Here is a 275,533-nt window from a genome sequence, read left to right as displayed (position 1 = left end):
ATTCCAAAATATTAACAAACAAATAAATAGTCGCAACACCATTCGATGCGAGGGTATCGATAGTAGCATCGATAGTAGTCTCACATCTCTAAGGTCGAAATCATCAATGTTTCTCCAGCTCTAAAATATGAATTATTTAATTAATAAATAATTGATTAAAAATGCTCAAATATGTTGGAGGTCCTTTAACATTTCGGAAATCAGTACCTGTGAATTTTATGCCGCTCTGGTTTATTGAACCAGTTTAAATTTGTTTTTTCACTGAACCGGTTTCGACGCCAGGTGGCTCTGTTAACAAATACTTCGCTGTGTAGTTGACATGTAGCAAAACTAATTCCATTTTGTGGAAATTCGGACAAACAAAATTAATTTCCTTGGTACTGAATATTTAAAATATTAAAGTTTAAGTGCACTTAAAGAACAAAGACCAGTGAAAAAAGCACCTTCAGACTTCTGGCTACCAAACGCGATAGTCGGGGCATGTTGTAATGTAGCCGCTGTCCTGGTAAAGCTATGCAAAAAAAGACGCATGTGAATTTTTACTCTGTATTGTGAACGATGAACCAGATGATAGGTTGTGTGCAAGCGAGATAGCAAGTGTCGAACACGGAGAGCAGAGTAGACACAAAAACTCGCATTTTAGTGCGGGGCCCGAGCCCATTCCGAAGTAAATTGTGACTTGGGGCTCGCCCTCACCTTCCGCCCGTCATTTGGAACAAGTCACCACCTCAACAGATAACAAATTTCAATTGAACGCGCAACATGGCGGAGGTGGTAGAGGAGCTGCCAGCAGCAGCAGCCGCCTCGTATGCGGATGATGTCGGTGCTTCTGTTATTGTTGAGCCTGTCACAGGCCTGCCGGGCGGATTACCCCTCACTGCCAATGGCACCGGCAGAACACTAACCCTTCCACCGGCAGCCATGAAATTCGCCGACCTCACGGAGAGTGGCAGCGAAAGTGGCGACGGTGAAGGCGATGGCGATGGCAGCGCCAACGCCAACAGCAACGGCAATGGGGAGCCGGGCACCAGTGCATCGGGCAGTGGACGGACCTCGCCGCCGCCCAACTGTGCCATCTGCCTGTCGCGCTGCAAGCGAAAATGCTTCACCGACTCGTGCATGCATCAGTTCTGCTTCAAGTGTCTCTGCGAGTGGAGCAAGGTGAGTCTCGGAGAGTATTGGTACCGGACGAAATTTGCTAACCGTATTCGTTGACAGGTTAAAGCCGAGTGTCCGCTGTGCAAGCAGCCCTTCAAGACAATCATCCACAATGTGCGTACACTGGATGACTTTGACAGCTATCCGGTTCAGAACTCATCACCGCCCATACCAGATCACCATCCAGCGCTGCGTTTCCAAATTGTGCGACGTCCCAGGTTCATGCCGCTCGTGCAGAACCAGTCGTCGATGACGAACGACCTGGACGGCGCTGCGGCTGGTGATGGTTCACAGGATGGCCTGCCCACAGCTGAATCATCGGGTGGTCGCCACTCATACAATCGCTTTGAGCCGTACCGCATGGAGTTGATGAACTTCTATCGAAACGACCAGGATCCCGCCATCTCGGGCAGTTCGCTGAGCCAACTCTGGCGGCGCTATGTCTACGATCGCAAGCTGTATGCCCTGCCAGTCAGTGATAGCCTCACCGGCCACTTCCGCGAGTGGAGTGCTCGTTTCTACAGGTGAGAACAGACCCGGGAGCCGGGAGCCGGGACCCGTGGCAGTCTGGTTCAGTCGTTCAACTAGTGAACCGTAATTTACCCTTGTAGAAACAATCCTGCCCAGATGCATCGCCTGATGCCGTGGATACACCGCGACATTGTGTGCCTGCTGAGGAATGCCGCGCACAGTGTCAGCACCGTGATGCAGCTGATGCACGACATTCTGCCCATGACGAACATACTGGGACCCACATTCCGGCGCCGCTTGTCGCCGTTCTTGGGCGAGCGGACCAGTCACTTCATCCACGAGCTGTTCAACTTCGCCCGCTCCCCATTCGACATGATTGGCTACGACCATGTGGTCCAGTACTCGGCCCGTGTGGCGGAGGAGGTGGAAGTGGATCTGCTGGACATGGTCGAAACGCAGTCGTCCAACGAGAGCGACTTACATTTGGAGGTCGGCGATGGGGAGACGGCCAACGCAGAGTCCTCCAACGACTGGAATGCAGCCAACGATCGTCCGTCCACCAGTGTGATTGTGACCAATCCCGGTGCCACACATTCCTTCAGCGTGACAATGGACAGCGATGGCAGCGAGCTCCCAGGGATCTCAATACGACGTGCGACCTCAACCGTCGGCTCCCAGACGGTGGCCATCAACTTGAGCATGCGGCGTCCGGCCAACGAGACGGAAGTGATCGAGATCGATGACGGCGATGCTGCTGCCAATGCTGAGGTGGCCGCCATCAACGATGGCAGCAACTCAAACAGGCGACAGGCCGGCGCCAGCATACCGATTAGTGCCCACATTGAGCTGGAGAGCAGCAGCAGCTCCAGCGGGGATGATGAGTGTGTCTTTGTGCTGGAGCTGAAGCCGCCGCATTTGCGGACACCCGAGCAGGTGACCCTCGACTCCAACAGCGACTCGGACGTTGTCTTTGTGAATGAAGAGAACGAGAGTCCGACGGCCACCCATCGGCCATCAGCCACAACAGACGCCGTGAATGATGCGGAACAGAACGCGGCTCAAACGGCCAATCATGGCCTATACATGGGTCCCAGTACAAGCGCTGCCGCCAGCAGAGGCAAGAACTGGAAGCAGTGCTACGACTACACACGTCGTCAGGATCTGTTACGCATCGCTGGCTCCACACGATCGAAACGCACCAGCCATCCTCGCCTCATTCCCCCAGTTAGCCAAAGCAGCAGTTCGAGCAGCAGCAGCAGCAGCAGCAGTAGCAGCAGTGCCACACCTTTCCAATGGAGCTCGAGCAGCGACGACAGCAGTGAAAGCAATAGCGAACAACTTTGGGCTTCCGCCAAAAGAAAACATCGCAAAGCGTTGGCACGCAAGCGTCCGGCTCCCCAGAAGCTCAAGAGATCAACACGAAAGCGCAGCAGGCGACAGGTGGAGCAGGCGCCAGAGCAAAGTCCCCCCAAGGAGGAAGATGATGAGAAAGAGAAGAAGCCGCCGGAGGCTGAGCCTGAGCCTGAGGCTGAAAGCAGTTCCGATGGTAGTTCAAGCGATGATGAGTCGGGAGGCGACAGTAGTGAAGCGAGTGGTATGTTGACCAAATTGTAATACTCTTTACGTCTCTCATATACATTCAAAAACCTTTTGCAGAGCCCAAAAAAAAGAGTAGCAGTGACGACTCGGACGATGGTAGCCCTGAACTAAATCTTCAGCTTAGCGCATTGCGCGCCGTTTTGCGCTCGGAGGCGGTGTTGGAGGATCGAAAGCCGCTCAAGCTGGAGCTGCATATGCCGGATGAGCAGGAGCGAGAGCAGGCACAGCTGTCTCAGGCACCACTGGGGGAGCAGCAGGCGGAGGAAACGCAGCCAGAGTGCAGTGCGCCGAAGCGTCGTCGCAGCTGCAGCAATAGTAATCTGTCCAGCCACAGTGCCAGCGTAGCGAGCAGCACAACAGCCACCTCCAGCTCGGCACTGAGCTCATTCAACTGGCGGGCAACGAGCTATGCGATTGATCCTCTGGTGCGTGGCAGTGGCACCACCGATGTGCATGACATTGCCCACTCACTGATTGAACTGTCCACACTGACGCATGAAAGAAACGACGCTGGTGACGGGGCAGACGTAGACGTGGACGTGGACGGTGGCGTCAGTGGAGGCTTGTTCAATGATCAGTCAAGTGGAGTCGAGGAAGCGATTAGCTTTCTACGCCATGCACTGCCTAACACTGCCAATAGCCTTGAGGACGATGTGCGTCTGGGATTGTACTCGGACGTGGATGCAGAAGTCAGCAACGAACAGAGTCAATATCGGATGGAGTCGACCATCGATGTGGTTGGTGAACCTTTGGTGGAAGCAGATGCGGATGCAGAGACTGCAGACGACACTGCCACAGCCACCGAAGATCAGGAGGAAGACGAGGATGAAGATGACGATGATGAAAATGAAGATGAGGACGACGATGAAGATGATGACAACGAGAATGAAAATGACGACGACGACGACGATGATAATGATAATGATGAAGATTAGCCAGCTAGCATAAGCTTCAATCGTTTATTACACTAAAAATGCTGTTCGAAATGTGTATTTAAAAGATTATGTATGGTCTTCTCCTATTCTGAATTCTTAAATATGTTGCCCTTGTCCCCCATATAATAATATATTATTATTTAACTTGTAATGTAAGTAAATAGTTTAATCCTAGGCCTAAGGTTGCCATGTTAAGTTGTAAATATTCAGGCCCCTCTTAATATATTTTACATATATGTTTTTACTCCTACCTATAAGAAACATTATTAAAAAAAAATGTTATCCCACATCACTAATGTATCCAGTTCCCAAAACGGATCCTTTGAAGCATTGAGAGCTATCCAACCACCCGATATGTGATCCCTACCCATCCCTACCCAACCCATCCCCCCCCATCCCTTTCCCACACATGTTGTACATTTATTTATTTAAGCGGATCTAAAAATACCTATATACAATAATTAATGTTCATAGCTTGAACCATAGAACTAACGCCGCTTTGGCACACAGATTATTATATGGAGAGAGTGTTAAATGTTTTTGGATACTGGCCGCCTAATGGCGTGGCCAATTATGAAATTTAGTACTCAAAACAGAAAAGAACAAACATTAATTATAATACAAAATCAAATAATAAATGTAAAGATTTATTGTAAAAAACAAAATAGAAATGATGGCTTTACTTTGTTTAATTTTCCCACAATGGCAGTCAAGATTTTGCGTTACGATGGAAATGGTCAAATTACTCACATGGCTTGTCAATAGGCTGTTTCTCCGAAGACAACTAAGTTGAACGATTATTCTAAATCGTATTCAGATGTTTACAAGGTTATAAAGTGTAAATATTCTCAGTCTGTCGGTCTTTAATGAATTTGTCCCGTCCCGATTGGATCACAAATATATCAATAATGTGGAAATGTATGTCTGTTATCTCCATGGAAAAAATGGGTGTACACTGTTCTCTTCAAATGTGGTATTTGGTATTTTCAGTGTGTACACATCAGCGGGCAACCAGCTCCTGCACTATAATCGGAACTGTCTGCGATCGCTACTAGCTTCTAGTAGATATAGTACAAAGTTAAACTAAACTTCTTTGCATTTTATTTTGTTTGAGGATTTTTTTAAATTAAGTGGTATTTTCAGTGTGTACACACCTAAGGGAATACAAACAGCGCGCTGCTTTTTTAATGCCACCTTTCCTTTTTTGTCAAAGAAAAAAAATCAGACGCTTGCAAAATTTGTTCTGTGCTAAGATCGAAGTAAATTGTTTATGTGTATTGTTCTGCGCTAGATAAATAAATAAACCGAACCCCTCTGTGATTCAGCGGCTTGGGGAACCTAAGCGGGACATTGGAAGCGCACACCTGCAGCTGCGGAAACAAAAATTGTGATTTTTTTTTTTGTTCGAATTGAGACGAGACTCTGTGCAGTTTGGTTCAGTAGAGAGCAGCTATTTGCCACGAATATGTCTACGCGTCAAGTGATCTCGTGGCGCATCTACGTCTATGCCAATTCTTTGTACTCGCTGCCACCAAGGGAGAAGCGCAGCTTCCGCGAGTGGAGCCCGCAGGCGCTCAGGTAAGTGCCAGCCCTGGCGACTAATGGAAAGCCCTTCTTGATCAACACTTTTGTGTTTACGTTTGTCCAACAGAAACGATCCATGTGCGATTCATCGCATCATGGACTGGGTGAACCGCGATGCCTCGGTGCTCGTACGCAGCTCCGAGGAGGAGATGGTCAAAGCTTACGAGACGGTGCAAGATATGCTGTCGCATGTCAATATGCGCAGCGTCGAGTTCCAGAACACGCTGTTTAGCTTTTTCGGGGAAAAGACAAATCACTTTATCCACGAGCTGATCAACTTTTCGCGCTCGCCGTACGACGATCCGATCGCCTACGAGTTGAACGTTCAGTACCGCGCTGTGCTCAATGTGTTTGATGACGATGTAGATATGCCGTGCACATCGGCGGAGGCTCTGAAAAAGCAGCAGGCAAATGCAGAGCTGCACAACTTTGTGCAGTTTGCCAGTCGCATGGATAACGATGATTGCATCAGCTTCGACGCGGACATGGAGCTCGAGGTGGAGGATACCTGCGCTATAGACGAGTTGATTATGAGCAGCCCATACACTACCGGGCTGAGGGGCCTTGCGGAAGCTGTGACTGCAGGATATGCCGGGGTTCCAGAACAACAGCCGCCGCAACAGCAGCAGGCGCCACCACAGCAGCAGCCGCCGCCACAGATGCAGCAGCAACAGCAGGAACAGGCTCGTCAAGGAAGTTCGTATGTGGATCCAGCTTTGCAGGAGGCCATCGCAAGGAGCATGATGGATTTGGGCGTTGTTAATCGTCAGCGTATACGGATGCAGCGCAGATTCTTAATGAACACCGGGGATCCGATTGTCCCTTCTACAGGACCGTCGGCATCGGGAGCAAACTCAGCCTTGATGGCAGTTCGGGCTCACATTGAAGCTCGTAGGGCTTTGGCTGCCACTCGTAATTCAACGGGTCCTCATAGACGCCGGCGCAGAAATGGCCTCAACCTGGACCACGCTTTTAACACTTATGGTGGTCCCCCACTCTAGGTTCGGACGGGACAATCCCGTTCTCTTAAGATATAATTACATTTCATAATCTCTTTGGATTCTTTCATACAACACATACTTACATTATTCACAATAACCCAGCACACAATGAGCCCAACGAACTCCTAATCATTAATGCGCGCACAAAGGGTTCGAATGGCATCAAAAATTGATAACGTCCTTCCGAATGGCAACTGTAACGATGACGGTATTGGATAACTGATAAAACGGATTGCCCATCAATAAAAAAGGACGGCCCCGTCGAAAACGGTGTGCCAAATATGCCTATAAACGCATATTTTGTGCTTTTCCAAATGGAACACGGTCCTTTGTCTTAATTTTTCGAGAATAAAAAGGTAGCCCTGCCACACTACGCCCCACCCCATTCCGGCTCCATCCCTTGTCACACGGCGTCAAGTGCGGGTACCGGCTGGTTGGCAGCGCATGAAAAATTGAATTACACGCACTTTTGCGCATAAACGAGAGCAGAAATAAAAAAATTTGAAAAAAATAAAAATAAGCAGCAATGCCAATCGGTGGTCCAATGTTCAAATACCCTTTTTGTACTGACACCCACTTAGCTTAATCCAATCCTAATGAAATGTGAAGGGATTACTTACAGAAGACATTGTACTTATATTTGAAGCAAAACATTGTAAACGAACCCATAGAAGCTTGGAACACAGCTAAAAAAAGAAGAACAAATTATTGTAATTTTACGAACAATTATAAACAATTATAGCAAAATGAACTGAAGCAAGTGAAGTTTTTAGTTTATTTGCAAAGAGAAGAAAATTAAGTGAATGAATCATGGACAGAGCATCAGCATACAATTAAATGCATTTAATTTTCGTTTATAATTCCCTGAAATCTGAGAATAATTTAAAATTTGCTAAGCTGCAATAATTATGTACTATGATTATAATTTAATGCTGTTAAAAGCTGTATCTATAATATACTTACGCAAGTTATTAAATACAAAGTTTGCAAAGCTAAAGGCCTAACAACTAACGATTAAAATCTCTTCAATGATATTAATAATTATGTCGATACCTGCAGGGCATAGATGCAACTGAGCTCTGCAAATCATGCACATATATAGATTGAGGGAACAGAAATGCTGTGAAGCTTCTGGGAAAACATACCATACCCTCTGTGTAGGGTGTGTAAAATGATGGCAGCAAAATGTTGAGTGAAAAATGCGGCCGATTTAGGGTTTGGTTGCGGCAGAGGTTGGACCGTGCAGCATTGAGGGAAGGGCAGGTGCTACAGCTGCTTGTGGTACCAAATTTACGGCCAGCAAATTGAGTTAAATATTCCTTTTTTTTTTTTGTTTTTTTTTCGGGTTTTTTTTTCTGTTTGGTTTCTGCTTCTTGTGGCAGAAGGTATAATATAATTGTCCTGCCGTACACGGTAATTCAATGCATATTTGATTTTATGATTTCGTCGGTACAAAGGAGCATTAATGCATATCGAATGAAGCGAAGGAAACGTAATGTTCGACATTTCGTGGCTCTCAGAATCAGGATTAGGCTTCAGGAGCTGATGGCACGGGCACGGGGAAACTTCAGACATTAATGGAGACCACCGCACTGCAGACGGCGGCTGCAGATGGGACGATAGATGAGAGCGACTCCATCATCGCTCACTGTGTAAGCTGGGTGGCTTCGGGCCTCGGCTTTCGACTTATCCCTTCCTTGAAAAGTTATCCTTTAGTCTAAATGTCATTAGGGTTTTGTCGGCTGCATTTGCTCTGCTCGGCTGACAAACTAATTTGCGTAATGTTGACGAAAAACTTTTTATTTGACTTGCTGACTTGACTCGGCTTGCCTTTTCCAAGCACAATCCCAATCCCAATCCCATTCCCATTGCCAGTCGCTATTCCCATCCCGAGCACAGTTCCACTTCTTCATTGCTCCTCCATTTTCTGAGCCACTTGACAGACACCCGGCTAACGTATTCGTAAGTTGCAGCAGCCCAAGAAAAGGAAAAAGAGAAACGTTTTAAAACTTTTTCCCTCGGTTTGCATTGCATTTTAAGACGTTGCGTCAGAGCGGGGTGTGGGTCAGAGCGAGGAAAGCAAGGCAATTGGCAAGTTGTGGCTAAATGAAATGGGTGGAGAAGGAGGAATAGTTTTCTTGCCGCAATTTAAGTTTGAGTTGAAAATTACGCCGCCGACTTGAATTAAACGTTTCAGATATCAAATATACGCACCGTTACCTTCGCTGGCGCCCATCATCCTTGGCCTTTATGTGATTTTCATGAAAATGATTCGCGGTCCGCATAAAATATTCATATATTGGCATAGCGCCTAGCGCCCAACGCCCTTCCTTCCACACGAACCCCCCCAGTCGAATTATCTCGCATAAATGTTGAGAGTTCCAGCTTGGATTCGTTTCGGGCTTATCTCAAATTATGCGCAAGTCGTTGGAAAATTAAAATAATTTCCACATTCGCCGCAGTGAGCAATTAATCAAGGGACGCATCCTCTTTGGATACCGCTAAATAATATGCGGTGCCGGGAGTTATGAGAACGCATTTAACCCAAATGGTTTGAGCCTGCCTGCGCCAAGCCCTGATTTATGTGGGTGACCAGAGCCCTTCCATGTGCTCCTGGCCACCTGTCGCCCCACCACTGCCTTCTACCCAGAAATCCCGGACAATCCATTCATCCTTCACTGAGCGTCGTATACCTTATCCCTTTCGATATCCAGCTGCACAATGTGTCACTTTCGTTTTTATTCCTGCCTTAGATTTCCGCACCCGACACTTTGCCAGTTCTCAAGCTTCAGCTTCTTTGGATTCTACCATCCTTCCTCTTTGAGATTCCGGTTCTGTTTCACTGTTTCTGCTGCTGCTTTCGGCATTTGCCAACTTTAATATGTTGGCACAGCATGGCGGCAAGGCTCTTTGTTGCCTTGAGTTTCCATTACATTGCAACGGAAGCCGGATGTTGAAATTGTTGAGGTTGCTTCTTCATCACGGCAAGGCGTAAGCAGCTTAGCAGCACACCCCTTCAGCTCTTCAGCTGTAGCTGCGGTTGCTGTGGGGGAAAATGCTGGCATGAATGCCATCGCATTGAGGGACGAGAATGAAGCCTGACGCTAACCCGATACCCAACCGGTACGCGCGGTCTCTGTAAATGTTCAATCAAAACTTTACTCAGCCCCAGAGCAATGGCGCAATTTACGCACAGCACAATTGTCAAGTTTTAAATCTCATTGCCAACTTTTTTAAGTATTCACACACATCCAAGATATATTTATGTGCTGAGAGTTTTTCGGTAACTGGTCTGAAATGTTAAAAGGCCATAAAATGGTAATGGCATCTACGAGTAGAAATAAATGCTGCATCTATGGAGGATTGCCGGTCAATCAAGGCCATCAAATTGCTGTAGTAATAAAACGTGCTAGAGGAATTTATAGTTTAAAGTAATTTAAACAGTGCCATTCGGAAGAGGTATTGAATAAATTAATTATAATTAAATTTCGTATTGAAATTGGCATATGAAAATTGCATTGAAAACTTTGAAAGGCCTCAATCGGACATTTAAATATTTTTTTTTAATTACCATACAAAGTGTAAAAGTTTTTAATGGAACGATATGTATGAATGGTAATGATGGTGAAATTGAAATGTGATTTATTTTATAAATTAAATTTAAAATTTATAATTAAACATATTAATTATGAATAGGAAAGTAGTAACGACATGAATATGAAACATTATTTAATTGTTGGTTTTATTTTTCATTTGAATAAATTGAATATTATTTGATATCATTCTGTTCCTTACAGCCTGTTGCATGACATTCGATGTTTCGTGTTTTCTTTTCCTGATGCAGAGTCGACTTTTCACTTTCATGCGGAGCAGGAATACGTGTATGCTGGATGGTGAGTCCCAGAAAATGCGTGTGTCATAAATCTACTCCCGCGCCTTTCGCTTAAAATCAAGCTATTTATCACAAGGCGTCGACGACGACGACAAGGACAACGACGTCATGCTGCGGTGCTGCCAGGATGCCACTACGCCAGGATGCCAGAATGCCAGTATGCCACGCTGCTGCTCCACTGTTGCCACACTCTTATCATAACAGAAGTGGAGCGGTGCGAACGCCTCCGGGATGGCGCACATGTTTCACAGCAGTTGATGCCTCTCCACAGGATTTTTTATGGGTCCGTCTGCCAGCAGCCCCAACCGACGACTGCCTGCTGAGGTAGAAAGTTGTGGAAAACAAACTTTTCCTACATTTTCGCCTCCTCATTCCATGCGTTGTGTTTTCTGTTCTGTTCTGCTCTGTTTTGTGCGTACGGAGGTGACAAGAATCCGGTAATTTGTGCTTCAAGGTTAAATGTTAATGTCCGCCATTACAGAAACATTTGACGTTTTGTTTCATAAGCGACAACGGGTTATGAACACGTGCGACGGCCCCGTCCCAAAAGGCCCGGCTGCGTATGCGTAATTTTTATACTCTTGCTAATTTGACTGGCGCCAGGTAATAAAAGTGACTGCTGAAAGTAGCCCGTCCCCAAGTTAAGGTCGGAGTTAGTTTGCTTAGGACTGTCCTTGGCTCTTCCCGGCCATCATTTAAAGGAGGGACCAGGACATTGTTTGTGCCTGGTCATTGAACGAAGTTCGCAGTGAATCGCCCAAAGGGGATTCTGGCAAATGGCTGCCAGGCGACTGTCTTAATGGCGGCTCCAAATGTTGCTAATGTAAATTTGAGAAAATGTTCTACGTGTATGTCTGTGCTTGTGTGTGTGTGTGTGTGTTGCTGGGAAACACTTGCGGTCTGGCAGCATTTGTGCATTATTATTTGCGGTCAAGTCTTTTGTGGCCTGGCCTTTTCTCATTTCGGCAGGCAAGATCCCTTTTGAGCCGCAGAAACGGCAGCAGCAGCAGCAGCGAACTAATTAGAGATATATTCATTTAAAAATACTTGTAGCTCTGTATGACACACACACACTGACTGATACGATTACACATACAGCGACACATTGCTTTAGCTTTGGCTTTGGCTGTGACGTGCATGAGGAGGCAATCAATTATGGCGGTACGTTTTGCCCAAAAAAGCGTGTTGCCTACTTTGAGGCGCCCGCGTGTTTGCCAACACAGCAGCACAATTAATTATGTACATTGGGGTGTATGGTATGTGTTCCCTTCTGCCAACCGCCTACCGCACTTTCCCCTAGATCCCTTTCGTTCTTTCGCCAGTGTTTGCCTCCGTCTGTGTTTGCATAGGAAACGGAGAGGAGGCAGACGAAGAGTCATCCTTGAGCTTAGACGACAGCATATGCTCATGCATGCCTAATTACGATAAATCCTTGCCCCAGAACCGCGCTCTTGCTTTCACTTTAACGCTCTAACTTTCTGCTCCCCCCTTTCACACCCTGCCACTCTGCCTCTCTGAAGGCCGACTGAGTTCGCGAGAACAAACGCGCCCAAATGAAGTAGCCAACAACAAGAACAAGAACAAGGAAAACACTTACGAGGAACTGTCTTTTGGGGGGGTGTGAGTGTGGGTCTGTGTGTGTGTGTGTGTGTGTGTGTAAAGACGTTCATAATTATGGCCGTATTTAGAGAAATTGGTTATTATGTGCTTAACGCCATTTGTCAGACGGGCAATAGTTTGTCTTGCCCCCCAAGGGTGGTCCTGCCTTTAGAGAGATGTTCTCAAGGAGTTCCCAAAAACCCAAAAGGAAATACCTGGCAGAGCATAGATAAGGCTCCTTATTTGAGAACAATACAAATCTGTATATAATATAATACATATTCATTTAAGAACATTTACCGAGACACTCTTCTGCAAATTAAACTGAATAAGTTGTACAAATATAATTGTATTGTTGATCATTTAATGAGCTATCAGTGGAACAAGGATTCTTTAAGATTTCCAACTTAAAGTTCGCATCGCTCACTGCGCGTCCACGTGCTACTTTTGTGGCCACCCTCTTAGTTAGTTGTGGCTGTCTAATACTTGAAATTGTTTGCTAATTCGTTATTATTGGCACTTTACCACGTTGCCCAAAACTTGTATTGGCCATCTGCGTGTATTCGCCTTCGACTCTCTCTCTCTCTCTCTCTCTATGCCTCTGCTGGCTCTCCTTTAAGCTTCTTGGGGCAATTAGGCCAGGCGTGGCTGACAATGCCGAGTGTCTCCTTCTAGTAAGGCCTCTCCAAGTCGGGCGGTGTATCTGGCTCTGGGCTCCGCCACTGTTTCCATACATGTCCATCAATAAGAGGTCCTTGAGCCTGCTTGCTCGTTATGCCATCTGTCAATTGGCCATCCATCAATTGTAATTAATCGTGCTTCGGGCTAATGATTCCCTCTCAAATTTGCAATTCGAGCAATCTCCTAATGGTGCCTGCCCTCGTTGAATTTGGGACAATTGTCGCGCGTGGCAGGCGGTTAAAGGAGTGCTTTGTTGCACTCATTCGATGCATTCCATCCAAAATGCAATTTCAATTCCAATAAGAGCCTCCAACTGTGCACAAAGAGACCGCTGAAAGCTGTGAATTGTGGCTGAGGATGGGAATGGGAAAGATGGAAATAGAAACGGGAATGCTGTGAGGCTGCGAGGCTGATGCTGTTGATATTGGATGACCTAGAGTCCATCAGCAGCTTCAGTTGTTGACATCTTTCGCCTGCCTGGTCCACTCATAAATTGCAATGTTATTCCTGGCTGTTGGCGGAAAATCTTTGAACAACATACTCGATTCATCATGTTTGATTGACAGAGGACTGTCACGGGGGACAGGCGAATGACCAGACAAAAGACCAGGCAGTCTGGCAAGAAAAGCAGCAGCAGAAAGTGCAGACCAATTAGAAAGAGTGTGCTGCCAGATATCGGTCTATATGTATATATAGCAGGGGGAATGGCAATTGAATGCAATCGAAAATAGAATATAAAAGCACTACTTATTTTTCGCTCTAATAAGCTGATATTTTCCTTTTCATAAATTTCCTTTTATATCCTATTATCCTTTACCTCTACCAATTAGCATTCAATTTTGGCATCATTATAAGCCTCAAAATATATTTGTTAGCACATCAATTTTCTCACAGAGCCCTCCCCCCTACCGTATAAGTATCAATAAAATGCCTTTCAGTTCTATAAATATTTATGAAAATTACTAAAATGATTCATGCTTGAGGAGAGTGCGTGGGCTCTGACTCTGTGTGGCTGGATACAGGAAAAGAGAAATTTCCATGGGATGGTCGTCAAAAAAGAAACTGCGGAATAAGCCAGAACAATAGCAAGTAATGAGCTCTGCATTCCTATACATACATATAAACCATATTTATGTTCTTGGACTTTCTACGTGACATTGTAAAAAGATGAGTTCTTACAGACAATTATTGTACGAGCATGGGTCGCTGGCGTATCTGAAACAACAGCGAATTTATCTATGCAGATGATTTCCACACAGGTTCGTTGGGGTCGGGTGAAGCTGAAATACAACAACAAAATGATCTGTGTGAAAGTGGGAAGAAGACACAGAAATATTTGCTGTTGCTCTGCAGGTTATATTTATAAAATTTCACCTCAAGAACGGCTGATCATCAACTGGCGGCTGAGAGTTTGCCATCGTAGAGGCAAAACATTCATTTTCATTTCTGGCACGCTCGCGAGTGGACGTGCGAACCGATACGCCGATAATAGATATACCCCAATTCGATATACCACTAAATATACAGCATACATCTATATATATATATATATATATATGTATGTATGTATCTAATACAATACATATAGAGAGGTGGTAAGATCTGTCCATAGATCTTTCACCTGTCGCACGGTGCGAGAGGTTGAAAGTGTTGAAAAAGAAAGTTCGTAGTCGAAGCGCGAGTGTTTTTCCAATCAATAATCGTTTCAAAGTGAAGCCAGTGAAAGGGATTTCTCCACACCAGAAGGAGAGTGCCGCCAAGGCATGCGAATAAATTTGCAAAACTTACGAGAAACATCCTCAGATTGCAGTGCGAAACCCAAGTGAGTGAACGAGGCTGATGCCAGGAGGCCAAACCAATTTTGGAGAAGCATTCAAATGGAGATGAGCTCAGCGCATTCAATGAGCGCTGATTATGTAAAAAACGAGTGCAAAAAGAGTGAAAATGAAACAGAGAGAAGAGAGTGTGAATGAAAGAGAACGAACGACAGCCGTGAAAATGTCACCTGGTTGACACTTCGACTATTCGCCCACATTCGTGAAAAGCTGTCAGAATTATTTTCATATTTCTTCACGACCGTTCACCGTTCTTCGCCATTTATATCTATTGTGGCCGTTGAAATTTATTAAGTTCGACACAATATCTATATATATGGCTATATGAGGATCTCCCTGTGTGTGTGTGTGAGTGTGTGTGTGTGTGGTGTAGTGTGCTCATCAAAAAGCATGGCAATAATTTGCCCACACAGATTCGAGCAAACACACATACACAAAGGAAGGGGCACCACATTGCTCATACGCCGCGTTGTTGCCTTATTTATAGTTCGATTCAATCAGAGACATTTTCAGAGCTTTTCTGATTCTATTTTGCGCTAGCCTTTTGCTGTTTTGTTTTTGTCTTTTGCTCTCCCTATATCTCTCTCTCTCTCTATTTTTCTTTCTATCTCTTATCATTGATTGTCTTGTTTTCTTTTGTTTTGTTTTTTTTTCGGTTTTTCCAACAACATTCTCTTTGTTTTTCCCTTTTCTCATTTGGTTGTGGCTTCATTTTCACCTTTTATTTTTGTTGTCGCTTATTTCAGTATATTTTTACACCAGAAAATACGTGCTGCAATCTGCCATTGCATTTCATTTTTCATTTCGAGAGGCCACACACAAATGGAAAAGATGAAATGGCATTTTTCAATGTATTTTTCCGCTCAGCCGAAAAGCCGGCAACGTTTTGCTTTTTATTGTTCTTCAGTGTGACCATTCACTTTCGTCTTTCATTCCACTCTCTCTTTATCTTTGGCGCTGAGGAAGTTCAAGGCCGCTGGTTCCAGCATCCGGCTCAACTTATGGATTCAATTCTAAAAGTAAACTCGTTTAAATTTCTTGAGCAACTGCTAAGAACTAAAACATAACTTGACTTGAGAAACTAAATGCTAAATGGCATTTAATTACTGCTGGGGAATTCGTCAATGAATTATAGCCTGTTAATAACGTCTGTGCCTTTAACTGAACACAAAGACACCTTTGTTTGTGGGGTTAATTAAACTTATCTCTGGCGCCGTGACACCTGCCATATGGGCATTGGGCGGCATGGGCATTGGGCGTCCATATTTGCTCATTGGGCGCTTCTTCATTAACCTGGACATGTTTAAGGTGCATTCAAGGCTCTTATCTGTCAGAGTGCACAATGCTTTGAGCACATTCACAACTTCATTATGCTCCAAACCTCGCTGACAGCTCCCTGCTGTGGCAGCATTTATCATCGCTTCGCTTTGACTGTGCAGCCTTTGTAGGAATGTAATTAAGTTGCCATCATGCGGCTTATTCCCATAGTATCAATGGGGCAGGTAAGCTTCTCTCGCATTCCGTATTGAATTAAATTTACTAAGGGGTTGTCGAAGTGGAGCTGATCATTCAGAAAGAGCCTCTCGTTGCTGTTTCGTTTCCTGTTAAGCAGCGGCCAAGAGCTCAGTCGATTAATCATCAAATTTGGCACTGTCAATCGCTTTAATTCGATTCCAATTTTCACTCTCACTCTGTTGCTTTCTCTCTTTTTTTGGCAGGCAGCAGAGCTAACAGCCAAAACAGCAGGGCCCCGCCCAAGGGCGCCTCGGATACCTTTAGCCGGAAGCCGGAACCCCTTTCGAAGAAGAAGAAAAGCAGAAAAAGAGCAAACAATTGTAAGTAATTTTTTATGATTATCGATCCATTTAGACCTTGCTGAGATAAGTTCTCATTGGCGTTTAGATTTGAATTGATTCCTTCTCTTTTGATTGCATTTGTGCTCTGTCTGCTCCGCTTATTTATAGCATGAAAATATTTTGCATTTCTATCTTTGGAATCCCCACTTCAGTCAGCAGTCAGTGAATACCGGGCTAGCGGGCTTCTATTTTTAGCCAACACATTTCCACTCCGAAAAGGGAGACTGTGCACTGAGAGCGGGAGTCGTGACAATGTTTCGACCTTGAGGAGCAAAATTTGTGCCCCAAAGAAGGTTTTTCCTTCACACAAAATGGAGTACTGGGCAAGTGCCGGTGCAAGTGAAAACTTTTCAATTAGCCAACACGAGATTAGTATGTGGCACAAGTGGAATGTGGAGAGGAGAATGCTGCTGCTCCTCTCCGACCAATGCTCGCTCCAATTTTCAATGAAGTTTATTTTTAGGGCCTGTTACAGCGAGATACAGAGGCACACACAGAAATAGCCCGTTCTGCAGCCATGGGATAAATGGAAAATGCCGGCGTGTGGCCAAATTAATACACAATAATACATTTGATGACGTCAACTAGCGGTGTGTACATAGATTTGTTGGATACATTTGTGTACGACAGATAAGCAAATAAGTTCTGAGCAATTAGAAATGCTTTCTTCGAGAGAACTTCATCTCCAAGCCGCAAGAACAGAGGAGGCACTCTTACATGTAAAGTGCTTGTATCTTTGGTATCTCATTAATGGGCTGCAGCTAGAGCTACATATATGTATGTAGATACATACGCACACGAAGACATGCGGAGACTGCTGCCAAGTATATATTTATATATATATTTTTGCGTTTCTCTGACGATCGCGCATTTTGTTTTGCTTCTCTCTCTCTCGCATATCGAGATACATAGTTGTCTGCAGATACACAGCGAGAAACACACAGATAGGGAGAGAGAGAGAGAGAGAGAGCGAGTGAGAGACGATTTGTATATATTTAAAATATTATAGACTGCTCTTGTTTTGCTTGGCTCATGTGCTTGGCAATTTTCACTTGCCTTCAGTCGCTTTTTAAATTTCCAATCGAATTCTACGAGGCGCGTTGCCCAAGAAAATTTTAACGAAATCAAAAAAATAAATGAAAACTTACATTCAAATTGTATACCTATGTATATATAGATCTATTGAACAGTAAAGCAAATATAATTTAGTCGGAAGTTGCACACTAATTTAATGAAAGTGCCCCGGAACGAGAAACGAGGGCCCGCAACGATTTTTAAGCGACTGAGTTTTTAAGGATTCGCACATTGCCGAATACCAATTGCATTTTATGATTGCCTTCGAGTGCCGCTTTGACAGCATCAGCAGCAAACGCTTGCCCCACATTTTTTCCATTTTCTATTGGTGAGTTTTCCTGCTCTCTCTCCCCCTTTCACTCTCTCTTTTGGCTGGATTTTTAGGCGATTTGGCTGTTTCGCTGCGGTTAAGTGTGACCCAAATTTCATCGAATTCATTTCAATTTATTTGTGTTGATTTCAATGTTCAATGTTTTTTGCGTGCTTCTGCTGTTGCTGTTGATGATGATAATGATGATGGCTCTGTGTCCGCTGCCTGTCACTCGTCGCCAAAGAGTTTGACCCATTTCTGTGTCTGTGTCAGTTTGAGTTTTTTCTTGTGTGTTGTTTTTGCCAGCACATTGTGAGTAATGCCAATTTGTTGAGGGTCAAGTGTTTTCTGCATTTCCGTTTCCTGTCTACCGTTTATCGCTTTTCCATTTCCCGCTGACCGTGCGCACACACACACTGCTCACACAACTCGACTTAATTTTAACCCACTCAAGGTTAATGAATCTATTGCCGTTTTCTCTTGTGTGAACAACTGTCGCCATCAATCTCGCAATGAAAACAGAGGAAAAACTGACCGATTACCGTAACAGTGATTAAAACTATTCGTTTTGAAGAGCAACTCATTCATTGAGATCCGCCCTCATCTTTCCGCTTAATTTGATGCGTATTAAGAGCATGGATAGTTTGCGTGGAATTTTATCAGATATTGTACCCACTCATATGGACTACGCTTGGGCACACACACGAGCATCATAAGAGTCCATGGAGTCCTTTTTGATTTTCAATAGCGATATGACCTCCTCTTATTCCACTTTTCTGGATTCCCTTCATAGCTGTGGGATCCCGCTAAATATTTAGCAGAGGGAGAAGAGTTTCCAGCTGGTTTCTATTATGCTGGAGCGCACAGCTCTGCTTTATTCACTTTAATCCTTTCCGGGGCCATTCACAAATGCAATTGCAAAATTAGTTTCGCCACACATCCCCCTCAGCCCCCAACAGTCCACTCTCTATTCAAGGCCCAGCTCTGGTGTACGCACAATTTGAGCGAGCGACAAAATTTCTATTCAATTTGATTTTAAGCGTATTTTCCAGTTAATTGCACAGCTTTCGCATATGTCCGTGTGTCGTCCATATGCAAGCAAATATGTATGTATGTATGTATGCATACGAGTTATTTTCGGGGCGGAGGCGTGTCACATACATTGTGAACTTTTGGCCGCATTAAATTGATGCTTTAAATATACAACAATAATGGCCAGCAGGCGCACGACAATTAGCGGTGGATGCCATGGACATGCACACGAATATGGAGAAGGAGATACTTCCATAATAATACCCGTATCTGGTCACATACCATACATATCGTACCATATTTACGAGCAGGAAGTGCGCACTGGTTTGGGCACGACAACAGCGGCGCGGCGTATACGCGATGCATATCGCCCCGGCAGTCAGCGCGAAATCGCATGTATATTTATACATTATATATAAGAAGTATGAGATGAATTTCGCTGCCGTACGCTGCCTGCCTCTCATAGGAAATGTGTGTCATTTTTATTATTAAAATATCAACGGAGGCAAGACGAATATTCCCTTTTTAATATGAAGAGGAGTTAGACCAGTTAACACGGCTTGAACGCACTCGAGCGCATTGGGAATTGCAGCTTAAGAAGAGGAAAAATCATACGAGTGCAAATCATTTATTGAAGAGAAATTGTCCACAAAAATGTCCGCATTTAAGGGCTTACAAAAGGAAAATTGGCTATGTTGATTCTAGATTAATCTTGAATGTAAACAGTTTTAAAATCTTTATATCCGCTTAAATGGTTCAATCAATGCATTTAATACATTTTTGATACATGATTTTCCATGGAATTAGGGATCAAGAATTAGAGGATTTTCGCATTGTTTGTGAAGAACCTACGGCATTTTAAATAAAATTCAAAGTAAATGCATCAGCCGACGATTACGTAGCAAAAGCCCATTGACAGCGAAGTATCTTAATATCTCTGTATACAAATTTTAATGGGTGTTTTGCATTGCTCATTATTTGTGGGAAAGCTGAATTTAGAGTCTGCATTCGTTAGCTGCAACTATTAAAGCTGCAGGGAAATGAGAGACACGAACAGAAATGGAATTCCGTTTCCATGGCAATGCTCGCTTTTCTGTTGATTTTCGCCAATGAAATTCGGGTGGCATGAAATGGTGGCAGAGAGTCGGTCCCAACCAACCCGAAACATCAGCAATATCTTGTAAATAAACTGGTCGGAGCCGCTTTTAATGAAGCAGCCATAAGCAGATTTGTGGCTTAGTGTATTTTGGCAGAGCCAAATGAAACCCGACGGCAGCGAGGGGACGAGCGAGCTCCGTTGTCAGCCCGCGACTTACGGCAACGAAATGGTCAATTTATTGTATGACTTTTAGGGGCTGCCACGGCTATGTTCATTCAAATGAACGAATTTCCTGCCAATCGTATTTTTTTTTGCCTGTATTGCTGTTGGGAGGGAGCTTACCGACTGACAGAAGGTCTCACTGACTGGCTGACTGACTCTCTTTCGGTCTGTCTATTGTCTTATGATGAGCTTAAACAGGGAGCGAGAGCACGTGAATTTATAATGATATGAATATCAAATTGACAGCATCTTTGTGGTCTAATCGAATCAGGTCTAATGATTGTCTCTCCTCCTTTGTCTTTCTATGTGTGCATCTTCCTTTGGTTTGGGGACACAGTAAGCCATGGAGCAATTTGAGCAGCTGTTGACGTGCTGCGTATGCCTGGACAGGTATCGCATACCGAAGCTGCTGCCATGTCAGCACTCCTTTTGCATGGAGCCCTGCATGGAGGGACTGGTGGACTATGTGCGACGTCAGGTAAGGATATTGTCATCATCATTAATCATCATTCAAATCAGTATTTTTTTGTCTGTATCTGTGGCAATTTTGGTTAATGCCTCGCCGACGTCACACATCGCTGTGTGGCCGCTTAACTACAAAATCTCATGAGAAAAATCATATGAAATGGGAATGAAAACAAAAAAAGAGAAGCGCCCAACACGACGCCCCCGAAAAATGTTTTTGAATATTTATCGCGTTGCCTGAGGCGCATTTGCGTAGATATCTTGTTGAAAAATTATACAGAAAGAAGCGAAATTATATGTACATATGTATGTAAGTATGTATACATGTTGGTACATACAGATATCCGTGTACTGGGCTACTTATAGTCTCCGCAGATTCAAACGTCTCTGTCTGTGTGTATTTATAAATTCTGTTTTTGGCTCTCAGCCAGCGCCACGCAAATAATTGGTAAGCATTTTCATTGTGTTGGCCCTACTCGGGTAAATATACATACATAGAGACCAACTACATATGCTAACTCGTACATAGAGAGAGATAGGTAGGTGAGGGGAGAGAGAGCCAACGAGCTGCAATAACTGTCATGTGAATCGAAAAAGCCGCAAAGAGAGATTGATTTTTGTGGTTGAAGGCTGACAGGAGATGAAGAAACCCCTGGAAAGGACGCACTCAAGATGCCTTCACATGAATCACGAGCAATGTGAAAGGTTTTTAAAGTTGCGTACATCTATACAAAGTTTATGTTGTCGGAATACCGGGAAAGAGTCAAGGAGTTGGTACAGCTAATTTGATAGCCTTAGAAGAGCACAACGGATTATAAACCTAAACAAAGAAACAATCAGAAAATCTGATTTCTGACAATTTATTGAAGCTTTGAATTGATGCAATTAATTTCCTACGAACGAATAAGCAATTATAATCCAAACAATATTCTCCAATGTACAGGTAAAATGCCCAGAATGCCGTGCCGAACACCGCATACCCTACAATGGCGTACAGGCCTTTCCAACGAATGTGACGCTACAGCGTTTCCTGGAGCTGCACATCGAAATCACCGGCGAGCTGCCCGATCCGACATCAGGTAAGGAATGCAAGCAATTAAAATTGCATTTTACTACAGCTTCTAGTTTCTGAAAAGAGGCTGAGGGGAATCCTTTGAAGGGTCTCTCGCCTGATTTATTATACGTACATAAGGTCAAATTCCAAACTGCAATTTTCCCCTCTTGCTTCAATCGATTTGAGTGAAAATATTTGTGCAATAAAGCTGAATCCTTTGAGTGCAGAAAATCGCCAATCAGTAATTAGAAATCAAAAATCAGAAATCCGAGCAGCAAAGGAAAACAAGGAATGTTATTAATAAAAAATGCTGCCATGTAATCGTTGTTGTAACTTTAATTAAATTCCACTAAAGGAAGAAACAAAAGAAATGGAAAACAATAAATGGGGAAATGCCAGCCCTGCCGAATGTACGAGTATGAAACAAAAAAAATTGCCATTCGCCATAATGTTTGGGTTTCCAATTAAAAAGTCAGACACTTTCCCCGGCCATCTGACAGCAATTAAAACTAAGCAAAGCCAAATTGATTTTGTTTGAGCAATTTGCATTTGCCCCGGTCACAAATGGCGGATCGTTGATGTCAGCATGACTGTGCGTATCTATCAGAATACATATATATTCCAAGTGGCAAGGTTGATAGTTCTCGAATTCGGTGAAATATGCAAATGGATTGCAACTTCTCAACTGCAATCAGCATCAAGTCGAGTATAAGGCATGGGGATGGTGGCATGGGGCCTGAGCCGAGAGTTAATAAGGCAGACAAAGACAAACATTTGGTTTTATTTGTATTTTTTTTGGCTTTTCTTATTTGCTTTTTGCGTATGCAAATGTGTGAAACAAGAGAATGAATGAATCCCTTTGACTTTTAGAGCTCCTCGTTTCGTGTTATGGATATGGCAGGGACAACGAACAACGACTGCCACTTTCATGTGGAATTTGTAAATTCACTTTTCCATATGATTACACAGGAAAATACAGAAGCCAACTATTGGCAGACAGAATTCTTGCATTCTGTATGCCCCTCTGTCTACCCCCTCTGTGGCAAGTTATTGTCAGGACGGAGTGAGGTGAGGAGTGTTCATCAGGCATTGCCAATGCCAGCAATTGATGCAGAAAAGTTTACTCTGCAGAGCTGAGAGTGCAGTCGTTGCGACATCTTAGCAATGTTTGCATTGTTGCCACACTGGGGCAACTGAGGCGGCTCGTTATTTGCATTGCAACAGTCGGGACATCGACAACGAGCCAGAACTGTCTGTGGCACACAGACGCACGCTTCCCAGAGATAAAAAGAAGAGAGCTGTGATACGAGCACCGAAACTTGAAATACCCTTACGCGCAGTATGAGAGTATTTTAGTATAAAAATTCGAAACTATAAATTCCTATTTTTCTGAAAGATGCTTAGAAAATAAATACTCAGCATCTTTAGCAGTGTATAAATGTACACACACACATGCATAGCAGGCGCTTAGGTGCAGTTGATTTCTTGCTCTTGAAATCACATTAGTGAATGCAACAGACATCCAGGCCGGAGTCTGCTTCTTCCTGCTGCTGCTTTGTCCCCCTACCCTACTGCATGGTAGACCCGGAATGTGGCAAGACTTTGTTGCCAAGAGTGCAAATTGATGAGCTGCTACTGCTGCTGCTGGCATGGCAGGCATTGCTGGCATTTTATTGTTCAACTCAAAGGAGTCAGGCAGGAAGTCATTTGGGGTCCCATTTGGGGGCCCATTTGGGGGCGTACTTTTGGCAGAAATGATAGAAACGGAAGACAGATAGGCAGACGAAAGAGCTGTTTAATAATTGTGTGTGTGTGTTTTTCCACTCATAGGTCAAATCATGGAACGTTGTGGCGTCTGCTCGGAGAAGGCCTATCTGTCCCATTGTGCGCACTGCGAGAAGAAGATTTGCGAGGACTGCAAGAGCGCCCACATGGACATACTCCGGCGTGAGATAACGCGTTTCAACTCACAGGTGAGTCCCGAACGGATCCTTTCATTTGGCTATGACTTACTCATTTCATAACCTCTCCAGATCCGCCGCAGTTTGCATCGACTGCAGGACTCCCTAGCCATCATCGAGAAGAATACGCTGAGCCTGCAGACGAACGCCATCAGTGTGACGGAGGAGATCGACGAGATCTATCGTCGTATCACAAAGGCTATCAAGGATCGCTCCGACCAGCTGAAGGGCGAGATCGATCGTTACCTGGCCGTGGAGCTGCGCAACCTCACAACGCTCAAGGAGAATCTCGACCTGGAGATCACCAACATCAGCAGCAACTGCGACATTGTCGACAAGTACATGAACGAAACCGTCGAATGGGACGACTGCGAGCTGATGGACACCAAGGAGATCTTCCTGAAGACCGTCGAATTCCTGCGGCACTTCGAGTACGAGAACAACGATTACAGCCGCCGCGTACGGTTCCTCGTCTCCATCGATCCCAACCAACTGGTGATGAACCTGGCCACCTTTGGCGACCTCAACATCGCGCCACACTCGACGCCGGGCGGCTCGGTGAGCAGCTCTCACCTGGCCCCGCCCAGCGGCCTCCAGCCCGGACTGATGCGCTCCAAGAGCGACCACCGCCTGGCCACCCAGTTCCGGCAGCAGGAGGAGCGTGGTGGCTACAACGACGAGCCCGTCCTCGGCGGCCGGAAGTTCGGAGAGCGTCCCCAGCGCAGTGCCACCAACAGCGATCGCTATGGCGAGAGCAGCCGCTACGGTCGCTCGGACTATGACTACGAGAACGATTACGAGAACGAGCCCACTTCCGGACGGACTGGCAAGTCCTCGCGCTTCCGTTCGCGCTTTGTGCGCTCGCACCAGAATGACGACTCGGACACCGAGCAACAGCAGCAGCAGCGTCAGCAGGAGCTGAAGGAGCGAAAGGACCGTGTCCTCGACAGCGAGGATGTGTCGCGCGGCCAGCTGAGTGGTATTATTCGCCTCAGCGACTGCTCCCGTGTCGTTCAGCGCCTGGCCGACATTGGCAAGGAGAAGAAGTCGGACAAGAAGTCGGATGCAGCCTCCGCGGCCCAGGCCGCCGTTCAGGCAGCCATACAGACCCAGAAGGCGGCCATGCAGCGCCAACAACAGAAGAGCCAGCAGCCAGCGGCTACAGTTGACGAGGACGAGCTGGCGCGTCAGAAGCGCAAGAGTGCGACTTCCTCTGGAGCAGCTACATCGGCCGCGACCAGTGAGGCTGGCCAGGATCAGCGACCTAACAGCGAGCGGGTGGCAAGCCTCAAGGGGCCACGCGGGGGCGAGGACAGCGATGGCAGCGGCTCCAATCAGGCGGCATCTCCAGTGCGTACAGCGACAGCAGCAACGCGAGCCGAGGTAAGTGTGAATGAGGCAAATACAGAAGAAGAAGGCGTGGCCAGTGACAGTGACAGCGAGGAAGATGAGGAGATTGAGGAAGGGGTGGTAGAAGGGGAGGAGGAGCAGCAGCAGCCACAGGCAGTAGTGAAGGAAGCAGAAGACGAGTCCGAAGACTCTTCGGAATATGAAGAAGTAACAGTCACCGAGAGCAGCGACGAAGCGGATGATCTGTTGCAGGAGGAGTCTGTGCATGAGGGAGAGCCCCAGGATGTACCAGTGATCAATGTCCTACCGCCAGAGGGAGAGCTGCCCAACAAAGTCCACGAAAGTCCTGCGGTGATCATCAGTCACCCCAACGAAGTTCAGACAGAGAAAGAAGACGAGGATTTAACATCCGAGAAGAGTGAAGAAGAAGAAGGCGACGATGAGTACACAGAAGAGGAGATAGAAGTGACCGATGACGAGGAGGGAGATGAGGATGATGAAGCAGAAGCAGAAGCATGAGAATGTGTAGAAAATCTCGCTGTCACTGTTTTCCGGCCCAGTATTTTCCCTGTTTGCACATCCCCCTAATGAAAACAAAAAGATAATTAAAAAGAATTAATTGCGTATACGCCATGTGTGCTTCGTTCTTTATTTGTGCTCCATCGTTCACACTTCCCCTCCGCTCCGTAAGTGTTTGTCGAATCGTTCGAAAGAGAGAGCAAACTTAAACTTGCTGTTAACCGTTAACCGTTAACTGTTACCGTTACTCTTACTGTTAATCTTACCACTTCCTTTAACAAAACATTTTCCTGGAAAATTTCCTTCCTTCCTATTCTTTTCTTGTGTATTGTTTGGTTTTATTTTCTGTTCTTTTCCCTTTATTTTTTTTTTTTTGTTTAAGTGTAATTTAAGTTGTGGCCTTTATTTATTTATATTTATTATATCATTGTTTTCACATTTTTGGTTGTTTTTGTTTCACCATTTTCACCCATTTTATTGTCTTGTGAGCGCCTTTCATTTAATGCTGTTTTGGGTCAGAACCTTTTGCTTGAAAATCCCAATTGAAAATTCAATGGAACTGAGATGCTCTCTGGCAGAATGTTTCGGCCCAAAACCCCGGACATCAGAAATCGTCAATTGTACAATATTGTAGACATTCATCATAATACAACATGTATGTGTGAGCATATACATATGTATGTATGTATCGTATATGTATACTCGTATATAGAACAATATATATATTTTTTTATTTTAGTAGATTAACATCTTTTACCTTATCGTTAGTTAGAGACTGGCAAAGGTTACAACAAATAAAATAACTAAATGAATATACAAAATTTTCTTTTTGAATGTCACAAATATTTTTCCACAATTCTGTTTCTCTCGCACTCCTCTCTATCTCTCTCACTCTCACTCTCTCTTTCTCTGTTTTTTTTTCTTTTCTTTTTGCAAGTGGACAAGCGATGTGGTAGTGATGTTAATTTGCTTAAATCTTACTAAATATATTTGGTCATTGCTGTCGAAATGAATAAACCACAGACCCAAATCAACCAAAAGAGACATTTTTTCCTCTCTTCCCTTTTCACGCTCTCTCACTCACTCTCTCTTTCGCTTTGCCCCCAGTGTCTCTCTCTCATTATTCTGAATATTTATTCTTTGTTTCATTCATTTTTTTTTGCGTTGCCATGTCGTTGTTTTGCAATTTCTGATGTCCGCTGTAAATATTTCTGTTGTACATATATCTCTATATTTTTCTGCTATTTTTTTTTCCCATCCACTTGCCACCCGCATCCTCTGCTCTACGATTATTCATTTTACCCATTCATTCACACATTGTTGCGCTGTCCCCGCCCGAAACGCCCACAAAATGCCAACCCTGAGTAGGGGTTCAATGGCGAATATTTCACAATCATTCGACTGTCAGCGATGCGGCTGCTTCCGTCAGTTTAACAATGTTTCCAGCTCTCTATTGTATCCATATGCATATGCATATGTGTGTGTGTGTGTGAGTGTGAGAGAATATGGATACGTGCGAGTGTGAGTGTGAGAGCGATAAAGGGACATATGCACAGTAGCTGCATATTTGTCTGGTTTTTGGCATTTACCGAAGGAAATAGGAAAAGGTTGTTCCATCAATTAGGAAAACATCAAACAGAAATGACAAAATATCGAATGACGAGTGAGCGACGGAGTTATGGGAGACATTGTTAGATGTTGATTGAGGGAAAAGTCATATCGAATGTTACCCTGATACTGGAATCCCATCACAGTTGTACAGTTTGCTTGCCATCTTTCCTACACCCGCCTCACAATCCCTTTTCGCATGCTGTCACTTGCACATACCAATCATCTTCATTTTCATCATCTGCCTCAACGTCATGTTTCTCTCTCTCTCTATTTCTGCATCTGCATTGCGTTCGTTGCTTGACCCTTTCGACTAACAGACAGCCAGCGCCACAGACTCTGATGCAACTCCCACTCCTCCTACCACCCAACAGTCGAAGCCGCCCGTCTCGGCCCAAGTTGCGGCAGTGAAGAAGACCCAGCGATCGGGCAGCAGTGACAGCAGTGCCTCCACCGAAAGCTCTGCCAGCTCTGGGGCAGCAGCCACAGCAGCAGCAGCAGCATCGGCAGCGGCAGCATCGGCTGCTCCCAGCAGCAGTCAGCAGAAGGCGCCCAGCACGGCGCGTCATTCGAGTGCCCGGGATTCGGTAGCCACCACCGCAGTGCCGGAGAAGAAGCCTTTCGTTAGCCGCTTCCTGCCGCAGCACAGCACCCCGAGTGCCTCTAATGGAACGGCTGAAAAGAAGAAGGCTGAATCCAGCTCGAGCAGCGAGGAGGAGACCAGTTCGGAGTCCGAGTCAGAGTCGGAGCCGGAGACGAAGACCAAGGCGGGTGCGACCAGCAGCAGCAACAGTGCCAGCAAGTCCACGCCCAGCAGCGCCTCCAGCTCGACGACGGCGGCCACCGGCAGCTCCACCAGTGGCAGCTCTTACCGCGATCGCCTGGAGGCCAGACGGGCCTCTCGCGACGACAGCGCACTAACGGCGGCATCGCGTAGCAGTTATGCTACGCCCTCGAGCAGCGGCTATGGCAGCGGTAGCAGCAGCACCGCTCGCACACGCACCGTGCCCGCGCCACATCATTCGGGAGAGAGCGAAGACCGTTATGGCAGCAGCAGCGGCACTGGCAGCAGGTATTTCCTTCCTGGGGGCCATAGTTCCGCCATTTTGTAGTTTCTATAACCGGACTAATTTGCATGGCTAATGAATCGAGGACACGAACACAATACACACACACACACACAAACATGCGAATCTGGACGCTTATTTGCTACTGATCCAAAGATAAACGCACCACACACAGATACGTATGTATCTGATGAGCACGGAATATACATAGATACATGCATAGATTGTGTGTCAAGTATTGCTGTTGATGTTCATTTGGTAATTTGTTTTTCATCTTTTTTTGTGGGTCAACACTAATTGAATTATACGTAAACAAAACTCTGCCTGCAATTAATTTTTATAATTTAAATTTTAATAAGTTATATATATAAATGTAAAAAGAGTTGCAGATTGGTTTAATTGAAATGCATAATGGATTTCATGTTGGTTTGGTTTACGATACATTGCCCAGATAAGTAGGCAACAGTTTTTGTTATCCAAAAACCCCGAGTTTCCCCCATATTAAAATGCCATTTAATGTGTGCTTTCTTCGACTCTCTCTCTGCTCCCGCCGCTGCAGCTTTGTACAATTGCTCCGTGCTGGCGCTAACCTGGTATTGGCCATTTTGTTGCTCATACGCCTTGTGTGGCGTCTAATTGTCAAGTTCATAACCTTCACATAAGCAAACGAAAGAAACCAAAGACATACACATGCACACAACCCCAGATAGGTAAACATACACACACACTCTACACATTTCTATCACTCTCTCTTTGTGTTCTCTCTCTCTCTCTGTGTTGATCTTTGCAGTGCACTGCCCTTTAGCATACCGTACATAAGCAGACCCAACCGGGCGCGCTACCGAAAGCGTCTTACCGATGTCTAGCCAGATATACAGACATATACATATGTGCATATGTGAAATTCTATTCAATTCATAGTTCAATTATTTGTTAACATTAACGATAGCGTTTGGCCACGGCTCCCGACTAATCGACTAACCTGACTAAGGACCGACCAAATCAATCGATACCCTAACCCATTAGCGATAAGATTATTGATTAAATATTTAAATGTTACAACGAAAGCAAACAAAAAAAAAAGCTGTACTAGCTTCCTTTTGATGGCATATTGTTGAGTACTTTGAGCTGAGCTGCTATTGAAGTCTGTCTCTTCCTTCTATGGGAACATGATGATGATGTTGCTTTCAAAGAGCCACTCAAAGGGCTGGAAATTAACTTTACTTTGCCGTTTTGTCTGTCTCCCTTTGTCCGTCTGTTGGTCTGTCTGTCTGTCTGTCTGTCAATACCCTTTTCAAATGGATCAATGTGGCCCACTCAAGGCCTGAATGCCTTTGCGCTTGGGCGACACAAACTTCTTTAATTTTATTTTTGCACGACAACAAATATTGAATCCTTTCGGCACGGTACCCCTTTTGCTAGCCTGCAACAAATCTTGCGTAATGTAATTACAACGGGCGCTGCCAACTCTCAAACCCACCTCCCCCCTACCCCATTCTTACCTACTCTCACCTCTGCAGAACAATACTAATTGGTATCAGCTATCAGTCTGTTTGCTGGCATCCATTCGTCTGTGTTCGTTCCTTCCTCAATTTCTCATTCACTTCGCACACCACTCGTATTTACTTATGCTATTTGTATGGATATTTCGAAAGTGTGGATGAACGGACTGCGCTTTGATTATGATCGGGCTGCACCAGCCGAGATGGACGGGCATTTACGCCTGCATATATTTGAGTTTTAATGAGAAACTTAAGATGAGTTTTTACCATTTGTCCGTTAGCTGAGGGAAACACAAAGTCCCATGATACTATGGCAGTTGATTCGCCCCTTTTCTTTGTCTGTTTGCTCAGTAACTTTGTTAGAGTTTCTGTTCAGAATAGTTCCAGAGGGAGCGCTGCTTCTGCTTGGTGCGAAGCTAATGGTCGATGCCTTCGACTGTAAGTATAACACTTCCGCTTGTTTAAGCTTTGCCTTTTTCTCTTTGCCAATTAAGCAGCGCAAACATATTGTGCAACCTGCTGCAGTGGAATAAGGAAAGCGAGAAGCGACCACAAACTACCCACCTCCTCCTCCCTTTCATCCTCCTGCCTACTCTGCTGCTCAATTAACATTTTTTCAATATCGTTGTTTCTGTTGCTGAATATTTTACTCACTTTAGCATTTAAGCGTTCAATTTGTGTGTTTATTCCGTGTAGTAAGTGTAGTTGTTGTAGCTGTTGTAGTTGTTGCCTTGCCTCCTGTTTTTGTACCTCTTAACCCACCCAGCCATATGCCAATACACTGACACACACACAGACACGTATGCACGACGAACTCGCAGAGGAAGGCCAATTGGCACCATAATTTCTTGTACTTAACTAAACTTTTCGCAACTACTTTGTTGAACTTTCGATAATGTGAAATGTGAATTTAATTAGAAACTTTTCTGCCGAAACCTTTTTGCTTCTTTTTTTTCGTCCACTCTGTGTGTTTTAATTGAATTTCGTTGACTAATAAATGAGACACAGACACACACATAGACACACCGTGAAGGACTTAAGCTAGTTAAAAGTTAGTTAATTAAGCGGTCGCGGATTTTCCACAGGGCACGGGAATGGGGTTGGGATGGGATGGGGATTAGAGGAACACCAGGTACAGGAAACACAAGGCAAAGACAAACAGAAAATTAGAAAAATACATACAGCCACAGCAAAGTAAAAAAAAGAAACAAAAGCAAAAACAAAACATAAAACACAAATACAAAATGCAAAATAAAATCCAAAACCAAACCCAACCCCAACCAAAACCGAACCAAACCAAACCAAAAACCAAACCGTACCGAATCAACATTTTTGCAGCTACACAAGCCGCTTTCTAAACAAGAGCAAGAGCAGCGCCATTGTAACGCAACCCTCGCTATCCACGCCCACCGCCTCCTTTGACGAGGACGCCAACGGAACGGGCGACGACTCGGACAGTCGCTACGGGACCGGCCGCTCCCGTTACCTGGCCATGAAGGAGCGCCGCACCCGCCTGGCGCGCAGTCGCTCCTCGCATCAGTTGGGCAACGAGGACGATGATCTGGATGAGCCGGTATCCCCCACCACGGTCTCGCCATCCGCTTACTTGGCTTCAAGGTGCGCACACCAACAAAATAATAAAATAAAAAAGATAACAGCAAACAAAAAAAAAAAAAAAAAATGGAAAAAAAGCTATGCCAGAAATTTCAGAAATCCCAAAAAATTTGTAAATAGGTGAAAATCTCAGATATCAGATGTATATACGTACATATATCTCACTCTCTCTCTATATACATATTCCTAATATGTCGTGCGCTGAGCGCTTTCATTGTGCGTGTGCTGTCCCCAGGAATCGTTTAATATGATTTTAATTTTAATTTATTTTTAATTTATTTGACGAGTTTTATTTTTCGTTGAGTTTCTGTGCGTGCTACTACGTCCGAAGTTTCGTTCTCGTTAATGTTGCACTCTACACTAATTCAACATTTTAAATTTACTTTATTTTTGGTTTTCTTTCTTTTTTCTCGTATTTTTTCGTTTTGTTTTTTTTTTATTGGTAAGAAAAGAAAAACAAAATTCTGCGCGTTTTCAAATTAACCGAAATTAACTGGAAATCCACAAAATTTCCCGCACAACAAATTCCCTCTTCTCTCTATATCTCACTTTGTACATAAGCAGCACCACAAAAATTCACATGCAGTTCCACAGTTCCATCCAGATCCGTAGAGCGCCCTCATTCATCAGAACAGCACAAATCAGCCATAGAACTCCACCTTTCTTAGCTTCTCAACCCTCATGCCTTCGCCCTGTGGATCACTAATGACATTGTTGCCTTGCAGATACAGTGGCTACGGTAGCAGCGACCTGTCCAGGAGCCGATCATCGCACGCCTTGAAGTCGCGCGACAACTCGCCCATCACCGATCGCAGTGCGGGATCCTCTCGTGCTGGGGCGCTGGGCAGCAGCTCCACGGACAACAAGGACGGTGAGGCTCTAAGCTCGTGGGCGCGCTATCTCAAGAACAAGTACGGGAACAAGAGTAGCAAGGACACGCCCAGTAGCAGTGCCGGAAGCGCACGCGACTCGCATGCCGCCAGCTCGACGGCGGCATCGTCCTCGCATGCGCACGGCATTGGCAGCAGCGGCAGCGGCCGCAGCACCGCCAGCGAGGTTTCGAGACGCCTCAGCCTGGGCCTACCGTTACGACAGGCCAATGAGCTGGCCTCCTCCGACGACGATGGGTCAAAAAACGGGCTAGGCTCCCCTACGTCCCCTACGGTAGCAGCAGCAGTGGCAGCAGCCGGTATAACCGGAGTGGCAGGTACTATCCCTAAGCAGGTGTATCTGCGCAAGCGCCAGCAGCTGTTCCAGTTGGGGGGCCGGGGGAGCGAGCCCGGATCCTTTACGTGGCCGCGCGGCCTGGCCGTCGGTCCCGATAATAGCATCGTCGTTGCGGACTCCAGCAACCATCGCGTCCAGGTCTTTGACTCCAATGGCATCTTCGTCAAGGAGTTCGGCGAGTATGGCAACGGCGAGGGAGAATTCGATTGCCTGGCCGGCGTGGCCGTCAATCGAATCGGCCAATACATCATTGCCGATAGGTAAGTGGCTTCCAAGATAATCTAGAGAGCAACGAGCATCTGCTTTTGGTCATTCTGCAGTTTAATTAAGTCGAAACAAAGGCCCATGCTTCATTCTCGGATTTAGACCCGCCTCTAATTGGCACGGCTAAGCGCATAATAGCCGCGTTAATGAGAAACATGTGCCAGTGCTCCGGCTCCCGCTCCCGCTCTCACTTCTTGCACATATTATAGGTATCTCTGCTCCAGCCATTTCATATACGAGTATATGCCCAATCTAGATAGCAAGCCCAATTCCAGCCTCCATCTGCCGCTGTCATTGTTTGACGCAAAATCTCGTTAAGCACACAGTGGGGTACACAGGGAGCTGGAGTCAGGGTGTGCCGGGGTGCAGAAACCTGCTGGCCGGGCCTCATTGTGTGAGTCAACTTTGATTTTGCACGTTAAGCGGCTTAGACCTAAGCTACCCCACTCGCAATACCAGTTTGAATGGCGCATCATCTCGCAATAGCTTTGGTCCGCCCCCGAATGTACCTTCCGAATAATGGGATCTCTCTCTCGACTTTCCTTTCCTTTTTTTTTTCCGTAATTAACAAGGGCTGGGAATATGCGTTCGCTGGCCATTAATCCACTTCTTTACTCTTTTCCAGATACAATCACCGCATACAAGTGCTCGATCCGCAAGGACGGTTTCTGCGAGCATTTGGTTCGCAGGGCACCGCAGATGGCAAATTCAATTATCCTTGGGGAGTAACAACCGATGCACTCGGCTTCATTTACGTGTGCGATAAGGAAAACCACAGAGTGCAGGTGAGGCCTCATCTACAGCTTTCAGCCTGGGCGCCAGCCATGGTCCCAACTTCCAACTCGATTTGCATGCAAATATTTATATTCCTCTGGTGAGGTCGAGGGGCTAACGAAGCCTTGCCCAATTTGTCACACTTGAGCTGGTGCAGAGCCTCTTCTGGGCCATACACTACGCCTCCTGCACAATTTTCATGAGCTCAACTGCAATATATTTGTGTACTTTTTGCTGGCACTCATGTCCGGTCTCTGGTCTTGGGTGCTGGTCACTGGTCCCTGGCCTGGCCCTTGGTTCAGTCCTCTGGCTGTCCTCTTGTGAATTCTTTTTCCATTTCAATTTGCCAACCTTTATCGAATACTCGCATTCGCATTCGTCAGGTTTTCCAATCCGATGGTTCCTTCGTTGGCAAATTTGGTTCCTGCGGCCGTGGCGAAGGACAACTTGAGCATCCGCATTATATAGCCGTATCGAACACGAATCGTGTGATTGTTTCCGATTCGAATAACCACAGGATTCAGGTAAGCCAATACCCCTCGCAATCATCCGCACGCCTCATGCCTCCTGCAACCAACTTCACGGCTGTCTGGCCATGTGAACAATTTTAATTAAAATATGCTCGCAATCCAGATTTATTCGAATTTATTTGACCTTCTTTCTCCGTCTTCGGTATGGCCTGCTCACCGGGTCCCCTGTCCTCTGTCTACTGTCACCTCTTTCGCCTGTGCCAATCGCATCCGGATCCGGATCCGCTTCCACAACCACATCTACATCCACAGATTTTCGATGTGAACGGCAAGGTGCTGTCCACGGTGGGCGGCGAGGGCTCTGACGATGGTCAATTCAAGTTTCCCCGGTGAGTAAATCGAATTACAATTTTTAATTGACAAAGTGTTAACTTTGGTTTGTGTTCCGAACCTCTTCTGCAGCGGAGTGGCCGTGGACGACCAGGGCTATATATTTGTGGCCGATTCGGGCAACAATCGCATACAGATCTTCAATCCGGATGGCAGCTTCCTGAAGACCTTCGGCTCATGGGGCTCCGGCGATTCGGAGTTCAAGGGACTGGAGGGCGTGGCCATCATGTCGAATGGCAACATCTTGGTCTGCGATCGCGAGAATCATCGTGTCCAAGTCTTCTAATAAGCCATGGCCACAATCGTCCTTTGCATTATCTCTCTTTGATTTTTTTTGCTTAAGTTTCACAATTCATTTATTATTATTTCCTTCGAGTGCCAAATAATTTAATGCCTTTATTTCTATTAATAGAAATTTTGTCAATTATCTATAAAGCAAAGAGTAGAAAACAAAAAAACAAATCGAAACACTTTCTGTTAAATTAGAGTGAAAAAGAGAAACCTTTGAATAAAAAAGCGAAAACTCGTCTGAGTTTGAGTGAAAAGACCTCGCATTTTCCTCATTCAACATCGAGTCCTGGCCGTGCCGTCCATCCTCTTTGAATGGGGACCCGGACCCAACTGTTTATTACTGCATTCAAGTATTGCCTAATTGAGATTTATCTGCGTGCAGCCCAACAATTTGCGAATTTGCTGCCGTCTGCTCATCACACTGCTCATCCCCTGGTGGCTCCGGGCACTTTATTAAATTAAGATGTTCTTTGCCAGCAAATTGGAAACTTTTTTGGGAGCCTTTTCGCATAAACTATTTGCCACCCGCTCGCAGCTGTGTGTGGCGTGTGTTCCAGCAACTGCGTTGTGGCAGCAACTGTGGCAGCTACTGTTACAGGATTTATATGTTGCCGCATAAATTTGTTTGCTGGCAAATGTTGCGCATACGCCATGTATGTACTACACATACTCCAACTGAAATGTGCTGGCGCTAAAAAAACCAGAAAAAGAGAAAGGAGAACGGCCTCCAAAGACCACTTGGTGATGTGTTAATACTCTTTACGTACGAAATATTTACGAATTATTTATTTAAACTTTTATTTTGCTAAGGTGAAAGGTGTCGCTACACCACGTCCAGTATTTCATTTCTTTTGAGGTTTTAACCAATACACGTAGCTGATATACCCCGATCTGACACATCCATGCTCTCCTTCTATCGCATTCACACTTTGCTCATACAAATGACGCAAAATGTTGCCAGCGTAAGTGAGTTTTATGTGATTAAAATGCATGTGAGTTGCCGTTCGTCTGTGTGCGTCTGTTTGTGTATGGGAGTGTGGGACTCGTTTGAGCTGCTATGAAACTTTATGGGTTACTTACTATATCCACCCACACCACTACTAATCCCCGAATACCCATACACCCTGCTGATGCCATGAATCAGCTTGTTCATCCATCCCCTCTCCAGTTTGCATAATTAAATTCTTTGATTTGCAACAATGTGCAATTAACCTTTGATTGACTAGAAGTAATTTCTTTGAGTCGAGTTGGATAACACAATCTACCCCTCACGTGGAAATAATCTTTGTAATGCGACAGTTTTGCCTTTCAATTAGCGGCAAATGATTGCGGTAAGGAATATCAATTTTACGCATCATTGAAACGCGAACTCGATACATTTAAGCACGACTATTTGTGTGTGCATGTGTGCGTGTGCTCACATATGTTTGTGTGTGCTTTGCATGCAGAATTTAAGGCATAGCTACAGTTTTTTAAAGTGCCACCCGTGACTCCTGTAGACAATTCTTCTCTCCAGTACTCCCAGTGTTCACGGGTATATATGAACATGGGTACATGTTCTTAATCAGCATCTCAACATCTCTGCGGAATCTTGAATATCATATATGTGGCTACCATTTTTAAATGCGCAACCTTCGAGGGTATCAAAATTTACAGCTAGCCTTACTTTAATTTTTCACAATTTAATGGCTGTCTGTCATTCTCGTATGGGCGTGGCAGCTGGGAAATAGCTACAAGTAGCCTCCTTTTGACTTTTTTTCCTCAATTTTTATGAGTTGTAATTTTTGTTTCCCATATTGGCATGTGTCACGTGCCTGCAACAGAAATTTACAAATTTCATTTAAATTAACTACACTTTGATGGATGGGGAGGGGGGCTTCAGTACGATCTCGCTTAATTGGAACACGTTTGCCATCAAGCGATTGCTGCCAGCTATTTTATGACAGCCAACTGGCAGGGCCCCGTAAAGAATTTCACGCCAGAGAAGGAGCCGCCCCGAACGCCATAAAGTATGCAGCCGAAAACTGGAAAAGTTTCAATAGTCGCGTGGAAAATGTGAGTGAGAATGTGAAACTCTGCAACTATCAACGAATCTTAATCATTTCACTATCGCTGTGCAAAGTTTTGCAAAGGATTTTAAGGATAGGTTTGTTAGGTAGTCAAAAAGCACTGATATTTGTTGTTCATTCTTGCGCGTTCGATTTTTATTCTCTTTGCGCTTGCATCACGACAGCACTTGACCATGGCCCGTTCCCGTTCCGGCTTTGTTTGTGCCACCTAAAAAGGAAATCAATCCATTGAACCACACAATCTCAACGTGGCAGAGACCAGAAGAACTGGCTACAAAACTAGGGGTTCTCTCTCTCTCTCTCCGGCCCATTCCATTCCGTCTGTGCAGTTGCCACTGGCGGCGTATCCTTTGCGCTGAATCTGACCCCGTAGTGCAATTTTATGAGCATTCGATTTTGCTCGCTTGTTTCTGAGCTTTTTATGAGCTGGTAAAACTTTATGTAGCCCCCCCACCCGTTCCTATTCCCCCTTTCTGTGTGTGTGTTTACGCTTTAAATGAAAGTTGTATAAAAGTGAAATTTGTTCAAGTGCTTGGCAGGCTGGGCGGGGTTTTTCCATGGGGCATATGGATGGCCGGCGCTTTTGTTTTCATTTGCCAGCCATTTTCTGCTTTTGGCTTACTTTTCAGTGCCAAAATAGTTGCATATTATTTCGTAAATGGAATGGGAAATGGATTTTTGTAGAGATTTAGCAATGGTCACATCAAAAGTGCTGAATCGGAGGAGGGATAAATTGCTAGACTGGCGTGCTGAGGCTCAGAGTGTCGCAGCTATGGAGAACTTGTTCAGCAAGTCTAGAAGCAACCTGCATTTAGTGTCCTAAAAGGCATTAAACAATAAGAATCATTTATTTATTAAGTGCCTAAGTGGTTTTTCTCCTACATAAGTTGATTCTTCCCAGCTAATGGCCATAGCTCGGAACACAAGGAAACCGTTAAATAGCTTTGCCAACTTACACTTACTATTTATAGTTCTGTGTCCTCGATTCGACTGATGTTGAGGAATCAAAAATGGGTAACCACTGGAGGATGACCCAGTTGGGACATGTCGAACGCAGGACGGATCCCATCCCTATTTTCCCTTCCCATTCCACCTTTCAAGGGCATTGCAGGCTTCGGTGCACCGCAATAGTTTTGTCTTGGTTTAATTTCTCAAAACATTTTCATTGTTGATTTCCCTGCTGCCGGTCGCAGCTGCGTTCTGGTTTTGACCAAAATGAAAAACCCTTTTCGCTTATTACTTTTATTTCGTATTTTGTTTTTTTTTTTTAGGGAGGGAATGCAGCAGTTTCCGTTTAGTTATATTTTTTTTTTTTGTGTGTATATGCGAAAATGTCATGAAAAAAGTAGGGGGTGGGGGTGGGTCAGGGCATAATTCGGCATTTAGCTATGGGTTAGTGGTGGGTTAGAAGCAACAGCTGGTCACCTTTTCGGCAGTTAAGTGTAAAAGAATGCCTAATGATTTCGACAGTCCGAGTACGAGTCCCAGATTCGCCACTACTCCTCCACTCTCCTTTCGGCCAAAAGTTTCCAAATAAATAAGTTCTTGAATTCCAGCAGAGTGGAAAGAAGGTAAAGTGAAGTGGCGGAGGGCTGAGGGCCACTCAGTTTCAATCAAAAATTACACGGCAAACAGAAAAAGTCGATTTCGAATCCAGCCAAAAAGATTTCTCTATTTCTAATATGCCACACACTCGTACACACTTGTAAGGGGAGTGCCTGTGTGGGTTGCCTTGGGTCTTAACCTTTTGTGCCAGGTGCTCCTCGAAGCTCTCATCCTATTTCCGGTTGCCCGTCGTCCGTCGCCTGTCTCCTGTCTCCTGTGCTCGTGTGCCGATGCTGACTGCACTTGGTGGTACATTTAATACCACTTGAGTGACTTTTTATAGCCACCATGGCCAGCAAGGCAGTCATGTATGTGAGAGTGTTAGAGTGTTTGTGTGTGTGTGTGCATGGGTATGTGTATGTATGGTATGTACGCGTGTGGGTGCTACACTGGATGTTTGGGCCTGGCAGTTGGACTTAGCCTTGCCATTTGTCTGCCGTTTGTTAGTTTTTCTGCCCTATGCTCCCGTGCGCATCAGTTAACGTTTTTTTTTGTAGCTTTCATTTTTTTTTGCATTTTGCTTGTTGTTTTTTTTTTAGCAGCGTGTCAGACATTTTTATATGCAGCCAGCAGCAACGTAAACTTTTCACTTTTATTATTTCTATTTTGGACCTGGCTTTGTTTTCATATAAAGAGATTGGTAGAGTAGGAGTGTCGGTAGTAGGGTTTCCCAGCCAGCAGCTGGGATGCATTTGAATAAATATTTTAATAAATAAAATGGTCAGCTCAAGTCGTTGCCACAGCTGCTGCAATTTGTTTAGCAGTCAGCAGACCCAACCGAGTGACATTTGGGGAGACACTCACAGACAGAGTGCGAGAATCGAGAGCAGAATTCATATGGCCCAAGTTAATAGGGAATTAAATTGAAAGGACTCGACTAATCACACCAAATTTTGCGGCTCAAAGCCCACTGACAAAGTGAAGATAGCCAAAGCCAAATGCTACCCACCAGGTGTTGGACCCTGCCGCTCTGCAGCACCCACAACCGAAAAGCGAAATCCTCGAACAAAGGCTCCACTGGCCCCAGAAGGTAGTCTCATCCCTGGGGGAAACCTGTGTAAATAGCACTGCAACAGATAAAGAGGCACCCACGCCACACATACACCAGTTTTCGGATAAAGTTGGTAGGGTGGGGTGAGGTGCTGGGTGGTGCACAGCACATTGTGAAGTCATTTTAAGTTTGCGTAAATCAAAGTAAGTGCAAATTAAACTTCAAGCCAAAAGCTGCTCACAGTTTCGAGCATTAAATGGATCTGTGCCTGGGTGTGGGCGGCTGTATTCAAGCAGAAGCGTGTTGGAGAAGATGCCATCTCTGGCGAATCTATAGCAGAATGGCTGATGGACTTAAAGGGATTCAAAAATAGTGTATAAATTTTAGGAGGCAAAATATGTCGGATTTATAAGTTAAAAGCCATCTCACGCGTGTACCGTACTCATCTCTCAGTTTATTTCTTTGTGGTTCTACCTCAGTTACGTAAGAAGCAGCTTCCACCGTAGAGAGTGCAGTTACGCAATCTATGGCCATGGCCTTGGGAAAGCTAGCAGGGCTTGCAATAAGTAATTAAATTGATTACCCCAGCCCAAAAGTCCGGGTCGTGATATCGATGGCTAACATATGTGTTGTCCTGTGTGTGTGTGTGTGTGTGTGTGTAACCTATATCTGGAATTTGGCCTTTGCCAAAGGTCAATGTCTCAGCAGCAGCTGCTTGGCTTTTGTTGACGAATTAACATTTATCATGCGCCACGTGAAATCCATTTATCACACGACCGATTCCGTCTCCACCGACGCCGATGCCGACTCCTACTCGTACTATGATTCTGATTCTGATTCCAATACTGATACCGATCCCCTGTTGCTGCACAAAAACAAAGGCTCGTGCAAATCAGCAGAGAAATCGCATTGATATTTATTCCCATTTTCGGGGTCCAGCGATTCATCAAAGCGACAGCACTACTCCCCGCGTTGGGCATGTTTCTGCCTTTAGTTATGTTAATAAAAACAGACAGACAGCCGGCAACAGGAAGGCCAAAATAACAAAAACAACATCAACAACAGGAGCAGGAGCAGGAGCAGCGGCAGGATAGGGACCCATCTCTGACCTTGACAATGGTCGTTTGTCTGGAAGGAATAACCGTATCTACCCATCCTCATGGGCTCATTCCGAGCATTTGATTTATATTTAAATGGCCATGGAGGTCGTCCCGTGTTCATAACTCTTTGTATCGACGCCATCCGTGGCCGCAATTTATCATAGAGCCTTCTTTGGTGTTAAATTGAAATTCCCCATTGTGTCGTGGCCCCGTTCTGGTGGGGCTTAGTTCTCTGAACTGCTTTACTTACGCTCCTGCTGCTGCTCAAGTCTTACCCTCAAGCCGCTCTGTGGTCATGGCGCCGGCGAAACGTTAAAAAGCACTTTAACCAAAGACAAATCCGCTTGGTTTTGAATTAGTCTGTGGCGGCAGGAAGTTCATTTTGGTCCTGGCCACAGCTGGCTATATTCCAGAGGGAAGGACTGCCTCTGGTTATGTATAACAATTAAAATAGACTACGAGTTCTTGTCAATATTTCGATTATGGGAATATAACATCAGACATAATTTATTGTTTGGTAGAACAACACACTCTCATGGGTACGAAGTAGCACCTTCCCTAGTCCGCCCAAGAGCTGTGCCTTTTTTTGCTTTGCCTGCCTCTTGGCATGTACTACAAATTTATAGCCAACTTTGGCACGGCCACGGGACAGTGGCTGGGTTGGGTTAACGTTTAGCTTTAGCTTTAGCCTACTACCCTGCTGGAGGCGCTGCCAACAATTTGTATGCAAAGTAAGGTATTATCGTGAGTGCATGCAATTTGAGGGCGTGGCTAGACGGCTGGTAATGTGGCGGGGGGGTTGGGTGGTGAGATAAAAGTGTGCAGTGGCAGTGGACATGGCAGAAACAGAATCCCTAACAGCAAAAGCAACAGCAACAGGGGCTGGAATATGTAATTGAAGTGGCGTGCAACAATTGGAGCAGGCATTATTTCAGCTTTTGTTACTTTGTTTTGGCCATTTAGCGATTAGACGCACGAAAGCGATTGAAACTGCCACACGTACTCAGTACTGGGTGGAGTCAAAGGAAAAGTCAGCGTGTCAGGGGTTTGTATGGGTTGTGCCAGGCACTTGAGGTGAGGTCAGTGCTGGGGTCAGTTCCGGTTCATGTTCAGTCCTGTTGCATGTTTCAGCTGAAAATTGATATTAAATGCTCTGGCATAAAAACATCAAAAGGACTTGGGCCGTAACTTTGAACCGCTCCGTTTACCTGCATAATGAGGGCATTTTATAAGCCGGATGGATGGATGGATGGATGGATGGATGTTTGTGGATGGAGACCTGTGGTGTCGTGTGTGGTGTGGCTCTGATATATGCACTGCCATTTGTTAGGCCGTCTGATTGCGCAAGAAATGTGCCTGGCTCCGACCTGGCCGGGATCGGTCCGAGCATTGCAAATTAATTTGGGCTTTTGCGTCTATTTGTTTTGCCTTCACCCCGGGGTAACCTGGTGTCTCCTTTCCCATGCCACTGCCACACACATGATACTTTCTCTGATGGTGCGGCTGCTGCTGCCGCTCCTGTTCGCATTCATCACAATCACACCAGAGCCCCTCGCCCGGATCAAGAAGGAGCCGGGCTGGAGAACGACAGCCATGCAGATACAATTCATGTTCGTGCATTCGTGTGTCCTGTCTGGATACTGTGAATAATCTGGGCAGTCTGGACACTCTTCACATTTCAAATGGGGCCAAAGCCCAACTGACATTTGATATATTGGCGAGGGGCGCACTCGACAGCTGCAACATTCGAATTTCTTTTGTAACTCTAAATGTCTGTATGTGTGCGTGTGCATGTGCATGTCTGTAGTTGCGGTTGGGATTCTTTTTTCCATCTCTTTTCTCTTTAAGCATGTGTAATGGCTGTAGCAGAATGTCTTTACTCATATCGAAACGATAACCAAGTTAAAGCGGAATTTAAGATTGGCCAGCTGCAGCTGAAAGAAATGTGGAAGTCGTGGAAATTTCTCCAGCTAAATATTAAACGACATCACTTGCTGTTGCTGTTGCTGGTGATGGTGATACCCCAGCAGTGGTTTTTCTCTTGACTCTCCCGCTGTTTAGCTGCCTGTTGTTTCAATTTTGTTTGGCACACGAAGTACGCTTTGGCAGCCATTAGTCACTTCATTACCATGGCATGGCCGTGGCACCCTAGAAATGAAGAGATAAATGCAGCGAGGCACTCGGAGAAACGTGCCAAAAATTAACAAAATCCCAAAAAGTGGACAAGGCATAGACTTGGAGCAGCAGGCGGCTACTGCGGCCATTGTGCCACTTAGCAATACACAAACACAAGCAAACACTCACAAAAACACACAAGACCCAAGCCACAACACACAGCACGATGAGAGTGAGAGAACTACTAGTAGTCTGTGGATGTCGAGCTGGACTGATGTTTGTGAGAAGCAGATGGTTTGGCACGCGCTGAATTTTGATTTCACACTTTTGCACTGCAATCAAAAGGAATTAGCTCGCCCCGAGCTGCGGCCACGCCTCTCATTTTCCAGTGGAAGTGGCAGGGGCAGGGGCAGGGGCAGTTGCATGCCATAAACAAGCAACCACGCCCACTGCCTTTGGTGCTGCGACTGGGACTGCCACTGCCACTGCTGTTTCTGCTGTTGACTGTTATTAGCGCACTTTGATTTGTATTTGGCTAACAATAAAATGACAGCTTTCGGTTAAATGGCACGCAACGCCCAAGCCAGGCGCAGGCTATGGCCTGGGTGTATTTTTGGACAGGTCCTGTTTCTGGACATGACCTGGCCGGAAATGCCACTGGAGTTGGCGTGCGCGTTCTGCCTTTCATTGCGATTGCTGCCATGGCATGGCATGGCAGGGAAGGTAAGGGCTGGCCGGGGCAGGGCAGGGCAGGGCTGGTTAAAAGTCAGGACTCTCGCACGCCATAAATTCTAATAAACGAGTGCAGCCTTGGTCCGGTGCTGGTTGTGCCCCAATCCCTAGACGCTTTGTGCCCTGCACTGCAGTCTGGTGGAAATGTGATAGCCGCTAATTAACGCCCGAGCCAACGCACAAACGCAGGCCAGAGAAGAGCTACACCACGGTAAGGCAAGGCAACGTAGTACTGGAGTGGCGCTTTAAAGCATTTAAAAATAGAGGGAGAAGAGTGAGAAAAATATAGAGAGTGTGAGAGAGAGAGAAAGCTGGATATATGCTGGAGATAGAGAGTGCTCATTTCAATTCAGTTTATTTGCAGTGCCAACGGCAACAGAAACAACTAAACGAGCAATGGAAGTTAATAAGAAAAGAGTTCATAATAATGAGGGAAACTTGCTACAGTCGCAGCCAAAATAAACGTGACACCCCAAGGTAGCCGGCAAATGCATTCACACACACACACGCATACACACCATAATCTCTCTCTGTCTCTCTCTATCTCACCAATGGAAATTCCATTCAAGCTGATAAGATTTCAGTAAACTCTACAGAGCTCGTTGCGTATACGCAATGTGAGTATAAGAGCCAACGTTGTATAAGAGAGAGAGAGAGAGGCCAGACCCAAAGGAAAGGCGAGGCATGAGAGCTGGCTGTGGCGATGTCAAATTCACTTTCTAAGGTAAACAGAAGCACAGTAAAGAACAAATGTGTGTAGACTTTTCCGAGCAGAGAAGCGAAGCAGGAGCCCAAACCGCCTGAAACCAACACCGCAACGAAGAATAAACCAAAACTGTAACAGGCACGCAACGGCGCCAGAAAGGTGCGAAAAGGCGTGGTACGAATAAGGTGGCCGCAACATGCAAGGGAGCAGTGCTCCAATCAGATAAGTTCCTTGGTTGGCCGGCCATTATCTGCCATGAGATCATGCCCATATTGCTTGGGCTTGGGCTTGGCCACAGGGCCACCGCCAAAGGGAGCTCTGATTGCAGTCGCTCGCTAAGGGGCCATCATGATCATGTTGGGATTCGAAAAAGGTTCTCTAACTCCTCGAGTCGCTTGTGCTCCCTGGGCAAATCCACGTATATACTCGGCTGTAATCTCTATGCGCTTTTGGCTGGCATTTGTTATTGAATCCACATGGCTCCAGTCGCACCAGTGGCACCAGTGGCACCAGAGTGCATTGTGGCCAATTTCAGATTCCGACTCTCTCTCTGGGACTCGGGGGCTCCACCTCCTCTGCTCTCCCATATGCAAATCATCCCGAGTGCAGATGTTGCTGTTTGTGCCGCTGCTGATGATGAGGGTACATTAAATTTCAATTTCATGTTCATTTATCGTGACTGTGTGCGACTGGCACGGCGGCTAGGAAGTCACAATGTCAGTGTCTGAACTTGCCCAAGGCCGTGCGGCTGTGTGAAAACTTTTCCCTTCGACTGTGCAAAAACTTGGCCGAGCCCAAGCCTCGTTTACGCAAGTGTTTTTCCCTATTTCCCAGTGTCTGCTCCAGCCCCTGCCACTGCCGTTGCTCCTTCCGCCACCAAGTAAATATGCAGAAAACCAACAAGAGCAATAACTGCACTACACAAACACACTCTCAGAGAGCACAGTCTCGCATACACACACACTCTGACGCACACAGCTGCATGTGCATAAAAATTAAGCAAACGGCACTTGTAACTTGCAACAAGAGCAACAGCAACAACAACAACAACAGCTACATGGCAAGTGCTTCCTAGCTCCGAGCATGGTAGTGCCGAAAATGCAACAGTCGGCAGTCGGAAGAGGGTGGAAGGACGATGGGCGGTGGCAACTTCCGCTATGCGTTGAGCGTCACGCCGGCTGCACATCCACCCAAAAACTCAGCCAAGACCTCACCCTCAGCCATAGCTCTACTTCAGCCATTGCTGAACAACGCCTGGACACCCTTCGAGCGGCTGCAACGGGAAACTTTGGCAGCAAGTTTGAGCTTGTTGTTTTTTTTTTTTCATTCTTAGCCAGGGGCTGGGCCCCGACTCATCTGTGCTGGTTGCAACAACTTTGGGAGCTGAAACTTTAAGCATGGTCGTATCTGTCCTCGAACGTTGTCGCTGGTGCTTCGTACGTGTTTGTGTTCATTACGTACGTGTCCTTTTTGGCATTTTGCGCTAGTTGTCAGCGCTCAAAGCTGCTGGCCAAAAGAATAAGCTGCACAGACACGATAGCAGACTTGAAACAAACTTGCCTCAAATCTCCTCCAGCGATATCAGCACAAAAAGTGCACAGTTTGGTCCAGCAAATCTTTTCGGAATGGGTGCTCTCGAGGTGCAGAATGGACCGGAGAAATTTCCCAGCCACAACTGGCTTTCATTCGCTGAAACCTAAGACTGGACTTCAGCTCGGTAGGAACTTTAAATTTCCTGTGCTCAGTTTACATAATAATTTAAATTATTTTGTAATTAGTTCAGATGGGCATCAATCTGCCCCACGCCCTGTCATGCCACTCCACACTTTTGCTGTGTCCGTCAGGATCTCCGCTCGGACTCACTCTGTTGGACCCGTCAGTTCGCTTGTAGCAAAATTCACCACAATGCGCTGCCGCAGATTCGAAGGCAACGAAAAGTGCACTTGGCCGCAATTTGCGAAAAGTCTTTACAAAGTCGAACTGTCGAGGACGGAGAGTGCTGTCTCCTTTTGTGCTCGGACCTGTCCATTGTCCATTGGCCAGGGGAGAGCGGTGTCAACAACTTCGCAATGAGTTTGTTGCCACCATCGCATCCTCCTCTTACTTAAGCTATAAATATTTAAGGTACTTGTATATTTCTCAGACTTTACTTCCCTGTCCCATTCTGTTTAACTCTGTTCCAGTAACGCGCTTCTACGAGTTGTCCTACCTGAGGCGCTTTAATGAACAGAGCACTGCTTCAACTGGTTTATAAGTACCTTAACGTGTGCCGGACAACGGCTAACAGAGCTGCTTGTGCGCTTCTTCGATGCTAGTCAACACTCATGCCATAAGCCCTTAATCATTTCAAGCAATTTGCACACATCCGATGCAATTCAATTAAAAGTTACCATCAAACACACACATAGAGAGAGACTTACGAGTAGATGCTGGCTGGGGCATCATCTGATAGATGCTTGGCCACACTCATTTCGGTTTTAATACTTTTAATACCTTTTGAATTGCTTGCCCAAAAGTTCGCTTCGTGTGGCTCAAGAAGCCTTCAAAAATTGATGCCAAAGCAAACAAACCAACCAGGATTGGGTTCTTCTATCGGCTCCTGTCTCCTCCACTCCTCCACTCCTACACTCATGAGGGATAATTTCTGCTCTGCCTCTCGGAGGGCCAAGCCCCCGTGGTGGAGTGCCACTCGATATTTATTCGATTTATGGAATTTTGTTGGCTAAAGAATTTTTTAATATAACGAATTTTATTGGCATTATCCTGCAGCTATTGCCTTTGCTGTGTGCCAGAGAGGAAATTAATAATGCTACTAGGCTAATAAAGGCAGGCACTCATGTCTACATATGTATGTATGTATGTATCGTGCATGCTGGGATATCAATGATGTGACACAATTGCGATACTCCCTCGGGATGACTCGACGACTCGACGACTCGACTCCTGCTTCATTTAAAAACCTTTCCAAGTGGTTGTAATATTGCTCTTTACATACCCTAACTGCTCAAGATGGTATGTACATATGTACATAAATATGTATCTAATTTTTCATTATACCAAAAACTTTTCTATTCAAATTTTGTATGCATTTTTTTGTTGGAGCCAAATAATGTTATTCCTGTGACTGCTTTTCTTATGCGGAAGCCCCTGGGGCCAGCAGGAAATTAAAAGTGTTGGCAAATAATATTCTATACAGATATATATGTATGTGTGCATATATGTAGTACCCATGCATGTGTGCGTTTCATAAGCCAGAAGGCACGAGAGTGAGAATGTAAAGATTTACTGAGGCCAGAGCTTTGTATCACCTGATGGCATTCCTTTCATTCGCAAAATTCCTGATGCTCACTGCATGTGATAATTAGTTGACTCTGGAGTAAGCCACTCTTAAGAGGCTTAGCTGCGGCCTCCGAGAATAGAGCTGTGAATGGCACGGGTGGAAGACGGATTGATTGGAGAGTCTCTCCGCCCAGGGAAAGACAAAAATGTAATAAACGAATACCAGGAAATCCGAGTTCTGCTCTGCATGATGTATCGATTTTTGTTGCAGCCCATTCTGGGCCATTTGTCGGCTTTTGCCTGTTCCGGTGTTGATAATGCCAATGCGTATGCGTAATCCATCTCCAGCCCCACTGTCCCGCCCAGAAACCACTCCACCTATACGCCTAGGCAGGATGTGTAAGTGTGTGTGTGTGTGTGTGTGTGTGTGTGTGGGACTTGAACTTTGACATTTGAATGCGCTGGCAGTTTGCTTAGCTACAATACATACAAACCAGAAGCAAGTGCGTGCGGCCGGCTTTGCGTTGAAAACTTTGTCAATTTCGACGTGAGGATAAACAATGTCACTGTCCAATATACAGGGAACCCCGCAGCCCACAATCCCATACCGTCCCACTGCCATCTGAAAGTAACATGAATAAAATATTGAGTGCAGTCAAACCGCTTTGGATAAAACACAATTTTAATAACTTTGACATCAAATACACATCGAGAAGTTGAATAAATATACTCACAAATATATATAAACACATATACATATATGTACTCGTACCAATACTTATATTGCACATTGAAGCATATTATGTTTCAACTGAAAAGCATTGACTTAATAGCCAATTCGTAAAGATGCACATACACACATCTACACGTACATACATGTATACTCGATTAGTTGTTGTATTCTATGTTTGTGTTACTTTAGTTGTTGCCGGGTGGTTTCTGGTTGACTATCTGCTAAAACTGTAAGTCCATTTATTAGCAAGAAAACTTTTCCAAAATTTTACCATAAATATACCACATACATATGTACATACAACTATATGTGAACATGTGAATGCGTATGGTATGCGTTTGACTGTAGCTCATATTTCAGGACTGGACTGATCCAACCCAGAACTGTTCTGGTTTACAACTTTTTCTGTTCTGTGGTTTTGGTTTACAAGTGCAAGTGCCTGTGTGTCAGGCGGGGTATTTTCGAGGTATTACGGGTACGAATATCAACAGAAGTTTCAGCTTTTCCTCCTGCACTTGAGTGCATTTCTGTGGAATTAATTTAAATTTCAGCTGCTTACCCGTAGCCCAATTAGCCGTGCCGCCAGATTATGAGTGTTTTGAGTTTCATGTGAATTTTGATTTTATCTTGTCTTATTAATATACGTGGGAGAGATCAAATACTAGATTAAGTTTGTATGCCGTGTAAATTCGTTACAATTTGATATTGACTTGTATACTGTACACACACACAATGATACACTTAGACTAAAATGTATAGGTATACATATTGTGATTGAAATAATTGAGCATTATGCTTAGGTTACAGCGAAACACATTCAACTAACACAGAAATACGAAAGCGTAAGTTCCTTGGACCCAGCCTTTGTGTACAACTTAATCCGATATCATTTTCCAACCTACTCAGTTACTTAGGGCTCTAACATTTAAACATTACTTTGCTTGGGTTTCTTTAAGACACAGGGAAGACTTTAGAAATATCTATCATATGCATATACATAATTCTCAATATCATGTACTAAGTATCATCTACAATAATTTCATCATATCATATTTCCTCTATGAAGCATTGACTTAAGACTACAATTTCGATTCGCATCGGATTACTGCACGTGTGTGTGTGTGTGTGTGTTTGTGTGATAGGGAATATCTTTTAGTTTATTTTTACAACTAGTTTGGATTGTCACTGCTAAAACACCGTTTATCTACTACTTGCTAGACTCTAATACACTGCCAATTCCGTAGTATGTCGATACTGACCTCTCCTTCCTCCCAAGAGCGCGAGTATGGCTCTGCCAGACTTTTTGTTGTTGTTGGGGTTTCACCTTAATCATAGATACTGGTCCGCGTTGGCCTTCAGTTGAAATCAAATTTTCGCACTGCGAGCCCTCGCCGCATTTCCACGGCCAAACAGAATGCGCTTGAAGGCTCGTCGAAATTCCGGATTGAAAATGGTATAAATGACCTTGGAATAGATACGTACAACAGATAGAGAAAGCAGTGCAGTAGTACCGAGTGCTATTGTGATACGAGTATCGTTTGGGAATAAAAGTTCTTCTCGCCCTGACTTACGTACCGGATTCAGGGTGGAGTTGAAGTAACCCAGCCAGAGGAATAGCGATGCAATGGCCGGATGGATGTCGCATTCCTTGCACAGGCTCATTGTCAGGGCCATTACGAAGAAGGGCAGCCAGCAGATGACAAAGGCGCCAGTTATGATGGCCAGTGTCTGGGCGGCCTTGCGCTCTCGCTTTGCCTCCAGCAGCTGCCGCCGCTTGGCCAGCTTCTGATGTGGATTGGCAATGCTGGATAGTACAGTGCCCATGCCGATGCCTACGCCAACGCCCTTGCCAGGGCTGCTGTCTTCGCCCATTGCTTCTACGCCCTGCTCCGTCCGAGTGCCCGCCGTGGGTGTGCTAACGTTGCTGGCGCCCATTGCAATGGACTGGGCCAACGGCGTTATGGCATTCAGATGGGAGGCTATCTGATGATGCTGCGTGGCATGGGCCACCTGCTGCGACAGCGTGATGATTTCATTAGCATTGCTGGTGCGGTACTGCGAGGGTAAAAAAGAAAAGCAAATGCCCCGTCAGGTGGAACAAAGAGGTGTGCAAACAATTAGCGCCTTTGTGGGTTGCTCACCCGTCACGCGAATTAAGTCGCACTTACATCGTCGGCGTCACTGGAGACTGTCGTCAGCTCTGTGCCCGCATGGCTCTTGTTGTCGTAGTTGCTGGTGCTAAACTCTGTCTCCTCCCGCGTGATGGCCAGGCTGGCAAAATCCACGGCTATGGCGGCCATTGATCGCGCAACGGCTCCCTCCGACCCGGCACAGATGCCGGCCGTATTCGTGTTGCGGCCAAAGCAGATCCGCATCCGCTTAAGCGTGCGCCGCTGCACCTGCGTCTCGGTTCCGCCAGCGGATGTTTCCTCGCCAGCCCCCTGACGTTTCCGCCCTGCCACGCGCCGCTTGCCGCGCTCCTTCTTCAGTTCACGCACTGTCGAATCGCACTGAGAAAATGAGATCGGGAACAGAGGTGGGAAAAGCTGGTACTCGACTTATTTATGGCTTATTTTGTTTATGGACTCGGTGAAAGGTGCTTTGGCAAATTATTGGCAGAGCATTGAGCAGCATTTGGCTGGTGTCTTGTCAACGAAATGCTTGTATGATCAAATCAAGTTTCTATGCCCGTAATTATTTCAGCTGGCACTTTCCATATGCCACGCACTTCCCACACATTGGGATGATCATAAATCTCGGCTGGCATTTGCTTGGCTTTTGCCTCTTGGGTGCTCACTTGGGCATGCTAATGAGCAGCCAAGGGCTTCCCACGCCCACGCCCACGGCCACGCTCCTGCCCATGCCCATTCACATTCGCATTATTGTTTCTGCTAATGACATACTCATTATGGCAGGCAAGCAAATACACTTCTGAAGCAGCAGCAGCAGCATCAACATCCACTCGGCCAGCCTCCAAAAATACGGGGGGAGAGCCAGGCATTCGCCCGCCTGAATAGAATTTCATTATACGCAAGCACAACGGGCGTATGAGTAATTTTTCGACTGTTTCTTCCAACGAGGCTGGACAAGTGGACACTTGACATTTATCAATGGGATTAGAAGTAGGTTGAAAAATGAGGAGGAGGTGGCGGTGGGGGTGGGGGAGGGTGAGGCGGTACCCGCTGTCATCGATTGTTGATTGCACTTACATCCGTTTCCGTCAACGTCACATTGAAGGGCTTTTGCGAGCGACGTTGTATGCGCTTCCTGGCAATTATGTAGATTTTCCAATACAGAAATAGAATCACCAGCAACGGCACATAGAAGGTGCAACAGGTAGCAAATATCTATGGATTATAAGAGAAACAGCAGCAGAGAGATAGAGAGAGAGAGAGAGGGAAGTGATTCAGAAAGGAGGTCATTGACCATGACTGGAGATTACTGCTATTAAAATCTGTTACTTGATAGGCCACATCCTGCGACACCATGCAGTGCTGCTCCTCGATGCGCTTCAAGTAGTCCGGATCCTTCCAGCCAAACTGCGGTGCCAGGGACACAATCAGAGCGGCAAACCAGACGCAGAATATCATCATGAAGACACGCCGCGGGGTCCGGAGATTGTTATAGTCAATGTTGGTCACCGTCCAATATCTGTGAGGGAAACCAAACGAAATTGCTTTCCGTCACTCCGGGGAAGGCGACTCTGACACTCACCTGTCCGCCGCAATGGCCACCAGATGCAATATGGATGCTGTGCAGCAAAGTACGTCACAAGACGTCCAAATGTCACAAAGTTCCGGGCCCAATATCCAGCCATTGCTTATCTACGGAAAAAGAAAAACGCAAGTAGTCGATGGCACATTGTTTGCTGCCAGTTATGATGCAATTGAAACAATTAGCCATGGAGCACTGCTGCAGAGTCTCAACTCTTTGGCGCCTAATTTCATTTGCAAGCTTTTCCCTCCCAGACTTCCATTAGGGTAATCAGGCTAGTGCAACCACCACAATGGAAGCGACAATGGACACTTACCTCGTAGACGGCGCCGAGCGGCATGACAAGACAGGCAACAAATAAATCAGCAACTGCCAGAGATGCAACCAAATAATTGGCCACATTCTGCAGGTTTCTCTCCAGTATAATGGCGGCAATTACGAATACATTGCCTGTGGACACAAAAGAGAGACGATTTAATCATGCAATTCTCGTAATAAACGGGGACAGAAAGTGCTGCATCAATTGATGCAACAAATGATGCACCAAATCGGTCATTAAGGTTTCGATTACATTATGGGTGTATTTTTGGGCCGTGGTCCTGAGAGTAATTAAGTTTTGTGTGCCAAGAGGGAACACTATAAATGGAGCTAGACAAAATCAGTCAGTGGCAGAAGCGTCATATCAAAGGAGTTTCTAGTTATTTGCCTAATTGCTGGCAATGGTGCATGTGAAAGCAAGCCATCACCTGTCTCTCACTCCCTTTCTCTCTGACACTCTCTTAGCCTCGGGACTTGTCTCATAACCGTTCTCTTGCTCCTGCTGCTTCTCTGTGGGATGCAAATGAGAGCTGTCTGGCAGCTTGCTTAGAGTCATCGTCACCATTATCATCGTCGTTGCTGGCTTTGATTAAGCGCATGCAGCTTGGCAAATTGTAATTGCCGCTGTGGCACCCTCTCTGCTACACCTCCCCAAAGGAACCAAAGTGACACCACGTCAGTTACCCCTTCCCTCTACGTTTCTCTCCATGTATGGCAGCTGAGACAGCTCGGTCTTGACTGCAGGTTGTCAAAACGTTTTGTCGTCGCTTGGCCTGTGCCAGCAACTGCATTTGCATATGCCTTGCCAAGGATATGTTACGTTGCGGATACGTTGCATCTACCAAAGGCACACAAACTGTTATCTATCTCTGGCGTGAGTGTCTGTGTGTGTGTGTGTGTTTGTGTTTTATGTTCTCTGCGTATCTGTGTGCGAGTGTACGAGCATCTGTGTGTTTGCCGTAATTTCCATTTGACGCCTTGGCGCGTTTTTAATAGCTTTTCACGTGCCACAGCTAAATAATTTGGGGAACTTTGTTTGTGCCAGGCAGCATCCACCTCAGTTGAGGTCTTAAACGTCTCAGGATAAGGAACTCCCTCCCACCGTATATCATCTGCCACTAACAGCCAGCCAGCCAGCCAGCCAGCCAGTCAGCCGCTCCTCTAGAGGAGGCAGCAAATCATATTTTTAAGCTCCAAAAAATCAATAAAAATTCACCAAGAGGGCGCAATAAAAATCTTCTGCATCATAAATTTCACTTCATTTACAGTTCACTTCGGCAGCGATATGGAAACTTTGCCTTTCCTTTTCTTATCCCAGCGGCATAAATTTGAGAATAATTTAATGCCTTCCCCCGCCAGCTCACCCTTGTGTGTTTGGGTGGAAGAAAAATTTAAATTTGGATTTGATTTTGATTAAGTACTTGCCTATAATGGTGACGAGTATCATCAGGCCCAGCACCACGGCCATGGCGATCATCTTGACTAGCAGCCAGAACTCGGCCGCCTCCCGCTCGCTGGCAGCCCTCCGCTGCTCGTCCAGACCAAAGGTGGGGCTTCCATTTCCGTTGCCGTTACCACTGCCACTGCTACTGGCATCGCTGCGATTCCAAATGATTTGACTCAGATTGGCGGCCGTGTCCTCTAGCTGGGTTAGATTGCCATTCAGCTCGATGAAGAGGCTCTCGTTGAACAAAATGGCAGGCAGTTCTATTTCCAAAATGCTCGTTGGGACATCATCATCCATGGCAGCAGCAGCAGCAGCGGCAGCCACGAATTCAGCTGACAATATTGCTGGTGTTGTCATTGCCTTCAGCATTATGTATATGTGCGTGTGTGTGTGTATATGTGCCTATGTGTGAGTGTGTATCTGTGTGACTCTGCTTGGGGCGTGTCAATGTGTATTGGTGTATGTCTAACGCGTTTGTTCCTGCTGCTGCTGGCGGCGCAGCTGTTGCTGTTTCAGTTGCTGTTGTCTCTGTTGCCGCTGATGTTGCCTCTGCTGATGTCGTGCTTGACGCTTGTGTTGCTGCCGCTGTTGCGGGTGATAAACCGCCTTAATCGTGCTTGCCAAGCACTTAACACGTAAACTGCAAAATACAGGGCGGTTCGAGAGTCAATAGGGGGAGTCAGAGATGAATAGCAGCACATCAAAAGCGCCGAAACAAAAAATAACCCCGAAGCAAAACAAAATGGGAACTCTCGTCTGTTTACGAGGCCGAAGCTTTTGATACCCTTGAAGATATATATTTTCCTTATAGCAGATATATGTACGTACATACATACATATTAGGCTGGGCCAAACATTTTATTTTTTAATTCAAACGAGACACCCCCTTGTTTTGTTACCTTGCATTTAATAGTAATTTACATGTTTTTATTTTTATTTTTTTTTTATTTTTTAGAGGTTGCTATCGAATTAAAAAAAAAAATTTAACCAAGAAATTAAAAAAAAAAAAATTTTGCTGAATGAGTTGGATAATTGTTGAAATCTATTGCATATATATTGATACCATAAATATCGTCATTAATCAGTTATTAGCAGTAAAAAACCTGCACAAGGTTTTGCGAACTAGTTAACCAAATATAACAACCTCAGTTGAACTTTTCACCAATCGTTAATTTTTTAACAGTAACTAAATAAAAATAAAAATACCTTATTATCAATATGAACTAGTTTCTAAGTTTCAATATTATTTGAAAAAACCGGCGAATTCAATTTTTTTTAAATGTATATTTACACAAAAATTTTTATTTTCTTTCCGTGGTAGCAACCCCCAAACATTAAACTAAAAGTTTGAAAAAATTGTCTAATTTTATTGAATAACAAAGAACAGAGATGGGGGTGTCCCCTTGAAAAAAAAAAAAAATTGTTGGTCAAATTTTGGCCCAGCCAAGATATGAGTTAATATTTATGTTATACAATTTGAATAAACTGAAAGCATTGTGGAATAGAGAAATTCATAATGTAACCAGCAAAATAACCTGGAAATACATTTCTAGTTGGAAACCACTGTACTGTATGTTATAGAAGTGCATCAAATTGAGTTCGCAACATGATAAATTATTTTCGTCTCTATTCGCTCAGTTTACCTCGAGTTTAACCAATCAATTAATCATAAAATCGTGCGACCAAGTTGTTTTGTGTACCCTTTTCAGCTGCCAAACTGATCACTTTTCAATTGTTATTCCAGGAATAAAGCTCGTGCCTCGGTGATGTGCGTGATCAAAGCTGAGATTCCTACCGCTTCACTAGTAAATATTGTTTCTGTATCTTTTGATGGAGAAAGAGCGCACCGCTTAACGCTCGAAAAATGGTTTTTTGTTCTTTAGAAGAAGAAAAAATGCAATAAAGAAGCGAAAAGCTTGCAAATTTCCATTCTTGTCTAGTAAACACACACACACAGAGAAGGCGACGGGGCTGGTCGGGCGTTGAGGTGTTGGCACTTGGCCTTTGTGAGCCCGACACATACACACACACACATACATACTATATACAGACTGCAACACATTAGGTGACCTTTGTCTGTGTCAAGGTGTCCCACGGCGGCTGGAACCCAGGTGAAAGCCGTCAACCAGTCTGAAACAGTCCCTCGGGCCAACACCTGCCCGGAGAGGCAGACTAACGGCGAAGGTTGCTTGATGGATTACCGTCAAAGGACGACACATGGGTGGGGCAAATTTTACTCCAGCGAATTCGACCCCATCCCATGCCAAACGTGTGAGACAACCCTCGCAGTGGTTGCTGTAGCTGTTGCTGGTTTTGGCCCGGAAAACACTAGCAAAAATGCTAATAAGAGCGTCGGAAGCGGATGAAGGAAAAGCGAAGCGAAGCGATGCGATGCAATGCGCCCAAGCAGCTCATGTGTGAGAAATATTTTCATAGTCAAGGTAATCGTAATCCGCTCCATCCCACCACACCACCCCGCCTAGCCCAAAGCATAGTCATAGTCCTCGTCGTCTTGCTATTAATAAATGCACTATAAATGTTCGGGGTTCCCTTCTCTGGGGTTTCGCTTTCCTTTTCGGTTTCTACTTTTCTTTTCGTTGTCGTTGCTTGATTCTAGTTTTGCTCACACTTATAAAAGTAAATGTATATCTGTAGAGCTTCTAAAGAATATAGCTTGGAATTGCTTGTGGATTCATTTGCATAAATTAAAAAGGGCTCTAAAGAGTATCGAATATGCTTAGGTGGTATCTTGAGTTCGTGACTCCAAACCGAAGCTTTCTTACTGTTTTTAATTATGAAAGCGATTTCTTTTCTATTTTTCTTTGCTTTTGTTCTACACGAAACAGTTCGGTATGTATGAGAGATGGTAATGGACAGACATTTTTCGGCACGAACCAACAAGGCAGAAAAATATACAGTTTCCAACCCGTACTAACACGTATGGCTAGAAAATATTCTCGTGTCACGATTTTACTCGATGAAAACACGGTCCAGGGTGTGCCCCTAGAAAAAAATGGGGTTATGGAAAGGGCGAAGTGGGATGGAAAATGTGCCAACGTTGGCAACAAAATTCGCTTTAGGGGATAGGATAGGATAGTCGAAACGGATGGAGAGAACAAAATCGCGTCGAGCTGCGGTTGCTTCCTATACGAATCTGCCCCAAAGGCTCAACTCTTACCCCTTACACAGGCTCACAGATGCAAACACACACACAAACATTCACATATCAGAGCACACACCACACATATACATATGTACATACACACACACACATACGTACTGAACTCATACTTGAATTAATTCATACTCTAATAAATATACAAAAAGCTCTGTTGAATGTCTGCTGCTGGCACTGGCTCGGCTCTTTTGTTGTTGCTATTGCTGGTGCTGCTTCTGCTGCTTCTGCTGCTGTCGTTGTGTCAGCATAATCTTTTGGCAGACTTTTCGTTTTGATCATCATAGCCTATCCCATTCCATCTCCAGTTCCACATTGCCTTGGCCTGGAGTGCAACGGAGTGGAGTACTGAACTGAAGACGCGTACAATGCTCCACTTAGAAGGAAAGTTCGTACATACATCTCTGACGAGAACAGGAATGGGAAATAGTCTGTAACCTAAATCAGTGAACAGCTGTCAGATGATACATATCTATGTATGTACATATGTTAGTATGTATAATTGGCCTGCAGTTAGCTGGAGAGCCGAAACAATGTCTGCATGTGGGGATAGAGGACGAAACTTAGGGAAGATGATACCACCGACAATCGAACAGCAATCTGCACTCAAGTCTCCAACTTTCCGTAACAATGAACTCTGTAACCTAATGCAGGAGTCTAATTGCTCTCGCCTTTGGGATCGCACCACTGCTGTGGGACTGTCAGCCTTGGAACGAATCAAATTGTGTGCCACGATTTTGCAAGAACGATTGTCGACAGTCGCAATGCAATTTCGCATTAGACGAGTGCACAATGGCCAATAGGAGGCAAACAGGCCAACCGACGATGCCAGACATCAAATTAAATCCACAAAAGGGAAAACGTCCAGAAATAGCACAGAACAGAAAGAAGTTGCGGCCTGTGACCAGTCCCTACCCTTACCTGATGCTGGCTAACGAAAAATAAACAGACCATAACAAGTATTTTCAGGCGATTCAATGCAATTTCACATACATATAACAATTTAATGTGAACATAAAAGAGTTTGTGTTTTTATATTTAAGCGGCATTGTGCGGGTTCTCGTTGCAGAAACGTTCTGCAGCCCTGCACCGGGACTGACCTTCTCGGTGGGGGATTGCCAAATACAATTCATATTCATTATACTCACACATAAGCATAATTATGTCCTTTCATTTTCATTTCGTTCGCTTCATTAGCGCCGCTTTGCCGCAGGTAGATTCCTCAGAATGAATATTTATACCGAGTTGTGACAACGCCAACGATGACGACAACGACACGGACAACGACAACAGCTACGCTGCGAAGCCGGAGACGGACCCGGAGAGGATGACGATGATGATGATGATGATGAGTCTCTCACACCGCACTTGACACACAGACACGGACAAGACACACAATGACACAGCTTCCTCCGTCTCGCAGTTTTGTTTGTATGGGTTTCGTTTGTTGATTATATTTATCTTTTCTATTTTGTAGGTTTTATTGTTTGCGTCCTAATTATGCGGGATTTTTCGTTCACTTTTATTATTAAATTACAAAAAATAAGAACTCTCAGCTTGAGACTGCAGTTGAGTATTAAAATGTGCTTTTGTGGAGTAGTTCTCGATATTTTTAAATATTCAGTCTATACTATACATTATTGATATATCCAAATATTTCGGTAACAAAATTGTTCTTGGTCTGAGTGAATCTGTTTATTGCTTTAAACTGGGGGCAGACGAGTCGCGTCGCTTCGCGTCTGGTACCTATACCCAAGCGTAACTATTGACAAACTGCTTCAATGTGGCCGTTTAAAGTAGAAGGAACAAACGAAAGCAGCTGATTCTCGTGTAGACTTTGCCGAGTGACGCAGGCGCTTTTGCCGGCTCTCTCCGCTCTCTTATACAACATGTGGAAAGTCTACACTCGAGCAATTTAAGAGAACATCCGTTCCCTGGCTCTCTTTGCTGCCTGTTGAGTTTCGAGTTTTCAACGAGATTATTTTTCAAAATTAACGGAAAAGAGGAAATCTGCTGCTCGTTCCGCACCAGTGATTCTGCTGTGGCTGCTGCTGCCCGTCTAATGTATGCAAAACAACGAATGGAAATCTGAACAATGCAAGATCTGCTCCATTTTAATATCGCTAATGCAGGCGGTGGGGGCACGGACACGATGTCCTTCGGCTAATGCGCATTAGGCTCTCCTCTGCTTCTGCTTCTGCTTATTGGCATTTTCGATGGGTCCGCCTTTAATTTGATGGCCATTTCTATGCAGCTGCCGTAATGTGAAACATTCCGTAGTCCGGCCAGCAACTTCTCAAGTTGGTCAAACTGCTTAGGCGTTTGCCGTTTGCCTTTTGACTTCCGTTGCCTTTTGTTATGCCGCTGGATCAGGCATAGAAGTCCGGACTAGGGAGTAGGACCAAGACCTGGACCTGGACCTGGACTTGGACCGGGACCAGTCCGGGGCATCGTAAATTAGCAGCGGTTTATTGCCAGTACGTGACATTTTGGCCCCGTTCCGGCGTCGACATCAGCAATAATTACGGCGTTCATTTATTTGCCTTGGCCCGACTCTGGTCTGGTCAGCCCTGGGCTCTCCGGCTTTGCCTTCGATTGCCTTTTAAGTTGCTGCCTTTGTGGCTTGTGGTATGTGGCTTATGGGGAGGCACGAGCCCAACGTTTTCCCATCACATACTCCGCCTTTCCTTCCATATTTGTACAACAATAAAACATTGATTGTTGCAATTGCTAGACTAGGGTGTGTCTGGAGCAGCAGCACGACCAATAGAAGCATTTCTCAGCCTCATATTACGCATACGATGCGTGCGACTCTGATTGGGAAATTAACACAGCAGAGGAGGAGGCGAAAGGGGGAGGCTGCAATTTATATCTATAATAGCTGGAACTATCTTGATGGAGCTTTAAGCGGTGGCTCAACCGACCGTGGAAGGACCCTCAACTTGCACACATTTAATATATTTTAAGCATCCTACTAATGAGCCAGAAACTTTAACTGGAGACTCGTCCTTCGCTTCGTCCTGCCAGCACGTAAGAGTGCCATTATGCATCTCTCTATCTATGTGTGTGCGTGTGTTCCTCTATATTTCCCTCTCTCTGTGTTTCGCTGTGTGTGTGTAGTGTAGTGTAGTGTGCTGGGGAGCGTTAAGCATTTGCCAGTGCGTGACATGCAACCCCTCGAAGCAGGAAAGCCAAGGCCAGGCTGCAGCTGGAGCTGCAGCAGAGAAGGTTGTTGACTCCGCAGTTAACTCCCAACTGTCATTGTTTTAAATGGCAGAAAGTTAAGCGAAAATCTCAAATAATTTCCCATTATAAATGTGGCAAAGATAAGCGGCAACGAGCAACGACAACGGCAACGGCAACGGCAATGGCTACAATGGCTACATTGGGGGGAGTGAGCGACAAGCAACTAAAGTTCGACAGCATCATCACTTCATAGAGGTCTCCACTTTTATGAGTCAGTGCAATAAACTTGCCTTGTCACCATGCGTAACATAATAATTATAATAAAAACAATTTTTACGCATTTTATGAGCGCATAAAACTGTAGCATATTCTCAAACATCCATCCAGCGGATCAACGGAGACCTGACCAAAAAACAAAAATAGAATATAGAAGAAAAGAATTTACTGATGAATTGCGGTTTAGTTTTATGAGATGCCCCGACAAGATATACAATATATGTACATACATGCACGAGCATGTACATATACAGACTTATGTACATACATATGTGGATGTCTTGAGCCGTCAATATGAGACAGTTTTATGAGCAGCCAAGAACAAAGCCTGGGATCCACCATCGTAGCGCTGGCACTGTTGCGGGCCCTGTGCCCTGGTCCCTGGTCCCTGTGCTGTATCAACATTTTATGAGCCTTTAATGTTTTGTTTGTTAATAAAATCGGGCAACGACAAAGACGTTGGCTTCGTTACGCCAATCCTCCCACTCCACTCCGGCCGGAATAGTCCTTGGCATTTTATATATTTTTAATGTGCGCACTTTGACACTTTTAATGAATCTCAAACATTAATTTTCTTAATGAGCGCGCTCATTTAAAGCCTACGCCAACTTGGGCCTAGTTGCGGTGCTACAGATCCTGGTTCTGGTTCTTGTCCTGATATTCTGGAATTCTGGTCTCTGAAAAATGTTGACAAATGACTGTCGGGTCATTATTGTCCATGGGATGGTTGGGGGGGGGGGGGTAGCAACAACAATGGTTAGGCACTGAAATGTTTCGGCTGCAATGACAGTGCAAATGACAATGGCGCCAGCAATTTCCTCCCTTCATCGTTTCCAACTTAATGAAGTTTGAATGAAAATCCATTGGCACACACTCTCGCAGAGACAGACACAGTGCCACCACGCACAGCCACAAACACACGCACACAGGCACGCACACACACATGACTGACACTGTCCGGCTTAATGAGCCGCACTAAATTCACACGAAACTTTTTGGCCAAAAGGGATCGGATCCCTCTTTCCCGAGAGACAAGGGCGAGTGTGTGGCAACTATTTATCGCTGATGCTGGACAAATGTTCTACAGTCGGTCGACTGGCAGGAATTTATTGACACACTCAATCGAACGCTTTGATCGTAATCCCTTTTCAAACAAAACCAACCCAGAACCCCACTATCCACTCTTCACTCTTCACCAAAGTTAAGTCAAGTTGTTGTTTTTTTTTTTGTTTGTTTGTTATTTAGTTTGGGGTTTTGTTGCCGACTTTGACCAAAGTTGCGGCCGGACTCGTTTTCGGGTCAAGTAAAAATTTACTTTACTTTCATTTGGATTGTTTATGTTATTTCGGTAATGGAACCCGCCTACGCACTACGATATTTTGGACTACAGCTACTTCTTACTATCTATTCTTCGAAGGATATTTCAATATAATTATCGTAATCATTGGTGTCATTGTCATCCAGGAAAACCCTGCACTCTTCACGGACGCTTGGGCTACAAAGATGGTCAACCGTGAGATCCGAGAAGAGTGTCAACTGTTCTGTGTCGCTTGCGGCACAGCACAGATTCTCCTCTTGGCCATAGTCATTCGTTGATATAGTCTCCTCCATTTCCATCTCCTCATTGAAATTCTCTTTTTCCAGTTTCGTTTCTCTTTCCACCTCGCGCTCCCTTTGCCTCTGCAGTCTATCCTTCTTATCCTCAGCAGCTTTTTTTGCTGCCGCCGCCTCCGGATCATACTTGTAATTGTTTCGCATTAATTCCTTGGGAAACCGTCGATCAGGCTCCAAATACAGGCCCCACATCACATAGATCATGACCAGTAGCGAAAGAAGTATGTAAACTGAAATTAGAGCAAAATAAATACAGTAACGAGAGAGTACCAGCGATCCAACTAACCATCCAGTGTAACATTGAGGACCACGAACATGCTGTTGTCTATCTGACCGAAGAATTCTCCACAGGCATAGGTGTAGTAGAGGTGGAACAGGAGCAGGGCCGCCGTCTCGCAGATCCAGTAGAATACGGCTATACTCTCCCGCTTCACGATACGCATCATGGTGATCACATTGAACATGACATTGAAGCCATACAGCAGCAGCCACTTGACGGTGTAGTCTGGAAATTATTTATGCATCAGTTTTTCGGTTGAATCTGTGCATGTGCTTACCCTGTTGTGACATGAAAAGCTCCAGTACCCAGAAATGAAACATATAGAGGGAATATAGCACATTTATGAAGCCAATGGTCAGACCCCAGTCGGCCCGATTCACCAGGCACTGGCACATCAGAAACTTTACATAAACAGAATCCATCTTGGGCAACGTTCGCCCCGACAGCTCGGAAATGACTGAACGGAGAGACGGCACGCGCACTGGACCTCCAGTTCCATGGAACTGTGTTATCGCTTACTGAAATCCCCCTTAGGGTCATAAATCACATATGCACAAGCATATGTATCCAGATTGGAGTACTCGCAGTACTTGTAGCTATGCTCTAAAATTTGCAAAATCAAAAATTAAAAACAAACAACAAATTTGAGAAAGAAAAAAAATATTCAGTTCTTCTCTCTCTCTCTCTCTGTCTCTGTCTTTGTTTGCATTAGCCATAAACTGGTGAGAGTATTAGTATCTACGTATACATATGCATCTGCGACGTATCCCTATACATGTGCATGTTCTTTTACCCCCCTTTGGGGCACTTAATGCCCAACGTGACAACATAAAATGCAGCAGCTTCGCCTTTTTATATGTGGCAGCACAAAAATAACAACAAAAGCCAACAGAATTTTGTTGTAAAATATTATAGAGAGCGATATGAAAATGCAAACCACAGTAACCACCAAGAGTCCTATACATGCATACAAACATACATACCTATATATATACACAACACGAATATGTATCTATGTATGTAGTATATGGTGATGGTGTTAGTGCTACTGTGTGTGCGTGTATGTCTATAGTGAAAAGTTTAGTCGAGTTCAGTTTAGTTAACTGAAGGAGGAGAAGGAGCAGGAGAAGCAGGAGGAGCATGAGGAGCAGAAGCAACGGCATCAGCAACGGACGTAGTTGATTGCTCTGGTGGCTGGCTGCAGTTTTTGGCCCAAACCAATGAACCACATAATGCGGCGTACCCACACCCACACACAAACAGAGCGGCACTCTTCCACACACACACACACACACAAGAGCTGCGAAACGTTTAAGTAAGCGTGTAAATTATTTGAATTATTTATGAGTTGCAACAACAGTGTTTGCGTCAGCATCGGCGACCGCAGTCAAAAAATTCAAAGAGCTTTAAAAAGCCCTGGATCACCGACTCTTGATACCCACTGTTTTAGCAGGAGGGCTTCTTAGGGGGGTCCCACAGATAAGGTCCGGTCCCAAGATAAAAGATGCAGGGTCCAAGTTCTTCAATGTATATTTCAGTTTATTCTGGTTATTCAAAATCCGGCCGTTTGCTTATGGTTGTAGAAGCGGATTAGATTAAAAGTAAAAGTATCTAGGTATCTAAGCTGTGTGGCTGTCGGCAGCGGGAGCGTGGCGAGTATCAGCGCGCGAGAGCGCGTCACCGGGGGAAAGAGCGAGGGCAACAGCTTGCGTAGCTGGAACCCAAACAGTGTGGTGTGGCTGGAATGCCCACAGAGCTTTTGCCCCGCCAGCGCCGTCCCCACTCTGGACACCCACTCTTATATATATACATACATGCTCGCACATATGCATACATACTTATGCATGAACCATACTTATTCAGCATAAAAATCAAAATATCTCAAACCGCACACAGTGACGAAGTGAGCGCGAAAGAGGGGGGTGTGCCACGGCAAATCCCAGTACGGACATCAATTCCCTGGGCGATGCTTAAACAGGCGATGACGACGTTGGTCCGAGTGGCCCACACCGTTGATAAATGCCACGCAATTGAAGTTCTGCTCGGCCAGCTAACTGTAAATGTTAATTCCCAGCTGAGAAATTTATTAATGGTCCCCATCCCCTGTTTTAGCCACATCCCCTGGCAGAACAGTAACAAAAGAAAGGCAATCACCACAAAGAAATGTAAAGAAATGCCAGGAAAAAGAGACACACACTAAGAGTACGAGCATAACGAAAATAAATGCTAGTTTAAAGTGAAAAATAGATGCTGCACGTTGATTTGTAAATGTACTTGGAGGGGCACTGTATCTAGATAGATCTGCCAGGGATGAATGCCCTATTCCCCTGGGGGAATGCAGCTTTAAAGGGCGATACTTTGCGAGAAAACTTCTTCGGGGGTTTCCATTTCTATTTTGGCTTACACTCATATCACGCATGTGACCCCAGTTACTTATGGCCGCAATAAGTAGAAGTACATTCCACTCAACCAACGGAGGGTTCCCGGAGAGATGGGTTATGGTTAGGGTTTGGGTTTCAGAGTGGGAGTATCGCAATATGGCTGCCAATTGCACGCACTTTTGTCGTTCAATTTAAGTCGCAAAATTCTGGCTTTCCGCAACGTGGGGTTCATTTTTTTGTGCCCGTCGAAGCTCCTAAGTAGCTCTGCGGCTTCACTCAATGGGGGGTCGGTATACGTTAATGCCAGCCCCTAAAACCCAACTGCCTCCTCAGTGAGCCACGTGTGTTTGTGCGTGCGGCTGTGTAATAATTTGGTCTATTTGTTGCCTGCCATTGGGTTTATTGAATTTGGCATTTGCATGTTAGACGACTCGTCGCACATGTGAACAGGGGATGGATGCTGCTGCCCCGCCTCATCTGCTTCTCTCGATGGATGGCACTGCCTGCCTGCCATCCTCCTGCCTCCTGCCTCCGACTTTTGTCGCTTTCTTTTCCGCCTTCTGGTGAAAGCCATTCAATTATCTGGTAGTAAATATTGCAAATGAAGTTGTTTATTGTGCATGATGTTATGCCAATTGAATTTGCAGCTTACGGAGCTCCCGTTCACCGTCCCTGAGGCAGGGCTCCTTCTGGCAGGTGTGCGTGTGGCCAAAGACAACACACCAGACGCAGCAACAAAGAATAGCCCGATTTCATTTCGTAGTCAATTAAAAAATGTTACGCCCGGCGAATGATGAATAATTTGTTCGGTGGGAATAGGAATAGCTGCCGCTAATCTTGAATATTGTCGACTTTCTTCATTTCCATTTGATTTATGCGAGGGACGAGAAGTAGAGAAAAAGTGAGCGAGAGAAGGAGAGAGGGAGATAAACAAAAGAAAGCCGCTACAAACAAAATGAGGGCTCGGCAAAGTGCAAAAGCGAATTAATTATGCACATTAACTTTTGCCGCTTAATGCGCTGCCAGTTCTCTGACTGAGGTGAGACTGATTCTTATTCAGAGAATGTGGACGAGGATGCTGATCCAGACAGAGCTGACCCAAGTCCAAGTACCCCGTTCCCCGTCCCCCGACCATGACACAACGAGTGCGCGAATGACTTTGAAAAATGGGCGCGGCCCCTCAGCAGCAGGAGAAAGCTGCTTAATTAGTGCGTAATTTGTAAGTTGAGAAAAAAAGTAAAAAGGCGTTGAGGGAAAACTCACCAGAGTGGAAAGCCAAACGGGAGGCAGGGAAAAGGCCAAACAATGAGAGAGGTAAATATTAATTACTGTGCGGGATAATTCTTGGGCTATGAAAAATGTGTCTCGCCTTCACTCCACTTCACTCCACTCGACCTATGCATCCATCAATCTGCCAATCAGTCAGCTCCACAAGTCTGAAGTCTCAAAAAATCTTCCGATTAGGCTGATCTCTGTGTCATCCCCTTAGATATCCTTTGGACAAGGGACGAGACCCTTGTTTATTCAGTATAAATAAACATTGTTTGCTTTCAATTTGCACCCTTTGATGCTGCTGCACATTGTGTTTGTGTTTTTTTTTTTTTTTTAGAACTGTGGCGGATGTTTTGCGGCATATTCTGTTTGTTTAGGCTGCGGCTCCTGTAGCCACTTTGCTAACTGACCAATGGCTCGGGGCTCTGATGTGGCCAGATGTCAATTAGCCAGGCCAATTTGTGACTAATTCGCACAGGTCCATATCTCCCGCAATCCTTCTCTGTGCATCCACCTATCTTTTTATACGAGTATCAAAGAGTCAGACCTTGTAGTACTTACCTATTTTCCCTCTTTCATTTAGCCTGTGGCTTTCATATGTGAAATAACTGTGAATTACTCAGTACACTCACAAAAGAACACACATACATACATACATATGCACAGAAAGAGACATCCAGAGCGGGTCAGAAGGAGACAGCGAAAGGCCGGAGCTGCTTCTGGCTTCGTGCTTTAATTTCCGTTTCCGTTGAACTTGCACATTTCTGGCTTGCATGCGCCAATTTTCATACCACCCGGCCTTAGCTTCCTACTCCTCCTCTGCGCAAGGTCGTGTTCAGCCCAAAAAAAAAAATTAAAAGCCAAATTGTTGAATTATGCACAGAGAGGCGCCTGCCTTCCTTCATTCCCTTTTGCCCTGCACATGGCCTGCACGCCTTGCCCACCACTTTAAGGTCGTTCTGTTTAATGCAATGAAATTATTCTTCCACTGCGGTGGTCCACCCATTGAAATGTTAATTAATGCCCAGAAAAGAACAGCAGCAGCAACGGCATCAACAAAAGCAGCGTCAGGACCAAGCCTGCGAGCGGACCATAATGGCCAACCTGATGGTCACCTTTAGCCAGGTGAAGCCTCAACGACCCCAAAGGATGCGGGCCCTGATCCGATGCACTTTATTCCACTTATAGCTGATTAAGCGGAACTCAGTCCCAACATCTTTTATGCGTATAGCAGGGTAGCAAAAGGAGTACCCGCAAATACCGTATCAAAAGAAGCCGCAGCCTGCCGCCATCTGAGTCCAAACTGAGTGCCCAATATTTCTTTTCTCTATTGAAAGCATTTTATTTTCATTTTCCCTTCTTTTTTTGTGCATCGCAGGACTTAAACAAGCGGCTCGTTAACGGCAAAGGCGCAATTACACTCGAAACGCTTTAAATTTTAAGTGCTGCCCGAGTGTGTGGCACGTTGGCCTGCCACTGGGATGGTGTTGGGTTTGGGTTTGGGGTGGGGGTTGGTTGATGCTGGACGGTGGCAGTAACTACTGACTGACGGTGGCTACCTGTTGGCGACGTTCTGCCGGGGCACTCACTCGACGCGCTCGTCCATTGTGGGGCTAATTGCGTTGTGCGCGGTGCTTGGCGTTTCGAGCTCACTCGAGTGTCCCTTCCCTTCCCTTACACCACTCTCTCTCACTCTCTCGCTCTCTCTGGCTCTTTCTTACTCTCTCTTTCTGTATTTTTCACTCTGTGTATCTGTGTGTATAGAAATGTGTGTATGCGTGTGGGAAACGGAAGCTGAGCCTTCCCGGAGGCTCGAAAAAATGGTGCAGCCATATTGGGTTCACTGCCAAAATCCTGACACGGTGGCTCTGTGTATTAGCAAGGGGAAAGCGAAAAGTACTCCACAATTATTCCAATTTAAGATTTATGTATACATTAAATAGTTGCTTGGCCAGGGATTCAGCTGGGATCCACTGCTCCTCTGTGCCATTTTGCCCATTTAATTTCGTGCGAATTCCTTATGCCCCCGGGCGCTGGATGGGCCCTGCGTAATGGGAATGCTGCGGATCAAGAGGCAGAGGCCGGGACTTCCTGCTGAATATCATATTTTGCAATTCAATGATTTTCTTCTCCCCCTCTTTGCCTTTCTTTTCCAACGTGCCTTAACTTTCGCATATTTTTCTTCGACTGAATTGTGTAATTTTAATTCTTCGAACTTGAACGTTTATTTGTCTTTATTTTTTTTTTTTTTTTTCATTCTCTTTTTTGGCTCGTATTTTTTTAGCCGCCGGCCAAGAGCATTATTGCAAGTAGTGTCCTGTCCCATTCAACTGAGTGAGATCGAATAGAATGGGATGGTGCTGAAGAGCAAGTCAAGGAGATGGAAGTAGCGAACTCAAGGACCATGATGGACGTTCGCCCATTTATTGCTCATATTTCATATTTGCCACATTTTCGCTTGCTTCAGCTTCCATTTTAGCCCTGCACCCTGCTCCCGTTTCTCATTTTCGCTTTTGAAAATGAAATTTTTAATAAAAACGACTCGCGTTGTTTTTATTGGTTGGAAATTCTGCTGAAGCTGAAGCTGTTGGTGTTCGTTCTGCTGTTGATGTGTAATATTTAACGAGTGGATATATTCTTGGCATTTTCATTTTGCCCGGCTATCCCTTCATCGGCAGCAGCAGCGACAGCTCTAGCACACACACACAGAAAAATGCCAGTTGATTGAGCCAGAACTAGAGCCAAAATGCAGCTAGAAGGAGTCGCAGTAGGGGACGGAGGTACAAAATAGATGAAGTGCCAGCTAAGCAGGTGTCTGGCCATCAACTAACGCACATCCTGTCCCTGACCGAATGCAACAATTAAATTTCAGCACGGACATCCTACAAGGCAGCCATTGTGATGCTCCCAGAGCAAGGACGGATGAAGCGGGTGTAGCAGGACCAGGAGATAAACCAGAGCTCCTAAAATTTAGGAGAGTGAAGCAGATTTTCCATCAGCTTTAGCCTTGGCCATTGTCCAGTATGCCACACAATTCCACCAACACACTCTCCCCGCTTACACCTGAGCTCCATTGATTTGTGAGTGCAGGAGCGACCAGGGATGGACACACTGCATGGAGGAACCAGTACCCAGTGCAACAGATCCAGGATCCAACATCAGCATCAGCATCATCGTATCGCCAACGTCATCGACATCGACAACGACAACGACAAGACACTCAACAGCAGCATATGGAGAAGCGCTGGGCTGGGAGTGGCACACACATGGCACATTTACTCATCAAGATGCAACAAATTTTCCTAATTGAATGTCATATGACTGACATTATGTCTGATGTCCCCTCTCCGGACCCCTCCCCCCCTCTCTATGGCTTGTTCCGTTCCGCACGGATGTCTTGGATGATTTTCGTCGTCTTGTGCTGCTGCTGCGACTTACTCACGTGTGAAATTAATTTGTAATGACTACAAGACAACGAGTATGTGTCCCCTGCAGCAGAATTTGCATTTGTGAAAGAGCTGCCACCCCCTCTTTCGCTCCCGCTCGCTCTCTCCCTCTAGCTCTCTCTCTTTCTCTCTTTTTCATTTTCTAGGTATCTTTTCTTATTTGGTGTTGCAAATGCTGATTGACCCGACCAGCCAAGTGGCAATCAGTTGAAACAGGTCAGAAGGCACACTCCTCCCCCGCCAGCCAACAACCAACTAGCGGAAATGAGCGGGATTTTGCAACTTTGCTGCCTGTGCTCCCTTTGCCTCGCCTTGAAAGTTGCAGAAACCCAAGTCCCGGCAAGTTTCCATTGCCACCCATCGGAAAGTCACCTACTGGGCGGCATAAAGCCTTTGTAACTTAGTTGGAACTTAATTTTGTAAATTGTTCACCAATTCTTGGAATTGCACTTTGTGATTTTGAAAGTGGCAGCGAAACTTTTCATTTTCGTTCGGTTCCGTTTGAAATGTGATTGGAAATCCATGGTAACTGGTAACTGTGGCCAAGTTAAATTGGGAACTGCATTGACAGCAGGCCCAGCACATGCAGTTCATTTCCGCCTAATGGCTAAGGGTAGATTCCCTCTACAGTTGGGCTCTGCACTCCCACTCAAAGCAGAAAACGACAGAAACTTTACCACTTTGGAAATGAGCAAGTCAGGCTGTATGGCTGTATGGCTGGATAAATGGATGGATTGGTGGATGGATAGAGCAGGCCTTCAAAGGCAACAGGTTAGATTGCCACAATCTGCACACCGCACGCCAGTGGTTGGTTTAACAGGGGAAAGAAAGAGAGTCAAAACTCTGCCGAGTTGTTGTCAAGGACATGGGTGACCAGAAAACGGTTAGGCAGGAACACAGGCACAGCAACACGAACAGGACAGCGACAAAGATGGAGAGAGAGAGAGAGAGCGAGGGAAAGGGAGACGGAAAGTGCAAGCCAAGACTGGCCGACACAAATTGCTTCAAACACCTTGGCAAAGCAGCAGACGGAAGAAAAAATTGGAACTGAGTAGACAACTTAAAGTGCAAAAGGCAGGACAAGTAATAGAAGATGTCCCAAGCAACAGGAGGACACGGGGAGTGGGCTATGCTGATGGGTGATGGCTGGGTGGGGTGTGGTGGGGACATTGCTTGTCTACTTAAAAGTTTTCAAAGCGCTGCTTACGGCACGTGCGGAGTGGCAGGGAGAGATAGGAGAGAGATGGAACGAGGTGAAGAAGGAGAGGGAGAGGGGGCCATGTCCCAGCCATGAGCTTGGCAAGCAAGCAAAGCGTATTAAAACACAAAGCAGCATCATTAAATGTTAAAAGTTGCCTTTGGCAAAATAGAGAGAAAAACAGCGAGCCGAGCGGCGAATACCCATAGTTTCAGCAAAACTACAAGAGCACTACAACCATCGGCACAGCACGGCAGGGGGGATGGAGGATACTGAAAATAAGAACACGTAAGGACAATGCTGCACCAGTTCCGGACCGCAGATGAAGGAGCAGGAAATTGCACAGGCATCAAGTGCATTACTCAGGTGATTTCCAGAAAGAACAAACAGACACCACAAAAGAAACAATATCCCAACGCTCGCCACAAAGTCAGGCAACAAACAATCCGTTAATAATTATAACTGAAAGTGCGCGGCACGGACGGAGAACAGACAGAATGGAAAAGAATACCTGCAGGCCGGAAGGTTCTTGTATACCCAGGTATTGCGTATACGCAACGTATTCCCAGATACAGTTTCAGCTGCAGATTCTTCTCCATCAAGGTGGCGGCAGCTTTCGGTTGATTGCGATTATTTTGGATAATACAAGCGGCAATCAGCATGGGATTTCCTGGCCCAAATGCATTTTGGCCAACAGCCAGCGGGCCGCATTGTCTTTATATTAAGTTCACTGCTTTTTGAAGGCTGATGAAGATTTCCTTTCATTTGGACGCCTTTCTGCTCAGTCCTTCTCCTCGTTCCTGGCACAAGCCTCGATCGCAAGTGCAGCTCAAGGTCTCGCAATTAACTACTCCTTCAGCCTGCGGACCCTTTCCACTTCACTTTCAGAATTCCAAAGTTTTTCCGGCGACAAATTGCAGACGATAAGCTGTGGAAATGAAAGCGCACGAAAGCAGCGCCAGTCGACCACTGTGTAATCCGATTTTTCCAGGTTAAGTTGTCTTTGTTCTTGCCAATGCCAACTAGCAGCAGGTCCTCACCATTTACCTTTCGCCACTCCACGGACGAAGAGCAGCCACTGCATAGGCAGCAGCCCTGAGTCCGACAATAAAATACGCGCTGTGGCAAGTGGATCTCCGCTGAGAGCTGGCCAGGAGTGGGGCGCATGCGGCATCATAAAATATGCATGCAAGTGAGTGGAAATCAGACGGCGAGATGTAGTTGGGCAGCCATAAACGAAAGGTGTTTGTTTGCCATAGAAATGAAATTAAATTTTCCCGCTTAGGTATTCATATTTTTGTGTACCCTTCGAAACCAATGAACCAATGAAGCGGAGCTCCGTCCCGGGTACACACACACACCCATTGCAGGGCACTAAAAATTGTTTCGCCGCTAATCATAAATTGGAAAATCAAATTTATCCTCGGGCTGTAGTTCATTATTCTCCTGATGCTGTTGGTGCTGCCTGCTACTGTGCGGATATGCTACGATCCTGCTGCTGTTGTAATTATGTTGACTGTGAAACAATTTTATGGCAGATTGAGTTTTATTAGCATGCAATGTGCGTCGAGAGGATAGCAGAGAAGTAAATGTTTTCCCCTGCACCCCAGCTACGTGTACAAACATGGATATATATGTACATATATCCAGCCACCCATAGATGTACATACATCGTATATACATTTTGTGCCCTGGAGGATTGACGCCAAGGTAGAGACTGATGCTTAGGCTCAGATGGCAGCACCTTTCAGTAGTTGTCGCTGTCATTGCCGTTGTTGTCCTTATCAACAGCGTCAACAAAAAAGTTTGGCAAAAGCATCCTACAAATGCTGGAGCCACACGTAGATACAAGTCCCCCAGAAGGTGTGTGTTTTGGATAACCTTTTGACGGCATTATGATGAGTTTTTCTTTTGCTTTTGCCCAGGAGCCCAGCCCCCGATCCCAGCACGAGCTTCAGACCGAAACAGGGACCCACATCCAGAGCCAGAGCCAGACCCGGACTAAACTCGTAAATACCTTCATTATCGTTAAATCATGCTGGGAGAGAGAGTCTGCAGAGGAAGCTGGCAGAGAGAGAGAGCTCATGTCCCGTGTCCTGTGTCCTGTCTCGTGTCGTGCCTTTTATTTGCCCTTTATTTTTGGCTCTCGCTTCGTTTCCATTTCCGATTCCTCTCCGGGCCGTGTGCCTGGTGTCTGTGCGGCTTTGGGAATGGCTCATGTGGAGTTTTAAATAGATTTAAATGCACATTTAAATGAAATAAATGAGCAACATTTCACGAGACTCACTCTCTCCCTCTGACTGCGAGACTCATTGTTCTGGCCGTGTCTTTGCTGCAGCACTGGTTCAATTATATATATCAGCTCCACTCGGTAGAGGGCGTGGCCAGAACTTTTGTGGCCATGAATCATGCACAAAATAATTATATATTTGTGTCTTTGTAATGGTCAAAGTTGTGTGCTATTTTCATATTCACGCCTAATAAACTGCCAAATTAGTAGACAATCAGCCATAGGGCAGCAGAGTGCACTACAAGTCTAAACAAAACATTAAGATAACGCTGGATATATATAATAAAGAAGTGAATATCTCGACTGACGAATACTCAATACTCGTACTACATTACGCACAACTTGGAAGAAAAATATTTTATTTGGAGTGGAGAACTTGGCAGGAATGTATAAATAAAATATACCCCTGGGACCGATCGATATGCAGTACACACTGAAAATACTGAATCAGCTGAGTCTCTATAGCGAAGTGGAAATGCCCTGCCATGGCCACGGATGTTTTGAGCCGGCGATGGGAAGACCAAAAGTTACCAAATTACTCAGCCACCTGTCAACTGTTTCGCTTATTTATGATGGCAATGTGAATAAGGAACAACTTGATGCCATAAAAATGCAATTAGATGGAAATTTATGATAAATTTCTAAGCTGTTAATTACAAAACATTCATAAATTATCCACTCAATGCTCGAACGGAATTTCTAAACAAAAAATCCCTTATTTATTATGAATTATACGATGCATTTACTGTCTGTCCGTCCATCAGCGGCTCGTTCTGTTAGTGGGGGGAAGAAACAAATTTTAATTAAAACTCCAAGTTGGCAAACTTTTAACCTAAGAATTTCCATCCACATCCTCAACCAGTACCTTTATTGGCCTCTGGATTCGGAACCCAGAAACTTATGTACTTGGAGCCCGGACTGGTTAAATTTCAAAATAAATGCCACTAAAGTGCAAACTAGTAAAAGTTTCTAGTGCACAAAGTGTCGAAAAGTTCATTCATCAGATAAACATGAATGCACTGTGAGTGTGTGACTGAATTAGTTATGCATTCATTTTGTTTGATGAACTTTTCATAGGTTTTTGTGGCCAGCACCACACTCTCCCAATTGGTGTCAAAAGATTTGACATATGAGTCAAGTTTTCAGGGCTTGAGGTTGGCCCCTTTTTGCATAAGATATGCCCAAACACAGATCGGTATGTTTGAATTCATATCTATCAGTAATAAAAACAAAAATTGAATACAATGGATTTTTATTCTGTTGAGTTCAGTTGGGATCAATCTGCCGAAGCGAAATGTGGTCTACAAATTTTGGGAGCTGATCATTGGCCTGGTGAACATTGTTTTTTTGCTCGGACCTTCTGCCAATTTTGGATAATAGTAAGCACGAGTATGTACGCGCATGTGCCACAAATCGGATCCGTACAGAACTCTTTTCTTGCAGCATTAAAATTTATATAATATGGCACCGCTTTGCAGGCCACCGTCTTGGGGGTGCTCCTCTTTGGGGCACTCATGGCCGATCCGCAGCAAAGGATTAAGATTCGGCTCTTCCGGCTGAATGCCTCTATCGTCTACTTGAGCAATGTTCTCTCAATGACTCTTCGGTGGATAGATATTCCCACGGCGCAATATAAAACCGTGTAACTGCCGGTAAGTGGGAGTCGATTTGTTTCATGTTTGCTTTCTCGCATAGGTTTTTTTTAGTTTTTTTTTAGTTGTGCTTATCCTTTTCTACACAGGTACAGACAAAGAGACATCAGTAAGGCCACCTTCATATAAAGAAAGGGACAGTTCGGGTAGTGTACAGAGGAAACTGTGCCCATTGTTGTGTTATACATATCAATATATTTAAATTATTCAAGCTATTCAATAATTAAATCTACACTTGTCTCAAAACAAATTAAACTCACTGTTATATATTGATTCGGTAATTCATAGTCGATTATTAAAGCTTTCGGATTGACAAGCAAAGAGCGCGTCTCATACCTTATCGATTCGCAGATAAAAATGTGTGTACAATATTACATATGTACGAGTATGTATTTGCACCTAAGCAATTTAAGTGCATATACATTTTGCTGAACATAAATTAAATTTATTTGAATAAATAATTTTTTGTTGAGTACTTCAACAAAGTCTTCAAATACAAGCACAATGTGCCTGTCCATACAGTGATATATTCTGCATATAGGAAGAGATTTCTTTAAGTGTACAACATCGACCCTTATCTAAAAACCGATTAGATTAGGATACAAATAACATCAGTCAATTGTCGGCAAAAGTCAGTTATAAGTGAACCATTGAGGCGGGTGAAAGCTAAATCGCAATGAGAGCCATATTCAATTCGCGTCTTTTACAATTTACCATCGGTCTGATGGGGATCATCGTGGCCTCGGCGACAATGGCAATTCCCTATTTGCGTAGGTGTTGACTGGAATAGACTTGGCAGTTCCCCTCTTTACTGTAGAACTCTCCCCCATTGCAGTTCAGAGCAAAGTACTCGGCATTGTACGGGCCCTGGAGCTGACGGCCTCGGGATTACTCATCTTTGGGCTGGTGAAGAAGCGGGATCTGAACAAGCCAAAGATCATGATGGTCTGGTTGGTCTGTTCCCTGTTGTTTGTAACCGGCATTTTCTACAACATTTTTGAGGGCTTCTGGATGTTCTACAGAATCGGTGTCTTAACATCGATAATAGTTACCGCCTCGTCGTTGGTTGCGGCAGGTGAGTCAGAGCCAGAAACGCTTTCAGGGAACCCCCTTTAACACAGTGGTACATACATATATATGATTGTACATTGCAGCTGTGATGTCTGGCCTGATGGTTGTGGTGTACAATGGCTACGAGAGGCTGGTGGATGGCAATGACGAGCAGATACTTACAGCCTAAGTGGAAAAGTTGTGGAACCAGCTCCCCTGCTCGAAGAAGTTTCCCTGTGATGGAAGAGGATCGTTGCTGAATAGAAGCTCGACTAATTACAGCAGAAGCTTACTACGGATGGCAGCATCATCAGCAGCCATAGCACATCCCTTATGTGAAATAATTTTAATTAAAAAATGTCGCTTTTCACATGTTTCCCCAGTGCCTTGTGCCCTGTGCCCTGTCTCCAGTCCATCCGTTGCCACTCGTAAAGTTTGTGAAAAGTTTGTCAATTTGCATTCGGCTTCTCTCGGGAAAGTCCACGTTACTACTGTTTTCTGCTGCATTTAATTAGGTCTACCCCAACAGGCAGAAGGGACGGACCAACACAAATTATGCCTCTGAAAATGAATTTCCGGTTTAAATTAGGCCTGCAAAAATGCGAATAATAAATAAAATAAACTAAAGCAGCTATAGCCAGAGCTTGACCAAATTCTCATTACCTTTTCTGTATTCTCTGCCTGTCCATATGCATCGATCGATTCCCGTTTAATAGCTGGGGAAGGAATATGAAAGCATTTTGGTTGAGCTTACGAGTAAATATGTCAAATCATTGCGGCAATTTCGATGCGATTCAATTCGATTTGGTTCGCTTTGGCACGTATTTAGAGCCGAGCAAGGTCCAGGCATAAAAATTATATTAAATTGGCATTAAAATCATGGCCTGGTCATTGCCAATAACAAGAGCATCCACAGCTACATGCACAGCCACAGTCAGCAGCAAGTTCAAATGGCCATTAAAATAATAACCAGACCAAGCCAGACAGAGTCCGGCAGAGTTTCGGTTAAGGTCAAAGGGCGAGTGTACAATGCCTGTGTGCCTTAATATGAGTCGCACGTGCCCCAATGGACTCTCGCTCGGCTCGACTCTGGCAAATGTGGCCACTGCCACATACTTATGCAAATAATCTTGGCTCTTGTGGGGCTAATAGGTGTCCAAAGTTTCGGTAAATGATCGCATTGTAGCTTTAGCACATCAGAACATTAATGACGGCTAGATATCGTTTCCGGTCACCGGTTAAGGACAGGACCCACCGCTGTTCGCTGTCCGCGGGGCGCCTGGCCATTAACTCATTAGCACACAACTCTCATGGACAGCAGGCGACTTTGATGGGACAGCCGCCGCTGGATAGTTGGATGGAGTTTCAATTACACGGAATTAAAGCTTTTGGGGGCAGTTGAAAGGCTTCGCCACACTTCCCGGGGCCATAAATTATGCAGCCAAGTATCTGACAGCAGAACAGGCCAAAGCCAGAACCGAATGCGAGGCAAACTAAACGCGATTATCTTAATTTATGCAGGGCCTGGCCGAGCGTAGGGGACGTACTATTACTTATGCGTATGCGGTGTTTTCTGCAGCCCTTGAAATAAATATAAATTGCAAAAACTGTCAAATCCAAGCAGCAAAAGTTCACGTCCGAGTACGAGTTGGCGTGGCCTGGCCTGGCCTGGCCTGCCCTGGCCAAAAGGGAATGCAATGGGCCAAAGCAATTCCTGTTCTTGGCCATTCCTGCTGCTCTCCTTGTGTGTTTGTTTTGTACAATAAAGAAATTTTTATCGCTGCCGCATTTGACATTTGAAGTATGCGCTACAAAATTTATTGTTGCTTCGTTGTTTCAATAAACAACAGCAACAAAAAAGAAGTAATATAAAAGAGCAAGCGAAAGGAGAATCCATATCCAGAGAACCCGATTGGAATTTCAATTTAATCTTTTATCTTTGGCCCAGCCGTTCGTCTCTGACAGGAAAACACACAAAGGGAAGGCAGTACAAAGAGGCTTAGAGGTAAGATTTACCTGTTGAAAAATAGTTGCAGAGGAGAGACGAGTAGACGCTGTCAGCGTGAAAGCTTGCTGGCGTAATTGTGTCGGCTGCTGGCCACACTCTCGGTTATGACTGCCAGCAATCAGCTTATAAATATTCCACAGCTAGACCCCAATAAAACGATTCAGCAAACAAGCACCTCGATGAGCAGACCATGAGTGAATGAAGCAAGGGGAAAAGTTGCATTGTCCTTGCCAGTCAGAACAGACTCCTTATCCATAGCACGTGCCCGATGCAATGACTAGCAGTAGCTACTGTTGCTTCAAAGGACACCGTAGTTGCCACCTGCTAGTGGCCCAATGACGCCATGTACACCCGCAGCTGCTTGCAACGTGACGTCAATGCGAATGCGCTTCGATTGCTGCGAATACGCAATGCGAAAAAGTTGTATCTTCTGTTCTGCATAACAATGGCCGCTGCGGTAAGTGTGACAATAAATCTCGCTGTCAACCAACATTTATCTATATCGCAGCCGTTTCCTGTGCGAGTGCGCGCGAGTGTAAGTTTTGTTAGGTGCTGGAGGCACTCCATTACCTTGATTCACTCCTCTCTCTCTCACTTTCTGGCGATTTTTCCGCTTCCTTTGGAGTTCATTGTCTCTTTGACCAGACACCGAATGGGTGCGTGGGTGTGCGAATCCTTTGTGTGAGTGTGTGTGAGGCTCATACTCACATTAAATTTGTATGCCTCGCGTGTGCCTCGTCGCAGCCAAAAAATAAAATAAAAACACGCAGAGAAATCCCACCAAAGGCAATAACAATGCACCCGCTCCACTTCGTTCCCTTTTGGCAATCTCTGGGGCATAATTTGCGTTTAATGAATTGTGCAAAAAGATTTTTATTCACTTAGCCGCAGACACATACAGAGAGACTCACTCACAAACACACACACAGAGACAGGGGGACACATTGAATTGGAGGCCTGAAGCAGGGACACAGGGCCATAAGCCGCTTAGGGGCATTTTTGGTCTAGCAAATTGAAATGCTGCACTGCGTAAGGCAGTGCTCCTCTGCTTCAGCCAGGATTACTTTTCGATCAATTATTTGGTCATTAGTGTTACAATAACCCAAGTCGGATGTGTGGGCGGATGGGGGCAAATTGTTTGATCGATGAATGTGTACAGGACATGGCACAACTAACTAATTAAGATTAATTAGTGGAACGGAATTTTCAATTACGATTGCGGGGCTTAATACCCATTCAGCATAAAGTAAAGCCTACCACGTGGCAACTTAAAGCCGCGCCACGCCACGCACATCCACATCCACAGATACAAAGCGAGGAAGATGTCAGTTCATCATTTCAAGTGCAACAACACGAAGAATCCTTAACACCACATCAAGCCAAGATGATGGCCGTTGTGACAACAACACCCGCCAAACTTTTCAAGAAGTGGAGCTCCCCGCCCCCCAAACACAGTGGAACACAAACGTACACACACACACACAAAAAATTGAGTATGTAATTTACACGCTTTTCCAACCCAGTCCTCTATCAACGTCAGGCAATGCTTTCCCTGCTATCGGACATTCTACCCACCATTGCTGGGCCACGGCCCCGGCCGCGGATACGCCTTTATCTGACGTCAAGATGCGGACGTACGAAAAGTGCCCAAATGTGCGTGTGTCCCGCATTTAATGCGGTCTGCCTGGGCGATAAACTTTTGCAGCTGTCTCGGGCCCACTTCCAGTTCCACTCCCACCACCAGCCTCACTCCAGCCTCTTTTATTTGGCATTTTTTGGATTGCCGCCTTCCGTTTGGCTCAATCATTTTACGTCTCATAAAACATAAATAGAAATCGATTCGTGTAGGGGTCCCAGTCGCAGTCCCACTCGGAGTAGTCTCCGACTCAGACTCCGGCATTGTCATTGTTTCGTCGGCGACAATTTGAATTACCCGTAGCAGAGATAAAAAAAAGTCGAAGGCAGCCTAGCCTATAGGCTATAGAAGTGGGCATACACTTTCCGCTTTCCATTCTCTGTTTGTATGAGACCAACAATCTTGATAAACAAACAGAACTGAAAATATTCGTGTAGCAACTTCAGTTTGAGTTCATCTGCCGCTGTGGTTTGTTCTCTGCAGAGCAGTTTCTTAAATTCCAGGTTGCATAAGTTATTGAAAAAGCTAATGTACCTTTCGCAAAAACATTCAGATACATTTACCAGTACTTACTTGTATGCTTCACGTTGTATTCTCGTTGCTGCTGGTTGCTCTCCAGGGCAACATTTGGCGGTTACTTGGCCCAAAGGCGGCCAAAGTCTATAATGTAGCATTATTTTATGTCAAGCCAAGCAATTTATTGAATTTTCTTTAACGGCACGATTTTCTTGCTTTTCTTCTTGCCGATCCGACGGCAAATGTGTTGAAGTATTTTATGGGTCTTTTGGGTGAATATCAATAAATTTTGTAATATGATAGAGTGAGTCAAATGATGATTGAAATCGAGCTTTGAGTTCGGTTTGCTTGTCTGGATCAAGTTGGCAGTGGCTTGAGCGTCTTCCTTTCTTCCTTTCAGTTTTGTCCATTTTGCAATGTACCAAAATCCAAACACACACTCACACACGCATACGAGCACAAATTGAATTCAGTTTTTCTTTACTTTACTTTTCCTGTGCCCTTTGTGCTTCCCTCGGAGATAGGTACCTCTTGCACGCTTTCTGCCATCTGCCATTTACTATTTGAATGGCTAGCAAAATAGATAAGAAAAATGCAATTTTCACCACACACACACACACACACACACACACACACACACACAGAGACAAGCACACCGAGAAAGAGAGACATATGCAACAAAACGAAATGGGAGAAGGGATAGTGTATTGTGGATAGGGGATAGGGAGGGGCATTGTACAAAGCTGCTTAGCCACAGCTGAGCCAAAGACAGCGCCAAATTCAATTGACGTTAGCCAAATCAAATCAAATCAATGGCAAATCAAAGCCAAATGCCACTAAATTTGTGTGATTTTTTTATGCAAATTTAAACGAAATATTTTCCCAGGGATCAGACAATGCTAGAGAGGGGCTGTGATGGCGAGAAGCGGGTTGTTAAGTTGCGGCTGGTGCTGGGGCTGAGGGTACGTACATATGTACATATCTGTCATACAAGTTTAATTGGCTAAAATTCTCCTTTATCTTCGTTGCTACCCAAAACATTCGCACACACACACACACATGCATACGTACAGATTTAATTACTCCACCGTTGGCAATAATTTATAATACTAATTAAAATTTCAAGCACGCACACACACAAACACACGCATAAATAATCACTGTCGAATGCGCCGCTGGCATTGAAAATTTTCATTTGCATGCAGACAGAACAATCTCACGCACCCACATAAAGATGTGTGTGTGTGTGTGTGTGTGTGTGTGTGTGGTGAGCACAACCTTTATCAATCAAATGTTAATTAAGTTTCAACTCAGGCAACCGAACAAATGCCAAACCAACTAACAAACCAACTTTTTTCCGCTTTCGGATTTTCCAACGGTGCGTTGTGCATGAAGCGGGGAGCAAGGAGCTAGGAGCAAAGGAGCAAAGGAAGAAGCCAACGACGACTCCGTTCGCTTCTGCTAAAAAATTAAATTGGTATGCTTTGGGGCAGGCGGCAGGTTATTAGGGGGAAGCTATTCACAAGTTATTACGCATACGGCATGCCAGCCCGGCGTATAAAATGCAAAAGTAATGCGCTCATCAAATAAAATTACCCAGCTGCTTTGCTTCTCCATCACGAAAAACTACACCCCCTTTTGACCCCACACCAACCCTCACCGCCGCTGGCAAAAAAGGGAAATATATGCGTTAGCGGAAACGGAAATGCTCTCTGACAGCCTCTCGCTCTCTGCCCCATCATGATATTGTCTGCCTTGTTTGTAATGGTTTTTTGGTTAACATGCGCACAGATTGATGCGTGGCCAAATTGTACACAGCCGCAAATTGTGGCAATTTCGGTTACTGTCAACGCTGCACATACACACACACAAACGGACACGGACACAGACACACAGACGGCCACGGACAAGCCACAGCCCACTTATTCAGGGACACAGAGGCATAAGCATGTGGCAAATGTGCAGGCAGAGGCACGTTTTTATGCTGCAGCACAGTGGGGGGCAAACGATAGCTGGTTTGCATGCCACCAAGAGGCAGCAACTAAACGAAAAGCAAAAATCCGTAACGCCGGAGACAGGAATCGTTGCGAAGGAGTTAGTTCCAGGAGCTGGAAGATGGCAAAATTCCACTCGAACCCTGCGTCGGTGCATTCTTATGCGAAGATTGTTGGAATGCATACATTTTTATGAAGAAATCTTTGTAATCTCTGCGATTTTTAAATAGTAAACAAATACTTCTTAGACCAGAACCTGCACGAAACTCTGAAACCCCACTGACAGTACATCTCCCGCAAGGGCTCAGCTAACTAACGGTTTTCCAATGCACTTTAGATACTCGTACCCCTCAGCGAAAGCTCTTATGAAGAAGTGTCGCCATTCGATTGGCTTTCATAAGGTTGAAGTGCTTTCCCTTCGATGGTGTTGCAGGGGGCGTATGCTTAACGTGATGTGGCCCAAGTCGCAACTGCAGCTGCAATTTGATAAAGCGAAGTGTGACAAGCGCAGCAACGCGAAAGGTCAGCCCACACGCTCTGACACCGCCCTTTCTCTGACATTCGGGCATTTGGAGCTGACAGAAGTCAAAACGGAATGGTGACAGGCAAGGGCAGGTGGGTGGAAGTACGTCACCGGAAGAAAAAAAGAAAAACAAATCGGTTGGCATGTGCACTGCGCATCAGCGTCAGTAACAGCAACAGTAATCCCCATTGATAACGCACGACATTGTCAGTTTTTGTGAAAGAGTGCGTTATTTATTGGGAGCAGCCTTTACCGAGCAGCAGCTCAATGTCAGTGGCCAGCACAGATGGCTCTGCTGTGGACCCGTAGCGACCGTAGATGTGGCCCCTACAATCCACCAAAAACTTTACAAAGTTCCACTCGATCTCGCCGCTCCGCAGCTCGCTGCGGCTTCGGGTGAGCAGTTTGTATATCGGAGCGGCCCCGGGCCCATTCACCTTGATCTTGGCAAAGACATGACCAATCTTGGCCTCCACCTGCCGTAGGTGGTCCACCATCTCCTGCCCATCCGCCTCCGGCATCTGCTGACCAAACTGGTTGCAGGGAAAGTTGAGGACACGCAGGCCCCGCTCCCAGTAGCGCTCCAGCAGCTGACCCAGGCCCGCATACTGATGCTTCGTCAATCCACACTGGGAGGCGATGTTTACGATAATCAGCACATGACCGGCAAAGTCCTGAAGATCCACCCACTGGTGGTACGTGTCCAGCACCGTGAGCGAATGTACCGAAAGCGCCCAGCGCATCTCGGACAGCTGTGCCGCCAGTCTGCAATGGGTAAGGATTGTCGTCGTGCAGACAATGGCGGCCATCAGGCCATAAAAGGCCACCACTTTGCTTGCCATATTTTGCTTCACTGTGGCAGTACTCGGTCCATCGGACCTTCGGAGGAGAGGCCTCCAAAGTGAATCGATTCGACAAGCTGCATTTGGGCTAATTGTGCGTAGCGGGACTGTGGAAAATCGGATTTAAATATGCGACTCTCTCGGTCTCGCTGCCCCAGCGCTTCTCCGGTTCGGGCATATGTCACAAAAAAAAAAAGCCATCTCAAATTGAATTTGGCCAAACCGAGCGAAAGTTGCATGCTCTGCTGACCCATGAGGCGAGTTGCACGTTAACTTAATTTTAAACTTTTTCTGGCAGTTCTCGATATTTTGCAAAACAGAACACCAACACACCCCCACACACACATCCACACATCCGCACGTACACATACTGAGAAAAACAACAAAAAAGTTGAGCAATCGTAACGAAATAATTGAATTTTCATTTCCGTTTTATGTGTTTACTTCCGTTTCATGGCATCGGCACCATTTGCCATATCCACCTCCATAGCTGCCACCCACCCCCTCAGCATTCGTGTGTATGTATGCGTGTACGGCCTTCAGTTTCCCGGCTGGGCTGGTTTCGGCCTATTTGTATACAAAAGGCAGTCAATTTCTGGCAACTTAAAGAAAGTTCTTAAGTCAATTGTCAAAAAGTTTTTAACATCTTTTTCCCTACCTCCCACCACCTCATCCATCCTTCTCAGCGACCTGTGTTTCATTTTCGCTTCAGAATTGAAATATAATTCGGCAAGGCTGTGCTTGTTCTTCTGGTCTCTTTTCCAGCTATACGAGTATATGTTTCTTTTGACGTGGCCATAAATCAATGGCAGGCAAAAGGCGTTCGACTGAAATTGATTTAAAATTCAGGCATGGACGTGTTGCTATAGACGGGGGCGGTCGTCGTCTGTCAAACGTATGGATGGAGCGAAAAACTGTCCGAAATGTATGTCGATTCAATCCCATTGTTTGACTGCAAGTGTAAGTACTGCAACTTAGGTTGCAGTCCCCCGTGTATATGTATGTATGTAAAAGGTTGATATGTTTGTATGATTGATATATGCATAGCGAAATGGAGAAAAATGGGACAACAAAAAATATTCAGAGAATGTTCAACGATATGGAAGCTGATCGAAATGAATGGATTAATAGATTTGAAATGTAATGTGCAACTGAAAGACCTTTTGGTTATGAGCTGAAAACAATAAAATCAGCCACAGAAAAGTACAAAAATTGATGATTGATTTGCGATATAACGAAACTAATTGGTAAAAATACTTTATACGCGGAACGCCTTTACACGCTGCACTGACTGCTGGGCTACAATGGTTGGCTCTAACATACTCGTAAAATCTACCAAGATTGGCTCACAGCTGGTCGTACAAACAAAGACTGATTGTCTTGCCACGCAATGCCAATAACCAATGATTATGTTAAAAGACATAATACTCACGCCCGCCGCCCGACCTTTGTAATTTTTGCATATTTGATGCACTTTGCATAGACTTAATAAACTTTGCCCCCAGTTACAGGTTGTAAACCCCGCGCACTAGACTCGTAAAGATGGGCAACCCGTTAAAGTCGCTGAACCACAACCAACGCGTTGTTTTATGGCTGCCACTGCCCCTGGGTAGATGCCCTCCGTGCATGTCCCCACTCGTGCTAGAATTGCCATCTGGTTTTGTCTAAGCGTCTGCAATCATTTCTCCTTTTGTTGCCACATTTTTTACTATTAACTCGAGCCGTAAAACGCGAACAGCAGTCCTCCGTTTTGGGAGCATTTTCTTGTACATATAACAGGATGGAACTTTTTTACAACTATCAGGGGTGCGTATTCGCATAAGTATTGGCATAGTATCCTACTGAACCACCTGATGGGGCTGTCGTTTACTTGCCACAGCCTCGTGCCGTGGCCCCTTCTGCTCCTGCAGCACCACTTGTCATTTGCCACTTGCCACTTGCGCATTTAATTAAGTTTCCGCTCCGCTGCACACGCTGAAAGGACGAAGGACGTTATTAATTAAATTCCTTTATACACAGGTTAAGCCAGAGACGACGCCTCCCAGGAGCGACGCCCTGACTCTCTGCCTCCCTGCCACTTGATGTGTGTCAACAATTGGAATACTTATTAACGAGGCAACTAATGAAAGTTTCCAAAGGAAGGCGTCATTTTACCTTTCTTTCGGTCTGTTCTCCCCTCGAAACTCCAACAAATCGAAGCGAAACATTGATTAAATGTTCGCAACAAGTGTTTTAGTCCTGATTCTGTCCTAGATCAAAGTCCAGTTGGGGTACACCAAGAGCTAAGGAACTTTGCCCAACATTTAACCCACTTTATGTTTTTCAGAGCCAATTATACTCCGTCTGCATGCAAATCCCCTCACAGCCTGTGGATGCACTGTGGATATGGGTTGGACCTAATAAGCCAAGACAGGGCCCAAACCCAAGCATGTATGCCCAATACATCAAAGGCAGCTGAAGGAGTTCAGGCATTGGCATTCCTACCCGATAAGAGTAGTCGTGGGGCAGGCACAGCTCCTTGGCGTATGCAAAAGGTATGTGTGTATGTATGTACTCGTATATTAAATATTTAAGCCCCTTGTCGAACCAGCAAATCCAGTAAGGGGAAAAGCGACTTATATTCAATACACTCAAAAAATCAACTTGGTAAAAAAAAAATGGAGAAAAAAACAGATTGGGGCAAGATCGAGTTGAAATGTGCAAATCCCCAATGCAGCATCAGCAGCAGCAGAGCACATAGCATGTAGTTGCCTTGCATACTGCCCCAATTCCTTATTTCCACCCCAGCACAGTGCCTCACTGCCTCTGTCCCCTTGAGCTGACCCCCCGAACAACATCCACTGCAATCGCTTGGCATTTACATTTAAGCTGATAAGCAAAAGTATCTTCGCCCCTGCCTCACATACACCTGAGCTCAAGTCGCCTTGAATCATGCTCCCCACACGAACGCACACACACACACACACACACACACACAGACACACACACACAAAAACATTGAAGCATTGAAGATGGGGGAGAAAGAATTGTTTGCTGAAAATGTCGCAAGTTTATGAAATCGCGTGAGCTGGCAGCAAGGAATTTACATTTGACGCACGCACTTTACATTATTAATGCCTCGAGCCGAAGGCGTCAGAGGCACAAGAAAAAAGCACAAATATCAAGGTCATCGGCAAGTGTATGTACTATTGGATACCCATTACTTGCTATGTCCTGTACGCAGGCACTTATCTTATCATTTTCCATATCCAAAAGGTATTTAAACCTTCTACAGATGTACTCCCATTGACTAGTAGCTCGAGGCATTTACTCTTATTTCAAATACAAGCGCGAATGCAACATGCCCCATCTTCTAGCATCCGAAGGCTAGAAGGTATGCAAATTAGAAAGCGTATTGGGTTATTAGTGCGAGTGTGTTTTGGGTGTATTTTGGAAAATTCTTCATGCATTTCGCAAATGTATCGCATTTCCGTTCTCTGTGTTTGCATTTTTACGCTTCGCTGAGAATTTTCCAATTTTGAGATGTGAGCTGCTAATATTTATTAATCAAGTAATAGCTACTCTCGCACACATGCACACATGACTACCCGCATATGAGACCTCGTATTTGTGTCCCCGTCCGTGTCCGTGTCCGCATCCGCGTCCGTTGTTCAGTCTGTTTCTGTGTGCGTTTGAGTTTGGCACGAAGAATTGATTGGAAATTTATAAGCTAAACTTTTTCCACTGTTTGCTTTTGTTTGCGGCTCACAAAACCAACTTTTTTGTTGCGGCTTTTTATTTTGTTTGTTTGCTGCCATTTGCAGCACTTGAAAAGGTCGCCCTCACTGCCTGTGCCTGTGTGTGTGTGTCTGTGGCTGTTCGAATAGCGTTCTACTCCACATATGGAAAATTTCATCAGAAAAAAAGAATTTGAAAATTCGGTTTTTTCGTTTTTTTGGGTCCTAGTAACCGTTTCCCAGCTCCCCAGCTGCCTGTCAAAGCGCCGGCTACGAGGCAGGAAGCAGTTCGATTCATTCCCATTTCCAACTTTGTGTCGAGCACATATCCCAGTCGAATAAATAAAAGTGAGTTAAGCAGAACCAAAAATTAAACAATTTAAGTTTTGAAAGTTTTTTGGACTATTTTACGGAAAAATTGTACAAATTTTTGTCACTTTTATTTAACATTATTTTATTTTTAATTTTGTTGCAGGGCTGTATTTAATCAATACCCAAATCGCCGATAATGTCCAACTTCAAGGTCTTGCTGATCTTCTGGTGTAAGTATGGGGGCTTCCACGGATATTCTCCGTAAGCGAAACTAATAGTGTGGTGTGGCTTTAGGTGCCGTGATTATGATGCAGGTCCAGGGCCTGCGCATCAAGAGCTCGAATATCTCTCTCCCGTCTGCGGATGCGGTGGATGCCACAACTGTGGGATCCACTTTTGGATCTTTGGTAGGACAGGACACAATGGTGGGAGCTGAAGCAGGCAACGGCACAACTGCCACAGCTTTGGCAACAGCCGCCAGCACAGCCAATCCTCCAGCCGCGGTCAAAGCATCCACTCGCCAAGAGGCTGCCCAGGATTCCGATAGAGCTGGCGTCTCAGGAGCGCCTACAGTCACCACTACAGCAGACAGAGTGACTTACATTTACGCACCTATAGTCGAGGAGTCGCAACGATTGGCGCCATCGACAGCGTCTTTACTGTCCGAGTTGCAGCGCGCCAGGCGCCACTTGTCGCTGATGAATGATGCTCCCTTAATGGCTCGTTCGGACAAGCACGAACAGCCGCCTTTTGAGTACCATAGCTTCTCGCCGGACGGCAATCACGAGATGAAAGAGTTTGAGCTGGTGTCCCCCAATCTGATGGCTGAGAACGTGCAGCAGGAACTCGACTATGAACCGGAAATGGTGCAACAGGATAATCAGCTCTTGAACGACCCAGAAAACGTTCTGCACGGCGGCCACATTATGACACCGTCTGAATACTATCAGAAATACAAGTTTCCGGTGGCTATGCCCCTGAGATTCCACATGTTGCATCCAGACTCAATGATGGGGGCAGCCATCAAGATGCACCACAGCCGCATAATATCACCGCTGTTTCAATTCCTCAACGGCGCCTTGGACCAGGCGCTGCAGAACAATCACGTTGCTATCGACCATCTCCTGGGTGATCGTTTGGAGCTCGAGATTGATACCAAAATGGGCAATGACAACAAGAAGGATAAGAAGAACAAGCGACAGGATGTCTATAAGAAGGACGAACTCAAGAAACTGTTCAAGATCAAGCAAGCTGCTGAAGTCGCACCCAACCGCAAGGTGGACGAAATCGTTTTCAGCTGTCCCATCCACCATGAGCACCATGCCAATGCCAATGGCGAAATAGTCAACGACGACGTTGTCTCCATCGAAAAGTGCCATGTTCTATAGGTCTCTAGGTCAAAGTATACCGGTAGGATATTAGGTTAATAGGTCGCTAAGATTTCGATTTGTGCTTTTGGGGTCCATTCAAAATTTGTAGGTATTATTTTAGCATTTGTTTTCTTTTTGGGGGTTTTTAGTTAAGTCAGGGAATTATTGCGTCAGTGTCAAATTGTTCAAATATTTTTCCTTTTTTTTTTGCGGTTTTTTGTATCAAAACTTTGAGAGCCAAAAAGTGATGTGAGATTATACATATAGATTGTAAGAAGAATCAGTGTATAGAAAGTTAATAGAAAATAAAATCCACTTGGGCCCTCTTTATCATTTCACACTTTGGAACAACAGATCCATATGAAGTGGCACGTGGCACTTGGCACAGCACTTCAGTTTTCCTCTTGCATGGCGCTTACCAATGTGTGCAGCATACTTTCAGGCTGCTCCATTGAACTTAAGGCCGTGTGGGTGATGGTGCGAGAACTTGCATAGTAAACCTTCAGGAATGCCATTATCATGTAGATTGGCAATTGTTTCTTTCGAACAAATATCACACTTCTTTTGCACCCATCCTATCCTGCCCTCCTGAATGTGCCACTTTTCCTTGAAGTTTTCCTTCGTTTTCATTAACAAAATCGATTTGCTTTTGGCCTCGTCTAACTGGAAATGTCCCACAGGGGTGGGAGTGCTCTGTTGGAGCTGGAGCTGGAGCTTAGGGCCACGTTGCCAAGGTGAAATTGATATGCCGAGTGCGACAGTGCAGCCATATGAGGAAACAAATCTAACAAATGCGCACACCCACGGATAAGGGGATATATGTATGTACATATGAGTATGTGTATGTACAATATCCAAAAGGCAAGACTTTTGCCGGCTGCTGCTGTCGATGCTAAATGCTGCTAATTTCATATACAATAAAACTAATGTAAATTGCCACTTGACGTTCACTGTGCGTGTTGCTGTGTGTGTGTGTAATACACACTATGTATGTGTGTGTGAAACACATACATAGACATTAAATGGGGCACATAATGTGTTGAAAAACGAAAGAGCACTGAAAGACAAACCAAACGTCAGAGCGGGTGTCATGGGTGCTTGGCCATCAACATAAATACAAATTTGCTTCACCACTCTATGTACATAGAGTGCACATATGTATGTATGTATGTACATATGTATATAATCTATGTGTGCGTATGTGTATTGCAGAAAAGCAGAAAAGTGCAACACAGCATTCGGAAAATTGCGTAGCTGCGACATCTATCCCTGGGGTGTTAAGTGGACTGTAAATGGGAATGTATGTGCCACTCTCTGGGGAAAGTGACCCTCCTTATTTCCACCCCCTACATCCGCCTGAGCACCAGCAACAGTAGAAGAATAGCGCATATATATTTATTTACAAGTGTAAATAATAAATGCTCGTGACATCTATTGGGGCAGAGCACTTCCATTCTTTAAGCCAAAGCCCTGAAAGCATTGAAAGTGCATTAACTTTTGCCATACTCTCGCAAAAAGTTTTGCAGTTACCCCCAGAGGCGTCTCAATAATTGGTTTAAATTCCGGCAATATAAATAAACACATTCTGGTGAAGCCATTCATGGCGAGGCAAGAGACACTTGGACAGACCGAGACCACTTCTGTTAATCTCTTTTTGCTTTTAAAATTTATGACTTCATTTTGAGGACAACAAAGACGAGACGTTGCCAGGAGATTGCCAGTCAGTCACTGAGTCCGTCTGACACTCTGTCTTTGTGTTTGTTCTTCTTGTTTGTTGATTTAACGTTATGGTTGTCATTTGGCAGCTTGTAATTATGCTTGCCACAAGTTGTTGCCAAAAGTTGTAATCTAGATTTCATAGTCAAAAACCATGAAGGCAGCATCAAGGCAACAACTCGCAGCAACAGCACAAATTCAATTGAACTGTTGAGTCAGCAAAAGCCACGCCAGATGGAGGATGGGTGGCAGCACGGCTTTAAGAAGCCATTAAATTCTGAAGTCGGAGTGTTTGCCTGGTGATAGACCGACCATTCCTCGTCGTGGCAACGGAAATTCTTTGTAAATAGCAAAGAAATAAACTGAGGACTATAAATAGTCAATCCTTTGTACATATAACATGGCCCCTTAACATTGCTTCGCTGGCAGTACTTATCAGACCTCGTTTGTACCTTTTCTTCACGCACAGTGCGTTTCGTGATGTTTTTAATGTTATGATGTTTGCTTATTGCTTATATCCATATCCATTCCCTTTTGCTGCTATCATCCTACATGGACTATGCGACTATATGACAACAGCATTATGCAAATTCCATTATCACCTTCGATTGCATGCCACTCACACACACATACAGAGAGTGACGGCCTAAACACGCAAAGTGGCGATGAAAGGACGAAGGGCCATGGGCTGAAAATTGGGAAAATCAATAAACAGATCACACTTTAAAGAGGGTTCAGTGCAAGACGAAGACTCCTTTTCAAGTCTCAACAGCATAGTGCATAGTGGCATAGTGCATTTGATGGTGCATTGATGGTAGTGTGGCACATAATTGAGTCATTGCAATTTGTTTTTTCTCTTGTTGTTTACTTGTTTCCAAAGTCAAATTTATTTCAAGTAGAACCGCAAAAGACAGGGACACAGATGGGATAGAGGGGAGGTGAATGAATAGCCTGAGAATGCCTCCATGTGTGGAGAAAGTTTTACAAGTGAAAACTTTGCTGTCAGAGATACTTTATGTGCAAATTTCTGGTTTGGCTAGATACACACACGCACAATGCGAATGTAGATGTACGAAGATACACTCCCCAACATGGTCAGCAATTTTCCTTGTTGCTGTTGTCAGCTGGCAAGTCATTTGCATGCACACTCACACACACACACACACATCAGACACCACACGCCACATACCAAACAACAAAATGCAGAAAAAGGCGGCAGGAGGAGCAGAGTCATGCCAGTACCAGCGTACCATCATGCATGCATGACAAACAAAACAAAAATACAAACCGAAAACAAAAGCAGCAAAAAACGCCTTATACTCGAAACAAGAATACCCAAAAACAGCAACATCTATGGCCAGGATTTGAAACAACTACAAATTGGCCCACAAAAGCACTTGGCATATAAATCACATTGTAAAAGACAAATTGAAAGATGTTGCTGCGGGTCCTGTCGTTTACCCCCCCCCCGATACCATGCAATTAACATGCGAACAGGGACAGAATTCAGGGCTCTTTGGCAAGTAGGCCAGACCACAATGCTGACACCTCCGCCATTAAACATTGACACATTTGTTATGCATACTTTCAATGCCAGCAGATGAGCTAGCTCTGGATGAGCCCTAGTCTCCTTATTAGGAAACAACAATTAAATGTCAAGTCTACTGATTAATCCAAATGTAAAATCCATTTGTTGGGAGAATCTTCTGCTGCTCCTACGTGACCAGGGAACTTCAAATCTGTCTAAACTCCAACCAGAACTGCTTCGTAGTCTGTGTGTAAATTGAAATTTCTCAGAGCAATTGCAAGACACAGTAGCGAGTGCCTATAAATATCTGAATGTATGCCGAATAATATGCTACGAATAGTCCCCCTATCAAGCATAACTAAATGCAGATACAAGGAATCATACGCAATGGCCATGTGGATATCCCTAACAAGCTCCATTGAGGAAAACCCTCACGATTTGCATGCATAAACAATGATTATCAGCAAGCAGGAGGGTACACCGAGTCCAAAGCATTATTTACTGTACCATGAAGAACTAACACAGCGACGACAATAATGCCATTGACTGGCTTACTGTGCAGGCCAACAGCACCTCACCCACTCCCATGCTCATTCTCATTCCCATTCGCATTCCCAGTCCTTCGCCAGAACCAAATTTGAGCAGCAGCACAAACAAAAACAGTACGAACAATGGCAGGACATTTAAATGGGAATAAAGTAAAGTTGTCTTCTAGCTAGAGATAAGCCGAGTGTCTGTGTCTTTCCCTCCGTATCCCTGGGTGAGATTGTTTATTGTTTATTAGAGATGATTATTATTAATATTCGCACAATGAGAACTTAACACTTGGCCTACACTCGTTGCTGCCATCGTTCATTTTGCACACCTAATGAGTTTTCATTGGAACTTCACTGATGAAAACTTTGCTATAGACTTGTGAGGGAGCTGCTCCTTCTGAGAATGTAATCTGGCTAGGATCGATGGAGCCGTTGGTGGTTATAAAACCACCTTTTTGCAGACATCAAATGTTGATAAACTCAATAAAGAAATATGTCAAGTGGTTGCCTTGAAACTGCTTAAGCTGCCACGTAACCTTCTCTGCCACTGGCAGCACTCTCTCACTCAACTTGAACCTACTCTTTCCTCGCCCTTGGTTGTGACCGCACATCAGTTTGTGGACTTCCGACAGGTCCGGGACTTGGCTCGTAACTTTCTCACCGTTTTTTTCCCCCCCATTTTGGCGCTCTCTAAGTGCATTTTAATTTGTCTTTCATGAAGATGCCAAGCATCGTCTGCTGCTCTTGCATCTCCTTACCCACCTGCTGTTTGTCTTCGTCTTGGCCATATTCTTCATTCTTTTTTCTTGGTCAGTGCAGCAAATTACAACAAATTAAATTTCCCCCAACTTGCCCTTTGCCAGGCTCCAGCAGTGCGGACCTGCTGGACAGGTGATTATGCATATTTTAAATGGTCAACTTCCATCATCTTCTCTCTTCCGCTCTTTACTCTTTCTCTCTCTGCCCCTCTCCCCACACTCCACTCGTCAAATGCAGTTCATGTCAAATTTTAATTTGCTTTTAATAACCAATGAAATCGGTTGAAAAAAATGTTAGGGAACGAATGTGACTGAATAAGTGAAAAGTTAACCAAATAAAAATATTTGTTTTTTATTGAACATTTACTGCATTCCCGAACATGCCCGCGTGTATTTGTTCAGTTTTTCATGGGGCTTCTGACAGTTGGCATAATTGATAAATCAACATGGAGCAGATTTTCCGAACACGCTTTCACCAAATTGTAAACTATTATTTCGGCGTTTTGCTTCCTTTTGGGGTTCATGCTTTTATATATTTTCGCATTTTGACTAAAATTGGGAAGATGGTAGGAGCACAGAACTGTGCAGAAATTATGAATTAGTTATGGCCCATTAGCCCAAGTGAAGATGGAAGCTGGGGCAAAGGCAAAGACAACGAGTAAGTGGCGTGTCCCGGAAGCGTCTGTCTTTCAATGAAATCAATTAGACACTGACTGGAAGCCAAAAATAAAATCACAGACAAGGTGAAATGTTTTTGACCATATTGGTTTGTTAGTTTTTAAAGCTATTATGAAATTAAGTATTATTATTCAGATAAAAAATTTACCTAGGAACATGAAAGGCTTGTTTACAGCCGTATACCGACCCTTATATTCTGCGTTCTGCTCTCCTGATGTTTTCCCATATAAATATCTAACTCCATTTTGATTTATGTGTATTATTTATGGCATACTGCCGTTTTGCTGCCTTTGACAAATTGTTGTTGATTTTCGTTGTGTGCTCTTTAGTAATGCATTTTTCCTAGTTCATTGTTAACACATTTGACAGACCCCCAAAGACGCTCCTTCAGAAATAAATGTTGTAGAAAGAAATTTCGGGTGCGGATGCAGATATTTGCATAGAAACTGTCACTGAACATCCGCCCGTGCTTATATATCTGCCTTACTATATCAGTGGGTCAGTGGTAAAAGCCCCAACAATTTTTGCCTGCTCTAGAGGCATATCAGTGGCCATTGGGCCTATCCCAACAAGGCCCACGCTGGCTTTCTCTTTGCTCGCCCAGCAAGAGCGAAACTCTACAAAGGGCCAAGAGAGCGCCAGCCTCAAAAAGCTGACGTCGACGTTGCCGCTTCGTGTTGGCCAAGAGCCGACGTAGAGGACTTCGTGCCACTGTCGCTGCCGTTGCTCGTAGCTATGACGTAGACGCTGTCGACGTTGATGCTGGCGCTACTGCCTCTGCCGCTGCTGCTGCCGCAGCCGACAGCGAGCTTCTGGCCTGGCCAACGCTTGGTGCTGATAAACACTTTTCGTTTATCATCAGTTTGTCGATGGAACAGTGCGCGACAGGACGTACTCCCGGATCAGCGACACCAGCAGACCCGACTCGCGTGCTCCACCAGAGACTCAGTTGTGCATCTGTGTGCGTGCGTGTGCCCATGACAGTGAGGTGTGTGTGTGTGTGTGTGTGCGTGCGATCATGAGTGTGTGTGTTTCGGACAAACTTTGAATCGCTCCCTTATCAGCGCGTGTGATGCATGAGCCCGGTGCCCGAAAGTTTTGGCGGCATTTCTAACAATAAAGTCCGTACCCGTAGCCCATAAAATTCTCATACAAAATTCTACCAAACAAACAAAAAAAAAACCATTAAATTTAAACCCAAAGTTTTCCATTTGTTGCGGAACACAACAAAAAAACAAGAGACAACCAAGAGCAGCAACAAATATAAAATTTTGTGAGTATTTAGAACAAGAATTTTAGCTAATTAGATGGTTTTATGGTTTCCGTTGGGCTTAGTTGTAAATCCGTCTATATTCGCGTATCTATGTATTTTAATTTGGTTTTTAAAATAATTTTCCATGCATATTTGATTGGCAGCAGCAGCGGCATAATTCATTCCACGAAATTTTTCCATTCCATTAAATTGCACAAGCAACAAGCAGTGTCTGACAAGAATATGCTTACGAAAAATGCGTTCCGACATGAAAACTCAAGAATTATGTAAATGCAAATCATATTTTGTTGCTCCTATGCATGCAGACAATTTTTTGCGCCATTATGCGCCATCAAGTATGCAAAGATATGTTTTACAGAGCCCAACCTCCACCTCCACGTGTATCCAGAGAGCGAGCGACAGGACAGGTAGCATCTCACCTGGCGGCTTCAGACATGCCAGCCAGCGTGTAGAACATGAGAATGTTCAGATTTATGTGTTCCAGAGCCAGTGACAGCTGCAGGCGCAGATTCGAAATGCGATGGATGGATGAAAGCACTTCCAGGAGCTGCTACTCTGAACTGCCAGCTCCTGCTCCTGCTCCTGCTCCTGCTAATCCTTCAAGCTGTGCGAATCAGTTTTGGCAGTTGTCGTTGCCGTTCCCATTCACATACCCATCTAAGCCGGAAAGTTGAAAGTTTTCTGTGATGTAATCGCATTTGCTCTGGCTGTCTCTTTAATTAAATTTAAGAGACTGCCAACAGAAAATAAGGAAAGTTTCCTCCTGCCTCCTCTGGAGATGCTTACCCTGCCTGCCATGCGTGCAATATTTAACTTTCGAGTTTTGCATTCAATCCACGCACCAAAACTTGGCCCACACACACACACACACACACATGAGCTGAACTCTGTCCTCGGCCCTGGTTCTGGTTCTAGTTCTGGATACGGCTTGCGATTGAGATTGGGCTCTGGCTCTGTCCATAGCGTTTTTATTGGTAGATGGAAGTGGAGATGGGCAAATCCCCGGCATGCTTTTAGTAGACAAAATATGCGCCTCTGGCGCTTAGTTTTTCTGGGCGACATTTGTTACTTTTATATACGCACGCAACCACCCCCCTAACGGCTCGTCCCGTGGCAAATAAGATTAACGTTGCTCAAAGTAGTGAGCCACATAAAGCCCATGGAGTGGGCCACAGATCCTATTCTGAGACTGAAACCGAAACCTTAGCGTAAACCCGGCCAAAGCCAACGACGCACACATGCCCGAGGTGTTTCGTTCAACATCAAGTGGCAATGTGGCACGTTTCGCGTCGCCCTACGCATCCACGCTCCACTTCACCCAAACATAATATGCGAACAATGTTTAAAAGTTTCGCTGGTTTCGGGTCGCAAATCTAATGCACAGGCCCCTGGGCCCCACTGCGCATAATTTAGGGTTTAAACATTTTTATTGCCCAAGCAGATGCCGCAATGAGCCGAGTTTTACGATCTGTCCGTCCGTTTGGAAGTCGATCCGTTGGTCACTTAGTCAGTTGAGCTGCATTAATCCAGCCCTGCAACCATCAAACGCTCTCGTTCCACGTGCTGTGGCATAAATTAAATAATTGCTGGCCATGTGATTGACTAGCGGGACATTACGTATACGCCTAGTTGGTCCTTTGGTCAAATCCATGGCCTAAGCCGTCGCTGCAAAAATGGCATTTCCAGATCAGAGCCAAGTCTCTATCCCAGTGGCCGCAGGAAAAAATATAAAATATTAATATTGGCACTGGCCATTTTCCTGAGAAACTTTTAAGCAGCTTAAATGCTAATTAATTTCTGAAAACAGCCAAAACAGAACAGACTAAAGAAATGAAATTGTCAACATTTGTAGGCGTAGAAGGCACTTGTCCTAATGCTTGTGCTTGTGCTCGTATCTCCAACCGTCCAACTCCATTAACATTTAATTTTCGCTGGTGCTCCATTCAAATTTTGGGAGCCACTTCAACGAAATAAATTACAATCAAATGGCTGCGCCAGCCAGCGAAATGTGCTCCGGCAGCAGTAAAGTTTTATATTTCTGCCTTTAAAAAGGGAAAAAATTATTAAAATATTGTGTAATAAAGGGCAGCGACACCGACTGACAGCCGGGCAGGAGGAAGTCAGATGAAGAGCAGACATTAACCTCATGCAGCAGGAGAAGGAACAGTCGAAAAATGTTTAGTCATAAACATATTAAAAGCTACTTTGCATAAACTTTGGCCGTCAAGGATTCTACATCTTAAAAAGCCCGTTGCCTCTGCCGCGGCGGGGACACATTCTCCATTTGCGATTTATTGAAAAGGGAAAAGCAAACGGCGAAAAGCCATAAAAAGCAAGTCCCGACCAGGGGGTGAAAGGGCTACAGAAACCAAAAACGGAACAAAAGCAGAGCTGGGAAGGCTGACGGCCGCTTGACGACCTGACGACGACCAGTTGACGACCGGGGAGCGACAGCTAGGAGGGTGCGGGTACACCACCCACTCTTTATTAGCCGGGCCAGCTGACTGGTTAAAGGCTTCATTAAAAACACATTTCATGCATAAACGTTTTGGCCAAGACCGCCGCCCGCCATTCGCTCGCTTCATTCGAATGCAGCACAACAGAAGTCAAATAAAAAGGCAAAAACGAACAAATACGATAATATTTTGCATTTGAAAAGCAGCTGTCAGCGTGGCAGGATGGGAAAACAAACTGAACAACTGACACTGGAGCGTGAATTTACGAGTGTATGCCAGCGAGCTGAAAGTGTTGCCACCAATATCAAATTCCAGCTGATATCCTTTCTTGAAAAGATTTGTCTGTCTTGCATATTTAGTCAGCGAATGGCGGCGGGGAAAACGGTCAGCCATTTTTGTGGATCTATTCAAATGAAAAGGTTAGGGGAAAATATATGGAAAATATTTTAACAAATCGAAACTACTGCGACATGTGAACACTGTGAGACGTGGCAGGTTTATTGAAAAGGTTTCACATTCAAAAAATTACGGAAACACCGAAAAGGTTACCAAATTGGACAAATTATAAGAAATGAATATTCCAAGAAAAACTGATTAATTATAGGAAATGAATATGCCAAGAAAAAATTAACTGAATTAATATTCCAACAAAAACGGACTAATTTTCTTAGACTATTAAAGGATCTAAAAAGCAAATAAAAGAAGCTTGTTCTAATAGTTTAAAATTTCGGTGGGAAAGTTAAGCAGTTTCTGAAAAATCTAAATTCTAGGCAGAAGCTTAAATAAAACTCTGAGAAAAAAATATCTCCCCTGAAGTGAGGTGAATATGTAGGAATATGTATCTTTGCGGGTGTCGGCGGCGGCCCTGTCCATTTCCATGCTGACTTTAAAGAGGGTCCTCCGGCTGATTGGATTTGGGTAAATATATTCGTGTAGCTTAGTTTATCAAAGCTGCGACTTGTTTGTTTTTTTTTTGGAGGCACGGCGTTTGCGTGTCAGCTGGTGTCTAAGCGCGGATAAGCAAAATATTTACACTGCAGCAAAGCGCAATAGGGCGAAAAGGCGATTGGACCACGCGGCTTGTGCTTGTCCAGTCACAGACCCTGAACCAGTCCCAGTCCCATCCCAGAGTTACTGACAGAGCGATCTATCTGTGAGTACATAATCAAGTTTCAATTTCCAGCGAAACAAAACAACTTCACAGAGTGTCTGGAATTTTAAGCAAAGCTCTCAAAGAATTGGGATATGCCCGGCGAGAGTGTGAGTGGGAGTAGCTACAGAAAAACGGCAGAAAGCGAAATACAAATAGAACAAGGAGGCAACAAAGAGCCAGCGAAATGTACACAAAAGGCTGCATTTGACAGGAGGCAGCCTGCCGGGGCAGGAAATGGAACTCGGCCAGGACCCTGGCCCACACACACTCACACACACACATCAAAAGCACACGCTGAACGCATCGATGGACCTGCTGCTGCTGCTGCTGTTTCGGCTTCTGTTACTGGTCTCCGTCTCCCTGCAGCAAGTAGCACCCAGCATTCAGTTCATTATGCCACTAGAACAGTTTAATGTCGTTTAAAGAGTCACTGCCACAGCACAGCGCGAAACAAAGCCACAAAATGTGGACAAAATAGGAGGAGGCCCTGCCCCCAGGCAGCCGCAAGGGTTCTGACTGCGGACAATGGCCGCTCCACATTGTGAATTTTTGTGAATTTGTGTGTGTGTATGTGTATGTGTTTCAATGTGTGCCAGTGTGTGTTTCGGTATATAAGCAATTCTCCATTTTTTGTCCTTTTTTTTGGTTCTGCTTCTTGAAGTTTTCGCTTTTCGCTTTGTTACACGCTGACAGGCGACGGCAACTATGAAAGCGAAACGTAATGAAAATGGCAACAAACAAAATAATTGAAATTTGGTTTAGCCACGGCAGCAGAGAGGCAGCAGCAGTAACCATGAAAAAATTGGCCAAATGAGAACGAATGCCAAAACAAAAGGAGCAGCGGCAAGATGGCCAGAACCGAGCCAAGACAGAGGCGAGCGAGCCTTTAAAATCCCCCCAAATGAAGGAATGCTAAAAAAAAACCTCTAGAAATAAGCCAAGGCGGTTTTCCTTAAGCCAGAACCCCAGGCACGGACGGACGGAGAGAGAGAGAGCGGGAGCGAAGGAGCGAGGGGATCGGGCCGAAAGCAATGGGCAGGATGACAATGTCGTCGTATTGTGTGGAGATTTGTCAGTTGATTTTGTTTTTTACTTTTTTGTTCCTTTCCGTATTTTATTTTTTGTTCGCTCGTTTCTGTGGAAACTTCCTCGGCCGTTGCAAATTAAATTTTCCAATCCGCAACGCCCATTCTTTCAGCTTCTGCCTTAGCTTCTGCTTCTGTTTCAGCTTTGACTTTGACTCTAAATCTGACTGTAAGAGACGGGTTCTCCTAGCTACAAGTATATTCAATTTTTCAATTTTGTATAATTTTACAGTTAAAGTGGAATCTTGTTGGCCGCGAAAAAACAAGAGATGTCAAAGATTGGAGACCTTGAAGAGTGCTCCTGATGATTCCACATATTTAAGCTGCTCCAGTGAAGTGTTCCAAGTGAATTTCAAGTCGAAATCTAAGTCAGAATCTCATCTCTTGGGCACACTCATCAAGTGCACTGACAAACATTTGGCCACTTTGTTTCAGTTTCAGAGAAATATTGGGAGATTGCCTTAACCGGAGCAACTTCCTCTTCCGACGCAAAAGTGACCTTATGAATGGATATCACCTCCAGAAATACAAGCACACACCCACATATACACATATGTACAAACACACGCACACACGCAAAAGCGAATGCAAAATGGCAAAATAAATTTAGTTCTTAGCTTCGTGCCAAACAAGCACGGCCAAGTGAAAGCTCTGCAAAACGAGATTCCAATACGGATCTGCTGCGATTTAAACTTGTCCAAAGTCTTGGCAATGCCTGCCACATCCCACCACAGCGGGTTGCCAAGAAATTTTCACTAGTGGTGTTTGATTTCCGTGTGGATTTTTCATTCATAATTTTAAGTGTTGCCTACTTTGCAGGGCACGCTTTAAATAATTCCATCGGCTGACCCATGCATGGGTCTTGTTCCTTTAACTCAGTCTTCAGCATGGCCCAAGGCCAGAGCAATAGCCACAGCCAAAGGCACAACCACAGCCAAATGTCCAATTAGTTATCTACTGGTGTAGTGTATATATATATATATATATATGTCTAATTGATTTGCCTAATTACAAGGGAGCATGGCGAATTCTGTCACAGATACACGATGGGGGTGATTACGAATCCAAGTCTAATTGTAGCCAACAGGTAATTGCTTATATCATTGCAGGGTGCTGTGCGCCTGTTCTCTCACCCATACACACCAGCACAGGCAGCACACCTTGTGGCAGCTTGTGGGGTGGCGTGGCCCTGTCGCCTGTTCAGGGACGTGGCATGGTTAGCCCAGCCGCAATTCCTATTCGTATTTCTGTGCACTGCATTTTTCATCATCAATTTTTGAGCGGCGACAAGCTCAAAGCAGGAGACTGAAAAAGATTGAGAAAGAAAGAGGGTAAATCCAGTGCGAGTCAGATGAAAAACATTGCACACGTTGACAGCATATCAAAAATGCAAAAAGTGCTTTTCATCCTCCTCTAAAGCTGCCACCTCGCTACCCCGCGCCCACAGCAACGTTTCATCTTTAATTTGGGGAAAATTCTCAGACACAAGTTTATAACCTTGAAGCGGCTGACACTGTTCCCGCGTGTGTGTGTGTAGCCACGCCTATTGAAAGGCAAACGCCTTCATCGTCCTTTCCATCGTCATCATACCACAAATTTCTTGTCTTGCCATCAAACGCAGACTTTTTAATGGAAACGTGTTTGTTTTACCAAATTTAAAATGGGCAAAAAGCAAAAAGCTCGTAAATTGCAGTCCGAAAACTGCGACCAAGTAAGAGAGAGAGGAGAGAGATAGAAGCAAAAGCAAGAAAAAGATACAGAAATTTACCTTCCATCTATTTGCAGCATATGTCAAAATTTAATGGTCGCAACACCCACAGAGAGCAAAAGAAAGACCAAGGGGAGCAATAAAATTAACAAAACTAGAGGCACAAATTACAGCCACATCAACCATATCTTTTCTATGGCATTTCGGTTGTGGCATCATTACCTTTGCTTCCATTAAAGCCTTGTCTCCTCCAGCCATGGACCACCATGGAATCATGGTTAGAGCCTGACTCCTCTACTCCTCCTATATGGAGGCGGAGGCACACACAACTTTCTCCTCGATGTTTTATGGTCAACAAAACTTTACGCTTTTTTATGGCCTGCCAGAAGTATGGCTGATAAACGCACACCAGAAACGAAGTTATTCTAGAGAATGGATATCGACGGTGCACATACCCGTCGGAATTAGAATCTATGATTGTACAATTTCACTAAGGAAAGGAAGCATGATTAGAGACTCCACAAAACATAGTTTATGTTTATGGGAAGAGTCTGTCTGTTGTCGAAGGCTCACCACTAAATATGTGAATGTTTCCGAAGTACTTGGTTAGTCCTCAATATGAATTCCATAGCATGATTTATTTTAAAGATCAATTTGGTATCCTTCCACATGTCACAGCCTAAATTTTTATCTGCTACAGGGTAGGAAAATCAGAATTTATAGCGTTAAGCAAGTGGCACAGAGCACGGCTTCTGATCAGGTGAAACTTTGTCCGACTTCGAAGTCAGGGATACAGAAGAGACTGCCAGGGAAAAGTTTTGCTTTTAATTGCCCCGACAGTCGGGGGACGTTTAAGTTAATTATGCCTCGATTTGGCTGCGAGTAAACAAATTAATTAAAAAGCAAACAGGTTGATGATCTCTCTCTGGCTGCTGCTGCGGCCATCTTCTCACTCCATCCGAGCCACATACTCATACTCGTACTCGTATACATTCATTCTTCTGCTTTTGTTAGCAGCTGGCAAATGTCGACGATGCGATTCGCCTTTTGTTTAACTTATTTATGTATGTTCCTCTGGCTTTTCTTTCCATTGCATGTTCTTCCTGCTGCCTCGGCCGCTGCTGGGGCACACATTAATGTTAATTATTGAGGCAAGTGACAATTTGAGTGATTTCACTTTGGACAACAAAAACAGCCAGGGCAATCAGAGGGGCAGAGCCACAGCACAGTAGAGGCAGCAAATCATTTCGACCAACACTCTTTGGCTTTCGACGATGTTGAGCAGCAGGAGGAAGTGTTCTGTCATTTGTTATCTGTTCAGTTTGACATATAGCTACAACCAAAAGCGTTTTTCTCGCCATACAATTTTTTTTGGGTTGTGTTTTTTTTTTGTATTGCGACAACGTGGCCGCAACGTTTTCCCGCGCAGCCACATTGCCAATTACCCAGACACACAGGCAGAGACGACACCGATAGAGGCACGCACACAGTGCCGGAGATGGCACCGATAGACACACACACAGACACACAGGAGTGACAAAGGCAGGGCGCGTAGAGAGAGAAGAGAGAGAGAGAGCGTGAATCGTGTGAAATGTCAACACTGTGACATGGCAAAGTGGAAATGGTAATTGCGTGTTAATTGCTTTACGCGTTCCAAGTGCTTTCACCATGCACACGGGGGCAAACGGACTCTTTTCTCTTTTTTCTTCCTTTCACCTCATTCCGCCACGCAACGCAACTAATCAATCTCCCACTTCATGGCAATATCCACATCCATACACACTCACCACTCGCCACTCGCCACAGCCATAGCCAAAGCCATTGCGATTGCCACAGATATAGCCATAGCAGAGATTCATCCGTTTACAGATGCAGCTAGCTGGCAGCAGAGTGCAAGTGCAAATTGCGTTTGTCGGCGTTGGGCCATTGCTAAGGCTGTAACACGTTGCGTATGAGCAATTTCTTTACACGTGAGTTTGTCCATGGTGTGGTGTGAAGTAGTGTGGTGCGTGCCTATTCCCGCCCATTGAATGGAATTGATTTCTCAGCAATTTTGCTCTATGGAAATATAGATATATAAAGAGAGAGAGAGAGAGAGAGAATGAGTGTGTTAGTGTTAGTGTTAAGAGGAATTTAAAATCTCAATCATTGCTGAAATATGCGAAATGTGATGGAAAAATCTTCAGATATGCATCTGCAATCGTGCCAATATGCATAAACTTTGCGCTCAGGATAACTCAGGACTTAAATGGAAATTCATTGAAAATTTATAGAAAAGGCATATACAAAAGCTGACACTTTTGTTCAAGCTTCTCTCAGTTCTAACAATCGAACAATCACTTCTGAACTGCTCCCACAATCCACTCTTCTGTTCTCTTCTGTCTCCTGTCAGAGAAACAATTTAATCTGAATGCTATAAGCAATTCACAAGGCATTCAAGCCTAAATTCATTAACTATGATTGTGCTTAGCAAAAAGCCATTTGATTATTGACATGGAAATGCCCCTCCGGCCCCACATAAGGGATATCATTTTGGGTGACATGTCAACATGTGTTTGAGCCCGAACCCCGCCAATCCCTCCCAACCCACCAAACCCACCGAAGACATTATGACTGTCAACATGTTTATTATTCACCTGTGCATGAACACAGAGGCCAAGTTATTAAAACTTTGGCACATTACGCGAAAAGAATAAGCGGAGAGCGGCTGCTGAGCGGCCTGGAGAGGGACAAACAATTGGCAAAAACAGCACTTGGGAAGCTGGGCAAAAAAAATGTAATAAAAGTTCACAAAATGCGACGTGTTTGCTTAAGTATTTTTCAGCTGGGAGGAGGAGTTCGCGTCAAGAGAATGGGATGTGCTGGTTCTAAGGGTAGGTGTCGGGTTCTGCAGCCCTCTACTGCGGCCCCGTGCTGATTGTGATAAATGCGACAAAGACATGTGTAAAATATGCTTCATGTGCGCTATTATTGCGTTTTATGGCCCACGGGGACGGAGCACACATGCACGGCCACCCCCGGCACACACCTGTGGACCCCACCTGACAATACACATTCCGAGATGTCGCCGCGAGGACTTTTCCCCTTCCCTTTGCTGACTTGTCGAAATGCTGCAAAGTGTTTGAATATCTTGAGCGGAAGCATTTCGAGAATGGCGGAAATTTATTTTTTAATTATAAGTATTTTCACTTGAGATGGGTTCTCGAGATCATTGCGGTCCCAGACGGCCATTTTCGACCCCAGAGCCGCAGAGCAGTGTGAAGTGAGCATTCGCATTCGCAGACGAAGTCGGCAGAGAATCATCTCTCCCCATGGCCACATAATCCATAACGGGAAGCACAGAGCAAACATCGCACCGAGCACATAATCAAAGGAAGCCTCAAAAAACAGACATAAAAAAAAACAGGGAACTGAAAAATTTCCCTAGAGTCGAGCTGAAAATATACAAAAATGGTAGGGAAAACTCACATCCAGAATTATTTTCCTAAAAAACGCGTAATGCGTACACACACACACATATATACACAGATTTCTATATATGTGTTGGCTATACACAAACACATAAGCAAAAGAAGACATAAAGCATGTTTGCTCAGCATAAACGGAGAATTTAAACCGAATTTTGGAAGCAAAGTGAAGAGATGGGGAGAGGGGGAGAGGGAGAGAAGAGACACACAGACAGACAAACTGCAGAGTGGGGAGTGAGAGATGAAACAGCAAACATTTTAATAATAGCACAAAAACCGAAATGCCCCAAAAACGGAGCCACGCCTCGCCACAAAAGCCTCCTTATCCGCAGTCAAAAGGGAACCCCAACTTCATCACTTCAATGGGGACAGCTTGTTTATGATGGAAGCCCAAAGTCAATCCGCACCCAACATCCAGTCCCGCCTCCCTTTCATTCCCAAACAACACACCATTCCGTTTGAGCCGCATTCCCTTGACGCGGCTGAAACCCTTTTTTTTTTTTGTGTGCGACTGAAATGATTTTTTTTGTGTGGCTTTTGAAAGAATTCTCGTATTGCGTGCGCCTTTGGGCCATCTGCAATTAAGGAAAAAGTACAGTGAAAGCTTCTATTAGGGTACAGGTATTGCAGAATTTCTGTGATGCACAGCAGTACATAAATTTTAGGAGTTGACGGATTAAATGATGGATAAAAGCGTGCAGTTATGATTTCCCCTAGATTGTACCCACTAACAGGTGAGAATTCCCTTTTCCATCTGCAGAGCTTTCCCTGTTGTTAATTGTTTTTCTGTTCTCCGTTTTATCCGTGCACCCTTTGTGCGGTATTCCTGTTTTGCAGCATAATCAATTAAGCAAAGTGCACTCCAATGTGCGGAGAAAAGCAACACGAGAGGCAGAAGCCTGTAAAGTAATGCAAATAAATGTTGCCAACTTCAGCGACTGGCATACGTATACGCGGCGTATACGCAATGTAAGTGCCACTTGGTGGTTGGTTCTCCCTTCTCACTCCCTGCTTTTCGGGCTTTCTTCTCTCTATTTTATTTGAATTCTGCTCTCGGTTGTTTTTTTTATTTTTTGTATTTTTTTGTTGGCAGCACTTAAGTCTGCCATTTCATAAAATAAACCATTAAAAAAGAAACAACATGAAGTGGGCTGTGGGGAGTGGGGAATGGGGAATGGGGAAAGGAGATGTGTGGGGAGGCGCCGCATTAATTGCATTTTAATTAATTTGTGCTCCTTTCCACTCGTGTGTACTTATGTGTTGCATATGTAATTACTGCAGCAGCGGTAATTGCTTTGGCCAGGTAACAAGCAGCCGCTCTTAATGCACTCCGTTTGCGCAACATGAACATTTGTTATGCCAATACAGACACAAACTCGTATGTGGATATGAGTACAGGCCAATCCATAGCAAAAGTTATACCATTTGCCTTTAGAACTGAACAAACAGAATTAAATCCGTTTGCACTTGGACTCTGAAACTCTCGGTCAAGGTCCTGACATTTGGCATTCATTGGATCGTAGCTTCCGTCCCTCGTTTTGGCATAATAATGCGATTAAAACTGCCACTGTTCAAGTGCTCGAGCAACAGTTGCAGTGGCAAGAACAATAAGCAGGTGAATCACAGCCTGAACTTGGGCCAGGGACAGGGCCGGGGCCAGGACCAGGGCCAGTGCCAGTAGAGGACCCGACAGCAGATTCGCTAAGCTGGCTAAAGCCTAGGAGAGTCTCTGTCTGTTTCCCGCCCAATCCTCAACGGCCATTGCCGGCGGCCATGTCGAGCAAATAAACAAACAATTAAAAATAAAAGCGCCAGAACAGAAACTACTCAGAAGAGGGGAAAACCACTTTCAGGGTCTCAACGAAGTGGCTATACCCTAAGCACCAAGTTCCCGCCTCGATTCACAGTAATTCTATGCTTATCGCCAGGCAAAGCCACTCGGGATAGTCACAAAGCCCGACTAGTATTCCTCTCTTGTGAGGATAGCGAGCGTAGGGCGATGGGAAAGAATTTCAGTCAACGTTCCCGTATGAGTGTTTTGTCTGCTGTGCTATACTTTGGCTCCACTAGAGCTTTTTCCACTTTAGCTCTAGGTTTTTTTTATCCAGCCATCCCCCAGTGGCTCCGACGGACAGGTAAACAGAGCAGTGGAGCACACACACACAGACGTGTGTGGAGACGGGGACTTAAAGTGCGTAAATGAGCAAAATACACATCTACACATATAGGCACAGGCAAAGAGGGACAGTGGCGGCAGGGGAGGCTTAATGGTGGATGGGCACACACGGCCAGGGGCACAACGATGAAACAACAACATAGTGTGGCGGCTATTATGCGTATATTTAACATTTATTTCTGCCAGACAGAGTGGGCGAGTGAGAGAATGAGTGGCAGGCTATACACACACACATTCTATACATACATACATACACAGAGGGATATACAGATGCGGATACCGACACAAGACAGAGCATAAATCTCATCGTGCATTCATCAATGTCAAGCCACAAGTTTGCTTTTCATTTGTTATGGCTTCGCTGCTTGGCGGTGTGTGTGTGTCCGTGTCCGTGTAGGTGTCCATACATATGTATGAGTGAATGTACTCCTGCCTGTGCGTGTGTGTGTTTTTTGTTGTATTGTTTAGCACATAAAAAGCCAGAGACTGCATAGAAATCTTTACGAGAGTTATTCGAAGAATTTCCGGTGTGCCGGTGTTCGATCAAGAAACGGCAAAAGGATAACCGACAGAAATGGTAATAGTAAAAAGACAATGACAAACAATTGACAACGTATAGCAGACAGCAGATAAGAGAGGAAATATTTTTATAAATTTGACTCTGAATAACACGCAAATTACTAATAAGATATTTTTCGAATGAAAGATTAGCTACAATAGATAATGGTTAGCATAAAGCCGATAACTGACAACAACTGTCGCATCCCATATATTTAATCAGCTCCAATCCTCTAGAGTCTAGATAAATAGCAATCGCACCTCGCCCTACGAATATGGCTATAGGGACGTTCATTGTTTTGCCATTCTGGCCATTCCCATTTGCATTTGGGGCAACACTTATTCGCACATCGTGCTCCCATTTGTTGGCCACACACGCTCTAACCCACACACGTGCATGGATTCAATGCCTTGAACTTCGGCTGAAAATATGCTAAGGTAAGGCCATTGCCGACCGGCAGAGAAAGGCAGACTGAGTGATTGTTGGACTCGTTCTCATGACTCAAGCAATTGATTTGCATATGTACACTGCTCCCTTTGCCCCGCTCACATGCTGGCCTGGAGCTCCTCTTGTAAACGAACAGAAGAACAACTGCAATCGAAATGGTTGCCTCTTAAAACTTCATGGCATTGGCAGTTAAAACGACAATTCCCGAGCGCAACTGTTCATAAACATTGAGTGCAGTGCCGTGGCAAGAGCCCGAGCGGCAAAGGCAGCAACAAAGCAAAAAGGAACTAAAAGCCAGCCCCGGCGGACTGAAGGCTCTAATACCCTTGTAGTTTGATCGAAAGTCCTGTTTAAGCACTGGCTACAACAGGTTGCCTGGACAAAAAGGAACCTTGTGAGTAGTCCAAGTCTCGTGCCGATCGCTCAACATATTTATATATAATTTTTACTGATACTCGAACTGTTGAGATCAGTTATAATCTTTCAATGTCAACGATCGTTTCTACAACAGCTAAAAGAGCTAAAATGAGGCGACCTTCGGCATTTATAGATCCGAGAACATTATTTTATCTTCATAAAGTAAAACAAAGCTTGAGTAAAAGCTAACTAAACGACAAGAAATGTGAAAGGACTCTTCATTTCGTCCAAAGGAATGATTACTTTTGTGCCTGGCACGCTTCAGGGAATAATTAGGATACCCTGAGTAAAGCGTATAGCAAAGAACAGAGGACCGTAAGCAAACACAGCCATGGCAAGGCCATCGGGGATGGGGAATGGGAGGATTGGGGGTCTGGGGTGCTGGCAAGGAGAATGCACAAGTCGATTTTATTTAATTGCGCACAGCCACAAAATGCACCCACACCCCCCGCCGCTGTCGAACAGTGCAACCAATTCTGGTTTTACGAGCACCAGGCGCCAGATTCCAGGCAGGCAGCTATCGCCAGTGTCAACATGAGCGCACCCACATTAAGCGGTTCATTCCAGGCCCACCATTCGACTCCGTCTGTCCCCTCCCCATCCATGAAATGAGATGACAATGGCTGGAAAAAGGCCAAAACTGTCTGCACTATAGGCCCTTAAATTTTTGATGTTCACGATTTGGCAGGGCTCGGACTTGGGATCCGCTCTTGGCTGGGGTCCCAAAAGCAGTTTGTGCTGTCCATTCCCAGCGGCAAGATGTGTACTTAAAGCTGGCTAAAACATCTCACTGCCATGTCGAATGCGGGGGATAAAAAGATAAGTTTTTCCAGCTTCAATCGAATGCAAATGAGTGGGGTTCGCGCCTGATTTGCCTCGTGGCATGCGCTGGGTTCACACCTCAGTCAGTCGATTCAATTGAAACGTTCAAAGCTAACAGGCTGCAAAACAGCCGGAAGCTGAACTCACTCGAGCCATTTTGGGTTTTCCTCGCCCACTCTCTGTGTGCGTGTGTGTGTGTCTGCTGCTGGAAAAGTTTTCCACCGAAAGCCAAACGTGAAATCCAGGCGAAAGTATAACAAGCAAGACAGCAGCAAATCATTTGTAAACACCCGACATGGGGCACGAGGCACGTCAATTGGAGCCGGAGCTTGAGCGAGAGGCAGAGCCACCAGGCGGCAGGCGGCAGGGAAGCCAAACACACAAATCAAAAGATAAACGGTCAGCCAGGGAGACAAAGATGAAAAATTGTGTACGTATGTGCGGCTGGGGAGGAGGACAGAAGTGGAGCAGCCAGTGCTCGACCCAGAGGACCCTAGACAGCATGTTGCGTAAATAAAGTGCGAATTTCCAAAAGCTCTGCAGACAAATGAGCGACCACTCAAGATGACAAGTGACCGTCCATGATCGAAGCCAACAGCGACAGTAGCAGCAGCACCAGCAGTGGCAGTGGCAGTGGCAGCTGGAGCTGGGTCTCCTCTCATTCCACCACTCATCTGTTAGTGTCAAACATATGGAGGAGCACAGGAGCAGGCATATTTGGGGGAGGGTCTCCGCCTGAGGGTTATGCCAATGAAGCTCTCGACAAAAACTTTGCAATATAAAATACAGCAAAGAAATTCCCCAATAGCAAATTGAAAAAATTCTTCGGAAGCAAAAACTTTGCCATTCCATTCCCGTTGCGTCTTTTATTTATTTTTTTCATACCCTTTCCGAGGGTATTCTAATTTTGCCCAGATACTTGCATTACAGCAAGGGATGGGAGTTAAGATCCTGTAGGTGCATATATATTCTTGATCAAATGAGCAGAATATATAAACCATGTTCCTATATGACTAGGCTGAACAGAGCCTTGTTTCTCACACATTAAGTGTTTATGTAAATACATATATATAACTAGAAGCCGCTAAGATCGTATCACATATAAAAAAAGTATTTTGTGCTAAAGCTTACCGCATAAGCCAATTTATTATAAATATATTCGTCGCTGCCACAAGGGTATCCGAAGATTGTGTACCTTCTCTCTGGTTTGGGGGTTATGGGGGTTGGGTTCCGCCGAAAACTTTGGGCTCTGCTTTAAATGTCGATAAAAGTTTGTTGGTAATAATATTTACCTCCCTCCACCTCCGACTCCGTCTCCGACAGTAACAAGTCCTGGGGCGTTGGTTCGCCTAATCTGTTGGATTGCTATTTTCAAAAATGATTATTAGCCACATCTAACACGGAGATGGAATCCCATCCCACTTTGAAGGGCAGCAGGAGTAAGAGCGGACGGTTTATTGAAATATTCAACATATTTAGCATGGCCTCCGCGGAGAAAACTTAATTAAATACATTAAAAGCTGATTAATAACAAAATGAAAATCAAACATCAGATTGCCGAAGGGCAAAAATTTTCCTCATTAATATTAACAACTTCATTTAAGCCTGCACCATCCTCCACTTCCTCCCCGCCGGACTCCGCCAAAATGTCCACCGTCTGGACAAATTATTTTTGCAATTATGCAAAGTAGCTGCTAGTCGGACATTGTTGATGCTTTTGGGGGTCGCCTCCCGCTGCTGCTGCTTCTTCTGCTGCCGTTCACGCTACCGTCAATGCGTGCACAAAGTTTGATATTAATAAATTTTTAATCAAAAGCCTCGGCCTGGCGTCAACTTGTGTGAAGTGGTTGCGGTTGGGCCACGGCGCTGTGTGCGTATGTCAGATGGTACAGCCACACAAACTGGCCTGCGGTGGATGCGGCTTAATGGCAACTTCGCCGTACCGCCAAAGGTTAACACAACCCGTTAAAGGACGGTGCTTTCCTACCCGGAAGTAAGGAATTTAATGAGACTCTGCGGCTTAAAGGTATAAATAAGGCACGGCTCATAGCTTTAGGTGGAATGAAATCAATTAATACCGAGGCCTGGCCTTGGCAATCTTTATCTTTAATCTCCCAGATACTTCAGATTTTATGTCTTCTCTTTTAGATCCTGCCGATTACATACATATATTTCTGATATTTTTGAACCAAAATCAAAACAGTCGAAGGGTTAACTGTCCTACGTTCAGTATATACATACATATGTACATATCTATGTACGGAACAGTACAAATAATTTTCCTTCACTGCCTTTTCCTCTCCGGCCGCAACGCACCCCATCGATGATTCAGGATACCCCTCCATTCGTTTCACGTTTATTTGCATGAGAAAAGAAATCACGTCGCACACGTGGCCGACACGCAAATCTTTCAGGCATGCCTCTGTCGGTGTTACATACATTTGTACACAAACAATTCTTTAAGCATGCATACATATTTATGTATATACATTGTACAATCTACATACATGTAACAGAATGTGTGTAGGTATATATGTGCCTTTTATGTTTTCGAATGGTACGCAAAAGCGTAAAATCATCTTTAAACATCCTACTCGGGTTTCATTTTCGGTCTTTTGAAGCATGCATGAAAAGGTTGTATCCCTTTTATGGTGGCTTATCTCTATGGTACCCTCCTTCCTGCTGTTGTTTTGTGACTAATTGATTGAGGAGTGCCAAAAGTGGTATGCCACACCCTGACACCGTCCCGCAGCCCCACTCTCGGCTGAACGATGCAAGCTGCAACAGCAGCAGCATGCATAATGCAAAGAGGCAGGGATGAGTACCGAGTGCTGCAGCTGCTGCATTACCTGCAACTCGGAGGCAAGTGGCAACAAATGGTGGAAGTCTGCGGAGGGAAGGCGCCAAGGGAGGCAGCAGTCTGTGCAAAAAGCATGTCAAGCTGTGTGGCACATATAAAATTTATGCGAGCCTCGCAAATGTTGTGGCGGAATGGTCTGACTACTGCACACCACTGCACACAGCCACACAAACACACACACAAACACACGGATGAGGGACACACGCACAAGGCTCATAAATTTTTATTGTGTGGTAAAGATGGCCTGCTTCCTCCCTTAGCACCACCTCCCCCCCTTCAACCGTTCCCATCATCACTGGGCTTATTTTTGGTGGGAAGACGATGTCCGTCGTCCGGCCCAAGGCCCGAATAAACAACAATCCATAGCACGGTTTTGGGCGCACAAATAGCGTACGAAGGTTCTGGAGGATGGGGGATGGATACACACAAAGTAATGAAGCAAAGTGCCTTCGCACGCCATTCAGCGCGAAATCAACTGGTCCTTGAGTCCCCGAGTCCTGAAGTACAGATTGCAGTTGTTGTTTCTGTTGTTGTTGCCGCTAGCAAATAAATTCATTTCACTGTCTGGAAACGTCTGACGTATGGACAGCGAGGACTTTGTCGACGGATGCCTTGGCCCTAGACATGCTGGTGCAGGAAGTGTTATTTAAATGCAGGATATTGTATGAGGAAATTTATATCATTCCGCCCTGACATTAAAGAAAATATAGAGCTATACGTAAATACATTCTCGTATTTGCACAGCTCGTGGATGGTAGACAGCGCTGCTCAAAAGTAATTAAAAGCCAACAATTCCGAGCCATATATTTTATTACGGGACTAGCAGCACTTTCCACTTGCCACAGCTCTGCGTTCATTGTTTCAATGGAATGCCCCCGAAAACGCTTTAAATTCATTAATTGTCCCAATAATCCAACTTTAAATCTTTCAATTTGTTTTGCCTAAAGCCAGCAATTTCTGGATTTTTCGGTAACAAATAAATTTAAATATTTCATGTACTTGCGGCCTGATGAAAACCTCTGGAAATATCGCAATATTTAATCGAATTACAATTCAAACTAATGCCCGACATAGCCAATATTTGCGTACAGCTTTTACACGCTCTCTCAATTTTCGCATTCCAAAAGTTTTGGATTAAACAAACATAAAAGTACAACTATTTTAATCTCCGCTTTGCCAAAGGCTTGGTTAGCAAATTTTTTCTCACTCCAGGCATAGGGACTCCTCAATCATCCCACGAGCAGCCAATGGATCTGCAATATTTTGCTATGAATATTCAGATTGTTGGCTGCAAATGATTATATTTTTCAAGTTTACTGATGCAAAATGTTTATATTTGAATGACATTCGTTGTTATACGAATGTCAGAGGAATTATTGTTTGTAATTTCCAGTGCAAAAAGTTTATACAATTCCACAAATTATCAGCTTTCGAAATTTTATATTCATATACGAGTATATTTTGTGTTTTTTTGTTGTTTTAATTTTGAATACATTTAGATTTCCAGCTGTCATAGTAACAAGCAAAATCCCTTTGACAGAGTATCCCCGGCATCGACTAGCCCGCATTTCTAATTTTCCTGTTTTTGGTTACCGATTTTACTTTTGTTTTTTTTTTTTCATTTCAAGGATACAAAATGAATTGCAATTTATTTTTTTCACGCCCGCGTTTTCAAAAAAGCTGGAGTTTAAATGTTTGTACATTTCCATGCCTGCTTTTATTTGAATGGTTTTAGATAGATAGCCATACAAATGGGAGAAACATGGAAAGGAGGTAGAGTTCTTGTTCATCTGGTGAATATTGCGGCTTGAATAATTGAACAAAAAGTACAGGGCATTGAATATTAATGAGCAATTAGAGAAGAGCCCTCGACAAATACTAATAGCTATGACCAGGCTAATTGCAATTTGAATTTCCAACGCTGCGTATGGGTAATATTTATGGTACCCTCACAGCAGATTCATAAACCATCCAGAGAACAGAGAAGCAGAGAGAGTGAGAGAGTTAGCCAAAGTGCCGACACAGACTCGAGCGATATAAATTATTTGCAGTAGACTGATTGGCAAAAGCAATTGCAAGCCAGCACCAGCGACTGCAATGCCAGTACGAGGAGTATTGTAAATAAAAAAAAGAGAGGGAACCGAACAGAGCATGGAAATGGAAACAAAACAGTCAGGCAATCGAGCTGATGCTGTATACATAACAGCTGCAACCGCAAGCGGGGAGTTCGGTGCCAGTGGCACTGTGTGGAACTGTGGCATGAGACACGGGGCATTTAGAGGCAGTATGAAGGCTGGCAGGCTAGCAGACTGGCGGACAGACTTTCAGGCGGTAGTCAGGCCAATGAAAGGCCGTTCAGGACGTGGAAACAAGGCGCAAACACTCGACTGCAAAGATAGAGAAAAATGGCGCATGAAATGAAGCGGAAGTGGTGCAAAAAGGAACCGACAACAGCCCATACAGAACCGGAGCACAGACAGAGTGCGGGTGCGAGAATGGCCGATTGTCTCCAGTGGGTTGTGGTATGTCGGCAACCAGCCACTTATACTTACAGAGCTGGACTAATATGTACATTAGTATCTTCAGTATGCATGTGAACAGCTGATAAATGTCTGGTCATGTCTGAATCTATATGGATCCGTGTGTGTGAGAGCGTGTGTACTGGTATGTTACTGTGTGTGCGGTAAATCAAATCGAGCGTCGCATGAAAAATGTATGCCATTTATTTTACTTTATTTAATTCCATTTCATTCACTTTGCCCTTACTTCTATCCTCCCCTTTGCGAACAGCAAACAGCTTGCATTGGCAGGGGCAAACAATGTGACATCGCTTTGCTTTGCATTCAGAAAACTGCACTTTTATAGGCCACAAAAACACACTAACACACAAACACCCAAACAGGCACACCCGTATGGCGTACATAACAATTGTGTTCTGTGGCCTTAGAGGGGGGAGATTGACGAGTTCTTTGGCAAAGCGGTGTGGATATTTGAGCTTAAAAAATGTGTCAAAAAATGCATAATTTTATTCTATTGTCATGGAATACGAACGAGTAAGGACAAGTATTGAATGTGTTCCTCTATTAAGTTATTGAAGATCGATCTTCTGCTTCCCACTACCATCACATCGACAACGCGTCGTTCAGCCCACGAGTTTTACCTATTCGCTTGATTTATGACTTTGCAGAGGGGCAAACAAGAACGAAAAGTAAAGAGTGCGTCTGGTAACTATTTATTCCCAGGCAAAAGGCGGCAAGGCAAGGCAGCCACAACTATTGCATAGATAGGCAATTTTCGTAATTGCTGCGATGCGGATATGAATAGGACAAGGACAGGGAAGTAAAGGGATGGGCCCACAGCCTGGGACAGAAGTAGAGTGCGGTGAACCAAAGTTGATTTATAGCCCGGTGTGTGTCCTGGTCGGTGGCTTCAAAGGACACACTGCATAAATATGCGATAAGCCCCCTCCCCGACTATAAAAACGAGTGACATGCTCACACACACGCATACAGTGAAAGTGATAGAAAGAGAGACACTCAAACACACACACACACACAGATAAACACACAGATAAACACACAGATACAGTTGGCATACAGCTGCATAATGCATGCGGCAGGCGCGGCGCTGGACAACTTACGAACCGCAACAAGTGCACTCAGCCCAGATGGAAGAAAAAGGGGGAGGTGGTGCAGAGAAGCTTTCACGATAGTAGGCAGGTGCACCTGTGTGTGTTTACGTCTGTGTATGTGCATTTAAGCGACATGTGTTGTCTTCACACTCAAATGCACTTCAAACGAGCCACGCTCACATACTGACTCTTACCCATACATACATACATACATACATCCATCCATCTATCCAACTATTCGTGCTCACCCCCGTGCCGTTACCAGAGTTCCCTTGAACACTCATGGCTGGCATAAACTTCCGCATTAAATCGACTTTGAACTTGAAAATGTTAGTTACATGGTCACTCACAGACACAGAGACAGTCACAGACACAGACAAACACAAAAGCAAAAGCAAACAAGCATACACATGCATATGCATATATGCCCATACACGATAGTGGCATTTGAAGGTTATTGTGCGGTGGGTGCCGGTGGTTTCCACCCAACATGGTCTGAACTATACGAAACGTTGCCATTTCGAAAAAAAAAATCCCCTGCTTGAGGTATAGTGAGTCTTTTGTGCACTTTTCCAAATTCCATTTTGGTACGCTTGGAAACCATAATTCCTCATTACACTAAAAGATTGGAGCCGAAAGCGACAAGGACTGGCATTCATCTATCTATCGTGCACCCACTCGTACATATAACTGACAAAAGCTTATCCAAGTGCCTGCTAATCAAGTGGTGGAACTGTGGAACAGTAATGGAGGGGCAAGCCGCACAAAATGTAAGGCCCTGCAAGTCGTCTTTGTGGCATTGTCTATCAGACTAGACTCAGCCGCAGAGTAGGGCGCATGTGAGGGAATCATTTTAATGAGCTGTGCATTCAGTCGCTCTACAGGCATTTCGGTTTCTCTCGTGTGCTGTTCTGTTCTGTTCTGCTAAGTATTCCCATGGCTCTCAGAAAAGCTCACTTAGAATTTTATCTGCGTAATTAGCAGTGCAGGCATTAGGGTGCTGCTGCGTGTAAACAAATTCAATTGCAGATGCACACAAGCAAGTCGCAGATGCGAGACTCTTTTATAGGAAAGTGCGAAAAGGAAAGATGCAAATAGTTCATTTTCTCATTAGACAAGTTCGAGATATACACTCCGAGGTAGATTCACTCCTATCTATATCTATATTTATCCCTTATCTCGGCTATCATTTGATCGTGGTCCAAATCTTGAACTTTCAATATCTGAAATGCATTATTCCCCATATCATGTTCCCCACCCACTATCCACATATGAGGCATGAGCATGTAGATCCTTTCGGTAGACACTCTAGGGGGGGCTCGTCCCTTCAAGCCTTATCCTAGGCTATGACATATCTATCATCGGCTTGGCCATATCCCCTGTTTTGGACTAGAGTGTGCTCGGAGACTATAAACTCAGCTGGCATTAAATATGCAACATTCTCGCTCGGGGTTTTATGGCGCCGCAATGTATACTATGCACACACGCACATGTATGCGTACGCGCACTAAGGTATGCGTGTGTGTGTGTGTGTGTGTGTGTACATACATGTAGTCCCATACGATGACATTTTACCAAGAGCTTGACAGTTCCCTCGCCTCGCTCTTGGGGCATTTTCTTTCGTTTGCTTTCATTTTTATGCGTTTTAAATTTATTTTGCTGAAAGGCAGAGCGAGTATGAGACGAAAGAAGCCGCTGGCAATGGCGCCTGTCGCACGCACGCAAACCTTCCGCCCCATACATGCGGTACTGTGTGTGTGGCAGGGCAGGCAGACAGGACATGGCAGGTCTGGCAGATGGAGAAAAGAGAGAAATGAAAACAACGCTTTGCTTGCCTGCCAGTCTCCATTTTTATTTATCGTGCCAAGTGATTCTGTGTAATTGCAGAAATTGCGTTAAATTATTTAACAAGCGGAGGGGGGTGCCGGATGGAGATGGGTGGATGGGGTCGTAAACAGAAGGGGATACAACATTTCAAATTCATTTACACTTTACGCACAATGCAAAGAGGAAATTGAATTCAATAAATTTTGTAGCCAAAAATGCCACAGACCTACAGGAAATTATTTTCCACCAAACACGAGAATAAACAAATACGAGTCGAATGAAAATTGAATTTTCGTTTTACAAATATTAGTTATTGGTCGGTGGGAGAATTTATTGTCTAATTTAATTTTTATTGCTGTTCCAGGTTCGCCCAGAATGTGGCTGAGCGAGGTGACGCACCGCGACGGAACCACCAGTCGACCGACCAACGGCAATTGCTTATGGGGTAGCCGGATGTGAAATTTACTTCAAGGATATGAAAATAGCACATAAAATGCGACATAAACACACACGAAACCAAACGGATGAGCTTAAATAAACCATACAACAACCGAAAAAAAGAGAGTACAAAAACAACAGCAACACAAAAGCAACGCTGCCGGAACAACAGCAACAATACGAGCAGCAATACAACAGCAGCAGCAAATCAGTCAGAGGAAGTCGGAACAGAGAGAAAGAAAAGTGAAAGCCAAAAGCCAAAATTGTAAATGCTCCGTGTAAACACTTGAAAGCTCGTTAGGATAATACATCCTGTGTCTGCCTGCACACACCCACATACAAACACACACTGAAAGAGGGAGGGGGCATCTTCTTGTGTCAACCATGCGCCGCCAACAGTGTCTGAGTAGCCACCATCAGGACAAGCAGACTCAGCAGCAGCACCACCACCACCAGTACACCCACACTCACACACACACAGATACAGATACAGACATTCACAGAGACACACAGCAGGTACAGCAGGACGAGTGCCCCTTTCAGGCCATTGCCATTGCATAGTCGCGCTTCCGTTTCCGTCTGCTCACTCGCTTGCCTCATTTCCGCTGCGGCTGCAATTAAGCGAACAACCCCGAAAAGTATCAACAAAATGGCGCACGAGACCAACTTTAATGGTGGGTTATCATGTGATTCTTCTCCTGCTTCAACATCCTTTAAATCCATCTCACTTTCTCTCCCTATGTCTGTCCAAATTTTAGATGCACTTGACTTCATTTACATCGCCAACACCATGAATGATAATGCCTATCTCATAGCCGAACCCCAGCCGGATTTACCCGATGACGACCACGACAAGGACGATGATGAAAAAGAGCTGGAGGCGGAGGATACAAACAACAATAAGCAGAAAAAACATTACTATGGCTCTGTCCCCGAGAAGAGAAAACAATTCTCGAGCTCCCTAGCCCTCAGCCCGACGACCACCGACCATACCACCGCCCCTACCTCACCCCTGACCACAGCCGCCCTGGCCGCAGCGGCTGCCAGTGCCTCTGTGGCCGCCGCAGCAGCCAGGATCACAGCCAAGGCTGCTCACCGAGCCCTGACTACCGCAGGAGGATCGGTCAATGGCAAGGAGGTGGCAATGGCGACGGCTACAGCGACAGCGACGACGCTCCAGCTTATCGATCTGGACAACAATTACACGAATGTGGCCGTGGGCCTGGGTGCAATGCTGCTCAATGATACACTGCTCCTGGAGGGCAGCAACAACAACTCAATGCTGGGCATCTTCGGTGAAATGGTGAATCAGAGCGCGCAACTGGATATGGCCAATGGCAGTGCGAGTATCAATGTGACGACCAGCGAAGTGGCAGAAGATGATTTCACGCATCTGCTGCGGATGGCAGTGACATCGGTGCTGCTTGGGCTGATGATACTGGTCACCATCATTGGTGAGTACCGACTGGAGAGAGCAGCAGAAGAGTGGGGGCTCTTAGTAAGCCAATGCCCAAACATAGACATAATTATTTCAGTCTCAGTCGTAGTCCCTGTGCCTGTCCCATGACCACCCCAAATAAATTCCTCGAATGCCAGTCTCAGGCACGCGCCGGGGCCTGCGACTGGGCCCCCTTCAAATCCGTGGGGACTAAGGCAAACAATTCAATAAGGAGGCAGCCGACTTGATTGCGGGGAGGCAGAAACAGATGGACAGGGGCGTTGGGAGCCAGATACCAGGCGCCGGGAGAAGAGGAGCCTTGGCTTCAGTTGTAGATAATAAAATACGCGTAACTGATATTTATGATACTGGCAGAGCATTTTATATTATTTATTATTGCTGTTATAATGGCTCAGAGCAGCAGCAGCAGCAGAGGCATCAGCTCAGTCTCAGTTATTAATAAGGCGACTCAATGAGGGGGAGAACGATATGATAGCCAGAGAATGGAGCAAAGAATTTAACTGGGTTGGCGGATGGCGGATGCTTTTGTTGCCGGCTACATTCATTACACGCATTTAGCCATAAATCCGAAGGCAAACAAAACAGGAGCAGTCGCAGGACAGGCATCCATCTAGGCAAGGACACGCCGCATTAAAATTGACAGTCAATCAATCAATCAATCACAGTTCTCTGCCGCACCCCGCCACCCCCTCCACGCACACAAACATTTCCATGAGCTAAACTTTATGTTCACATTGTAAAATCGAAAGAAATGTATACAAAAAATCAAGCAGATACAAATGCAAACGGCGGAAGAAAGTGGAGGCAACAGAATAAGCTTTCAGCTGAAATTGATTTCATTAATTTAAGTAGATTTCATGTCGTTTCATTAAAAACGGCAACACAGGAGTCAAGAGGAAAATAAAAGTAACGAGCGCTGGAAAGTGTGCTACGATTTCGTGCTCCCGGAAGCAATTTACTTGATTCGCATTCTCTCTCGCATTTGTTTCTCAACAGCGACTTTCTCCTAATTTGTGTTTATTTAGTTCGGTTTTTTTTATTTCTTTCTCGCCCTTTTGTTTTTTTTTTTGGCTCATAGTTTTCTCTTTTTTCCCATTTTCCTTTGTTGCTTGCCTCACTTTTGAACTTTTGCTTTCAGCTTCTGTCGCCGTCTGAAAGCATTTAGCATTTAAAAAAAAAAAATGGGGGGTGGTTTTGGGGGGGTTTTAATTGCAATCAATTAAGTTTTAATGCTGTTTTTAGCACAAAATTGCTTTTTTTCTGCTTTAGATTTGTGGTCAGGGGGGGGGGGGGGGGGGGGGTAATGTATGTTTTTGCCTCACCTGCACTAGCAGCAGAAAAACCAGCGGAAATAAGTAAAAAAAAAAAAGAAAAATCTAGGAACAAGCTGCTTCAGCCTGTCTGTGCCGTGCTGGGGGAAGACTTGCCCGAAGACTTTCAATGGGAATTTAATACAACAAATTATGAGTCATGAGCTGTCATTTTGAGTTGAGGCAACCCTCGCCTGCACTGGACTATAAAAATGCAAACCCACCTGGCAGGCATGAGGCTTGTCTACTTGCCTTCACTTTGACACTCAAGTATCTAATTGCATGTGTCTTGGCCATGTCTGTCCGTGTCCGTGTCCGCATCCGCGTACGTATATACACATACGAGTATGTCTCCAGGCGGCATCTGTCCGTGGCGTGTGTGTGTCTGTGGCACTCAGCCGGCGACTGTCAGAGAATTCAATGCCACAAATTGCATGTCTCGCACCTCCACAGTGGTGCTCTGGAGGCAGCTTACACTGCTTTCTTTTACACCTTCAAGTGGGCCACAAGTAGTCGTGACAGCCAGTGGGGAAACAGCAAAAAAAAAAAAATAAGCTCAACCCAACTTGCAGACATCAAAGGTTGTCTTGTCTTGGAGACCCAGTCTCAGTCACAGTCTCAGTCCCAGCCTCTCGCTGGCTCACATGCCCATCCTCTCAAGTGCGTCTGGTCGGTGATGGGGGTCGGGGGCTTTTGGCAAAGTTTACGACAGCGCGATTAGCTCATGTCGTTTATTTTGGCTTTTGTGAACTTTGTCTTTGTCTGCCAGGCAGCTCGAGTGCAACCAGGGAAATGGGGAGGCAGCGGGCAGAGATGAGCGGACTACGAGTGCATTGGAATTGTAACATTGCATTGCTGGGAGACAAGTTTAATAAGATTCTCATTTCATTTGGGCCACGGTCTCGGTGTCTCGTTCACAGAAGTTTGCCAATTTTCGAAAAACTTTATCTGTTCCGTTGCGGTTTTCGGTTTTAAGGGTTTCGTTTCGGTTCAGCCGAGTTTCAGTTTCATTCGGGGTCCATCGAGTCATCGAGTTCGACTTGGGATGTAATTGAATTGAAAACTTTCGGTCTCAAGTCAATTTTCGCAATTAGGCCGCTGAAATCCTCACACATTCATTCATTCATTCACTGGCAAAGTTGGATTCTCCATTTGATTGAGTTTCGCTCGCTGATTTTTCTTTTGTACCATTTCAGGCAATGTGTTTGTTATAGCGGCCATCATACTGGAGCGAAATCTGCAGAACGTGGCCAACTATCTGGTGGCCTCGCTGGCCGTTGCCGATCTATTTGTTGCCTGCCTGGTGATGCCCCTGGGAGCTGTATACGAGGTGAGTACGCGGTGCTGCACCAAGCGTGAGCAGTGGGCGATGATTTATTAGCGCATTCAAAAATTAGTTGGCCCTCATTAGGAGCTCAATGATCAGAGCAAATATGCTCAGTAGCACTCCGACCAGATAGAGACGAAAGCTATTCCTAAAAAATGCCATGGGCAATGGCTGAATTTGGTTCGTGTCCAGAGGCAGCTTCTTGATGTCCTTGATTTTGCGAAAGTTGTCGAAACCCATTTGTCTCCATTTGCGCAGAAGTCCCGATTCAAAGATCCGATTGTAGAATTTGCCAAAGACAATCCTCAGGGGTGACTCCGTGGAGATTTGCAGACGCATGTGTCGCGCCTTGGTGCAGAGCTCGTTCTCGGTAATGCGGAACTTGGGCACTTTCATATGCTGCTGGTAGAGACTCAGGGATCGCCAGTTGGGAGTCCGCATCACGTAGGCATAGCTGTAGTTTATATTGATAAAGTGCTGGAAAGCTGTCTCAGCGTCCACGAGCAGCAAGCGGTCAGCTAGACAGCTTGGCAGACGATTCTCGTGGAAGATCTGCGGCACGGTTGGATCGTCGGTTATAATTCGGAGGCCACTGGCTCGCATGGTGGCTGCATTCGTGATGGCTGGCTCAAAAATACCAGAGGTGAAACTTGTGGCCATGAAGCTGCAGCTAACACTGAGAAAGATGGAAATTCCGAGCAATGAATACACCTCAATGATTTTTACCGGCAAACGGAGCCTTGCGAACTCCCTGCCGGGCATAGGAATTCCCAATGCCAGCCTCAGGCCGCTCAAAAGCGATCCCAGCAGCGACAGTCGGGGATTCGCCAGGTAATTGATGGCGGTGTAGCACATAAGCGACAAGATGCTGAAAAAATGGACGGATGGATGAAACACCATATAAAAGTATTCCTCCAAGGGAACTGGAACTCGATTCGGCACCACCAGACAGATCCTCGAATCGGTGAACACCGGACTGGTTTCCGACAGGCTGGCATCGTCCACTAGATTGGCCACTACATCCACAAAACGGCCGCTGGAGTACTCCTTAATCTTGTAATCGGAGTTCTGCTGCCCCTCGATGGGTAGGATGTCCATGCTGGCATTCAAGTAGATCATGAGCTCCTGCATGACAATTCCAATGATGCCACCAATTTTGATGTGTCCCCCTCCAGCCACATTGTTTTCTCCCGTTGAGTTGTACTGGAAGAGACAATGGGATGAACACCCAGCCAGCGGTAATTGTTGTAGCTGCTCTCCGAACTTACCCAAAACACAACTGGCGGATCGTTGATTACCTGCACGAGAAACCTGTAATTTTTCGGCCGGAGAATATTCAGAAAGGTGCTGCTGTGGTCTATCAGCTGATGGATGATCATGATTTTGGAGAGGTAATAGTATGTCCATGCCTCGTACTTCTTCCCTCTCCTGAATATCAGAATGGAACGGAAAAAGCGCTGGCGCTGACACATGGTGAACAAGATTCGCATCTCCCCGACTTTCAGATACTGTAACTGCTCCTCAGCCGTGGCTGGCCGATGCAAAAAGAGAACAGTGGAATCACTAGCACTGAGCAGAGTGTCATTCATGGCAGAAAGCGTGGGATCGTCGAGGCCGGTGAACAAAGTGATAACTATATTAGTAGCCTTAAGGATGCTCCGGTTGAGGGGGCCAAAGCTCGATCCCACAACGTACAGGGGAGTGTTAAACTTCTCCATTAGACGCTGCTGCAGTGAGGGCCTCAGATCCATGTGTCCCGTGAAGGTAATAAAGTTGCAAATGTCAAAATAACGCACATATCCATTTATTACTTCGAATAGGATTCCGATATCCTCGTCTGCACTCTGCTTGGATATTTCTAAGTGCTGCTGCCACCTCTGTTGGCCGCTGGCCAAGAGGAGGCCACCACTCCAGAGGCACAAACTAAGCCAGAAGATCCTCATGGTTGCTTTTTTGACTGCGAACCTTTGGCAGACAGTTCACCCTTTATAAAGCTTTCCAAGTCCGAATCCAAGCCCAATCCCTGTGTTTGCTTTGTTATTAGAAGCTATTATATTTTACATTCTGTGGTGTGGCACTCCGGCCCTCAAGCGTCAGTGTGGGCGGGTGGAAGCATCAAATTTAATAAGCCATCAACTTTTATTGTCTATTTGACTAACCAACTTTATGGCCTCTTATCTTCTAACTCCTGCTACTCCTGCCACTCGCAACCGCAATCCGTTTCGTGCATACAGATCAGCCAGGGCTGGATACTCGGACCGGAGCTATGCGATATCTGGACCTCCTGCGATGTCCTCTGCTGCACTGCCTCCATTCTGCACTTGGTGGCCATTGCCGTGGATCGGTAAGTAATTACTTAGAATCTCCAGTTTGAGAGCTTACATACCCAACCCACATTTGATAAATTGCCTCGAAAGTCTACTTGTAAGTGGCGTGTAAGACAAGCCTTAGGCTCTGCCGCCCCCTCTCATATCTCTCTCCCTCTCTCTCTCTCTCTCTCTGATGTACATATGTATGTATGTGTGTATGTATTTATGTTAAGCGAATCAATCAATCAAGTTTTTAACATGTCAAATCTCTTTACAAATCCACTTGGCAACAAGAACGTGATGCACGGAAAAAGAAACCCTAAGCCGAACCTAAAACAGGAGAAAATAACTTGTAAACATTTCAGGCTGGACAAAAGCCAACACGAATGGGGAATACCCTACAAACACTCACCAAAATGAAATGACAGAGAGAAATGAATTTCAAAGTTATTTTGGTTATTTTTGGAGCCTCAAAGGAAGTTTATTTACCAAAATGGAAACTTAGTTTGTGGTTTTTCTTTGGCAAGCTCACCAATCAATCGATACACACACTCACACACACATATATATACAACATACACGTCTACCATTTCCTTTCGCTCCATCCACACTCCGCTCTGATGGCTATATCAATTTAAAATATATATCTACACATGTATGTATGTAGTCTGTCGTGGCATATGCCATAGAAATATATCCATTCATACATACATATATGCGAACATGGCTGGATGCATGCCATCAATCAATTTGAGGCAAACATTTCAATCAATCGATTAAAAAACAGTACGCAAAATGGCAAACAACCAATGGCAACAGCGGGGTAACAGCATTTATTGCGGCTTTGTTGTGGAATAGGGAAAAACGAATTGCAACTCCCTGTATTCCCCTGGAAAAAGGGTGAGAGTACCGCGAGCGAGGCGACTTGCTGTCGATTCGAATGTCAATTTTATTGCCAAACATCCAATGTCAGCTAATTTTCGTGCATTTGCCACCAATGACAATGGCAGGGGCTCAAAGTGTGAGGGGGGAGTGTGGAAATATTGCAGTCCCTGGCTGGCAGTTTTACGGCCACTTAGCTGCAAGATTGCTGCAATTTTCCAATCGTACCGCACAGCGTATACGTAATGTCGTTTGAATGAGCCCATTGCACTGATAGAGAGAGAGAGAGAGAGACGGACGAACCGACCGACCGTCCGAGCGACCCATGACACTTTTCCACTGTGTTTTTAATGTACACTCAAATGCAGGGCAAGGCAGAGAGGCGCGGCCCAGTACGTGGGCGCATTGTAATTTCCAAAATGTTTGCTGCACTTGAGCGGCTAATTTCATTTTATCGAGGTCCGTATCGGTTGGACAGCTCCGTAACCAGAGCCGTTCCGTTCCGTTCTGCACCGCTTTGCGCTCTTTGCAATTCCCCCATGAGCTGAAATTATATGGCCGCATTAATTGGCTAAGCTGCTGGTCAATGCGGGCCAATTATTTCGCGGTTTCAATTAGAGCACAACCGGAGCGACGGGCGTGGCCATAAATAATGCAAATCGCTTTCTTTGCCAAAGTGGCGGCACCAGGCGGCGCTGAGGTGAGCCATGGTGTACACGCAATATGATGGCTGGAATTTCGGATATGGAGCTCATTAAAATTCAGGCCCAATTGTTTGTTATTGGTTCTTACGGCCAATGCATGCATTCAGCTAGTGCCAAATTAAATGTTTTTGCGGTCGGATGTTTAGGAGTGAATTTAATTTCAAACTCATTCGGTGTGATTTTATTTTAAGCCTTACGCTGTGGCATTCATTTGATGGATCCGCCACACATTTGCGATATTTGCTCTATTGAAATGTGTGTTTATTTGCTTAGCTCTCAAAAAGATTATTTTTCTTTGGAAATTCCTTTGGCTGTTATTGGCATGCGGTCAGGTACTCGTATGGATGGATGGATGGATGTATGTTTGCATGAATGGATGGCCATTGCTGATGTCTTTGTGATGCGGCTGTCAATTGGCAAATTGAAATGCTGGCTCCGCAAATTGCCTGTCAATAAACAAAGCCAAGTGATGCCTAGATTTCGCATGCATATCAATCAGCTGAAGCCCCGGCTTTGGCTTTCACAGTAACGGCCATGGGCACGGGCACGGGCACTGTTATCGGCATCGGCGTCTCACAAATGGCATTTGCCTGTCAGCTGGACACCGAAAAGGAGACTCGAGTCTTAGTTCACATTATGATTGTGCGAAGGTAGGTATGGCAGGAAGCACTTCCATCTCCTAGGAAAAGTATGCAAATGACGAGGCATGACAGCAGCGATGATTTGCCAGAGTGCCACAGCACATCACGATGAGAGCTCGCAGACCCAGACAGCCGCAGAGAGCTGGGGGAAACAATTACCCGAAAAAGACTTACGGGCACATTTTATTTGTTAGTTGTCACTTGATATTTAAAATGGAAAGTCTTTGTTTTATCACCAAATTAAATGAAAATTAATGTCATTTTAAGCAACAAGGCAGAGCGATAGAGCGTCCAAAACGAAAACGAAGACGGAGACAGAGCTTGTGCATTAATAAATTAAGTTTGTCAAACGGTCCTTGCTTTGGTATGCCCTCCTGTCCATGTCCTCTTCCTCTGCTCAGAACCCCTACTGAATGATAAATAGTTCCTGAATTTCGACTACAATAATATTTGCAAGTATTTGTCGTTAGGGCTGCCGAATCGTTGACAATGTGCCTGGGGGGAGTAGAAGCGGAACGAAAGTCGGGGTGGAGCATGGCTAACATTTTCCGAGTTCATTTTCCATGTCAGTAATTTTTAAGCAATTAAGACAAAGTGCCAACAATATTTACAGAAACGAGAGCCTGGACCGAATGAAAACGAGCAGAGAATAAACTGAGAGAGTAGCAGCAGTGGAAATTGTTTTCCCTTTCTCTCTTTATGTATTAGTACAAATATGCCAGTTGAGTGTTGGACCAAAGAGCCAGCGACAACAAATGGCGCACAGACATTAATCTTTATGCCACTGACCCAATGCTCCGCTTCTGCTGACTCTGTCGAAGGCCGCTCGAATATATGCACATACATAAAACGCTCTTCTCCCATGCAATCGTAGAGATGTGCATAAATTTCATGCTCTGCATGTTGCTGACGTCATTATTAGTGGCAGCACACACACACACACACACACACGCACAGACAGACAGATTCTGTCTCTGCAGCCACCCAAAATGATAAATGCCCCCACGGCTTTGTATTGCACCATGCCCGAAAAGCATTTAAATGCCAAGTTTTTTCCCCGCCTCTCCCGCGGGCTCGGTTCTGTTAGTGTTAGCCCCTGGCATAGCAGGTTTATGGTCGGAGCCGTGTTTCCCTGATTGCCGGACTCCTAACCGCATGCTGGCCAACGGTTTGTCGGCCTCTGCCAGCTGCCTCGAATGTTTCTGTTGTCAGTGAGGTTGCCGCTGTTCATGCTGTGTGTATTCACCACTACACAAGGCAGCTCTGTCCCAGTGACAATGTCCTGCTTCTGGTGTCCTGTTCACGTTTTTTTCAGTTTTTGTTCACACATTTATGGCATTTTCAATTAAATTTCAATTAAGTTAACCTAGTTTTTTGTAAATATTTTACCATTTAGCACTTAAAACGTAATTACATGTTCATATTCGTTGGCCATCATCGATGTAGTCTGTGGATTCCCGGTTGCTTCAGTGTTTGTAATGCTGGTGCTGGATGTTATTGGTGTTGGTTTTCCCCCTAACCGCAACAGCACTGCAACATCACCAAGCAACAATATGAACAACAACAGCAACAACAACTACGAACGAGTATGCACTGACCCGGCGACCACAGTGTCCCTTCCATGTGCTCTGCCATGTGTAATTGTAATTGCTCTTGTCAGATTTTTTTTTTCAGCTTATGCTGGTGGTTTGAAAGCCAAACAGTGAGACCAAAAAGTATGACCATTGAAGTGTGCGAAAAATATGCGAACGATTTATTGAAATAAAAGGTGAATACTTAATTTCTTGGGCAGGAAATAAGTGAAGCCAGAGAAGCAAGTACAAATTGTGTGTTGATTTAGGAATCGTTATCGTTTAGCAGAAACAAAAACGAGTGGTATAATATTATAACACTTGCTGCTCTTCAGAGGGATATAAGGAGTTAAAAGTTGAACATAATATAAAAACGTTATATTTTACATATACATATGTATGTTCGTATGTAGCTGAGCTTATATTAGGCATCATAACAATTTTGATTCACTTAACTTAAATGAAAAAACTTTTAGCCGGTACTGTTCGGGCGCTTGGTGTAAGTGCAAATGCACATTGTACTTATTTTACATAATTTTCCTGCTGTCGCGAAGCATTTTAGGCAAAGCTTGCAGCTTAACCCCTCCCCCTTGTCACACCGCAATGCCGCAACTTGTATGTGCAGCATGTGGCAGAGTGTGTATACGGTCTGCAGGGATGTGCAAAGTTTGGTAATTGCCCAAATGTGTATGGAATTTTTGGGCAACGGCTCCATGTGTATGTATAGTATGTACATACATACATAAGTACGTACGAGCATCGAAACAAGCTAAGGCTGGCAGATTAGGGATTGGCCAAACAAAGGCATAACCTTAATTAAATTGGCAGTTAAACAAACGCATTTAACAGTATAATTAGTTTTCGTGGCACGCATGCAGATGAAGAGAGAGTCTCCGAGAGAAACCGAGAAAATACGGAGCACGCTTCATTTGCTTTACACATTTGATTTCACAAACATACTCGTAATGTGTGTATCCATGGATGTGTGTGTGTGTGTGTGCATGTGTGTAGTCCTTTTCAAATGTTTAATGAGACAAAGTGGCAAACAGACGACTCGATGACGATGTTGACTACGACGACGACAGGCAACCACAAAGGCAACAGGCCACCAGATCAGAGCAGAGCAAACACACAAAAACCAACCAGGCAATAAAACCGGATATGTTACTAAGACATTTATGTTATCTGCTAATGCCTCCCCGCCCCCACCCACACGCGCCACCACGTCCCCAACACTAAACACACATTTCTACACTGAGGGAAAAACAGAAAGGTTCCCAAATCGATTGAACAAATAGGTTCCACAATAAAATTTAGATTTGTATGTAAATAGTTAAATTTTTGCTGAATTTTCAGTCAAAAATACCTGTTGAATTTGCTGCTTGTTTTTTCTTTTGCTATCTACTTAAGTAATTATGCCTCTGGTAGAAAAAGGACTCCAATTCAAGAACCAATAGAGTCTTCTTTTCCCTGAGTGTATGTATTACATGTCGAAAATAAAATAGTTACAACGACATTTGCAACGAGGTGTTTGTTACATTTAAAGCTCACATTCTCCCTGCTTCTCTGATGATTTTCCTGGCGGATAGAGAGAGATAGAGGGAGAGAGAGTTTGTGTCAAGTCCACAAAACAAACAAAGGGAGAGAAATGGCTTTAAGTGCTGCCTTGTGTGTGTGTTTATAAAATTGAGGGCTTATTCAATCTCGATTAGCAGAGCTTGACATAATTCTAATGATTTATGCATTCACAAAACGCCTCAATCAATATTTACGACTACGAGCCGCACAAAACCCAAATGGCCGACATATAGTTGAGTGTGTGTGTGTGCAAGGGAGAACCATAATTATACCAAGCACTTGAAGGTCTGAGAAAAGTTAAACCAAAATTTAACTAAAATATTTGTAGTAAATGTTGGCCCATAATTAAGGTTCAAATCATTGAAACAACTTCCTCAACCGAATTGATTCTGCATCCGATTGTTGGGCATAGTCGAACTTTTCAAATGAAATGTCAAAGCAATTATAGGATAAACTGCATGCAACCACAGGCAGGCAGACAGATGGACATAGAAGCAGACGCAGACAAAGACAAAGAGAGAGAGAAATGTGTGGCAAACAATTGTATGCAAATTTCCATTTAAACTGGGGGAAACCACGAACCCTAACTAGAGGTTTGCCAGAGGAGAGGGGTCTGGAGATGGAGACCGAACCACTGGACCCACCGCAGTCAAGATGAATTACAATTCTATAACTGTCACTCTGTGTGTGGCTAACCCCAAAAGTGCGTAATTTCAATTTTGGGCAAAAGGAAATTTGTTCTTTTCTGCTTTGCTGCTGGTTTTTGTTGCGTTGCTTGTTTCGGGGCATAAATCAAAATAATGGCTGCCTTGGGATGATTAATCAGTGCGAAAACTAAATTGAATTTCAAATAAATCAAATCAAATGGGAGCAAATACGAAAAACGAACAAGAGACCGCAGAATGTTGCGGAAGAAGGCGTGACCAAAGATAAATTGAAATTTTCCAGTTAAATTAAAAGGCCAGACCACCAGGAGAGCAGGCGAGAATGCATTAGAAAACTAAAACACTTTGAATCCTTTTTTGGGTTTTGTTTTTGGTGTTCGAGTATTTCTGATATGAAAATTACTTTTCCACTTGCATTGAAAAGTTTGCGGTTTTATTAAGCCATAAGTAACTGTCCGAGTGTGTTTGCTTGTGGGTTTATGTGGCCCTCTGTGTTTGTTTTTGAGTTAAGCACAGTTTTCCCTAGTAGCCATGTGATTAATGGTCGGTTCCTTGGGTAAACTCGCACAAAACTTGCCCTGAATAGAGGGAAAACTTTGCCCCGAAACCACAAGAACAGAGGCAGAACCAGAACCAGACCCAGAGACCAAAACGAAAACGAAAAGCAAATGGGCGACAGAGCAGGCAACCAAAGCAGTCAACAAGCCAGTCAACGGCAGCGGCAGCTATCCGGTTAATCCATTGTTTGCCCCCTTAAACACCATCTTTCATTGAATCTTTTTGGCCAATTTCGCATGATGGTTTACATGGAAACCCACTTTGTGAGGACATTGTCTTCGCATCGAGTCAACGGAATTTATTTTCAAATTAAGGATAACTTTTTCCTCTAAGCGCCGCTGTTGCCCCTCATTTCCACGGCCGCACAACTTAAACTGGCAACAACTGCCACATGCAACATGCAAATTGTGGCATAATTGCTTCAGGCCAGATTCAGCGTCGTCCGAGTAACGTGGACGATTAAGCTTATTAAATATAATTAAGTGTCGCTTCCGTGACATTCCCCACTGCCCTTCTCGCGATCCAATGACCCACGTAATTATGCAAATTCGTAAATTAAGTAAGGACCACAAATTGGCGCATTTTAATCGACGATGGCAAAAACCTATAAACTTCCTCTTCCCTCGAACTCTTAGAAGAGCAATACACATATATTTGAACCAATTAGCAAATATCATTTTCACTTATTCGCATTCTTATAAGTTCGTTGATAAAATTCCTGATAGGTTGCTTTGAATTTCGTTGATCTTTGTTCCACTTACAAATGAATAGTTTTATGTTAAAAGTATAAAATATATGGTAATGGTAATATAGAGCAGAGGCAGTACTTCTTCTTCCTATTTATCATCCACTCTCCATTGAAGTCTTTTTCTCTTAGAGACGAACCACTAAAGATCTCAAAATTCATGGGAATTGATATTTGTTCCGATGTTCAACGAAAACCCTTTCCCAAAAACCATTTCCACATCAAGTGCAGTACGTACAACGTACAACACTTCCATTGTGAAAGATGGAAGCTCTAGCAAAGAGCTTCTTGCACCAGGGCACACAGGGTGATGACGGGCGCATGCAATCAATGCACTGCCCAGAAAAATGAAAACGAATGGCAGAGATGCAGACACGCATAGGACTGCTGGCAGGAAACGCAGCAGGGCACCCAGACAGTAATCAGCACAGTCGGATGCATCGCAGAAATAACAGGAGCAGGTTGACAGTGGCAGGCAGCAGACTCAGTTCGTCTTTTGTTTTCTACTTGTAATTTACATAAGTTTTTCATAGGCCTCCTTCTCACCGTCTGTCCCGTCTGTGTGTCTTCCTGTTCTCCCTGTCGTAAATTACAATTGCGGGCCTCCTCCTCAGGGCACGCATAGGCCACGCACGCATCTCTCTCTCTCTCTCTCGTTTTTATGGGGCAAGGGGTCCTGTAATCAAGGAAAGACGCATCCTGCGCCAGCTGTGCGGCAACTAGGAAACTTTTATCAAAGCCCAGCCCCATATTTTATGGATATTATATCTCTTACGTTTTATTAAAAGAATAAACCAAAACTTGATCCTTCTACTCAGCCCTCTTCTAAGAGAAATAAACTGAGAAAAGGACGGGCGACACAATATTTCAATAATTATTTCTGTCTCTGCTATGCCAGGAACTTTGTCCTGCGATATTAAATTTTGTTGACCAACTAAGAGCACTACAAGCAGAGATCTCAACCTCCCTCTGTTTTGCTGTTGGTCTGCCATGTTTGGTGGGCAACGTAAGCACGTTTTAAATTTAATTTCGCTGTCATTCAAGCGAAGCCAAGTAGCCCATGGGAAACAAATACGAGTGGCAGCTAGCGCCGCTTGTCAGCAGAACCAACTAGCGACTAGACGCAAGTACGATACAAGTGAACAACAAATATGCGATTTGCCGCAGCAGTAATCATAGCAGCAACAGAAAAGGAGATGATACATTAGGGGATTCCAGGGAGAGACAGAGCCACTCTTGATACACTCAACGATCCCAATAAAGCGCATTAAATATGATAATTGATTTCAACAGCATTTACTGCGAGCCCTTGACATTAAGAGTTTACAGAGTTTTGGAGAGGAGAGGAAAAGGAGTGATGGCAGCAAATAAGCCGAACCCAATTAAATAACAATCATACGACACATTGAACCAGTTGTCACGGTAATGGATTCCAAGTTGAACTGCAACATTATGCAAATGTATTTAATCACAGTTTCCACATGAACGAAATTAACAATGCTTAATATAAATTATTAAAACATAAAAACAGGAACAAAGGAATGAAGAACAATCAGAAGCTTCCGATTTACTTACTAGAAATAAAAAATGCCAGAAACATATTAAACATTTAATAATACTTAGGACCTGTTATATATTTTATCAATGTCTTTTAATATGGAAAGATATGTACATATTTTCCTTTCTATACAGACATATTTTGGCAGCTAAGTTTCTTCCGCATCCCCAGAACACAGAGCTGTGTTGCAGCTTGGAAAACCACTTACAGAACAACAATCGTGGCAACACAATTTTTGGTAGACGAAACATTATTTTCACCCATTGTTTTGTCTTTGGAATTGTTCGCTAGGAACAACGGAGGTTCTGGGAAAGAGAGCGAATAATTTTGCAAAAATTTAACCATGCCACAGATGCTGTAAGACGTAGTACAAACAAAACTATTGTATGGCCGTACACATATGTGTAGCATGCCCACACACCTCTCAGACCCAAGCCATAAGCCCCATCCGCTGTACGAGTGATGGTTGCTGCATTTTCCCTGTTGTTCGCGAAACAAAAACATATCGAAAAAAGGGTCAGCCGCAGGTGAAAGCTCTTCTTTACGAGTATGCCTTCGTTTCTTTTTTTTTATTTATTTTTTTTTGCCTCACGCTGAGCTGCTTTCGAATGTAATGCAATCGATTAGCTCTTGGTGGTCGGGGGGGGGCGACGGCACAAAAAACATAAACCATAAAAGCAAACATCGGACGACCGACATCAAATATGCATTGAAATGGGAATTGCAAGGGACCCACCGATGCGATGCCTAGATAAATATTGACTCTCGCCACTTGACAATGCATATTTGAATAGGTATAAACTTACATACATACAGACCATATATGTATACTTGTATATAACAATTCAATTAATTATGAACAGCTTAAAAGGGATCCCGTCGTGTACGTGGCTTTTGTTCTAAATGGATTTTTTTTAATGCGTTTGTGGCTTTCCGGCAATTTCCTTGAAGCGCTCTCGGGGGGTTCGAATGCATCGAGTTGATGGTTTTAAAAAGTTGATATTCACACTGATGGGAAATCGTTGAAAAAATGAGGGCTCAATGGAGCTCCAGCTCTGGTTGTAATCCTCTTAAACAGGAACGTTCCGCAGATTTATTTTGACAGTCAATTACGAGCGGATTACCCAATAAGAAGATGAGCCAAAATTAAAATTAAAACCCCTTATGGGATAATAACTCATGATTTTATGTGCAGACCATTCCTCTCTCTCTCTCTCTCTCTCTCTGAAAAATTTTCAGGATTCACAACCGAAAGACAAGTTAGACAAAGAAAAAATTAATAAATTGATATGAGCAAGGCGAAATTATGTTGAAAAAGTTCTTATGTAACACACATGCTACACTCTGGGCGTCACGCCCCTCCTGTAAGAGGCAGGCTGCTGTAAGAGTAATGAGCTTTTTGTGTGCTAGGCGCAATTTTTAAATGCATTAAAAAGTGTTACACTCGAGTGCCGCACATTTATCACACACTCCAACAGCGAGCGGATAGAGGGGACAGACTAAAGTCGGGGGGTGTACCCTCTTCGGTAGAGCAGCATAATGGAAGAAATCGCATTTAAATTGTTTGGCTCACAAATAAATTGTTATAATTCATCACTCAACTTAACTTGGCGACGAAACGTCTCTGGGATAAATTGATTGACTTCAATTCAATTGAATTTTCACAGCATCGCATCCAAGAGTGGGAGTGACTAAGAAGGCGGGCATATACCGCCCATAAAAAATTATTATGCTTTTTTCGTATGAGTTATATAAATTGCGGCTCGGCAATACTTTGACAAAAGCATGACAGACGCTTTATTAGGTTTTGCTATTAATTTGCATGGATTTTTCATTGCGTATGCATGGCACAGCGATTCCTATGAAAGGCTCTGCTCTCCTACTCTACAGCCCAACAAAAAGTGCGGAAAATATAAAAAAATATATTGTATGTAGTACGTAGAGCGCGCAGTGACAGCGAAATCACAAAATTCCATTAATTTTAAGCAGTCAATCAAAATTGGCAACTCGAAGTCGATTATATTATGCTAATGAATATCAGAATGGCAGGGACTTGGACACTGAAGTTTTCCCAGACAGAGGGCACTGGCGCTGGCGCTGGTAGAGATCCTGAGAGTCAGATTCGGTAGCACAACATCCAGAGAGTCAGATCCAGAAGCCCACATCCTCAGAGTCTCTGAATCATAATCATCAGCAGAGTCAGAGTCTGGCACAGGCCAGACATAAGTCATCGACCAGCATCATCATTCATTATTATTTATTATTTGTATGGCATAAATGGCATATGTTCGAGTATGTACGAGTATGTGTGTGTTCTTAATGCGGGTTGATGAGTCAGACAGAGACTGAAAGGAAGTGCAACTTTAAGTGACTCTCGAATCTCATAGAACAACGACTTAACTTTGTGCAGTATTTGACATTTCATTAGTATACTTATACTTATGTGTACGTACTATAAATGTTTGAGGATTGATATTTATAAAGCTGTCATTTCAAGTGTAGATAAATTAAGTTATGCCCGAGTGGCCATTCATAGCTATTCACATGATTAACTCATCGCATTCTCGTTTATTCACATGGCATATACATAAGTATGTATGCAGATCCCATCTACGAATACTGTCCATCTCGAGTGCTTTGCAAACTCAATTAATTGTTGAATTCTGGCTTAAAGTGGGGGCAACACATATCGCTTGCCATCTTGCCAAAGCACAATAATATTTGTTTATGCAAATTGAATTTAATTACAACATAAACATGCGCCATGACTCCACTCATGACTCCAGCCATGAGTGGGGCCAGGGGCCAGCCCCTTCTGCCACTTGAAGTGCTCTGCGACCAAAAGAAAATGAGCAAAATGCGAAGCAGGTCTTGTCAGAATGTGTGATATTTTCAAATTTGCGTTTTCCTTGCGTTAATTTCGAAAAGCCGCAGAAAAGATGAATTGATGCCCAAGGCGAGGAAGATGAGATTTAGGCGCAGCCTGTAACCTCTGAATTCTCTCCCATCTCTCTCTCTCTCCCTCTCTCTCTCTCTCTCCCTTATCTTTCTCCACATCTTTCACTATTTCTGTAGCTATTAGTAATTTAATGGCAACATCATCAGCAGCCGCACACATTACACATCCTTCGGCATCGCCATTGAGTGGAATAGTTACCCACACACACTCGCACCCAAAACGAGAATAGTTGTCTGTGTGAGTGTGATTGTGAGTGCTTTTGGTTTGTTTGCGTCTGTGTGTATGCGTGCTTCATGCCACGTAACGTTTTAAAAACTCGTTTAGCCATGTTGTTGAACCCAAAACCAAGTGGAAAACTAGCTCAGAGAGACAGGAATAACTAGAAGAAAACGAAGAACCGAATACACAATGCCCTTACTCAACAAAACTAAACTTTAAAGAAACAATTTAACGTAAGAAAAACTAAATAAGCCCAACCCAAATCCATCCCTTACCAATCTTGTGTCAACTTAAGCTCAACAAAGTTAATCTACAAGGTTTTGCAATGTCTCTTGTCTTAGTTTCAGCCAACTATGCCCATACAATTTTGGGTTTCTCTAACTCTTAAACCGTCCTTTTAATACTCCCAACAAACTCCTTCCAAATGCCAACTTACCTTCCATTTGTGATGTACAAAAAATGGAAATTTGAAAAATGCCTCAAACGCTCTCTCACACTCAACCACTCACAGACGGATACACAGACAAGGCATACATACATAAAACATGTTTTGGCAACAGCAAAAAACAAATACAAATACAACAAGAAGGAACAACAACACAGAAAAAGGGAATTAGTAATAAAATGCTATGAAAAAGTGAGAGACGGTAACTGAATATCGAACACGTTTCTTTACTCTGTCGCTATGCCATATGCGGCTCTGCCTCTCTGAGAATGTGTGTGCGTGCGAGAGTGTATTCGGGCGTGTTTTTGTGTGTGAGTGTTTGCGTGGCAGCGCCTAGATTTCTGCAGAATTTCATTTACATTTATATACGAATAAAAATGTACATATACCAAATATCAATATATAGAGTAACTAGGCGCCCATGTTAAAGTGCTGCAATTGTAAATAAATTGCTGGGGCATGTTTCTGGTAACATTTATTTGATTCTTCGCTTACTGGTTCTTTTTTTTTTTCCTTTTAGCTATTGGGCGGTGACCAACATTGACTACATCCATTCGAGGACCAGCAACCGGGTCTTCATGATGATATTCTGTGTGTGGACGGCGTCGGTGATTGTCTCGCTGGCGCCGCAATTCGGCTGGAAAGATCCGGACTATCTGCAGCGCATCGAGCAGCAGAAGTGCATGGTCTCGCAGGATGTGTCCTATCAGGTAAGGAAATAAAGCAACCGACCACGCCCGCCATCGCACTACTATTTGGCTATGATTTATTTTCGCCATCCATTGCGCAGGTCTTTGCCACCTGTTGCACGTTCTATGTGCCGCTGCTGGTTATCCTGGCGCTCTATTGGAAAATCTATCAAACGGCCCGCAAACGCATTCATCGTCGGCGACCGCGGCCTGTCGCTACGGCTGTCAATAATAATCAGGTAAAGCTCAATTTGGATAATAGCATCTCTCATCGAAATTACTTCAATGGCTCATACAGGGTTCTATATATTTATTTTCTTTTCCACAATTTTAAGGATTAACTGTAGCTCAAATTTCAGTCTAAAAGCTTAAGCAGACGTGAAAAATAATACAAAATTGCTATAATTTAATAGCAAACTAGTTGCTATATCCAAACCATCCATGGACACACCCTGTATGCCTAAAATATTCTTATTCGATGCAAGGCAATGTCTGCTGAAGGGCTATGGCAACCCCCAATAGGCACGAGTTCGCTCATCTTGGGACGCTGACCACAGCCTGGCCATTGCAATTATGCACTTCAACGATGTTAACCGCTTTGCGGCCACAGCCACAGAATCGACCCAGAGATAAGGGTCAGTCAAAGGCCAAACCGCAGGCAACATGGCGCAGCAGCAGCAAAAGCAACAGCAGCAGGAGAACGAGAAGCAGAAGCTGCCACAGCCATAGCTATGCATAGCCACAATCCCTTCATTGCACATGACTTGAGGGAGAGGTGGCCAGTGCCAACGACGCTTTTCCGGTTAAATATGCATAACATACTCTCTTGGATTAGGGGGCCAATGGGAATTCGAATGGGAATTGGACTAGGAATGGGGGTAGTAATTAGGCAACATCATCCCAAGTGATTAAAGATGCATTGCAAAGGGACCTTGGAAAACGAATATATGCGCATATATTCGAACATACATGCATACATACATATGTATACACATAGAAAAAAGAAAGGAGAAATGGTATTAAGTTAAGTATGCGCCACGTGTACATTAAAGTCATCTTGAGAGTTTGCCCAAAAAGGGGAGAAAGTTGAGCGATAAGTGGCAGCCAAGGAAACTGACAGATTGTCTTGACATGAATGTGTGTGTGTGTGCGTGAGTGTTTTTTTGGCCAGAAGTTTCTGGCTTAATGCGGCAGCTGGTCAAACTAATGCTCGAACACAAACACACACACACACACACACCGAACAAAAACTCTAGATAAATTGCAATTTTGTTTTTGTCCAGCACACGAAAATTTCAACAGTTTTCAAGTTATTTGTGGGGAGGAAAAGTCATTTTTGGTGTAGGGAAAAATCTCCTCAACTTAAGCCGAAAGAAAATTAAGATTCAGGTTAGGGTATCTGGCAATTGGTTTCTATTATCTTAGGCTTCTTTCTATCTGCTCTTCTTTTTTTCCCAAGGATTTTTAGACATTTTCTTGTGGGGAGGCTGCTACTTAGCTTAAGCTTAGTGCTTACTAAATTGAAAATGACCATTTGACGTAGAAATGTTTGCCAGCACTTACCTATACACGTGCACATGCACGTATACCGTATATGTATATATGTATACCGTATTGTATCTGTTTGTGTGGCCAAAAGCTATGCAGGAGATAGTGAGTGGGGGAGAGAGATAGTGTGAGAGGGGCTGGCAAAAAGTCATTGGAATCACAAATTCAATGCGCAAACAAGACAAGTTGTCCACTATTTGCCAAACGTACACATGTCCAGCCGCATGTCCTGCCGCGTGTCTTGCCCCGTGTGCTGCCCCTAGTCCTGCTACGTTTTAGCTCCACATGCGTGCCTTAGTTACATGTCAACACACTTACCCGTCCAATCGTCCAACCTCCCATACGCCCATACGCATCCATTTAGTGCCACTCACTCTAGTCCCTTCTATCCTCCTATTCCCACGCCCTAGCATGCTTGCTGATTTTAAAATATATTTACCCAACACACACACACACACACACACACACACACGCACAAAGTCCGAACAGAGAGTAGGCGGATTTTACTTAGAGTGAGTTGACTATGTGATTAATTTTGAAAGATATTGCCACAAAGTTCTTGCGGTGAACGGAATAAACACAACCGAGATTCAATAGGAAGAGCATCTGTGGTTCGACCCTCCTGCTCTTCATAGTACACTCCTGTTAAACTCTCTTGTTATTCATTGGGTTACTTTTACTTCGTTCTCTGCTAACTAAATGCTTTCAAATTGAAAATTGCTTTCCTGCTACTTGACGAGGGTCCCTTACATGGCGGGACATCAGCAGCATCACACACAAAAGAAATATCCATTCGAGTCAAATACCCACCCGTCGGGCTTTTCAGCTTCTGTGGTGCAATGCCTAACTATATAACAATTTCGGTGAGACAGGACATGGATGTTGAGTTAATTACATTTGCTTTCGGTCTGTTTATTGGGCAAATTACTAAATAATTCGATGGTGCAAATGATTTAAACTGCAGTTGTGACATAATCGAATTCCCAAAACTATCAAAAGTAGCCAATCCTGAATAATTCAGCACCAATGTCATTCTCTCACTCTCTCTCCCTCTCTCTCTCTCTCTCTCCATTATCTCTTACTCTTTCTCGCTCTCTCTCAGTAATAGGTTTGTAATTTTAATTGAAATGCAGTTTTCTGAGCTGTCTGATCAGGATCAACAAAACACACACACTCTGACACACTTAGTGATTCATCAATTAACTTGTGGCAGGGGGCAGCAGGGGAGCAAATGGCAATTAAGGGAAATTCGATCAAACATGTATTATCTGTAATTCGCCTATTGGCACTATGTGAGAGCGAGCATCGAAGCAGTAAATGTTATTTATAATTTACAGAGGCAATTCACAACAGAAGCCAGCCCAAATGCCCAGGGACAATCCCTATACATATGTAGATATACAGGTTCCCAAAGCATGTCCGAGACACACACACTCTCGCCCACTAACTTGACCATCATCGTCGCCACCATCACAATTACATTTGCAACAACATCTCGAACTGATTGCTCCAGATATTGACATTATTTTCATAGCCAAACAAACATGTGACAAAGGCAGTCAAGGACCCGGCAGACACATGAGTGAAAAGCATATTTGGCCAACGCGCCATCTGCGACACCATATCGCCATATCGCCAGAGAGCAAAAATATTCATATAAAACAACGGAGAAAACTGCTCAACAAAAACGTTGGACATTTTCCAAGAATGGAAAGAAGGGGAAATCGGAGAAAACTTTCTTAAATAAAACACTTTATAAGCGTTTATAAATATATAAAATATGAAATAATAGAAACTTTCTTTCTATGATGGAAATTCAAAAAAAAGAAATTATATGAAGAAAATTTCTTTGCGCAAATTGAAAAGAAAACCATTTGAAAAGAAAGAAAGAAAGCATTTTAAATTCATAATTAGTTATACAAAGTTAAAGAGCACAATTCATTAAAATTAAATGTGTGAAAGAATTTCTATTTAAATTTGTTTAGAGTCAAAGAAATGTGTGTTGGTACTATTTCCAACACATACATTTTGGCTTGACGCCTTTCTTGCATTTGATTTCATTTTATTTATTGGAGATTTATTTTAATTTCCTTGCTGGCTTTCCTGCTGGCTGTCCTGCTGGTCCTTGGTCCTGCTCAAGTCATAAATTTTGCTGGCCAGTGTAGTTAATACCAGGGCATTCTTGTCACAGACAGGGCCGACATAAATCGCATGAAAGGCACATTATTGAATACAGGCGGCACACTCACATGTGGAATATTTTTATACGTATACGTATGTACACATGTATGTATGTATGTATGTATATATTTAGAAAGCTGAACACATGTCCCGGCAAGAAAAACAATTAAATAAGAAAACAATTTACATAAATTAGCCAAAGTGCCAAAAATGGCTAAGGACACAGACGGAAAGACAAAGAGGGACAGGAAGACAGAAGTGTATCGTTTAGGAAAACGCTTAAATACAAACAAACGGAATTAAAGAAGGCAGAAAGGCAGCCAGGAAGCCGTGAAAGAATCGAATGGAATAGAAAGCACATCTACATAAAATACCCATCATTGGGGCTTGTGAGGTTATCCTTATCGTTATCGTTATTGCCCGCCTGCTCAAAAGTATGCTACACAAATGTGGAGAGCGCTTATCGCTCTTATCTCCCAATACACGCACGTCTCCCCCATGTATGCGTGTATCTCTTATTTACTTTGGTATTTAAGTAACACGCAAGTGCCTGAGTACTTAAGTTTTGCTATCTTCCAGTGACAGCATTTCCCTTGAGAGAGTGCAAGAGAGGTTGGAGAAACATGCTCTCTACAGGATTTTCCTACGCTCATTTCATGGAAAAACAATAATGTTAACCAAATAAAAGAATCAATGACAGATGTCTTGATCTTGGATCTAACAAAATATTTAACTCGAATGATGAACCCTCTATTTGGTGAAAGAATCTCGCCTGACGCTTCCCTGTTATTTATTTATTTGAGATAGACTTCGGGGCCAGCCCGAAGGGCTGTCTTGTCTTCTCTTTCCGTGCGCCTAATTAAGCTTAAAATCTTTAATATTTAATAAGCTATCTGACCGCCCATAGACCATCCCTGGCTTGTCGGCCTCCGCAACCCACAAAACACTTGAGGAAAAGTTTGTGCCCTTGGCCGAGAAGCAATTTCACCCACAAAATAAAGGTCACATGAATAGAGGAGCTGTAAATCCATTTAATACTATTTGCGCAAATATTCACACCATTTCTCGGATGGAGCGTCACACACTCGAACCCTTTTTGGGGCTGCTTCTCAAACTTCCGCACACGAAAGCAAAATCAGCATAATTTTATTTATTTAAAGCAATATCGACTTTCGAAAGGGTCAACAGCCACGACGACGACGAAGACAAAGATGACGATGCTGTTGTCCATGCCGAGGCAAAAGGTTCGACTACTCAATTACTTTAATTTGGTGGGATTGAAGGCAACAAAGAAGCAGTGGAAGTATCTTTACCAGATAAGAAGAAGCAGAAGCTTTATTGTACTGTCTAAATTCGTAGACAGATTATGATTAAAGAGCGAACTCTAATTATGTGAGCTACGTATCCTTCAGTATTCATACACTTCATACAGTCCCAAAGCTTCCTGCTAGCTCCCTTCCTTGAGTTCTGAGTCGCAGTTCATTCTAAATACCCTGACAAAAATAAATAAGGGATACGCGGCTGTTGGCAAAAAGAAAAATCAAAGAGGTCAAGCGCTGGGAGCAGTCAAACGTGAAATTTATTTCGGACAGGGCGTGGCCGCCTGGGTGTGGTAGAGGATGCTTCTGGGTGACCGTAACAAATACACACAATTTATTTACGGGACCGAACCGACTTACATATGCATATGGCAGCATTGGCAGCGCGGTGGGGCGAAAAAGGGGCACCGGATCGGATGGGATCTTAAGGCTCAGACTGTGGCGTTTGATATGCGTACAAATTGCGGTTTATTGAAGCGTGAGGCCCAGAAAGCAGAAAAGAAAATGCAAATTTCGCTCGCCCCTAATAATGCTGTGCGAAGAAGTATGAATTTAATTTGAAGTCATGTACAGGTCAAAGGCAGCACAGCCACAGTAGAGTGCAAAAATCAATGCAGATTGAAACTATAGAAACAAGTTCTCAGCTTCTCTTCCCTCATCTTCACTCTCCAACTCATTCTATCTTTATCTTGCCTCTCTTACAGCCGGATGGAGGTGCGGCAACAGATACAAAACTTAATCGACTGCGTGTACGCCTTGGAAGATTCTCAACAGCCAAGACCAAGGGCGGAAACCAAGCCGGAGGAACTGGAGGAGAGGCGGCAGCAGCAGGAGGCGGCGGCGGTGGATCCACTGGCACGGCCCTGTGCCTGGTCGAAGGCAACTCAACAAATACGGTCAACACTGTGGAGGACACCGAGTTCAGTAGCTCGAATGTGGATAGCAAGAGTCGTGCTGGCGTCGAGGTATGTACGAGATGAGCAGCAGAATACGTACAGACACATTTTTGGGTTTAAAGCAAATTTCATAACGCCTGACATGTGCCCAACGATCTGAGCTGAGGCTTTGCTTCCTGTTTCCCAGAGTGCACGCACGCACACAAACAAACCGAGGCATACGCTCACGAACACGCACACGCACAGATGCAAACGCAGACACACAGATATAAGCTGACCAAAAATAAACCCACCAACACCAAGCGGACGGATGGGATGGATGGATGGATGGATGGGTGATGTGACGGGAGGCGACTCCCAATCCCAATCTCACTCTCACTTCATCTCCATCTCGAGCTCATTTCTCTCTTTATTATCCAACTATCATATGCCCTCTCTTTCGCCAACCTTCGGGGGATTCAAATGAGTTTTCCTCTTGGCTACCTTTTCGGGAAGTTTTTCTTTATATTTGCCTGGGGAACCCTTGGGGTTTTTTGCTTCTACTAATGTCTCATTAACCTATCTCACATCCCAGCAATATGCACTTGAGAATTCCGTGAGCAACATTTCCTGATAATGATCTCGGGGATGTGGTAGGCATTATACAAACTCATCCGCTTCAGGAGGTGTATTTCTTGCACCAGTGAATGGAAATGTCAATATTGGTATATTTCCCGTTCTTCTTAGTAATATTCTACCGTACAATATACAAGTGGACTCCACTGACGTTGGAATTCGGCTTCTATTCATCCAATCACATCCCTCAATCTGTCTTATAATAATTTCCATTATAACTAAAAAAAAAAAGTATACGTCAAATTCATTTAAAAATTAAGGGTATCTGGCTAATGTAACCGAAATGTTGATTGTAATTTAATGGGTGGGCATAGTCTTAAGTGCACGGATAAGATATACAGACCAGGGGCACAGTCCCGTCCACTTGAATCGCAAATCCAAGCAAATTACCCGCCACTCGACAGAAATGTCAGCGATAAAATGCAGGCAAAGCTTTCTGTTTATTGGTTGGATGGTTGGGGCAGGGTTCTGGGGGGGTTCTGGGTGGGGATTTCCTGATGCCAAATTTGTATTTAGCCGCATTTTATGTACTTCAATTTTGGGGCAGCGATTTTATGGCTAAAAAATAATCCAAAGGGGGCCACACATTCAATAATAACACACATTAAAGCGGAGACGGGAAAAAACCATAAAAGAGCAGAGCCAAAATAAATTGCTTGAACGTTTTGTTTGCATTGCCAGAAGGCAGGCAGTCAGGCAGGCAGGCAGGCAGGCAGGCTGCTCCGGCTGCTACACTGCCACACTGCCATTGCCTCTGCTAGAGACGAGGTGGCAGAGTAAAGTCGAGTGGTCAAAGGTCAGGGAGCAGAGCAGAGCCAAATCGCCAGGTTCGTGCCGGTTAAGTAATAGCAAAGTCAAATATAAGCTGTCACAAGGATACGCTTTCTTCCCTGCACAGCCAGACAGAAGGGAGGGGAGGGTGAGACAAAAAGAGGTGGACAGAAAGAGCACGAGTGAACCCAATGAAAACAAAACAGCAACAGGAGCCATGGTCAGTTAAAGGTATATTAAACAAAAGGAAAGACAGTCCCACTCTTTGGGGGTACACTAATTTGTATGAAGCTCCGAGTTTTGGATATTTTGGGGCCTTCACCAAAGTGACAAACTCCTCACATCACCTACTGCAGAACATACCTTGGAACTGGAAGTCGTTAGACTTTTGGCTCCTTAGATGCCCAAACCCTTGGATTCTGGGGCACCTAACAAGGCACTCAATACGCTTGAGTAATTGAAGAAAATATGTTGATGGCTTATGGCTAACAGCTTTCGTTTCCATTCGCTTGGCCAAAATAACAACGCCAACTGTATTTGGTATTTGCCTTGGCATTGCTTTCCCTTTGTCCCCATACCTTGTCCCACCGACACGCACACAATCTTGTCCATAAGATTAAATATTTACTTGGGAATGGCTTCTGCACACCTTTCATTCTCGACCACTTTTTCTGCCCCCTGCCTATCGCTCTCTCTCACCCTCCTCTGTAAATAAGTGGACAGCCGAATAAATAAGCAAACACACACACACAAACGCAGGGCCGAAAGCAAATATATAAATTTATTATTATAGTTGTGTGCCTGTGCGGGAGTGTGCCTTAAATATGAGCATAAAGTCCGAACAATATGCGTGCATGAACAGGTTCAAAACAAAACAAAAAATGAAGGGGAAAATGAAAGAAAAGTGTATTCGAAATAAATCGAAACAAATGCAACGAAAGAAAATATTTGTTAAGTTTTCCTGCTACATTTCCCAGAAACGCAGTGCATGATTAATGTATCTGTGTCGCCGTAATATTGCCCTTCCTTTGAGGTGAAAAAATTGCAAAAGTCTTCAGACTGCACTCGCCATGGTTCGCCATTGTTGTCAGTCTCTGTAAATTAAGCTTTACATTTTGTAGCTTTGTTGGCTTCTGCTTTGGTTTTTCGTTGCTCTCGGCTTTACTTTCCCGTTGCTTCTGCATCATTTCGCCCCGAACCATTCTCACAAACATTCAAAAAGAGAACTTTCCGAACCGAAATGGAATATGGTCGCAGCTAGTATTTGTTGGCATTCCTTTCACAGCATTACAAAGGCAGTAACAAAAGGCCAGGGCCAGCAAACACACACTAGCCCCATATGCTCCTTATTTCGCTTTTGTCATGGACAATTTGCCAATGGCCATTGAATTTAATGTCCAGTCCTAAGCCCTACCATTGTTGGCAAGTGCATTTTTTACTTGTTGTCGAATTTGAATGTCTTCCTGTTGTAGTACCCCGGGACCAGAGCACATCCATTACACGCGCTTATAACAATATGTTCCGCAATGTATTATGCTATCACAGTCGTTAAATTCATTTGGTCCAGGCTCCAGCAGGCCATTAATTGAAAATGGGCTTATTCTTCCTCACATATCTACTAGAGTATTTACCTTTGCTCGGCAACTTGGTGATGGACAGCGTACTAAACGGGAGAGATAATTACATACTTAATTGATCACTTTTTGGCACTATTTTGTGTGTTCTGATGAAATATACTTTCAATAACGATATTCTATAAGTATGTTTCGATACTGCACTATCGATACGAAAACGATGTTTTCACTTCTTAGTATCCCAGACTCTGTAATATTTCGGACTAAGTAAATCTGCGGTTCACAGTTAGTAGATCAAATAATACATACTTTTCGAAGCCAAGTTACGATCATTCTCCCACACTTAAATAAATTATGATCGTGTCGTGGCAATACTATCGGCTGCTCGTTATGTCCATCCTTAATTTTTATTGCTGGTTTTTGGCGCCAGATGTGGCCGTAGACACAATTTATAACACATAAACTTAATTTTAGCACTTTACGCTTCTGCACATAATGTAGCCCGGCCGTTGTGCCACTTCCGACTTGCCCGCACCTATGCCCGGCTCAAATTACAGGTGATTATATGAATTTTAGTGCCTAGGATAGGCAAGCCCCGAACCCCGACCGGCACCACCTCAAATATGTAACATCCGACAAATTGGCTCTCGAGTAGTCAGCCCTTTCTGCAGGCACGGGGCTAGGCACTCTACTGCTCTACTGTGTGGCGCTGCCTGATAAGCAGAAATAGGCTTCGTTTGGAGTTGGGGATTGTGGGAGGTTGGACCGGAATGGCCAACAAGCTTAACGAAAGCAAATATTTACACACTGATTTTATTCATTTACAAAATTTATAACCTCAGCTGGTGGCGGTAAAAGTGCCATGAAAATTGACGAGCCAGCTGCGAGCCCGAACCCGAGCCTGGGAGGGAGCGGGCCGCAGAGCCCTACTAAATAAATTTATGAATGCAATCCGAATGATTGGTACGCGCGTGTGGCCAGCGCTGATTTAAAATGCTAATTTGGCGTATGAAATTTAGACTTTGGTCGTCCCAAAGCGGATCTGTGAGAGATATTTTAAATGTTGAATTCCCTTGCAGGCGGCACCACCCAGCACATCGGGCAACCAGATAGCCACCGTCTCCCACCTGGTGGCCCTGGCCAAGCAGCAGGGCCAGGCGGCAACAAAGTCGCTGGAAACCAATGGCGCTGTAGAGATTGGCAGCGGGGAGCAGGAGGCAGCAGCCACAACCGCAACATCAGCAACGCCGTCGGTGGCCACGGGCACAGCATCAGCAGCAGCAGCAGCGGCAGCAGCATCATCCACAGCAGATGGGGAGGAGAGCGAACAGGGCAAGGCGAATGGCTCGGGGGCTGCCGTGGAGGTGCTCGAGGATCCTCAACTGCAACAGCAGCTGGAACAAGTGCAGCAACTGCAAAAAAATAACAAATCCGGTGGCGGTGGGGCCAGCACTTCGAATGCCACAACGATTACATCAATATCGGCACTGTCCCCACAGACGCCCACTACGCCCATAGGGGGTGGCGGCCCTGTGGCACCGCATGCTGCCGGTCCGATGACGGCCAAAACCAGTACGCTGACAAGCTGCAACCAGGAACATCCGCTGTGCGCATCTACCAGCTCCATGCCCGTGACGCCCGAGCCGCGATCCAAGCAGCTCCCTGGCTCGGCACCCCATCCGGCAGCGGCCCAACAGCAGCTGTCGAGCATTTCCAATCCCATGCAGAAGGTGAACAAGCGCAAGGAGACGCTGGAGGCGAAGCGCGAACGGAAGGCGGCCAAAACATTGGCCATCATCACGGGCGCATTCGTGGTCTGCTGGCTGCCCTTCTTCGTGATGGCCCTGACGATGCCGCTGTGCGATGCATGCCAGATAAGCGACAGCGTGGCCTCGCTCTTCCTCTGGCTGGGCTACTTCAACTCCACCCTGAATCCGGTAAATAGTACAAATAGGTTAAGTCATTGCAAAATATTTTAATTGTAATTAAGTCGTGGATGAGAAAGAAGGGCGGAGGTGGAGCTTAACGTCCGCATTTTACGTATTCCCATTCCTTGTTGTCCAAGGGGCACACATGACGTTCCCGTAGCCAGCGCCCGATGCAGTGTTGGTGGTAGATATGCTGGCATACACCCGTAGCAATGGTGCAGTCCTCGATGTTGATCTCATCCTCACTCGCCTGGCATTCGATGCAAACGTCATTCATTTGGTTGCGGCAAATGGCGCAAAGATCGACGGCAATGTCCCATGCCCATATTGCAGTGGCTCTCCACTTCTTCACTTGAAAATGTGGCACTTTAGTGACGCCGTTGGAGCTGTCCGATGGCGGCTCCTTATCACCCTCCATGTTATTATCGTCTGATATTTTTATTCGTAAATTTTTAAGTTATTTGCAGCTATGTGCTCCTGTCAGAGTCTCGAATGAAAAAGAGGCATGGACTTACCGGAAACCGAGTTGCTTAGTTTTGACAGTTGAAGCCAAGATAACGTCTCATTAAAAACGTCAGAAAAAATACTGAAAGAACTAGTTCTTTAAAATCAACGAAATATGTAGTTCAAATTTAAATCTGATCAGACATTAATTTCATTTTTAAATTGTTAGCGTTGATTATTACACACTACACATAAATAGTTATTTTGATAATTTTGATTAATACTCACTTGATTATTCACACACCTTTCAGGTTATCTACACCATCTTCAGCCCGGAGTTCCGGCAAGCCTTCAAGCGGATTCTATTCGGCGGACACCGGCCAGTCCACTATCGCAGTGGGAAGCTTTAGATAGTGCATGCGAAGAGGCGAAGGTGAGTTCCTCTTCTCTTTCACTTATATGAGTATTGCTGCTGCTGCGATTACATTATTGCGTTTGACCCTACGAGCTGATCCGAGGCACACAAATTGCATTCGCTTTTATGTGTTTCCAATTTGTGTCTGCGGTTTTTATTTTCAATCCACCGTATACTGATATTGATATTGCTCCTATTGAGTGGAGTGTTTATTAGAATTGAAGGTCATGGATGTTGGCTGCTGCTCATCTCGTTGGGGCGCCTTTGGCGCTTTTGGCGTTCAATTTTTACTGGCATGACGGCGACAACGAGCCGCTTTCGCATTTGGCAAGCAGACAAACACCATTCTGCTGCCATGGATTGCGAAAGAAGAGGGCTTGAAACAATTTATAAACTTTGGGGATGGAGCAAAAGTTTCAGCAGGCAGGCAGCCCGTTCTGCAACGAACGGGCGGGCCGGGCTGGCTGGCCAGTCAACTGTGGCTAAAATGAAAGTTTTATCAAACCTTTATCGGCGCTGTCATCTGCATGCGACGATTTGGATTTGGTCAATGCAGCCACCGGATCCGGATGGTCTAGCACAAGCAACTCCAGACGCCAGCGGCCATTAGAATTATGCCACAATGCGAATTACATTTGCATGTGCCCAGAGCCCCACAGTCACTCCCGCTGCCCACTGCCATATACTGGTAGGAGATGGATGGATACTTATCTGCAAAGACGCAAGGGGGCGCACAAGTTATCCGAGCAACAGCTTTGAATAGTTCCATTTGCATTGCATTGGGGAAAGATGGGGAGGCCCAGAACTGGAGCAAATGCCGAGCCCATCCCAGCCCAGCCCAGTCGACCCATCTGCAGTTGGCAGCAGCTAAATCCCAGCCTTTCATTCATTCATTTCCAAAGGCAACATGAAAGTTAAATTAAGTAACATTAATTTCCAAAATTTCTGCTAAGTTTGGCGCCTGTGCATTTGAATGAACTTTTCCCTGAATAATCGGATATAAAAGTTTTCCCCCCACACCCAACCCACACACTTTGCTAATGAATCTTGTAAATTGGACTCTTTTTTCCAGACGCTTCTGCTAAGCCGGTAAGTGGATGCAGGTCTTTCCTCTTCGGCGGTACACAACAGATTCGAAGCAGAGCGAAGCAGAACAAAAAACGAAGTATACTAAATGATGACTTACGATGGTGCCCCCAACCCCAACCCCTAGAACGTACGAGTGTAAATATTTCAGCTAAATGTGGTTAAAATTAATATTAATGTTAACGTTTACGTTACGTTTACCTATGCAAATACGAGTACTATACTCGTATTATAGTTAATTCGATGTTAGATCTAGCTAAATTTGTAAATGCCAAGAGGAGACTGTTTTTGGAAGCAAACTAAAGCGTTGAATTGATTGAAATGCCACCAAGAAATACAAAAATCTATATATACATATATGTATAATCAAAATAATTAGTTTTAAGCGGCTAACCCCTTTCCCATCAACGAGTAAATATACATACATACATACACATACTTAAAGCTCTCTAATTCCTAAACTTTTATGTGTGTTTTTGAACTTGATGTGAATTGTATACATATGTGTGTATGTAACTTAGATGTAACTCTATAGATGATAGCGTTCGTTCCCTCTCTCCCTCGCTCTCTATTCTGCTTCGAGGGAATGGGACGTGTGTTCCCCGTGAGCCAAGACATTGGAATCGTTATAACTGAAGCGAATACTCGATTATGTATGTATTGTATATTATTATAGCTATGTAGCGCCGCCATCTAGAGACATTCAATGTGTGCAATGATCTGCGCAATCGGCTATGCATGTTAGGCCTAAGAAAATTTGTTGATAATCTCACTATACGAGTACATACTGTAATATTCGATAGATTCTATTGTAAAGTGAATTAATCGCATTGTCGAAACCCCAAAACCAGTTTAAATGAAATTTAAACGTATTGTTAAAGCCACACATAGGTAAAAAAAAAAACAAAACAAAAACATATTGTATGTACATTTAAAATTGTTGCATTATTACTAATAGTAAGTACTAATACGAGTTGGTTATTATGGGCAAGGATTTCTTTGAATATGATGGCATATTGTTAGCAGTAAACAGTTTGCTCGCCTATCGCAGGCTGCAAGAACTTGTAATATTTGAAGAGCAAACTACTTTCGGGAAAAATGGGTAAAACATAATTAGCAAAACCAAAACAGACACGCAACCAATACATAGTGCGGCATATTGTAGTTAAGATTAAGCGAATATCAAAATATTTTACGAAACTACTCGAAACCGAAATCAAAACTCTACAAAATCTTTAAGCAGAAACCATTTCTTAGCCCCTAAGTGTTTACAGATACATACATACATACATACACACACACTGTATATCTATGAATAACAATAGAAGTTAAAATCAAGTCCGACTTGTCCCATGCCAAAGAATAGTTCTGAACAACACCCCACACCACTTATCAATCAAAATCTGCCAAAGGCACTTCTTGTTTCATTTCGATTATGTTTACTTCAATCGTTATATTCAGTTCAAACATTGGCGCGCATTTAGGAAAGAACTATTGCTTGGCATGAGAGACAACTGGAGACTTGGAGCCACTCATCAAACTAACGAAATTACTATAAACTACATTGGCTGCAAATTAAATTAAATAAAGATTTAAATTTCATTCAAAACGATAGTTGCTACTACCAGCTTTTATTTCTAATTCATATCACAAAAAAAATGTAATGCTTATTGGGCCCACATCGTCTAGAAGCGCTGTTTTGCTGCGAAATCTATTTACGATGTTCTCGCCACAAACAGTGACAGGTAGTGATTCGATTTAAATTCCAATAGACTAACGCCATCAGATCAAATTATTTACATTGTACTTCCCCTCGCTGCATATTTCGGATTCAAGCTCAAGTTATGCCAGAACGAAAACGAAACAAATTATTTAAGTATCGCTCGTCATCAGCACTTCACTCATCTGCTGTGGCATTGGATTTAATTTGGCACTTATATCGGTCAACGACCCAATTCATTAACGATTACGTGAGGTAAGCCCATCGTCATAGCCACTATCTGATAGCACAAACTCGTACATATGTACTAACCCAAATAATATCGAGATGGCCTGACAGACTGCTCAGCAGGGCTTGATGATGATGCCTGCCTGCCTGCTCTTTAGTTAACTTGAGTGGTCCAAGATAAACTGCTGCCAGAGAATGCGGCGGTTATCAACGTGGAAGTAGAGTAGAGTAGCAGTCCCAGTGCGTTGCAACACCAATGGGCCATGCCCAAGTGCTAGCCACTTCGATTAGAGGGAGCCATATCAGCAAGAGCAACAGCAACAGAAATAGCACGAGCAATAGCACTGCCTTTGCCTTAGTCACCTGTATAAATACCAACGGCATTGTCACGGCCTGTTCACACGGCCATGGCATCTACCCAACTACGGTCGTCAGTCTCCTCTATGCTCGGGCAGTGGCTGCTCCTCGCAGCACTGGGCGGCATCTGCGGCCTCTGCCCTGTGGGCGCCTACAGTTCGGGGCAACTGCTCGACTGGATGCAGCAGAGCAATTTTGGCTATCAAGTCCTCCATCAGGCCATCGTTGAAAATCAAACAAGCGCCTCCGAGGTAGCCTGCCTGGCGGAAGTGCGTCTCCTGCTATTGGCGGCAGAGGCCAAAGCTCTGCCTGCACTGCGTGGTAAGATGTGCTGCTAATCCCTCCGCAAGGTTAATTGCACTTCGCTACTTCTGTCTTTAATTTCACATTTTGGCAGTCCTCGATGCTTGGGGCAAGTTTCCGCACGGCCTGCTGTATGGCCACTTTACGGACATGGGCAACTATGAGTCCTGCCTGAACAGCGGCGGCCCCATCGGCAGCAGAAGCACCACCAAGTACTGCCTGACGAGCATTCAGTTTGAGAGTCTGCTGCTGGAGTCGATGGGGTCGAATGCGCTCACATTGCGTATTGGCACCTGCATCCCATCCGCCTGCAGCGCTGCCCAGCTCAACCGCTGGATCAACGACTACCTCCAGAAAATGTTCGGCCAAGACCCAGACCCGGGGTCCCCAGATACGGGCGTCACACTGGTTCAGGAAAATAACTGTGCTGTAGATCAGCGCGAGCGTATGACCGGATTGGACTGGTTCGCTGTGTAAGTACAGATCGGGCACAGCACGGCGTAACATTACGTCATGGATAAAAGGGAAAGCAGAGTTGAGTTACAGATATCGGATGAGATGAGAGTCAGGGCAGGGCAGGGCAGAGCGGAGCACACCAGTTAATGAGTTGCTTGAAGGTGAGATCGGGAGAGAGGTCGTTGACTCTCGCCGAACTTTACTTAATTAAATATTTGTTTGCAAACTTATTGCACAACAATCTTTTGATCAACAGGTTGAGAGTGAAGTATACGTATACAAGCTTGAAGTAAATAACAATGACAGTATCGACGAATACTCGTGGCTTCGTAGCTTGTGAAACAGGTTTCAAAACCCTCAAGTAAAAGCGCGTTAATAGCATTTATGCCTGACCTAATTTTCATGACTGTCACTTTCTGTTTCTAATCATAATTCGAATTTTGCATTCTAATTTTTCAGTGCCGTTCTTGTCGTCTTGGCCATTCTGGTTTTCCTGGCCACCCTGCTAGACCGTGCCAAAGGTAGGTCAAACCTGAGGCTCGTAGAACCTAAATAATACTTAGCTGGAAATTATTTCATTTGAACAGCTTCCAACAAACTGCTGAGCTCCTTCTCGCTGCGCCAGAACCTGCCCCAGCTGTGGAAGATCTCAGACACGGTATCGCAGCAGCATGTGATGCCGTGCCTTAATGGCATTCGCTGCCTGACAATAATCTGGATTATCTTCGGCCATGGCTACATGTTCCTGCTGCTGGCGCCCAGTGTGAATGCCTACGAGATCATAGCATGGGCCCAGACGCCCTTCTCCATGGTGCTGCAGAGCGGCACCATCTCGGTGGACACGTTCTTCCTGCTCAGTGGCCTGCTTCTGGTGATGAGCGCCCTGCGAGAGATGGAGAGGTGTGTTTCTTGCTCGTGCTGGTGCCCATATAGCCACTTAATTTATATTCTGTGATGGACTTTCAGAAACTCGGGACGCCTTCACGTTCCGCTTATGTACCTGCACCGTGTGGTGCGTCTGACCCCCGTGCTGGCCCTGGCCGTTCTCATCTTCATGACGCTCTTCCCACGCCTGGATAGCGGACCCCTCTGGCAACAGTTCACCGCCTCCTCGCAGCTCTGCAGTGACACCTGGTGGGCCACTTTGCTCTATGTGCAGAACTATGCGGCCCCTGGACGGATGGTAGCGTAGCTAGCACGTTCCCTCCCCCACGTTTCTCCCCTTGACAATCTCGTCCCATTGCAGTGCCTTGGCCACTCCTGGTATTTAGCAGTCGATATGCAGCTGTACATACTTTCGCCCCTCCTCCTGATCGCACTCTACAAGTGGGGTAGAAAGGCTGCCGGCGCTATCATTCTGCTCATCCTTCTGCTATTCGCCTGTGTCTTCAGCATCATCATGCTGAACCAGCTGCAGGTCTTCAGCCGTAACGGGTGAGTCTCGCTGGGATGTGGGGCGGCAAGTGGCCGAGGTCTAAGCTATCTTTCTCTCTGGCCACAGCAACCTGGGCGAGGACAGCCCACAGATGCGGCTCATCTACTATACCACACACGCCCGAGCCATGCCCTGGCTGATCGGTCTGCTCTTCGGCTACTATCTGCACAGCGAGGGCAGTCGCCGGCGACGCCTCTCCAAGTGGCTGGCATTGGTGCTATGGATAGTTGCCCTCAGTCTGTTTGCCACTGTCATCTTTGCAGTCTATCCGTACACGCAGTCCGGAGCCAAGGGGATCTCACCGCTGGCTGGCGCCTTCTTTCTGTGCTGCGGCCGAATCGCCTGGCCCCTGAGTCTGTGCTGGCTTATATGGGCCTGCCAGAACGGGCTCGCGCCCGTAGTTAACAGCCTGCTCAGCTGGTCCCTCTGGCAGCCGCTTTCCAGGCTCTCCTACTGCCTGTACATCTGGCACCTGATGGTGGAGACAGCGAACGTGGCACGCAGCAAGTCCAGTCTGCATTTTTCCAACTACGACGCAGTAAGTCGCCGGATAATATGCTTTTGCTTAATAATTTCTCCCTGTATTCGCCCTGTGCAGATCCTACGCTTCTGGTCGGACTTTGGCATAACGTTGTGCGTCTCCACACTGATGTATCTGTTCGTTGAGGCACCGGTGGCTCGACTCGAGGCACAACTGCTGAGACTGAGACGAAGTCCGAGGCATGCGACGAGATCCCCGACCACCGGTGTGGATGCTTCACCCTCGCCAGATACTGCACCAGCCACAAGCATTTCACGGCAGAACCTAGTCGTTCCCTGAGAGAGCGCAAACTGCACACCTGAACACCTATGCGTGTTGCTTTTAGTTAATTTCAAGTTCCTGTTTAAATTATAAGTTAAAATAAATTAGTATTGCATTTAAAAGAATTTCCATTCAGTTCCAGGCACGTAGCCATTAAGAGCAAATTACTATAAGGCTAAAGTAAACCACTTGTAGTCGGCTTCTATCGCCTTCCGATAAGGTTACGTATGTACGTATGTATATTACTACCCGCTGTCGACGCCGCTATCGGTTATTGAAACTCTATTTGTGAAAACTAAAACAAACAAACAAAAATGAGCCAAATTGCCGTGCGAGTGAGATGTTAACACTTCGGATGGGTCGGGGAATCGAACCACAGTGCGCTACATATGCACGCACGCACAGAAAGTCATACGCAAATTTAAAATGAATAATAATTCGAATTTCCTTCAAGTGATGTTCACAACTTTCAGTTTATATTTCAGTTTGATCAGGCTATAAAATTAATAGATATTTTGCGCATCACATTGCAGTTGATTTTCGATTTAGTTTGGTGCAGCTTGAACAATTTGTCTTCGCCATTGGCACTCCACGCCATCGGGACACCGTCCACTAAATCCTCTTTTATAAATGTATTTCCATCTAGATACAGGTTGAGGGTTGTGGCACGATGCTGGGCGATTCGCGGAGCTGAGAATGTGTAGCACTGTAACGGAAAGGTGCATCTCTCAAATGCAATGACCTCCACGTGCTTGCAGAGCTGAAGGAAGTGTTCAAGGGCGTCAGCATCTACTATATTGCAGGAATAAAAGAGCAAGCGCTTGATATGCTGAAAGGGATGCGAAATTTTACATCTAGCTGGATTCAAAAATTGACTGTATTTCAATACGAAAGTTTCAATATCCAACTGAAGGCGTTCGGCATCAAAATATAAATCGCAATTGTCGTGTACTTCCAGTTGCTTCAAGCTATGGCGACCTACGGCCTTAAACTTTTCGCAGAGTTCCAACAGCGTACTGGGATAGTTATTTCCAAGGATTGTCAGTTGTTTTAGCTGTTTCAGATGCTGCAAATTCTTCATAAACCATACACCAAATTCGTCCTCGTCACATATCAGAACCTCTAGACTTTGCATACCAACTGGTGGTAGTTGTATTTTGAGCAAATCATCGTCACAGGCAAATAGCTCGAGATTGAGGCTTTTCAATTGTTTTGTTTGCATTATATGGACTAGGTTTCTGACCTCGAATCCGCCGCAATAGGTTATTCTCAGGTTCTCCAGGTGCGGAATGTCAGAAAAATATTTTCCTGTAAAATGTCCAACGGGACTGAATGTCCTCAACTGTGGAAAAGCTTTAATTATCATCAGAATGTCCGCATCTTTCAAGTGGAATGATTCTGTTAGGAAGCGAAAATCGTGTGCACTGGGAAAAACGTAGCTGGTAAGTATGTCAAAGTTTTCCCGGCTGATCATGTTGAACCGTAAAACTTGCACTGTCGTGCGGATTATGCACAGGTAGTGACGGAGATCTGCGCTGGATATGTCCGATTTGGAACAGTGATATGCAAACTTTGGATCCCCAAACCAAAGGCATTAGTGCGTAGAAACGAGAATGCACTCTAGCGATGTTAAACTGAGATTTCAAGTCCAAGAGACTAAAGATCGAAATCAGATCACAGTCGGGAAGAGATTCCATTTTACGCTGAAAATATACGAAAAAGCAAATTATAATTAATAAGTATCGCTTGCCATATGAAACTCACATATTCCGTAGAAACTAATTTGCAAACTGTACACTTAGTTGGTAGAGGCTTTTAATTGCCATTTAAAATATGGCTATTTGAATTCAAATTTGAATTTGAACAATGTTAACAGCTAACAGCCAAAAGGTGCTGTAAGGCGCACACAATAGTGCTGTTAGGTGCACGGGAGCGTGCTGTTAAGCGCCGAACACCAGAGTGGCAACCCCAACATCTGTTTCATTGATACCAAAAACAAAAAAAATTGCAGATATCCTTTTCGTTTTGCAAATTGTTTTCCCAGTTAAACGGCTTTAAGAAATAATCACTCGCACAAGATGCAGAAGTACGACAAGATGGAGAAGATCGGTGAGGGCACCTACGGCACCGTCTTTAAGGGGCGCAACCGCGACACAATGGAGATAGTGGCCCTGAAACGAGTCCGTTTGGACGAGGACGATGAGGGTGTGCCGAGCTCTGCCCTGAGGGAGATCTGCTTGCTGAAGGTATGTTCTGTTCTGTGGCCTTGCGGGACTGAAAACTGTTAAAAAAAGTTATATGCACCCCAGGAACTGAAGCACAAGAACATCGTCAGACTGATAGATGTCCTCCACTCGGATAAGAAGCTGACCCTGGTATTCGAGCACTGCGACCAGGATCTGAAGAAGTACTTTGATAGCCTGAACGGAGAAATCGATATGGCTGTGTGTCGCAGCTTTATGCTCCAGTTGTTGCGCGGCCTGGCCTTTTGTCACAGGTGGGTGGTGGTGGGCAGGCGGCAGTCCTCTCGCTATTACTTCTAATTCCTCGTTATTTTAGCCACAACGTTCTGCATCGTGATCTGAAGCCACAGAATCTGCTGATCAATAAGAATGGCGAGCTGAAACTGGCTGATTTTGGCCTGGCCCGCGCCTTCGGCATCCCGGTGAAGTGCTACTCGGCCGAGGTGGTCACGCTGTGGTATCGTCCACCTGACGTTCTATTCGGGGCCAAGCTTTACACGACGAGCATCGACATGTGGTCGGCTGGCTGCATTCTGGCGGAGCTGGCCGATGCCGGGCGTCCGCTGTTCCCTGGTTCCGATGTGCTCGATCAGCTAATGAAGATATTCCGTGTGCTCGGCACACCCAACGAAGACTCTTGGCCCGGAGTGTCACATCTCTCCGACTACGTTGCGCTTCCATGTGAGTATTCCGTCTGGCTTCCATCACATTTTGCATTAACCGACGTTTGTCCCGCCTGCAGCCTTCCCAGCCATAACTTCGTGGAGCCAACTGGTGCCGAGACTCAATTCTAAGGGTCGCGATCTGCTGCAGAAGCTGCTCGTCTGCCGTCCCAATCAGCGGATCAGTGCCGAGGCTGCCATGCAGCATCCGTACTTCACGGACAGCACCTCGTCTGGCCATTGAGGAGACAACCACTCTCTCCATGCGACTGTTTCAACGTACTTTGATTAGCACTTAAGCCAGACTCTTCTCTTGTACTAGTACTAGTTATAAATATGCATAATATCCTCAGTTCATGTTTATGTGCTCCGTACCAACTTTATGTCCCCAGATGCAATCAGTTTAAATAATTTACACGTTAAGTATTTTAAGATCCCAATTATAATGTCTCTATTGTCTCTAGTTTATTTAAAGTTTAATAGCGTAATAAAAACACTTACTCAGTGATGAAATAGCACCCAAAACACCTTATAAAAACAAACTTCTTAACAATTTTTTTTGGATAATAATGGAACTATATTATTATATTCAATGTATATTTACGGTATATTTTGATAATGACATGGTATATTTCGGTATATTTTTGAGGATCAGGCGGTATATTTTATCAATAATTCTGCGGTCACACTGGTTTTCCCACATATTTGAAAATATAAATATATTTGAAGGAGGACATTGATAAACATTGAAAAAACCTGTAGACGGTGCACTAAAAGAGCTACGAGAGAACACTTACAATTGATAATAATTGTCTGGAAATAGAAGCTGCCACTATAAACAGCCCTGTCCCTCCGACTACGGACTCTGTTTGCTAGAGCTTTATAAAATGACCTGGGGATTTGTGACCTGTGGACCCAACGAGGCTTTGGTTGTGTCGGGTAAATAAAAATATTTAATTATTTCAATAAAAGCAATCAGTGTACAATCAAAATGCCAAATTGGGACTGATTAGAGTCTTCAAAATAAAAATAAGTCACCACCCCACCCTCTGCATGACGTCATTGCTTATTGATTTTTATGTACAACTACTTGTGATGCAAAGAAGAAGAAGAGCACTCAGACGACCTGCGCGCGCATTGGGAAACGGCGTTGCCGATGATCTAATTGTTTTTGTTTGTAAACAACCTTTGATAATCTTTTTATCTTTTGCAGGATGCTGCTACATGAAGCCGCTGCTGGTGCCCGGCGGACGTGCCTTTGTCTGGCCCTCCATCCAGCAGGTGCAGAGGTAAGTAAATTGTTAAATATACAAATTAAAATCTCGATTCGAGTGTGAAGAACCCTCCAACCATTCCAGAATCTCACTCAACACGATGACGCTCCAGGTGGAGAGTCCCTGCGTGTACACTAGCCAGGGTGTGCCCATTTCGGTGACGGGCATTGCCCAGGTGAAGGTGCAGGGCCAAAACGAGGACATGCTGCTGACTGCCTGTGAGCAATTTCTAGGCAAGACGGAGTCGGAGATCAACCACATTGCACTGGTCACATTGGAGGGACATCAGCGGGCCATCATGGGCTCCATGACGGTGGAGGAGATCTACAAGGACCGCAAGAAGTTCAGCAAGCAGGTGTTCGAGGTAGCCTCCAGCGATTTGGCCAATATGGGCATCACCGTCGTCTCCTACACCATCAAAGATCTGCGCGACGAAGAGGTGCGGTCCTAGCGTTACACAATCCCCTAGCTAAATTCCACTTTATCCTTTGTTAAACTAACCAAACCATTAGCGTAGACCGATTCACGTCACTTCATTTGTTTCCCGATTAACCTTTTGTATATACCGTATATTTCTTGCATGTCCATTTGGATTTACGTTCACTGCAGGGCGACTCAAAGGTGCGTATGGCCGGCTGTGTAGACTATTTCTGCTCCCTACTTCCGGACGTCATCTTCTGTCTCTTTTTGTAGCAGTTTGAGAAATGATTTTACCATTGTGTACCCTCTTATTCCTTTTCAGGGCTATTTGCGCTCCTTGGGCATGGCCCGTACGGCCGAAGTTAAGCGAGATGCTCGAATTGGCGAGGCAGAAGCTCGGGCCGAGGCTCACATCAAGGAGGCCATTGCTGAGGAGCAGCGCATGGCTGCTCGCTTCCTGAACGACACAGACATTGCCAAAGCCCAGCGCGACTTTGAGCTGAAAAAGGCCGCCTACGACGTGGAGGTGCAGACTAAGAAGGCCGAAGCCGAGATGGCATACGAGCTGCAGGCAGCCAAGACCAAGCAGCGCATCAAGGAGGAGCAGATGCAGGTCAAGGTGATCGAGCGTACCCAGGAGATTGCTGTGCAGGAGCAGGAGATTCTGCGTCGCGAGAGGGAGCTGGAGGCCACCATTCGCCGACCGGCCGAGGCCGAGAAGTTCCGCATGGAGAAGTTGGCTGAAGCCAACAAGCAGCGTGTCGTGATGGAAGCCGAAGCCGAGGCAGAATCGGTAATGTTAAACTATAATCTGCAATGCGGTCAACCCGAGTATACAAAACTTATTTTATCCTTTATCTCTAGATAAAAATCCGTGGGGAGGCAGAGGCATTCGCCATTGCAGCCAAAGCAAAGGCCGAGGCCGAGCAGATGGCTCAAAAGGCCGAGGCCTACCGCGAATACCGCGAGGCTGCCATGGTGGAGATGCTCTTGGACACACTGCCAAAGGTGAAGACTGCTTTTTAGATGAGGAATTTCTAGAGACAATTTAATAATCAATATCAATTCCCAACAGGTGGCCGCCGAGGTGGCTGCCCCGCTCTCGCAGGCCAAGAAGATCACGATGATTTCAAGCGGCCAGGGCGACATCGGTGCCGCTAAGCTGACCGGCGAGATCTTGCAGATTATTAACACAGTGCCAGAGCTGGTTAAGAGCATGACCGGCGTGGACATATCCAGGGTACGTTCCAATTCTGAATTTATCTAAGGGCACCGGCAGCCAGCAGAAGCAGCATGAGATGAGCGGCATGGCGACAGCAGCGGCCGGGAGAAAACAACCTTATACAAATGGCAATCAAAAGACTTGGTAGAGAAAATGTAGCAAACGGATGGCAGCCAGGGGACAAGAACTATGTCGATGGGCTTCGAATTCGGTTTCCTGTTTGATTTTGTGTTGATTTTCGTTTAATTTCCACTTGTTTTCTCTTCATTTCAGTCCGTGCATGCTGGCTAAGTATCCAAAACAAAACTAAAAAGATATCCAAATTACACAATTCTGTACTCTCCAAACAATTACTGCAAACCATTAACAATCGAATACGATACGTCGACCCAATGATTGAATATATAAATGCATTTAACATTTGTTTATAAATTACATTTTTTACACATACACACGAACATATACATACACATACTTTCTGCGCCAAACCAAACTTTTTGCAAAATGTTTTTACACACACACACACACTCGCGGAGCAAAGGATATTTTGTATTCAATGTATGTGAATTTTATACAAGTGTATGGCACAAAGCGTGGAATAAAGATATTTCCGTATATACAAAACTCGACTTTTGAATAAAATTTAAATTTTTAATTGTGAACTGTTTTTGTACCTATCGAAATAGTGCCAGACCTATCGATTACGTATCGTTCATTCATATCGCTCATCTCTAAGCAACTTAGCAGTTTTTGACGAACTAGTTCGTGGGCTGCCAGCCCGGTATTATATGGCTTAAGACGATTTAGCGGCAGCAGCGACACGACAATATTATATATATTACCGTGAAATTACAAATAAATAACTAATGATAACAGTTTTATCAGATGAATATGATTTTCCTCGGTATATTTACGGTATATTTTGAAAACGACAAGGTATATTTCGGTATATTACTAAGGTTTTATTAACGTACTTTTCAAAATGACCGCTTCCTTTTTGCGGAGAATGTTTCTTATTCTATTTTTTTGGGGAATTTTTATTTTTAGGGCTACCAGATCGGTTCAAAGCGAATCGGTAATGAAACGGTTCGCAAAATGTCATAGTGGCAGACCGCAACCACTAACCATACAGTATATAGATGTGCCAGTTCATACAACGAACGTGTCGCAGCTGAGTTTTCAGCGTACGTTCCCAGGTCTTCGGCTCTGGGGGCGATCGCGTTCGGCTTTGGGATTGACCGCGTTCGGCTCATGATGTGACACAGCCGACGGATTGTGTAAAAGTGGATGTGTTAACGTGTAACTTTACCCCATAAAGTATATATGATTCATGATAGAATCAATAGCCAGCTGCCGAAACCGACTTTGTCTTGGCGTTTTAGTTTACGAATGTGTGTGTGCCATGTATTTTCACATACTGTGCTTGTGGGGTTCTAATTTGCGCTTAACCGAAATTTTTTTTCTCCTACTCAAAAAGAGTAGGGTATATGTATTTGCGGAAGTGGATGTGTGTTAACGTCCGACCCCATAGTATTATATTCATGATCGCATCAATGCCTCGTCTGTCTGTCCGTCTGTCTGTCATGAGCTCAAAAAAGTATATACTGACTGAGGAACGGGTATAAGTAGAGGCGTCCCCAAAAAGCGACCTTCTACGTTCCTTCTCGGTTCGATATAATTTCTCTCATTTTCTGCTTCCACTTTCCACCGCTCAAATGGCAGAAAACCGTTAGATTCAAATCTGACAAACCAGGCACAAAGAAATCAGCAGAAGGTCGCTGGTTTTTTTAATTTCTAGCTTTTTTCTTGCTTCTTTGTATTTTGGTACTCTCTTTTCGATCTAATTTCTCATTTTCTGCCAATTTCCACGCCAAAGGGCGAGGTCGCTGGTTTTTTAATTTCATTTCTCTTGTTTCTCTTTGTATGTTGCGTTTCGATATATTTCCACCTTTAGCTGAAAAAAACAAATACGGCAGGACTGGTTTACCTTCTCTTTTTCTGTGCTCCTGGTTTGTCATTTGAATTTAACGGTTTTCTGCCATTTGGCGGTGGGTGGGGGGGTGGGGTACAAGGAAACTGATATTAAAAAAACCAGCGACCTTCTGCTGATTTCTGTTCGCCTGGTATCTCAGATTTGAATCTAACGGTTTTCTGCCATTTGAGCGGTGGAAAGTGGAAGCAGAAAATGAGAGAAATTATATCGAACCGAGAAGGAACGTGTGAGTCGCTTCTGGGGACGCGACTCTACTTATACCCGTCCTCAGTCAGTATATACTTTTTTGAGCTCATCAAGACAGACAGACGGACAGACGGACAGACAGACATGGCTATATCGACTTGGCTATTGATGCTGATCATGAATATATATACTTTATGGGGTCGGAAACGTTTCCTTATCTACGTTACACACATCCACTTTTACCACAAATACAATATACCCCTTAACTCTTTTTGAGTACGGGAATAAAAAACAATTTCGGTTCAAGCGGCCGAAAATTGTAGAACCCACACAAGCACAGTATGTGAAAATACATGGCACACACACATATACGTAAACTGAAATCTCAAGCAAAGTCGGTTTCGGCAGCTAAAAATTATTCTATACATACAATCATATATTTTGGAGTGTTACACGTACACACATACATACTCGCTATCCGTCGGCTGGTGTCACATCATGAGCCGAACGCGGTCAATCCCAAAGCCGAACGCGATCGCCCCCAGAGCCGAAGACCTGGGAACGTACGCTGAAAACTCAGCTGCGACACGTTCGTTGCATGAACTGGCCACATCTATATACTGTATGGTTAGTGCCGCAACGACGAATTGCACGAGTCTGGCAACGCCAGCAACAGCGACGAAGTCACATTCGTTTTATACTTTGGCCGCTTTTGTTTGAACCTTATTATGTTAACAATCCAATTAAAATTAGTTCTAAAAAGTAGACAATCTTTTACAAAATTTATTGAGAAATTGGATAAAATGATATGTTCAGTCGTTTAAGACTTAACTGGCTAGTAATACTAAATCGAATATCAAAATGGATGAATATGATTATCCTCGGTATATTTCCGTATATTTTGATAATGAAAAGGTATATTTCCGTATATTTTGATAACGACAAGGTATATTTCGGTATATTTCTGAGGGTCCGAGGGTATATTTTGTCAACAAATCCGCGGTCACACTGCCATTGCACGAAAAAATTGGGTTTTTAAAGAAAGTGTTGTCGATTCGAAGCGCAATTAAATAGATTCAAGCCCAGAAATTTGTAAATTTAAGTTGCAAGGTTAATCCAGAAACAGTTTAACATGGCAGACTCCAAGGGGTAAGTGTTCCAACTGCAAATTTGCGGCCCTCAAACTAAATGCCGACAGCAGAGCGCTGGCTGACTTGCCATTCGCCGAGACAGCGCTTCAATTTCGCGCAGTCATTGGCCTGATGGAAAAAAGTTCACAAGGGCCACATATGTACATATGCAAAGAAAAGTTGCAAAATGCAATTGGAGAGTTCTCCCACGAGCTGTGTGGTGTTTTCTTTCAGAGAAAACAAATTTCTTAGCTAAAACATATGTACGTACACATGTGTCTGTACACTTGCACTCTGTTTCTATTGCGAAACTAGGCCAATGCTAAGAAAATCGCCATTTGCAGTCTGCTTTTGTTGTTGTTGTCTGGTCGCATGGCCCTTTGGTTTCTTTGTTGTCCTTGTGATTCCCCAATTTTCAATTGGTGCAGCGTCCCTTTAGATGGTGGTGCGTCAGCGTGCACGTATGTGTGTATGGGGGAGAGGGAGACGGAAGAGACTGTTCTCGAATAAAAATATGGGCTCAAAGTATTATGGTAAATAAAACGGAATCCTAGTGTGCCCGGAAATCCTACATCATTGGCTAGAGTTGGGTTTTAACAAATCAATCAAGGGAACAAATAAAAGTTTAGTCATGTCGGGAGGTAACAATGATCCTCGTCCGCCCTTTGGCCATCGACCAGCAACAGGCGCGGGAAAATATAACACAAACGATGGTAGTAAGAACAGTGGGAGTCATCGCGATGAGGATGCAACAATGAAAGATGTGCCGACGCCGTCGCCATGGGCTGAAGCTGAGACTGGGGGCAAGCCAGCAACAAATACTTCACACGCAAGAATGTGCGGCAGAGAATTCCCACTCGAGAAAACTTTGTGTGCTCAATCTCTTTCTTCCTTTAATCTTTCCCCCACAGCGATGATCTCGCAACGGCGATTTTGAAGCGAAAGGATCGCCCCAATCGCCTGATTGTTGAGGAGGCTCAGAATGACGACAACTCCGTTGTGTCGCTTTCGCAGGTAAGTCGTCGTCATCATCCCTGGGCCACGTCATCAAATCAACTGAAACCTCAAAACAATTTTGACCCTTGTACTACAATGCTCTGGTTGTCTCCCCTTTTCCCCCTTCGTTGACAGGCGAAAATGGACGAGCTGCAGCTTTTCCGCGGCGACACCGTGATCCTCAAGGGTAAGCGTCGCAAGGAGACTGTGTGCATTGTGCTCTCTGACGACACCTGTCCCGACGAGAAGATTCGCATGAATCGCGTGGTGCGCAACAATCTGTGCGTGCATCTGTCGGACGTGGTCTCGGTGCAGTCGTGTCCGGATGTCAAGTACGGGAAGCGTGTCCGCATCTTGCCTATTGACGACACCACCGAAGGCGTGACGGGCAATCTCTTTGAGATCTATCTGAAGCCGTACTTCCTGGAGGCCTATCGGCCCATCCACATGGGGGATAACTTCATTGTGCGCGCCGCTATGCGTCCCATTGAGTTCAAGGTGGTGCTGACCGATCCCGAGCCATACTGCATTGTGGCGCCCGAAACGGTCATCTTCTGCGATGGCGACCCGATCAAGCGTGAGGAGGAGGAGGAGTCTCTCAATGCCGTGGGATACGATGACATTGGCGGTTGCCGCAAGCAGCTGGCCCAGATCAAGGAGATGGTGGAGCTGCCTCTGCGGCATCCGTCGCTCTTCAAGGCTATCGGTGTGAAGCCGCCGCGTGGCATCCTCATGTACGGTCCACCCGGTACCGGCAAGACTCTGATTGCCCGCGCCGTTGCTAACGAGACAGGTGCTTTCTTCTTCCTGATCAACGGACCGGAGATTATGTCCAAGCTGGCCGGTGAGTCCGAGTCGAATCTACGCAAGGCATTCGAGGAGGCCGAGAAGAACTCTCCGGCCATCATCTTCATTGACGAGATCGACGCCATTGCCCCGAAGCGTGACAAGACCCACGGCGAGGTGGAGCGTCGCATAGTCTCCCAGTTGCTCACCCTGATGGACGGCATGAAGAAGAGCTCCCATCTGATCGTGATGGCCGCCACCAACAGGCCCAATTCCATTGACCCCGCTCTGCGTCGGTTCGGACGTTTCGATCGTGAGATTGACATTGGTATTCCCGATGCGACCGGCCGTCTGGAGGTGCTGCGTATCCACACCAAGAACATGAAGCTGCACGAGGATGTGGACTTGGAGCAGATTGCTGCCGAGACCCATGGTCATGTGGGTGCCGATTTGGCTTCGCTGTGCTCGGAGGCTGCTCTTCAGCAAATCCGTGAGAAGATGGATCTCATTGATCTGGATGATGATAAGATTGATGCCGAAGTACTGGCTTCGCTGGCTGTGACCATGGAGAACTTCCGCTACGCCATGACCAAGTCCAGTCCCTCGGCTCTGCGTGAGACAGTGGTGGAGGTGCCCAACACCACCTGGACCGACATCGGTGGCCTCGAGAGCGTCAAGAAGGAGCTGCAGGAGCTGGTCCAGTATCCAGTCGAACATCCCGACAAGTTCCTCAAGTTTGGCATGCAGCCAAGCCGCGGCGTCCTCTTCTACGGCCCGCCCGGTTGCGGTAAGACTCTGCTGGCCAAGGCCATTGCCAACGAGTGCCAGGCCAACTTTATCTCCGTCAAGGGTCCCGAGCTGCTGACCATGTGGTTCGGCGAGTCTGAGGCCAATGTGCGCGACATCTTCGACAAGGCCCGTTCGGCGGCTCCTTGTGTGCTCTTCTTCGACGAGCTGGACTCGATTGCCAAGGCCCGTGGCGGTAATGTGGGCGATGCTGGCGGCGCTGCCGATCGTGTGATCAATCAGATCCTCACTGAAATGGACGGCATGGGTGCCAAGAAGAATGTCTTTATCATTGGCGCCACCAATCGTCCCGACATCATTGATCCGGCCATCCTGCGTCCCGGACGTCTGGATCAGCTCATCTATATTCCATTGCCCGACGACAAGTCGCGCGAGGCCATTTTGAAGGCCAATTTGCGCAAGTCGCCGCTGGCCAAGGAGGTCGACCTCACCTACATTGCCAAGGTGACACAGGGCTTCTCTGGTGCCGATTTGACCGAGATCTGTCAGCGGGCCTGTAAGCTGGCTATTCGACAGGCCATCGAGGCTGAGATACGTCGCGAGAAGGATCGCGCCGAGAACCAGAACTCGGCAATGGACGTAAGTGACCAGCATCTCCATGAATTTCCCTATTCTATATCTATATATCGTTGCTATACAGATGGATGAGGAGGATCCAGTGCCGGAGATCACCAGCGCACACTTTGAGGAGGCAATGAAGTACGCTCGACGCTCTGTGTCGGACAACGACATCAGGAAATACGAGATGTTTGCTCAGACCTTGCAGCAGTCCCGTGGATTCGGACAGAACTTCAGGTGAGAGCTAACACTGACATAATTGTTGCCTTTCGACACGATTGCCAACTCGAAAACCCTCCACCCTCTCTGTTGCAGATTCCCCGGACAAACCGGCAACACCTCAGGGTCCGGCACCAATATGCCAGTAAACTCGCCAGGCGACAATGGCGATGATGATCTTTACAGTTAGATTTCTAGATTTTACACTGCTAAACAAAAACAAACACAAAAGAAAACCCCAACTTTTTAAATGAATTTTTCCCCGATAAACCGATAAAGCAAAAAAAATTACATTCGCGGCAAATAAACATCAAGTATCGCGAAAGTATCACAAGACAAAGCATACAAATCCAATTGCAGTTCAAAAACATGACCGATACCATCCCTGCTCTTGGCCATGGATTTTAATTATAAATACCATTCAAACTAAAATTTTTGGGACTAGGCTGGGTGCACTTGGACCCACCTAATCTGAATCTATTGTAATTGGCGAACCAAATCGCGACCCCACTTATCATTCGTGCATTGTCGGTGGAGAGTGGCTCCGATAAATGAGTTTCTATAAACATAATTATAAAGGATACACATACACACGTACATTTAAAGATAATACATATATTAAACACCGTAAAATTATAAGTGTATTTGGAGCTACGTTTTTAAGTGAATAAAAATGATAAATTCAAAGGTTTTCCTTACTCTTTTTCATCGAAGAGGGGAGGGAGGGACGGACAGTCGTCAGTGTGATCAAACTGATATGGTAGAAAGATGAAAATATTTATGGGTCGTTCAGTCGAAATTACTGATAGATATGTAGATAATTGATAATGTTTAAAGTCCTATCCTATTTCATGTTCCCAATCCTATTCGCAGTTCCCTTTAAATATAATATTTCTTTGATTTTGTTTTATCGCTTTTATTAAACTTTTATTCATTCGTCATGTTTGCTTTTTGTGGATTTTTCCATTCTTGTTTAATCATTTTGTTTTTCTTTTTCTTGTGATTTTCTTGCATGCTTCGCGACCAGGAGGACATTTTAACATAAAGTTTTGTTGAATTTATCCAATCGTTAGGTCTTATAAATAAAATCGCCATTGCTATGTCGTTCCGATTATGTAGCTGCTGGTTATTCAACTCAATTATTGCCATAGGTAGAAAAAAACAAAAAATTAAATAAACCAATAGTTTTAATGAGAAAAATATGTAAAAATGAAAGCAGGCGATTGTTTGAAGATTTTATTTTCTTGTAGCTTCTTTGGCGCTTGATTGAAATAATGTTTTTCTTTTCATTTGTTACCAGTGTCTACACTTTGAAATTTCTTGTAAATATTTTTGTTTGTTTTACATATTTATTTAGTTTTTTTTTGTCGGTTCTTATTTTTTGTTGTTTAGTATTTCTATTACACATACACATAATATAAATACGCTTTATGCATAATTACAACACAACAGTTAAAGTACGAATAGGTTTTCATTATTTTGTATCTAAAGTTTTTCTAGAATTTTTCATCTGCGATTTCCACGGTTTTCTTTGAGCTTTGCTTGATATTAGTTTACAAATATGGCGTGTATATATGTATATGTATGTGTCTTATGTGTGTATTTGCGTGTATGTGTGTGTGTTATTTGCGTGTGTGGTTGTGTAGTTGGTATGTGGAAGAAAATGGCCAGCACTTTCAGCATCTTAATTAATTTCTAGAAATTTAATCGTTCGATATATATTATTTGTTTTCTTTCAAAATCTTTTCTTCTAATTTTTATTTTTGTTTTGTTGAAAATTTTCAAGAATTTGTTGCTTTTAAAGTCTTGAACATAGACTAGACACCAATTAAGATTAAAAACATACTCGTTTACATTTATGTATATATGTATATTATATAATTTATTACTATTTGCTGAAAATTTGAACGATTTTTAGCAAATTTGATATTTCTTCCGTTTCTATTATATGTAGTTTCTTTTAGCTTTGAACACCTGTCGACTGCTGGTATGCCAGTTTAATTTGTTAATTTCTATATACTCTATATGTATGTATTCCTATACACATACATGTTTTTAAATGTGTATATGTTATTGATTATCCGTCTACGATTTGTTTTAGTTACGCATTTTGTTCCAAACAATGAGGTTACATTCATGTAATGAAAATAAGTAGTTGGAGTCGATTAGGGTTTGGGGTTTACCATAGTTTAAGCTCATTCAGTTATACATATAGAGATATAGGTATAGGTATAGGCATAGGTTAGTGTACGTGTAATAAATACAGGTAATGAACAGCAAAACACAAAACAGAAAAAAATATATAGAAATACGCTCTAAGTACACATTATCTAGGCTCTCGCTATTGCTTTGTTTTTGTTCACCTCTATAGCCCCGAACATACTAGAAACGAAATTTGAAGCAGTTTTAGCAAATGTCTCCCACAATTGCACACAGACAGAATTTAACTCACTCTCTCTCTCTCTCTGCTAAATTTCGTATTTTTTCGCTAGTTTTTCTCAAAGTTTTCTAAGTTGATCCCATGCAACATATTGATTGTGCCTGTAGCTTTATACTCCTGGTTAATTTTGGTTTTCTCTCCGCGCGAGAGTTGCATAACAATTAAATTCTCTCATTCGTTATAGTGAGATCGATTGCGAATGGTGGTAGTAGTATAGGAGGATACAGTATACACTGTGGCTTGCAAAATGAAGAAAATCAAACATTTCTGCGTTTCTGTTCAAGTGATTAGGAGTTTTACTCTACTATTATACTCCTATCGGGGGGTTGAAAAACACTCTGCCTGCTCTCAGCTGCTTGCCGTATAGACTAGTACATTGATTGATTTTTTTCAAGTTAAATAAATTAAATTTTCTTTCTTTTAAATATTTGTATATGTATGTATATGTATGTAGTATTTATCCTCTTTCGATCTGCTGATGATATAAAACTTGTTGCTTGATGTGTGTGTGTGTGTGTGTTCAATTTGCTCTTAGTTGATATATTTATATTTGCGTTTCGCTGATCGAATAGTTAGCAGCCAAGGAAAGAATAAGTGCACTATGACTAAATTATGTATAAATCAATTGATAACAACAAAAATATATGAATAAACAAAACTTAAATAAGCAGATTTAACAGTAGATTCCTTCCGTTGAGCAGCCGCCAATCGTTTTACTAATGCTGTACTGTACTGTACTGTTCTGGTCTGTTGTTGTTCGAATCCGAGACCATTTTACGCTCAATTGAATACAAATTACATTACAAATTACAATTGCTAAATACTCGTACATACAATACAATTCTTAACTTGTTTGATATCTCATTTCTTAAGTTTGAAACATTTGCAAAGCTTCTCAATCTCAACATGATCAACATAATATCCCACCATCATCATCATTATCATCATCATGAATGATCTTTATCATTATATTTAGCATATTATTATAGATTAAATTTCAGTTATCAATTAAATATTCATGTTTAAGTTGTAATGATTTTTGTGTCCTTGTGTGTTGTGGGTACTCGTATATGTTTGGTATTTGTGCTTTGTTTGCTGATTGGTTATTCTTGTTTTTTTGTTTCTTGTCTGTTCCTGTGGTGTGGTGTGGTATTGCTCATATTTCCAAATGAAATCCTAATTAAAATCCTATGAAGCCTGCAAGTGTTCTTTTTTTTCGCAGGTGTTTGTTGTTGGTTGTTGTTCCTGCTGTATTTGTTGTCATAGCTATAGTTGGTTATGGTGGCTGGTTGATTGATTGATTTATTGGTGGTTCAGACTTTTTATCGTGTATCGGTGATATTGTTTTTGCTGCCAAATATCTTCACCAACTGTGACTCGTAGTCATCAATGTTGCGCTTCATAATATCCATGCAAGGTCCCAGCAAACGCTCGAATGCCCTGACATCGAGGACTAGAAGAGATTTACAAATTAGTTATAGATTGTCATATAATGGCACAATTGGAAAACACTTAGATCATGCATGCTGTGGCTGAGGATATCCTGGGGGTAATGGTGGGGAGGGGGGGATTAGTGAGAATGCTTAATTATGAACATGTTAAAACAGAACCCACTCCAAATCATACGCTTCATCACCACAGGCCCCTTCTACTAATAAGTACCATCTACATATATGTACTCGTATATCCGTCTCTTACCGATCCGATAATCATTTGGGATCTGTTTCAGCATCAGACACTGACATGGCATTGTGCTCTGTATGGAAAAGTGCATTGGGTGGATGGGGGGGAGGATGGGTGAGCCAAGCGAAATACTTATGTTTGTGTGCATTTGAAAGGAAAACGATTCGAATATAAACTTTCAACTGAACTGGGAAATTTTTAATAATTCTTGTAATTCGATAAACTAGACAATAAATTTCAAGAGTTTGAGTTTGAAGTAAATTGAGAGCCCATTGATTACAAATTGGTATTGCGGCGGGCCATTTCGGTGAACATCTGCTCATAGATCACAATGTTGCGCTTGAGTACGTCTGTAAGGAAGCCCATGATGCGTTCAAAGGCCTCCGTGTCTAGGACTGGACGGAGTTTCAAATTAACAAATAGGAATTATGATAAACGTTTCTATGCTACAGTCAAGGCTACAGCTACAGCTACGGCTAAATTTACTGCTAATTGAGCTGCAGGTTGTCAAAGTAGTCCCGCAGATCGTCTTCCAGGTAGCGATAGTCGCTAATGCCAAGCTGGAGCACCCGATTGCATTTGCCCATGAGGCGCTCAAAGCAAACTACATCCAAAACTACGAAACAGCACACACACACAACACAGGCATAATGCGAGGCGATTTGGACAGGAAAACAAAACAAACAAAGAACAAACAAACGAAAGCATTAAAGATTAGCCAAAGCAGGATGAGGAGTGTAGCTGGGGATCAACGATATGCGGCGTCCGTGGCAACAACTCACATGCAAGTCGGACATGGCCGCCCGTGGCGTAAACGGAAGCGGCACGTGGCCGATGTGTCACCAGCGCCAGTTCACCAAAGTACTGGCCCTTGCCCAGCTGTGATATCTCCACCTCGGCATCGTCCTGATCCATGCGCACGGACACGGTGCCCTCCTCAATGAAGTACATGCCATCGGCAGCGTCACCTAAGGAATACACAACAGATAATTCCTGGTTGAGAAAAGCCAATGAAATGCATTATAATTATTATTCATACCCTGCTTGATGATGCGTTCACCGGATTCGAAGCTCTTTGTGATCAAAGCATCTGCCAGATTCATGCGTTCATAGTTCTGTCGATGCCACAATGTTTATATGTAGATCTATCCGTAGAGATGCAGCACAACACTCACCTGCAAGGCCTTGAGCATGGGCACGTTGTTCAACAACTCCTCGTACATTTTTCGCTTCTTGAATGCAGACTTCAGGAGAATGCGTCGGAAGGTCTGACGGTCCATGGCCCACAGAAGACCGTTGGTTTCCGCCTGCACGGTGGCCGCCCTAAACAAATTAAATAAACATTAAAGTAATCTAAATATATACCTATTAACACATTGTAATTGTCGTCGAGACAGCGCGGAAAATTTGCTATAATAAGACGATCAAACAAAGACGTACCTGGGCATATTGTAGAGCAGCGCTAATTCGCCGAAAAGTCCAGTGTGATTGTAGGTGTTAATGTGCTTGTCATTAATATAGACTTTGTAGATGCCCCTGCGGAGATTTAGTGGGAGAGATATAAATAAGTAGTAACGAAGAGGTAGCGAAAATCCATTTAAATTTAATGCAATTTATTTATAATTGATGCGGTTGCGCTCTGTCTCTCTCTTTCTGACTGTGTGTGTGTGTGCGATTGAGTGCTCATCAATATGCAAATGCCTATTAATTGCATTCCATATCGAACGCCGATTAAAATTCCAAAGCAAATAGTAATTAATTAAGTGTGCATACACACGAAGGAATAATAGCAGGCTTAGTGGGTGGCAAATTGGGCGGAGTTTCGCTGCAAAATGTATTAATGTAGTAGAAATATTACAACTGTTAGATACAAAAGTATCTAAACAGTGCTAAGCGATTTGGTAGCCAAGGAAACTCATTTTTGTTTTGGCTGACTTTTGAGATGCGATAATTTTGGTAAGAGGGGATCAAAAGTATTTCTCATCCTAAGATTGAATCATATGTCACAGATAGCTTATTTTTCAGAATAGTTTTTATGATATACAAAAGGAAATCGAATCTGAAATAAAGTACTTTACATTTCCCCTTTATTATTCAGGTACCTTTAAGATTTCTTTATGTATCCACAGCACACATCTACAGAAAATCAGCAAGGACCGCTTGCTGGAGGATTTTGTGATTACATTTATCTCCGTTCAACTTTTGTCCTGAATTAAATATGATGACTGCCGCACAAACACACACACACACACACACACACATGCACGCATTCATCATTGATGAGGCTGCTTGGAAGTGATTGGAAATTTGTTCTGTTTTACTTACGATTCAATAACATAAAAGTTATCGCCATCGTCGCCCTGGCGTATGATATAGTCGCCCGGCTGAACTTTCCTCTCGAACATCGCATCCAGCACTTGGTTCATCTGAAAGACACGAAGCAAGGAAGAACGCAAAAGCAAGTTTGCTGTTAGAGACAGAGAGTGTGGATCTGTGGGTGGTATAATCCCCACGCAAAGGGAAACCGCAGACAGACACTTATTCGGGTTAAGCATCCGTGGCTCTGTGCGGGGGATTATGATTTATGTGTGGCAGTCGAGGACGAACCTGTTCCTTTTCAAGCGAACGGAAGAGGAGAACATTTTTCACCGACTCCACCAGTCGGGCTCGCTGTTCATCTGTTTTGGGGAATATGGCAGTGGCTCCCTCATCATCATCATCCGCCTCCGGATCGTACGCCTCGGCAAAGACTGATTTGCGGCGTGAGTTTTGCATTACTGGTGGCTCTGTAAAATTTAATTCAGAAATAATCCCATATTAGTCGATTAAACCATCATCAAAGTGTAAAGCAGTTCAATCAATCCCTTGAACTGTGAGCTGATAATCCCCTGTACTAAGCAGAGGCAGTGGCAGTGGCAAAGAGACAAGACAAGCTCTGACAGTGCCATTGTATCGTTTATTGCGGACATGGAATGTGCTGCCCTGGCCATGTCCGCCTCCAGCTGGGATCAGAATCGAAATTTTAAATGAAACTGCAGGCCATACAGCAGCTGCAGTGAAGAGCTCACATGTCACAGAATGCACATCAGATACGGGTAAAGAATTTGCTTCCATGTACCAGTACCAAGAATTCTAAGTGCTCTCATTGTGTTTCGCAATTCCAGGCCACAGACAGGGCAAACAAACGAAAATGAAAACTGCATAAATGTTGGATAAACTTGTTGGATCTACTATCTGGTGGATTTCCATGCAAACAAGAAATTGGTCTACAAATTCAACGCAGTAGTAGCTCTGTGGCTTTTTCTCAGAATAACTGAATACTGAAACGCACTGTAACCCCCCCACACACACACACACACACACACACACACTCATAGCCAGCCACTAGGTTAAACTGCTGTGCTCGTAATTATGTATACATATGGACATATATATGTACATATATGTATTCGATCTGTACAGCCACAGCCACAGCAGCAGCAACACCAAAAGTGTCTCTGTCCGTTCGGAGATACATTCGCTTGTGGCTTGTTTTTCATTACGTTTGTTGTTTTTTTTTTCGTTTTTGTTTGTGTTTTTTTTTTCGTGGAACCAAATTTGGGATTTTTGACATTGCTTACCAGCCAATAAATTGCCAGACACCTGAGTAGACATTTTCAATTGAAGTTTGTTGCTTGGGTTTGTGCGTGTCTCTGAATTCAGTTACGATTTCAAATCACTTGTAACGACGAGTCGGTCACACACAGAGACACCGAAACCAGTTAGGCATGAACACGTTTAAATAAGTATATTGAATAACTGAAACAACAGCAAAAAAATATATATCTATCTATCTATATATACACGTATTGTCTGATGCATCTATGTACATATAGGCACATATTGTGTGTGCAGCTTGCGGCCTCAAGGTGACTGTTTTCCGAGCAGTAAATGCACGGAGTGTTCTACTATTTTAGCTTTCCCGTCACACGCGGCGAATGCGTAATAATAAATATTTATGCACTTGAATGTTTCAGCGACGGCGACGGAGGCGCAGGCGGCGTCGGTTGAGCCTTCAACAAGTCACTGAGCTCTCGAGTGTGTCTCTGTGGCACTCTCTATCTCCCCTCTCTCTCTCTCTTGCTCTCCATCTCTATGTCTTTCGATTCGATTTCGGTTACAGATTTTGCACTGACTGCCATTCTCTAGCTCTTCAGCGTCATTCCGGTTGTCGTTCTTGGTCTCGTTCTCGTTCTTGTGTCAAGTTGCCAACTGGAGTGTCGGTTTAATGATGCAATTACACAGACAGACACGCACACAGAGAGATAAAGAGTGAGTGAGCAAGAGAGCTCCTTGTTACTGAGCCACAAAAATAGTGCGGTTTAAGCAGGAATGACGGGGAGGAAGGGAGGAGGAAAATGGCATGAGTGGCGTCTCGTCTGTCAGGATTGTGCGGGCATCAAGCACCGAGACAATGGCAGAGAGAACTCTGACACTCAGCAAAACACTCTTCGGTTGGACATTTCCTCTTCCATAGTTGGATGTCTTTGGTATTTGCTTTGATTTCATTTAATATTCCACATTTTTGGTGTTTTGTGATATCTGGTCGTTTTGGTTATTTTCAACCGCTTAACGATGTCCATCGGACATAGTAAAAGGAACAAAGAAGAGACTTTCGTTTGATTTTAAATGCAAAAAAACAGTTCCGAGATTTGTTCTTTGGTAGTTGGGCACGAGAAGGCTAAAACAAAATACATGCAATTTGTGAATGCAGTGGGACTAGAGTTTGCTATTCGACTAGAGTTTCGCTGATAAGGATTGTTCGTTGGCAAAGCTGCAGGGAGGGAATCTTTGGGTGGATGTCTCTGTGTGTTTTCGCCGCGCATACACACAAACTTTAAATATAATTAGATAATTGAAGCACTGATGAAAGTACTTCAATTACGTAAGTGTCCTCTTAGCCACACACACCATGGGGTGTGCCCCATTCGTATACACACACACACACTCGTCGGATAAGTTGGTGGAATTTAATTAAGAATGGAACATAAAAAAAAGAGACGGGTTTGCATTAATTTCATTAGTCAAATGAGAGGACACCCGACCGAAAAGGGCTGTGGAATGACAGAAACTAGAAGGAGAATGACAGCGACGAGAACGAGAACGAGGACGAGAACTCAAACTCGAACGATGACGTTTGACGGCGACAGATATTTCATCTAAAGGTATAACCGAATGAATGACCAACCGGACTACGACTACGACTCCCGACTAACGGTACTGAATGACACTTGTTCGGTTTGTGTATGGTGCTATCCTGTTGACGTTTGTCGAGTGACTGACTGACAGTGGCAGTGCCATTTCTGGCATAAGGGCCGCAGCATTGGAGCCACCGCTGGATCCGACGCTGGTGCCTATGTGTGGGCATGATGACAGGCAAACGGGGTGTCAAACCAAAGCGGAAATAGTGCCTGCAAGTAGGCAACACACAGCATGCCACTCAAGTGGTTCCTCCGCCCATTTATTTATACATATTTCTATGGCCATATGTATGGGGGCGGCATGCCTACCCCCTGTCCATTCAACGTTGAGTTCTCTGCTATAAATAGCACACACTGTCACAGCCACACTCTTTGTCTTGATTAACATGAGCAATCTCTCTCTCTCTCTCTCTCTGGCTTTTTACATGGAAAAAACATACAGATTATTATTAAGCGCAACAGGAGGACAGAACCAAACCACCCCAAAGTCTAGGCATCTAGCCATCCAACACACACACACACACACAGAGCTCACTGATGGAGAGTCATTTCCGTTTAGGTTTTGGACAGAGATACGAATATACTCAGAGACCATCCACAAAACGCCGCTGGCATGTCAATAATGTTGAAATGTTACCCCATCCTCCGTTCATCAGTCGCCATCATCATCCCTGGGGCATGTCATGCGCCCTGTGTGCCCGATGAAGCGTGTTTTGAGGCTGAGTTGGATGTTGGATGAGCTGTTCATCAGTATGCCTCAGTGGTCGCGCTCAGGGCTCCAGAACTCCCCTTACTCCTGTCTATGATGGACTACTGCCGCCGCTGCTCCTGCTGCTTCACCTGTTCAGAGTGTTAATAAAATGTACCATGGTCAGCGCATACCTCTCCTGCCAGCACACACAGTAACACACCTCTCCTGGAAGTACACACACACACACACCCTCTCCTGGGAGGACATACTTCTTTTGGAAGTACACGCACACACACCCCTCCTGCCAGCAAACACCTCTTTTACCAGCACACACCTTTATTGGGGGCACATTTTTTTGGGTCTCCGGGCAAAGTGAATTTCCCCCGACTTTAAAGCTAAAAAATTTAAACAGAACGCTCTATCCCCGAAATAGACATCAAAGCGTAAAAATACAAACAAAAATCGATGTGGAGCGCGTCGAAGCAGGGGAAGCGGATGATAGATCATGGATAGAGGAGACAGTAGCGAGGAGACAGGTAACGGGATGGGATGGCCATGGATATCTATTTGCGTGTCACTCTCGCTCCAGTTGAGGCAGAGCTCGTACAGATTTTGAGGGCTTCAGTGAGCACGGGAAGCCTTTGGCTTGGGAACGGGAATCGCCGCAGACGGGCAGCCACGGGTTAATAGTGAGACAAAAGACCCAACAAAATTGCTCCGAGCTCCATCCAAACTAGGATTACACATATACATACGCATACGTATGTATGTATGTACGTGCATATATCCATATGGTATATATCCGTAGAATGAGAGCTGCATCCATATTGTTGGCTCTGCTCTTCGGGCGGCAGCTGTGTGCGCAATTAATAGATTTTTAATGGCAGGAACAGCAGCAGCCATGGCCACTCCCTTTCCTCTGTCTATCCTTCTGTCTGTGTGTCTGCCAATTGCCACGACCCCGCCCCTTCATACACTTGACATCCCTACCTCGTGGTGTTGGTATCCCTCGAGGGCTGCGTGTTTGATTAACCGGAAGATAAACACGCAAAAGGAAGCTGTGAACAAAAGCCTCAGAGTGGGAGAGAGAACGAGGCAGAGACAGGAACAAATTGAACTCTGCTAAAGCTTCATCGCCATCATTATTTAATTTGGTTTCAAGATAAACTATATACAGGATATATATTCGGTATATATACCATGGAAGCCGAAGATTTATGACCACATCATTTAGGGTGGGGGACGGGCACTAATTATCCGCATACCGAACACGTGCTGAAAGGCCAACAGAAAGAGAGAGAGAGAGGGAGAAAGATGGATGCCTACTTCGCTCGGAGATACAAAACTTTACACTGAACGGAAAAACTTTTCAATTTCTACTATTGCAGCAGAAAAAGGGAAAGGAAAATCCTATAAATCAAATTGCTAATATGAAATTACTGCCAGAGATGGTCAGAATTTTACTTGCTCGTATTCGAATGTATTCGAATGTTCCTGGGGGATGTGTGCGGTTGTGATTTTTGCAAAACATCGACTGAAACTGACATTGCTGACGTCAGCTGAAAAATTGCAGCCAACAAATCGCATGACGGAGGAAGAAATAAAATAAAATAAAAAGAAAAGAAAAGAAACGGAAGATAAAAATAAACCAAGAAAGAATGTTGCAACACGCACGCAGACCCCCTCCCAAAGGAATGTTGACGCACACGCAAATAAAAGGAATAGGGAGGAAAATCCAAAGGAATCCACAAACGTAAGGTTATGGATATGACAGGACACGCAATTGATGGGTGGGGTGCCCACACTCACCTTCTCCATCCTGGGAGTTGATGCTCTGCTGATCATCCTGACTGTGATCCTGATTGGCCGGGGCCGGACGATTGGCCTGCAGCTTATTGAAATAATCAGCGGCATAGTCGATCACATCTGGGGGCTGCTCCACCAAATACGCAATGGAGAACTGCAAAAGGACCTCCTTCAGCTCCTCGGGCACTTGGATACGCCGACTCGAATCGCTCGACATATTTGTGTATTTTTTTTTTGCTCTGTTTGCTGTTGGTTTGAAAAAGAGATATACACATACATGAGTTTTAATTGTTGTAATTTCCATTTAAATAATTTATAAATTATTCCGTGAGAACTCGTGAATTTTCGCAAATTTAATTCACTTTAAATACAGTTTCCATGGAAATGTGGAAATGGCAACCGCTGAACATGGGTTGTGGGCAATAATCCATCGTCTGCCAAACGAAGATTACAATATGCCAAGAGATTGTGGTCCCTCCACAGCCACACACTTCATTACCATAGAACTCTGAACTCTGTCGCCATCTCTCCTGCCACCTGCAAGCACATGAACTGCAATCAAACACCCAGCCCCCGAAAATTCGCCGGAGACTTCAATGCAGTCGCCATTGACGACGATGGTGGGGGGGTGGCTCGTTGGCGATATGTGGGAAGGTTAACCCGCCGATGTCTGTCGGTCATTTAGATGCAAATTACCCCCAGCCGTGATCCCAAGCCCTGCTCTATAGCTCCTCCCGCCGCCCTCTCCACAACCACATGTTGTCGCCCATCAGACATCACAGACATCAGGCATTACCCATCGTCGTTCCACAGCCCCATAGTCCCATCGCCACAGCGCCCCATCGCTTCGCGTCAGCTCATGATTCAACATTGCACAATTTTAGATTTTGGTCTTGTTCGTCGTTCGTCGAAAAGCGACAGACGTGAGATTCATGTTAAATTTTTGTCGTTATCGGTGGGTTGTGTACCCCACAAAAACAAGTTGCAACCAATAATAATTTACGAGTAATTCACTTTTATACTTTTATTCTTTTTTTCATTTTCTTTCTCTTTTTTGCTTTGTTTTTTTTTGGTATAGAAATTTGAATTTGGTTGCATATGGTCGCTTGTTTTCCCAGTAAATGAGTAGTCGGAGGGGTGGAGAGGGTATATAGGGTCATTTGAACAGAAAAGATATGCGAAATATGTGGATCTCACATACATACATATGTACGTGTGGAGTTGTATCTGATTAAAGCTAATCTCCGAATCTGAATTTTCTATCGTTTCTCTCTGATTGAATGAATGCTTCTTGATTGCTATTTTAATTCTGTAACCCAAAGATTATACAAAATCACAGAATTAATATTCCTGTCTATGCTTAAGTGGCTGTTCCCACATTCCAGCCATTTTGTTATTCATTTTTCAACATTTTCATTTTTGGAAATCAACAAACAACTTAATTTTTCGAAGAAGCAGCATTAATATTTATAAGTTTCCTGCAAATATGCGTAATTATGTAAATTGCATATTGAGTACAAGGCGCTTCCAGGGCGCTCTGTGGGTGTTCCGTGGCCGGGTGGAGTTTTTTTCCAGCTCAAGAAGTACATATCCCCGCTCTCGCCGCTCGCCTGCCACGACAACCGCCTCTACCTCAACAATTGCCCGCAACATTTCATTTGTCGTAATTTGTAAATTAATTTCTGGCCCCAGCAGCAGACGCAACGGTGGCTCTGTTGTGGCAGTGGAAAGAATGGGGTTGGGTTTAAGGCTCCAGGATATTGGTCCTGCTGTTGGTATATTGTTTTTGTGTGCAAAGTTTTTCAATTAACTTCATTAATATTCAACTTTGGGCTACAGCTAAAGGCCTGGCGGAATAAATAAATATTTAAAACTAATATAAAGGTTGCTGCGTATCCTCTGGAAACGCTCTGGCATCGTATCGGTATCTGTAAGATGCTTTCTATCTCTCTGTGTCTCTGTCTGCTCTCTCGATTCCACTTAAGTACCACCTCTGGCCACTGCCACTCTGCCTCTCTGCCTCTCTGCCACTCTGCCACTGGCACTGATTGGTCGATGGTCGAGTAGTCATAGCTCTGGGCATTGTCTGGCAGCCATTTAGACATGCAATTAGAGTGGGTCAAGGTGGTTCACTCAACGCAATGCACAGCAATGCAACGCAATGCAGCGTAAACGCAAAACGCCACTGCACAAAGCAGCTATAAATAGCCGCCATGCCTCTCAAGTAATGGGAGTCTGAATGTCTGAATGTCTGCCAGTGTCTACGCTTTGCATCTCCATCTCCTGCCCCTGTCTACGACCAAGCCACTGCATCCCCTTGAGGACACAACACTATGATGGTGGCAAAAGAGAAAAAGTGTAAACCAAAAAAAAAAAGATAAGAAAATAAAAATGAAAGAAAAAGTTAAACCATTTTCATTTCCTCACAATTTCCGCAGCAGCCGGAGAGCCCAGCCCGTAGCAAGCGGAAGGTAAAGGTGCACATCTATAGATGTAACGTATACTTAAAGCATACAAAAATGTATATATGTATGCTATGTATATTCTCAGCGGTAAGGAAACTTGACTCTGGCATACAAATAGTTGCAGGTTTCCTTTAGAAATTGCACATATACTCGTATATTAGTTCTCCTTTGAATGAAATGTAATTCATTTCACGCAAAAGTTCTGTTTTAAGGATTCATACAGAAATACAGATTGCAGAATCTCTATAATATATAATATTATTATTGCTACAGATAGCCCGCTGTTAGCAAAGGGAAAATTCACGAATATAGAACTTCTCCCTCAGCAAATACAGGAATTCAAAACCATTTTCTAGTAACTGCTGCCTGCTGTTTCCTGTCGACTGTTTCCGCCAGAATTTTCTCTAATATTCGCATCCCCATTCGCATTTTCATTCTCATTGTCATGCACATTTCAAAAATAAAATTCCATGGTACGAGTATTATTTGGTTTCAGTTTCTGCAAGGCTTGCCCATCCATTGGCCGGCCAGCATCATAGCCATAACCTACCATTATGCCCCATCATCAGCATCGTGGCTCAACCCATAATCATCAGCAGCCGTGAAACGCTTTTACGAGGATGGGATTAAACCAAACTAATTTTTACCCTCCATGCCATTTGAGGGAAAAGCTCACCGCAATATAGCCCCAGGATGGAGCCAGAGCATCCCATGGACTGCCATTAAAATGATTATCTCTTCATTGTCCCTGTGGGTGTGTGGGTGTGGGGTGGGTGTTGGGTACACTAAGTAGTGCAGCTATGACTCCCATTTTAATGTCATTTTTACTGCAGCTCTGCAGCAGGTGGCACGCCCACCCGTCACGTACAGCACCACCCACCACAGTCCCAGGCATAGCTGTGGTGCACAAAACATTCTTTGGAGCTTCCGCTTGATGGCAAGTTATTTGCCTGGAAACTTTGGTATTTCATAACCATTCCGATTCAGTTATCGTCCATTTATTGCCAATGGTAACCGCTTTAGGAACTCTATAAATTAATGTTCTCTCTCTCTCTCTCACTATCTTTGCGCAACATTTCCTCAATCCCATATCAAATGACAAAATCATCTTAAGACCTTGAGTCTTGAGCGTTAAAACCAAACACAAAAGACCATATGACACGACACAAACAGAGAACGAAATGAAGGAGCAACTGATGCTGCTACTGCTGCTGTTGCTGTTGCTGTTTTGGAAACCTGTTTCCATGATTCTTCACCAGAATCTGCTCCTAATTGCGAGTCAGTGACAAAAAATTTGTTTTGGAAGGCAGGGGCGATGTTATCAAATTACGTCAACAGTTCAGAAATGGGGGAAATGGGACACCTGTGCGAGGGTTTTGTCTAAAAAAAATTAACTTCATTAAGGAAGGGCCGCCCCACATGCGTGTGTAACATCTAAAATTTGATGGCCTTTTGCGGGTGTAGCAGCCCTCACTCCCGTTCAACAGTTGGAAGGCCTTAAACAAAGGAAAAACTTGTACTTGAAGCGACCTAATTATTATGTATGCCCCATGTCCATATCATTGTCATTGACACAGAGAGAGAGACAGAGTGACAGACAGAGGTAGAGAGGCAGACAGCACTATACACACACACACACACATCGAACCTCACTTGACCTCCCACACACACACAAACACCCTTCTCATGCTCCTCCAACTATGTATTCTATTGGAATGGGGTTAAGTGCCAGCGGCAAAAGCCAAATGACAGAACTCTGCATGGCAAAAAGATTTCCAAGAATAATCGTTGAGAAATAAATTGCGAGACAAGGCCAGCACCAGGGCTCAAGTGCAGTGCCATTGTGGTTGTCCCCGTCCTCGTCCCTGTCGCTGTAGCCATTGTTGCCTCTGCCCCTGAAAGAGTGTCCTGTCACACACATATGTTTATAAATATGTATGTATGTTTGTACGTGCACTCGTATTGCATATGCAAAGTGGTTAGACGCACAAGAACGAGCAAATAAAAATCCAATTATGATGCAATTCCTGCACAAAGGATCAGAACGCGTGAATGGGGGGGGGGGGAGGAGGAGACACTCTGATAAATGTGAATCCAGGATGATCATTCATACGAGGAATATTGATGATAAATGCATGCATAAATATTATAGTTTCAAGGCAAGCAAACCAAAGTGAAACTGAGAGAACAAATTGTATCTGTGGTCATGATTAAATCGTTCTATAGTTCTCTCTCTGTCTCTGTCTGTCTACATATCTCTCGTTCTTTTCTTGTTCAAGCTTGTTATGTGAGCGGCGCTTCCGCATCACGCATCACCATCTATGTACATGCATATCTGTTTTCGTCCCTAACTTTTCTTACTCCTTCTTATTATATTTCCAGTTATCTGGTTCACCTCATTCCACGCCCATTCACTCCCCAGCTTATATTTCGCTTAGCCATTTCGTTCTCCTCTCATGTAATTTCTACACTTAAAAGTTCTCCATGTACCCGCTGGCATGTCCCCAATGCTACCTGGTGTCATGTCCGGGCTGTCTATATGCTCTCCTGGAATGTTTTTCTCTTCCGGTCAGTGCATCAAACTGGCAGCTCAAGAAGGAGGAGGGGTGGAGAGGGAAATATGTAAGATGTCTGGCCCTGCGAACAGGGCACTTAATATTCGTTGGCATTTCAGTTCCGGTCTCCGCCACCCACTGAAATGCTTTCACAGCGGGGGCGGGCAGGGGAGGGGAGGTATTACGAAGGATATGTGCATATGTATATGTTTCTGCTTATTGTGACAACAAAATATCGCATCCACATCAAAGCAATTTCAGGGCATACTTCAGGGCGCCGCCGGCACTTGAGCTCAAAACGCGCCACATGATGAGGCAAAGAGCAGCAACAGAGAAAGAGATACAGAGAGAGGGAGAGACAGAGACAGAGATAGAGATAGAGAGCGAGAGCGAGGTTCAGTACTTTTGGGTCGTTTCCTCTATATGCCAGTTATATATGTACATATATATGTTTGTACATACAGTCCCGCGAGTCTTTGAGGCAAATTTCACTTCGTCACGCAACTTTAATGGCAAAAATTCGTATTTGTTTCTGTAGTATAGGAGCTGTCCTGGCAGGACCTTTCGCATCTCTCGGGGGGTAAGGTGTTGTGTTGTGTTGCCTCTTGTGACGTTCAAGTTAAAAAGGTTATCAGCTTGAAAATGTTGCCGCCTGATGCCTGCTGCCTGCTGCTTGGGTATTGATTTATTAACGCTCAACGGAACACATGTCGTATGCGTAATGAGAGGCAGGCGGGGCAGGCGAGGGCGAGGGCGGTGGCACGCTAAGCAGCAGCAGCAAAAGAAGGTGTTCTGCTGGATACGGTATGCTGACTCACCACACATATTCCAAATGCCCTTTGTTATAAAGGATATTTGTGTGTATGTATATTCTCTGCCAGTTCATGAATGTATATGTATGTATGTATGTATGTACGTACAATGGAAATGGAACGCTTAAAGCTGTCAAAAGGAATTTAACAGGCCACGCGAACTGTTGAAACGAAATTTTCAAGGGAAAATACATTTACGCGTTTATATGTATATATATACACATACACACACACACACACACACTACATGTATAACGCCTTTCGTTTTCAATTTTAAATCAGTTTTGAGGAGGTGGAGTTGTCTGTAAGACAACGACTTGCCTGTTAACCTTTGACATCTGCCCCTGCCCCTGTCTCCCTGCCTGACTGACTGACTGCCAATTCCATTCTGTTCTGTCGCCTTTTTGCGGTTCTCTGGCTATGAATTTCTCCGTCTGCAGCCGATTCAATTACTTTTTAATCAATTGGATTTGAAGAAGATGCGCACATGCCAAGAAACGAACGAAACGAACGAAACGATGCACATCAAAAGGTTTATCTGGGCAGGCCCCCATTTCGAATGTCTGAGAGGATACTGGATAAGAGACAATGCTCTCCAGAGACCAGACTAGAGCAGAGACCAGTGGCTCAGTCCTTTGCTAAATCATCTCTGTGGCTAAGATGGGACTCAGTCTTTAATTTCATTCGATAAATCATTAACAAATGTCTGTGGCTGGTTACAATTAAAACAACATTCAGTTGAAATGGGTTTTGAGTTGAGATTCTCGCAGGAGGAAGCCGCAAGTGTAGGATAAGGCCACAGGACTTATCAAGGACTAATCTGCAGCGCCACTGTTAATGCTCATTCATCTCTCAGGCTCTCAGGCTGGCAGGCTGGCAGGCTCTTGTCTCTTAACTGTTGGCTATAAATAGTTAAAAGCCAACAAATATTCCTAAGGCGAGGCCTCTCCCACGCACAATCTCAAGGGCATCCAGCAATTATTTTAGCCAGGATGATACTGACTGCTGGATGGATGGTTAAATTGATGTCCATTAGCGTTAAATTAGAGAGCAATTATGTATCTTACTCTCTCCACCTCTCTCTCTCTCTCACTCTCTCTCTCTACAGATGCTCAGATACAGATACGCTTTAAAGGTGGAAGCAGCAGCAGTAGAAACAGCTACCCCACCGGATACATAAAAAGCAAAATGGTGTACAGTGCCAACAGGGCATTGAAGAACATCTTATGACTCTCCCTCTGCGTTTCTTTCTGTGACATATTCCACTGTATCTTAATTGTCGTTCTCTACGCGGATGTTGCTTGTATTTGTATCTGTGTGTGTGTGTGTGTGTCCTGTGCAGCTGTATCCACCCCGAAACAGCAATTGCGATTATGTGTTGTAACAAAACGTTTATCTACATTTGTTGGCCCTCCCCCCACCTCTAAATACCACCCGATTCGTGCCATGAAAATGCTTCCATTTGTTGCTGCTGCCTGTGCCTGTGCCTGTCGTTTTCTCAGTTTAATTTTAAACACGATTACCCTCCACCTCCCCCCCACCCCCGGGAAAAGCTCCTGGCAACCCACCTCCCCTCCGCGTCGAACATTGCCAAAATTTGTTGCGCGTGGCAGGTTTTAAACGGCGCGTGCTCAAAGGCAAACACAAGCCCCACCAAATAAAAAAAAGTAACACAGAAAAAAACTAATGGAAATAAAAATTCCCCCATACCACCACCCACGAAACAAAAACAAAGGGAAAAACGAGTAAGAGTACACCCCAAACTGTGAGTTTTTCGGCAATTAACAACATGGCAGTAGAGATAAAAACAACAGCAGAAGCTGAAGCAAAAGCAAAAACTACAGAACGGCAGTGGCAGCAGTAACGAGAGTGTTACAGTCGGTTTAGCGCATTGATTGCCAGTCATTGCCGGTGGGGGGTCCAATGGCAAGACAATAGCCTAAAAGGCCAAAACGGGGATTACAGCCAGAAGCAGCAGCAGAAGCCAGCATTGAATCGAATGGTTCGTGTTGGCTATGAATGTTACCAATTGGGTGCCTGTCTTTTGATAATTAAAACTGTTTTGTTGCAACATTATTACCAACAAAGTTAGGGCTTGTTTGTTTATTAGAACTTAATTCTTTATTTATATGAACACTTCAGCTGCTGGGGCTTTTGGCCGGCTAAAATTTTTTTTTAGAAAATTATGTCAACTATCTTATGAAGTTATCGAAGTTAGGGATCGCAAAGATATAAGGATTATTCCCTTAGATTCATTTTGTTGGTTTCTATTCGAAATATTCCATTAAAAAGTTCAAGGTACAAAAAGCATGCACAATTTTGTCTTTATCTATTTAAAGTCCACACACATTTGAACAATACACCTGCTCCTTGGGATACAGAGCGCTCAGAAGGCTTTCAGAAACCCACAAAAATTAAAACTCGTTTCCTTAACTTCCATAAGCAGTCGATTTGGCCACAGACAGGACTTAATCGAAGTGTTTATTGATGCAGATATACCATGAGTTCTATTGAAAGGAGGATTATTGCCTCTGTCCTGAATTCAAATGCATTCTAATGACCCCTTACCTCGTTAACATCAATAGCAGACACGGCAACAGCAACTATAAGCTAAGCATCAATACGAATTAATGGCCCAACAAACCACCACATCCACATACATATCTACATGTATGTATGTGTGTGAGAGCTGCAAATCGATGCCTGTGTCCATGTGGCATCCATATATTTCGCAATTAAGGTAGCATACATTAAAGGGACTCCATGAACGGACAACCAACGTGATGCCGAGCCCCATGGCAAATGGAAATGCAAATGGAAATGTCAATTGCATGAAGTTATGTATGTACAATATATGCAAACATGTGGATAAGTAATGCAATTACCACCCAAAAACGTACTTCATTGAGACTTCAAAACAAGACAATCAAAGTCAGAGAATAGCAGCTATTTCTATTCCTATTCCTATTCCACTATTTAAAGATAAACATATAACAACACATACATGTTTGCATTCTTGTTAAGCAGGTCGCCGTCTATAGCTGCTATACCTGCAGTTGTAACTGTAGCTATACTTGTTCTGGATAATTATGCAAAAAGCTGCAATGTTTTGTGCCTTGAACAAAAAATGGCAGACAACAGACGGAGAAAACAAGGCGGCAACGTCCTTTGGTGTTGCCCTTTCGCATGTGGGTTAATGTGCAAAATGTGCTAAACAAATGCAAATTTTGTGCTTCAGTTTTCGGCTTGGCCCAGCCGTTGGTTGGACTTGATAAACAGCATGGGGGTCTTGCCATTGTCGCCGTCGCCGTTGCCACCGACATGGCCTCCACCATTCTACCATTCTATCACTTTTGCATTTTACGTTCAACATTCACTTGGCATTTATGCAAATTACTTTTTCCTTTCCCCCCTATCCTGTGGCTCGTTGCGGCTCCCACTGCACTGCCAACTGCATTGGAAATCACTTAGCCAAGGGGATAATGACGACGAGGACCGACTAACGAGAGTACGAAGGACTCATGTCCATATGCCAAAGTGGCAGTGGAGCCGCAGGAGTGCTGCGAGTGGACTCAATAAGCTGGCCAACCGCCCCAAGGCTGCCACTGACATCGAGTGTCCTTTAAATCAGCTTGATTTGCACTATCAACGGCGATCAGTGGCCGACAAAAATAACTAAATTATTCCAACCAAAACAAAAACATCACAAAATAAAAAAAAAAAAACTATGCCAATTCATAAGGCTGTGAACGTGTGGGGGCTGTCAAGGCAGGAAACAACAACTGCATAAAAAGTGTCGCTGCAAAAACAGAGAGAGAACTGATTTAGGCTATGGGATACCCACTATTCAGCATTAGATATAATTGGAATGGAAGGAAAAAAAAAACCAAAAAAACAGTCTTAAAATGTACCCGAACAGTATGATTTGATTATAGATTGATGGAGTGGTAAAAAAAGTGGTAAATCGGTCCCTGCAGCACCTCAGCCACTAAATTTGAAACATCTCTATTTTAGTCTCTTCATTCAGCGCATCTGCTTTCCAATATTCCAGCACACCTCCATCAAGTTTACGGGCGTAAAGGGTATGGGAAACGGAAAAACAGAAAGTATGACAATCATTTGAAACGGTCGAGTGACATTTGTCGTGCGATAAATAAATGTGAGGCCATTTAGACGACGGCAACAGCAACAGCAACGGCAACGGCAAACGACAGCAGCGTGCCCCAAGTACGAATACGAATACCGATACGAGTACAAATAAGTAAATGCATATTTAGATATTCAAATTGTTTTGAAATTCTCGCACTTTTATGCCAAGTACTGTAAATTTATGGGGCCTGACTTTTACCGGGAGGAAAACCCCTCACTAGAAAATATATATTTATACAAGGCATGCCCATGCCCCGCAAATGAGCAAACGGACTAACAAAAGGAACGATTAGACACGACACAAGCACACACACTATTCAACATTGACAAATGGCTCAAATTAACTGCATAATTAGCATTGTTTTCAAATGCGAAAATTGCTCAACAATTATTTAAATGTCCGAAAAATTCTGTTCAAATATATTCAATTGATGTTTGCCGATTTCATTTGAAAACTCAATTAAATGTCTATTAAAAAAGTGTGGAAAAATGTTTGGCAAATTAACGCATTAAGCTCTTTAAATTAATTTCATGTATTATTCATTTATCCACTCTATTCCACACGATAGAAACTAGAAGAAAAAAAATTAAAAAGCCACAAAGTATTTAATACAATTTAAATGCATTTAAAAATCATGAAAATAATTGTTGGCGGCTTTAAACGACTTTTAATCTAATGAGAGGTGTGTAAAAATAACAGAAATTATTAAAAATGAAAGGAAAATTAAGAAAAACCAACGTATACCCATTCAGAAACATTCGAAGTACTTTTTTAAGTAAAGTTCAATCTGAATTTCAATGGAAAAGTTTATCTTTCGTTTCGATCCCGCGCGGTACACTTTTGACCACCACAACAATGGCTCAGAGTTCACAAAAGAAATATTGTTCAAATATATTTATACAAATATCTGAATAAATATATACATACGAGTATATGAATATATATATTGCCATACATAAAAAACTGCTTGCCTGCTGCTCTCTCATAAAAGTCCAAGCGAAATGGGAGCAGAAGCGACAACTTATGTTTATTTATGGGTTGCATATGCTATGCATCTGTATCTGGTTGGAGAGGAGAGAATGTTGCATATGCAGTATACATACATATGTACATACATGCATATATCCAGAGGACACATACACACACATAGAAAAGCGCAACATGTAGCAGGGACTATGGATTGCCGACGGCAGGAGACACAAACTTTTCGACCTCTCTCGTCCTCCTTCTCCTCCTTTTTCCACGGGAAATATTAAATTTACTTGGCACTTTTTACGTGTACGTTTTTCCAGCCAAAAGAATGTTGGCTTTTTGGCCACATTACACGTGGCAGACTTTGACAACTTTTTTTGTTTTTTTTGGGTAGAAACCCAGCGTTAGGGCCTAACCCCCCGCTCTCCACCCAAGAAACTTTCTCATTGCGCAATGAAGGAGAAATGTAGAAGGAGAGAGATGGAAGTGTCAGAAATAGAAGGTTTTACAGTGACCCCATAAATTTAAGAGAATTTAAGACTCACTTTAACGCACGTTCGGTCGCATGCCGCATGTCGTAACATTTTAAGCCGCTTGACAATGAATCAAAGTTCTTGAACCCTTTCTCAAAAAGGGACAAACGAACCGAAAGCAAAGACACAGCATACAAAAAGTTGAGAAAAAGAAAACACAGTGGTGCTGGTGTGGGGGACGGAAGCAGACACAACAATAGAAGGGAAATACACATATATAAAGAAGGAGAGTGAATAAACTTAAACAAATAATCTTAAACAAACAAAAGAGCAAAATGAATTTACGCACACAAAAATAAAAATAAAATAAACCCAAAGGCATCCTTATAATATTATCAAAGAACTAATAAAAATATTATTTTTTTTACTAAAATACTTACAAAGGATACAGACAACAGACAGCAGGATATACATAGCATATGCAGGAGTATGAGTTCCATTCGATTAAATAATAAAAACAGATTTTGCATCTCTGATGAATAAATAAGAGTACATAATTCGTAATTAAATTGCCTGCAACGATGTTTGGGGCCGAGTCGAGTGCACACGATTCTCCTCTCAAGCTGCCAAGGGAATCAAATTAAGTTTTGGGCCCCAAAGTCGAGTCGAGTTGAGTCGAGGAGGAGCCTTCAAGATGAAGAGCTCTCCACACGAAATTTGCTTAGCAAACTTGCTCCAGACAGACAACCCTTAAAATATCAATTAGGATGTAGGAGTAGGTTGTTGTCCATGTGTATGGGCGGTGATAGACAGAAAAATTCCATGGAAAAGGTCACTCAAAATGGGTTTCCTTTTTACCACAGAGACATTCACTAAAATTCCTCTTGAAATTATCAAAAATATTAAATAGCAGTGATCTTTAATTAATTAATTAAAGCAACACAAACAAAGATTCATTGATCTCTCGGGTGCTATTTTTACTGTGGATCTAAAAATGTGCACAATCGATTAGCACGGTAGTTAGCAGAGTTCTGTGAATGTTTTATCGAGAGGGTGCTCTCTGTTACATCTGGCAACGCTTGCTCCCAGTGACCGCAAGCAGTAACACAACTGTACTTGCTTCATATTTTACGACATTAAACGCCCACACCACACCACACAAACACAAACACAAAACACTTTTTGTAATAAATGAATTTTAATTCCGTGAAAAATCGAAAATATCTGGCATTACCCAACTTTGAAAGAGACAAGCCATAAGTTAACCTTATATGTACATACTCGTAAGTACATATGTATGTATGTACATTTGTAGCCAAGTGTAATTATTATATTCGTAACAAACGTTGACTCAAAATAGATTACACACTCGCTACGTGGGCTATTAGAAGTAATTTACTCTTCTTATGGTGTGTCGTTTTCGTGTCCGTGTGTGGGCCGCTCTGTTGACCACACTTCTAATAAGACAAGGGTAAACAGTAGCAACAACTACAAGCGACAGGGGAACAGGGCACCACCCACTACACCATCGCCTGCGTTTGTGGCTCCAATTGACGTCACGCTTCTTGACTTTTGATGTTTGCCTGTGGGCAAACACAACAAAGCTCAGCCATGGGGCCTTGGGGCAGCAGAGAGCCAACGCCAAGGGAGAAAATTGTTAAATCGATTAAAGTCAAAGTTTTGTCAGCGCCATAAAGCGAGTGGAGTGGATGCATGATGAGTGCGTGTGTGGAAGGAGACGGAATCCAGAACTCAAACCCAAACACCCAGCCACAGCAACCACCAGATAATGTTCCTTGGCCATCAGTCAGTCAATCAGGGCACCTCGTCATCCACATTCTGTTCTCCCTTACACATTTCACTCAGACCCGAACCCAAACACCCCCCTCCCAAAAATGTACGACTATAAAAAGCAAAGTTTTGCAATCAACAAAAAGTTAAAAGTTGCCATCACACTAGAAAAGTTTTTCTAATTAGTGGAGACCATTTGCACTGCCAGGAGCACAGTTGCTGGGATGTACATAGATTGGTATTGGGACAACGCAGGTGTCATCAGGGCCTGCCGCACACCCCACAGCCAGGTGGCAAGGCGTCATCGAATCAGAACTAGAACTCATTTTGCATATACACAATACGTATATATACGTACATATGTACATATATATGTATATATGGCGATAAGCCAAGTCTTTAGATATAACCAAGTCAACAGGCAAATGCGTCAGTCTGCTTATCAGCCCAACTGGAGATTTATGATTGAGACAGACCCTAGACGATAGAAGCGACTCACTGGGTCACTTTTAATGAATATCTTTCCTTCTCTCTTTCTCCTCTTTTTATGTCTGCTGACATACACAAAAAATATACAATATGTGTGCACAGATACTTTATGTATTTGTACATACATATGTACACATGTATGTGTATCCAGCGCGTGGGCTGTTTTTTCCATTTTCCATCTGAGATGCAGACAAAATGCTGTGCATATTAAAATAAAAAAGACAAAGAAATTTACGAGTTTCGCACAAAGAAAATGCCCCACAAAAAAAATCACAATTTACGACTAATAAACTGTGTAGAAAAGAAAAAGAAAATGAAAATGAGAGCAGAATTATTCACTTTTGTCTGGTCGGGCAACCAGAGCCGTCACCACAGCCACAGGCAACAGCCGCAGCGCCACAGTGCCATACGGGTCTCAAGGGGTGACATCTCTTGGCATATTGACAGTCGACAGTCGACACACCACTCGACAAGAGAATCCCCCCCTAAAGGCAAACACCCAGAACTGAATCAAATGGGATAAATAGCATGCCCTGTCAATGGTATTGTAAGTTAATTGGCTTTGGTTCTCCAACTTTATTGACTAGCGCCAGTCCAGTCCAGTGCTGTCCGACACTTAATCTATTTTCGATTCTCTGTCAACTAATAATAGTTCGCGCCCTCACGTGCCACAGGAGCTTATCGGGAGGGCCTCCAACTTTATCGTTTATTTAATATACGTATACACTATATAGAGGGCAGAAGTAAAACTCAATCAAGATAAGTTTACACACAGAAAGATGGGAATGAGTGAGAAAGAGAGAGACCAAATGACAGAGCTAAGGGAAAACTTTCATCGGAGGCATCAAAGCCAAATGCGGTTGCCCTTCCTAATTAGTTCGAAAGGATCTTAACCAAAAGCAGCAGCAAAGCAGCAGAGCAACAGAGCAACAGCATCAAAACAAACTAAAAGAAAACTTTCCAAGTTTGTTGCTCAGGAAGCGTACTCTCCAGTACACATGGCAAGTAAATCCCATTTGGCATACAAACGAAACAAGATTGCCCCCAAAAGTTGACATTTGGCTTTGCATTTGAATTAATTTTAAGTACAAAATCCTATACAGCAGCGTAGATTTCGATGGGGACTCAAAGTTATCAGGAAAAGATGGGCTACAGATGGTACCCAAAGTTTCAAATTGTATTACTTGTAGCTTAATTTATACTCAACTACAGAAATAATCAATCCACACAAAATTGGTACAGTTGGAAGTCAAAACAGTGATTCTAAGACGATTTTAATTAAATGGATTCAAATAAAATGAAACGAGAAATCAAGATATTATTAAGAGATAACTATTTTTGAAGAAGATTCCCTCTGGTATAGGTACATACATCTGTAAGTAATATAGGATAATCCAGTCATGTCTGCAAATACCCCCAGCAATTATCTGTTAATAATGTGCCCCTTATTTTTGCGGATGTCTCGTATCGTATCGATTTTTCCATGCTAATCGCCACAGCAATTTGGGGTTTCTCTCAACTGGAGAAAAGTAAGAATTATTGAAGAGCAGCACTTGGCATACACACATATAATATAAATATATGTATATAAAGACGATATATAGTATGTCTGGGAGGGAGCTCAAGGAGACCATTGTTGGGTGGTGGTTTTTATTTTTTTTATGGTTCGCCGAAGGTCGTTGCTTTTATTGGATGTACTCGCACGTACATGCAGACATATACATATACATACATACATATTTTCAACGTTTCTTTTCATTCGGTTTTTCTTTTCCTTTTGGCCAAACAATTAAATTTTTCACTGTGTGAATATTTCTTTTCATTTCGTTCTCGCTTCAGGGGTGGGGGCGGGGGATTGAAATTCAAATGGGGGAGAACAGAGGAGGGCAGAGGAGCCGAGCAAAAATTATGATTATTTATTTAGGCCGAAATTTGTTGGCCACTTTGTGATGAAGAAAACGCCAAATTATGCGCAGTAACTTTTGTCAGATCGGAGGGAACAGAGAGTGTGACTCACTTTTGCAAATCAAGAATTGCAAAATACGAATATTTACACATAATTTATCAACATCCGTCAAAAGTTTAGTTGACGTCACGCGGCAGGGCATTATCTCCTGCCCCTTCTCCTGTCTCCTGTCTGTCTAATTAGACTTAAAACTTAAGCAACAGCACGGAGCTAATTAATAATATTCACCTAAGTTTCATGATTTCCTTGGACAGGTAGAAACGAAGCCCCAATTTCCAGGCCAAAATATCGTTCATATGCAGCGTGTTTTCTGTTTATTTACGCGAATGATTCGTAATTCTGTTCTGTTCTATTTTTGGGACTGATAAATTAATTGCGAATCAGAATAGGAAAAACAATATTCGTTGGCAATTGTTTGGGCCATAATAAAATAAAAGAAATAAAAGATGAATATCGTGAAGAATCGTTTCATTCTGTTGCTGGTCCTTTGTCGGCTTTTCCTTTTTTTTATGATGGGGTTTTCACGTGCTCAACCGAACATCGGTTCACCCTTGTCAGTGGCAGAGAGAGAGAGAGAGACAGCTCCTGCTCCTGGGGCATCGAAAGGAACATAAAAGGGATATGAACGAAACGGAGCATGTGGCTCCTGTCAATATAAATGCCTTTAAGCCAACTCATAGAAAAAGCTGGAACTTTTTCATTAGTTGCGGCAGCTTATGAAGAGAGCACAGCGAAGGAAGCCAAACAAACTAAAATTGTGTTTTTATTTTTAGAGCATTTCCCATTGCATACAAATGGGCGGTCGCTGGGCAAATATTATTGATGAATTTTTTATTTTAACAGCTTTCTCCATTGAACTACTGTCCATAATGGATTCCCAGCCCCAGTTCCGAGCACCCCCCACCCTGAAAATGAAAGGAAAATCAATCAATAACCGAAGAATTCAACCTTACAGCCATCGGAGGCCATCAGCAGGAAAATGGAGAAGAAGCGCCAGAAGCAGTAGCAAAAGTAAGCCGGGCCATAAGCTTAACAGGTCCAGGAAACGTGAGGACATGACAGGAATCTGCTGTCCTATGTGACAATGGAATGGGAGCAGGCAGGCAGGAAGGAGTGGTGGATCGGGAGCATGCGATGCGCAGAGGTCGGGAGCAATGAGAATGGAATGACAAGCCTCGCTCCAGGCCATTGAATCGGATACGCATTGAAGTTAGTCCTGCCCAAAAGTTACCCATTTCCCTTTCCCTGCACTCACGCGCTGTCTCTGGCCCTCTTTTGACTCTGAATTGAATTTGGCTTAGAAATTGTATGTTTTTCTGTTGATGGATGGGATGGGATGGACAGCCGTGCCTGTCATTGGACAGTTGTCTGTCTGTTATACAAGTTTTTCTGTTCGTGAAAATGCTCAATATATAAAAAGTGGAATTAATTACAGCGAAAGTTTAATGAATAGGAGGAGCGGGTCTTGAAGAGACAGTGTTTAAAAATGAGCAAATTGTAAATAGTATTTGTTTCAACAGTTCTTACTATTATACTAATAGCTGGTATGCATACAAATACAAATGAAGGCATTTAGCTGTTATACAAGTAACAGTTGCATTAAATCCATCTGTCATACAACTATTTACTTTCTTAATCGAAACGCTGTTGTTCAAATCCCCCCTCTGCTTACCACAACTTTACTTTTGCGAATATTGATTTCGATTTGCTTTTGGAATTGTCCTTCCTTCTTCCCCACCGAACTGCTTTCCCCTCCACTGCTACAACCTTGCACCTGAAGCACCATAAGCAGTCCACACAGTCAGTATAGAGTGAGTGCTGCTTTATTAAATTTCTGCTTGCTTTTTCATTTGTATTTGTTTATCAACCAATGCCAACCCTTGAGCAATTGATAAGCGCGTAAAATATTTAATCGCGTACAGTGGAGAGAGAAAAGAGATAGATAGAGAGGGAGACAAGCAAAGGGGAAAACGGGAACACACAGCAAACAGCAAGACAGAACGGAACCCCCCTCCTACCCACAACCTTCTTCAACCTTCCCTTCCCACGGAATCCGTCCACTCGAGGCGGCACTCACCTGACTTTGTTGCTGGTTTCCCCTACGGAACGGTAACGGACTTTGATGGGCTGCTTGAAACGGCTTCGTTTGGGACTGCCACTTGCTGATGGATGCTCCTGCTTTTGTTGCTCTCTGCTCTTCACTTCTCTCCTCTACTCGGCTGCTCCACTCTTGTCTCTGTGCTTCCTCTCTTGCCTCTTGTTGCTGATTTTTTTATGGCTAAAACCAAATTTAATTTGTTACTCTCTCGTTGCGGTTGCCGTTCTTGTTTTTGTTTTTGTTGTTGTTGCTTTTGGGTGGGTGGCAGGCAGTGTTTTTGCTGTGGCTGTGGATATGCTATTGCTTCGGAAATTCTGGCCGGGGATAGCTGTTTCGAGATTCGAGAAATTGACTTTGATGTTCCAACAAAAAGCAACAACAACAGAAATTCGTTATTAGATTTGATTGAAAAATTCGTATTTGCTGGGTTTTTTAATAATTTTTTTTCTTCTACCGGCCTGTTATCGTGTTGCTATTTTGTTTTTTTGTTGGTTGGTGGCTTTTGTGGTTACATACACGTACACGCATACATATGTAAGTACAACGATGCGGGGGAGAAACAAAAACCAAGAGACGAACTCTGAAAATTTAAGTGCTTCCTTTGAGAGTGCTGTAATTAAGTTGATTGGATTGTTACCCAGGGAATGTTAAAGCATGATTTATTTATGTGCTGTTACACCTTTTACCCCATACAATATATTTCTCTCCCATTTGTTTATTTTTTTAACTTGTTCTGCCATATATGTAATTGTTTAATTAATTATTGGCCCATTTACTTGTGTGCGAAATAATTTTTCGCTTAAGTAAACATTTCAGATATACATACATATGTGTGCATACATATGTGTGTATATTTTTTTCTCTCTGTGCAATTCGTTTTGTTATAGCACTTTTATGTATGGCGTGGTATGTCTGTATGTACATAGGTGTGTACTGTTTATTTCCACTTGCCGACTGTGGGTATGTGTTTGTGTGTGGTTTTGGCCCGACAACTCCTACACATGCCAACAAAGACTTAGTTTTCGAGTTTCGGTATCAATTGCGGTGGCGATTGGCAATTTCAGTAGTTGTTGCCCCTGACCCAATTTCGGAGTTGCAATTCGATACCGATAGCCGTCGATAGAGGCAGTTTATCATATCACACACTCCTAATAAACACAAATTTCACACGTTTAAGGTGAGGCACTACCGTTTTTCCGCTCGCACGCACCTGAGAATATGCTACTTGAGTGAGAGCGACTCTTTGGGAATATAAATATGTACCCCTCACCTCACACACTTTCTACACACACACACACACTCACTGCCGTTAATCTTTCAGTTTCAATTTCATTTCATTCAATTACGCAAACAGTTAATTAATTAATTTACATCTACACATTCTCCAACTGTCTGAATGTGTGTGTGTATAAATCTGATTAGAGACCAACAATTCCAATCAGAGATTGTACAGATTAAGCATAGCTGGAGCAATGCATTGCACGCCAATACGAAATATTGCCGACGGCCTGCGCTCAAAACCGGCATTTGAATCATATGCGCACGGGGCCAAGTCTCCCCCAAAGCCCACCCCCTCTCATCAGACGACTATTCACACTTTAGCTCGTCATCGGGCTTGTGGGCTGGGCTGGGGCCTGGCTAAGCGTGTTTATTGATTGTTTCCCCCCACCGAAACTAAAGCAGGGAAGCCCAACGGGCGGGCCTCCTCCTCTCCTTCCCAACCGAAAAAAAACCTTGCCGCCAACATCTAGCAACAACAGCAACGGGGGAGCAGGCCAAAGTGATAGGTAGATTTTTGTATGTATGTATATTATATGTTTCTTAGGTGGTGGGAGGGGGGCGGGTGGAGTCTGCCGACGACTACCACTGCCACCTCCACCTTCAGCACCGACCGCCACCCACCGCCCCATTCACTCCTCCTCGTGCATATCGGCCTCGTTTTTTATTACGCGCACGTAGTGTAACTTTTTTTGCCTGCTCTCACATTTTTACATACATTCACTTGCACAATAAGAGAGAGGCAGTGGCAACGGAGGGGAATGGAGCGTGGGCGAGGCTAAAGTTAATTTTTGGACACAATTGGGTATTTGGTTATGATTTTCTGTAATTACTTTTTAATTTTTAAACGCACGCAGAACGCATAATCCGATGACCGTAGAATCGACGACGCCACAACGGTCCGCGCAAAGTATTTAGTTGGTTTGGTTGGAGTCTAGTTGGAACTTTGGGGCGGCATGGTCGAATTATTCATAAGGTACGCTTTTTGCAGCTTTGTGGAGGCAAGGTATAATTTGGTACAAATAGGTGCATGTGATCGCATGGTACAACTATAGTAGGTGAGACAAAATGTGCTGCTGAAAAGAAAATATAATTATTAAACATACAAAATTTCCAAAATTATACAACCAAAATTCAATAAATAAAAAAATTAATTGTTACATCTGCTAAACTATATTTTCTAACTTGGTGGCAGCCTCTGGCACTTCCAATACCGATTGTTGGGTCGATATATACCCACCTCTAGAAATTTGTATACGCAGGATTTAAATAGAGCGGGGCTCAGTGGGTTAAACCCAAAATTTGGTGTTTTCATTTGAATATTTTATGCTAATCCAATATTTTACATATTCGTTTCTGTGATTCTTTTGCCAGTTCCAGTTCAAATCTACGTTTGAACAATAATATGAAAACACCGAACAAATAAATATTCATATATATATATAATTGAAGACGCGGCAAAACGTACACATATCCTCGCTAGACGTCTCTGTAGTTAATTTGTACCAAATGTGTAGTTGGTATGTAGTTACGCTGTGAAAAATTAATTTTGCCATCAAAAGTCCATTTCTTTAATTGATTAAACCTTATTTAATAAACAATCGAATAGAAACGAGTACTTAAAATAAGCAAATCTTTTAGGAAATTAAGCAATTTATTGTAGAAATTCATATGATCAGTGCTGATGGCTAAAGTAACTAGGAAATCCTAATCCGAATATCAAACTCAATGAAATGGATCTTGCAATCAATGATTGGGTGGGCCCATATTCTTTGGTATATTTACGGTATATTATGAAAATAACAAGGTATATTTCAATATATTTCTGAGGTTCAGGCGGTATATTTGGTCGATAAGTCCCGCGGTCACATTGCTACACAAAATTTTGCAAACAAGCAGGCGACGAATTATTTTGAAATAATAACAAAAAAAAGCTATGGCGTTTAGCTAAGGCCAACACTTTCACTTGCCCGTCCATCTGGGGAAGAAAGCAATAGTGTGGTTCTTCAGCATAGCATATATTCGTACGCACCTTCGTCCCATATCTTTGAGTGATTGTGTTTGCTCATTAGCTTCCCAGTGAATCACTAAAAAAAAAGTTAATAACACAACACGCAGCGGAGATAAGGAATAGTGCGCTCCCGCCCGCCCTCACTCCAACCACCGACTAACCGCAGCCCATTGAGACGGCGACAGAAGCAGCCCCACAAGTTGTCCCCACGCACGAAGACAACAGGGCCAACGAGGAATTGGCAGCCAACGTATTTGGTTGCATCAATAGAATGGGCAACGACGATCTCCGGCGGAGAAAGACACCTTGCGGTTTTTGCATGGCTGTGTTCAAGTGGATTCCGGTTGTATTCATAACCGCCGTGATTGCATGGTCCTACTATGCCTATGTGGTGGAGCTCTGCATACGTGAGTAGGCTCAATCTGATTGCCATTGATTGATTAATTGGATTGGATACCTTTGCAGGCAACTCCGAGAACCTTGTGGGGATGATTTTCATGCTGTTCTTCTACCACATAGCCCTGATACTGTTCATGTGGTCCTACTGGAGAACCATAATGACATCGGTTGGCCGAGTGCCAGATCAAGTGAGTGGTGTATGTGTGTGATTCACACGCTCTTATCAGTAGCAGTGACAGCAGCAGTCTAACAAAAACTGTTTGCGATAGTGCATGGTGGAGGGCTGGGCTGGACTGGGTTTATCCGTTCAAGTTTATTATGCATTTGACTAGAAATTAATGTTTGATTGTTTATAGTGGCGGATACCAGACGAGGAAGTAACTCGCCTGTTCCGTGCGGATAACCCAGAGACGCAGAAACGTATTTTGAACAGTTTTGCGCGCAGTTTGCCAGTAACCAATCGGTGAGGATGTTTTCTATTTGATATCGTGAAAACTAGTGGAAACTAACAAACAAAATCTGTATTATGTAGCACAATGAACGGCTCTGTTCGGTTTTGTGAAAAGTGTAAGATCATCAAGCCGGACAGAGCGCATCACTGCAGCGTGTGCAATAGCTGTGTGCTCAAGATGGATCATCACTGCCCCTGGGTGAACAATTGCGTCAACTTTTACAATTACAAATTCTTTGTATTGTTTCTGGGGTACGCGCTCATCTATTGCCTGTACGTCGCATTCACCACGCTGCATGATTTCGTTCAGTTCTGGAAGGTAGGTGCCGTAAGTTTCGACCTCTTAGACTTTTTTATTATCCTTGCATGCATCTCTGCCGTGCATACTGCATGAAGAGCCCGTAGTTAATGAATGTATTTTTCCGTTTTACTGTATTGTCCTGTACTGTATTACCTGTACTTACTGATAAAAAGTACGAAAATAATGGTTACTCGGAACAGGGCCAGTTGAACGGCAGTGGCGTGGGCCGTTTTCACATCTTGTTCCTGTTCTTCATATCCATCATGTTTGCCATTAGCTTGGTGAGCCTGTTTGGCTATCACATCTACCTTGTTCTGGTCAATCGCACCACCCTGGGTGAGTATAGAATTTCGAGTGATTAAAACTATAACTATAATTGCCCATCCATCTCTACAGAATCTTTTCGAGCACCAGTCTTTCGCGTCGGCGGTCCGGACAAAAACGGCTTCAATTTGGGCCGCTACGCCAACTTCTGTGAGGTGTTTGGCGACGACTGGCAGTACTGGCCTTTGCCCATCTTCACCAGGTATGTGGGCGTCGCGCTTTTTATTCTCTATGCAATTCTAAGACCTGTCCCGTCTCTGGGCTGGCATTCTCACATTCTCATTTGCATTTTTAATAACACTAATACTGTGCTGCACCCGAGAAAGCAAAGCTTCGACTCTCTCACTCTTTAGTTGTTGTTTTTGTGCGCTTTTGTTTTATTTGATTTATCTGATTTGGCAAATTAAAGGCATGCTCCACATCCAAGTCCCAAGTCCATGCATAAGTAGTTAATCCACAATTTGATACCCCAATCCAAATTCTGAAACGAAAACGTGTGTTCTATGTTAAATGTTCAAAGGCAACCAACCGGCAACAGAAAAAATCAAAAAACCTCTCTAACCAATAATTTACACAAAATGTAGACTAAATAAAACGTTGTATGTCTCGTTTATATCTAAAAACTATGGAGAATAGAAAGCAACAATTGAATGTTGTCCAATCTCCATTTTGTAATTTAGTTGTAAGCAACATCCAAAATTATCATTTCGTTTCTCCCCCGCCCCGTTACAATCTGGTTTGTGTTTGTGTAAATAACGAGATGTCCAGGGGCCAGTGCTATAAATAGAGTTTAGTCCCTTACTAAAAACCAATTTTGATGCGAGTTCTTTGGAATAAGTAACTAATTTTAAATGCTATTAACGCCTGCTTGAAATTCTGACTACTGCTTGCGGGATTAGGCTTTGCAAGTAACACAGTAGTTGTCCCTGTCTAGCTAATTGTAACCCCGTTTGGTCGCTGGAATTTCAAGCAGTTGTCAGGCATTACAAAATGCTGATTGCTCACAAAAGCTTTCTAAAAAAAATCAGCCACATGCCTCACAAAAATCAGTCGAATTCGTTGAAACACACAAACACACACACACACACATCTATGCAAAATTATAACAAAATAATAAAACAACATCAGCAAACAATTACAACAACAAAAACAACAACAACCAGTACAAAAGCTAAACTGTAAAAAACACATTTCTGTTTGCAACTTTCGTTTAACAAATTACCAAAACCTTCTGCTTATCCACAATTTATGGAAAACAACGTTTTTCGAATCAGTCGTGGTGATGGCTTCAGCTATCCAACATCCAGCGATCAAAGCGGCGAGGCGCCACCCGTCCAGCGATACGCTGCCATGGGCGACACGACCACCAACAGGTTAGATGGCAATCCAACAGATAAGTTGATTGACGCTATTCCCCTCGACACCACACCCAATAACCATGATCAACCACCTCAACATCAACATCCACATCAAGTAAGAAGCCAGATCCAAAACCAGGCGCAGCCGCCCCAAGCGCGTCACCAGGCCCGTCCAAAGTCGCTAAATCTGCAACCCGCACTGGAACTGCCATTGGCAAACGGCAAATCGTCAAACTGCAGCACGGCAGTAGTCCCGTCTAGTCAGGTGGTTGTTGTCAATGTTGGCACCCTGCCAGAGGATGCCAATGGCGGTGCGGTCATCATCGATATGGTGGGCGATCATAGTGGAGCTGCTGCTGGTGTTGCCGCTCCCAAGGACGCCTACCGCCAGCCGAATGGTGATGTCCCACAGAAGTAGACCCTGTAAACTTTTTAGACACGTATCCCATGTATGTTTGTTGTATATCTGTGTAAACTGCCAGAACTGTTGCACTTGTGGCCTGTCATCGTTGCAGTTTTTATTGAAATGTATGTAATATACCACTAAGTTACCTCTATATACATATGTATGTAATGTAGCCTCTGTGGCTGCTGGGAACCACACTGGGGGACCATACCACCCACAAAAGAAAACATGAAAACACCCCAAATAGACATCTAAGTAAATGTGTAAGCAATATGTATGTACAATATGTTTTATATTCACTGAGAGCCACTTATCAAAGTTTGTATGGAAAATGTACTGGATGTACAAAGCGAATGGAATACCTGGCAATATTAATTGTAGCGTAGGGATGAGCCCTATACCTGAATGTAGGCAAATGATAAGGTATTTCCTAGGTAGGACCCCTCAACATTCACTTAATCGTGCCCATCTCTGGGGTGGTGACCCCGATTAGAGTTAGAGTTTCACTATTGAACCACCCGCCACCACCCATGTAGATAGATATCAGCCAATCTCCAAGACTTAAACAATGAGATTTCAGCAACCCAATCGAAACATGCACCACACAGAGAATTTTAAAAACGATTTAGGCATTTCTTATTGCTTTTAATGAATGTAGTTAGTTGGTAACTTATTGCAAGTTAATTTTGGGTAGCCTTTTTTTATACTTTTGATATGATGTTTAGTTATTTTTCTATAATTTTTTTTATATTATTTTAATATTCGCTTTTATTGAATTTCTTTCTGTAAGAAGGTATGAAATGAACTTAAGAAGTGTGGGAAATATATATTTAAAAGAACAACGAAGGTTTGTTTTTAATTTGCCAAAAATCTCCCTCACTCTGCGATGGCTTTGCTTCTGTTGCACGTCACCAAGTCAATCCATCAGTCATTCAATCAAATACAACACCAACGCACACACACACGCTACTAATCATGCTCGAATATTTCCCCCCCCACATATCCATAACTCTTAAACATAATATGTCTTGTACCGAAAGCCTGCTCAAATATAATGCCAACATCTCTTAGCTTTGGCGATGGCATTAGCTATCCCATACGACACCTTGAGGACGACTCCGAAACCCTGTTGGGCTACCACAGCGACACACGCATCGAGATGGACGAGGACTTCCTGCACGAGGAGTCGCGTTTCCTGCACTCGATTCCATAGCCAATCATGACAAGCGACAATGTGGCCACGTATTATATTTAGTTATTTCATTTACGGATTGCCTTTTGTTATGTGTAAATACGAGCAGTAATGAACAGAGTGGACAGACGGCAGAATGTCCACGGATAAACTAGGTCATAATCTTTAAGTTATCAAAGTGTGCATGGATTGAGCAGGTGAAGATGATGATGGTGATGCTGATGATAAGTATGGATGTATGTAACAATGTTAATGTTGGGAGTGTGGGAATAAGCACTAGCACATGCTTTGACATTCGCGTTGGAACTTTAAACTGTATTCAATTAGTGTTTAAGTAGAAAGTTACTAGAACATAACCTTTCGATCAAAGTCGATGTCTACCGGCATACAGCTCTAGTTATGCAACACAAAACAAAGCACTGCAATATCCTGAACAGTATATACACACACGAGTACATGAAACATATACACATATATGTGTACACATCTAGAGTACATAATATGGTTAGCAAATTAGTGGAAAAAAACAATAAAGATCAAATGCAACTATATGCTTTGGATGCATATGCGAGTCGATTACATAATATGCATATGCATGTGTGTGTCGAGTAAAAGCAATACGGTTCAATATATTTACAAATATAAAATTTCAAAAATTAAACTCAATCAAAACGACTTAAATCATCATCGCTGTCGCTGGCTTTTGTTTTCATGGTGGATGCGGATCTGGTGGTTGTTGTGGGCACCACTTCAAAGTCGTCCTCCACGGAGGTTTTTGTCGCTGACGGATCGCCAAACGGATTCGCTGACAGCCTAGCTGGTGTGGCAACAGCTGCCTTTGGGATAGGGACAAATTTCTTTGGAGATGGAGTTTCAGGTTCCTTTGGTGCAGGTTCATCAGCCACCGTTTCATCAGGCGCTTCCTCTACGAGCTTCCGCTTCTTCTGCTTCTTGCTAATCAGTGCATCCCTTCCCATAGGAATGCCGGTGTCCTCGCTACGCGGCAGCAAATCACTCAGATCGGTCTCCACGTCGGCCAGCTCTGGTTGCAGCTTCTCCTGCAGGGACGCCAGGGCAATGAGCAGCGCTTCCTCGGTGCGAATGGTGCGCGAGCCTTGACGGGGCAGGACATTCACATAATGGTCGAACAGCAATTCGGGATCATCCACAGTCAACTTGTCATCGTTGGCCAGCGCCTCTTCGAGACCTTGCAGGCCCCCGAAGACGATGAGCAAGTGTTTGTACTGAACGGAACGGTTGGGTACGTCATGGACGTTGGTGCCGCGATCAGAGGTGCCCAGCGTTACATCGTAGCTGCTCTCGTATGGCGATTTGGTGAATATGTCCGACAGCGAATGGGCGATGCGCACCTGGTAGCCCCAGTAGACGCCCGTCTCCCGGCGCGGCTCATCCGGACTAACCAGAGTTCCACGCTGCTTTCTGCTTGTGTCTGTAGGGGTGGAGAGACCACCAAATTTAGTGCCCATTTTACCTTCTGATAGCTGCAATTGAAACATACCGCTTGCTGGATCCATTTTCACCGTCACACGCACCCCTGGCTCAATAGCCTTGTCCACGAGAACATCGTTGAGGAGACCCACGTTGGCGTAGCTTTGTCCGTCCTTGGCCTTCTTGTCGCTGATGACACCCTCGCGGTAGCGAAACTTGCTTTGCTGCCTCAGATGGTGGGGAGTGTCCAGAGGATTCAACAGGCCAGAGTACTTCAGGTCCTTGTGCAGTGGAAAGAAGTATTTTCGCAAATACTGCGGACACTCCAGATACTGCAGGATGCGGGCCAATTGCAGCGAACTGCTGCGCACTGTGCCCGTCGCATTCCCCTCCGAGTCCTGCTCGTAGCTGCGCTTGGTCTCGCGTGCCGTCGCCACGCCCACATCGTCAAAGACTATCACCTCGTTGACGCGAAATATGCAAGCGGCCCGAGCAATCTGGCCGGCCACATATGCCCTCAGCTCCGCGGACTGGGCGTTCTCCAGAATGGAGCCCGGCACTGCTATGCTCAGAGTGGATGGATTGGGCTTATTCTTCATTGCTCGTGCTGCACTTGCTGCAGCATCTGCCTTGGCTTCAGACTCCTTGGTCTGGTTCATCTGTTTGAGCAGCTTCTCCTGTTTACGCTCCCTTTTCAATGCCTTGCGCTCTTCATTTACTTTCTTCCACGACTTGTGGGGTTCCGTGGGCTTGCCATTGCTCACGGCTGTTGGGGCGGCTGGCATGACTTTAATTTACGTTTATTTAGACGGCGGGTTAAATTTGTTAACAACAAACTGTGCACGTGCGAAATAACACTAGTGTGACCGTATGAACGCTGTTCCTCACTATCGGTGTGCCAACGAACACATCGCTTGATGTTTTAAATGTGTATTCACACATAGTCTAACTAGTCTACAAAATTATACACATACATTTTCCTGTGATTTTGTGGTTTTGCACATTCTTGTTATACTTTATATTTTATACCAATCTATCGCCCAATTCCAAAACCATCGATACTATCAATTTTACCATCGATAGTTTTGCAGCCCAGTGCTTATTGTCCTTTGTCTCCCCCGAACAAAATATGAGCCGCGAAGTTCTCGAGCCTCCTTCTGTGCTCATGAGCGAGAACCGTCGCTATCGTGTGAATGTTGTACACGAAGATTTCGGCGGCGACAAGTGGAACGGCGGCAACAAACAAGGCCGCCCAACCAAAAAGGGCTATGAGGAGACCGGTATGTGGCAATCGTAGTGTATTTGGCTGCATTACAATTCTTGTTCACAGATCTTTATGGCGAAGATGACGATGAGGAGGACCCGGACGCCGCCAACATAGAAGAGAATGGTTCTGGCGGCTATAAACTTTCATTCCATGTGTCCAAGTGAGTGCACAAGGCCCGTGCCCATGGATAATGTCTCATTAGAGTCTCTCCGTTTGCAGATCATTCTATGGCGGGCTGATTGGTTTGAAGGGATCGACCAAACGTCGCATCGAGGAAGAAACCCGATCGGAAATTTACATTCCACGTCAGCACGAGGAGTCGTCACATGTGACGATTAAGGCCAAGGATCGCAGCCAGGTGTGTGCTGCCTTGCGCCAGATACGCTCCCTTGTTGGCTCCCTGCGCAGGAAGATGCGTCCAACCCATTTTCTGGCTGTTCCATTGAACTTTGGCGAAGTGCAGAATCGCTTTATGGAGCTTAAGGTAACAGGGACGATGGTGTCCACCAGAGCAGCCATTTATTGTGTATTCACTTCGCAGAAAAGCATTTTGGAGGCCCAGTTTCCGGGCATCGATGAAGAACTCTTCATTCCCGAGATCTGTATCCACTTAACTTTGGGTGTATATGTGCTGCTGGATGACAATGAGCGTAAGAAAGCATTGGAGGAGCTCGAGTCCTGTCGCTCCATCCTGGCAGATCTAACCACTCCATTCGAGATGAAAGTCAAGGGTCTGGAGATCATGAACGATGATCCAAGCTCCGCCCGCATTGTGTACGGCTGTATTGAGGCTCCTGAATTGCAGAAGTTCGCTGACCGTGTCCTAGCCCATTTCCAAACCACTGGATTTGCCGCCTCGGATAACAACGATCGCGATTCCATCAAGCTTCACATGACCGTGCTTAACAATCGCTACCGCAAGAAGGACAACAGTGCAAAGAAATGCCCCAACAGCTTCGATGTCCGTGAGATACTGAAGCGTTTTGGGGACTTTGATTTTGGATCTGCCCAGTGTAGCACCGTCCACTTATGCGCACTGAATTCGAGTGGGACTGACGGTTTCTACAAGATAAGTGGGAGTTTGAAATTTTAGCAAGTTTCCCTATAATCCATACTATATCCAATAGGGATGAAATAAATATAAATACAAAAAAACTTACACATATATAATTTATTTATCGAATATTTATGCAATTTTACTCAAATTAGCATTGTATATTTGCTTTTGGACTGCAATTGTTATTATACTCCTATATAGTGTTTGGGCTCTGATTGGTGGCCTTCTGTGCATTTCAGGGCCTTCGCTTGGCATTAACAATTCTGTGCCAAACAAAGGAATTGTGCACTGTAAGAGTTTCTCCTATTGTAAGTGTTTTTTCTGTTGCCGTTTCGCTTTCTTTTCATTTGTAGGTATTACAATAAATATAAAAATATATAGGTATATATTTACTCGTATAAATGTGTGTGAGGATTTGTGGGGCGAAATCGTTTATTGTATTAACAAAAATATATGTAATGGATAAAACAAGATAATAGGTTATATAAGGTGTGTGTTGTGTGTCCTTAAAAGCTACAGAGTAGGAAGTCATAGACAAGTGGAGGACATGAGCAGAACTCTAAAGACGACCAGGTGGCATGGGCCAAGGCCAAGGCCAGGTAAGGAGAGTTATACGAGTACATTTGTATATAGATAGATATATGTATAGTGGAAGTGTATCCCTTTCACACATACACAAAATCGCATACTTGTAAAAAATGAATCAAATTGAGTGTAAAAAAAATGACAATCTGCCTTAATTACTAACATTAACTACGCACAATTTGTGTTTGTTCTGGTTTTTTGTCGCCTTGGCTTAGTACTTTTGTCAATATATGTAGCTTCAGTCTAAAGTTAACTTTTGGTTGACTTTTTCTTGTGTGTACGTTAGCTTTTTAGAGGATTTCATTGGTTCTACTTGTTACACGTTTCGATTTGTTAGGTCCTTCGGGCGGGATTTTCACTACAATAATAATGTTTTTAGAAATTGTTTTAGTGGCTGCTGGTACATAGACTATATGGAAAACACGCAAACAAATGCTTTAGTATATCTGATAGAAATATGTATATGGAAGAGTTCTTAATTAAACGACCGAATCGCACAGTGCGTCCCAAAGCTGCATCAGCCAGTTTGAGAGTCTGAAAATGTATATAGATAAAGGCTTCTAGTCGAATTCAGTCAGTGATCGAATATCTTATGAAGCTGCGGCTCTCAAAGAGATCTGATTACAAAGGAGATGCGGGATATGTGCACAACTGTATGATCTCATTTTGAAACGCACTGTAGGCGATGCTTTTAACAATCAGATATATACGCAGAGAGTTTTAACAACAATTAGACTTTTGGTACACATTTAGATACATCAATATTCTCAACATAGTAAGTAGATTTGGTTTTCTTGCCAAATTGAATTCACATACATGTATGTATACATAGCGTTTACTTATTTATTAAAAAATTAATTTTTAATCAAACAATTTGCATTCAATTCAATCAAAGATTTAAACTAAAACCACACAAAAAAACGTATGTTCGTAGTTTGTTTGCATCTATGTTTGCATCTCCATTTACATTTGAGTGTGTGTGTGTGTTTTGTGTGCGTATTTGATAAATCAATCAGGTCCTACTCCATCCCAAGCCGTGGCACTCATCTCGTTAGTCCTAGTCATCATTGTTATTGGCGTTCGTGTTCTGTTTCTCCACAATTGCTCGCGGTCGCTGATACTATTTGGCATGACCATTACTGAGCACCGCTGGGAGAACGTTGGCCTGCTGCACCACCGCATTGATCACTTCAATCTCCTTCTTGAGGAAAGCGGCGCTGTTCTCCTCCACGGCATGATCGGCGGTACCGCCACCAGGTGCATCGGTGCACTGTCCATTCTCATGCACAGAGGATATGTTGCGCTTGCGGAGTCCCACTGAAGTCGCAGCCGCATCCAGTGGCGTTGTGATGGTGTTGCCACCCGGCAATTTCAATTTGCGAAACTCCATATCGCGCATCAGATCGTTCTTGAACTCTACAATGCCGCTGACGGTATCGGTTACAGTCTTATCAATAAATTCCTCAATGTTTTTGGTCTCCGCCTCGAACTTCTCCTTTAATTTGCTGGAAAGCTGATCCATCTCACACTGGTCATGTGGCACGCTAGTAGCGTCGCGGGCGTTGGTCGACGGCTTTGGACTCTTCGGTTGCGGCTGCTGCTGCTGCTGCTTCTGTTGCTGCTGTGGAAGATGTGAGGGCTGTGGGCGTGGTTGGAGTATTACATTGTTCTGTTGCTCTTTCTGCTGTTGCTGTTGCTCTGTGAAAAGCTGCTGTGGTGTGTTGTCTTTACATTTAGACTGCTTATCCTCATCCTCGTTGAGATCATTGCTGCCGGCCAGTGCTGCTGTGGCAACCTGGGGCACCTGGGTCGGTGATGAGTCCCTGACTCTGGCGCTGTCGCTGGCCGCTACTCTCTCGCCACTCTTGGACGAGCGGGCGCTTCTTTCGCCGCGTATATATTGGGGTAAAATAAATATGGTCACTATTGAAATGATGTGAAGGCACAAATAAAATCTCAGGTACAATTTGATGCTGCCCTGTAATTAAAAATGGAAAAAGAAAAATAAGTTTTTCGTTTCATCCCCCGTCAGAGTCAATAATACTCACCATAAATTCAAGCAGAACGAATGGGAATGTGGCATAGCCCATCACAATGCGTGTGATTAGACAGGTGAGAATGTCGTAGAACATTCGGGTGAGCTGTGTGCTCTGGAAGCGATGACGGAAGAGTCTGCGTCCCATACGGGCGGCGGTGACCGTCACGGCTCCGGTGGCAAAGGTCAGATAGTAGCCCGGATAGAAGCCATGCCATACGGCACTCAATGCAAAGGTGAGCAGTGTGCCATATCGCTTCGGCACACGCTCATACACGAGGGTGCGGAGCCAGCGATTTGTGCCGCAGTTCCAGTTGTTGATGGCATCGCGCATATTCGACGAAAACTGCCAAGGGACAAAGTTTGATAAATACTAATTCCAGGATCGAGATCCAAACAAAGCTATGCCTACCTCAAATGACAAGACATTGATGTTGGATATTAGATCCCATTTGGCATTGCCGTCCTTGTCGTAGCCGGCGAAGCCTAGACCAGCGTTATTGCATATCGCATCCGCCAGCAGCCATGCGTGATAATACTTGAAGCGTATGCAGGTGGTTGCCATCATGGCATACCAGTATTTATAGGCCATGCTGGTGTTCTCCAAAAAGTCATCCTCCTTCATGTTCTTCACTGGATAGAGCTTCACGAACTTCATGAATATGAAGGCGCACACGAGACTGCCAATCACCTTGCGTATCACCGTTTTCGTTGGCGATGGCTCCAGCACCAGTTCCGTTTTGCCATTGTCCAGAGAGCCCTGCCGCAGACAAAGTTAATTAATCACTAATGAATATTGCCAGGCAAAAGGATGAACAGGAAGCAGATGGGCCGAGGGGGGGAGAAGCCAATTTATGGCAACTAATGAAATCATTGCAGCTGCCATTAGTGGCCACTGCAGACGCAGTGACCTGACCACGTAATGCACTTACATTGGTGGACGGACGCTTCAGCAGATTGTAGCCCTCTACAAACTCAATGTAGTCCTTGTAAAAGACCAGTGGGCCGGCCAGGATACTTTGGAAATGCCACACATACGAGAAGTACTCCAATGCCGATGGCATTTTGCGAATGGCGTGATATTGCTGAGCCTTTGTCAGATCCTATTAAGGGACAAATGGGAAAATTAGTTTAGTTTTTCATAATTGCTGTCGAGTGCACCTCAATTTGTTTTATGTACTCACCTCCTCCTCCCGCACAAAACCGTCATGTATGCTAAAGGCCAGGCTCGTAACCTTCTGTGTGATGATCATCAGTGGCCCGGTAATGTCCAGAGCATAGGATCCATAGTCGTAGAGCTGTCGCATCAGATGCACGCACAGCAAATAGCTCATGGCCACCAGCAAGACCGCTCTGCAATCTCAGTAAATTAGCGAGAGTTCAAATCAATCAGCGATTCTATGCCTATTCGTTACCTCTGCACAATGCGCGGATCTTGGGTGCGTATGACTATGTAGCATATTGCCGGAAGACCGGCAATGTGTATGGCCTGCTGACCAAAGCAAAAGTAACCAAAGGCCAGGCCAATCGACAGCCCAAATGTGTGGCGCAGCTTGCTGGACACCTTGGAGGGATGCAGCAGCGAGCGGAAGAGGGAGGCCAGGAAGAGGGCTGATATTTGGCATAGTAAAAAGTTTACCTGCAATGCACAAGAAAATGTTTTGACATAAGTTGAGTGAATTCAAAATAAAGAAAGAAAGCTGGGTCGACTCGTCTCCCCTTGGGACGAAGCATTTTCTGTGGCACGAGTATATTAAATAGCTACGAAGACGTCATTGGCGCAAACTCAAATAACATGTATCTAGGGAAATGGCACCACCTGCGAGAATCGTAACCAGTTCTGTTGTATCTGTGTGCCGTGGCATACGATACCCCCCCCCGTGAGATCCACACCCCACCGGAGAGCACATGCGGAGTGCACGTGCCTTTTCTGAAATGCAATTGGCATCAGAGAGCAGAGCATTCATCTCCCCTAGAACGGCGACAACGACTGCAACATTATCGTTCATTGCTCTTGATCATGATCAAGAATCAGTAATCACGAAAACACTTTGTGATCAATGTTCAGTTCGGTTCGTTTTGGTTGCAAGTGGGCCAAGAGGTGATCCGACTTGGCCTTGGCATGAGTGGGTTGGCTTTCATTTTAATGCAAATGCTTACACACACTTCCCCACACACTGATCTACGTGAATATCGTTCTCGGCGATGCCCTTTGCCAGCTGCTAGCTGACATTGAGTAACGAGAGCACCGCACCACCAGCAACCATTAAAAAAATTATTTATTGTGCCTACTCGTGCCTGCTAATGCATAAACAATGAGTGGGGTGGAGTGGAGTGATAGGCCCTGCTGAATTGGGTTTCGTAACAGGTTTCGTCGAGACAAGCGAATGATATAAAACCTATAATTGATATCAATTGCTTGCCCCTCGCTCAGCTTGATTTTGAACTCTTTTAAAACGCTTTTTTACTTTGTTCCTGATAATGTTCGATAAGACATTGTCCAACAACCTCAGAACATCAGAGATTGTCAGGACCCCAGGCGATTCACTGACAACTAAAGAACGAAGGCCAAGCCAAGCGGATGCGGCCTTATCAGGAACAATGTTGTGCCGACACAATTCTGAATTATATTATTAGTTGTGCATAAACATATTAAGTATTTATATACATTTATTATATATACATATATATTATTGTGGAAACAATTACACACTGTAATCAGCAGTAATTTTTAATCACAGACAAGATCACTTTGTTAATTAACAATTTTAATGTCATCGAGTCTTGGAGTCAATGACTTTAATGTGGAATACATTTTAAACGCGTCTTTAGTTTTCTGTTGTTATGTTTTCGATCGTTGTTGGTGTAGCAGATGAGCGGAATGGATTGTAGTACCTTAGCAAGTACCTTCCAAGCTACCCTTCTATGAAAAAATAATTTAAATGTTATCCCAAACAACTCTAAGCGGACACTGACTGTTCCCAGTAAATACGCCTCGCCATACCGACCCACGACCTTGGCTACGTTTAGTTCTTTAACAAAAAAGGAGCCACGACAAAGTAGGATAAGTTGAGTTGGTACAAAGTTCGATTAGATTGCTATTTATTGAGTGGATTACTGTTGGTTAGGATACACGTTAATATACATGTTGCACGTATCATATCCGCCGATCCTTTCATCTTCAGTTGCGCTGAGCGGGACAGTTCAGCACCAGGCTGCGACGGCGGCACTTGCCTTCCTCCAAATCGAACCACTGGCCGGCTCTGCACTTGTGCAGCACGCGGAGTCCGCTGCGGCACTCGTAGTAGCGGCGGCAGTGCTTCTCGTCCTGCAGGTAGCTTCCGTCAGCCCTTCCGCTGCACGCGCCCTCTCCAGTTGTGGAGATGCTGGAGCCGGAGAAGAGATCTAACAGAGGCCTGGGAATGAGCTTCTCGATCAGGCTGGGAGGAGCAGCTGTTGTGATACACGGTGTCTCTGGCGGAGGGGTTGTTGTCGTGTCACAAGGTTGGTCTGGCGGAGGTGTTGTTGTTGTAGAACAGGGAGGTGGAGGCGGAGGTGTTGTTGTTGTAGAACAGGGTGGTGGAGGCGGAGGCGGAGGTGTTGGTGTACACGGTGGTTCGGGTTTCGGAGTTGTTGTCGTGTCACAGGGTTGATCTGGCGGAGGTGTTGTTGTTGTGGAACAGGGGGGTGGAGGCGGAGGCGGAGGTGTTGGTGTACACGGTGGTTCGGGTTTCGGAGTTGTTGTCGTGTCACAGGGTTGATCTGGCGGAGGTGTTGTTGTTGTGGAACAGGGGGGTGGAGGCGGAGGCGGAGGTGTTGGTGTACACGGTGGTTCGGGTTTCGGAGTTGTTGTAGTGTCACAGGGTTGATCTGGCGGAGGTGTTGTTGTTGTAGAACAGGGTGGTGGAGGTGGAGGCGGAGGTGTTGGTGTACACGGTGGTTCGGGTTTCGGAGTTGTTGTCGTGTCACAGGGTTGATCTGGCGGAGGTGTTGTTGTTGTGGAACAGGGGGGGCGGAGGCGGAGGTGTTGGTGTACACGGTGGTTCGGGTTTCGGAGTTGTTGTAGTGTCACAGGGTTGATCTGGCGGAGGTGTTGTTGTTGTAGAACAGGGTGGTGGAGGTGGAGGCGGAGGTGTTGGTGTACACGGTGGTTCGGGTTTCGGAGTTGTTGTCGTGTCACAGGGTTGATCTGGCGGAGGTGTTGTTGTTGTAGAACAGGGTGGTGGAGGTGGAGGTGGAGGCGGAGGTGTTGGTGTACATGGTGGTTCGGGTTTCGGAGTTGTTGTCGTGTCACAGGGTTGATCTGGCGGAGGTGTTGTTGTTGTAGAACAGGGTGGTGGAGGTGGAGGTGGAGGCGGAGGTGTTGGTGTACACGGTGGTTCGGGTTTCGGAGTTGTTGTCGTGTCACAGGGTTGATCTGGCGGAGGTGTTGTTGTTGTAGAACAGGGTGGTGGAGGCGGAGGCGGAGGTGTTGGTGTACATGGTGGTTCGGGTTTCGGAGTTGTTGTCGTGTCACAGGGTTGATCTGGCGGAGGTGTTGTTGTAGAACAGGGTGGTGGAGGTGGAGGCGGAGGCGGTGGTGTTGGTGTACACGGTGGTTCTGGTTTCGGAGTTGTTGTCGTGTCACATGGTGGCTTGAGGGTGGTGGTGCTGCATGGCTCCTGGGGATCTGCAGGCGGTTGAGCGATTCTGTGGGAGTCTGCGATTACTGCCACAAGGGCCAGCAGAAGAAGGCTTGCTGTAAATGGAATGGGTATTAAGTCTGAGGACCCACTTCCACCAATACCTGCGACACTTACAGAAATTCATGGAAAACTATAGGCAGCTCGAAAGGATAACTAACTGCAGTTGGTTACTTTACCGCTTTCGGTTTGGTGCTGACGACTTCTCTGTTGCACCGCTCTTTTATAGTCATCCGTTCAACGGTCGACTCAAGTGGTCTCCGTGTATCTGGGACCACCGACAAGCAAGTGACCACATTTCCTGATAATTACGGACTAATTTGCAAAGTGCATTCGGCGTCACATCTCCGTTTTCAGAGAATAAGTTACTTCCTGAGCTATGTGTTCTATAGCTTCAATATGTGAAAGAAGCTAAGTACAGTACAGTTCAAAACCATAAAACCCACCAAATTCTTTTAAAACTTTATTTGGACGGTGATAAATTATACCTTAATTCAATAATGAATCACCAACACAATTCAAATTGTGCCTTACACATCGAAAACGCACTGTACCAGAAGTTCCATTTTTCAACTATCTTTTCAAATAACTTTGTAAGCATCTTAAAAATTCTGCTCTCAAATTTCGTAATTGCCAAAGTACACGTCGGACTGTCGATAAGAGTGGTGTACGTAACGTGTACATACCTATGTACTTGTGTATGTATATAAGATATAGTACATATTATCTCGATCTATATCAGGAAATGGCAATCGGGAACCACGTCAGTGTAGTATGTATGCAAGTATGTAATGTACCTCCTCGCGCCATAGGTCAAAGACAAAGCGACAATGGCCTGATGGGCTAGGGCCTGCCGTCATAGCGATAAGCTTCATACATATATGAGACGATAAATTCGTTTGAGGCTGTCCTTTGTTATCGCAAATGCTGAGTAAAGAGTCGAACTACAGATCTGATTAGAAGGCACATAAGTTTATATTAGCCGATCAATTGTTGTGTGTACAACGCAGAAAGGCCACAAAACAAAAAGTCTCCCCATACACATACGAAGTGTTGTAATCATCATCCATCCATCCATCCAAAGAGCTCATGCGCAATAATTCGAGTTGGCAATGCTCTGGGCAAAACCGGTTAACGGGTTAATGGGAAACAACCTGCACAAAAGCAGCACTGGCACAGCAATACCAAACGAAAGGAAAATCTTGCTGAAGAATATTTCAAGTCAAAATACAGTGGAAGCAGCTCTCGGATGGGATTAGGCTCCAACAAGTGGGTGGGCGGCGACTTGTTGGAATTGGAATTAAAACAGGAGAGCAATCCAGCTCGAAATCATGATTCATTCCGAGTATGCGGAAGGAACTCATCTGCCTGCTTGGGGGGCATACTTTTGGTTTCAGCTTTTGTTTCAGATTGAGCCAGACAGTGTCGGAGGTTGGGGGTGCCCTACCTTGGCTCACATCGTACTCTGAGGGCCTCTCTGGCGACCTCGAATTCGAGTCTCTGTCAAGTGCTCAAGGTGAAATAATTAAGTGAAATTGAGCATAAAACCAGTGAAGCCAATCGAATTTCAACATTGAAATTGAATTTCTTGGCACGCAAAGGCAAGGAAGCCGCCTTGTATTTCGATTGTCAGCTGTTTTTGACACGCCTTCAATCGAAGGGCTGCATTTGGAACACGATTTTATACATTGGAATGGCAAAAAGGTTAGAGACAAATCTTTACCCCTCTTTCGTGACTTATCTCCTCCCTCGCTTTATGGTGCGTTGTTTGCGCTATTGTAAGGAACTTGATGTGAAGATAAGACGTTTCTATAAATTCAGGCCAACGGACGGGCAACAATGTAGTAGCTTGGAGGAAATAATGTGCGTGCTCATCTTCCATTGTTCTCAAGCGTTCTCCAGAGCTTCAGAGAAGGGTACTGTGGGGGCTGTCAAGGGCTTAAATTGCAGCAGAATGTTGTACATGAGCTGCTAATGTTGAAGCCCATCAGTCAACCAAAATGTTTATGGGTAAATCACGAATGCAGGCAAACATAGAACAAACATATACCGCAAATGGAAATATGTATACCCATAAATCATTTCATAAAACCCCCCCATAAGCGTTTTGGTCAGGAGGAGAGGCAGAGTCGGAGGTGAGAGCGACAGTGCGCCAAACAAGCGCGTATCGAAAAGTGGCGTGATCACTATAAATAAACCAAAAACAATAAAAGAAACAACAGAAATATCGTTCCCAATGCAAACGTACGATAAAAAGCAAGAGTGCGAGTTGAAGACGACAAAGAACAAAGAATCAAGAACGCTCTAGGTGGTTATCGCCAAGCAGCAAAAAATGTTCGATTGGGGAACAAAAGCAAGAGTAACAGTTTGTTTCGGCTTTAAAATAGCTTCCTATTTTTGTTTGATAGTGGCTCTAGCGATATACCCATTATGCAAATGTAGCCCAGGGTATGAAAACAACCGTTATATGTAAATACATATGCATGCTAATGGCGCCACCCAGCGGCTGACAAAACTGAGGGAAAAAGAAGAGGCGGCAAATGACAGCCGCACAACAGCCGCCGCATGCTGCTCTCAACAGAGTTCAAACAACATCTGGCATCCCACTCAAGGTCATAGAAATAATAATTTATTATAATTATGCATATGGAGGGAGAGTGGGAGTGAGAAAGAGTGTGCTGAGAGCAAGGCGCAACAATTGGCCATCCATGCCAAATGGTCGTCTCTCTCTCTCGCTGTCTTTTTCAATTTACCGGTGCTGCTCTCTGAACCCTTTTGGCCCGACGCCATGCATAACAATTAGCAATTTATATTTATTTCAATTGGTTTACACTTTGCTTTTTGATCGAACAGACCGGTGTTCAACTTCCAGTGCTGCGCAGTGCTTTAGCATATAGAAAAGTTGTGAAATAACAAAACAAAAAATACATATGCACATGTACATACATACATACAACAAATAAAATGAGTTGTTTATTGCTGTTTATTAATAAAAGAAAATATGTACACAGTCAGCGTCGTGCCTGTGGGGGTGGAGAGACCGTGAGCCGCGAGAAAGAAGAGCAAGAGAGCAAAACAAACAGTTTATGGGCTCAGAAAATATGCCGCCATTTGACCGGCCGGGCCTGCAGCAACAGCTCATTAGCGCCGATAAATACTGCAAGCGGTATAGTGCCATAGAAATACATACATACATATTTACATATATGTATGTATGGAAATACTTTTGGGGTGAGGCAATTCCTCGAACAATTGGCGAATTCACCGGCATTTGCGCATTGCGTGTTTCAACCTTCGATTTAAATTTACATAATAAAACTAATAAAACATTTCGTGCTAATGATACGCCAGCTAATATTGAGCTCTTGCTAATTTCCAAATGTGTCATACACCCAAACAAACACTCACCCGCGCTGCCATCAGAAAGAAGTTAAATGGTTCCCAAAACACCCTGTCGCTCTGAGTCATGAGCGGAGCTGGGGTGGGGTCTAGGAGGGGAAAAAATATCAGCTGAGGCACGGCACACAGAGGCGGGAAAGAGAGCACACACACATACATATGTACACATGTACACTGACGCTTGCTCACAACTACTGTTGCTGCCGTTTGTTTGCAAACAAAAGAGCTAAAAATTCAATTACCGGGGAGCTCTTTGTGGAGGGGGTGTTGCGAGCCATGATAGAAGTCAGTTCAATTGAATTTCAAGTATGCGTGTGTCTATACCAGTCAAATTCGCACTATATTAACACATATGGACTACACATACACATACCGACTTTACATCGGATGTTGGTATTAGGTCATCAAGCATTGAAAATATTACTATTCAGTTGAGTATATTACGTGTATGGCCATCATTTCATTTCACGTCTAAAACGGATTTGGGCCAGGCCCTAAGCGCTGCAGATAAATGCACACAAATGCATGAATGAATCACATTTGTATCTCGCTCTTAACCTATGTACATATGTATGTACATTCGTATGTAGTTGCCGTCATGCAAATGATATTACGGCCAGCGGGTGAGAAAGCGGGACAATGAGACACATGCAGAGAGTGTGAGTATGTACATACACGTGCGACACTTAGCGATCAATTGCCCATAATAGCCCCGCCACCACCACTCACACCTCATGCAAAAATCTTTAACTATTCCAAAACCAACTATGAAGATGAGTCCAATGTTCAAAATGTCACGGCGGCTCATATTGTGTAGTTTACTTTTGTTTTAAATTGGAAGCGTACAGCGTGGAAAATTCCACAGATTATTCTTGGCGACTGTCAACAGCCGCACCTCCCTCCCCTGATAAGAAAGTGGGACACCGAAAATCATTCAAGTTTTGCATGAATCTAACTTCAATTAACATAAGCAGTTTTTGCTCCTTTCAACAGGCAGGCCAATTGAGGAATGCTGCATTTACACTATAGAGCACAGTTAAAATTCGTTTAGCTGCCAATTTCGCGCTAAAACAACCCGAACAAACAGTAGAAAATTAGGTGGGCGGCCCAAATTGGTCCAAACCTTGAACGACTCCACGTTTTTTTGGAGGATAGCCGGCACATTTAACCTTCGTTCTGATTAACACTTTCACACTGTATATATTTTGTTGCTAAGGAAATACCGTTCCTGCACTGCAGCAGTTACAAATACCTTTTAAGTATCAATTTTCTTAGCGCAAATTATGCAAAAGATACTGGGCTTTGTCTGCATTATTAACACTCAACACATGTATACTTTTATGTACAGATAAACACGCACACGTGCACACACACCCGTTTGATTTAGATGGTAGGAGAAGAGACGGTCGCGGAGAGTTAAGTTATAAGAACTTACCAAATCAACAGAGAGCCCCACCATGTCGGCCAGCCAGGTAAAGGCATGGCTCCCATTATATAAATCATTCTCAATAAATTTGGGCGATTCGAGCATTTTGCCAGCGTTCTCCTTGTTGCTGTCTTGACTTCTACTCCTACTCCTCACTGCATTTGTGCGATTCTCACAATGTATCGGTGTTACTTGCAAATGGAAAAATTCTGTATGTAGCGATTCACAGACACTTTGTGCGAGCGCCCCCGAACGATGGCACCCTCCTGTTGGGCCACGTATATATACCGACGCCGCGGAACGTTTACTTATAATTTTGTACAATAATTTCGAATTTATTTATTTTTGGGATGTGTATGAGTTTTGTCCGTCCGTCAAAATGGCCGTTCTGACAACATTCGAAATGGTAGTGATGGCCTTTAAGGCCGATGGCTGGCGCAGTCAATTTATATTCGTATAAATATATCGAAAAATTGATTGTTAATAATTATTCGTAGGTGATATTTGTACATATCACAAACTTTACTGAGTTTGGAATAAACTTATACCATTTTTTTGTTGTTTCAGATATAAAAACTTGAAATTCTGTTTATCGATGTACAGGGAGGCTTACACAAAAATATCGGTAGTTTTGTGCGATAAGCAGATTATTTTTTTTGTTATATTTTGAAAATAACAATATTATATGAATCCATTGCGGATTTTTTTTAAATTACTCAATTATTAAACAATGAAAGGAGGTCTCTTGATATGAAGGACGCTTATATGAATTAAATTCAGTTTTTATTGGATTTTTTTGCAGTGTACCTTTTTCCGATACTATCGACGTATCGCATAGAGTATCGGCCATTTGTCATCTCTAATTTGCGCACCACCAACAGCAAGCTCTGTATTTGTGAAATTTTTACTTAAAATATCTGAATATAAAAATGTTGGGCCGCAGCAGTGTTATTGCACGCAACTTCTCGCAATCCATGGTCCGCTTCAGCGGCCATGGTGGCGTTCCCGGCGAGGTGAGCAAATGAATTCAATAAAACCCAGTGGTTACATAATTGCATTTAGCACATAATCCTGACGGAAAATCAATGATATCATCTGAAAATTCTCTTTGAATATCAGAATCTGCCCTTCGGCCTGACAAACAAGTACAGGATCACCGCTCTGTTCACCATCGGCTGTGTTCTGGGCTTCGGCTCCCCCTTCCTGATCGTCAGACATCAACTGCTGAAGAAGTAAGGTCCCCCAGTGACCATGGCGCAGCCAGCAGGCAGCAGCAACAGCAACAAATGTAAGGTTAGTTGTTTCAACTGCGAAAATTCGCTTAAATATATTTTGTTCTTGCAGATGTAAGATGCTTTGTCGGTCCAGCCAGGCGGTGCAGTGTGTTACAGCTTAAATTTAGGTGTAAAGTGGAAACGTAATAAAGTTGCCCCCAACTGTAAACCAAGCGGATCAATGTTTTTCTTTAGCCTTAAGTAGTAGGCCTGGCCATTTTCCTCTCTATCATTGTCATTTGGCAGACACTAAATAATAATTCGTTTTCTCAGCAAACGGACGGCTTTCTCACAAAAACTAACCTTTTAAGTTGTAAAGACAAAAGAAATTTAATCATGTGGTCTACACTGCGTAGCTCGGTGCGCAATATATGCGAACCGCTGAGTCGCTCTTGCCATCACGGCTATCCCGGCGGTTGTCCGGGTGCGGTAAGTAGCCAGGATTTTCGTGCGTATCCATAATTTGTACAAGCCTGGCTGCTCCATAGAACTTGCCCTGGTCGAAGGGAATGCATAGCCCGGCGCGCTTCACACTGTTCTGGGTTATTATTGGCACTGTGGGCTTTGGTGCCCCATGGCTGGTTGTGCGTCACCAAATGCTTCGTAACACCGGTGGACCACCACCAGAACCGTAAGTACTGTCAGCGCTCCAACGCAGCAGTCACTTAATTATTTGTGTTGCAGCAAACAAGAGGAGGAACAGAAGTAGGATGAAGAAGACGAAAATGAACAAATTACCCATCGAACACATCAGTCTGCCTAACTACAACTCCCTACAATTAGACCACTTAATTTGTGCCTTCATTTAGCAGCGAATAAAACCACACATGTTAATGGATGGCATTGCACATTGATTTGATGTATATTGTCTTATCTAGTTTTTAAGCGCTGGCTTTGTCTATACAATATGTATATATAAGTTTCGTTCGAAAGTTCAGTACGGATCGGAGCCCGCCGTGAGCGGGTGGGCTCTGCGCAACACAATGGTGATGATCATGGAAATTCGTTAGTGGAATTGACTAGGATAACTACATCTCTACAGCTCCTCCTTTTCGTCAAAGTCGTATTCATCCTGTACGGGCGCCTCGTCGCAGTATTTGGCCTGCTCCGAGCAGATTTTGATATCCAAATCATTGCCCAGCTCCTCGGCTTGGAATGCTTTCAGGAAGATTTCGTCATTGTCCTCCAGCACCTCATTGCAAAAGTGGCCCAGACTCTTGTTAAGATCGCCGTCTTGGACGAAATCGACCAATGAAGATTCCGGGTTCATCTGGCCATTGACTATCATCTTCAGCAGTGTGAATTTGCCGTTGCTCTTGTAGGTGGCCTTCAGGTAATCATCCATTTTTTCACCTGCCAGAAGGGGATTGAATCATTGGGAAATGTTGCTGATACTTGATGTATAGGAACTTACAGATCTTCTCCATGAGCTCAGTGAGGAACATCTCAGACTTGATCAAGCGTACACGCTTGCTTACCGAATTTCCCTGGGCATCCAGGCGGAAACCACTCACATCGACCTTCTTATTGGCATCCTCCTTGGCAATGGCTTCTTCCAGCTCTATCACCGTGGCCTTGCACACTGTAAAGAATAGATAAGGGTCGATTTAGGAGCGTGCCAACAGGTCCGCATCAGCCTGTTGCTGCCACTTACCGTGGCACTTGACTTCCTTCGACGTGAAACTGTAGCCTTGGGCCAGCACCACCAGGCAGCACAATAGTAAAGGTAGGGCCTTTGTCAGCATGGTTTAAAAATATTTAACAATAATTTAATTAAATGGGAATAACAGCTCTCAAAATTATTAGCTACTGGACCACGTCAGCACAGCGCTTGCGGTTTGAAAGTGCGCGAACAGATAGTGTCCACTCTGGGATATACGACTTTAGAGCTACGTGGACTATGTAGCTCAAATTACTCTAATCAGCAGTGCATTTAAATATGCTATGGGCGGAGGTGTGCGACGGTTAGTCTATTGAGAATGATAAATAAATATTCGAGTAAAGTAAATAAAGCCAGAAAATGTTTTTGACACTAATCTATCGATAGTCGTCGAGTCGATGTTTTTTGTTCTCAAAATATGGTGTCGTTTTTCAACACGAATCAAAGGGAAGAGGAAGAAGAAGATTCTCGCGGCAAAAATAAAAATCAAATATACCCGAAAACTAAAAATAACTGCCAGCACGGGTGATATTCAATTTACCAGTATTACTAAGCATCAAAAACCAATCTATGTATGTATAACAGATCCCGCGATTTGCGCAATATTGTTGACCGAGACCGTCTGCCGCAGTTCTCCCGCCTGGCCCAGACTTCCCAGCGCTGATAACTTAAAGAGTCTCATCTCATTGTAAATAGAGAATTAATCGTGTGTGGTTCGCGCTGCGCTTCTCAATATAAATGCAATCGAATAATATAGTTAACCGGGAAATCATTGGTTCAGCTAGTAAATACACAGCGCGGGCACAATTCTGCGCTCATTTCTACATGCTCTTATTAACAATTTGGTCTCGCGAGATCGCCTATAATTGGCGTTAATTGAGTGTCTGTCTCTCGCACTGTCTCTACTTGTGCTTTTGTTTCTGTGTCTTGTGTCTCATTTGTGTGTCGTTGCGGTCGTGTGTGGGGGCTCTGGGGGAGGTAATGCCTGCGCCTGCCCTCACTGTTTGCTCGGTTAAATTGATAAGAGAGAATTATACATTACATGCATTTTGCAATATTTATAGTTCATTTGCCGCCTGCCCGCAAAACGGAAGTGAAGCTGGAATTGCTGTCAAACATCTACCAAAACTTGTCGGTTGTTATGCTGCGATTCCGTTGACCCCTCGCGTCTAAAAGTCGTGATCCCCAATCGGCGATAAGAGATCATTCATTGAGCACTTAATTATAATAGTTGGCATGAATAGATATCTATAGTCACTCAGCACGTGTCCATTGAGGATTGGAGAATGTTCTAAACTTTATTTGCAAGCGTGTACATTATGTCTGATTAAAATCCATTCCGAATCAGGATCAACGACGGCAATTGCAAACAGCTTTGCCGTTACAGTAGCCACCCTTGAAGCCTTTCGCAAGACAGTGGGCGGCGCAGGCCGTGTGCTTTACGTTCCACTTCGAAAGCAGATCGCAGGTGGCTCGTTTCTGGCGACTATGCTCGGTGACATCCTGGACTACGGGTTGCTCCATCAGTTGGACCAAGGGTTTAACCACCAAGGTTTTAGCCACATCCTCCTCGAAGTGCTCCTCTGGCAGGGGTTGAGCCTTCACCAGACACAGCACAGCCAAGGAAAGAGCAAGGAAAACGATGAACTTCATTCTGGAATATTCACAGGGATGATACTGTTGTGTCGGATCGTGGGATCTGTTGGTTCTGTTGTAGTCTCTGGCTCTTTTTATAGCAAACTTCGCTGCGTATTGTCTGAGCGCTTCGCGTAGGGACTCCCACTGGGTGACTTACTCTCATTGTTATTTCATTATGCGCGGACACGTCTCGGGGGATTTTACTTTATTGAGAGTATGTACTTCCACAATGCGATGGAAAACCCGAGGTCTCGGTACATTTATTAATTGTATTGCCAATATTGGCCATCTTAAAAGATAACAGGGAAGACAGCTTATGCGAGCTTGTCATGTGTCATCTCTTTTATAGAGATATGGTGGGAACAGAAGTCTCTATACAAGTTCGTAAATAGCTAGAAAGACTAGCGGAGGGGATAATACAAATGTTGCTTTAACTTTTCAACTCCGTAAATCTTTTGGTAAAAAAATAAAGAAAAATCGCAAATAGTGCTGATCGGGTAGGAATTATAATGGCTTCAATTTCTGACTAACTGTTAAAGTGCTCCACCATCCAAAGGGTTGCAGATGCAGATACAAATTCTCATATACAGATACGCAATCCACAAGACAATAAATAAATTCGACCGAAAAAGTTCTTCATAAAGAAAGACAAATAAACAAACAAGAATCACAAAATGATTAGTTGGGCACACAGGCGGGCAGGCGGGCGTATTGTATCCGCGTGTGTGTATGTTTGTGTTTGTATGCATCTGTATCTATATCTATATCTGCATCTGGTTCTGGAATGAGCCGAACACTGAACCAACTGAATCCCACGGGCTGTAGCAGTAGCAGGGCCTATGTAGTCTCTGGCTCTCGCCCTCAAGTGCCCCTTGTCGCTGCCTGTTTACCTTTGTTATCGACCATGTTGTATTGAATTTGGCGTCATACTGTCTGGCAGTCTTCTCTCTCCACTCTACTCCAAGCCCTCCTCCGCCTCCTCCTTCTCCTTCTACGCCCCCTTCTGCTCCTTGGCATGTTCGATCGTAAAAGAAGACCACAAAACTGAGTGTGGAAACAGGCGGGGGGGCAGCCGAAAACAATGCCTGAGAGGAGAGGGTCGGGCTATCGCTGCCGTCAGACTGTCTGGCAGGTTTCACACCGAAACGGAGATCGGCAGACCGGGGTAGGGGATCGGACCGGGAGACCTGCCTCCTTCGATACCAGCCCGGCAGCCGCAGCAGCAGCAGCAGCACCACCACCACCACTAGCTCTATAAATCACAGACGTGCGACGGACGGCAGGAGCAGGGCTCAACGAGTATATAGCTCACGTTTTCCTTTTCTCCTCTCCTTCGGGCCATCCTACCTTTTCGACTCCTCCACCATCTTTACCTCTGCGGGCACAGCAGCTGGTGCTGTGGTCCCACCAACTGTTGCTTTGGTTTTTTGTTGTTTTGTTTTAGATGTTTTGGTGAGGCAGCCTCTTGAGATGTACAAAGGAACATAAATTTCACACTCGCACACACATTGAAGCATGCCTCCTCTGCGCTTGTGCGAGACTGCATGTGTGTGTGTGTGTGTGTGTGTGCCTTTATGCTGCTGCACTCTGCTGTCCAGTTTCGGACGCGGAGCCGTGTCAGGGGGAAGAAACACACTAAAAGGCAAAAGCAAAGTAAAAGATAAGATATGGCGGAGACAGAGACACGCCAGACATTGTGGCGACATTGTCGATTTTCAATGCGGCGGCGGCGGCGGCGCTGCACGCCACCAGACCGATCCTCTCTCTCACATACACATGCATATCTACATACGCGGCAGCGCACAGTGGGTGAAATGACCAATCTGGCCAAAGAAAAAAACGCCATTTTCGCTTACTCAACTTTCGTGCAGTAAGAGGCCTCTCCCAGCCTCCCTCTCCCAGACACACACATCTTCTGTTAGTTTCAATTAGTAACATTAATGGGATATCCTGGTCTGCACAGTGACAAATTTTAAATATTAATTTTACAGGGCAAGCAATTTGTTGTTTTTTATATGCCAACATTTTTTCTACATTTTTTTTTTTGCTAGATTTTATCATTTAACCCACTGTGCAGCGGTACGGTAGGTCTTTCTCTCTCTCTCTCGCTCTGTCCCTCTCTCTTTGTGGCCAGTTTAGGCCGGGCCGGCTATATTCTGCCTTGGCTACTCCACAGCAACTTGGTGGATGTCAGTCGACAGAAAACTTTGCGACCGTTGGTTGGTTGGTTTTTGGTTATTTTCGGACGGTTTTTGAAATTTTTGAAATCGGCAAAAAATCATACACATAAATAAAGGCAGAAATCCATTGTATAAACAAGATCTACAACACCTTAATGCACATATGTACACACACGTGCAGTACATATGCATGTATGTACGTATGGATGTTCGCGTATATACATAGGTGTAGAAACAGTTACTATAAATAGCAAACGGAAATCGATAAATAAATAAAGCGCTCAAGTAAAAGTTCTATCTCTCCTCCCACCACACACACACACACACAACACAGTACACCCACAATAATAGAAAGAAGAAATTCTAATTGCGACTTTGCAAAAATATAAAAAACAAAAGTTTGCTGTGGTGAAATAAATGCATATTTGAATATTTGATTATAATGCTGATCTTTGGGCATTTCTTGCTCTAACTGTGAATACGAACACACAAACACTTTGGCCACAAACACAAACAGTTAAAAGAATTAAAATTGCTTGCACTGAAATGTTTGCGCGATGTTTATTCCTGACCTTGTTCGTGGTGGTCATGGCGGCGGACGGCAAGAGCAACGATCAGTCCAAGGAGCGGCGACTGGAGCAGACGGTAAGTGATTATTAAACCATAAACCATAAAAACTATAAATAAATATGTAAGACACCACTAATCATTGATTAGTTTCGATATCCTAACTAATCCGATTATGCAGCGCTATGGATGGAATGGTTAAAGGGATCAATCATTGCCAAAAACTCTGCTTTTAAGTCCCTGCATCTGCCCCTGCCCCATTCCGCTAAGACATACAAATGATCATCACTTTGTAGTAATCCCAAGAAAACACTTGAATATTCCAGGTATTAAAAGTGCTTCTTCGGCTGGGCTGGGCTGGGCTTGTCCAAAAGGCAGACAAAGAAGAAGTTGCCACTGATGCTGCTGGCTGCTGGCTGTTGGCTGCTCAACTTCAGCTTGTGACTTCTTCTACCTAACCTGCTGCCGCCGTGCTGTCTGCCAACTTCGTCTTGGCTGGCAGTTTGCCGGCTCAGCCCCACCCCTCCCCCTCCCACTGTGTCTCTCCATCATTTTTGTTTTTGTTTCATCTGCCCGACGTACGAACGAGTTTCGTTTCGTGTTCGTTCGTTCAGCAAAAAGCCAGGGGAGAACAAAAAAAGATCAGAAAACGGTCCAAAGCGTTTTTTGCCTCTTCGAATTGGAGTTGGTGTTGGAGTTGGCCAGAACCCAAACCTGGACCCAGGCCAGAGCACAGCAGAGCAGAGGTTTCTTTTTTGCCAATGCCACTAAGCTGCCTGATGATGACAAAGTGTGAAGAAGTATTTAAAGTGTTATTCTCGCTGTTGGGCTCGGGATCGGGATCGGGATCCCTTTTCCCATCACATCCACTCCCTCCTCATACGAGCATTCGGTGCTGTGCTCGCTCTTCGTCTTCTTCTGCCGTTCGGCGAGCGTGAGAACTGTCAGTCAATAATTTTGTCGTTATCTGTCGGTAACAATCCTTGAGCTGTCTCCATTTATAATTTGTGGCCCTGTGCGAGAGACAGGGTGCCCGGGCCGGTGCAGTGCACAGGGCAGGGCGTTGGTTTTGGATTCCCAATCCAGGCACGTTTTTGGGATAACGCCCTATTTATAAAAAGCCAATAATAATATGTATTCAAAGGAATGCCATTTGCATTTCCAATTAGACATTCTCATGTCATTGGCGCCGACATCGACTGTGATCGATGGCATTCCGTTTCAAGTAAACCTCCCCAAGTCCCCACCCCCCGACCGGGCCACACAGATGCCCCACATTACATACATATATTTCGAAGAACGGACATTGGATCTGCTGATTGAAGCAATATGATGGCATACGAGTATTCTGGTTCGCTCCCCATTCGTCCGATATCTGTCTGCACTTATGTACATCTGTACATTCATACATATGTACATACATGTACATATGTATGTATCTGGGAGTCAAAAATCACCTGCGCACTCCGATTACCGGCGAGCGCGTGCTCAAAGCACACAATTTGGATTCAAAATTGTTTGCAGACATTCTATTATTTTTGGTGCATGTATGAACAGAGATGTACATACATATGTATGTACATTATACATACTATGCATACATATGTATGTACATATGTATTTATTAGGGGAAACAAGATAACACTGGGACAGGTATTATTTGTATTTCTCATGACAGGTACAACATTTATGTCTGGCTTCTGGTATTTAAATAAAAAAAGATTTAAAAAGATTCCTCCCAAATAGATTGTTAGGTGATCTTTTTTTAGAACAGATCATCCGGAACCCTTTGTATACACTTTCACCTAGATTTTATATACATATTCAAATAGATTCAGATCCGCGTCATGTTTGAGTAACCCTGAAGATAATTTATCTGGAAGTATTCTCCCTTCGGCCTTGATCGGTACCACTTTTGAGTTTCTGCTCCAAAGATGCACCAGATACGAGTTTTTTGTAAGAGCCATTGTCTGCTCCAGTTTGTCGGTCTTGAAGAAGTCACGCCACTGAATATCAGGCACAGCGTAGAAGGCGCCTTGGCCATACACCTGGAAGCCATTGCATCGTTCGTGATCGTCCTGCATCATTGCGATGTGATTAGTGCCGCAGATCTTTTTGGCCAGGGGTGATAACACCCGTGGTACCCCATCCATAGCCATTGAAATGCAGCTCAAAATCGCGCAGACATGCCCTGGCCATGTCATGATAACTGCCATTGCCCCGCCATATATTGGACTTCGCCCCTGCATAATTGGGTGGCAAAACCTCCATATTTTGCAGCACGACCACATCCAGGTCCAGATAGAGGCCGTCATAACGAAGCAGGGTCAAATAACGCAGGAAATCGGCGATATGAACGACTATATACATATCTGCAAAGTATTAAGATGCCATTGACGGGCTGACTGGAGGCACATCTCGGAGTTCTAAATTACCGCGGGGCAAATAGTAAACCGGCGTTGAGCCATTCTTCGATGGGTGTGCCGGCTGCGTATCTCCAGACATTCAGACGCCGCAAATAGACATTGTTGTAGCTTAAGATGGCAACGACAAGCTGCTGCTGGTTGAATCTGTTCCCTCCGTTGGAGTCAGCAACAAGTCTGTGTGTTTCGGTCAACAAACAAAACAAACACCTGAAAACTCGGATTGTGGAGTGCAGCAGATTCGATTGCGCAAGCTTAACGAGCGTTTACCTTCGGGATATTATACTCGTGATATTTGGCATCATAGTCGGAGCCTACGCCAGTCTAGGCGGAAGCTAGCCAGCGGATCTGCACATTTCAATGTTTCTCTCGACAATGGCCTGACAACTGTGGCAACTGGCCACCGTGCAGCTGAAAAGAAGCTAAGAATCCTATGACTATCATAATCAGTGACCCAATCATAAAAAGAAACCGTCGCAGGAGCATGGCGTGCTTGGTAGGCGGGCTACATAACAATTGGACAATCCGAGAAGAGATTTGTGTAAGGAAAATATATCTAATTACTTTATTTTCTCTCACAAAACACTAGAGTTTGCAAGAGGGCAGAAATACGAATGGCATCATAAAGTACATAGTTGATTTCACAGCCTTCTTAGGGTTTCAGGAGAAACAAGAAGAATTCTGTGTTGGTATGCCACAATAATTCGAAATTATTATTATAATGACTTGAATCGAAGCCCACCGTTCGTATTGTATTGCATTGTATAATGAGTAGATCCACTTTCGCTTTTGGCATTTGCAAGACAAGACCCCTCAATTAAGTATCCTAATACCTTATCACAAACATGTTTCAGCTATTGGACATTTAGATACGCAGATGAATGTGACTTTTCAATAACAGCAAAATCTAATTAATGTCCAAATGGATGTGGGCTGTGGGCTGGCCGAACAAATTGGCGACAAAAGGCGCTGCGCTGCAGTGGCAGTGGCAGTCTCTTAAGTGCTACGCAATTGTGTTTGGTCTCCCATATTTCTTTTTCATGATTTACATATGTACAAACATAAACGTACATATGTACATACATATGATTTTGTGGGCTAAACAAGAATTCGCTCACTCAGCAGCCGTACCGGCCCAGGCATCGGCATCGGCATCCCAGCCAGCCAGCCAGCCAGTTGGTCGACACTCGACAACGAAAGCGACAGGCTGCCATAATTTCGGTGCGAATTTTTGGGTTTCGCATAGCTTTTTGTACATTGCTCGTATTCGCGATGCCATTCAAGTTATGGGCCTGACAACTTTGATTTTCATATTAGCCATGTCGCGTGTATCCACCCCGCTGCTGCTGGCCCCTTCTGCCAGGCCAGGCGGCCAGTCACTGTGCGCCATTCCGTATGCAAGTCAGATTCGAGTAGCCAGACGCTTGGCGACGACTCGGAGACTTGGCCATAAATGCGATAAATCATTTTACGCGTGTTCGATTCTGTTTAAGCGTGTCCCCCCTGAGCGGGGGGAGTGGCAGTGGTATTGGGAGCGGTAGAAAAATGCTTCACATTCCCAATTGACACCTCTTCCGTGGACCTTCCAGCTGAAACTGTCTGCGTGCGCCGCCAAGATGGGCAAGTGCGATGAGAGCGAGGGTCCTGTCTGCGGCACCGATGGCCAGACCTATCACACGCGCTGCCACCTGCTCCGGGCGCAGTGCAGCGGCCATCCGGTGAGCCTTAAGTACCGCGGTTCCTGCAATGGTGAGTGAGCGACTTTTTCGATCTTCTGCCCCAATTGTAATGCTTACTTTGGCCGATTGCAGGCTGCCTGGAGGCTGTCCAATTTGCGCGTCGCCAGCAGGCACGCGATCCCAAGTATTTTGTGCCGCGTTGTCGCAAGGATGGAAACTATGCTGCCAGGCAGTGCTACGGAGAGGCTGGATGCTGGTGCAGTGACAGCATGGGCCGTCCCATTGAGGACACATCCACATTGTCGCGTCGCAGAAAGCCCAAGTGTCGGGCCTACAGGCGCAACCGTCGCCGCTTGCCCACGCAACAGATCAGCTACGATGCTGATTCTGCCAGAGGCAGTGCCAGTGCCGAGGCAAGCAGCAGTGGCAGTGGAACAGCTGCTCATCGTCCATGTGGCAAGGCGGATCGCACGGCATTCAACGCCAATCTTATCGAGGTGTTCCGCAGCGAGTACTTGCGCTTTGGCCCAACAGAAACCCACTCGGACGCCGCCATCTTGGACTGGAAATTTACCCGACTAGATGCGGATGGCAATCAGTTGCTGGACAGGCAAGAAGTGCGCGAGCTGAAGAAGCTCCTCAAGCGGGTGAGTAGCGTAGCGGCTGTCCATGTGCCCTGTGGACGTCAGCGTCTGTCTGATGGATCGCCATCACCCTCAAATATACACCCACTTTAATACAAACCAAACCCATATTATAAATATTTGCTGATTTGTATGCGAACAGGCGGTGAAGCCGCGACGCTGTGGACGTGCTTTTGGCAAGTATTGTGATGTCAGCAAAGACGACAACCTGTCCCGCATCGAGTGGAGCCTTTGCCTGTTTAAAGATGCGCATAATCGTAAGTAAAAGTTATTAATTTTCTTTTTGTTGGTGCACTCCACTCAAAACTAACTGTAATTCACGACTATCGAACAGAGCATAAGCAATCGGTTAACCAGGGGAGCGATGAGTATCGATTATTAATATAAATAAAACGTTCGGTTAGCCCCAGGGGTGGAAAAATATTTACTAACTTCCATGATAACATCATCCAATATGTACGCTAAGTTACTCACATCCTGGTATCTGTGTGTTGTCTGTATACAGGTAGTGCCGCCGTTGATGTCCCAAATGGCAGCTTGGCCACGGCACCGCCACGCGACATGCACTATCTCATTCACACCACAAATTCAGATAGCAACAACAACCACGATCATACCAACACCAATATCATCGGCAGCAGCAGTCCCCCACACTCGTACCCGGAGGATCTGAGCGTTGAAAGCGAGGAGCATGATGAGAGCTACGACGATGGTGCGACCGGGTACGGCAATGGCAATGGCAACGGCAAGGATGAGGACGAATCGGACGCCTCGAGCATGCACCTTTCACGCACATCTCTCAACTATCCGTCACTAATTAGTACGTACATACATAAACGCTTGTGTTGTTGTTGTTGTTGTTGTTCTTGGTTGCAGAGCACTAACCGAAATTAGTAACATTCATATCCATTTGGCATGTATCCAAAGGGCAGAATAGATTGTATGTTAATGCCCATATCTTGACAGTGCTGAACTCCAAGACGCCGGAATCGACGAACACCGAGAATGAGGGCGAGTCCAACTGCTGGGTCGATCAGTCGGTGGCACTGGAGGAACAGGGCGTAAGTTACACCACCTCTCCCCTCCCCCGTCAAAAGTGTATTTATTGTAATGGAAATGGTCTCTCTGGTCTGGATTTCCACAGCACGGTGGCATGAGCCGGTTGTATGTGCCCGAATGTATGCCCGATGGACGCTATCAGCGAATCCAGTGCTACAGCTCCACCCCATACTGCTGGTGTGTGAACGAGGACACGGGCAAAAACATTCCGGGCACTTGGGTAAAGAACAAGCCGCCCCAGTGCGATGAGGACATCGTCGTGAGACCCATGAAGGGATGCACCGAACCCCGCAAGACGCAGTTCCTCAAGGAGCTCAAGGCATACCTCAACACGCAGCTCTCTCTGCCCAGCAGTCCAACGAGGTAGCATTGGTGCCTGAACACTGTTTTATCTAACTATCTAACTCTTCCCCCTCCACCCTCAAGCAGCACCAATTCGACCATGTGGAAAACGGAAGATGAACGGATTGCCACACTGAGCTTTGTGTATCTGGATAAGAACAAAAACAAGTCGTGGGAGCGCAGAGAATGGAAAGTGTTCCGGGATCTGGTCACCAGTGCGAGGTGAGCATCAATCACGATTGTGTTTGATAATTATCAATCCACGTAATAATCGTCCACAGCAATTTGCGGAGATGTGGCAAGAAGATGCCGCGCTACTGTGATGTGAATGGTGATAAGAAGATCTCTTTGGCCGAGTGGCTCAATTGTCTGCAGTCCTCACCACGGGCGCAGAGTGCCACCACAGCTAAGCCGGCACAGTCAAGTGAGTAGAGATCTGAAACGCTTGGGGGAATGATTGATGGTGATGCTTGACTTCGTTCCAGATGAGACAGCCAATCCGAAACTCCTGGGATTAAATCCACTGGAGAAATATCTTAAAGATTAGTTTTGGGAGAAGGTTTCTGGTTCTTTTTGCTGCTACTGCTACTCATTAGATGTCGTCGTGCCATGCCACACACACCCACCACATATAAACACACGCACAAACACACCCAAACCCACACCCACACCCACACCCTACACACAGACACATTCCTAGCATATAGATTCTACGATTTACAAGTGTATGTTACTAATTCTTAATTAGTGTTGTAAATATTGACATAAATGTTTAAGTTTAGTGTAAAGTATTTGGTAAATGTGGACATGGACTTGGATTCGATCCGGGTTTGTATTATCGCAGCTTTTCCACGAGACGATCGCAGTTGACCAGGCGCAGCAGCAGCTTGGCAGCATACGATAGCAGCAGTAGCACCAGCGTGGTCACCTCCATGATGACAAAATGCGATATCGACGAGCCGATGTCCAACCAGGAGCCCTGATTGCGCACCAGAAACAGAAAGTTTAGACCCATTATGTCGCAAATTATCAGCAGACAGATGAAGATTCTCTGCTCCTGCTCACGCGCACACTCGCAGTGGGTATAGACAATGGTCAAGTTCAGCACCACCGGCAAGAGCAGCTTCAGCAGCACCAGTCCCATGATGATGAATGGCAAGAAGTTGCTCAGAAAGCAACGCGCTATGTTGGGATCAAACGAACTGATCGACGCAATGTTTCCGCTGCCGAAGAGCGAAAAGAATGTATACAGTAGAATGGTAAATGCCAGGCGCAGAACCGATTTCTCTGAGCTGCGGGAACTCTGGGCAAGTGATAGGCTCAGCTCCATGGTGAGCAGCTGCACAAAAACGGATTCGTATGAGGTGCAAAGCAGAGCATAGAGTGAGCCCAGATTGAAGCAGATCTGAGCCAGACGCACCTCCAGTTTCGCCTCACTGTTGAATAGAATGGAGGCAAAGGCGTAGATAAGGAACGACCAACTAACCAGGTGAAGTGCAATGGGAACGCCAATTTGGTTTGAGTGCAGATGCACACAGATGATGGTGTTCAGCAGGATCAGAGCGTTGCAGTATTTGGTGTGCTTCGTGAACATGAGGCGTCGCTCCTTGGACCACAAAGCATTCACGAGTATGAGCACAATGCCAGCCAGAAAAAGATACCAGTTCTGGTAGCCCACTGACGGCGGCAGAAGGGGGAAACAGCCAAGGACAATGACCAGCGCCAGCCAGGAGTAGAATTCCCGGGAATTGGGCACGAAGTTTCTCCAATTGTTGTAGCATCCAAAGGCAACAAAACACACCGAGATCAGACGACGCTCGAAGAAGGTGAACACCATCAGCTCAGCACATACAGTAATCAGTAAAAGTTGCGACGCCGAAGTCAGCCGTGCAGGGGCTCCAGGCTGACTGGTCGGGACAGCTGCGGAGGAGGATCCGCACGCCTTGGGATTCAGTGCCAGCATCCATACAGGCAACGGGAGCAACAAGTAGAATGCAATGGCTATCGGTGCTCGCTGGGCCACCAAAAAGAACAGCAGCAAGAACATGGAGACATCCAATGTTACTCTGGACACCTTTTCCTGCCTTTCGAGCATTATCTGAAGTCTTCCCGCCACGTTCCTGGACAGCAGTCGATACAGGTAGAATATCCAACCGAGGAAGGTGGCCGTAGTGCTTAGCAGTAGGCAATTGCGATAGTAGCCGTGATAGTAGTCTATTCCCTTCAGAGTTAGCTCCATGACGACATTGCTCCTGGCCAAAGATTTCGCATAGGCCTTTTCCGTGTGCAGCTTGACTACCAGCTGCTTGTACGTATTGATTTCTGCCGGCGACAGCTCATCGAAGTTGTTCAGTAAGTCAGCAAAGAGTCCCTGCCTGTGCTGCTCCAGCAGCTTCTCGTATTGCGCCAACAACTGGAGCGCATTGCTGTGAGCAGCCATGGCCTGGTACTCCTCACTCACAGCCATGTAACCGGTGGGCAGTACCCCAAAGTTGTTCATCGGGGGAGGCAGGCCAATCAGCGCGGACATCAGTGGTGTCAGCTGTGCCTGCTCGAGCTCATGCAACGGCAACTGGAGACCCTCATCGTTGGCTACAAATTTGCGGGCTCCCACGGTGGAAGCGATACGAGAAACTCCTGCGCCCCAGAGCATGAAGGGTGTTTCGGTTTCATGTGGGGCTCCAGACCCATGGGAGCCTAGAAGTGAACAATACCATAAAATGTGTAAATGAATGTGATTTAGGCTGCAAACCTGAGTCAGTCATGCCGTGGTCGGAGGTCAGCAAGTAGACTGTTTTCTTATCAGGAAAGACGCTCTCAAATTCGTGGTACATCTGCCAGATGCCATGCTCCGTAAAGTTTAGATTTTCTAGGAAAAGCGTTGTCCCTGGCTTGTGGACGTGACCGGCCGTGTCGAGGCCCAGCAAGTGCATGAAAAAAACAACCGGGTGGAATTTGGGCAACTCATCCTTCTTTCGGTTAAGGAGAAAGCGCACCTGCCGGAACACCCACTCGTCCAGCTTGTAGGTTTTGTACTTTCCCGAGAAGTCCATATCGTGGGAGTATGCATCGAAGTACATTCGGGGGTCGTTCTCCTTGGTCAGCTTTTGAAATATGTTTAGAATGTCTGGAGCTCCCCAGGAATAGCTGTGACCACTGCGATTGAGCACAGTGTCAAAGTCAATGGGATTCTCCTTCCAGCCCTTTAGCACTGCCGATGGATCCTCGTAGAGACCGGCAATCAATGCTATGTGTCCCGGTCGAGACTCGGTGGGCACACGCGTGCGAGAGATTCCAACCAAGCCCTCGCGCATGAATATCTTCCGCAAGTGCGGAACATGCCGGCAGTTGTCTTCGAAAAACGAAGCGGCGCGCAGTCCGTCAGTGACAATCAGAACCAAACGATTCGCCGGGGCTTCCAATCCGTATCCAATAAATGGTGTCTGTGGCTTCAGATCATTGATAACGGGGGATCGAAAGTATATCACAAAAATCGAGCCCAGAAGCAGTACATGGACCACCAAGGCGTAAACAATCCACATTCTGTTTTACAATTTTAATTCATAAACAAAAATCAGCTGTTAGCGCCCAGTGTTGAGTAATAAATCCAAGTATCCAATGCGATACGATACAACGAGCTAGTGTATTTTTCGATACATTTCAATCGGTGCCGTGCCGATTTTATGGAGACAATTAACGAGACATTTAACGATCAGCCCAGGTTAGCCCGTAGACGATTGCAATCAGACCCAGCAGCAGCTTGGCAGTCCAACTCAGCAGAAGAAGCACCAGAGTAATCAAGCCCATGATGACAAAATGCGATATGGACGAGCCGATGTCCAACCAGGATCCCTTATTGCGCACCAGGAACAGGAAGTTTAGTCCCATTATGTTGGAAATTATCAATATGCAGATGAAGATTTTCCGCTCCCTCACACGGGCATACTCGCAGTGCGTATAGAAAATTGACAGGCTCATCAGCACCGGCAGGGAGTGCTTCACCAGAACCAGACCCATGGTAATGAATGGCGCATATTGCCCCAGGAAGCAGCGTCCACTGTTGGAATCAAACAGTTTGACCGATTTGATCGTTTCCATGCCAAAGAAGGAGAATATTGTGTAGAGGAGAATACTGAAGGCCACGCGTAGAACAGATTTGTCCGAGTTCACGTTCACAGCGCCAAGGGATAGGCTCAGTTCCAAGGTGAGCAACTGCACGAAGGCGGACTCGTATGAGGTGGAAAGCAGAGCATGTAGAGATCCCAGATTGAAGCAGATCTGCGCCAGACGCACCTCCAGATTGGACTCCTTGTTCATCAGAACGGAGACAAAGGCGTAGATCAAGAAAAACCAGCTGGCTAGGTATAGCAAGATGGGTATTTCGTATTCCTCCGAGTCCAGATACGCACAGATGACGGTATTCAACAGGATCAGAGCATTGCAGTACTTGGTGTGATAGCTGTAGCCGAAGCGCCGCTTCTTGGACCAAAATGCTTTGAGAGGAACTAGCACAATGCCAGCCAGAAAAAGATACCAGTTCTGGTAGCCGTCTGACAGCGGCAGCAAAGGGAAACACGCTAGGATGACGACCAGCGCCAGCCAGGAGTAGAATTCCCGGGAATTGGGCACGAAGTTTCTCCAATTGTTGTAGCATCCAAAGGCAACAAAACACACCGAGATCAGACGACGCTCGAAGAAGGTGAACACCATCAGCTCAGCGCATACAGTAATCAGTAAAAGTTGCGACGCCGAAGTCAGCCGTGCAGGGGCTCCAGGCTGACTGGTCGGGACAGCTGCGGAGGAGGATCCGCACGCCTTGGGCTTCAGTGCCAGCATCCATACAGGCAACGGGAGCAACAAGTAGAATGCAATGGCTATCGGTGCTCGCTGGGCCACCAAAAAGAACAGCAACAGGAACATGGAGACATCCAATGTTACTCCGTACACCTTTTCCTGCCTTTCGAGCATTATCTGAAGTCTTCCCGCCACGTTCCTGGACAGCAGTCGATACAGGTAGAATATCCAACCGAGGAAGGTGGCCGTAGTGCTTAGCAGTAGGCAATTGCGATAGTAGCCGTGATAGTAGTCTATTCCCTTCAGAGTTAGCTCCATGACGACATTGCTCCTGGCCAAAGATTTCGCATAGGCCTTTTCCGTGTGCAGCTTGACTACCAGCTGCTTGTACGTATTGATTTCTGCCGGCGACAGCTCATCGAAGTTGTTCAGTAAGTCAGCAAAGAGTCCCTGCCTGTGCTGCTCCAGCAGCTTCTCGTATTGCGCCAACAACTGGAGCGCATTGCTGTGAGCAGCCATGGCCTGGTACTCCTCACTCACAGCCATGTAACCGGTGGGCAGTACCCCAAAGTTGTTCATCGGAGGAGGCAGGCCAATCAGCGCGGACATCAGTGGTGTCAGCTGTGCCTGCTCGAGCTCATGCAACGGCAACTGGAGACCCTCATCGTTGGCTACAAATTTGCGGGCTCCCACGGTGGAAGCGATACGGGAAACGCCTGCGCCCCAGAGCATGAAGGGTGTTTCGGTTTCATGCGGCGTGCCAGCACCATGGATGCCTAGATGGTATAATGCTTTAATGGTAGTCGAATAAATGGGTTTCTCTTTGTGGATCTCAAACCTGAGTCTGTCATGCCATGGTCGGAGGTCAGCAAGTAAACTGTTTTCTTATCGGGGAAGGTTTCCTCGAATTTCTGGTACATCTCCCAAATGCCATGATCCGTAATGTTAAGGCTTTTGTGGAAGAGGATCGTTGCTGGCTTGTGGACATGTCCGGCCCGATCGGAGCCCATCAAGTGCAGGAAGAACACAACCGGGCTGGAGCTGCTCCAGTTGTTTTTCATGAGATCAAGGACGCCGCTGACTTGGCTAAACACCCATTCGTCCAGTTTGTAGGTGGCAAATCTTGCCGATTCGTACACGGAGTCATTGAAGGAATGGAAGAGCACGTCGCCTCTGCCCTTGGTCACCCTCTCAAATACGCCCATTATGTTCGGACATCCCCAGGAGAAGCTGTGACCACTGCGATTGAGCACCGAGTCAAAGTCAATGGGATTCCCTTTCCAGCCTGTGAAAACTGCCGATGGATCCTCGTAGAAGCCCGCTAGCAGGGCTATGTGTCCCGGTCGAGACTCGGTGGGGGCTCGGGTGCGCGATATTCCAACCAAGCCCTCGCGCATGAATATCTCCCGCAAGTGCGGCACATGGCGGCAGTTGTCTTCGAAAAACGAAGCGGCACGCAGTCCGTCAGTAGCAAACAGGACCAACCGACTCGCCGGAGCTTCCAAGACGTATGCAAAGGGTGGTGTCTGTGGCTGTAGGCCCTTGATGACAGTCGAACGAAAGTTGATCACAAGTATCGAGCCCAGGAGAAGTACGTGGATCAGGAATGCGTAAAATATCCACATTGTGTTCATATTGTGTCTCTCTGTATTCTCTCCAAAGTTCAAGTGCGATAGCTGCGCCCACCCAGCCTACTGTAATCGAATGGCAAGCGCACTGCTTGCTAATGTAAAGAAGTTATATTTAGGTATATTTTTGAGCGTCAGACGGTATATTTTGTCGTTCAATCCGCGGCCACACTGTTGGGAAAATGTCGGCGGCACGTTTATATACAAGTTTTCGTTTATTTTCTAAAAATGCCGTGAATTGCAATGCCATTGGAGGCAAAAGTCTGGTGGATGGCGTGGCTGTTACCAAAAATGGCAAAACAATAGTTGCCTGGCATGCAGAAACGGCCTTTCCCTACGAACACTCAAAGCCGCTGCCCAAAGTTGTCGAGACGCAAACCTCTGCGGTAATCAAGGAAAGTGCACTGAAGACGGCGATGCAGGCGTTTGTGAGGAAGCATCCCGAAGTGTCACGCCACGAGCTGTCGAAATTGACTCACACCACAAAGCACCGTTGGTTCCCCCGTGCGCGCGACAAGAAGGCCAAGAAGACGCCCATGGATAGGCCATACCTGTAAACTGGGTCCATTACATAATAAATTCGTTTACGTTTTAATCCATGCGCTGTCTCTTTATGAAAACATTTAACAAATCGGAAATGGGAATGTCTGTCGACGTCTGCGCCTGCTGCGTGGCTGCATTGTTGCGGTGCTGCGGAAATGTGGGCATCATGCGTGGGTCACAGGCTGCAAGTGGAGAGAACTAAGTCTGAGACGGGTCTCAATTAGGCGAATGACGCAAATATGCTTACCCTGTGGCGGATCAATGAAGTACTTGCTGTTCAAACACTCCTCGGCTGTGGCTCGTGTATTGGGGTTGTAGATGAATAATATGTTGAGGAGATTTCTGCCCGCCTGGGCGATTGCGTTGAATTTGGTTTTCAGATTGTTGTACGGCTGCTGGCTCAATGTGAAGTTCTGCACGGCCGGTAGCTCTGAGAATCCTGGCCAGATGGACTCTGATGGCGCACCCAGCAGATCAATAATCATATCCAGCTGGGCTATCTCGGAGCTACCAGGAAGCATCGGTTTTCCCAGCAGCAACTCGCCGAGTATGCAGCCAAACGACCACATGTCCACGGCTGTGGTGTGTGTTTTGCATCCGAGTAGTAGCTCCGGGGCGCGATACCACAGGGTCACCATTTGCGGGGTCATTGGCTTGGGGGGATTGCTGAACATACGCGCCAAGCCAAAGTCAGCTGCAGGCGGAGTAAGGAATAAGCGAATTAGCTGGCAAAGTACAAATGCCGCTCGGAATACTTGCCCAATTTGATGCACCCATCGTCCGTCATCAGCAGGTTGGAGACTTTCAAATCGCGATGGATTATATACCGATCGTGAATATATTTTAGGGCGCGCAGTACCTGCAACGTAATACACTTGACCTCAGACTCGGTGAACGGCTGGGCCATGTTGTCCAGCACGGAGGCCAGGTCTTGTTCACAGAAATCCATGACCAGGAATATGCTGTCCAGGCTCTTGCCCACAACAACCTCACGCAGCCGAACGATGTTTTCGTGCTTCAGTTGCTTTAGTATCATTATTTCACGCAATCCGCTCACCGGCAGGCCATCCTTCTCCTGGTCCATGCGCACCTTCTTCAGGGCCACAACTTCGTTGTTCCGAGTGTCACGAGCTCGATCTGGGAGAAATCATGTTGGTTAATTCGGTTTGATGCGGTTCCGATTCGCCGGCTGACTTACAAACAATGCCATAGCTGCCTTCTCCCACGCGGTTTAGCTTCTCGAATTCGGCCACGGGTCGGCAGCGTCCATACTAAATATAGAAGTATGTTAAACACAAATTTACAGTACAGTACAAAATATTTCTTTGGCCTGGAAAACTTACCAAATTTTGTTCTGGTATCGGCATGGGGGTTCCACTGTTCTTCAGCGATATAAGAAATCCCTTGCGTGTGATGGGCGCCTGGGGATCGGGGGCCGGGTTGGCCTCCACTTCATTTGATTTCAAGCTGGACGACATTATCATAAAAACCAAAACAAGTATAAACCGGCATTCGGACAAGGATTATTAGTGTGACCGCGGACCCGAAATATACCGCCTCATTTTCAAAACATACCGTAAACATACCGAGGAAAACATACATATTCATCAATTTTGATATTCGATTTAGTATTATTAGCCAGTTAGGACTTTAACAACTGAGCATATAATTTCAACAAATTGATGAATCAATTTTCTACAATTTGGTTCATTTTAAGGACTCCCATTTGTTGGATTACTTATAAAATAAGGTTTAATCAAAAAAGCTCAATAAAAATCTTTATTTTTTACATGGTAAATGAAATGAGATGGATTTAAAATTTAGTGACAATTTTCGAATAGATATGAGTGTTATGAGTACATACTCATAATACATAATACATACACACATACTCACAATACAAATACAGATCATAGAATCGATCATTATATGGATGACAAACATTTCTTCATATCCCCTTTACTGTTTCTTCCTTGAGGAAGGCCGTAAGCTACCGGCCCCAGAAAATTTACCGGACAATTTCGCCCATTGAAAAGGATCTTGTTGGAGTGCCAATCAGAAATTATGGTAACAACATAACATCACCGTATATCCTTATCATCTGATAAAACTGCTTACTCGTACTGTCATTTGTTATTTATTTGTAATTTCGTGGTCCAGGGACGTACAGAATTTGCGCGCCAATAAAATGATTTTTGAAATGTGTTCTTTGAAGTTTGCCACTTTTTTACCGCATGTTGAATAATTAAAAGCCACATTGTAGTTTCGTAATAGCTACTAATTCAAGCAAAAACAAAAACAGTTAGAAAATTGAGCACGATTCAAGAAAGTGAAATTGCACCAGTTTAAAGAAATTTCGTTAGAGATTCAAATGCATGCTTCAAGCATTAAAAAAGGCATCGCTTCCAGTTCGTCATCACTGTCTACGCATGTGTTAAACTCTTTGCTTAAATCCACATTCACAACAACAAGGCACTATCAATTATCACCCCGAACTAGGAGCCGATCGCCGATCGTCTCACTACCGGTGTTGTGGTATATAAACGCCCAACCCCCAGCCGAGGTGCATCATTCAGTATTGTATTCAGTTCTGCAGCAACAGCAGCCAGTGCCAGTGACATACAAAAAGCTCAAAAGGATATAAGCTTGCCCACTCCACCCACATCTACAAAGTCTATCTATCATCATGCAGAAGAACTTAATTGTGTATGCAGCTGTGCTGCTTGTGCTCTACCTCACTCTGGTATTCTGCGAGGAAACGGAGGAAAGTGCTAGTGCTGACCCTGCCTTGCCGGCTGCCTTGGATAACGAAACGGAGAGCTGGGAGAGCCTGGGCCGGGAACTGATGGCATTCGAGGGACGCACCCGTCGGCATCGTCTGCACTCGTTTTGTAAGTTGAGTGCGGTGGTTATGTTATGTTATGGTTATCCAATCGAGAGATCCAGATGTGATTTATTTAAAAATTAGCACAAACGAGTTACGATTCTGATCACTTGGGGACCAGCATATAATCATAATGCGGCGTGTACACATGAACACTGCCAATTTGACACTTTCTTTGGAAAGTTTTCCCACATCCCAAAAACCAAACCCAGACGCATCTCTCCCAATTGGACGATCACGAATCGGTCCGTTCCGTTCCGTTCAATTAACACTTTTCACTTTCAATCGGGGCACAGATATTGTTTAATAGATTGTCGTAGATCACGTAGTTCCACGTTCCTCCCTGCTCCCACCCATTCAATTGTAGAACTTCTACAATGGATGCAATGGGAAACTTTTATCTACGAGTATTATTTAATTTCTTCTTCTTGTAGATCGCCATATCTGGCCCATTGCCATTGCCTACTTTATCAAGGTGAAAGTGGTGATCGTTTCGTTCTTCGTTGGAGGCGCCATTTACTTGGGTCTGCGCTACTTCTTGCCCCATAGTCCCAATAGATGCAACCAGGAGATCATCCTGGATCATCCGTGAGTCAATCATCATTTAGGGGAGAGTCGGTCGCATAATTAATTCCATAATTCTTTGATTTAGTCCTCCATCGTTCAGTCATCACGATCATATTCCCTACTCCCTCGATCACGATCATTCAGAGCATTCATACGATTCGCCGACATCCTATGACTCCAGCTCTGGACCCAGCTTTGAGCCCTACTCCGGTTACAGCAGCTACGCCGGCTCGGACATAGTCTCTGATGTCCATAGCGACTATCATAACGAATCTCCAACGGCTCCTGCCGATGTGCGTCGTCGTGGTAGGCGCAGTGCTGATGGGCAGCCAGAGATCGAGATCGAGGATGATGAGCAGGAGCAGGATCAGGATCAGGTCGAGATTGTGGACGAGGAGATATCCGAGAGTGTGGCCCGTCAAATGGCCACTGAAGAGCAGTGAGTATAGAGGATGAGAAGATGCTTTTAGATTTGGAATTAAATATGGTAAACTCCCATCAGAATTGCGGACTTTATGTTTGCCTTCTTGGGCCTCGACTCCAAGGCCTGCCGCCGTCGCTTCGTCTGCGAAATGGAGTTCCGCTCCAAGCTGAACCCCTTGACCAGCATGGCCTTCCGCATTGTGGGACGCGGCTTCTTCGAGAAGTATACCAACTCGCGCAATCCCCAGGCCAGGGCCAATAGCTTCGGCGAATGCGCGGCCGTGAATCCAGAGTGCATATTCGTCGAGACTGGCGAGACTACAGAGGCCGAGGGCCAGCAGGAAGAGAGCCAGCAGGAAGAGGAGCAGACGGCCACCGAGGAGGTGGAGGCCAGCAGCTTGGACTCTCAGAACGAGATCAATCTGCAGGCTGAGCGGCGTAATGCCAAGCTGCGCAACCGCCGCGGCGATCGCATGCTGAGCCCCATTGCCGAGCACATTCTGATGCAGTAGGAAGGAGCTCGATGTGTTCAATTAATCTATTTATTGTATTTATTTATTTTAGCTATAAGAGTGAAGAACGTGCCCAGTATGGAAACACACAAATAAACTTGCCTCATCCATGAAAACAGAACTGAACTAGAAATCTCCTTGAGTTAAGGGTTACACAGGGGCAGAAGAGAACACAAAACCAAATGAATACCGTGAAGTGTGACTAAATTGATGATGATCGACTAAGGGGAGAAGCTAACGCAGCTAAGGACGCTAACGACGCAACAATCAGGACTAAATCTTCTTTGTCTTTTTCTTTTTGATGGCATTTATCTGCTCGGCCATTTGTTCGATCTCTCGCTGGTTGATCGGCTCGTTCTTGCGCACTTGAGTCTTGCTCTTCTGCCGCTGGGAGAGATCGGACGCCAGATCGTTGAGCTTGCCCCACACAAAGGTGAGGAAGGTGGTGGCCAGATCCTGCTTGAAGAAGGCAATCGCCACGAGCGCAATGAGCACCAGCGCAGAGATCGAGTTCTGATTGAGATCTGCCTCGGCTGCTCGCACCTCGGGCTTAAAGTCCAGCTGAATGAACACCGAGCCCCTGTCGGCCACGAAGGTGGACGATGGCAGCTTATAGGTGTATGTCTTATCCGACAGCGTCGACTGCAGCTCCACAACATAGCCCTTGCCGTCGAGGGGAATGCGCGGGAAGAAGATTGTAATGCCTGGGTTCAGTCGGGCCTTGGGACTCACTGGCGTGCCCACGCGTTGCGAGAACACCGGCGAGTCGGAGTTGCCACGACGGTACATTACAATGCGCAGGGTCTTGTAGTGCTCGTTGAGAGTGGCCGTCACACGGGCCGTGATATCGACAATCTTCAGAGGACTCATGACCACCAGATTGATGTCGCGCACGTCTTCGTGGCCCACGCTGACCTCTTGCTCGTTGGGCAGAGATCGATCCACTCTGTCGTTGTCCGGCACCACGACTACTGTGTACTTGCAGCCAGGCTGAAGTCCACGGATGCGATACTGGCCATTCGGCTCACTGGTGGCCTCCTCCTGCTGGCGCTGACAGCTCTCGTCGGCGGTGGCCTTGACATTGACCCCGGCAAAGGATTCGCCATTCAACGAGGTAATGGTGCCAAAGATCGAGTAGGCAAAGCGCTTGCCACTGTGGATCAAGAACATTGTGGATCAGTTAGGCATGGAATAGAAGCTGGATACAAGAAGAACTTACATGAGGGTGACTTGGCTGGTCTCCCCGTCCTTTATGTCGATCATCTTGGAGTTCGGCTCGAACTTGTACTCCTTCATCATGGGCCGCAGATAGTATTGCGAGGGCGACAGCGAGTGAAAGTTGATGGCACCATCATCGCCAGTGACCAGGTTCTTGCGGTAGCTCTCACCGCCGCTCAGCGACAGCAGGACACCGCCCAAGAGCTGGCCCGCCTCGTCCTTCACAATAACGGAAATCTCGCACAGCTTGTGGGCACTGAACGATGCCGACTGGCGATTGTATTCGCTGAACACATACGACTCCTTCTCCGCCTTCAGATCGAAGGTCATGCCCGCATCGATGGGATTAAACTTGAACTCGCCAGTGACGGCCGTCAGTGTCTCGATTTCCTTCAGTGTGGGATGGTCGGGGAAGGACAGGGTTATCTTGGCATTCTTAATCGCCGGCACCACCTTGCCGCGCAATATCAGACCCCTCGTAGCCACAAAGTTGAAAGCAATGTCCACGCAATCGCTGCCGCCCACAATATCCTGGTGCTGTGGCTCAAATAGCATCACATCGCTCACGGGTGTTATATGGAGGACTTCCTCGGGCCTCAGATAGGTGTCGTAGCGGTAGGCGTACTTGCCATCCACCTTGTGCGACTCGGCCGTGGGCGTGATGGTCTCTTTGCCCAGTTTCTCGGATTCGAGAAGCAGCTTGATGGCGTCGGCCGTTGGCTCCTCGGATAGCACGCGTACGCCAGTCTTGTGGGCAACCGCATTGATGATCAGCGTCTGCAGTTGTTCTGGCTCCGGGGTGATAAACTTTGAGGGCAACGATTGATCGTAGGTGTGGCAGCCCTCAAGCTTGAAGTCATAGCTGCCATACTTCGACACACAGAAGGTGTTCACGCCGGACAGTATCTTCAGCGTTTCCGTTGGGGGCTTTGCATCCGTGGGTCCCGTAATGTGCGTATACCTCATCTGAAAAGGGTAGAATGGACGCGACGATTAGCTTACTTTTAGGGTAAATAGCTTGTCACATCATCACTAACCAATGCTCGATGGCTGGAGATGATGGAGACCTCGTAGCCCTTGTGAATGAAGGGCGGTGCATCCTCCTCGGCGGATGCAACGTTCAGGAAGACGCGAGTCGATTCATAGCACAGATTTCCTTGGGGTATCGTCAGCTCATACGGGCCGGGCAGCATGTCCTTGAACACAAATTTTCCACCTGCATGTACACCCACAACAGTTAGCAGAGTTACAGAACCACACAGTCCTCACACTTACGATGAGCCTTGGCTTTCCATTTGTTCAACGTTGGCTGGCCGGTGGCGTCGAGAGCCTGGAGCGTTACCTCGGCACCGGTGCAGGTGCCCGTGGCGTCTGGCAGACACTGCAGCTCTCCCCGAATTTTGGCACGAAGCTGTGAGAAGGTGATGCCATTGATTGGCTCACCCTGGACCACGGTCTGCTGCTGCACGGGGAAGAATTGAACGCCACTGGCCTTGTCCGCATCGGTGGTGAGCACCTCAATGCTGAACTTACCGACAGGAAGGTAGACACACCAGCTACCGCTTCCCGGCTGTGTCTTGGTCGTCGTGTGGAAGGTGGAGCCGAGCTTCGTCAGACCCACTGCATAGGAATTCGTGGACACTACTTTGCCGCACACTTCATAAGCGGCGGGCACAATCGTCGGCAGCTCAGCCGTGTTTATCTGGGCCTTGGCTTGCAGGGGAGCAAACTGCAGCTGTGGCGATTCAACTTCTATGTTGATGGTCCCCGCCTTGATGTTCTGCAGCGTGTAACTGCCCTGGGCATCTGTTTCGGCCACCTTTTTGCCGTTCAACTTCACAATGGCCGACTTGAGGGGCGCGCCACCGACTGAGCCGAGAACGCGACCCGAGATGGTGAAGCCAGTTATCTTGAACTCCTCCTTCAGCTGCAGCGTATCCTTGCCCACCTCCACCTCCAGGAAATCGGGGCTGAGGTGCAGCTTTAGCTTGGTGTTCTCGTTGATGGCCTGCAACAGGTATTTGCCAGAGGGCACGTTCTTGAATGTATATTCGCCCGATTTCTCAATCAGGGTGTAGCAAGAGGCGGCAGACTCGAACTCGCTCCTTCCACTATTAGGGGCTGCGTTTGAGGACTTGTCGCATTTTGGCACCAGAGTTTGCTGCGGGTTACAAGGATCACATTAATTAATTGGTTAGGCTTCATGTGCAAGACTTACTCCCTTTTTTTTGTACAAAGCCACGGCCAAGCTGCCGGGCAGCTGGGCGCTCGTATCAAAGCGGCCATTGATATCGAAACCAGAGACCACCAGTGAGTTTTCCGGCAGCTCTGTGTTGCCACTGACAACCACCACGTCATGCTCCGCCTTGGAGAAGTGCCACTTTGAGTGCGTGGCCTTGATCACATATTTTCCAGGGATGATGGGTGTGAACGAGAAGATGCCATTGTTGTCGGTCTTTGTCCGTCTCACTTCCCCCTGCTCCGACTGCAGTTGGACATCCACATCACGTGCTCCGCCGCCAGTGGCCAGGCCCACTTTGCCGGTTATGCCGAATCCCTTAAACACAAAGTTGACGTCTTTGCCCTGACTGCACACGTCATTCGTGCCATCGAAATGCAGTTCAACGTGCTCCGGCTCGAAGCTCCAGCCGGGCGGCGGGGATATGCTCAGCAGGTAGTCGCCCTTATCATAAATGGGCAGGAAATAGTAACCATTTGAGGGCGAGCAATCAGTCTTATCCTTCAGCGAGCCCTGTTTGGTCAGTCTGCGGTGTCAGAGGGTGAAAAAATATGGCGGGTGAGCGTTAATTTATTACTTAATTAGTGCCAGCTCCACACCATGCGCACAATCTTATCAGCGGAGCCATGACGTCTTTTGGGCACTTACAGTTTGATCTCTACTTTGGAAAAGTCAATATCGGCATGGCTCTTAATAAAGCCGCCACAGCCAACAACTTCATTGGCGTTTATTTCGTTAATTAATTTAATTGATAAAATTAAAATAAAGCCGGAAAAAAACCTCATTTTGACTTAGAGTCAGTGTGACCGCGATCGAGAAATATATACTGTTTCCTTCTCATTTTATGTATATAACGGTATATTTTGGAAACGAGACGGTATATTTCTGAGGGTCAGACGGTATTTTTGATTGATAAATCAGCGGTTTGTTTTAATTAATCCTATTGGGGATTCATTGTTAAGTTTACAATTGAAACGGAATCCTGCAGGATATGTTAATGACTCAGCCCCCAAAGTAGCTGCAATGCTTGTTTAATTGTTAATCAACCCATATTCATCCAGCTCTCATGCCATATTTTCATTGCGAAAAGAAGTTATAAAACGAAAAAATACTAATATATAATACATCTATAATATAGATTCTATTTACATATATAAATAATTAGCAACATTACTAAATTGTGTGAGTAATTAATTAAACATATACATACATACGTACTACTACGGCGACAACAGAGCGTGCAGCAAAGGGGGAAGGAAGCTATTGAAGAACATCATCATCATCGGTACATACATGCGTATGTGCACATGCGTACATGTGGATGGCATATAATATAAAACTAATCCTTTATCCTCTTCCATACTACATCAACTACGTAGCGAAGATGATATCTCATGCAAACATTACAGCTCGGCACACAAATATCCAAATATATTTTCCTTGAGCTTCTTGAAATCCTATCAATTTTACATATATCATAGTGAACGTTCAGAAACATGTACGTTCAGGCATATGGAATATAATAATTCATCGTTCAACAGACCTCAGCCAGCCTTCCTAAAAGTAAACTAAATTTTCATGTTTAATGTTTGTATTTTTCTCTGCATTTTTCGAACTTAAATTTCCAGTTTAAAATGTGTTTGGTTTTCAATTGCAAGTCATTCGATTGCTGGAGCGATAAAACGTGGTGTACATTCTTTGGAATATGGAACTTAATCATTGGTATCTTCGGTATAGTGTCAACAAGTTTCATGTTGGTCAATGAATTGTCCAAGCCAGAAAAAAAATTGTTTAACTTTGGGAGAGAAGTTAGAAACGACACGAGAGTTGTGTTATTTGTTATATTTCTTATACTTCTTTTTATGCCCTTGTTGTCGGGTGTATTCATTCTTTTAGGATTGTGCTTGGTGAGTAAAAGTTCTCAGATTTTCTGATTTCATTCATCAATGGTTCTGCTTCGCAGGATATTACAATTTTGTTCACAATCGGGAAAAGCTTGAGCCATGTTTGGCCATGGGTTTGTATTTGCTCGATAATTTTACCAAGTAAGTGTCACATTGACAGTGGATCGGCAGATTTATATTGACACCATGTTTCTGTTGGTTGCAGTTGTGCATCTCATATGCTTATACAGGGTGTGCAGGTACCACAAAAAAATGAAAGGATGAAAAGAAAGAATGAATCGTTCAAACGTTTGGCTATATTCTGGTTACCTATCCTATCGCCCTTAGAAAAAAGGATTGCTCTGTATATCAAAATTATGGAATACGATTTAAATCAATAAAATAGAACGGTATTTAATATTTACACGAAATTTATGTAACTTTATGAAACATGTCGGTGGTCATTTTTCTTTTGTAAGTAAAGAGGAGGATGGAGCTACAAGGAGCCTTTACAAGCAATATTATTTTCCGCGGTTTAACAAAGGGTGCTCAACTTTTTAAATAGAGGGGTGTTAAGTGGGCTAAGTCTCGTTTGATCACCGTATTGCCCTGGCTTTTTTATGGTATGGTACTTAAATGGTATTTCTCGAAACTGAAATGGTATTTAATGGTATTTTATTGCTGGATGGTATTTTTATCGTTATTGCAAGCGCGGTCACGTCGTCAGTATATTTTTGGTATATTACGACAAGGGCAAGGTGTATTTCGATATATTTTGGAGGGTCAGGCGGTATATTTTAGCGATAAATCCACGGTCACACTGCTGCCCAATCATTATTGCTCGTCATTGAACTGAATTTTTTTCACAAATTAAGTAATTTTATCACAATATATATCCCGTAAGTATGTTGAAAAGAAATATTTTAGTACAGAAAATCTAAAAATGTAACTTTGGCGCGATGAAGCAATGGTGTGGCTGACAAAGCGCAATATATATAGGGCCATGAATCAGCATTTAATTGAATATTAGTTCGACCCGACCTAATTGAATGTCCATTGCAGCTCTCGAGAAGCTCCCGCATCATGTTTGGCAGACAGAGTGGACTTGGCAGTTCCAGCAACAGCAGCAATTTGGTGGAGTTTCGTGCCGGACGCATGAACATGGTGGGCAAAATGGTACACCCCGATTCACGCAAGGGTTCGGTGTACATGACCCAATCCGACGACGGATTGATGCACTTCTGCTGGAAGGATCGCACCTCCGGCAAGGTCGAGGATGATTTGATTGTCTTTCCCGATGACTTTGAGTACAAGCGCGTAGAGCAGTGCAAAACCGGACGCGTTTATGTGCTCAAGTTCAAGTCTTCGACGCGCCGCATGTTCTTCTGGATGCAAGAGCCGAAGACCGACAAGGACGAGGAGCACTGCCGTCGTATTAACGAGCTGCTTAATAATCCTCCCTCTGCCCATCAGCGTGGCGGCGGAGGAGGCAGCAATGACGGCGATCTGCAGTACATGCTGAACAACATGTCGCAGCAGCAGCTGATGCAGCTCTTTGGCGGTGTGGGCCAAATGGGAGGGCTGAGCTCTCTGCTGGGCCAAATGAAGTGAGTATTTATTGCTGCTTGCTTGCTGTTTCCATATGATAGCACCCTTCTCTTCTACCCACAAAGCTCACGTACACCGTCTTCCCGTAACACCTCATCGTCGGGAGGCGCCTCGGCGCTGCAAACGCCCGAGAACATCACTGTGCCCCGCACTCCCACCGCACCCAAGGGCTCCAAGTCGGGCAGCAGCCGTAGCAATCTGAATTCGCAGAGCGAGACCGCTGGCAGTGCCAGCTCGTCACTAGATGCCGATGCCTCCGGTAAGAACTCAACCACATCAACCACGACAGCATCAGAAACGACTGGAGCCTATGCCAATCCATTCCAAGCGTATTTATCCAATCTCTCCCCCGAACATGGCGCAGGGCGTTCTTTGAACATCGACCTATCGACGGCCCTCTCGGGCGCGGAGGCCATCAATCAGCTTATTGCCGATCCGGAGCGCGTTAAGTCGCTGATTGTGCACCTGCCCGAGTCGGAGGATGCGGATGAAGATCGCAAGCAGCAGATTAAGGATCACATTACATCCCCACAGTTCCAGCAGGCCCTAGCCCAGTTCTCCAATGCCCTGCAATCGGCCCAGCTAGGTCCGGTGGTGAAGCAGTTCGAGCTCTCCAACGATGCAGTGGCAGCCGCCTATTCCGGCAACCTGGAGGACTTTGTGAATGCCCTGGAGAAGAGCCTGCCCGCTGGAACCACCATGGGTGGGGAGAAGGATGCGACCGAGAAGAAAGCCGAGCCCGAGGCCACTAAGGAGGAGAACGCCAAGGCCAAAACCGACGAGAAGCCGGATGAGAAACAGAAATAGCATTCACTTGTGTAGCAAAGCACTAATCCACGCAAGAAAATCAAACGCGTTTAAAACCAATAGTTTTTTTGCACATTTTTAATAGTATTTTCGTTGTGAATAAATTGGCATGGCAAGAAGCTAACTATCAGATATCAGAGACTAAAGATGTATGTATGGCACGCATCTGAACTTCAATATTCGATTTATATGATTTATGCGAACATTCTCATGTTTTCACGCTCGCCAAGGTCGTTTGGTGGGGGGCGAAAATGAAACGTTGGGGTAAATATTCTCCCTTGTACTTGGCTTGTATGGTTGTCTCTGTCTGGCCCCCCAGCCCAGCACATCATCAGTCCATATACTGTTTTGAGGCAGTTTAGAGTCGGCACACAGATAAATTTGCACACCAGCAAACGCAACAGCTACAGCGCGTGTGTGTGTGTGTGCTGTGCTTCTGCTCTCTTTCTCTCTCTCGACGACAATATTTATTCAATTCCAAAACGGCAAAGCAGCACATAAGTTGTATCTGCTGCAAATCGCGCGCGCGTTCATTATACTTTTGCCTGATTCTCACATAACTTAACGATCTCATCCGATAAAAAAAGCACAAATCTTCAACACACGTTTACCAATCGAATATTCGTGTATTCCAAGTAATTACTTGCAAATTTGTGCTATTTTCTCGCATTTCGTTTTGCGTCGTTTTGTTGGTGCTTTCATTTTGCAGAAATCTCTGTGCTTATGTGAGTGCGCTGCTGGTGTGCTAGTGTTTGTGGATGTCTGTATATTTTTCCAATGCTTGACTGGAAAGTATATGCGGCAATAACAAAATGCAAAAAACAACAATAGTTAGAGAGGGAGAGAGAAGCAGCGACTAAGTGAGAAAAGAGAGAAGAGCCAAGACAGCGACTAACACATCAGCAACCTTTGACTCATACGCTCACAAACACACTCTTATTCGCGAATAAAGCATGCAAAAAAAAGTAACTGAATAAAAATACAATACAACCATAGATGGGTAGCGAGAAAAAAGTGTGTGTTGTCAAATAAACAAAAAAAAAGCTTAAAAAATTTGCAATTTTGTCGTTTCTGTGTTTGTATCTGCCTTCGTGTGTGTGTGCGTGTGTGTGTTCAACGATCTGGCAACACCAACAACAACAGCAGCAGCAACGAAAGAAATTGCGTTGCGGCGGCAGCAGGCAACCGTGTTTCCTGCACTTACATACATATATTTCTTGTTTTTAACCAAAGAATCGTTGTCCCCCAACCCCAACTGCCGCAGGAGCACCAAGAGCCTGAATCCAGCAGGGCCAAGACGTGTCAATCGTTGACGGAGTGGCAAAAAAAAAAAGCAGGCCAAAGGCAATTCATTCAGTGGAGCCATTAAACGTTTTTTAATGAGTGCCCTTCCGAGAAAAGTCATAAGCTGCTACAGTCTCCAACAAGAAAATCATCAACGAAAACTAGACTCGATTTGTCGCTGATTGGCTGATAGGGGGCGAGCAAGAGCAAGTCCCTCCAAGTCAGCTGCAATTTTGCGATAAGGTGAGTAAACATTGGCCCCCGTGCCGGCATCAACAACCACCCACACCACACCCAACACTAGATAGTATCCGGGATTCGGGCGCTCCGAGGATATTATTCGAGTGCTCCAGAACAGCTGCAGGAACTTCTGGTCGCCCACGATTCGTTTTGCACCAAAAAAAAATGGATGTGCAGGGACATAAAAATAAACATAAATGGCGCCTGAGCATATGCTATGGGAGATTTCAAGAGCGCACTTGTGTGCGAGCAGGACCACTAGTGCTACTACTAGTATGTATTACTAATACTAGTATGCCTGCTCCCATATCTCGGAGAACAGAGCTTCTTCCGTTACTGTTTATGTTTTGGGTAGAAAGGTCAACATATACTTTCTTATGTACATCTTATGTATATGCATATTCTCAGAGAAAGTATGTGCATGCTGTCACTTATAAAATGTATTGTGTCGAAGGACAGTCCCCCAAAATCGCACCTGTATTGGTATGTGTGTCTCATCCAATTTAGAAGGGTTGTTTTGCCCCCCTTCCTCCCAGCCAACAGCTACTTTCACTCTCTTTCCCCACCCGCTACCAAATTACGTCAGTAAATCGAAAGACAAAAGTCAATTACTATACACCCGAACTCCCCATAGGGACGGACGGGCCAGGACGGTAGGGCAGAGTTTGAATTCCAATATGGCTGACAAACAGTTATGTGCTTGACATTGAACTTGTAAGACGAGACAGTTACAACTGGACTAGCAGTTACTTTTAATAACAGTTAGTGTAAAGACTGTGGCGTGGTGTTCATGTGCTGCGGTTACCAGTTGGCAGCTCAGCTCCAAAGAAACTTTCACCAGGTTTGCAGCTGCTGCCACACTCCAACAGATTGTCTTGCTGCATTTTTGGCTCGCTATGTATGCAGAAATTTCATTTATTACGCATTGTGCTGTAGTCTTTGCAGACACAGATACACACACACACACTGCACACAGATAGAGGAGCCCGCCATTTTAAAACTTACCCCAAAAGCTTCGACTGTATGTTCGTTTCGTTGGACTGTTCTTTTTGTATGTGTGTGTGTGTTTCCTGCGTGGGAGTGAAGAAAAGCAAAGGGGAGACTGACTGCGAAAACTAACTGGAACTCTATCTTAACAGCTGTCTTGGATTTTGGAGGATATGAGCTTTCAGAGCTGTACCCAGTGTTGTCTCCTGTTTGCCTGGCCTGTTGCATTTTGTGCACAGCAAAACTGTCTGCTTGACTTCCTAGAGGCCCCAATTATTATTGAATTATAAGCTCTTGCTGCCAGGCAGGCGGCTGGCTGGACTCCAACTCCATCTCTCTTTTTTTCTTTCACATCTGCTGACATCAGCAGCAGGAGCAGATGATTTTCCGGTTTGCCAGAGCCCAAAACCGGTTTTAACCCGACACAGTTGGAGGTGCCCTTTCGCCCAGTCAGTCGTCCCAAAAATACAATACAGTGGAGTTGTACATGTTAAAGCTTAAGTTGTTTAATGTACGTGTGCAGAATTTCGGTTGGACTAACAGAAGTTCAGAAGTCGACTGGCTTGATGGTGATAAACCGCGAGAGAATAAAGGCCACCAGTATGGTGGCACAGACGAAGCAAAAGGCGAACGTATAGAAGCTCTCCTCGTTGAAGATGTCGGAAAATGCTGGTATATCCTGGTAGATCTGCTCGATGACAGCCAGGGTGCCTTTGTGCTTCTTTACCATGATGAAAGTCTTCTGTTTCTACTTCTTCTTTACCGCCTTCTTGCTGCCGCCGCCCAGCTTCTGTTTCTCTGCCTTGGTTAGTACCTTATTGGTCACCTCCTCGGGTGGGGCCAAGCTGGAGACGTGCTTGTTGCAAAGCTCCAGTAGCTCTAGGGTGTTCAGGTTGCCGCTGTTGAAGCGGATTTCCTTTACCTGAGCTTGTTCTGCACGGAAAAAGAGGCACATTAGTTAAAGGGAAAACATATGAAATTACAGTGCGATGTGGTTTACCTTGTGCCGAATCAATGAGGGCAAACTTTATCGAAGCCGCCTGACGGTCGCACACAATATCCGACTTGACCACGCACTTGGGATTTGTCTGGACCACCTTGGGTGTGGAGAGCAGGAAGAAGAATTCGCTGCAATATGGAAAAGATGGATGGATGGATGTAAAGCAATTAGTATATCGATTTTGTACAATTTTCCGTTCGTTTCAGCTGCCCAGCAACGCCTCAAACTGACGCCGACACCGACTAAAATGTCAACGGAGCGCGAGCTGGCTCCTGGTGGGCCAGCTCAGCTCCTCACGCACACGCTGCCGTTGACATTTCCCGATCTCCAGATCAACACCACCGTGGGCATCATTGGCAAGGTCTATGGTAAGTTTTCATGCGCCTCACACAACCTCTGGCTGGGCGGGGTACTCGGTTTTCGTTTACTACTTCACTGCACTCTTTGGTTTACATTTTTTTGTTTTCCTCACGCACCTTTGTTTCGAGAAAATTTTTCCACTTACTGACCGAAACTAGACCAGACCGACCACGTACTTACTGCGCATGTTTCATAATCGATAAATGAAAAGCGCTTTTCCCAATTTTCCCTCCCACTCACCGGGTAGACTTGACATTTTCCGCAAACGGATCGAATTGGACTGTGATGCGCTTCACGCCTTTCAGGTTGATGCTTTTCAGCTGCTTGCCAATGGCCGAGACAATGCCGCCCGAACGGCGAAGAGTGCCACTAAATGGCACCGACATCTCCAAGAATAAGTGGAATTGCAAAACAGAATTAAAAACAATTACGGGCGAAGCGACGTAATATACACGCTGAGAAACAGCTGGTTGGCTTCCAAGTAGCGATAACGAGTATATAGTTATCGAATAGGTGGCAGCATTTTACAGCACTGGAATGGTGGATAGCAACCCTGAACTGCATACACTGCAAACGCACTGACGACTCGTATCGACATCCCACTCGCACCCGTTCTGTGCGGCCGGAGTGCTTTGCCCTCATTTAAGTGTGGTTAAGAGTGTACAGCATGCGTCACGCTCACACGTCGCGAGTACGATTTTTGTGTGGACGACGGTGTGTGGCCTGCTGTGGGAAAACCTGAAGAAAATTGCATTTTTTGCATAATGCGCGACGTGAAAAGCTAACAAAAGTTGTGGAAAATCAAAATTCAATAGTCTGGCCACGTTTTGTGCATAAGATCGGGCAGCGCGAACGTGTTTGGTGCACAAAAACCACGTCTCGAAAATATCAGATCAGAATTATACGTGCACACATTTTTGCTGCCATATTAAACGCATACAAAAGCGTTTTGTTGCTGTATTTGCTGTATAGAGGAGCGGAGCACCAGGCCAGAGCAATTTTCACACACTGGCAGCAGACCCACACACTAACACTCACGAGCGAGATATGCGAGAATAAAGAAGAATTTTTCTTAGTTGTATTACAAGAGCATTAGATACACATATGTATATAAGTGTATATATACATGCATATGTGTGTACATAGAAGTGTACATATAAACTAAACGAAAGCTGTGCCTACATTTGTGTTCTTTTCCAATACTAAACTTACAACAACAACCACAATAATAATATAAATAAACTAATGTTAATGCAAGCAAAGAGCCAACAGATCTTCAAAGCCAGTCTGTGCTCATTCCAATACATATACATATATAAATAATTATATATATATATTATAATTAACTACGCCTACGCCACGCCCACGCGCAACAACAACAACAACATGGAGAATCAACCAAACGAATAAAACTTTAAACTACTTTAAAGTGTGATAAGCAAAAGGCTGAAATCTAAAACAAAAAATAAAAAACAAAACAAAAAACTATGAATAATTAGTAGAAACCAAAAGCAACAAGCAACACCAACAACAATCAATTACATATACACCAAACCACAAGACATCCAAACACGAGCCAACAACAACCTTTTTATACATTAATTAAACTATTTTTCCTAAATAAACTTAAATTAGTGCAAGAAAATGTATCCAGTCGGTCAACGTAAGTGCAGGCGGTCGCCGAAGCAAAATAAGAAAAGACTGAAAACCCAGACCAGACTGAAAAAAGTGCTGCCACAAGTCCCCTCCCCCCATCGCTGCCCCGCCCCACCCCCTACAGTATACCCCACAGCACCCACTAATCAAGTTTTTGATGTTCTACGACCACTCCAAAAGCTCCACACAGAACGCGACACGTGCGTGAAGAGCTGAAAATGCGCAAAAATTGGGTCAACGACCGTCGCGACGCAATAGTTGGTTTCCAATTGGGGGGTTGCTTGGGTCTGGTCTGCTCGACAGATGCTCGGGCGGATGTACACCTCGAGAAAACGTCTTCAATTGCGTCGCAACGAAAGATGATTCCATCCCTGTAGATTCTACAGTGTAGAACATAAAAACCAATTCACCTAAACTAGAGAGGCACTAGAGGTGCAATAACTAATAACAAAATGGTGGCTAACCCCAGACCGACTTACACCCGCAGTGACTGTTTACTGATGTGGTGGGGGACGACTTTTGGCAGCAAGACGCACAGACAGATTTACCATTATATTATTATATAATTAATATTTATTGATGACGATGAAAAATTGTAACTAAAATGTTATTAATCGCACTCTAATTTCATTTTCTTTTCTCGCCTCTTGTTTCGGTTACCTCATCATTTCACATTTGGTATTTTGATTGGATTTTCACTTAAAAAAAACAAAAAACAATTCATTGGCCATCTATCGCATTTATTATTTTGATTATTTTTGCGTTCATTTGATTACATTTTCTTTTTATAGAGTCACAGTGGACCCCCTCGCCCACGCGGGCTCAGAGTCCCTCTCAGGCGCAGACTAGCTTCGAAACGCTCACATGTAAATTTCTCTCCAACAAAAATTACCAACTAAAATTTACTAACTACTTAAAATGTTATACAATTTGATTAATTCGAAAGCTACAAACTGTTTGTGTTTATATGTTCTTTAGTTGATGTTCTCTAAACGATTCTAGCACCGCTCTAATCTAACCCCTAAAGCCCAACAACACAAAATTAACTTTGTATAGAAATGTTACTAACAATTAACAATGTTAATATTTTACGTTTCGTGTAAATGTTTTTTTTTTTTTTTTCTTGTATGTATGTATATGGAAAGTGCACTTGAAGTATAACTCTACAAAGTCTACACTGAGACTGAAACACCTCCGACTATTTTAATGTCTTGAGTTGTAGTTTCCGTTGCATGGAATTTGTTGCTTTGTTTACATTTAAATGCTGGTTTCACTGTTTGATGGCGAGAATCTCCTTGGAATTAAGTGGTACAAAGCAGTCGCAAGCAGTCTTGCAAGTAGTACACTTGTAACACTAGTTGCGTCTCATTTTAACTAGTTGATATTTTGTATATGAAACTGAAAGCACAGTTAATTTCTTTAACCTATGATATGAAAAGTGCTGTACAACATTAAAAGTTAACCAATTATTCCAGAGATTCATATTCCATTATTCTATGCATGTGAAAACTGTCTTTTACATGTTACGTTAATGTTAGTTAGTGTTTTTGTTTTTGTTTTTTTTGTTTTTTTTGTTACCTGTATAACATTTGAAATCAATGTGAGAAATGAATCTAACTCGAAATTGGCCTTGCAGCACCACCAGCGTCTGGTTCATCGGTCAATCCCACCGCTGTGACCAGCCCAAGTGCTCAGAATGTGGCAGCTGGGGGTGCCACTGTGGGTGCGACGGCCTCATCAGCCGCCGCTCAGGTGGCGTCCACCCTGGGCACAACAACCGGTACTGTGACGGCTGCAATTGCCACCGCTACCCCGACCACCAATCCGGATATGCCCGTCTTCACATGCCCGCGTCGCCCCAATCTGGGACGCGAGGGCAGGCCGATCGTACTTCGAGCCAATCACTTCCAGGTGACGATGCCCCGCGGCTATGTACATCATTACGACATCAACATACAGCCGGACAAGTGTCCGCGCAAGGTGAATCGCGAGATTATCGAGACCATGGTGCAGGCCTACAGCAAGATCTTTGGCGTTCTGAAACCGGTATTCGATGGACGCAACAATCTCTACACACGCGATCCCCTGCCGATTGGCAACGAGCGCCTGGAGCTGGAGGTGACCCTGCCCGGCGAGGGCAAGGACCGCATCTTCCGCGTGACGATCAAGTGGCAGGCGCAGGTCTCGTTATTCAACCTGGAGGAGGCTCTGGAGGGTCGCACGCGTCAAATACCCTACGACGCCATCCTGGCCCTGGACGTGGTCATGCGACATTTGCCGAGCATGACTTATACGCCAGTCGGACGCAGCTTCTTCAGCTCTCCGGATGGCTACTACCATCCTCTGGGTGGTGGACGTGAGGTCTGGTTCGGTTTCCATCAGAGCGTGAGGCCCTCGCAGTGGAAGATGATGCTGAACATTGATGGTGCGTCCCTATACCGCTCGTTGCTCTCTCCTCGTTTGCTAATCTCCTCTCCGCCTGTTTGCAGTTTCGGCCACCGCATTCTACAAGGCTCAACCCGTGATTGACTTTATGTGCGAGGTGCTGGACATACGCGACATCATGGAGCAGCGCAAACCGCTCACCGACTCCCAGCGGGTGAAGTTCACCAAGGAGATCAAGGGACTCAAGATTGAGATCACACACTGTGGCCAGATGCGGCGCAAGTATCGTGTCTGCAATGTAACCCGCCGACCGGCTCAAATGCAATCGTGAGTTCAATCTGGGACTGTGGACTGTAGCAGTATATAATCCTCCTTCATTCTTTCTCCTCGAACAGATTCCCACTGCAGTTGGAGAATGGTCAGACCGTGGAGTGTACCGTGGCCAAGTATTTCCTGGACAAGTATCGAATGAAGCTGCGCTACCCTCATCTGCCCTGCTTGCAGGTGGGACAGGAGCATAAGCACACCTATCTGCCGCTCGAGGTGTGCAACATTGTGGCTGGACAGCGATGCATCAAGAAGCTGACCGACATGCAGACCTCGACGATGATCAAGGCCACCGCACGTTCGGCACCGGATCGCGAGCGTGAGATCAACAACCTGGTGAAGAGGGCGGACTTCAACAATGACTCGTATGTGCAGGAGTTCGGACTGGCCATCTCCAATTCGATGATGGAGGTGAGGGGACGAGTGCTGCCCCCGCCGAAGCTTCAGTATGGGGGACGTGTGTCCACTGGCATCACCGGGCAGCAGTTGTTTCCGCCCCAGAATAAGGTGAGCCTGGCCTCGCCCAACCAGGGCGTCTGGGACATGCGCGGCAAGCAGTTCTTCACGGGCGTAGAGATCAGAATCTGGGCCATTGCCTGTTTCGCCCCGCAGCGAACGGTGCGCGAGGATGCACTGAGGAACTTCACCCAGCAGCTGCAGAAGATCTCAAATGATGCCGGTATGCCGATCATAGGGCAGCCCTGCTTCTGCAAATATGCCACGGGGCCGGATCAAGTGGAGCCGATGTTCCGCTACCTGAAAATCACCTTCCCGGGTCTTCAGCTCGTCGTGGTTGTGCTGCCCGGCAAGACCCCTGTCTATGCGGAGGTAAAGCGCGTGGGCGACACCGTCCTGGGCATGGCCACCCAGTGTGTGCAGGCGAAGAACGTGAACAAGACATCGCCACAGACGCTGTCCAATCTGTGTCTGAAGATCAACGTCAAGCTGGGCGGCATCAATTCGATTCTGGTGCCCTCCATCCGGCCCAAGGTCTTCAACGAGCCCGTTATCTTTCTGGGAGCTGACGTCACCCACCCACCAGCCGGCGATAACAAGAAGCCCTCGATTGCGGCTGTTGTTGGTTCAATGGACGCCCATCCGTCGCGATATGCAGCCACCGTGCGCGTGCAGCAACACCGCCAGGAGATCATCCAGGAGCTGAGCAGCATGGTGCGCGAGCTGCTGATCATGTTCTACAAATCGACGGGTGGCTACAAGCCCCACCGAATCATACTGTACCGCGACGGCGTCTCCGAGGGACAGTTCCCGCATGTGCTGCAGCACGAGCTGACCGCCATCCGAGAGGCGTGCATCAAGCTGGAGCCCGAGTACCGGCCAGGCATCACATTCATCGTTGTTCAGAAGCGCCATCACACGCGACTCTTCTGCGCCGAGAAGAAAGGAGCAGAGCGGCAAATCCGGCAACATACCGGCCGGCACCACCGTCGATGTGGGCATCACGCATCCAACCGAGTTTGATTTCTATCTGTGCAGCCATCAGGGCATCCAGGGCACCAGTCGACCCTCGCACTACCACGTTCTCTGGGATGACAATCACTTTGACTCCGACGAGCTGCAGTGCCTCACGTATCAGCTGTGCCACACCTATGTGCGGTGCACACGGTCCGTCAGCATACCAGCTCCAGCCTACTATGCCCACTTGGTGGCTTTTCGTGCCAGGTGAGATGGAAATACCCTGCAGCTTGTTGCTGTTCCTCTAATTCTGAATGCTTTTTCCCTCTACTTACGCCATCAGGTATCATCTGGTGGAGAAGGAGCACGACTCCGGCGAGGGCTCACACCAGAGCGGCTGCTCAGAGGATCGGACACCGGGAGCCATGGCCAGAGCCATCACGGTCCATGCGGACACTAAGAAGGTCATGTACTTTGCCTAAAAAGTAGCCAATACCAATACCAACACCAAAAACCACACAAGATAAACCCCAAGAAAATCACAACAAAAATCAAAAATCAATTTCGAAATTCAATTCGAATAAGAAATATATAGAGAGAGAGAGAGAGAGAAAACCCACCCACCATCCATCCCAATAATCCTACTCCCAAATCCCTCCTCAAAACAGAAAAGCCAAGCAAAGAGCGAGAGAGCAAGCGAGCGAGAGAGAGAGTTATTGTTAAGTTGAAAGTTTAAAGTTTAAGTTGAGATAGTGAGAGATAGAGAGGAAGAGAGCGCGTTTAATGAGTATATAAGGAATATCTTGCATGCATTAGTTTTAGGCCAAAACGACACAACAAACTCCCACAGCAAACACTCACACACTCACACAACGCGACACGACACCGTGAAGAATTGATTATAGTAATAGGGAATAGGGAAGGGAATCGAATGTTAATGCACAACAAAATGTGAAAATTCTCAACAAAAGCGTAGCAAACAAACAAAACCAACAAATAACAACAACAACAAAAAAAATGGAAAAACATTTCAACAAAAAACTAAACTTAAAGGGGAACAAAAACTACGAACGCAACACCAAAAGCCAAGCAGCAGCATTATCTATTCTATCATCAAATCAAACTTACTTACAAGAACAACACCACGAAAGATAGACACACAACTTTTGTAAATGTGGGGGGAAAACGAATCCAATTAAAAATACAATAAATTGTACAATATATTTTTACAAATAACAAATCGAAGAATCGATGGGGAATGAAGCATAGGAATGAATGAACGAATGGAAGAGAATGTAATGCATACAACCAAAGGTTTTTAGTATACAAAAACGAAAGAAAAACAAAGCACACAAAAAACAATTGAATATGTTTGCTGATCGAAGACTCACACAACAACCACAAAAACCACAACCACACGACAAACAAATTAAAACTCTGATTCTCTGTACTGTGAACGAAGACCACCACCAAAATGAAAATGCAAAATGCAAATAAAAACGAAGATGAAGATGAACATTTAAGGGAAACAAAACTAAACACCAATAAGTGGGGGACACTCGACTCGACAAAGGCATTAAAGCGCTGAAACACAACTTAGCATATACGGAAACGAAATAAACGGAAAAAATACTTCAATAACTAAAGTGCAGATTAAACTGAAAACATTTAATAGTTTGTAAGATTGGGCTCTACCAAAAAATCATAGAAGCGAAGATGGACAGTAAGATACATATATAGAGAGAGAGAAAGAGCGGCGGCATAACGATAACTCCAATTTCTACAAGGGACAAAACGTATGGTTATAACAATTGCTATTAATATTTACATAGATTTATGAAAATTCAACAAATACACAGTACTAATTATAAAGTTTTTTAAAGAATCGGGGCAATAATCAAGCAACCAACCCAGAAACAGTTACGAATGCGATACCGGAAATACTTAAGCATATACATACATACATCATATATATGAAATTATATATATGTAGTATATATATAATTTTGTTCAAAAGTGCAAATAATATGCTGATATTTTGTGTTAGTCTTTAGTTAATCTTTTTTTATGCTCATCGAGACAAGACGCCAAAACGCCCGCAAATATACACAGACACACACACACACACCAAGTCCCCCCAGGCATATCACTCAAATGTCCACCCTTTATTTATGTACCTTAAAACCGTAAGCTTAACTTAACGATATTTAATTGTATTTAATATTTTAAATTTTTTTAGAGCAAAACCATTATTTGTTATTTCCTCGCGTTTGCTGGGGCGAGACAGCATCCATGTAATTTCGTATTAAAAATTAACTTTTAGCCAAGTGGTGTACGGGTAATATAAAACAAGGTTAAAAAAACAACTCCCACTCATCACTACACCTGCACTGTGCGGGTGGTGGTGGTGGGGGCAACAACATTTCAATATTTTACAAAGTAGTTTTAATTTTGCCATTAATCAAATACAAAGCAAAACAAAACAAAACAAACGACAAGAAAAAAACAAATGCAATATGGAAAGATGAATAATACATGTTCTATATATCGAGGACACAGTTCAAGTTAACATTATAATGATTTTTTATTAAAATGCTATGCAGGAGGAGAGCCCTCTCTCGCCGTCCCTCCTGCACCAGCACCTTATTTATACTTATACTTATGTATTGTATGCTATGTACGAGTACAACCCACGCAAACCCCAACACAATCATCAAATTAGGCTTAGTTTTGCCAGTCGCATACATGATGTGAGAATTGTAAAATTCAATATATATACACATATATATATATATACCAATATATACATTAATTTGCATGTATACATTTATAAAACTCTTACAAATTAGTCTGTAATCGTCAGTGAGAGAGAGAGAGAAATCACATTTCTGATCTGATCTAAAAGCTGATTTCTTTTAATTCAAATTGTAATTTAATTGTCGTTTCCATTCGATTCGTTCTTTTTAGTCACGTTTCAACACAAGGGATTAAAATTTTAAAATTATTTCTAAACTTAAAGAGAATGTCTATTACCCATCATCCCCGAGCGGAATCCAATCCTATTTTTAAGCCAAACGCAAACGAAACACAATGCAAAAAGGATGGGATATCGAGGTTCATATATATACATACATACGATTATCTTGTCTAGATTTAAGCATAAGCCGAAGCTGAAGAGTGAAAGTGTGCCCGATAATGACAATGAATGCATCTCGTAGTTGTAGAATGAGCCTAGAATTCAGCAATAATTTACTTTCACCGAGAGACGGACACAATTGATTCATTTAGAAGAAAATGTGTCCAAAAGCTTTAACTAATTGCTAGACGGAAGATTTATGGAGAGACCAGACCATCCATGCAAGAAAATGGCCAATAACTATCCAGACAAGGGGCAAGTACTTGCATCCCCATATACTTGTATCTACATAGTTATAGATATATGTATAGAGGAGATTTAAATGTAGATCCTAGTTTACACTACGACTTCCTTCTTCAAGCAATACACACACAAACACGCAACATACACACACACGTGCAACAATTTAACGGTTTCTTCAGTGTGGCAGCTATCGCAGATAGAAGAAGAGTGGGGAGAGAGAGGTTGAAGAATAATCAGGATCTGACTCAGAAGAACAGTGTAGAACGTCCAATATCTTAAGTTCTGCGCATAAGTCGGGGTCGGTGTTGGGGATAAACAACCTACAGAAAGACAATTTAAATTAACTAAAATCTAATCTGTCAAAATTCAATTGAGCTTTATACTAAAAAAACAAAACACAAAAAACGACACGGAAACGCAAATCGGTGAGATGGGATGGAATAATCTACATAAATTGGGATAGGATCGGATCGGATAGGATCGTGTTGTTTCTACGTATATTACTTATAAATGTGCCGTTTATAGATGTCTACAATTATATACAACATGAATACATATAGTTACATATATACTATACAATATATAGGGATAAAATCAGAACAAAATCGAAGCTAGAACAGCAATTTGCACAACTCTTCCTAAAGGAAATAAAAATATAAAAATAACAAACAAAATCTATTTGCCACAATTACCAATTAGCCAGAGAAATCGAGAAATGATAAGGACTAAAAAAAAAACACCAAGCAATTATATATGTTTCAATATGTATGTATATCTCTAACTTGTGTAACTCACAGATATGTGTGTGTGTGTAGTACTCTATATACTCTTCCAATCAGTCCCGCACTGCACACGCACTCGCTACGAATCAGAGATACATAGGTACTAGTAAACCCTTAGCTGAAATTCGACTAGAAAATCGTACATAATCCATACTTACATACATAAATATACAAATACATACATACATATATATATCGCGTAACCAATCTTCGATAAATGAGATCATCATCTGACATAACATCCCCTTCAAAAATTACTTTAAAAATCAACCAAAATGCCGGGTAACTAATCAATAAATAAAATACATTAAATTAGTTATAATATAAGCGAAATAAACAAAATACATACAATACATCGGCATAAAGATAACGTTAATTGAGCAACGTAAATATGGGAAATCTGTAACTTTGGTGATCTTTTTAATTGTTATTAGGAAAACAAAAAACAAAAACGAAAATCAGCAAGTAATCAAGTTTAATGAATACAAATCAAACAAGTTCTAAATGTGACTTTAAATATACAATACAATACAATAAATATTATACATAATATTATTTCAACAACAACAAAACCAAGAGATGAACAAAAACCAAACCCGATTCATAGTTGAGTTTGAAATTCAAATTCAATGGCAATAATGACATACAATAGGATCTTTTTCGATACAAATCTTTCAGGAGTGTCTAACAATTAGTTCTTAAGCGCTTCGATTCGATACAAAATACCATTCAAAGCAAAGCAAAAACAAAAAACAAATGCAATTAAGTTAATTAAAATAAACAAACACAATTATTTATACATATGTATGTATAATATATATGTATGTTTTATACAAACAAAATTAAAACTATTTTTAGCAAGTTTTTGCTACATTTTTTTCAAAATTTTATTTCGTTTTGTCATTGGCCAAAAAAATACAAAACAATTTTTTAGTTTGCGTTTAATTAAGGAAAGAAAACAAAAAGCATATACACTTCATTTTTGTTCAATAAAAATATATTTAACTAAGATTCCGAGTTGATTCCTTATTTCTGGAAGACAAATTGGAACAGCTGCATCTGCAGCTGCCTGGGGGCAGCGGGTTAGGAGGCATTCAGGAGACAATTATTGAAAGCAGCCACCTGGCTTATATATATTATATATATATATGTATATATATATAACGCGAAAATTTTGACGTTGAAATCGAGTTCAAAGTATATTTACGGTATATCGCTGTATGAAAGTATATTTAATCAAGTTCCACACAATTTTCTATGTTATATTAAAGTACTTTTCAAATTGACCATCAATAATAGGTATCGAGACCGTGATAAATGTATATACAAGACACCAATTATTTGCATGAATAGGTAAAAAACCAGTCATATCAACTTGGAACAAAAAATGTAACATTAATTTAAGCACATAAGGTATAAAAATGTCCATACGCATAGCAGAAACTTCGTTGACAAGCAACAATGACGTCACATTTAGTACACATTTACGTTTTATGCGTTGGCCGTTTTGTTTAAACCTTATTATGTAAACAATCCAATGAAACAGAGTTCTGAAAACTAGCCAATCTTGTACAAAATTGATTGATGAACTGGACAAAATTATTTGTTTAGAGCTAAGTGGGCTAACTAGCTAGTAATTTTAAACCGAATATAAAAATCGAGGAATATCAACGCATTTTGAAGTGTCCGTCAGTATATTTACGGTATATTTCTGGGGTATTTTTGCGGTCATATTTTAAACGCAAAAACGAGTCGGGAGAGCGTTTTGAGAGCTCTCTTTCGATTGGATCATGGCAAGGTATGGCCCCAGTACTAAAACGGCCAAGATTTTTTAAGGGCCTCGTACATTGCCCTCCCGGCCTGAAGGATTAAATGTAACATGGGTTTTATCCTTGAAAGCTTTGAGTTTTGTGACGTCATACGTCACACCTCTTACCCTTATCCTTGCGGCGCAATCAAAAGTTCAACTTCAAGTTCAAAGTTTAAAACGTGTTGAATTACCGCGAAATTACAAATAAATAACATTTATTAATGAATCGGATAAAATTATTTGTTTAGGGCTAAGTGGGCAAACTAGCTAGCTAGTAATATTACGCCTAATTAATTAATTAAGCCTAATATCAAAATCAGGGAATATGGTGGTCGAAATGTAAATAACTGTGTAGTTAATAAGTTGCAAATGTGTAGTTAGCGTGTAGTTGCCATGTAAAACAGCAACTGTGCAATCAAAAGACCATTAACTAAACCCTATTTTATGAATAATCAAATTAACATGAACACCTAAAATAAGCGAGTCTTATATTTAATTAATCAATTTGTCGTAGAAAATTATATGATCCGTCCTGGGGCTCCAGTATCTATTAAAATAATAATCCGAAAATCAAAATCGGGGAAATGTTTGCAAAACTCGCTCTCAATTCGTGGAGAGTTTTCAAATTTGCTCTCAATTCGTGGAGAGTGCTCTCTTTTCAGTGGAGAATAGAGTGTTTTTGTGGAGACTTTCCCCTCATTTCCGTGGTGTGGCAGCATGTTGCTGAAATTTTTCCCATACAAATCAAATGTACCATACGGGAACGCGTATGGAATGACGCAACAATGAATCTTTATTCCATACGCGGGAAATGAATTAGCAGCATTGTTGTGCAACTTTGGCACGGAAGGAGCAACAATCTGCATACCTTGGGAAAATGGATATAATGGACTTGAGATATTGTTTGTAATTTCAGGCTCCAATTAATGCAGAAACTACTCAGTCTCTGTTCTAAAGATTTTAACAAAGTTTTGCAGCTCACGACTACCAATAATAGGTATCAGAACCGGGATTTATAACACACAAACATGTGCATTACTATGTAAAAAACATGTCAATCTAGGATAAAATCATAAATAATGTTTCAATGGAGCTTGGAACAAAAAATTTAACACCAATTAAAAGAAGTAAGGTATACAAAAGTACATACGCATAGAAGATACTTGGTTGACCAGCAACACTGACGTCACATTTAGTCAACATTTAAGTTTTAGGCTTTGGCCGTTTTTGTTTGAACCTTAATATGTAAACAAACCAATGAAAAAGAGTTCTAAAAACTAACCAATCCTGAACAAAATTTATGTATCTATCGGATAAAATTATTTGTTTACGGCTGAGAGTCCCAGCTAGCTGGTAATATTAAACGGAATATCAAAATCGAGGAATATCAACGTCGAATGTTTTGAAAAAACAATCGATACTATCGTGATAGTATCGGGCTGAAATAATTATTAAAAAACCATTGAAACCTTTTAGGAACTTGTCCATTGTAAAAATTAGATGCCACCTGTCGATTTTTTTACAAATTTGTCTTCGTATTTTATAGCAGCCAATCCAAACATATCAAAAGCGCAACGACTGTAGCTCGATACTATCATGATAGTCGCAAAACCGTCGATAGTAGAGACTAGCAGTAAAATATCGATACTATCGATAGTGCCCTCGATGGTTTGACACCTCTATTTTCCGCGCTTTGTTTTTGGCTCGCTTGCTATCGCTGATTCCGCTTTGAGTCGTTTCTTGCACCGTGCACCGTTAGCTCGCCACAGTACGTACCGAGCCGGACGAATTCGATTTGAGCACGTGAATTTTGTTGTCGTTGCGCCCGTTGCACTTGCAGCCTGTGTTAGTGGTTAGTGTGTGTGTGTGTGTGTGTCTCCGTAGCGTATTAGTGTGAGTGTAGACGGGTCATTAAATCGGCTCCCGTTGTTTGTTGTTGCTGCTGATGCTTGTTCTTTTGGGTAAATTGCACAAGTGTAACGGTTTTCAAGAAGTGCAACAGCAACAACCGTACCATGCGAATAATGTAAAGTGTGTAAACCGAAAGCGGTGGCCAAAGCGTAGCGCGAAAAAAGTGCAGTTCATTCAAACTGAATATGAAAGCAGCCACAAAATAAATTGCCATAAATTATTGCTCTAAGCGTTTGCGTGATGAAAGAAACATAGTAGAGTGCAATAATAAATGAAAAGCGACCAAAAGGGAAATTGTGGAAAATATATGTACATGTACACACATAACAGTGAATTGTGAAAATTACCATAGTGGACGCAGCAACAACAAAAAGAGAGAAACAGAAGAATCAGCAGAGGAAAAACGATGTTTGCTGGCTGCACTTACTTATCCACCCCTCTCCAACGTCCTTTTCCCTTGCCCTATCATTCAGGCTGGTTTTTGCTCTCTCTGTCTCACTCCACGGTGACTCCTCTCTTTCTTTCAGCGGCGGAAACCTGACATGCGCTCTCCTGCTCACTCGCACTGCACTTCTTTTGCCCTTTTCGAGCTGCTGCTCCTTTTTATGAGTCACGAACGAGGCCAAAATGTGTAAAATAAGAAGCATTGTGTAAGAAAACCCGGTGACAGTGTAAATGAGTGGCAAAACGAAGAAGTAAAGGAAGAATTTAGCAAACATCGGCAAATTCAACACAAAAGTGCAATGTTGTGATGTGTGTGGAATCGGTCAAACAGAAAGCCTCATTTGTTCCTTTAGCTCTCCTCCCCCTCCCCCCTTCTACCGAATGTATATTCTGTGTGTGGAACAGCCGATGCCTTTTGTTGGAGTCGGGGGCGGGTAAACAAATTAAATAATTTGTTTATAAAACTGTGCGAGTCTTGTGTGCGTGCCCGCTGACGCATTTTGCTGCTAATCAACGAAAAAACGCGGAGAGTAATCTCTTTATCTGTTCCGTTCTCTCTAGTTCTCTGCATCCCATATTCGGCCTTGTGTTTAATCTTAAATGCTTAGTCGCTGTATCCCCAGACTTGTTCTAATTAGCACATGCCTAAGTTTTATCTTTCGGCGCTTGAAAAAAAATCGATATATGTATAACGGGGCGGACGGGGCTGGTCAACATCGTTGAGTGGTGGGTGACGACACTCACTTCCCATGTGCCGTTGCTTTCCACCTCCTGTTCTATCTGTCATTCATTCAATCCGGCAGGGTATTACTCATACATGGACACCTAAATTCAAAACGTGGGTGCGTGCGCCCCCCAGCCCTGACACTGACCACAGGTAAAAAGAGAGAGAGAGAGAGCTGCGTTTTAGGTTACGCTCTCGCATTTATTCTGTGTCTCTCTCTTTATGTCTTCATCTTTTGCCGGTCGCTGCTCTGTTTACAATTTTGTTTGTGCCATCTGTGGAGGGGGTGGCGGCTGGATCCAACCCCCAAAACGCAGCCATTTGCCTGCATTAACATTTTCCATTTGAGTTTCCCTCGACGGAAAATACTTGTAACGTAATCAAACATTTTCTAGTTCTCGGTCAGAATCATTCGAAGGGGTTGCTGTTGTGGTTGTTGCCTGCTTGTCGGCCTGGAAAATGCACTCAAGCGTTCGGGATCTTCTTCTTGCTGCGTGGCTGTACCCTGTACTCGGGTATTGGGTATTGGGGTATTTTCGCTCATCCCACCTTTGCGACTGCTCATTTCTTCAAAGAGTGCTACCCCTGGTAGCAGAGGTATCCTTAAGTCGTCACGCTTTTTCTCCATCGTTCATACTTGTTTTTTTTTTATTACTATTTCTCGCTGTCTGACAAGTTTTACGTTTTTGTAGTGTTTCCTTCTATTGGGAGCGACTGACATGCACTTGGCAGTCAGAGAACTCCATTGAGGTTGAGAGCCAGAACAGAACAGTAATCTTGATGTGTCTTGTCTCTCTCTATCTCTTTCGCTATGGGGTGTGACGCGGTCGCTGGAGTTCAAGTGGCTCCAAGACTGCGCTTTTTGCATGCGAAATGGAGGCGTGTCCGCTTGCATTAGCGTTGAATTTTATTAGCGTTAGATTGGTGTAATTGAAGCGGGCATTGGGACAAAGTTTTTGGGGCTATATAGTGCAGGGTGTCATCACTTCACTTGATGCACCATCACAGTCGTTTAGTTGCACTCCATTAGTTAATGTTCTCACACTGTGCTGGCCCGGCAGATGGTTTCTCAGTTATCTGGTTGCATCACCGACTGCGAACCCCATGTCGAAGGGACCGAGACTGATGGACCCTATCTCGTGTGGGGCATCTCTGATAACCGAAACACAATACAATCAACAACTCACTTTCCACACACCATCAAACAATCATGTTACATCAGACAGAAACTCCCAACTCCACTGATCTTTCCCCTTTTGAGCCGGGGTCGGTAATTAAAGTTCCGCTGTTCAGCAAGCAACGCCCACAGAACAAATTTTTAAGAATGGGTCGAAGGGGAGCCTAATTAGTCGGAGATCGTCCGGCTGTCCATTCATCAATTAGCGTTAAACTAACTAATGAAACAGCTGCTGCTCAGATCCAAGCCGCAGGGCCTTCGACGTGGACCCCAATCGAATAGAAATACAATTGAACCCGTTTACTCGTTTGACATGCAAATTTTTGTCTAACAAGCGAACCGTACCGCACAGCAGCAATCGCTGATATTTTTATTTGCCATGACATAATCCCCATAAATCGACCCTGGAGGCAATGATCTAATGGAGCAATCAATGCAACTCCGAATATGATTTCATTTCATTGCGGCTTAAGCCGCAGGCTTAGTTCTATATTTTACAAATACCCATAGCTTATTGTAGGTTCCCATGGTACCCCACCATCCACCCCATCTGGGTTCCCATTTTATTCTCTATTTTCAAGCGATGACGTTGTCAAACTTGTTTTTTCCCTTCCTTTCACATGAACTGAACCTATTTTTTATCAACGTTTATTGTTTTGCGACTGTTGCCTGTTTATTGCCTTTTCAACTGTCGCTTAATTGACTTCGTTGCGGACTCTGTCTCGGCACATTCTCCATTGGATGACTGTGTGTGGAGAGGCTGCCTGCTGGGGGAGACACCTTACCTCAGGCCTCAGAGGGCGGAAAACCGATCTCTGACATTAAACATTAAAGAATTCTGAATATTTCCCTCGATTCAATTGAGCTCTTATCTCTCAAGGGTCCTCCCATTCCACCCATATCTCGAGTTGGTTTCTTCACTCAATCGAGTGTTATTCAAATTGAAATGGGACTTTGAGTGGAGCAATTGCTCATAAAAATTGAGTTGATTGTTGCTTCCAAAATATCAAGATATGCTGTCGAATTGGTATTTCTTGGAATCACTGATAACAGTGGAATTTTTGAATAACAGTCAACTAACTGTGATATAAAATACATACATATGTACTTTATGAACCAATGATGATCGAAGGATGTAGTCGCAACTGAGTCTTTTGTTATGTGTAGGGAATTATTGATTATAATTGTTGTCGCTGTAACAAGAGGTTACAGCTCAAGAGGGCGTTCATCATATATAGTGCAATAGTTTGTAGTATTCTTTCCGCATAAGAGAAACGTTGGGCTTGAGGGAAGATGTCAGTGGCGAGCTTCGTGTCTTTCACAGATAATTTCCTAGTCTGCGTTAATCCTATCATCAAAGATTTCAGATAGCTTTTCGAGTCATGCGAAATTCTCAGACTTTTCTTGCCTTGTCATCGAAATCTGTTCCAAGGAATCCTGCTCTTAAGAGATATTTCTTTAGTGGCCCTGCCTGCCTCAAGACAAGTTGCATTCCCACCCCACCCAGCAACAACCCCAGGGAAGCTGTCGGCAGCTCAGCCCTTGGCCTTCAGGCATCTTCTCTTTTATTGGATTGCCGGCGCCGTCTTGTCACAACAGCTGCTGCCAGTGCTGCCGGTGCTAACGTCTCTGCCACTCAGTTGGAGGGCAAAT

At 44.5% G+C, this 275,533-nt stretch overlaps 36 protein-coding genes and 1 long non-coding RNA gene across 72 annotated transcripts; 20 read left to right on the top strand and 17 right to left on the bottom strand.

Moving 5' to 3' along the window:
* Positions 1–304: 304 nt before the first annotated feature.
* LOC111079470 (E3 ubiquitin-protein ligase Topors) lies at positions 305–4,786 on the top strand. Its single transcript, XM_022374658.2, has 4 exons — positions 305–1,161; positions 1,219–1,682; positions 1,770–3,223; positions 3,286–4,786. The coding sequence occupies exons 1-4, from the start codon at positions 763–765 to the stop codon at positions 4,161–4,163; spliced, it is 3,195 nt and encodes a 1,064-aa protein (XP_022230350.2). The 5' UTR covers positions 305–762; the 3' UTR covers positions 4,164–4,786.
* Positions 4,787–5,342: 556 nt separating this feature from the next.
* LOC111079474 lies at positions 5,343–7,735 on the top strand. 2 transcript variants are annotated; one of them, XM_022374664.2, is made up of 3 exons: positions 5,354–5,422; positions 5,489–5,741; positions 5,815–7,735. In XM_022374664.2, exons 2-3 carry the CDS (start codon positions 5,629–5,631, stop codon positions 6,746–6,748), a joined length of 1,047 nt encoding a protein of 348 aa, XP_022230356.2. In that variant the 5' UTR covers positions 5,354–5,422; positions 5,489–5,628; the 3' UTR covers positions 6,749–7,735. The 2 variants fall into 2 exon arrangements, with proteins under 2 accessions (XP_022230355.2, XP_022230356.2); XM_022374663.2 differs by having other exon boundaries at positions 5,343–5,741.
* Positions 7,736–14,486: 6,751 nt separating this feature from the next.
* On the top strand, positions 14,487–35,158 carry LOC111079469 (RING finger protein nhl-1). 9 transcript variants are annotated; one of them, XM_022374648.2, is made up of 14 exons: positions 14,489–14,742; positions 16,474–16,590; positions 20,686–20,826; positions 21,757–21,892; positions 23,698–23,840; positions 23,901–25,211; positions 26,635–26,649; positions 27,680–28,377; positions 31,213–31,491; positions 32,214–32,975; positions 33,605–33,764; positions 34,137–34,277; positions 34,536–34,612; positions 34,686–35,158. In XM_022374648.2, the coding sequence occupies exons 3-14, from the start codon at positions 20,692–20,694 to the stop codon at positions 34,897–34,899; spliced, it is 4,071 nt and encodes a 1,356-aa protein (XP_022230340.2). In that variant the 5' UTR covers positions 14,489–14,742; positions 16,474–16,590; positions 20,686–20,691; the 3' UTR covers positions 34,900–35,158. The 9 variants fall into 9 exon arrangements, with proteins under 9 accessions (XP_022230348.2, XP_022230349.2, XP_022230340.2 ...); XM_022374652.2 differs by lacking the exon at positions 26,635–26,649 and having other exon boundaries at positions 23,901–25,178; XM_022374651.2 differs by lacking the exon at positions 26,635–26,649.
* A 14,296-nt stretch (positions 35,159–49,454) lies between these two features.
* On the bottom strand, positions 49,455–146,623 carry LOC111075370 (5-hydroxytryptamine receptor 2B). Of its 2 annotated transcripts, none has more exons than XM_041592019.1 (9): positions 146,566–146,623; positions 53,692–54,353; positions 52,265–52,398; positions 51,949–52,058; positions 51,696–51,885; positions 51,444–51,581; positions 50,403–50,744; positions 49,810–50,289; positions 49,455–49,698 (listed from the first exon to the last, which is right to left on the bottom strand). In XM_041592019.1, the coding sequence occupies exons 2-9, from the start codon at positions 54,080–54,082 to the stop codon at positions 49,600–49,602; spliced, it is 1,884 nt and encodes a 627-aa protein (XP_041447953.1). In that variant the 5' UTR covers positions 54,083–54,353; positions 146,566–146,623; the 3' UTR covers positions 49,455–49,599. The 2 variants fall into 2 exon arrangements, with proteins under 2 accessions (XP_041447953.1, XP_022224277.2); XM_022368585.2 differs by lacking the exon at positions 146,566–146,623 and adding an exon at positions 58,037–58,639.
* On the bottom strand, positions 61,591–146,640 carry LOC111075361. Its single transcript, XM_041592020.1, has 4 exons — positions 146,566–146,640; positions 62,522–62,847; positions 62,251–62,469; positions 61,591–62,194 (listed from the first exon to the last, which is right to left on the bottom strand). The coding sequence occupies exons 2-4, from the start codon at positions 62,664–62,666 to the stop codon at positions 61,755–61,757; spliced, it is 804 nt and encodes a 267-aa protein (XP_041447954.1). The 5' UTR covers positions 62,667–62,847; positions 146,566–146,640; the 3' UTR covers positions 61,591–61,754.
* LOC111075363 lies at positions 75,121–76,176 on the top strand. The gene is made up of 3 exons (XM_022368578.2): positions 75,121–75,253; positions 75,319–75,558; positions 75,638–76,176. The coding sequence occupies exons 1-3, from the start codon at positions 75,160–75,162 to the stop codon at positions 75,721–75,723; spliced, it is 420 nt and encodes a 139-aa protein (XP_022224270.2). The 5' UTR covers positions 75,121–75,159; the 3' UTR covers positions 75,724–76,176.
* LOC111075362 (probable phospholipid hydroperoxide glutathione peroxidase) lies at positions 82,422–83,077 on the bottom strand. The gene has a single exon (XM_022368577.2). It carries the CDS (start codon positions 83,050–83,052, stop codon positions 82,444–82,446), a length of 609 nt encoding a protein of 202 aa, XP_022224269.2. The 5' UTR covers positions 83,053–83,077; the 3' UTR covers positions 82,422–82,443.
* LOC111075360 lies at positions 87,023–88,776 on the top strand. Its single transcript, XM_022368574.2, has 3 exons — positions 87,023–87,116; positions 87,244–87,310; positions 87,375–88,776. The coding sequence occupies exons 2-3, from the start codon at positions 87,277–87,279 to the stop codon at positions 88,466–88,468; spliced, it is 1,128 nt and encodes a 375-aa protein (XP_022224266.2). The 5' UTR covers positions 87,023–87,116; positions 87,244–87,276; the 3' UTR covers positions 88,469–88,776.
* LOC111075359 (5-hydroxytryptamine receptor 2A) lies at positions 118,172–151,978 on the top strand. Its single transcript, XM_022368573.2, has 10 exons — positions 118,172–118,659; positions 118,744–119,439; positions 121,951–122,084; positions 124,316–124,425; positions 137,436–137,625; positions 137,706–137,843; positions 143,357–143,617; positions 147,588–148,445; positions 149,192–149,313; positions 150,368–151,978. Exons 1-9 carry the CDS (start codon positions 118,635–118,637, stop codon positions 149,288–149,290), a joined length of 2,511 nt encoding a protein of 836 aa, XP_022224265.2. The 5' UTR covers positions 118,172–118,634; the 3' UTR covers positions 149,291–149,313; positions 150,368–151,978.
* On the bottom strand, positions 148,467–148,944 carry LOC111075364 (RING-box protein 1-like). The gene has a single exon (XM_022368579.2). It carries the CDS (start codon positions 148,852–148,854, stop codon positions 148,531–148,533), a length of 324 nt encoding a protein of 107 aa, XP_022224271.1. The 5' UTR covers positions 148,855–148,944; the 3' UTR covers positions 148,467–148,530.
* A 741-nt stretch (positions 151,979–152,719) lies between the features above and the next one.
* On the top strand, positions 152,720–155,802 carry LOC111081746 (nose resistant to fluoxetine protein 6). 2 transcript variants are annotated; one of them, XM_022377885.2, is made up of 9 exons: positions 152,720–153,007; positions 153,084–153,462; positions 153,905–153,966; positions 154,033–154,079; positions 154,113–154,345; positions 154,412–154,628; positions 154,692–154,879; positions 154,947–155,418; positions 155,479–155,802. In XM_022377885.2, the coding sequence occupies exons 1-9, from the start codon at positions 152,737–152,739 to the stop codon at positions 155,698–155,700; spliced, it is 2,091 nt and encodes a 696-aa protein (XP_022233577.2). In that variant the 5' UTR covers positions 152,720–152,736; the 3' UTR covers positions 155,701–155,802. The 2 variants fall into 2 exon arrangements, with proteins under 2 accessions (XP_022233577.2, XP_022233576.2); XM_022377884.2 differs by having other exon boundaries at positions 154,033–154,345.
* Positions 155,803–156,136: 334 nt separating this feature from the next.
* LOC111081744 lies at positions 156,137–159,180 on the bottom strand. The gene is made up of 2 exons (XM_022377882.2): positions 159,089–159,180; positions 156,137–157,385 (listed from the first exon to the last, which is right to left on the bottom strand). The coding sequence occupies exon 2, from the start codon at positions 157,154–157,156 to the stop codon at positions 156,173–156,175; it is 984 nt and encodes a 327-aa protein (XP_022233574.2). The 5' UTR covers positions 157,157–157,385; positions 159,089–159,180; the 3' UTR covers positions 156,137–156,172.
* LOC111081745 (cyclin-dependent kinase 5 homolog) lies at positions 157,651–159,050 on the top strand. The gene is made up of 4 exons (XM_022377883.2): positions 157,651–157,928; positions 157,992–158,179; positions 158,242–158,606; positions 158,668–159,050. The coding sequence occupies exons 1-4, from the start codon at positions 157,761–157,763 to the stop codon at positions 158,829–158,831; spliced, it is 885 nt and encodes a 294-aa protein (XP_022233575.1). The 5' UTR covers positions 157,651–157,760; the 3' UTR covers positions 158,832–159,050.
* Positions 159,181–159,268: 88 nt separating the features above from the next.
* Positions 159,269–162,122, top strand: LOC111075355 (flotillin-1). Of its 2 annotated transcripts, XM_022368568.2 has the most exons (8): positions 159,269–159,526; positions 159,801–159,876; positions 159,946–160,300; positions 160,471–160,482; positions 160,604–161,074; positions 161,146–161,289; positions 161,357–161,521; positions 161,777–162,122. In XM_022368568.2, the coding sequence occupies exons 1-8, from the start codon at positions 159,475–159,477 to the stop codon at positions 161,792–161,794; spliced, it is 1,293 nt and encodes a 430-aa protein (XP_022224260.1). In that variant the 5' UTR covers positions 159,269–159,474; the 3' UTR covers positions 161,795–162,122. The 2 variants fall into 2 exon arrangements, with proteins under 2 accessions (XP_022224260.1, XP_022224261.1); XM_022368569.2 differs by lacking the exon at positions 160,471–160,482 and having other exon boundaries at positions 159,270–159,526.
* A 2,562-nt stretch (positions 162,123–164,684) lies between these two features.
* LOC111075353 (transitional endoplasmic reticulum ATPase TER94) lies at positions 164,685–168,865 on the top strand. 2 transcript variants are annotated; one of them, XM_022368563.2, is made up of 5 exons: positions 164,685–164,831; positions 165,724–165,826; positions 165,944–167,980; positions 168,042–168,196; positions 168,275–168,865. In XM_022368563.2, exons 1-5 carry the CDS (start codon positions 164,815–164,817, stop codon positions 168,366–168,368), a joined length of 2,406 nt encoding a protein of 801 aa, XP_022224255.2. In that variant the 5' UTR covers positions 164,685–164,814; the 3' UTR covers positions 168,369–168,865. The 2 variants fall into 2 exon arrangements, with proteins under 2 accessions (XP_022224255.2, XP_022224254.2); XM_022368562.2 differs by lacking the exon at positions 164,685–164,831 and adding an exon at positions 165,413–165,649.
* Positions 168,866–171,032: 2,167 nt separating this feature from the next.
* On the bottom strand, positions 171,033–200,051 carry LOC111075354 (cAMP-dependent protein kinase type II regulatory subunit). Of its 4 annotated transcripts, XM_041592124.1 has the most exons (10): positions 199,921–200,051; positions 197,789–197,989; positions 180,042–180,284; positions 174,909–175,087; positions 174,627–174,727; positions 173,742–173,837; positions 173,477–173,624; positions 173,341–173,416; positions 173,084–173,269; positions 171,033–172,071 (listed from the first exon to the last, which is right to left on the bottom strand). In XM_041592124.1, the coding sequence occupies exons 3-10, from the start codon at positions 180,253–180,255 to the stop codon at positions 171,941–171,943; spliced, it is 1,131 nt and encodes a 376-aa protein (XP_041448058.1). In that variant the 5' UTR covers positions 180,256–180,284; positions 197,789–197,989; positions 199,921–200,051; the 3' UTR covers positions 171,033–171,940. The 4 variants fall into 4 exon arrangements, with proteins under 4 accessions (XP_041448058.1, XP_022224256.1, XP_041448060.1 ...); XM_041592126.1 differs by lacking the exons at positions 171,033–172,071; positions 199,921–200,051 and adding an exon at positions 172,473–172,696 and having other exon boundaries at positions 197,789–198,214; XM_041592125.1 differs by lacking the exons at positions 171,033–172,071; positions 199,921–200,051 and adding an exon at positions 172,775–172,917 and having other exon boundaries at positions 197,789–198,216.
* An 886-nt stretch (positions 200,052–200,937) lies between these two features.
* On the top strand, positions 200,938–206,183 carry LOC111075387 (palmitoyltransferase ZDHHC20-B). 10 transcript variants are annotated; one of them, XM_022368658.2, is made up of 8 exons: positions 200,938–201,505; positions 201,564–201,685; positions 201,854–201,960; positions 202,030–202,276; positions 202,423–202,585; positions 202,646–202,775; positions 203,848–203,946; positions 205,409–206,182. In XM_022368658.2, the coding sequence occupies exons 1-8, from the start codon at positions 201,370–201,372 to the stop codon at positions 205,548–205,550; spliced, it is 1,146 nt and encodes a 381-aa protein (XP_022224350.1). In that variant the 5' UTR covers positions 200,938–201,369; the 3' UTR covers positions 205,551–206,182. The 10 variants fall into 10 exon arrangements, with proteins under 10 accessions (XP_022224350.1, XP_022224352.1, XP_022224353.1 ...); XM_022368656.2 differs by lacking the exon at positions 205,409–206,182 and adding an exon at positions 204,052–205,144 and having other exon boundaries at positions 200,939–201,505; XM_022368657.2 differs by lacking the exon at positions 205,409–206,182 and adding an exon at positions 204,048–204,279 and having other exon boundaries at positions 200,939–201,505.
* On the bottom strand, positions 206,113–207,956 carry LOC111075386 (putative methyltransferase C9orf114). The gene is made up of 2 exons (XM_022368650.2): positions 207,049–207,956; positions 206,113–206,979 (listed from the first exon to the last, which is right to left on the bottom strand). Exons 1-2 carry the CDS (start codon positions 207,761–207,763, stop codon positions 206,192–206,194), a joined length of 1,503 nt encoding a protein of 500 aa, XP_022224342.1. The 5' UTR covers positions 207,764–207,956; the 3' UTR covers positions 206,113–206,191.
* A 5-nt stretch (positions 207,957–207,961) lies between these two features.
* On the top strand, positions 207,962–209,392 carry LOC111075389 (activating signal cointegrator 1 complex subunit 1). The gene is made up of 4 exons (XM_022368664.2): positions 207,962–208,258; positions 208,309–208,405; positions 208,465–208,729; positions 208,787–209,392. The coding sequence occupies exons 1-4, from the start codon at positions 208,108–208,110 to the stop codon at positions 209,336–209,338; spliced, it is 1,065 nt and encodes a 354-aa protein (XP_022224356.2). The 5' UTR covers positions 207,962–208,107; the 3' UTR covers positions 209,339–209,392.
* Positions 209,393–209,401: 9 nt separating this feature from the next.
* Positions 209,402–221,849, bottom strand: LOC111075383 (lysophospholipid acyltransferase 1). Of its 2 annotated transcripts, XM_022368641.2 has the most exons (8): positions 221,439–221,849; positions 213,338–213,561; positions 213,107–213,275; positions 212,855–213,025; positions 212,335–212,682; positions 211,936–212,268; positions 211,619–211,865; positions 211,337–211,526 (listed from the first exon to the last, which is right to left on the bottom strand). In XM_022368641.2, exons 1-8 carry the CDS (start codon positions 221,532–221,534, stop codon positions 211,432–211,434), a joined length of 1,683 nt encoding a protein of 560 aa, XP_022224333.1. In that variant the 5' UTR covers positions 221,535–221,849; the 3' UTR covers positions 211,337–211,431. The 2 variants fall into 2 exon arrangements, with proteins under 2 accessions (XP_022224332.1, XP_022224333.1); XM_022368640.2 differs by having other exon boundaries at positions 209,402–211,865; positions 221,439–221,847.
* LOC111075390 (extensin-like) lies at positions 215,703–216,831 on the bottom strand. The gene is made up of 2 exons (XM_022368665.2): positions 216,722–216,831; positions 215,703–216,660 (listed from the first exon to the last, which is right to left on the bottom strand). Exons 1-2 carry the CDS (start codon positions 216,729–216,731, stop codon positions 215,888–215,890), a joined length of 783 nt encoding a protein of 260 aa, XP_022224357.2. The 5' UTR covers positions 216,732–216,831; the 3' UTR covers positions 215,703–215,887.
* A 427-nt stretch (positions 221,850–222,276) lies between the features above and the next one.
* Positions 222,277–222,876, top strand: LOC111075396 (cytochrome c oxidase subunit 7C, mitochondrial). 2 transcript variants are annotated; one of them, XM_022368673.2, is made up of 3 exons: positions 222,277–222,442; positions 222,549–222,722; positions 222,774–222,876. In XM_022368673.2, exons 1-2 carry the CDS (start codon positions 222,359–222,361, stop codon positions 222,663–222,665), a joined length of 201 nt encoding a protein of 66 aa, XP_022224365.1. In that variant the 5' UTR covers positions 222,277–222,358; the 3' UTR covers positions 222,666–222,722; positions 222,774–222,876. The 2 variants fall into 2 exon arrangements, with proteins under 2 accessions (XP_022224365.1, XP_022224364.1); XM_022368672.2 differs by having other exon boundaries at positions 222,278–222,442; positions 222,549–222,717.
* Positions 222,877–222,940: 64 nt separating this feature from the next.
* Positions 222,941–223,541, top strand: LOC111075395. The gene is made up of 3 exons (XM_022368671.2): positions 222,941–223,132; positions 223,192–223,334; positions 223,388–223,541. Exons 1-3 carry the CDS (start codon positions 223,040–223,042, stop codon positions 223,410–223,412), a joined length of 261 nt encoding a protein of 86 aa, XP_022224363.1. The 5' UTR covers positions 222,941–223,039; the 3' UTR covers positions 223,413–223,541.
* On the bottom strand, positions 223,534–224,712 carry LOC111075391 (protein seele). The gene is made up of 3 exons (XM_022368668.2): positions 224,358–224,712; positions 224,118–224,285; positions 223,534–224,056 (listed from the first exon to the last, which is right to left on the bottom strand). Exons 1-3 carry the CDS (start codon positions 224,446–224,448, stop codon positions 223,740–223,742), a joined length of 576 nt encoding a protein of 191 aa, XP_022224360.2. The 5' UTR covers positions 224,449–224,712; the 3' UTR covers positions 223,534–223,739.
* Positions 224,713–224,838: 126 nt separating this feature from the next.
* Positions 224,839–235,683, top strand: LOC111075384 (SPARC-related modular calcium-binding protein 2). 8 transcript variants are annotated; one of them, XM_022368643.2, is made up of 11 exons: positions 224,839–224,935; positions 228,516–228,826; positions 232,761–232,920; positions 232,983–233,497; positions 233,637–233,751; positions 234,000–234,314; positions 234,422–234,555; positions 234,639–234,916; positions 234,980–235,117; positions 235,177–235,319; positions 235,381–235,683. In XM_022368643.2, exons 2-11 carry the CDS (start codon positions 228,728–228,730, stop codon positions 235,440–235,442), a joined length of 1,959 nt encoding a protein of 652 aa, XP_022224335.2. In that variant the 5' UTR covers positions 224,839–224,935; positions 228,516–228,727; the 3' UTR covers positions 235,443–235,683. The 8 variants fall into 8 exon arrangements, with proteins under 8 accessions (XP_022224335.2, XP_022224336.2, XP_022224337.2 ...); XM_022368644.2 differs by lacking the exon at positions 224,839–224,935 and adding an exon at positions 225,078–225,147; XM_022368645.2 differs by lacking the exon at positions 224,839–224,935 and having other exon boundaries at positions 228,189–228,826; positions 234,983–235,117.
* On the bottom strand, positions 225,636–226,087 carry LOC111075393 (defensin). Its single transcript, XM_022368670.2, has one exon. The coding sequence runs from the start codon at positions 226,014–226,016 to the stop codon at positions 225,714–225,716; it is 303 nt and encodes a 100-aa protein (XP_022224362.1). The 5' UTR covers positions 226,017–226,087; the 3' UTR covers positions 225,636–225,713.
* LOC111075381 (GPI ethanolamine phosphate transferase 1-like) lies at positions 235,600–238,445 on the bottom strand. The gene is made up of 2 exons (XM_022368639.2): positions 237,648–238,445; positions 235,600–237,592 (listed from the first exon to the last, which is right to left on the bottom strand). Exons 1-2 carry the CDS (start codon positions 238,435–238,437, stop codon positions 235,731–235,733), a joined length of 2,652 nt encoding a protein of 883 aa, XP_022224331.2. The 5' UTR covers positions 238,438–238,445; the 3' UTR covers positions 235,600–235,730.
* Positions 238,446–238,494: 49 nt separating this feature from the next.
* Positions 238,495–241,392, bottom strand: LOC111075380 (GPI ethanolamine phosphate transferase 1-like). The gene is made up of 2 exons (XM_022368637.2): positions 240,528–241,392; positions 238,495–240,465 (listed from the first exon to the last, which is right to left on the bottom strand). The coding sequence occupies exons 1-2, from the start codon at positions 241,321–241,323 to the stop codon at positions 238,601–238,603; spliced, it is 2,661 nt and encodes an 886-aa protein (XP_022224329.2). The 5' UTR covers positions 241,324–241,392; the 3' UTR covers positions 238,495–238,600.
* A 75-nt stretch (positions 241,393–241,467) lies between these two features.
* Positions 241,468–241,916, top strand: LOC111075392 (39S ribosomal protein L42, mitochondrial). Its single transcript, XM_022368669.2, has one exon. The coding sequence runs from the start codon at positions 241,500–241,502 to the stop codon at positions 241,872–241,874; it is 375 nt and encodes a 124-aa protein (XP_022224361.2). The 5' UTR covers positions 241,468–241,499; the 3' UTR covers positions 241,875–241,916.
* Positions 241,887–243,534, bottom strand: LOC111075388 (cyclin-dependent kinase 10). Its single transcript, XM_022368662.2, has 5 exons — positions 243,204–243,534; positions 243,059–243,131; positions 242,620–242,997; positions 242,108–242,554; positions 241,887–242,042 (listed from the first exon to the last, which is right to left on the bottom strand). Exons 1-5 carry the CDS (start codon positions 243,342–243,344, stop codon positions 241,909–241,911), a joined length of 1,173 nt encoding a protein of 390 aa, XP_022224354.2. The 5' UTR covers positions 243,345–243,534; the 3' UTR covers positions 241,887–241,908.
* A 994-nt stretch (positions 243,535–244,528) lies between these two features.
* On the top strand, positions 244,529–246,246 carry LOC111075368. Its single transcript, XM_022368584.2, has 4 exons — positions 244,529–244,751; positions 245,179–245,332; positions 245,397–245,750; positions 245,814–246,246. Exons 1-4 carry the CDS (start codon positions 244,547–244,549, stop codon positions 246,244–246,246), a joined length of 1,146 nt encoding a protein of 381 aa, XP_022224276.2. The 5' UTR covers positions 244,529–244,546.
* Positions 246,247–246,266: 20 nt separating this feature from the next.
* On the bottom strand, positions 246,267–250,524 carry LOC111075367 (nodal modulator 3). The gene is made up of 6 exons (XM_022368583.2): positions 250,352–250,524; positions 249,683–250,229; positions 248,740–249,625; positions 248,502–248,680; positions 247,466–248,430; positions 246,267–247,399 (listed from the first exon to the last, which is right to left on the bottom strand). The coding sequence occupies exons 1-6, from the start codon at positions 250,486–250,488 to the stop codon at positions 246,520–246,522; spliced, it is 3,594 nt and encodes a 1,197-aa protein (XP_022224275.2). The 5' UTR covers positions 250,489–250,524; the 3' UTR covers positions 246,267–246,519.
* A 690-nt stretch (positions 250,525–251,214) lies between these two features.
* Positions 251,215–252,004, top strand: LOC111075369. Its single transcript, XR_002607924.2, has 3 exons — positions 251,215–251,610; positions 251,667–251,748; positions 251,813–252,004. It is a non-coding gene; the product is annotated as an uncharacterized LOC111075369 (long non-coding RNA).
* A 371-nt stretch (positions 252,005–252,375) lies between these two features.
* On the top strand, positions 252,376–254,131 carry LOC111075376 (proteasomal ubiquitin receptor ADRM1 homolog). Of its 2 annotated transcripts, none has more exons than XM_022368633.2 (4): positions 252,376–252,485; positions 252,649–253,193; positions 253,260–253,453; positions 253,559–254,131. In XM_022368633.2, exons 2-4 carry the CDS (start codon positions 252,670–252,672, stop codon positions 253,999–254,001), a joined length of 1,161 nt encoding a protein of 386 aa, XP_022224325.1. In that variant the 5' UTR covers positions 252,376–252,485; positions 252,649–252,669; the 3' UTR covers positions 254,002–254,131. The 2 variants fall into 2 exon arrangements, with proteins under 2 accessions (XP_022224325.1, XP_022224326.1); XM_022368634.2 differs by having other exon boundaries at positions 252,405–252,489.
* Positions 254,132–254,483: 352 nt separating this feature from the next.
* On the top strand, positions 254,484–266,222 carry LOC111075375 (protein argonaute-2). Its single transcript, XM_022368629.2, is given in 9 exon segments — positions 254,484–254,636; positions 255,266–255,528; positions 257,719–257,880; positions 260,320–260,394; positions 261,165–261,953; positions 262,018–262,240; positions 262,309–263,638; positions 263,640–263,920; positions 263,997–266,222. Coding segments are annotated over 7 exon segments (2,958 nt in total). The 5' UTR covers positions 254,484–254,636; positions 255,266–255,528; positions 257,719–257,759; the 3' UTR covers positions 264,136–266,222.
* Positions 256,997–257,242, bottom strand: LOC111075379. Its single transcript, XM_022368636.2, has one exon. The coding sequence runs from the start codon at positions 257,240–257,242 to the stop codon at positions 257,060–257,062; it is 183 nt and encodes a 60-aa protein (XP_022224328.1). The 3' UTR covers positions 256,997–257,059.
* Positions 257,261–258,357, bottom strand: LOC111075378 (39S ribosomal protein L53, mitochondrial). Its single transcript, XM_022368635.2, has 3 exons — positions 258,113–258,357; positions 257,513–257,640; positions 257,261–257,445 (listed from the first exon to the last, which is right to left on the bottom strand). The coding sequence occupies exons 1-3, from the start codon at positions 258,256–258,258 to the stop codon at positions 257,261–257,263; spliced, it is 459 nt and encodes a 152-aa protein (XP_022224327.1). The 5' UTR covers positions 258,259–258,357.
* Positions 266,223–275,533: the final 9,311 nt, after the last annotated feature.

The sequence above is a fragment of the Drosophila obscura genome, unplaced genomic scaffold (assembly GCF_018151105.1).
Source record: "Drosophila obscura isolate BZ-5 IFL unplaced genomic scaffold, ASM1815110v1 contig_17, whole genome shotgun sequence".
Lineage (NCBI taxonomy): Eukaryota > Metazoa > Arthropoda > Insecta > Diptera > Drosophilidae > Drosophila > Drosophila obscura.
The sequence above is the reverse complement of the archived record's forward strand: the minus strand, read 5'-3'. Positions and strand labels throughout refer to the sequence as shown.

Excerpts from the sequence above, each read along its gene's own strand:
- LOC111075380 (XM_022368637.2), bottom strand. The coding sequence starts at position 241,323 with ATGAACACAATGTGGATATTTTACGCATTCCTGATCCACGTACTTCTC. Across the intron at positions 240,466-240,527 it reads CCATGGCATGACAGACTCAG|GCATCCATGGTGCTGGCACG; the intron begins GTTTGAGATCCA and ends TATACCATCTAG.
- LOC111075384 (XM_022368643.2), top strand. The coding sequence starts at position 228,728 with ATGTTTGCGCGATGTTTATTCCTGACCTTGTTCGTGGTGGTCATGGCG. Across the intron at positions 228,827-232,760 it reads AGCGGCGACTGGAGCAGACG|CTGAAACTGTCTGCGTGCGC; the intron begins GTAAGTGATTAT and ends TGGACCTTCCAG. Across the intron at positions 235,320-235,380 it reads AGCTAAGCCGGCACAGTCAA|ATGAGACAGCCAATCCGAAA; the intron begins GTGAGTAGAGAT and ends ACTTCGTTCCAG.
- LOC111075392 (XM_022368669.2), top strand. The coding sequence starts at position 241,500 with ATGTCGGCGGCACGTTTATATACAAGTTTTCGTTTATTTTCTAAAAAT.
- LOC111075355 (XM_022368568.2), top strand. The coding sequence starts at position 159,475 with ATGACCTGGGGATTTGTGACCTGTGGACCCAACGAGGCTTTGGTTGTG. Across the intron at positions 159,527-159,800 it reads CGAGGCTTTGGTTGTGTCGG|GATGCTGCTACATGAAGCCG; the intron begins GTAAATAAAAAT and ends TATCTTTTGCAG. Across the intron at positions 161,075-161,145 it reads CCGAAGCCGAGGCAGAATCG|ATAAAAATCCGTGGGGAGGC; the intron begins GTAATGTTAAAC and ends CTTTATCTCTAG.
- LOC111075364 (XM_022368579.2), bottom strand. The coding sequence starts at position 148,854 with ATGGAGGGTGATAAGGAGCCGCCATCGGACAGCTCCAACGGCGTCACT.
- LOC111075387 (XM_022368651.2), top strand. The coding sequence starts at position 201,370 with ATGGGCAACGACGATCTCCGGCGGAGAAAGACACCTTGCGGTTTTTGC. Across the intron at positions 201,506-201,563 it reads TGTGGTGGAGCTCTGCATAC|GCAACTCCGAGAACCTTGTG; the intron begins GTGAGTAGGCTC and ends ATACCTTTGCAG. Across the intron at positions 202,586-202,645 it reads GGTCAATCGCACCACCCTGG|AATCTTTTCGAGCACCAGTC; the intron begins GTGAGTATAGAA and ends CCATCTCTACAG.
- LOC111075362 (XM_022368577.2), bottom strand. The coding sequence starts at position 83,052 with ATGGCAAGCAAAGTGGTGGCCTTTTATGGCCTGATGGCCGCCATTGTC.
- LOC111075378 (XM_022368635.2), bottom strand. The coding sequence starts at position 258,258 with ATGTCGGTGCCATTTAGTGGCACTCTTCGCCGTTCGGGCGGCATTGTC. Across the intron at positions 257,641-258,112 it reads GAAAATGTCAAGTCTACCCG|CGAATTCTTCTTCCTGCTCT; the intron begins GTGAGTGGGAGG and ends TCCATATTGCAG. Across the intron at positions 257,446-257,512 it reads CCTCATTGATTCGGCACAAG|AACAAGCTCAGGTAAAGGAA; the intron begins GTAAACCACATC and ends TTTTCCGTGCAG.
- LOC111075396 (XM_022368673.2), top strand. The coding sequence starts at position 222,359 with ATGTTGGGCCGCAGCAGTGTTATTGCACGCAACTTCTCGCAATCCATG. Across the intron at positions 222,443-222,548 it reads ATGGTGGCGTTCCCGGCGAG|AATCTGCCCTTCGGCCTGAC; the intron begins GTGAGCAAATGA and ends TTTGAATATCAG.
- LOC111081744 (XM_022377882.2), bottom strand. The coding sequence starts at position 157,156 with ATGATCAGCCGGGAAAACTTTGACATACTTACCAGCTACGTTTTTCCC.
- LOC111079470 (XM_022374658.2), top strand. The coding sequence starts at position 763 with ATGGCGGAGGTGGTAGAGGAGCTGCCAGCAGCAGCAGCCGCCTCGTAT. Across the intron at positions 1,683-1,769 it reads TGGAGTGCTCGTTTCTACAG|AAACAATCCTGCCCAGATGC; the intron begins GTGAGAACAGAC and ends TTACCCTTGTAG. Across the intron at positions 3,224-3,285 it reads CGACAGTAGTGAAGCGAGTG|AGCCCAAAAAAAAGAGTAGC; the intron begins GTATGTTGACCA and ends AACCTTTTGCAG.
- LOC111079469 (XM_022374648.2), top strand. The coding sequence starts at position 20,692 with ATGGAGCAATTTGAGCAGCTGTTGACGTGCTGCGTATGCCTGGACAGG. Across the intron at positions 20,827-21,756 it reads TGGACTATGTGCGACGTCAG|GTAAAATGCCCAGAATGCCG; the intron begins GTAAGGATATTG and ends TCCAATGTACAG. Across the intron at positions 33,765-34,136 it reads AGGAAAACCACAGAGTGCAG|GTTTTCCAATCCGATGGTTC; the intron begins GTGAGGCCTCAT and ends CGCATTCGTCAG.
- LOC111075360 (XM_022368574.2), top strand. The coding sequence starts at position 87,277 with ATGTCCAACTTCAAGGTCTTGCTGATCTTCTGGT. Across the intron at positions 87,311-87,374 it reads GGTCTTGCTGATCTTCTGGT|GTGCCGTGATTATGATGCAG; the intron begins GTAAGTATGGGG and ends GTGTGGCTTTAG.
- LOC111075388 (XM_022368662.2), bottom strand. The coding sequence starts at position 243,344 with ATGATAATGTCGTCCAGCTTGAAATCAAATGAAGTGGAGGCCAACCCG. Across the intron at positions 242,998-243,058 it reads AGGCAGCTATGGCATTGTTT|ATCGAGCTCGTGACACTCGG; the intron begins GTAAGTCAGCCG and ends GATTTCTCCCAG. Across the intron at positions 242,043-242,107 it reads CTTCATTGATCCGCCACAGG|CCTGTGACCCACGCATGATG; the intron begins GTAAGCATATTT and ends CTCCACTTGCAG.
- LOC111075361 (XM_041592020.1), bottom strand. The coding sequence starts at position 62,666 with ATGGATTCTGTTTATGTAAAGTTTCTGATGTGCCAGTGCCTGGTGAAT. Across the intron at positions 62,470-62,521 it reads GCTTTTCATGTCACAACAGG|ACTACACCGTCAAGTGGCTG; the intron begins GTAAGCACATGC and ends AATAATTTCCAG. Across the intron at positions 62,195-62,250 it reads CCTCAATGTTACACTGGATG|TTTACATACTTCTTTCGCTA; the intron begins GTTAGTTGGATC and ends CTCTAATTTCAG.
- LOC111075386 (XM_022368650.2), bottom strand. The coding sequence starts at position 207,763 with ATGCCAGCCGCCCCAACAGCCGTGAGCAATGGCAAGCCCACGGAACCC. Across the intron at positions 206,980-207,048 it reads GAAAATGGATCCAGCAAGCG|ACACAAGCAGAAAGCAGCGT; the intron begins GTATGTTTCAAT and ends CCACCCCTACAG.
- LOC111075359 (XM_022368573.2), top strand. The coding sequence starts at position 118,635 with ATGGCGCACGAGACCAACTTTAATG. Across the intron at positions 118,660-118,743 it reads GCACGAGACCAACTTTAATG|ATGCACTTGACTTCATTTAC; the intron begins GTGGGTTATCAT and ends TCCAAATTTTAG. Across the intron at positions 148,446-149,191 it reads TCAACTCCACCCTGAATCCG|GTTATCTACACCATCTTCAG; the intron begins GTAAATAGTACA and ends CACACCTTTCAG.
- LOC111081746 (XM_022377884.2), top strand. The coding sequence starts at position 152,737 with ATGGCATCTACCCAACTACGGTCGTCAGTCTCCTCTATGCTCGGGCAG. Across the intron at positions 153,463-153,904 it reads GGATTGGACTGGTTCGCTGT|TGCCGTTCTTGTCGTCTTGG; the intron begins GTAAGTACAGAT and ends CTAATTTTTCAG. Across the intron at positions 153,967-154,032 it reads CCTGCTAGACCGTGCCAAAG|CTTCCAACAAACTGCTGAGC; the intron begins GTAGGTCAAACC and ends TCATTTGAACAG.
- LOC111075393 (XM_022368670.2), bottom strand. The coding sequence starts at position 226,016 with ATGAAGTTCATCGTTTTCCTTGCTCTTTCCTTGGCTGTGCTGTGTCTG.
- LOC111075381 (XM_022368639.2), bottom strand. The coding sequence starts at position 238,437 with ATGTGGATTGTTTACGCCTTGGTGGTCCATGTACTGCTTCTGGGCTCG. Across the intron at positions 237,593-237,647 it reads CCACGGCATGACTGACTCAG|GCTCCCATGGGTCTGGAGCC; the intron begins GTTTGCAGCCTA and ends GTTCACTTCTAG.
- LOC111075376 (XM_022368633.2), top strand. The coding sequence starts at position 252,670 with ATGTTTGGCAGACAGAGTGGACTTGGCAGTTCCAGCAACAGCAGCAAT. Across the intron at positions 253,194-253,259 it reads TCTCTGCTGGGCCAAATGAA|CTCACGTACACCGTCTTCCC; the intron begins GTGAGTATTTAT and ends CTACCCACAAAG. Across the intron at positions 253,454-253,558 it reads ACTAGATGCCGATGCCTCCG|GGCGTTCTTTGAACATCGAC; the intron begins GTAAGAACTCAA and ends AACATGGCGCAG.
- LOC111075354 (XM_041592124.1), bottom strand. The coding sequence starts at position 180,255 with ATGTCGAGCGATTCGAGTCGGCGTATCCAAGTGCCCGAGGAGCTGAAG. Across the intron at positions 174,728-174,908 it reads GTTCGCTTGAAAAGGAACAG|ATGAACCAAGTGCTGGATGC; the intron begins GTTCGTCCTCGA and ends CGTGTCTTTCAG. Across the intron at positions 173,270-173,340 it reads TGAACGCATCATCAAGCAGG|GTGACGCTGCCGATGGCATG; the intron begins GTATGAATAATA and ends TGTATTCCTTAG.
- LOC111075379 (XM_022368636.2), bottom strand. The coding sequence starts at position 257,242 with ATGGTAAAGAAGCACAAAGGCACCCTGGCTGTCATCGAGCAGATCTAC.
- LOC111081745 (XM_022377883.2), top strand. The coding sequence starts at position 157,761 with ATGCAGAAGTACGACAAGATGGAGAAGATCGGTGAGGGCACCTACGGC. Across the intron at positions 157,929-157,991 it reads GGGAGATCTGCTTGCTGAAG|GAACTGAAGCACAAGAACAT; the intron begins GTATGTTCTGTT and ends TATGCACCCCAG. Across the intron at positions 158,607-158,667 it reads CGACTACGTTGCGCTTCCAT|CCTTCCCAGCCATAACTTCG; the intron begins GTGAGTATTCCG and ends TCCCGCCTGCAG.
- LOC111075383 (XM_022368640.2), bottom strand. The coding sequence starts at position 221,534 with ATGCTCGAATCGCCCAAATTTATTGAGAATGATTTATATAATGGGAGC. Across the intron at positions 213,562-221,438 it reads TGGGGCTCTCTGTTGATTTG|GTAAACTTTTTACTATGCCA; the intron begins GTAAGTTCTTAT and ends TGTGCATTGCAG. Across the intron at positions 213,276-213,337 it reads GATCCGCGCATTGTGCAGAG|AGCGGTCTTGCTGGTGGCCA; the intron begins GTAACGAATAGG and ends CTGAGATTGCAG.
- LOC111075353 (XM_022368562.2), top strand. The coding sequence starts at position 165,444 with ATGTCGGGAGGTAACAATGATCCTCGTCCGCCCTTTGGCCATCGACCA. Across the intron at positions 165,827-165,943 it reads CCGTTGTGTCGCTTTCGCAG|GCGAAAATGGACGAGCTGCA; the intron begins GTAAGTCGTCGT and ends CTTCGTTGACAG. Across the intron at positions 167,981-168,041 it reads ACCAGAACTCGGCAATGGAC|ATGGATGAGGAGGATCCAGT; the intron begins GTAAGTGACCAG and ends GTTGCTATACAG.
- LOC111075389 (XM_022368664.2), top strand. The coding sequence starts at position 208,108 with ATGAGCCGCGAAGTTCTCGAGCCTCCTTCTGTGCTCATGAGCGAGAAC. Across the intron at positions 208,406-208,464 it reads CTTTCATTCCATGTGTCCAA|ATCATTCTATGGCGGGCTGA; the intron begins GTGAGTGCACAA and ends CTCCGTTTGCAG. Across the intron at positions 208,730-208,786 it reads ATCGCTTTATGGAGCTTAAG|AAAAGCATTTTGGAGGCCCA; the intron begins GTAACAGGGACG and ends TTCACTTCGCAG.
- LOC111075367 (XM_022368583.2), bottom strand. The coding sequence starts at position 250,488 with ATGAGGTTTTTTTCCGGCTTTATTTTAATTTTATCAATTAAATTAATT. Across the intron at positions 248,681-248,739 it reads ATGGAAAGCCAAGGCTCATC|GTGGAAAATTTGTGTTCAAG; the intron begins GTAAGTGTGAGG and ends GTGTACATGCAG. Across the intron at positions 248,431-248,501 it reads TCTCCAGCCATCGAGCATTG|ATGAGGTATACGCACATTAC; the intron begins GTTAGTGATGAT and ends TACCCTTTTCAG.
- LOC111079474 (XM_022374663.2), top strand. The coding sequence starts at position 5,629 with ATGTCTACGCGTCAAGTGATCTCGTGGCGCATCTACGTCTATGCCAAT. Across the intron at positions 5,742-5,814 it reads TGGAGCCCGCAGGCGCTCAG|AAACGATCCATGTGCGATTC; the intron begins GTAAGTGCCAGC and ends TTTGTCCAACAG.
- LOC111075370 (XM_041592019.1), bottom strand. The coding sequence starts at position 54,082 with ATGCTGAAGGCAATGACAACACCAGCAATATTGTCAGCTGAATTCGTG. Across the intron at positions 52,059-52,264 it reads CGCTCGGCGCCGTCTACGAG|ATAAGCAATGGCTGGATATT; the intron begins GTAAGTGTCCAT and ends CTTTTTCCGTAG. Across the intron at positions 50,745-51,443 it reads TGACGTTGACGGAAACGGAT|TGCGATTCGACAGTGCGTGA; the intron begins GTAAGTGCAATC and ends TCATTTTCTCAG.
- LOC111075368 (XM_022368584.2), top strand. The coding sequence starts at position 244,547 with ATGCAGAAGAACTTAATTGTGTATGCAGCTGTGCTGCTTGTGCTCTAC. Across the intron at positions 244,752-245,178 it reads GCATCGTCTGCACTCGTTTT|ATCGCCATATCTGGCCCATT; the intron begins GTAAGTTGAGTG and ends TTCTTCTTGTAG. Across the intron at positions 245,751-245,813 it reads CAAATGGCCACTGAAGAGCA|AATTGCGGACTTTATGTTTG; the intron begins GTGAGTATAGAG and ends AACTCCCATCAG.
- LOC111075363 (XM_022368578.2), top strand. The coding sequence starts at position 75,160 with ATGAGAGCCATATTCAATTCGCGTCTTTTACAATTTACCATCGGTCTG. Across the intron at positions 75,254-75,318 it reads AATGGCAATTCCCTATTTGC|TTCAGAGCAAAGTACTCGGC; the intron begins GTAGGTGTTGAC and ends CCCCCATTGCAG. Across the intron at positions 75,559-75,637 it reads CTCGTCGTTGGTTGCGGCAG|CTGTGATGTCTGGCCTGATG; the intron begins GTGAGTCAGAGC and ends TGTACATTGCAG.
- LOC111075391 (XM_022368668.2), bottom strand. The coding sequence starts at position 224,448 with ATGCTGACAAAGGCCCTACCTTTACTATTGTGCTGCCTGGTGGTGCTG. Across the intron at positions 224,286-224,357 it reads GAAGGAAGTCAAGTGCCACG|TGTGCAAGGCCACGGTGATA; the intron begins GTAAGTGGCAGC and ends TATTCTTTACAG. Across the intron at positions 224,057-224,117 it reads TGAGCTCATGGAGAAGATCT|GTGAAAAAATGGATGATTAC; the intron begins GTAAGTTCCTAT and ends CCCTTCTGGCAG.
- LOC111075395 (XM_022368671.2), top strand. The coding sequence starts at position 223,040 with ATGTGGTCTACACTGCGTAGCTCGGTGCGCAATATATGCGAACCGCTG. Across the intron at positions 223,133-223,191 it reads CCGGCGGTTGTCCGGGTGCG|AACTTGCCCTGGTCGAAGGG; the intron begins GTAAGTAGCCAG and ends GCTGCTCCATAG. Across the intron at positions 223,335-223,387 it reads GGTGGACCACCACCAGAACC|CAAACAAGAGGAGGAACAGA; the intron begins GTAAGTACTGTC and ends TTTGTGTTGCAG.